At 50.2% G+C, this 280,404-nt stretch overlaps 11 protein-coding genes, 4 long non-coding RNA genes and 1 other non-coding gene across 21 annotated transcripts; 7 read left to right on the top strand and 9 right to left on the bottom strand.

The window, feature by feature from the left end:
- Positions 1–21,668: 21,668 nt before the first annotated feature.
- LOC133265679 (uncharacterized) lies at positions 21,669–24,417 on the bottom strand. Its single transcript, XR_009742068.1, has 3 exons — positions 24,323–24,417; positions 23,029–23,134; positions 21,669–21,834 (listed from the first exon to the last, which is right to left on the bottom strand). It is a non-coding gene; the product is annotated as an uncharacterized LOC133265679 (long non-coding RNA).
- A 13,627-nt stretch (positions 24,418–38,044) lies between these two features.
- Positions 38,045–52,089, bottom strand: WDR93 (WD repeat domain 93). 3 transcript variants are annotated; one of them, XM_061446795.1, is made up of 17 exons: positions 51,821–52,089; positions 50,254–50,598; positions 49,307–49,502; positions 48,624–48,688; positions 48,315–48,397; positions 47,328–47,448; positions 46,741–46,779; positions 45,766–45,853; positions 43,427–43,610; positions 43,101–43,171; positions 42,721–42,807; positions 42,272–42,403; positions 41,516–41,729; positions 40,765–40,825; positions 39,877–40,033; positions 39,584–39,752; positions 38,045–38,570 (listed from the first exon to the last, which is right to left on the bottom strand). In XM_061446795.1, exons 2-17 carry the CDS (start codon positions 50,515–50,517, stop codon positions 38,453–38,455), a joined length of 2,049 nt encoding a protein of 682 aa, XP_061302779.1. In that variant the 5' UTR covers positions 50,518–50,598; positions 51,821–52,089; the 3' UTR covers positions 38,045–38,452. The 3 variants fall into 3 exon arrangements, with proteins under 3 accessions (XP_061302779.1, XP_061302780.1, XP_061302777.1); XM_061446796.1 differs by lacking the exon at positions 51,821–52,089 and adding an exon at positions 51,135–51,202; XM_061446793.1 differs by lacking the exon at positions 51,821–52,089 and adding an exon at positions 51,065–51,108.
- On the top strand, positions 51,278–56,583 carry PEX11A (peroxisomal biogenesis factor 11 alpha). The gene is made up of 3 exons (XM_061446802.1): positions 51,278–51,382; positions 51,697–51,812; positions 53,354–56,583. The coding sequence occupies exons 1-3, from the start codon at positions 51,327–51,329 to the stop codon at positions 53,917–53,919; spliced, it is 738 nt and encodes a 245-aa protein (XP_061302786.1). The 5' UTR covers positions 51,278–51,326; the 3' UTR covers positions 53,920–56,583.
- Positions 56,584–58,557: 1,974 nt separating this feature from the next.
- Positions 58,558–65,561, top strand: PLIN1 (perilipin 1). Its single transcript, XM_061446788.1, has 9 exons — positions 58,558–59,571; positions 60,267–60,325; positions 61,327–61,525; positions 61,654–61,736; positions 62,091–62,346; positions 62,492–62,682; positions 63,185–63,337; positions 63,897–64,130; positions 64,702–65,561. Exons 2-9 carry the CDS (start codon positions 60,281–60,283, stop codon positions 65,074–65,076), a joined length of 1,536 nt encoding a protein of 511 aa, XP_061302772.1. The 5' UTR covers positions 58,558–59,571; positions 60,267–60,280; the 3' UTR covers positions 65,077–65,561.
- Positions 65,562–65,726: 165 nt separating this feature from the next.
- On the bottom strand, positions 65,727–69,228 carry LOC133265881 (ras-related and estrogen-regulated growth inhibitor-like protein). The gene is given in 6 exon segments (XM_061446785.1): positions 65,727–67,281; positions 67,642–67,718; positions 68,161–68,214; positions 68,633–68,772; positions 68,774–68,811; positions 68,813–69,228. Coding segments are annotated over 6 exon segments (795 nt in total). The 5' UTR covers positions 68,873–69,228; the 3' UTR covers positions 65,727–66,855.
- Positions 69,229–70,851: 1,623 nt separating this feature from the next.
- On the top strand, positions 70,852–80,790 carry KIF7 (kinesin family member 7). 3 transcript variants are annotated; one of them, XM_061446781.1, is made up of 19 exons: positions 70,852–71,152; positions 72,270–72,470; positions 72,701–73,112; positions 73,495–74,026; positions 74,421–74,558; positions 74,697–74,924; positions 75,290–75,489; positions 75,785–75,891; positions 76,176–76,304; positions 76,572–76,774; positions 76,890–77,087; positions 77,322–77,447; positions 77,916–78,092; positions 78,374–78,589; positions 78,866–79,072; positions 79,378–79,576; positions 79,658–79,807; positions 80,026–80,405; positions 80,512–80,790. In XM_061446781.1, exons 1-18 carry the CDS (start codon positions 70,852–70,854, stop codon positions 80,403–80,405), a joined length of 4,104 nt encoding a protein of 1,367 aa, XP_061302765.1. In that variant the 3' UTR covers positions 80,512–80,790. The 3 variants fall into 3 exon arrangements, with proteins under 3 accessions (XP_061302765.1, XP_061302767.1, XP_061302766.1); XM_061446783.1 differs by lacking the exon at positions 70,852–71,152 and having other exon boundaries at positions 72,103–72,470; positions 75,293–75,489; positions 80,026–80,790; XM_061446782.1 differs by lacking the exon at positions 70,852–71,152 and having other exon boundaries at positions 72,103–72,470; positions 80,029–80,790.
- Positions 80,791–82,496: 1,706 nt separating this feature from the next.
- TICRR (TOPBP1 interacting checkpoint and replication regulator) lies at positions 82,497–99,242 on the bottom strand. The gene is given in 22 exon segments (XM_061446780.1): positions 82,497–82,967; positions 83,222–83,335; positions 84,412–86,692; positions 86,888–87,045; positions 87,772–87,927; positions 88,632–88,693; positions 89,210–89,300; positions 89,810–89,950; positions 90,522–90,594; positions 90,846–90,942; positions 91,418–91,660; positions 91,970–92,049; positions 92,220–92,313; positions 92,677–92,771; positions 93,326–93,474; positions 94,080–94,292; positions 94,984–95,126; positions 95,852–95,981; positions 96,491–96,740; positions 96,966–97,207; positions 97,807–98,068; positions 98,562–99,242. Coding segments are annotated over 22 exon segments (5,847 nt in total). The 5' UTR covers positions 99,219–99,242; the 3' UTR covers positions 82,497–82,851.
- A 5,313-nt stretch (positions 99,243–104,555) lies between these two features.
- Positions 104,556–112,718, top strand: RHCG (Rh family C glycoprotein). The gene is made up of 10 exons (XM_061446779.1): positions 104,556–104,827; positions 108,104–108,290; positions 108,719–108,869; positions 109,617–109,764; positions 110,144–110,310; positions 110,957–111,094; positions 111,440–111,576; positions 112,103–112,227; positions 112,412–112,485; positions 112,598–112,718. Exons 1-10 carry the CDS (start codon positions 104,617–104,619, stop codon positions 112,661–112,663), a joined length of 1,404 nt encoding a protein of 467 aa, XP_061302763.1. The 5' UTR covers positions 104,556–104,616; the 3' UTR covers positions 112,664–112,718.
- Positions 112,719–128,906: 16,188 nt separating this feature from the next.
- On the bottom strand, positions 128,907–151,137 carry LOC133265876 (uncharacterized). The gene is made up of 2 exons (XR_009742164.1): positions 150,623–151,137; positions 128,907–130,520 (listed from the first exon to the last, which is right to left on the bottom strand). It is a non-coding gene; the product is annotated as an uncharacterized LOC133265876 (long non-coding RNA).
- Positions 151,138–152,503: 1,366 nt separating this feature from the next.
- LOC133265874 (uncharacterized) lies at positions 152,504–187,952 on the bottom strand. Its single transcript, XR_009742162.1, has 3 exons — positions 187,488–187,952; positions 177,715–177,784; positions 152,504–153,141 (listed from the first exon to the last, which is right to left on the bottom strand). It is a non-coding gene; the product is annotated as an uncharacterized LOC133265874 (long non-coding RNA).
- Positions 172,516–176,613, top strand: LOC133265875 (uncharacterized). Its single transcript, XR_009742163.1, has 3 exons — positions 172,516–172,713; positions 175,406–175,603; positions 176,455–176,613. It is a non-coding gene; the product is annotated as an uncharacterized LOC133265875 (long non-coding RNA).
- Positions 187,953–197,469: 9,517 nt separating the features above from the next.
- On the bottom strand, positions 197,470–197,542 carry TRNAR-UCG (transfer RNA arginine (anticodon UCG)). Its single transcript has one exon. It is a non-coding gene; the product is annotated as a tRNA-Arg (tRNA).
- Positions 197,543–198,533: 991 nt separating this feature from the next.
- Positions 198,534–208,946, top strand: POLG (DNA polymerase gamma, catalytic subunit). Its single transcript, XM_061446787.1, has 22 exons — positions 198,534–199,181; positions 199,718–199,913; positions 200,311–200,478; positions 200,709–200,855; positions 201,444–201,523; positions 201,947–202,129; positions 202,246–202,415; positions 202,593–202,713; positions 202,785–203,009; positions 203,132–203,252; positions 203,429–203,500; positions 203,614–203,736; positions 203,979–204,139; positions 204,250–204,303; positions 204,401–204,518; positions 204,932–205,067; positions 205,151–205,397; positions 205,482–205,604; positions 205,882–206,050; positions 206,262–206,470; positions 207,438–207,598; positions 208,161–208,946. Exons 1-22 carry the CDS (start codon positions 198,598–198,600, stop codon positions 208,217–208,219), a joined length of 3,627 nt encoding a protein of 1,208 aa, XP_061302771.1. The 5' UTR covers positions 198,534–198,597; the 3' UTR covers positions 208,220–208,946.
- FANCI (FA complementation group I) lies at positions 208,529–233,851 on the bottom strand. The gene is made up of 37 exons (XM_061446784.1): positions 233,689–233,851; positions 233,528–233,600; positions 231,884–232,014; positions 231,355–231,511; positions 231,217–231,274; positions 230,730–230,771; positions 230,126–230,249; positions 229,111–229,196; positions 228,528–228,660; positions 228,210–228,302; positions 227,575–227,711; positions 226,606–226,786; positions 225,975–226,062; positions 224,684–224,814; positions 223,960–224,030; positions 222,964–223,078; positions 222,187–222,309; positions 221,018–221,086; positions 219,659–219,760; positions 218,684–218,863; positions 218,468–218,589; positions 217,940–218,104; positions 217,247–217,426; positions 215,769–215,932; positions 215,288–215,364; positions 214,714–214,830; positions 213,685–213,736; positions 212,973–213,100; positions 212,773–212,841; positions 212,558–212,645; positions 212,073–212,257; positions 211,418–211,474; positions 211,274–211,333; positions 210,505–210,591; positions 210,077–210,172; positions 209,421–209,546; positions 208,529–208,642 (listed from the first exon to the last, which is right to left on the bottom strand). Exons 1-37 carry the CDS (start codon positions 233,770–233,772, stop codon positions 208,577–208,579), a joined length of 4,017 nt encoding a protein of 1,338 aa, XP_061302768.1. The 5' UTR covers positions 233,773–233,851; the 3' UTR covers positions 208,529–208,576.
- Positions 233,852–235,374: 1,523 nt separating this feature from the next.
- On the top strand, positions 235,375–240,595 carry RLBP1 (retinaldehyde binding protein 1). 2 transcript variants are annotated; one of them, XM_061446777.1, is made up of 8 exons: positions 235,403–236,128; positions 236,919–236,962; positions 237,212–237,340; positions 237,546–237,747; positions 238,541–238,719; positions 239,378–239,536; positions 239,899–240,009; positions 240,097–240,595. In XM_061446777.1, exons 2-8 carry the CDS (start codon positions 236,951–236,953, stop codon positions 240,253–240,255), a joined length of 951 nt encoding a protein of 316 aa, XP_061302761.1. In that variant the 5' UTR covers positions 235,403–236,128; positions 236,919–236,950; the 3' UTR covers positions 240,256–240,595. The 2 variants fall into 2 exon arrangements, with proteins under 2 accessions (XP_061302760.1, XP_061302761.1); XM_061446776.1 differs by having other exon boundaries at positions 235,375–236,128; positions 239,899–240,595.
- Positions 240,596–242,511: 1,916 nt separating this feature from the next.
- ABHD2 (abhydrolase domain containing 2, acylglycerol lipase) lies at positions 242,512–270,639 on the bottom strand. Its single transcript, XM_061446775.1, has 9 exons — positions 270,408–270,639; positions 260,648–260,823; positions 258,987–259,154; positions 256,024–256,207; positions 252,507–252,599; positions 250,751–250,861; positions 249,442–249,511; positions 248,539–248,623; positions 242,512–247,537 (listed from the first exon to the last, which is right to left on the bottom strand). Exons 1-9 carry the CDS (start codon positions 270,599–270,601, stop codon positions 247,341–247,343), a joined length of 1,278 nt encoding a protein of 425 aa, XP_061302759.1. The 5' UTR covers positions 270,602–270,639; the 3' UTR covers positions 242,512–247,340.
- Positions 270,640–280,404: the final 9,765 nt, after the last annotated feature.

Below are 280,404 nucleotides of genomic sequence, written 5' to 3'. Positions count from 1 at the left end.
TTGGTATGAAACTTAGTGCTATCCCTTAACCTAAATAATTTTAACATATGCAGTAACATCAAGGAACACCACAATTATTATTTGCAAGGAAACATCATGAAGCTATTCCCATTAGGGCCAGGATTCCCCTGGTCCTCAGAAAAGGGCAAGCACAAGAGATGCTCTCTAGCTCCAGGGCTCAGCTCCTGCCTCTGGATTCATCCTGCTCCTTGTGGCTGGCCTGAGCCAGCAAACCTCTGCTGTCACCTCAACGCCATTCACTGCTCAGAAACACCCAGATGGTTTAGATTACCCTTCGTCCTTTCTAAGATGTCTTGTACTTGTGCCCAAGGCAGGAGCAGTTTAGATGGCATAAATAGAAATACATAACTATAAAGCAAATAACAGCAGCGTGGAGGGAACGGTGTCTCCTGGAGCTTGTTAAGGCAGTGTTAAACACAGAGCAAGCTGCACTGAATATCAGATCAGGAAAGATGGCTTTTTTCTTCCTTTTCTTCTCTCTGGTGAAACCCCAAGGCATTTCTTACTCAGCTCTGAGGCACAGTGCCAGTACATCTTTTAACATAAACTTGTTCTCTGGCCAAGCGTGGGGACTGGCAAACCGTGGTTAATCACAGAATGTCCTGCTCTCAATACTCCAGTGGGTTCTGGGTTTTTCTGAACTTCTTCACCTGCCCTGACAGCAGCTTACATAAAGTCCTGGCAGGAACATTGTTTTCCCTTTCTTTTCCCCAATTACAGCCATCTTTCCCTCCTCCCCAAGCTCAGACACAGGTCCCCATCCCTGAGCATATCCCCTTTATCAGCCTTCCTCAGGGACACTTCCATCCTGTTACTGTCCTGAACTTATCACTCCCATCCAGCATCTCCTGCTTCATCATGCAAGTAATGGTTCATATGAAGGAGTGTGAGAGCACACTGTGTGTGTGGTAAAGGGAACCTAAGGAAGCTCTTGAAAACTATTCATCAGAAGGAATGCATTATACTATACAGTCTCACTTTTCCATTTGGTCTAATCAGTAGAAGTGGGTGGAGAGTGCTGCTTGCAGAGGTTTGATGTGCCCTGCATGGGCTAATAAGGCAGGACATCAAAACACAAGGGAGAAAGCAAGTGCAAGATGTAAAGCGATACTAATGTCACAGCAGACCTGGGAAACTGATGCATCAAAAACATGATTTTCCAAGGGGCAGGTGGATTCCCATAGCGCAGCTTTTCCCCATTCAAAGCAGGGATAAGGCCCCCGAGCATAGAGAGGGGAAGTGAAGAAAAACCCCAGAGTTGTTACAAGCAGCATGCTCAGGGTGGTGATGGAGTTAACCAAAGTTCAGCTTGTCAAGGGAAAAACAACCAGGGAATGTGTGATAATACAAAGATGCTGATCAGGAGCCTTCAGGATCCAGAGGACTTTGGCAGAATCTAAAGCCATCCCTAGGGTAACAGAAACACCACTGCCCAAGCAAACTAGAGCAAGCAGTGAGATGCTGTTGTGGGTACAAAGCAGACAGCAAAAAAGGCACAGAGCTCATTGCAGCAGCAGGCAGGCTCAAAGCAAATCAGTAAAGACTGGAGTACTACACCAGGGAAGAGTCACTGCATGCCCTGCTTCACTTGTACTCTTTTCCACACAGCCTCTGTGGGCTTCCATCTCAGACCAAGCTGTCCTCAATGCAGCATCAACCATGCTCTTACATAGTAGGAATGGAATAAAAAAAGAGAAGTATAACTTGGTACGGTCCCAAAACCGAGCAAACAACTTCAATTTGCACTCAGCAAGCTGGATTTTGAGCTCTGGAAGACAACTAGGATGACTAATATGAATGGGTTAATAGAAATGGAAATTACCCCATCTGAAGTGGAAGTAAAACCCAGAGCTTAATGTGCTCAAGTTAGAGGGACTGGGTAATTCCTGAGGATAATGATAATTAAAAAAATAAATCTATCAAGGAGTAAATGGCAGCATGTGCTAGGGAACAGCAAACATAAAACTGTTTAAGAGAAGCCCATTAATCTGACTGCAATACTGTGCAAGGTTTCCTGAATAAGTTATGAAGGGAACAATAATTAAAAGAAACAGTGGTTAATGGGAAGTGGTATAAAACGTAGCACGGGTTTACAAAAGGAAGCTCATGCCAGGCTGAATCCAATGTCTTTCTTTAAAGAGGTAACTGGGTTTTCAATGGGGAAAATGTGGTAGGTCTAATCTGTTTGGACATCTGTAAGGAACTTGTTAATAAAAGAGCACAGGAAATCGCTAGCTGGAACTAGAAAAGAGGAGGTGCTACAAGAATTAGTAGCAGGTAACTCACCCACGAGGTGAGCAGGATACACACAGCAAGGTTATTAGTGCCAGAGGAGTCTTGGCTTTCCTAGGCTGAGCTTGAGAACAACCTTCTCTGGCACTTGCAGGGCCAGCATTGGCTCAGGCAGAACAACTGCAAACTGATGGCAAACTGGGTGGGACAGAGCAGCTCTAACAAGACCACAGTGACCTCCAGGACTGCAGTAATAAAACAGAATTGAGACGCAAAACCTCTAAATTCAGTCACACACTTCAGCATTAATGAACATTTGTGGTCTGACTCAAAGCTCATCGGTCAGAAAGGAAAAACATGAGCCCATCTCAGAGTAAACACAAGACACCAAACAAGAGGCAGCCATGAAAAAGAGAAATTCAGTGCTAAAATATACCAAGTCAGGGATTTCTGCTAGAAGTTACCCAAACCTTTTGCATAGTGTTACAGAATAAAGCAGTGAGATGCCCGTTAAGGATGCATGCACAGCTTATCGCTCCCATTTTGGAAAGTTTGGATGCCAGCCATCCCTCAGACATGCACACTGCCATAAAAACACCACCTGAGGGTCAGTGATCCCGTTAAATACATGAATAAATGAAAAATCACCACCCCAAAGTACCCTCAGCTTTTGTTCAGCTGAAAAGAGCCAACAAATCCTCCCTGGTGACATACAACCCCCAGCCCAGCATTCACTAGCTGAGAAGGGCATCCCACCCGGCACAGACTGATGGCCAACAAAGCATTTCCTCCATGTTATCTTCTTGCCCTCCCATCTTTTATCTTAGACTAACCTTAAAAACTTAAAACCGCTGCCGGATTTCTGTGGTTGATGAAATCCAATTCTCACATCTCAGGTACTTGACAAACCTACATGCAGAACGAGGTTTTTTCAGGGAACATTACAATTTATTGTCCTTTGAAGTAGACAAGGACAGTTTTAGGGAATTTTTGTATAAGTTTTATGTCCTAAAATATCCAGTTTCTGATGCACCCCAACATGCAGTTCTCTCCACAGCTTCAGAACAGCTTTGGGTTTTCACACAGTTTCAGTCCATTCTCTGCCTCTTGTCTGCAAGCTCAATCACATCACTGCAAATGCCAAGATGTGAAGTTTGCTTCACGTTCACAAAGAGGAGATCCAGTTACTCTGTCCCTGCCTCTGAGCTATGGCTACTGCTGGGGCACCAATGGGGGATACCAAGCACGTGACACAACATCTGTCCCCACCACAGCTGGACTCCCTTTAGTGATGTTTTGCAGCATTTAAGGCTGTTCTCTGTAACAGGAGGAGCCCCTTGAAATCTGCTATGAGTGTAGTTTAGAAAAAGGCACCCACTGGCAAAGGAAAGAACTTGAAACATTCTGCTGACATCACACACAGAAAGTTACTGTTTGTTCATGGCTATTAATTAATGCCATGCTGGCATCAGTCAAACCCAACACCCTTCTACTGTGGAAAAGCCCAGCACAGCTTCCCTGGGCTATGCCAGTCAAGTCCAATATCAAACAGGAATGACATTGGTCTGGGCCATAGATTGTTGCATTTCCACCTGGGAGACCTTTCCATAAAGGCATCTTCTCCTTGCCTGGCAAGCTCCTATCCTGAGTTTTTCCCCAGGCACAGCAGCTCTTCAGCTCTACAAACACAAGCAAGTGTGCATAAGGCACAATTTTCGCTATATTAGCGAAGTGGACGATACTTTAATAGCCATACAGACACTTTCATCCTGTTGAAGAAATAAAAACCAGGAAAGGCTGCACACACCAAGTGGTACTAAACTGCTATAAAATTCAAATCAGGCTGCATTACGTTGCACAAACTTCCCCCCAAACACACCCCAGGTAAGGTTATTAGATGGAAGTGACTTAAGTGTTGCAGAGGAAAAATAACATCAAAGCTCCTAAGAAAGCCAATGTATAATTTTCCCATCTCAAGGCCATAATGTGGCAGTTCTAGGAAGGTTTCCTATTTTGGAAACATCAGGCAGGCACATCCTGTCTCCATCCCAGCATGCTCTAATCAAAAGCATCCAAATCTCAGGTTCAGCAGCTATTTGCAGGAACAGCCAGCAGCATGCAAGCAACAAGAGAGATTACAGAAGAGAGAAGTCCCGCATCGAGCAGCCTTAGCTGGGTCTCCTACCCTCCCGAGACATGTGCCTTTGTGCTTTAATATCCCCATACACTGCTGCATAGACCAGGCAGGACCAATACAGACAAGATGTGAGCACTATGGTCAAACCAGGCTTTCCAGAGCATCACTCACTTAAGGATGCTAAAGATAACTCTGTTTAATTGTGCTTTCTGCAGCGTGTCTTGCAGTTTCTAGGTATGCTGAAGAAAGCAAGGAAGAGGTTGGGAGCAGGGTGGGAAGGTGCTCAATAGCCTGGAAAGCACCTGCAAAGAGCAACGGCACTTAAAATTAGAAGCTGGCTTTCCAACAAGAGACAGAAGGTCCAGTCCTGATGTAATTTATGGTTTAACTGCTTCAAAGAGGCTCAGCTATGCACTGACTCATGGCTCTGCCCTCCCTGAAACCAGAGGTTCAGACACTGTGGAATGGAAATCTATGTCGATGAGCCAGAGCTCACTTTTCATTACAGAAATAATGAATAAACAGCTACTCCTCACAAAGGGCAATAGAAAACTTTACAAGACCATCCACAGTTTGATTCTTAATAAGCATATAATATATGAATATCACGAGCATTTGATCTTTTATGAGAGGTGGAAGAATATTAATTTACTGCTGAAGCATATTTTGGTTCTTCACCTCCTGTGATGAGTATCTCAGTCGGAGAAAAATCAAATCAGCTCACATTACTACCTGTATATCATCAGGCCATGCTGAGGTACCATTCACAAGGTAATTGAATAAAGTTTTTAATCTCAGAGGACATTCAAACATAAGTAAACAGTTTTATCACTATTAAAAATACATCATTCTTAACTTAGCAGGCAGCAGACACAACGATAGCTTGTAAGGAGATTGCAGTATTAAACTGAATGAAATGGCAGAGCTGACAGTACCTCCTCAGTGGTTGTGAGAAAACAAAGATTACTTGCAAATGTTTAACTCACTGTCTCAGCAGGTCTCTGGGAAAGGTTGGCTATACATGGAGATGGACTGAAATTTATAGAAGACAATTAAGTTCTATTTGCAGAAAGTTAAATAAAAGATTTCAAAAAGACACAAAAAAAAACTAATGCAATTTATAAACCTATCTCTTATTATTTCTTATACTACTATTCTCTCCAAAAGCTAATGTGAGCATCATATCTGAAGAGTTAACTTAAATAACTGTGGAAAAAGGCAATCCATCAGCTTGGCAAGCAGTTTCTTTATTTCTGATCATCCGTATAAAGAGATACCTTGAAATATTTCCATTGAAAAACCGCAACAGCTTCCATCAAAAGCCTTAAGGAGATTATGAGAGCACTTTGTTTTGACACAAGGGCAGCTTCCTCAGCTGCTCCCCAGTCCTCCAGATGCCTTCTCCAGAGTCCGGTGCAGCTGGAACCTCACAGTCCTGAGCACCCAGCCATAGGTCTCAATGAAACTCATGGGATCATTAATGAAACACCCGCAATTAAAACTCTACTTTTCTTCATACCCTGCCTGTCACCAAGTGATTTGCTGCCTGCAGGCTCCTGTGCCCACCACACAGGGAGAGGACAGGCTGCAGCACTGGCACAGGGAGAGGATACCTGTGCTGCTGAGCTGCAGGGTAACACAGCCCTGGCACCTTCCAGGGCTCAGCCACCCCAGACCCACTGCAACCATCACAACAGCAGCGCTGAAAATGCTGCACAAGGGTGTTACCCTCTCTAGTTCTTGGTTTAACCTCACTTTGACACAGCCATTGCTTCCCTTGTGCCTGTCCTCCTGCTAAGCTGATCAGCACCAGGGAAGCCAGGGCAGCTCAGGTGCTCATGATCAATGCTGCCTCTACTTACCACCTTTTTGGGCACATGTGCCCTTCCGAGGCTTTAAAGAAATCTATATCCTCTGGTCTATGAGCAAGACACAAGGCTTCTAGGAACCAGCATTATATTTTATTAGAATCGTGATATAGTCAGGAGAAAAAGCAAGATAAGAAAGAACATACTTGCCTTGAAGCCTTCCTCACTGCTGCTTTCACCTTAATACAGATATTGAAAACCTCCTTCTCTAGACATATGAACATTTAAAGTTTACAGGATTTGCTGAACACGACGAAAATAGCTCCACTTCAACACAACAGTTCTCACAGTATAACCATCCTGCAACGACATCCACCTGAAAGAGACATTGCTGTCAAAGAACAGCATGCCTGCTAAACTGAATGGTATTGCAGAGACTGCAAAATTCCTTCAAGATTAAGACAAAATGCAGTAGTCCACAGTGCTGGGCTCACACAAGCCAAGATCCCCCCAGAGCTTCCTTTGGCCATCTTGGCTCCCTACGTCAGAGAACCAGCCTTCCCCTTGCTGCCTGATCTATACATCAGAGCATACCCTGTCCTGCTGCCCTGCACCAGGCTCAGCCCCGCTTAACCTGCGTGGTGCCCACCATGTCCCCATGTGTTTGAGAAACTCCTGCAGTCAGAATTGCTCTCTGTTGAGAATAGTTAACAATTCGATTAGCTAGTTTTAAGGTGCAAGGCAAGAAGGTACTTAAGTCAGGAGAAAACATCTTAAACTCTAGTGGAAAATAAGTTTGTCAGATCAGGTATGGATATGTTTGTTTTGGTTCGTTAGATTTCTTAATAAACACATTGGCTGTAACGTGCTATGCAGAGCTTAATTGCGCAGCGATAACAAAATTCCATAAAGAACATAGTTAACAATCGCTAAGCTGCAGTTGCTCCTGTTACTGCTCCTGGAGTTATTACAGACAGCAGTGGCCATCTGGTTCCCCTGGAGTCCGAGCAGAGCAGGATCTGCATCAACCCACAAGAGGCAGAAAAGTGGAGAGAAAATCATACACTTAAATAGTTGTGTAGCTGGGTTTTGTCAACTTCAATTTCTGTTAACACTGCTTCCCACAGAGAGCAGGCAGCTTCGGCTGGCATGGTCCATGCTTCTCCCACCCAGGAGCTGTTCTGTTCTCTCGCCAAGAGCTACACTCACTGTGACTGCCTTGCCCCAAGCATCAGAGCCATGCTGAGTCCTGAAAAAAGCCCATGGTACCACTCCTGAGTGCTGGGTCTCCATGGCACTATGAAATAGCTCAGCAGATAGCCCTACAGAGGTACCAGCAAATCATCCCTGGTGCTAAATCCGCAATCAAAGAGGCACAAACATGTTCTGAGTGTACAGCAGGACCAGAGTTCAAAGCTGTGAAAGGGTTTAAATACTGAGAGTATTCACTAGTCAGGTGAATGTAAGATCTACTTAAGACTATGAGCATTTAATAATGCTGATAAAATTAGCAAAGGCTGGTAATTGCTTTGCAGAAAATACAAGGAATGAGCGGGGGAGGATTTAAACCGCTGTAATATTTAGAAGATGTTTGTCCTTAAAATGCTTCACAGCTCTTTAAATTGGGAAGAGGGTTTTACGGATTTGAGACGTTCATTTGGAAATCACTCCTGAAGTCTTGGAGATTAAGTTGGAAGAAGTTGTCATTGGGTGCCCTCAGGTCCAACTGATCCCCCAGGCTCAGACCAAGAGCAGTTAAAATGCCTCCTCAGTTTAGCATTATTCTCAGGGTGGCACAAGGTCTTGTCAGTGTTGGCAGAGAGGTCCTGTACAAGACAGGAAAACAGAATTCTTCCTTGATCAGATGCGGATTTTGGTGCTCAAGCAAATGCTTCAGACAAATGGGGCAGATCATGGTAGTACTTTATGGATGTTTTCACAACCCACCCCTGCCCTCCTGACATCCAAGGCTTCGGATGAAGCTATCACACCCCAGGAGTCTCTCCAAGATCTGTCTTATCAGATGAGAAGCTTCTTTGAAGTCTTAGGCAAGGATATTCCAAAGGCTTTGTATCTTCTACACGTTGATCCTATTTCAGTGGAAAGATATTTAACCTAATCTCTTTTAACTCTGGCTACAGAAAATAATTGGCCAGGACTGGCAGATAAGCAGTTAAAAGTCTCCAGTTCCTTTTTCAATTAAGGCTTTCTTGAAGATAACCTGTATTACATTTAGTGAACTTAAAATAGTTAATGCTTATTCAGTAAGTTTTGCTGAAATTAATTTGTTTTTCTAAACACTGCTGATAGGTTGAAATACAGGATCTCTTCAAATTAAAATCCACTGTTGGGAGATGCAATCTAGTATTTTCTTCAGATTAATGCCAACATTAGCAAAGATTTCTTGAGCAGCTTTATATTCCAAAGAGCTCTTAAATGATGGGAAATAAGTTATATATGCAGGGGTCCAGGGTTCATCTTCCCTTGTGGGGCACCTAAAGGGGTCCCCTTGCTGCTCTCCCATCCCCACACAAAATAGGCATAGCTGTGGAGCACGCACATGTTCACATTCACCTCCCTGCTTCACAGTGGGTCAGGGCTCACTGCATAGCCACAAACTGGCCAAATCAAGGTCCTTTTGCTAAATCTGCCTTTAATGTGTGCATCCCACATGATCACTGGTTGGGCTGCCCTTCACAGCTGGATGGATGGTGCTTGGCCAAAGCCTGTGCCCTGATTTATGCAGGCACTTGAAAGCATCCTGATGCTCAACTGCTGAGAAGCATCTTTGCACAGACCTCTTTGGGAGTCAGTAGCAGCACACAGCAAATGGCAATGGCAGTCTGTCAGCTACTGTGAAGCTTTGCCCTGGCATTATTTCCCTAAGTCAAAGCTGGACAAAGAGGAATGAGGGTGGGATGCCATCATCTGGATCAGATCTTAAAATGGAGCAATATTATCCTAGCCAGTGCCACTAAGTCTCAGCAAAAGGCAGAGAAGCACTAACAAGATGCAGATTAATGGCCACTTTGGCTCATCTGTTCTTACCTAAGGGAAGAAAGAGTCTCTAACAGCAGGAAAAGTAGTCCCAAGCAGGAGCAGCAGCTTTAGGAAGCCCTAAAAACCCCCACATCCCCAGGCCTCCCCAGCAATACTTCAACTGTGTCTTTGCCTGGGTGAAGAGGTGGGAATATACCCACTTCATCACCCCAAGGACAGAACCTTATTCAGTGCCAGTGACTTGCCATGCAGCGTTAAAGGCTTTGCAACGTGCCATGGAAATACAACACATGTAAAACATCACTGTTACAGGTTTCTGCTGTAAGACAGGGAGACAACAGAGCAGTGAGGCTGGATTAGGTCTTTGAGGCATTTAAGGGCTCCAGCAGTGATGCCCAATTAACACAAACAGCCAGTGCCAAGAGCACTCCCAAAGCAGTAGGCGTAGATTACTCTGCAGAATACAGGCATCAGCTTACCAGCTCCATGTGGTGTGTTTTCCAGAGGCTGTGAGCATCTTACCAAGTAAAGTTGTTTTCTTAACCTACTGCTGTAGGCTATGGGTTTAGAAACAATACAACAGGAGGAAAAATGAGCGTAACCCAAAGAAAATAAACCTGCATTTGCTCTCAAGGAAACTGCCAGCTCATTCATCAGCCAAGAATTAAATGGCAATACCTGTTCAGCTTGGGTTTTGCTGTATTGCCCTATGAAATGAGGCACTTTGAGCCTGACTTGACTCACTCTGCATGCTGGGAGGGTGGGGGTGTTATTGGATTAGTGATATATAGTTGACAAAGGGCAAGTATTTTGAGATCCACTGAGCACTCCTGCCACAGTTCAGGTCCCTGTACACATACAATGGCTTCTATCTGCACCAAGTTCATAGCGCACTGTGTGCTTCCTCAGATGCCAGCCTTGAGGCGGGACCTCTGTGCCCATCATTGCTGTCATACAATGGAGCTCAGAGCCCAGTGTTTGAAGTAGCAGCAATACCAGTGTGGTATTCTCAGCTTGAACTTGCTTATCCTTGAAGGCACAAGTGAGAGCTGCAAGATGAGGCACTTTCATGCTGTACAGAGCACACCAGCCCACTGAGGTGTGTGCAGTCAGAAAACAGACTTCATCAGGTATTTCATTTGACCCTAGCAGCCTACATTCAGCCAATCCTGCTATCTGCCAGTGAAAGTAAGGGGGACAGAAGACATCAGGGAAAGTAGGAAATCAAAGATGCTTCCTTCTGCACTTCAGAGTACAAGAGCTGAGGTAAGTCAGCAACCTTGAGAGCTCTCTAAGTGATAAGCAGAAAAATGAGTTACAAAGCATGCTTAAGCAAAGAAATTACTCATGGCTGTTGAACAAGCTCTTGTAGCTCAGAAGATGAGACACTTAAAGCCCAGTGGCACTGCTGAGCAGCTTTAAATCTCCTGCACTGCAATGTCTCTTCATGCTGAGGTTAATGGATCACAAGGATGGAATCTCGCATCTCTGGGTTAGCCAAGGTGCTTGACATCAACTTGGGCAGACGGGGCAGGTCTTTGGGGACAGCTATGCTGGCTGGCCTCTCAATTCTTTCCCATTTTGTACTGTACCAGTGCAGTGATCTGAGTGACAGTAGCTGGCAGCTGAGGAATAAGGGTACAGGAATGCCTTGTCCACATGGCCAGGATGAATACTTAGTGCAAGAGCATCAGATGAGCTATTAGGTGATAGGGAGCAGGAAGGGTTAAAGGCAGACAGATTTGTCATTACAATAGGGTAACACAAATTAGGACCACAGGCTAGGGACAAGAGAGGGACAACCAGTCTAAGACCCAGCACAACAGACAGCTCAAGCCAAACTGCTCTGGTTTACAGCGACTGCTGGTCTTACCCAGAGTCCCCAGAAAAACAGAGCAAAAGGCTGGAAGTGAACTGAGAAAATGAGTAAGGAAAGTAAATGTGCTGGAGATGCAGACCATGTAATTACCAGCAGACACCTAGCTGGCTTAGAGGTAGTTTAACTTAAATTCATTAAGGGTCTAACACAGATGGCCAATGACCTCAAGCGGCAGCACTAGAGAGGAAATCAGCTCTTCAGGTTTGATACCAGTTTGTTTTGCATATCAGGATCTCAACAGAGCAGCTTGGGAGCAGCTGGGAAGGGGAAGTGAACAAGAAGGTTTTCTTATAAACTCATCTGGAGAGACCAGGGAAAACCAGGAGCACAGCCAAAGCACTTACAGCAGGAACCCACAGTCACAAACCTCTGTCTCAGCTTTGCAGCAGCTGGGAGATGCCTCTCCATGCAGCAGCTCCAGCTTATTATGCCAGCTTTGTACAGTGCTGCACTCTTCCTGAAGCACAGTCTTCCTCGTAGCTCCTGCAAGCATGGTCCGCATGCACTAGGACAATGATATTCACATTGTACCTACTTTTGGGCCACCAAAACCATTTAAGAGCAAAGGGGACCACATTAAGGGCATCCCTTGCCTTGAAAAGCTAGGAAATGCCCTGCCTCCTGCCATGTCACGCTGCCTTGTGCCATCAGCTCCACACTGGGAAAGAAAACTGCTTTTTCATGTCCACAGCTCAAAGCATCCATTGACTTTGTGCTGGCCACCCCCTACCTGATGTGTTAGTGGGGATAGCGCAAGGCAGAAATAGAGAGTTTAGAGAGGCATCGAGATCCAGAAACACACTGGGCTTCTACTGTCATCCTCACACTATGCAACATTGCAAAAAGGTGGAGAAAAAGGCGCTTTCTTGTATCAAAGCCATTGGCTAAGACAAAGGGAGAACCGGAGCCGCCTCCTTGCAGGAGATGCTGAGCAAACAGCAAACTGTGCCAGGCAGCGAGAGCACTGAGGGCACCAGCTGCTTTGCAGAGCTGGACAAAGCCATGTATTGCCACATCCCAGCCTTGGTGGCACCTCATGTCCCAGACCCCAATGGCAACACAGGTGCTGCCTCACAGCAGCACAGGGACACACATAGCGCTTGAGAACAAGCTGCTTCAGACAAACAAGAGAACTTGAATTCCTGCCCAGGAAATCAGTTCTTTGAAAGGAAACTTTGGGATCAGCATTTATGAATTCCTGAGTGGGGAATTTGGGTTTTTTCCCAAGAAACTTTGTCGGCTGCGACAATAACAAAAACGCTGGTTTGGCAAAGTTTCTGTTTGAGGATTCCGGTGACAGCACAAGTGTTGTGCTGATAACAATAATACACATTTGTTTCGTAGCCACTGCTATTTGCTGCAGACTATTTATGGGATGTACAAACCCCCTGTACACTCAGCACAGCTCAAGCTTTTCCCCTGGATAGGTCTTTTCCCAATCAGATGTTTTGTCTGGACAAAGTACAGATGTTACCTCCCGGAGATCCAGACTGGCACTTCTGCTGCATACATGGGCCAGCTCCCCTGTTCTCACCAGGGCTGCCCAGGAGCATTAGACAGTGCAGGTAGGAGTTGCACAAGAGATGTACTGATCCACATCCATCCAATCCTGTTAGCTGGGGGTTCAACAGTCCCTGCAGGCTAAAGTCAAGGAGGCAGAGGACCTTTCAAAGGGACATCGGCTAACAGGGCTACTGCTGATTCTAAGGCCCTAGGTTCACTCTAGTTCCTCACAAAGCCTCAGTCCACGCACAGCAGCGCCAGCCAGAGCTCTCCAGCCCACCATTACTTTATCCAACACACAGCAAAGCCTTCAAATAGGTCTCACCTGGGAAACTGAGCTGAAGTTTAGCCAGAGCAACTACGGTTGTCCTGCTCTTGTGCACAAGGCACATAAAAGCCCACTTAACAGCTGTTTCCCTCCTATATTTTAAATCCAATCAACATTAGTGTAAATAGATGCTCTCATATAAGCTGTTTCCAGGCAGCCCAGCTTATGACTGTTTTATCTGACTTGAAAGTCTTTGTTTAAGCACTCCTTGCAGTTGAGGCTGGGAGCATAAGGCAATCTCCCACTCCGGCTCTTGTCTCACTCGGTTTGCCCAATAGATCATGAGGCAATGCTGCCGATTACTTTATTGCTGCTAGATCTCACATTGCCCCCTCTGAAAAAGTGTGTTGACAGACACAGATGACTGTAGGTCAGAGCAAACAGCTGGCAAATGGCTACTAGCACTCCTGCAGAGGAAGCAAGACTATCAAGCCTGGAGTATTTATCAGGCTGCAGGAGGGCTGACTCGCCTGCTAAACAGGGTGGGCTGTGTTTTTAACTCCATTCAGATGAGGAGGGAGTAGAAATCTCATACAGCTGCTCGCTGGAAAGGAACAGCTTTCCCGTCTAGCAATAGCGGCAGTGCCTGAATTACCACTGTCCTGACAGCCAGGATATATTGCCTTACTACTCTAACAACAAAAGTCACAGATTCGCAGCTCCAACCCCTACCATTAATCATCTAGGTCCAGAGACTTGACTTCTGTGCATCTCCAGCAGAGCTCTTTGATATGCAAAAGACTGCTTAACCCTATGTGATGGCTCCAACACAGAGGTGTCAAGAGCACCAACTAGGACCACGTTTCCATTTGGACACAGGACCACAATACAAGTGGGGGGCACTGTGATGGGCCTGGACAACATCTTTGATACTTGCCTTCCTTAAGGACACGCACATGCTGGAGATGTAGAGATCTCCAACTCGAGTGGGAATTGCAGCCTATATACACAACACCAGGATTCCCTGCTGAGCTGCTCAGGTCCAGGTTTGCCAGGTAACAGCATCCCAGGTACTTGCAGACAGGGCATTGCTCAAGAGTTGTGATGTATCTGCCATCATTACTGAACACAGCTGGTTTCCTTCATTTCTCAGTTAAGCTCATCAATCCATAGAGAGGCTATTACTGTTATTGATGTGCCTTAGACCCCAGGAGTCCTCAGACTTCCCACCCCAAGAGCTTAAAAGTCATGAATTAAGCCCTAAGAGTCATTATTAAAAGAGCTCCAACCACTGCATTATTTTCATCTACCGTCTGTTTAAATGCTTTAGGCTATACTTAGCTCAAGGTTTCCATCTACAAGAGATAGAAATATACTTGCTTTTCTTTAAAAAAAAATCCAATTGTCCTGGAGTTAAGCAAAGATTTGAAGTTTTCTTTATTGTGATATTTGCAGCAGAGGCAAAACTCTCCAGTGCTTCCAACCTGCCCTTGAGAACATATTGCTCAAGGTGGGAAATCATTTGCTCACACACCCTTATGGAAGACAAAGTTAAGAGTATGCTACAGTTTACATCAAGACAGTGATTTTAGTGATTTTCATAGGTGTTTGCCTGCACTCCTAGTGATATAAACCAAAACATGAGATCAAGAGGAACTTTGTTTCCCTTAACTTTTCCACTTGGACTCATTTTCAAGCCATGAGAAACAAACTGGAAAGGAAACCACACCTTCAGTTTCCTAACATGTCCTGTGGGACTCACCCCACTCTTCACAGAGAACAGCCTTCATTCACCTGCTTTCACCAAGAGCAACAGGAATGGTAACAAATGTGGGGAAGAGAATATTTGTCCTCAACAATCCTCTTTACTGAACTCCCATTTCCCCCAGGTCCCAAAGAGGAACAAAGCTCAGCTCCAGCCAATTAAAAGATGCTTCTTTCAGCAGTTACAGTGTCTGAAGTCCACCGACCTCAGTCAGAAACAGCCCATTTAGATTTTAATTATTACTTCAAATTCACATAGTAGAAAGTTTGTGGTTACAAACTAGGATTCAGTGCTCCTTGAAGTCAGCAAAAAAAATGGCACTGACATCAGACGATCAGACTTGGCCTTGTAAGGGGAAAAATCCTTTAAGAATAGCCCAAATTTCTATATTCAGTAGGAATTCAAGAAAAAGCCAGTATGTTTTTCAAGCTGAACAGCACTTCAGTTTATTTTTTGCTTTATAAAATAATCCTATTGGAAACATCTCTGTGCATACATTCAGTAGCTATTTCAACAGAAAAGGAAACCCTACCCAATACTGCAGATAGGTTTAACAAATATTGAAAGGACTGTTCTACAAATACCACAGCCCTGGAATCACGAAGAGCAGCTAGAAGGTGAATGCATCATCCCCATACATAAAGCATCCCATTTTCCTTCCACAATACCCTTGCTCTGCAAGACTCCCCTCTATATGGGTATCAGCTTAGTCAACAGCAATCTAAAGCAGATTTATAGCAAGACATCCACAAAAGAAAACTGTGAGGAACTTGTACATTCACACTGCTGATAAGGTAATTGCTCCAGGAAGGAACAAGACCATTCACTGAAGTCAGTGGAAAAGGTCTTTATTTACAAATGGGAGCCCATAAAAATAGCTGTGCCTTGGTACTGTGCTCTGAGCAGCTTCATTTTGCATGGATTGACTCTTTGGGGGATGAGAACAGACTCTGACATCCATGGGTCCTCACATTATTAACAAGCACCATGCACTTTGCACAGGCCCCACTGCCTTTTTGAATGGCTAGGTACCAATACAGAAAAATGAAAGCAAGAAATTGCTCTTGAGACCCTGAATAAGCCCCAAGTAATTTGTGATGTAAAACATACCCATCCTGGCTGAATCAATTAGTATTTCCTGCTGCCGATACCAAGGTCTCCTTTCTGGAGAGCACCAAACGCTCTAAAGCAGCTGTATCACTCACAAGGGCACTAAATTCTTCTAATAAGTAATTTTTAAACCATGTACCACACTCAGCCATTCATGTCTTCAGTGCTTATCTGCTGCTTTACTGAGGCCCTTTGTTAAGGCATGTGATTGACTGGAAGCTCTCTAGGGTGAGCCAATTTTCATAGAATATAGCTTTAACAAATTCTATGTAGCCAACTGGAAAATTAAGAACTGTTGCTTTTTCTCTGGGATTTATTAAGGTTGAAGTGGTCTTTATAAGTGTCTTCTCAACATGCCTGTGCTATCTAATCAATTGAAGAGAAATTAAGGGTTTGATCAGATTTTCTTTCACAGGAACTGACCTGATGATTAGAGACGATGCCCTGTGTGTTACTTCATCTACTGCAAGAAGAAAAAAAACTGTAGCTTGCTACAAGTGGCCAATTTGGGGTGCTTGAGGCAACCTCACCTAGTAAGCATCACTTGGTACTACTAAGAATGACTGTACAATGTATTTGCTTTGCATTTCATTTTGCAGAACTGTCACAGTTATTAAACAGCTTCAAACTGTGACAGATGAAATGCAGCGGGCCAGACTGGACCATGCAAACCCAAGCTCCACACAGCTCACTACGGTCATGACTCATGACAATGCCTCCTCTAAGCCTTTCTGACAAGAGACAGAAGAACCTTCTGATTTTACATCTCAGAAAGAGACAACAGCACAATCTCCAAGCAGTGAAGGGCAGTTAACAGTGGTTAAACCCAGATCCACCTTCATGTATTCAAATTCCCATGTCAGGTAAACAGCCATTTCCTAAATCAGGCAAAGAAAAAGACCACGAAGCCAACACCAACCTTCCCACCGAACACCTTCAAGGTCTGTAGAAATACCAATACAGAGAGAGCATCACCATGGAGGCATCTCCCCAGCATCTATACAGTAAACATTCAACATCTTGCCATTCAGAGCAGCCCGACGCTAACCTTAACACAGCTGCTTTGACTTGCTACCAAGGCATCAGATTTGCTGGACAATATCAACATGTTCAGACTGATATCCTGCACCCTCTCAGTTGCAAGAGATGCTTCTCAGACACACTGTACATGCAAGTCTGCCATGTGCCTGCAGAGATCCTGAAACCACCATGTATTCATTTCAAGGAAATTACTGGAACAGGGACAGGAATAAAATATAACCCACAGGAAAAAATAGTTTCTATTTGAGTGTAACAGATAGCCCCTGGGAAGATGACAACCTCTGTGTATTTGTTGATAGAATAAGCCGATGATACGGCTGGGCCACAAGAGAGGCTAATGAGTTTCTGTGATTATTACAGAAGGTGTGCTCAGGAGAAGCTGGAGATTAGTGTCATTGCTCAGGTAGCAGTAGGGGATCTGAAAACCAGGATGAGCCCAGGCATCCCAATTCAGTAAAACTCTAATTCAGACTGGAACAGGTACAAAAAGCTGTGTTGTTTAGTTAATCGCACAAAAAGAGACTAAAAATAGTTCATTTTGGTTGGAAAAATGAAAAACCAGGCATACAATTACAGTCTTAACAGATCAAGGGGATTACTAGCATCAGACCCTGCCTATTTTTACACTGAGAGCTGGAGTGACCCCTGCCTCCACTAACAATGTGCAAGACAAAAACCAGCATTAGCACAAGAGGAATTCTGTATTTAATTTCCAGCACAAACTCAGTGGTTAGTTGTGTAAGTGTTAGATGAGGGTAAGTCTGGAAAAGTTTTCCTACAGGAGAGCAGGGAGAAGTAGGCATCCCTCATTCAAGGCCATCTTGTCTTGTAGAGAGGATGACACAGTGGCACTGCCAGTAGCAGCCTGGCCTGGACTTCGTTTGCTCTTGCTTCAACATCTTATTTTTTCACTGATGACCATCTTTCCCCTGGGATGCTGCCCAAGCACATCCCAGCAGCAGTACCTGCCTGCAAGTTCCCCGAGCAGGACTGGGATTCTTCTTTGAATCAAGACAGGCAAACTTCCAGCTACCTCCCTTTTTCCCCTGACCCTAACACAGCTATTTGTGTGGATACCAAAAGCCCCAGTGACATCTGCAAAGCCATTGATATTTTTCAGTCACCTTCTCACTTTCCATGAAGCAATCGCAAGTTTTTAAGGAAAAAGGGAGAAGCAGCTTTAACATATTGAAAAATTAAAAATGTAGAGGGGCAGGACAAAACTGATAGAATCTTAACATTAAATTATACAACTGCAGGAATGCTAATGCAATTTTATCATTCATATTTAGTCTAATAAAATCCTCAGGCCTTTATCTCCACTCCAGCACCCTCCTGCATCACAAAAGGGTTTGGCCAAGGAGCAGAAATCAGGTGCATTGTAAGGTGTTTAAGCCAGGGAAGTTGCCATCTTCAGGATCTCCCCAGCCTGTTCAGTCCAGTCCCAGATTGCCTATGAAAGGGGAGGGCTGGTGTCCTGGGTTCAGCAGTAGCAGTCATTTTTTCTCCTTCTTAGTAGCTGATGCAGTGCTGTGTTTTGACTTTCAGCCTGGGAACAGTGCCGATAACACCGATGTTTTTAGTTACTGCTCAAATGTTTAGACTGGCCATAGGACTCTGTGAGCCTCATGCTCTGCCAGGGAGGAGGGGAGGCCGAGAGGAAGTAGAGACAGGACACCTGACCCAAGCTGAACCAAAGAGGTATTCCATACCACAGCACATCATGCCCAGGGGGGCAACTGGGACTTACCCAGAAGGGCACTCTCTTCTCAGTAGGGCACGTTTCAGCAGCTGGTATCATGTTCTCTTCCCTTGTTATTTCCTTTATCATTATTATTACTGGTGGCAGCAGCAGTGGTTTGTGTTATACCTTAGTTACTAAACTGTTCTTATCTCAACCCATGGGAGTTAGATTCTTTCGATTCTCCTCCCCATCCCTCCAGGAGTGGGGGTGGGGATTAGAAACTGCGTGGGTGACTGGGTTTAAACCACAACAGCTGGGTACCAAAAAATGCCAGCAGCACATCTGACCCCAGGAGATAGAACAGCTCATGCTGGAGCTCTCGTAACCTCCAAGACCTGCTGTATTTTAATCCCCAGATATGTAGGGATATGACAGATACTTTGTGCATCTTCCAGACCACAGGTTTCTTGTACAGTTACCTGAGCTCAGTGTGCTGTTCGCCTCATGTCCCTGTACTCCTTTGAAACCCTGTTCAGGGTTTTCACAAGATAGGAATTCAACATGCTCTCAAGGATCTGTGTGCCTGAGACCTGGGTAGATTTTAATTTCATACATTAAGTTGCTCACTAAAATCTTTTTACTTTATATCCATTTCCCAGCAGGATTCACAGGACCTTGCACTTGAAGGACTACTGATCCCTTCCAGTCACTCACCCCACTCAAGCCCCAAGCTCAGCCTGTGCACCGTTCACCCCAAACTGAGCAGAGCATGATTTCCACAATGCACTTTAAGGAAATTTCAACTATAAAAAGCCAACAAGAAAACAAAGAGCTGACTGAACTGCGGCAGAACTGACACGTTGCATGGTTTTGAGGAATTATTTAATTTCCCTTATTGATACAAGCTACACATTCACAATCAGCTCAGTGCCTCACCAGCCTTGTGCCAGACTGAATCATTTCATCTGGAAGATGACAAACCACAAAAGTTCAAGGTTGCCACAATAGCGATCAGGCTTCAGTATGGAAATACTGTAGACAAGCAAAACTTGCCAGACACAGAACTCTGCATCATGGGCAGAGCAAGGTACATGCTGATGCTCGCTAGAGCTGTAGAGCTCCGCAGCGGCCTTAGCCCAGAATGACACAGGAACACGGGGATTTAGCACCCATGGGATGAAGGGGACCCACCAGGTTCCGAAGGGCACCTTAGAGAGACCAGTACTTTCTTTGCTGCGAAGATGCCCTACAGGCAGTTCTTGCCTTTAAAGTTTTAATCTATCCCAGGATAAAAAGGACCATCAGAGCATCTCTCCCAGACTGAGAAAGGCAACGTGACTGCACTGTCTTACTGCTCTACAGGGACATCTTGGACAGCAACCATAGAGCTGCACTAAGTATGCACATATGGTCAGGGACCACTTTCAAAACACAGCTTTTTGTTCCCATGCCAGACATGTGGCATTTTACCTTTGTTTTAAATGCCATTAACTTCTATTTCCAGATTGTTCCTATCTAAAAATTGTTCTTTTTTATTTCCCTTTAATATTTTAAACTCCAATGGAACTAGATTTTTCCAAAGGAAAAGTTTGTAGCCAACCAAATACTTCCATGTCATAAGATGAATGATTACAGCTAAAGCAGCTATGCTTTCAGGATTAGTCTCACCTAAATATTTCATTTCTTCTTGAATCATCAACCCCTTTTTACATAAATACTGATAGAGTTTATAGATCATTCCTGAAAGCAAAGTTTGATTAGAAAACCACTGGGAAAGAGGAACTTCAGTGTTATCTAAAGGACAGATTGTGCTATCATCAAAGAACTTATGGCAAGATGATAGGTTGCTTATTTTTGATAGTGTTTTTATTTTGAACAAGAGGACTATCATAAGTCTTTTACTACTTTTGCCATTGCTGGATTATTATAATGAAGCATTTACATCAGTATAAAACCATTAGGCATTGTCTGACTCTCTGGAACTCACTGTTCTGTGAGGATTCGGCACCACATGCACCTCCTGTACTGCGGAATTCATTGAGAACTATCAATACACTCTTCCTCCAGTAAATTAGAAAGTATAAGAAACCCTGTGGCAGGCAAGATGCAAGACTGATGAGCTGCAATCAGCATAAATTACCACCTGAAAAGGAGATATATCCAATACATAAGGAAAGGGAAAATATCTATTATGACTATCGGAAAAAATCCAGGTGCAACACAAACTTGAAGTCACAAGGTTGTTATTTACAGCAACTGGAGCTTTGCAATAACACAAGACTCTGCTCATGTCTAGACACCATCAAGATGGGTGTACACCATCACAGCTAGGCAAGCCCAGCTCCCTTGTGCACCAAGATAGCTTTAATCTGCATTTACAGACTCTTTCTGGCAGAATCACACACCCACAATAGACAGATGCATCAAAGTCCTGAGCAGCACCTATGCCGACTGCTAAGGGCCTGGCTCTAGCACCATGAGACAGCAGAGGACCTGTGTTCTTCGTGCGCTGGCCCCCTGCTCTGAAGACCACCTTGTCAGACCCTGCAATGACCTGGGATAGCATTAGAACTTTGTCTCGCCTTAATAATCCAGCTAATATGGAAAAGCTTCTCCCACATGCTTCTGGGTTTGCCTGGTCCCCAGGTCCTGTCCATGCTTCTTGCACCAAAGCCAGATGCTCGGCACTCAACTCGGAGGTTGTTGGAGGGCAAATGGAGATAAAAAGGGTTAAATCTTCCAGAGGAGCAGTTCTTGCAGGAAGTTTTCTGCATCTTGTGCAGGTCCAGCAAGGTCTGTTTTTCTCCTATGAGCTGTTGTGCAGCAAAGACTGAGACCCAAACTGGACTGTAAATGCTCTAATAACCCGTGAAGTAGAGAAAAGGAGATCGGTGACAGGGATAAGAGCAGCCCAGTGTCACCAGGCATCCTAGTGGGTGATACAAGTCATCCAAGTTAGGGATTTCATTTCGATCTCCCTGTTCTTACTACATGTGCACAATTCAGGTAGCAATCTCCTCCAACAGCTCTTGTTAACTGGGCGATAAGTACCACTGATTACCAGCAGGCCTAACAACATCTCCTTTCCCTACTTCCCCAATGGAAGATGCATTGATAAAGCTCCCTCTTGCAGGAGGAGAGATCATATCTGCAAAGTGTTAATAGTCTAATGCCACTTTCAAAATAGCTAAGTTTATCCTACCTCTCAGCACTTTAAAAACAGCAGCTCCAAACATCTTTCCCCTACCAATGTATCAAGATTTATATCAGATTTGGGTTCTCTATTCCAGCTTGACTGCCCAATTATTCAGCATTCTGTAATCAAACCCCAGGAGGCCCATGACTCCTGCACATGACATCATCTGCTTTCAAGATGCTCTTGTGCTCTGAAATGAAGACGTAACTGTGTCAGGCAATAAGCAGGACGAGAATATTTCATGAATACAAAAGAAACAGTTAAAAGTCAGCAATTTATTTGGCAACATGGATGTGCTTTTGTTTGGTGGGAAAATGTCATCCCTGGCTTTTTTAATCTCAGGATGCCCTGATGTATCGTGGCACTTTGTGCTTTTTCACTGCTGTGAATTTCCATCCATTTTGTTCCCTCAAGTGGGGCAGGCTTTCCAATGGATTACCACCATTTAGTAATTACAAATATAAATGTCACTGCTGTCAAATAACATAACGCACCTCACGCATCAGGACACAAGCTGTTTAAAATCAAGCTATTATAGTAAAGCCACCGCTGTGTGAATACTCCTTGATTAAATGCATAGACATTAATCATTTTTAATAAAACCTGAATTTTGTCAAGGCAGCAATGAACTTTCCAGAAGACAGAGGAGTGGAATGATGTTTCCAGAAGGCACTGTTCCTCCAGGCATCACTTCAGCACTGGAATACAGCTCAAGTACATAATGCACAGCAGCAAGAAGCATTACTTCAAAGTGACTCCATACAGCAATATCGCAGCAGCCTCAACATATGGGAGCCTCTCACCTGGGCGCAAGCAGAGCCACTGCAATCAGAAGTGTTGTCTGCATAAGCACAGCCCTGGCAAACCAAGGCCAGGGCCATGGTAATCGGTTTTACTGCCCTGTCAATCCCACCCCCAGGAAGATGTTTCCCTGCCAGCCCGCTCAATGCCAAGACAGTTCCTATTTTCCACGCTGTCAGTCTCAAATCCTACCAGTTTTCAGGCTGTAGAAGATAGATTATCTCAGCAGCATCATGGCAGAGGCACTGCTGAGGATGGCCAGTTACTCAAAGAGAAAAGGGTAAATTTTTCCCCCATGCTTTTCTATCTGTGTCAGACCCATCTGCCATCCACTGCTGTGCTCATCTTTGTCATGCCTGGGAACGGCAACTCCACCAAAGGGTCTGCAGCACGCATTAATTAAGCGGAAACACGGCTTGATGGAAGGATTCAGTTTATCTTTCCAGAGAAGGAATATTGTGGGAAAACAAGCTATGATTATTTCCCCTATATATTAAAAGGGTTATTTTGCATCAGGATCAAATTGCAGTCACAGAGTGGAGCAGCCGCTTGGCATGATGATAGATTGCTGTATCAGTCATACCTGTGAACCTTATTTACAGAAGCATCACAAAAATATTTGAGCTGACGGCAGTTCCATTTTGAGAGCAAATACAGGAAAAATGTTTTCTATTCCACAGAACTTACAACTTCTTAAAAAAGCCCCATGTGCAAACCATGTTTCCCTTCAGTCCTTCAGCTCCTGCTGACTTATTCAATAAAGAGTCCTAAAGGCATTCCCCACTTTAAGCCCATGAAGAGCTCAGAACCCCCACGTGAACTGGGCACAGCCATAGTGACACCCAGCCCCATGCTGCTCCCTCTATCACCCCAGTACAGCTGCACATGCAGCTGCACAACAAGAGCAAACGAGGAACTGTTCTGGGCTAAAAATAAAGGCAACTCTTTGCAAATAGTTTCTTAAATTTAGCTTCAGAAGATGCAGCAAAACTCCGTTTGAATGAAGCTGGTCTGTTAGGAGCAAGATGCACCCTGGCAGGCTCAGCTCCTCCCAGGAAACATGGGGTTTCTCTATAGTGCCCTTGTGCACATCAGCATCACGCGCTGTAGAGCCAAGTGTCCCCAGGGACACCATAGTCCTCCCCTGGGCCACCCCATCACACCCATAGCTAGCCTCACCAGGCAGACACAAAGCATCACAAGGCACCTCATCTGACCTGCTCCGAGATTACCTGGTGGCTTTATCACAGTCTTAGCCAACAGCAGAAGCCCCTAGATGGTGGGGTTTGCTTTTTCGTATAAGCTTTCCTGATCAGCTGAAACACACAATTATACATTCCTCAGAAGTTATCTCTCTGCAGCCGAAAAGCATCAGACAAGCAAAACACAAAGAAGGAAGAAGCTGTTATAAATATTACAGCCAGAGTACACAGCCCTTCCCCTTCCAGCTGCCCTGCCCCAAATCAAGCACATGAACTAGAACTGCAGCTCAGTCCCCTCTTCCCAGCATAAACATATCAGAAAGAAAGCACACCAGGACACACACCACATTGCCACCTAGCAATAGAGCCAGTGCTGCGCTTTATACTTGTAAATCCCTTCTGGGTGGTCATTACAAACTCAGGTCAATATCTGACCTCCCTGGCATCACATAGAGCAGCTCTACTGAAAGCTGCTTCAACTGCAGGAGTGCAAACACAGCCCCTTCTCCCCAGGTATATTCCCTGAGAGACTAGAAGACCTCTTCATATTTAAGCAGGCTTTGCCCAGGTGCAAGCCCTCTCCTCCTCCTCAGCACTCCACAACTAGAGACTGAACCTCAAAGGGAACCAAGCTATTTCAAGCAGAAGGAAAACCAAAGCAGTCAGCGCCCTGACTTACCACCCCTGGTCCCAAGCCGCTCCTCTCCCCACAGCTACCTCCTCCTCTGGAAAGGCTCTTCACTCTGCCAGCCTCCAAAATGAGCTCCTCACGCACCACAATCCACCTGAGCTGGGGAGGAGCCTTTTATAAACTCATGGTGCTTAATGATTATCAGGTGGTCTAGATTCAAGGCACGAAAACAAAGCCTATCTGCTCCACCTGAGAGCTCTTCCCCCAGCCCCCTGGATTACCCAGGGAGGAAATGTGTGACTTCATGACAAATAGTTGTGGTCCTTCATGGACAACATGTATGGAGAGGCCAGCCCAGAGAAAAGCACTGATAGAGCATCCAAGTTGAAATACTTTTGGTGTTTTCTGGGGTTTTTACTTTCTTTCTGAGCAAAGAATCAAACTTTTCTATATGGTAGAAATATAAAAATGTGAGGGGTAGATTCAGCAGCAAAGCACAAAAATTAACACATGTGATGAATACAAGCATCTGCATCTCGCTCTGCACTTCAGTACCAGTGTGGACATGTCTGTCCATACCACCAATGACACTCAGTACTGCTGCTCTATCTGTAGAGCCAGGTCAGTGATGGAAGAACAACATGGAGTCTACTCTGCCTCATAAATCACTGAAGAAATTACCTGGTGAGGAAATACCTCACTGGAAGAGGCACAAAGGGCAGATCCTGGCATTGCCACCCGGCTGTGGTGGCCAGCAGGGCTGGTTGACAGCCTTAACCTGTCAGAATGAGGTCTCAGACCATGATGTGCTGTCTTGCCCTTCACTGTTCAGCCCATTTTTAATGTGCAGATGTTACATTCATTTGTTTCAGAAGAGAGAACAGGTCCTCAGCAGTCTTCTGCACCACAGACCTGTCAGTGCTTGATGCTGGGGTGCTATGAGGCATCCCCTATTCTTACCCATGAATGATAAATGAAAGCCAGACTGACAGCCATGCTTTACAAGCAAAGGGAACCTTCTTGTGTGCCATTGCAGAAATCATGCTCTGCAAACACATGGGTTTATTCTGCATGTGCAAACGTGAGCTCACAGAGATCACACAGGCATTACTTGCAAGAGCCCTGAAGCCCCTGTGTGTGGCCAGCTTGGGGCAGGCACAGGGGCTGAGATGTGCCACAGCATCCCGAGGCTGCTCTAACTTACACCGGGGTGGATGTGCACCCAGGTTTTCCTCCCCATAGCAATCCAGAGAGCACAACATCCTCTTCATCTCCATAACCTTTGTACAAAGCAGGAGTGAGTACTGCAGGGGGGCTGGGAGAGGTACGAGGAGGTGAAAAGGTCCTTTTGCCAAAGTGATGGCCATACAGTAGTAATGCGGCCACAGAACTGAGCTCCGATCCCCCCAAGCATCATCCTCCTGATCTGAATCTGAAAATCTTTTGAAAAGCCTGTCATACACCTCAATTACCTTAACCACTAAGACATCACATTCCAGCACTGATTTGAACACACACCAATTATTTAAGTCAATTGCCTATTAAAATTCATTTTTGGTGAAAGGTCAAACATGCAGATTGAAACCAGAGGCAGTGCTTTATGGCTATCAGGACTGTGATCTGCACACAGGTTCATTATCATGTTTCTACAGAAGTAATTTCTCTTGTCAAACCGCACTGTGTGCAAGTGTCGCTGTTACAAGCTCCATTAATTAAGAGGGCTTTTTACTGTTATTAACAGAAAGTTTTAAATACTTCAGTCTCAAATAAAGACAGGTAAAAGGCATTGGTGCTTATAGCCAATGGCATGCTGCTCCTGATATTCAGAGAGAAAAGGAATTAAGTTTGCAGCTGGATGTTCATTTTATTCAGTTACAGAATCTCTGAGGAGCTTTAAGACTCCCTATGGACAATAACAGTGCTAAGTGGTACCCTCTTCCAAAGATGCTATCAACATCCTGGTTGCACAGGCAGGACTGCATCACTTGTAAAGTGTGGTGGCTTCTGTTAATCCACCTGAAGCCCACCAAGAGGAAAAGGCCACAGCTATGGCCTCTCCGTGTCACCTTGAAGCTTCTGTCAACTCCTGATGAAAGGCAGCAGAAGAACAGCAAAGCAGCCTCAAAGCATTTACGTTGCCCTCTCCCTTAGCAGCCAGAGCTGGGAAATCCCACCCTGGCTTCATTTACCTAAGTTGCCATCTGATTGTAAGGTCCTAGGAAAATAAAGGCCAGTTACTCATGGGTTGCTCCATCACTGCTTGCATGTGTCTTCCCCCAGCGCACCTGCTTCCCTTTGCATCCTTCTTTTATGTAAAGGGATACAAGAGGCTTATGCAGTGAGGGGGCATTGACACAGAGGGGCAAACACAGCATTTCCTTCCAGAGTCTCAGAAGTGTTTTATTGCTTTCAATATTGACCCTGTAACTCTCCCCAGAGAAAAATTAATTTTCTTCTGAGCTAAACATCATTTGAAAGGAAGCCAGCAGTTCCAGTGGGAAAATGCTAGCATTCCCTTGGGAAAACTGGAAACGAGCCAAAAGGGAAGTTTTCATCTTAAAACACCAGCTTGAAATACATTTGCATTTGTGCCCCCCAACAGGAGGCATAGCTTTCCTCTTAAGATGTTCTTTAAAAGGTTGTGTTTTAGTGGAAGGAGGAGGTGTTTGATACTTCTGATAGGAAAATCTGATCTCTGACCGTCTCTGAACATCTGAAAGTGTTTTGAGCTCTTTGCAACACAGCCTACATTATCATTTCTGGGTGCTGCAAGTTGCACAGATCAAGTCAACAAACTGTAAGCATCTTATGGGTAATTATGTTCATTATGTCTCTTCCCAGCCCAGGGAATCGCTTCACTTGCACGTGGCACCAACACAGACCAGTGCTTTAATTACAGCAAATTCCATAGTTCTTCCAAGATTTCCTAACAGCTCTTTAAGCCAGTCGCCAGGGAATAGTGAAACAGAAGCACATAGGTGTTGCAGGGAGGGTGGGTGGGTGAGTGGGTCCATTCCCATTCGAGTCCTTCATCTCCTTATCTTTCACCATGAATCTACTTCTTGTTTGCTGTTGAGCACAGTTTGGTTTCTTGTGGCATGGTTAAATTTACCGGTTCTCAGCAAAGGTAAAAAGGGGGGAGATTGTCGGCATCTCCAATGTGACCCCCAGGAAACATCTGCTGCTGGATACAGATGAGAAGCCCCATCCAGCTCTATGACTGGCTTTATATGCATAACCAGGAAAGAAAATTCACAGTAAAAATGGGGGGGGTTGTTGCCTTGCACCCACCTCTCTGCTTAAAACTTGGATAAATGTCACTGAAATGAGAGGAAAAGTTTTCACTTACAACTAATGTTTGGAGCAAGCAGAGTAGCCAACTTCCAGTTGACTTCTCTTCCCAGCTATTCATGTCCAGGAAGGTCTGGGATAGTGGGATTTGCTTAACTCAAAGGCCATGTTATTATTTATCCTCCCAACACCTCCCTTGAAATTAAGGCCAGGGAAGAACACACTTTACAGAGGAGTTGGTATCCGAAGTGGGAAGTGCTGGAAAGGTGCAGGTGAAGGGACTGCACCCCGAGTAGACATCTCTCTGTTGCACGCCTCATGGGAAATGAGAAGGTGCCTCCTGAAACTGGGAGCAAACAGCCACGCAAAGGAGATTGAGGATGGGGAAAGGCATCAAAAAGCAGAAGTCCTGTCTGAAGGGATGCAGTGTTGGTCCTGCTACTGGTTGGGTTGGGCTTGACTCCTCTCTTAAAAACTGTTTGAAAATAAGTCCATGGACACAGACTCTAGAAAGGACCAGTGGAGAGGATCAAGCTGCTCTTTCAATGCCCATCATGTTTCCAGTTCAGCTGCAGTGGCTGGTCTAAAGGCAGGTCGGGGACTCTCTTGCAGTGCGTTTTGTGATACAGGCACATACATGCTGGGAGGAGAGCAGCATGGCCAAGCCAGCAACATTAGCAGATGGTGAGCATCTTCCATCGCAGCACAAGCCGCAGGGCCATCTCAGGAGGAGGGGAGGCTCAACACCTGCTCCTTGAGTTTCACACAGATCCCAGCAAGTGAAGGGATGATCCAGGAGCAGGAGGTGCACTACCTACAGCATCATCTCCCCAGCTGTGGTCTCTGGAGGCCACGGCAAGATGTCTGCAAGACCACGGCTTCTGGGGACTGAAACTGCTCTGTTTGGCTGAAAGAAAACATAGGAAGGGACAGTGCCTTGGAGCTGTGTAACTCTGGCATTGAATCCCAAAATCAAATATCCTCTCTCCACCTCCCTTCCTTCCTTAAAACAGGATAAGTCCCTGTGCAGGACCTCACAGTAACGCCTGTCTGAATGTGAGTGGCAAAGGGGAGGCATCTCAGAGCAACTTCCAAATGACCAGCATCGAGGAGCTACAGCAGATTGGCTGAGCTCATCCCAATGCCAGTGTGAGATGGTCCCTGGGTAGGGTACACAGCTGATGTGAAACTGATGCTACACTTGATCTTAGCTGAAAGGCCATTAAAAGGAAATCAGAAGAGACAGGCTAAAAGCAATTTATAGGGTTACAAAATGATGTATTACATGCACCATGGCTCCAGGTTTGCAGTAATTTAGACTGGTATTGATTGAGGAGCAACTGGGGCATATTCCACCACCTTTTTAATTTCAGTCTGATTTGGCCACTGCTTGCAGGTCAGCAGGCAATTTGCTGAGACAAAAAACAAACCAAGCATTAGAGCAGCCTGAATCACCCTCTTCTACAAGTACCTTGTAAATAACTTTTAAGGCTGAACAAGGAGAAGAAAATGAAAGAACTGGTTAATCAAGACTGAAGTTTCAGGCTGAGAAAAAAATGGATTCACTGCATAGTTAAGAAGGACTATCACTCACACGTAGCATCATTGCCTGCCTTTGTTTTCTCAGAGAAATATGCTGTCTATTTCCTCATATTACAGTGCTAATTCTGATTCAATGTGAACTGATTAGATACCAAAATAAAGCCAAAGTACACACGGTGTCTCACAAAGGCCCCTAATCGTATCATTGCAGCAATGGGAAGGATGACTTGGTGGGATTCCAGATTATTCAAACCATGCAATGGTGTAGGATTGTCTTTACAGTCTGAGGAGATGAACAAGCTGTGAATCTGTAACTCCCCTATAAGGATAAACCTGGAATGACTTTTCTCCTGGAGGTAGTGATTATAGTACTAAGTGTACTGGCACATGGAAGGTGATAGTGCATAGTGGAAACCCATCAGTACCTGAGGTGGGGAAATTGCCCATTGACTGACATCAGGGAAGAAAACTTGCTACTCTTCAGGTGATATTCAGGAGACAAAGCACAGGCAGAGGAGATGGGAAGAAAAGGTCATTTAATTCTTCATTCTGTCCCTTTGATGCTGGGGTTGAAGTGGTCCCCTCCTCACAAAGCTGCACTAACGTGCATGAAATCTCAATCCTTTTCCCTGCTCCTTGCTAGAAATAAACCCCATGTAGGGGCAGAAGGTGGAGGAGGGACGTGGTAAAAAGGGGAATCACTTCAAACCAGTGAGTGTGTCTGACTGCAAATTGCATTCAGTGTCAGGAACAGCCCCAAGCTCACCTCTGCTGCATGTGCATATTGATCACATGTAGGTCATAGGCAAAGGTCTAAGTAAAGAAGATCAATTGCATAGCTTATACCAGCCATAAGGTGCTTGATATAAATGGATTTTCCAAGTTTACTGTGACTATCAAAATCTTGAACTCTGATATGCACAGGTAAAGAGACAGAGAAATCTCTGATTGGACTAATTAGCACTTTCCTGTGAGAAAAGCTCTTCTGATCTCTAATTGCATGTTCATTTCAGTCTTTTAATATCATGCTTGCAAGGCTTTTTCCTGCTTCCTGCAGGTAAAGGGAGCTGTGTCCTCATATTCCGTCACATGTGTTGGTGGAGCGGCAGATGTGATGTCCAGGTTTGTGGAAGCCTGGGAGGAAGCAGGAAAACTCTCTGCATTTACTTCAGACCAAGGAATTGCTAAGGACCCATTTCTGGCTGGAGGGGGTGTTTGATCTCATAGCATCCCAGGCAAGATGAAGCGCCACAGTTTTCACTCATAATAAAATCAATTTAGGTGAAGTGAGGCAAGATAACTCCCATGGCCTTATAGAAATGATAACCTACTCCCAGATACACACATGTGTTGGGAAGGCTCTGATGGGCCCTCACAACTAGCATGGAAACATGCTCAGCTTCCAGTGAACCTGATCCCACCCTTCTAATAATGAGTTGTACAATCAAATGAAACCACCTGAGCATCTTGTTCCTTTGCCTCAACTCCAGAAGTCAAAGACCTCAAAGGTTATTGGCAGCTTTAATTAAAATTAGCTTTGAGATACAGAGCAACCTATAATGGTTATGGCTCATTCTAGATAGCACTGTAATAACCCTCTCTCATATTAAATATAGCAGCAATATTGTTCACCAGAGATGAGGACGTTAGCACAAAAAATCAGCCTCACTGTCGTGGGGAGGGCACTGAAGCCAAGAAGGGGTCTAAAATGATTGCATTAAAGGCATTTGCTCCTGAAAAAAGAGGTATCCCAAAGCTCCCTGCCCTCTTCAGCATCCTTCCCAGAGTCTCCAGCAGATTGAATTCAAACTCCCTTTACTCTCAGCAAGGTGCTGCCAGTGGGAAGGCAGTTTCCAGGTTCCTGTCCCTGCCTGGGCAAAGGCTGCATTGTCTTTTCTGGAGGATCTCATTCACATGAGCCACTTGTCGCTGGCACAGAGCCGGAAGCACAGCAATTGCAGATGTGTCCACAGTTTCAGCCCTGCTCAGCGTTTCCCATATAACTGCTGCTTTGCTGCATTTCAGATCTGAGATGGCCACACTGTTGCTGTAGAAGGGTTTTAGTTGGACGCCCATGAGGGTCTGTCTTGGCCTGGAGATGCAGAGAACCACTGCAGATTAGCAAATCCTTGCTCTGAAACAGTGAAGTCCAATGCCTCTGTAGATGTATCCCTGATGCAATGCCTAAGGGACATACAGAGAGTACATCAGTAATACCCACCCTCTGCTCACTTATAAATCCATGGTGCGGATGCAGTGTAACACCTCCTGTTCCCTCCTGTTGATTTAAACTGAAATGTTTTTTACCTGGTGTAAATCCTCTCAGCACATTTAAGGAAGCCACATGAGGAGTGGATTTGACCCAGGTAAGTTTGTTTCATGGGTGGACATGGAAATTGCCCAAGTCAAATGGCCCTTGCGGCATTAGCCCACTGCAATTTAATGGGTAATGGAAAATCTAGTTGCTTCTTCACATGATCTCCAGTGCATTTTCAAGGCATCTGAAAAACCTCGAGAGACTCTGATTTGGTTTAAAGGAGGCCTTTTGGGGATGATGAAAACAGACCATCTGAAGGAACTCCAGTTGAGTATCACAGGGCGAAGTCGTCCAAGATCACTCCTTTCTTTTGCAAACCACACTTCCATGCTTCCTGAAATACTGAGAACGTGCATGGAACTCATTGAAACAAGTCTTTGCTCAGAAGACTGTATCAGTGAAAAGGGATGTTGTTTTTTAAACTAATGAAACAAAATCTGACAATATTTCCCCTTTGAGAAAAAATAAATAATAAAACCTTCTTCCTTAGAGGCCTTATTGCTTCTTCACCCTGTGCCTCCCATTAGATAATAAAGACAAATGGAAAAATACTGGGTTTGTTCTCAAAAGCTGAAAACAACTTCACAGGCTTTTTCTAAACTTGGGGAAACGCTTTGCTTTCCAACGGATGATACATTCCTTACTTATAGAACTATAAGCTCCTGCTAACTTGAAATCCCTCGCATTTTAAATGCACTTCAGTGGCCATTCTGTTCAGGAACAGTTCATCCTTGGGAAAATATTATTGCTGGAATGCCAAAAGAGTCCATAGCTTAGAGCTGGGAGATGCATTTAAATTCTCTAAAGAGGCTTTAGGAATTCATAACCATTCTTGATCTACCTTTAGGGGAGGGAATACATCTTCACTGCAACAGCTAAAAGCACTAACTGGTTGATCTTTTCACTGATAACCCATTGTATTTCATTATGTGCCTTTTATGGGTCTGTTCTGTTGCGCCAGTGCCTTGCTAAATATTTCCTACCTGCAGGATGGCATCTTTGGAAGAGGAGCTCTGGCCATTGCTCTGTTCCCGAAGAATGAAAGCAAAATCAAAGTTAAATGGGAAAACAACTGTCACCATAATGATGATCACACTCCAGACTCTTTTAGCATTTTTCCTCCGGAAGCTCTGGAATGAGGCAACAAGATTCATGTCTTCCAACAGAATCATTATGTTATAATGAGACTGCCCTAACACATTCAGAAAGAGAAACAGTTGTTAAGACTGACTCAAATGGAAGTGCACAAGCAGAATACATCGCCTAAACGACAGTTAGACTCTGTATTGTTTTCCCCAATCTGGAAGATTAGGATCAGTGTGGTCATACAGAGAAGCAAGTGTAAAATCCAGATCTGGATTTCAGGTTTTCCCTCAAGAGGTGGAAAATATACAGAGGAAGGCTTTCGATTCAGATTCATTTTGTAAAGGAAATGTGTAAGTCTCTACTGTTCACTCTAGTTCCAACAAGTAAATAACCTCAGCCTCTCAGATCCCTGAGGAATGATGATTTACAACACTAGTGATGGGCACTGAAGAAAAATACAAGTTGCTACTGAAAACAGCTGATTAAAGTGATCATAGTAAAGCCAAACAACTCAGGGCTTCCTCCTTTTATCATTCATACCTGCTTTACCTCTTGTTACTCCACTCAGCAAGCGCTGGCTCCAATTTAATCTGCAGGAAGGGTGCTTGTCTGCAATGGTGATCAACCCAATCAGCCTTTGCAAACATCTACCAGTGCCAAGGGACCTTCTGGGAATGCTTTTAGCAGGAATAATTTTAAGGAAATTAATTGCTAAAATATGAACTTCCACAGAGACAGCACCAGGATTAACAACAGAGATGGCTAAACTGTAGTATCCACTGCCTACTCACTGCAAAGTAGCACTGCAAAGGGTAGGAGCTATTGAAGCAGTAGGGAAGCACAACCTGGCAGATCTGTTTAGTCCTGTCTCATCCACCATCCCTGCCACAATCTCTGCCAGGATTCTGTCATGGACAAGATCCATAAAGGGCAAAAGCTACCAGTAACAGAATCGAGCATTCAATTCCCATTTGGGCAACAGCAAATCCTTTTCCTGGTTTGTCTCCCCCCTCCTGTTGCACTGCCCCGGGAACTGGGTGAAATGCTTTTCACGTTTTCTTCCACCACAATAGGAATATAACACCCGTGGAGAGCAAGGATCCAAGTTCAGTCTCCCTACATCTGCTTATACACACACATGGCTTGTAGCTCCCTCCGCACAAAACTCACCTTTTGCTGGTGGGCTTTCCCATCTCCCAGAGATCCAGCAACATCCAGCGACTAGAAGCTGGAACATGACCTAGCTGGATCAGAAACAGGGTGCAAATTCCAAGTAGTTTGACAACTGGGACAATTTACCACAAGTTGTGCTGGCATCTATGATAGACAGCTTAAAATTAGGGTACCGGATGTTTTTGAATTATCACTGTGTTTCGAAAAGGAATTAATTCAGACATCCTCTACCTAGTGTTTACCCTGCATTACAGTGCTGTATTATCCTATAACCGGTTGTTAGGTCAGGACTGTAAGCCGGCAGGTTCCTCTTCCTTGTTTAATTAGTCTTTCCTCCTCATCACTCAGTGCAGGATTTGGTTTTTACCCCCTACAGATCTCCATGTCCTGTACACACCCCTCACAACACAAACTTATTCCCTCTTCCCCCTGCAACAAACCCTGGCACAGAAGAGCAGTGTTTGGGCTGACGCGAAGCCTCTAACAAAACAAGCTTGACACAGTTCAAGTGTTGCAAACTTGGCAGCAGAGGCCAATTTGCCATCCAGATACTGTACATCTCCCTCCTTCCTAATCAGCAACCCTGCAGTGACATGAGTCAATCACCTTCCTTTCCTCTTAAAGCACAGGCTTTTCAGGGGCCGAGCCAGCCCATGGCACTGCACAGAGATGTGCCATGTGAAGACACGGCTCTTGCGATGACACATCCTCCCCTGCTGCATGACCAGTCCGCTGTGCCCCAGCACTTGGCTTATGTAGGGTGTGAGTTATTGGTAGCACAAGCCCCTGTCTGTCTTCAGCTGTGTGAAGTGCCTGTAAATTCACAGGGCAATAGCCAAAACACAGCATCACCCTAGTCATCATGCAAATCTCTTATCTCTCTGGAACCCTCAGCTAGGCTTAGCCAATTTCCTCCTGTATTTTGGCCTCAAAAACACAGCTCATGTCTTATTACAGCCAATGGTTCTGCTCTTGCAAAATCAGGTATAAAGGCCAGCAAAATGGGTCCCCATGCCTTGAATTGTACTAGGCCCTAGACAGAGCAGTACCAGAAACACTGGACAACAACGAACTGGAACAGAAATGAGAACAAACTGGAAGGCATTTGCAGAAACTCCAAATTAAAACAGACTGAGATGTCCAGCACAATGCATTAGGGAAGATTAGAAGACTTAATCTGCATAGCTTGGCTGAGCAGCACAACTCGACAGCTATAGCCTGGCCCCAAAGGAAGATGAGAAACTGCATCCTGGTCCAGGGAACTGGCATTAGAGGTAATGAAGCGACACTAGTTTGGACAACGAGAGCTATTTGAGCAATTAGGAATGGGATGCAGTACCTGGTTCACCTATATCTAGACACAAATCTGTAGAGCCAGAGAGGAAGCTTGACCTTGTGCAGCCCCTACTTCAACAGCAAACACTTGCTGGGACTGTCCTGCCCCAGGCACCACTGCATGTCCCACAGTGTCTTGCAGGGACATTATTTGCCCTAGATAGAGAGATCCTTGCAGATTCCTCCTTAGGGTGGCTTCAGGTTGTATGTGGCGAGGTACTGAGAGATATGTGGGTTGTTGCATTAAAGCTGGCAACACGGGTGTAAGGAGTAAGGTCCTGGAGCACACAACACTTCAGCTCTTCCAAAGGACAGCACTCCTTCCAGCAGCACGGTGTGGCTTACCCTTTTGTTGGCCCTCAGGAGTGGGGGAACCTTATCAGATCAGCCTCTGATTCCTCTGTTTCCACAGCACAAGCAAGTATGCAAAGAAGTACGATGACATTTGGCTTCTTGCAGAGAACAGCAGATAATTTAGTGAGATTAAAGTACAGCCTCCTCTCCCACAGAAATCATCTCTGCTTGGCCTGACCTTGCTCTGCTGGAAGGATGCGGCTCGAGCGCCTCTCTGTGGATCTGAGCTTTTTTCCTCAAGCTCTCACAAGCCCCAGTTCACAAACTGAGCTTTAAGATTTATTTTACTCTTAAAATACAGAGCCAAACTGCTCCTATTATATATACCCAGGTAGCACCTTGGAGTTCACTGAGCTTGGATCTGAGCTAGGAGTTGGCACAGCCAGCTCTTACAGTTTCATCTTTTGATGGTGATATATATGATACTCTCAAGGCCTTTCTGTAGTTTCCAGCAGCAGATATAGCTCAAACTGGTTCGGACTTAGAGCTGCCAAGGGCTCATGGAGTGACCGGGAATAGAAGAAGAGCTGGCAAGGGCATCTTCTTAGGAATAAGCAGTCAGGTGTCTCTGGTCCTCTCCAGAACGTGCTGTGGAGCTCAGCACATAGCTCCATCACCAACACACGTGTCAACACACTGATCATAGCAATTTTTCTGCATCCCTTCAAAGAAGCAGGAAACAAATGGTCCCCTGCTGAAGTCATGAGCAAAAACAAAGGCTCTTCATCAGCCTCCTGCAGCTGCTTGTTGTTTTCCTTTCTCTGTGGAGCCTGCCAGCTCCTGGTTATCTTGGCCAAGCACATGATTAGAGTTCTAGAGCAAATTCAAACTGCAAACAAACAAGCACATCTTGGGATGAATACACACAAACTGGTGGATGCACAGTATGTCAAACTGATTAGCAGATCTTGTTCCACCTCTTCTGATGCTAGGCAAGCCCTGCTCCTCTTCTGAATGGAAAGCAGACAGGGTAGGATTAAGGGCACAGATCCCCAAGCCCTTTACATTTGCACAAATAGCAAGAACTAGACCCAGTGCTGTTTAGGAGGCAGCAGATTAGTTGTGCTGTCTCTCTGCAGCATGGGCAGGATTGTAGGAATAGGAGTTCCTGCCTTGAATAATCCCCTGTGCCCAGTTGCAGCAGAAGGCCCATTGTTTCTTAAAGAACAACAGAAACACAAACATAGTCACTGCCACCACAGTGAGAACAGAGGAAAGGATCAAGGATTGTTCCTTGTTCACTTCAGTGCTGAACCAGGTGGCTCAGTTTAAACAGGCATTGAGGGTGGTTTGAGTTAACCCTCTTGACTTTGCACTGAAGCAGATGGCAAGTGCTCACACAACCCAGTATCAATATCCGTAACAATCAGATGAGCTGTGAAGCTGTAATCTGTGGCAGATGGAAAATGACAGCACAAAAGGCCCTCAAAGCCTTTCACAAAGGTAGCAAATAGGAAGATTTAATTCAGAAAGTTTTTCGTTCTCCAGAGCAAAACCAGGCATCTGGGACTAAAACAAGTGGGATGCTTCTCCCCTTTCCTACCTCCACCACACTGGGTGACTTTATGTCCAGAGGATGAGCTGAGGCCTCTCATCAAAACCCAATCCAAAACAAGACAACTTGCTATGATAAAATTAAATGGGACCTTGACACTAGAGTGTCTACAGAGCTGAGCCTGCTGAATGCCTGGCTCCCTGCATTGATGCTTTACCAAACCTTTTGGAGCATCACTAGAATGAGACTTGGAGGACACACAGCTCATCCATGCACACGGATTGGAGGGGTTGCTGGCAGGTTTGTCAGATTCCTTGTGGATTAGGCAGACATCCTGGAAGCAAGATCAGCTGTAAAAAGATGGAGGCTTCCTCCTGGTTTTTATGCTTGAGAAATCATATGTCTGGTCTGCTTGAGAATGGGTATTTTGGAAGATACCCAGTACAAGATGCAGGCAGGCTGAGAGCCCCCCAGCTGAGCAGTCAGACTCTGCAGTTAATGTTTAGATGCTGTCAGTTTCCCACAGGACTACAGACCTGAAAATACTGAAAGACTGCCCAGTGAGCCCTCATACTTTTTTGCTCAATCTATCAGGTATACAGGGCAAGCTGCTAACTTTATACCTCTGGAGTAAGAAAAAACCACATGGATGCTTGGGCTTGCATTGTCCCTGCTAGTTCTTTGCTTTTTGTTGCCTGTAGGAGGGATGCTTCAGCTTTTTATGGCCTTTGACCTTGACCTGGCCATGCTCCTTGCCTGTCTTTGGCTTAACACAGCCCTAACTTCTGTGGACACCTCAGCTTTGGTCCTTGGCTCAGTCACCAGTCCTAGCTTGACCTCAACCCAGTGAGCTTGTCTTCACTTTTCCAGGCTGCAATTCCTTAGCAGTCTTATCCCAAAACTGCCTGCTTTGAAGTCAAACACCTAAACTGCAGACCAGCCTAGCTCACACAGCAGAGTGTGTCCCTGCTGCTTGGTGCTGCTGTGGTCTGGGGGGGTGACACTTTCAAGGCTGATTTGTTGCCTGGTTTGCAAAGAGCAGGTCTCTCGCTAAGCACAAGGATGTTGCTGCCCACCTGGGTCAGAGCAGAAGATGACACACATTGGTGAGCCCTGGCAACAGCAGGACAGAGCATCAGTGACAAAATACCAGCCCCATGAAGAGCAAGAGACTTTTACTGGAGAAAAAGCTTTATTAAAGAGGGACATTGTAACACACCATATATCTGTGATGCTCCATGCCTCTGGGAGGATATGCAGCCCAAATACTTAGCTGAGCCACACAGGGGTTGGGCCTGCCACTTCAATGAGAGGCCTTTCCTACTTCTAGACTTTTCCATCAGCAGTGTTTGTGCCTGATAAAGAGGGGCTTAGGCTGAGGGTTAGGTAAGGAAAGAGGCAGGGTGCAGATTTTTGTGGCTGAGCCATGGCCTGCAAGCAGCTATTTGGGCTGACAAACTGCCCTAGGCTGAAAAACAGCAGGATACATTTGAATAGAGTTGCTGTCAAACTATCAGTGCTGGATTGTGGGGTTGCAGGACTGAGATAGTGCAGAGCCTTGCCCTCAGGATGAAAGGCTCACTACGGCTTCTTCTGTCCCTTCTTTTTCTGTCTCTCCTCATCCATGGCAGCTGCTTGCGCCTGCAGCCGGCTCCAGAATTCAGGCAACTGCTCCCTGAGTCCCAGCAGGCTCTGCTGCCTAGTGAGGGGAAGAAGAGGGTGGTTAAAACAGTGCCTGTCATTGTCCTGGTGCTCAGACAATCTTAGCTGGTTCTCCCGAGGGTACCTGGGGCTCACTACAAATTAAGCAGCTCAGACTTTCTGTATCCATATCTCTGTGATTCCCTCATGTCACTTAGCACTCAAGTTTGCTGCTCCTGGCAGCAACAACCTCCACATTCCTCTTTGTCTTTTAGCTTCTGTAAACACAGGTCTCACTGCAGACGTATTCGCTCTGCTCTGGCACCAGCTCTCAGTATCCAAGCAGCAACATATCCCTGGTTGCAATGTCTCCCCAGTTTTTCTGGTATAAGGCAGGGAAGATTCTCCTCTCCAGCTTTATGAGAAGAAGGGACAGAACTGGTGGCTGGTAGCATAGAATAAAACTTTTCTGCACTCAACTAGTCAGCACCAGAGGATTCAACCCGGAGACAAGGAATTAGGGAAGACTACCATGTAATATCTGCTGTAAGGTCATACCTGCACCCGCCTATTCAATTTCAAGTTGGAGAATTAAGGCATAGTGAAAAGAACAAACAGAAGAATATCATTGACAGGGACCTGGCTCCACGTTCGCAAAAGAATTCGAGGAAAAGTCACTCAATAACAGATGTCGCATTGCCATCTAGTGACGGCATGGGCCCAATGCAGCAGCCAAACTACAACCTCGGCCTGAGGGTGCTGGGGACCTTCCCAAATCGCGAAACCTCCAACACAAAACTACTTAAACATCAAATGGAGCTGTGAATGGAGGGGAGGAGCAAGGTACGAATTGTTCCCAGCTCTGCTTGGCTATGGGGTCAAAAGGAAGATGCAAACACTTAAACGAGGATCATATTCCCTGACAATGTTCCCTGAACATCAACCTTACCCAGCCATAAATCTGTCACAGCACACAGAAGATCCAGGGGGAGATCTTGCATGGACCTGAGCAACACCACAGCTTACAATAATGCAACTGCACTTACCTATCAGGCAGAAGGAGAACCTTACCTCTCACGTAAGAAAATGTTACATCTCTCAAACCATGTCAGGTTCTGTGAGGATCTGAGAGGCAAATCTGGTTCCTGTGGGAAAGCCTCCTTCAGTGGGTAGGAGTTGAAGTCAAAAAGGAAGATGGTGGTGTGACTGGCCAATGCATCTGTCTGCTGCTGCTTATCTCCTAGACAGAAATGAGAACAGTGAGCTATTGCATCAGGAGTCACCCTGTAAGAAGAATTATCAAGGATCAGTACACAGCTGAATGCATCCAGTGACCATGTATCTAAGACCAGAGGGCTACCCACCTCGAAGCAGCAAGCACCAATTCACACTATCCACTGTGAACACCGGCTGCCAGGGGGATGCTACAGAATGAGAAGGTGGAATAATGAAGCAGTAAACAATCTGTGATGTGTCAGTGTTCATCAGGGACACTTTGCCATCCCAGGAGAAGACCAGCACCTGAAACAGCGAGTTGACACTTGGATGTAAAACAAGTGAAAAGCATTTCCTGGAAAGAATCTGGAATGACATTCAGGACTTCATATCCTCAATTATGATGCTGGGGGTTTTTTGCTTGCCCTGTCAGTTGTCACCAGGACACAGCAGATCAAAAAAGAGGCTGTGCGGGGAACTTGAACTGGAATTGCTGCAGGCTGGGATTGGAAAAGGGCAGCAGAGCAGGTTAGAAATTAATTAGATCCAGCCTCTTGCATGGCTGGCTCTGGTGAGCAGCTTTAAGTCCTTTTCTCCCCATGCCTGAAAGCTTTTTGGGGCCATCTGAAAGGTCTGGGGGGACTTCTGCTTGTAACTTCCTCACCATGATGCCTTCCCATATCTGACCCTGACACCTGAAGCTTCAAAGCAGATCCCTCTCATCTTTGTAGTTGGACCTGTCTCATGTGCTTCTCACCTCAGTGGTCAATTAGACAACACTGGTGCAAGTGGATGCTAAGTAAGATCATGGCACAGAAATCCTTTGAGAGTGACCAGTTACATACAGACCTGTAACTGGTGCAGGAAGTCCCTGTGCTAAAAATAGTTGGGAAAGGATGTGAGGGCAGCACCATATCTGATTGCTCTGTTCTTTATCTTCTTGGCGCCCAGTTACAGACATTACTGAAAACAGGATCCCAGGGCAGATGGACTTGTGTTCCCACCCAGTTCTTAAGAGAGCTGGCAGTAATACTCACTGCACTGGGGAATGCCAGCACAGGCACCACCGCACTGACAGCAAGATTTGGATCTTGAGGCCTGTAAAACAGATTCAGACTTTTGCCGCTATCCACGTACTTGACACGCACTGAGAGGCTGGGATAATGACAAGGGCAGTTTGTGGCACACTGGGTGGCCTAAAGTTCCAGCCAAGCCCCTTCCCTATGGAGACAAAGCCTGTCTCCTTCCAGGCAGGAGCCCCTGAGGCCCATTCCTGTGCAAGCCTGCCTAGGAACTATGTTGGAGATACAAATCCCCTGCCTGCCATGGAGGCATGAAACCATAGCCTTTAGTGCAGCACCTCCCTCCAAGTCAACCTTTCTTCACAAACCAAGGGGACAAGTGAACATAAAATTGACAGAAAGATGGCAAGAAATGCTTATTCTGACTTCTGGCAAGTGCACAAAAGAGAAATAAAAATTCCCCTGAGTACCAGGCAGAGGCCCAGCTAGCTGAACATCAGCCCCGGAGCACTGCTAAAAGCACTTGTGTTGTGGTGCATAGAAGAATCCAGAAAACCCCTAATTCTGCCATAACCATCAGGTTTTAGCACTGGAACTGATTCCTAGCAAAACCACACTTGCTGCTGACAGCAGTATGGCAGAGCTATCTGGGTAAAAGCAGTAGAAAGTTCTCTATTCCATAGAAATGTGGGGCTCCTTGCTGGACCTGACCACTGCTCCACATGGTTTCTTTGGCTGGAGTAAGCTCTGTCAGAATCAACCTCACCTGTTTGCCAGGAGCGTGATGCTGGACTTCTCAGCCCTGGGTGCTTTCACCAAGTAGAGAGCGCTGTCTGCACATAGCACTAGAAGCTGCACGATGGGACACACAGGATCTGTACCAGGAAGTGTCTCATCACTAGCAACTGCAGAACTCCGTAGGAAGTGGATACTACGGATGAGGCGTCCCTCTGGAATAATAGTCACAGACAGGGGGTATCCTGGGGAAGCAAGGGAAAAAAAGAGACAGCAGTTTAGGAAGAAAAAGGAACTGACAATTTATTCAAGGAAAGCTTAAGCACAGGTATGGCCTGCTCAGGGGCAGCAGCCACCAGAAAATCCTGATGGAAGAAAATTCTTCTGCCAGAAGAATCCCTGCATCATGGCAGAATAACACTGGCAGGGACAGCAGCCTGGACTGCGATGCCAGTACAGCCTCAAAGATGACCTGTGGGTGCAAGTGGCAAAGCAGTGACTGTCACTGTCTCACAGCCTCAGGGGCAAGACAGCTCAGTCCTTGCTGCAGCAGTTCACAGCCCCTTACTGTGGATAGGAATGTCTTTGCAAAGGCCAGGGCAGTGATGCTGAATTGGCAGCTTCTGGACAAGCATCCAGTGAACAAATGAGTCCAAACTACTTTCAGATTTGCTTGTAAAGTGACTTTCAGTCCCTTGTTCCCACCAAGCCAGAGCCTTAAACTCCTAAGGAACAGAGCAGCTTATCCACAGTGAACCCAATACACAGTTCCAAAGGGTCAGCTCACCTAGCTGCTTATCCCAGATAGTTATTGCTGCATCTTCACATGCCAGTGCCAGGTACCTGGAGCAGGAACTGACAGCTGAGCACACAATTGGAGCTGCGCATGGCCACACAACATCAGGATTTGGATCAGAATCTAAACAGAAGGACATGAAGAGAGCCAACTGTAAGAAGGTGCAGAGCAATCTCTCTAAAGGTATTAGCATCTAATTTCCCAATAAAACATGCACCATTCTGTGGTCTCCTGCCAGCGTGGCTTCACTAAAAATACTACCAGCCTGCGCAACATGGAGCCCCATATCTAAACAGCAGCCTAACCCACACAATATGAGGCAGCTCTCCTGTTTCATGGTTTCCTTGAACCATGGCAATCTGGATGAATGACAGTCACTGTCCACTGACTACTCCCACTCCTCACAGAGTGCTCTGTTAAAGAAAGCAAGATGTCCTTACCAACTTTCTCCTTAAGTGAATGGTTAAGTAAGTAGAAGCAGAGATTGTGGCTTCCATCCCAGTGCACACTGATGCCAGCTGGAACATCTGGTACAGAGAAGGGGATGACAAAAGAGAGAAAGAGCCTGGAGACAAAGAAAGCAACAATCCAGAACACCAAAACAGCATAGCTGTCACTGAGCTCTCACAGTTTCTCTGGTGGGACAGAAACTCTGCTCACATAGAAACTAAGCCAGAACAAAATTTTTATCTAGGCTTACATCCTTGGAGGTGGAATTGTTATAGTGAACCACAGCTAGAGCCACTGAGCTCTAACTGGAGCTCAAAGTCATGCAATGACATGCTTCAAATGGGCAAAAAGGTGTTAACCTATGGATTACCTGGCTGCACTTTCATTCCAGGCCGAACCTGTAGGATCTGGCTAGGCAGGAGAAAGTGAAAAGTAGCATGTCTGAAAAAAAGAAAGAAATATATCTATAATAAAGGCTTTGCTAAGTAGACAGCACTGCAACAAGACTTGAAATGGCTCTAGCCCCTGCCCTGAAACCTTGGGATGAAGAATCATAGAATGGTTAGGGCTGGAAAGGATCTTAAGATCATTTAGTTCCAAGGAGGCAAAGCTAATACAGAGGCTTCCATCTACACTTGAAAAGTGCCCTGCACTGGTGTCTCATGAACTCAGATCCTGGTTGGTGCTCCCACTGACCTGGGCATCTCCTCTCTGCTCTGGCTCTCATCCCCAACCTCCAGGTACTCCCGATACGTGCTGCGGAAGATTGCTTCCTGCTGCTCCCACTGGAAATCTTTGATTAGGTGATTGTACCCCAAGCCAAGCACGCTGTCATCATCCACTTTCTTCAAGGCATCCAAAGGGGTTTTAAAACTACTGCCTGCATTGGGAACACAAAGGGAAAATGCACAGCCCTGGAGAAGCAGACACCATAGAGTGCTCAGAGACACTTCGACCATTCCTCCTTTAGGCTGGCATTATCTTGAAGAGGGACACACTGCATCTCTGGTGGGACCTTCCATATCACTAGCCCATCTTAGAACCATAGAATGACAGAATAGTTAGGGTTGAAAAGGACTTCAAGATCATGGAGTTACACCCCCCTGCCATGGTCAGGGACACCTCACACTAAACCATGTCACCCAAGGCTCTGTCCAACCTGGCCTTGAACACTGCCAGGGAGGGAGTATTCACAACTTCCCTGGGCAACCCATTCTAGTGTCTCACCACCCAGGAAAGAACTTCTTTCTTATATCCAATCTAAACTTCCCCTGTTTAAGTTTTAACCCATTACCCCTTGTCCTATCACTATAGTCCCTAATGAAGAGTCCCTCCCCAGCATCCCTATAGGCCCCCTTCAGATACTGGAAGGCTGCTATGAGGTCTCCACGCAGCCTTCTCTTCTCCAGGCTGAACAGCCCCAACTTCCTCAGCCTGTCTTCATACGGGAGGTGCTCCAGTCCCCTGATCATCCTTGTGGCCTCTCTGCACTTGTTCCAACAGTTCCATGTCCTTTTTATGTTGAGGACACCAGAACTGCACACAATACTCCAGGTGAGGTCGCACGAGAGCAGAGTAGAGGGGCAGGATCACCTCCTTCGACCACGCTCCTTTTCATGCAGCCCAGGATACGTTTGGCTTTCTGGGCTGCAAGCACACACTGCTGGCTCATGTTCATTTTTTCATCGACCAACACCCCCAAGTCCTTCTCCGCAGGGCTGCTCTGAATCTCTTCTCTGCCCAACCTGTAGCTGTGCCTGGGATTGCTCCGACCCAGGTGTAGGACCTTGCACTTGTCATGGTTAAACCTCATGAGGTTGGCATCAGCCCACCTCACAAGTGTGTCAAGGTCCCTCTGGATGGCATTCCTTCCCTCCAGGGTATCAACCGAACCACACAGCTTGGTGTCATCGGCAAACTTGCTGAGGGCGCACTCAACCCCACTGTCCATGTCAGCAACAAAGATGTTGAACAAGACCGGTCCCAACACCAATCCCTGAGGGACGCCACTCGTTACTGGTCTCCAGCCGGACATTGAGCCATTGACCACAACTCTTTGTGTGCGGCCATCCAGCCAGTTCTTCATCCACCGAGTGGTCCATCCATCAAATTGATGTCTTTCCAATTTAGAGACAAGGATGTCGTGTGGGACAGTGTCGAACGCTTTGCACAAGTCCAGGTAGATGACATCAACTGCTCTACCCCTGTCCACCAGTTCTGTAGCCCCATCATAGAAGGCCACCAAATTGGTCAGGCAGGATTTCCCTAGTGAAGCCATGCTGGCTGTCACCAAGCACCTTGTTGATTTTCATGTGCCTTAGCATGCCTTCCAGGAGAATCTGCTCCAAGATTTTGCCAGGAACAGAGGTGAGACTGACTGCTGTGTAGTTCCCTGGGTCATCCATTTTCCCCTTCTTGAAAATGGGGGTTATATTTCCCTTTTTCCAGTTGTCGGGAACTTCACCTGACTGCCATGATTTTTGAAATATGATGGACAGTGGCTTAGCAACTTCATTCGCCAGCTCCTTCAGGACCCATGGATGGATTTCATCAGGTCCCACTGCTTGTTCACATTCAGGTTCTTCCAGTATTTGAAGGCAGGGACTAGGGCAAGTCATATGAGGACACAGCTTGCCCTGCATTTCTGTGGCACTCTCCCTGACAGTGTCCCAGCATAAGGTCTGCTCCTTCCTCATCCTCAGCATTTACCTATAAATCCAGGACTCTGAGGGATGAGTTGGGGGTGCTAAGAACTAGGAAACAACTTCCTCCCAGTCCAGTGACAATGAAGCCAAGGGTATACAACACTCACTTCAAAACACACTGAATTATTTTGTGCTACAAAGGTGACACATGAAATGGTCAGATAAGAAACAACTCCTGCTACAGGATTACATGTAAGTACAGAAACAGGTCAGGAAAGGACCAGGGAGCACATTACTGGAACTTTCTGACCTGTTCTGCAGCCATAAGGGCCACAATTCCTTTGCCACCTGAAGGAGGCTGCAAGTTGCAAGTACAGAATCAGTCCTGACCTGTAATGGGTTTCGGCGGCTTCACTGTCAGCAGCAGCACTGGGAGACTCAACTTTAGATCGACTTTACTTGCAGCCACAGCAGACTCCTGCAACAGAAAATGTCAGCCTGAGAACTGTGCTGTGCCCTAGACTGCCAAGTTTTCACCTGTTCATGGAATCAAATGCTTTCTAAAGAAAGCGTATGCAAAGGTTGGCTGACACTCCCTAGGAGATACTGGGTTTAGGCTCATTCTTCAGGCCAGAAGCTTGAGGGAGGTCACTACTTTCCCAACATTACAAAAGATATCCTGCCTGAACACCTCCTATCTTTGTGTCCTAAATAACCTCCCCTTCTGATCTTCCTAATCTCTCTAAATTACTCTTGCTGCAGCACAAGCCTCCTGTGGGCACAGCAAGGCTCAGAAAAATACAGAAGGGAAAAAAAAGAAGCAGGACTAAAGGTTGCAGAGTGCTGCTGAATACAAGAACCAAATTTTACTCCAGAGAGACTGAAGGAAGTCACATATGTGCTTGGCTGGGAACAGAAAGTCCTAACAGGGGACCAGCACCAGGGTGTCCCCACCATCACCCCATCCCACACATACTGACACTTAGCTAAACAGAAAAGGTCTGGCTAAATAATCAACCATGTCTGGGAAGGAAGAGGCAGGAACTTGGGTAGTTCACATGGAATCAGCAGAGGGAAAGCCTGCGTGTTTGCTTTTGGCTTGGCTAAGTTAAAGGGGTATTTGGCCTGAAGACAGGGCTGAGAAGTAGCTCCCTCTTAAACAGCCAGGAGAGTCTTTGCTGAAGGAAGAGGTAAGAGTTACAGGGCAGGTATCACAGAGGGTTATAGCTGGAGGTGCTGGGCAGAAAGTGACTGTGTTGAGAGGTGAAATCCAGCAGGGTGAAAGTGATGCAGGAGAGGGTTGAGCACTGACTCAGCATTTTAAATTCCCCGTAACAGCTCAGGACATTCACTGAGGTCAGTTACCATCTGTGCAGAACCATCTTTATGCAGCTCCAGACTTTTCTGCCAAAGAACCAGAGATGACAGTAGTTAATGCAACCAGGCAGAGCCCCTGCACTGCTCAGGCAAGTTCATCCATGATCCCACCAGGGTCCTCTTGTTTTTAATCTAAAACACAAACCCTGGTTTAGGACCAGACTCCCAAGTGGAGGTATCAGGCCCAATTTCCACTCTTCCTCACCTTTCCCCAGTAACATAAGGGAAGAGCCCTTTGGGAAAACCCTTACATATGGCCTCCTCAGATGGGGTAATGCTGTTGGGAAAGGAGCTGCCAGTTTCAGGGAGGGGCAGCAGGAGCACTAGCCCTTGGGACTAAGGGAACCTTGTTGGGAAGCCTGTTTTGGGAGAGTAAACATGTCCCAATAATACAAAGGCCTTATGAAATGTGGGATGGGAAGCTGTAGAGACACATAATCCATCTCCCTGGGCCAACAGACTTGTTCAGCCTGTATCTTGCTGTCACTGTCTGCAGGAGAAAGGCCTGGGGAGAGACCTACAGGCAAAAGGCTATAAGAAAAAACAGCACAGTAGGAGATGGAACTTGTTTGTACCGCAGATGCCTGGCTTGACCTCCTCTCCCCACTAGTCAGCCCTAATGCAGCTCCTGGGCTCTCCATTTCCTTCAGCCAGGAATCCTTAGGCAATCGGTAGATCTCCAGCCAAGCTTTTGTGCTGTCTGCATTGGGAAACCATATTGAGCAATTGGAAATGAGAGAAAAAGGTCTTTCAAACACGTAGCCCCTGGTTTTTTATATCCTCAAAAGGAGATTTGGATATTTTTGGAAATATAAAATCCCTGCGAGCTCCATGCAGCCCAGCTCCCCCCTCACTTCTGGATTGACATGCTTGACTAAGACTGACATCTCAGCCCCTAGCTCAAGTCCTCAAGATCCCACATCCACCAAAAAAATTCCATGGAGTGACTCAGTCAAATAATTTGAACTGTACCCTCTGAGGTAAAGTGGAAGTGGGATGTGGTCACACACTGGTTCTCTGTGGATGCTACTTATCTCATTCTCAGCATATATTCAGGCAGATTCCACCAAACCTGGGTCCAGAAAACCTGCTGGCAGCAAATGAGTTCACAAAGGCAGCTGCCAACAAGCAGAAGAATGTTGCAGCAATGAGTTTGTTGTAGTGTTTTCAAACACTGTCTCTGTCCTGACTGGATTATGCCTGCTGAGAAAATTTTACAGGTCTACACATTTCCAGTGTAAAAGTGAGCCACAGTAAACCAGAGGAGGAACTGAGTCTGGTACTTCTGGAGAGGAGAGGGAAACCTGTTTTCACTGAGCCTTCTGGGAGCTGGGAACTACACTGACCAGTTCCAGAGACCTCACTTTTGGGATCAGTCTTGATTCACACCAGGCCATTTGGAGAGGACAGGATGTGGCAGGAGCAGCTCTAAGCTGGAAGAGGGACTGGGAGCATTAGGAACAGAATCCCTGTGAACCTAGAACACTTGGAGCATTTTAAAAGCACTGCTGCTGGCCCCTCTGCTACAACACAACAGCCTTCATTCATCACACCATGTGCACTTGCCTTGCAGCAGGACTCCTGCATAATCACCTCGTGGGGACAGCACCACCTCCACACAAGTACTTCTCTTGCTGATATCCTCCTGCCAAGGAAAAACAGGCATTAAAGGAAGGTCACTGATTCAGAGAGCTCCATGGCCTTACACAGCCCTCAATGGGGTGAGGGCCAGGCAGATTGTTGAAGAACAGGAATAAATATTTGGCTGCTGCTGATGATGATGACAGAAATTACTGAGGGGAATTAGTCCTCTTCATGATTGATTACTTACCAGCCCGTGCCCAGTGTCTATGGAATAACTCAGTACTTACTACTTCATTTAGGATTTTAATGAGTAAGAAGCTTTCCTTGTGAAAGCAGAAGAGACAGACAAGCCCTGGAATAGAAATAGAGAAGTAGCATTAGGAGGAGGAGAAAAGTGAACAGATGGTCGCCATGCTCTTTGAGACGGCTGTGATAACACGTGCAGGACAGTGAACAGGACTACATTTTTTTCGTGGGCTGAAGGAAGAATATCTCACTGCTGCCAGCACTAAACTTTTGCTGGCTTTGTTAAGCCAGCACCAGCAAATATTTGATTGTACATAGAGATGGCTAAGCCAATTTGAAAAGTATCTCCACCAGAATTTATAGGCTTCAGATGAATCAACAAACTAACCGGAGGGCTGTGCAATTACAGCTGTAGGAGACCATACCAAGCAGTGGTTCTTTCTGTACAAAGTGTTCCTAAAATTTACTGTACACCAACTTCAGATCTGCAAGAGCCTCTGTTACTCCATACAGGACACCAAACCCACACCCTCTACTAATCACAAGGCCCTAGGGCCACTCTGCCACCCTACAACTGTTATCTAACACTCTTTTTGCAGGGCTTTCCAGGAAACCTGTCAGCCCTTCAATGCTCCTCCTGATTTAGCACTCTTCCATAATGCAGCTGCCAGTTTCAGAGCACAGCCATCCCAAGCTAGGCCAAGGAAATCTGCACCACACTCACCCATTTCATCCACAGCAAACAAGATGTGGAAATCATTTCCCAAATCCAAGGCATGGATAGCACAAATCTCTGTCTTGACTGCATCCCAAGCACAGACCTCTGTATAGTCAGACACCTTGAAGGCAGCCAGGCCCACAGACAAGCCAACAAAGATGTATTTCCCAGACACTGCAAGGCAAGTGGCTGTTCCAGTTACCTACCAAGAAAGGGAAAAAGAGGAGAGTACCCGACTGTTTCTCCAGTGGAGGATACATCAATACTCCTAATCTTTCACCAAGAGAAAATGCTGATTTATTCTACAAGGGGGAAATTTTTGCCTGAACTTCCATCAGAAGAGCAGGGAAGAAGCTCTCATCCCTGTCCCAGAGACTGTCCTGTGTTGGTAATGAAAAAGTGTGCTCCCACATTTCCCCTTCCAATAAATAGAAGGGGCCTTAAATGCCAAGAACTCAGTCCTGCCACTGCTAATAAAGAGCTGGAATGGGATGCTGAACTCCTCTGGACAACCACAGGACTCCAGCAGACAGCATCCTATCCTCCTGGAATACCTGAATACCTCCACATAACGATGGGGAAGGCAGCACTGCCCTTCTGCTCACAGTACTTCCATTAGGGTGTTCACCATAACACAGACCTGAGTTTGCCCATTTATATGCTACTGACTAATCACCTTCTCCCCAGCCAGCAAGGGTGGAGCCAGCCTGAGAAGCAGAAGGTGAATTTAGTTTAATGTCTGCTTCTCTGTTTTCAGAGAGGTGTGATAGAGGGAGGGAAGCAGAACCTGTCAGGCAAGCTCAGAAGCTGCAACCTTTTGAAGTGAATCGGTGATCTGGTGCTGGATACTGAGGAAGGCAATGAACAGAAGAATGTGAAATCAACTGAATGGGTATTCTCTAGAAAAACTGCTACAGTGATTAATGCTGTCTCTGATGTGAGGGGCTCTGTACCTGGAATTCAGCTGTAGCAAAGCATTCTCTGGGCTTGACCTTTAGTTTTTCTGCTTCTCGGAGCCTTTCCCTTCTTTCAATGATTTCCATCGCATCATCAAAAACCAGCATCACCAGTTTGGTGACCATCCTGACGGGCTGAGGCAGCGCATCGCGCTCTCGCTCGGGATCCTGCAAGAAGAAGTCTTCGCCGTCATCCTTTAGCCAGTCCTTCTCAGATGGCGGAGGAATCTCCAGGGGATGCTTCCGGATATACACAGCCATGGTGGTGCCCTTCCAGACGCAAACCACACCAGAGATGCAGGAAGCACAGCGGATGCAGAAGAACAAAGAATCAGGCAATATCTGCTTTCATGAGGTAATGGGGGGAAAAGATTATTAATGACTTCTAAGAGGGAAAGGAGATCACTTCAGTATAGATAACCCTGTTCTAGATATAGATATATAGATATAGATGAGATGATACAGATATAGATGGTATAGATATAGATAACCCTTCTTTCAACTGGCTGTATCACCCCTGTGACCCTGGGGCTTTGTCATGCTCTGGGAATACCAGCCACACCGACTGCAGGAAAAGGAAGTATAAAAGCTTTGGCACCGGATTGTATTAGAATTATGCTAAACCATTAAAAACTCTAAGCCTATTCTGCATTAAATGACTTATTCGGCCCGGATCAAACCCCAACCCTTAATTCGGAGCACAGGTGGTTACACTAGAAGTTACAAACTTCATTTCGGGTGCTTTCTGAGCCTTCCACTGTGCGGCGGGGCCGGGCCCCACAGCCGTGCCCTCACACAGCGGCCTAACCTCGGAGCGAGAGCCGGGACCCGACGGTCCGGGCCGAAGCGGAACCGCCGCAGCCGCTGGCAGCGATCACCGGGCAGCCGCGGGCTGGGAGGACCCCTTTAGCGGGGACACCTGCCCCGCCGTTGGCGGTTGCCGTGGCAACGGGGCGGCGCCGCGCGGCCCGGCCGGGAACGCGCTCCGCAGCGGAAGGTTCCCCCGAGCGGGGAGGGACCTGGGCGGAGCGGCCGCGGTCCTCGCACGCCTCCCGTCCGCCGCTGCCGCCATGGAGGGCTTCGTGGAGTTCACCAACCGTAGCCAGGGCCGCGACCAGCTCTTCCGGTGAGTGCGGCCTCGGGGCCGGCTTCTCGGGCACCCCCGTGGGCCCGGCGGCGCCGTGGGGAGCAGCATCTCCAGTGGCGCTGCGGGTGACGGGGCCCTCGGCCGCTTTAGGGCGCCCTGCCTCGGGCAGGAGAGCTGCCTGGGCCCGCTGGTCCTTCTTGTGCCCCTGCCCCGGGCTGGATCTCGCCCTGGCACTGCCGAGGTGCGAGAGGGGTGGCCTGAAGCTCGGGCATAAGCGCTGCCCTGCTGCTGCTGTGCCTGTGAATTGTCCGTGTTTCACCTCTGTACCGTTCTCCTCGTTTTTTCCATTCCAGAGCCACTCAGTACACATGCATGTTGCTTAGCTATTTAATAGAGCGTAAGGCTGATAAAGAGAAGCTGGTAATGAAACTCAAGCAGTTGGAGTCTAGCATGAGCTCTGGCCGCAAAAGTAAGTACCTGGTGACTAGGGGGATAAGTCCTTCTTCGCTTGCTCCTTCCAGCAAAACAGCTCCTGGCCTTGCTTTTCCTGTAGTTAACTTAACTTAGGGCACAAAACCTCTTTAGTATGTTCACAGAGTGGTCAATGGGCCTTATCCTGCCTCAGCTTGCCAGGCTAGATAGGGCCAAATGGGTACCTATTACTCCCTCAGCCTCTTCTCCCATCGGGCAATCTGAATTACTGCTGGGAGAACTAGCGACATAAGTTAAGTCAGCTGCAGAGATCAAGTTGTCAACTCTGTCCAAGGCCAGACCACAGAGTTACCATGCAGGGCTGGCTTGCTGTGGTGTCATTAGTCCTTCCAGCTAATGGGTTGAGACAGCCTGAGGTTAAGGACTATCATCCCAATAAAATCATCTCTGAAGGTCTATCCTTCAATATGCCTTTTATATCCTACTTCACATAGTAGTTGTCTTTAGCCATTTTTCTCTACTAAGTTATATACCCTTCCACACTTTTCTCATAGTCTCACTCTTTACATCACTTTATTCTGCGTCACAGTTGCATCCAGTATGGTTGGCCTGTTGCTGTGGTTGCATTGCTTGCTTTCCAGTTGACCTTACACCTACTTACCAATTGTTCGATCTTGGAACAACTTATGTATCTGAGGGAAATATTCCAGTTTAATGTGTTACCATGGATGTGTTTTGTTATTCCACTTAGCTCCAGTGTATGGCAATTTCTAGCAGAGAGGCCAGCTGGTTTATCAGCATAGCTGTAATTCTCTTGCTTCTGCTAAAGAAACAGCTAATAAATGGCAGTCCTGAATTCAGGACTCTTGTAGTTCCACTAAGGTTGGGTGCTGCCAACATCTGTCACTGTGACACTGCAGTAGGTTATGAAAAGCATTTTGCATAATATTGCACTAACATTCACAAGGCAAACCCCGCACTGTACATTGGATGAAATCGAGCTTGTCATATGTTACAGCTTAAAATGGGATACACTGTTCCTGTTTGTGCAGGACTCTGACAAGTTGATGGCTGAAGAGGGATTTGGGTCTTAGTGTGCTGAGCATGTGAATCAACAGCTTTCACAGAAGCTCAGGAATGTTGTAGCTCATGGTTGCAGCAGGGTTAGTGCAGTAACATCTGTCCACAAAGTTAGGTGAGATCCAGTGAAACACCTGAAATTGGAAGCTCTGTTTGTTGACACTGGCTGGTGCAGAGCTGTGGGTCAGACTGGTCCAGAGGGCACCCAGGCTCTGAGAATGGAGCAGTAGGAGAAGGCTGCAAGTCTATTACCCTGGCTAGTAATAGAACTTGTGTGTAAGTCCTGGGCTGGTGGAGGACAGAACTGGGATGTGTACACCCCGTTTTTTGCTGATAGTAGCTATTCACGCTGTGAGAAGAAAATGCTTAAGGATACAAATGCCCAAAGGCCACTAAGTTATTTAAAAGTACACACAGACAGTGACAGGTTGACCTGTGCAGGGCTGTGTCTCTGCAATAAAGACCATGCCATGCTAACCTTTGTGGGGTTTCTTGCAGTGTTCAGACTGGGCAACATGATGCACGCCTTGGTAGCAGCCAGAAGAACTACACAGCTGCCAGATGTGGTTCCTCGCTTCTGCCTTACAGCCTCCAACCTGACCCGAGCCCTCTACTTCGTCTGCGATGCGGTGCTGTGGTTGAACAGTGTCGGGCTCCAACCTGATATTGATAAGCCAAAGTGGCGGAATTGGGCTACCAAGTGCTACTACATTTCGCTCTTGATGAATCTAGGCAGGGACTGGTATGAGATCTCCTGGAGGCTGGAACAAGCTATACAGGAAGAAAAGATAAAGGAGAACTCGTGCTGGGACAAACACAGTCAGGAACTTAACAGTGTGAAAAGTGATGGTGTGCATGGTTTTCTCCTCCTGCTGTTTCAGATACTGAAGAAGCATCCTCCTTTGCTGCTGGACTTGGTGAAGAATCTCTGTGATCTCTCAGGTCCTTTGGATACGCTAGGGATCTACAAGACCAACCCAGGAGTGATTGGTTTTTGTGGTGTCCTCTCCTCCCTGGTGGGGATCCTCACATTAGCCAGCCCACATCTGAAGCTGAAACAGTGACATGAAAGGATATATGTATAGTATGCAGCAAGCCAACGCCTTTGGTCCTCTGATAGGTTTTTATCCTCCATATGGCACTTTCAAAATGGACCTGTCTCACAGTAACCTCAAGATTAATTTTGTCCTCTGAATAAGTGATTTCTACCCTTTATTCTTCCCTGTGTCTTTGCAGATGAGTTTGGTGCCATGACACACTCCCTGATGGAATAAGTGGAGATGGGAGAAGGCATAAACAGGACATGGCTGCTAGATAAGGAAATATTGATGTTCCTATATTTTAATACAGGGTTGTGAAATAGCTGCTTAGACAGCTGCAATAGGTATATGACTCATAACTAATCGTGTTTACACTGGAAAGCTGGAATTCCCTGTTCAAAGGTCCCTACAGTCAGGTTTTCTATAGTGGGCTCAGGCAAGTTAGGTGCTGTTGTTAAAATGGCCCGAACTCAAGTACAGGTGTTCTGATGGGTTTGGGTTGCTGGATCCTGCTGTGGTAGGTAGTGGTTTGAATGCAGTGTGATGGTAACTCAAGAGTGATATGATCTCTGTCACATGCACTGATGACACTGGATCTGTAGTCTAGTGAGTGCCAGTGTCCCAAGAAATTAGCACTGTGCTCTTTTCCTTCAGTGATGTGAGCCAAGGACCATTGGCCACCGGCTCTGACTTCTCCAGCAGCCCATGGCTGTGGGTTTTGGTGAAGGACTCATGAGTGCTTGTCTGAGTGCTGATGATGCTGTGATTTGTCAGGAACTGGGTTTCCAAAGCTGTGAATCTGAAACCACTCACAAGCACTAAATATCCTAATACATGCACCTTAACTCCCAAACCCCTGTGACTGTGAGTGCAACAATTTTCCATTAATCATATTGTGATAAGGAGCTTGTTTTGCTGTTTTAATTTTATGTGAAAAGTCCCAGTATAATGAGGAGCTTTGGAACATGCAGTTGAGGAGTTGAGCCTGGCTTAGAGCTTGTTGAGTCAGGAAAACTGCAAGGGAGTGTTTCTAGTTGTGTAAGCTCCCAGAGGGAAGGGAGTGGAGTTGGTCATGATAATACCAAAATCCCCTGTGAGAGCTGAAGCTTATAACTGGATTTGGGCATTCATGGGTTAGATTTTCCTGTCTGGTCCTCCCTCCCCTCCTCTCTCATGACCACAAGGTTTCTTGTGTGTTACCCCCCTGGTTGAATGGGTTCTACCATTTGAAATGCCTTATGTTTGCCCTGCAACTGTATTATTATTCATTAATTCCCTCACTGGGAATGGTTGCCTGGCAGTGTCATCTGAGTTAAAAGAGAAATGCTGTGTCCAGCTGTCTAATGTGGCATGAAGTGCTTGTTGCTCCTGACTTTGCAGATACCAGTTCTGACACCATATGAGGAAATCTGCACATTATCTAGGAGATAAAATGATCATTATTCTTCATCAGAGTTAGGTCTGTGTGTTCTGCTACTTTCTGGTATGAGGACTCCTTGTTTAACCCGTCAGGAGATGTGCACAGAGGCTACTCTAACCTGGACCAAGGTACTTTCTTATTATATCTGATGCTGTCTGAAAACAGAAATTAAAAGGTGCTGGTCCCCCTTTATTAAAAAGCAAAAGCTCTGGAATTGAGTAGGCGCAGTAGGGCAGAGCCCAGTTAAATCACTGTGGTCAGACTTGGAATTACTTCGAGTTTGAATCTGAAGTGTTAGCCTGCCAGTGAAGTGTTTTAAAAACGCAGGTTGCTGGGCAGGATAAGTGTGCCTGAAGACCAGATGTGGCCTGCAGCAGCTCTTCTTTTTAGTATGGAAATTAATACCATTAAAAGTAGAGCATGCTGGCAGTTCAGACTATAGTGGAGCATTGTGTATGGGATATGTTGTCTTCAAGGACTTCCTCTCCTTTATAACAATGGAATATTTTTTGCTGCTTTGCTCCTTTTGCCTTACAGCTCCCAGCAGTGTGGAGCCCATCCCTCCCTTGGTCAGATTTGATCGTTATCCAGTGAGTAGCAACCCCTGTGAGGAAGGAAGAGCAGTTTTGATGATCTGGAAGCAGAGGTTTGGCCACCTTTTGTCTACAGAATTTCATCTTCTTGCAAAAAAAAATAATGTATTTTGAATTCTTCTCAGGGAGCTCTCAGATACAAACCACTTCTTTCACTGGTTTGTGAACTCATTTCTCTTTTTCTCTTGTACTTTACCTGTAGGTAAAGGGAAATTGGTACTGAATAGTGCTGTGGCCCCAAGGCAGCTACGCCTCCCTGTGCCCTGTGGAGGCAGAAGGGTGTTTTTCCCCTGTGCCAGGCAAACACTATGCAAAGCCCTGAGCCAGGCTTTGATATTTCTCCTGTAGGGGCTGGCTTGCACTGGCAAGTACAGACTTAATGTGGGAGATGGGGCAGGGAGTTTTCAGCCTCTCAGCCTTACCTGTCCCATTCTTCATGATGTGGGTTGGAACATGCAGGAGTAACTCTCTTTACTGGATGTTAAGCGCTAATAGTTGCCTTCTGCTCCCTAGCTGGAGGGTAGCAATTTGATGTACTTTAACATAATGTGACTGAAGCCATAGAATCACAATCATGTGGAGAAAATCCTTTTAGTGCCTTATTTTTGTATCTAATACAGCAGTTGGAATAAGGACAGCTGCTTGAACACAAGCAATAAACTGAGATGAGCCTGACACTGCGTCTGTGTATGTAACTTATATGGTGGCATAAAGTGATGGAAGGAGGAATCCTCCCTCCATCTCTGAACTTTATGGGGAAGGATACTGCCTATAGTTTCACCTGGGTTATAGAGATTTCTTTTTGCCATAGCAAGGTGGCAGCCAGATCCTTCAGACTAATTTACAATCCTCATTTCAGTTGCAGAAACACGAAGCAGTAACTACATGGGTACTAGGTAAAACTGCATATATGAAATGCCCTGAAACAAAGTGCTATCAGTTGCCCTTCAGTACCAGCAGTGAGAGCTGGAGCCTTGTGCCTAGCTACAGTGAAAGGAATGGCTGCACCTGCATTTTGGTATCTTATAAACAGCTTTCCATTGGGGTGGATCTGCAGTTGTTCAACACCAAATGCCTGTTCAGAGCAGGGAGTGAAGGGTGACATGTCCAGATGAGGTGGTGAGGGATGGAGCCAGCATAACATTAAAACGAAGCATTAAAACGAAGCATACTGTTAGCTCCTGTTCCCTGCAGTGAGAGTCGTGCAAACTTGGAAGCTCCAAAATGTCAGTTCCTGAACAATGTACAAAGCATGGCATTCAGCAGTGTTTGAGCAAGCGTTTCCTTCTGAATTACTGATCTCTATAACACTGTGTAATGGAAACAGTTGACAGGAGAATGGCCTTTGTGAGATTTGCAAAGTAATCTACTTACAGATTTCTAATGTTAATACCATGCTTGGTGTGGTATCTCAAGACATGAGTGAGCCATTTGGGATTCCCAGATGAGTGGCAAGAAGGATCCAAGGTCTAAAAACCAACATCTCCAGGGAGAGACCAAATGAACCAGTTCTGTAAAGGAAAGGTGACTGTGGGAGGGTGTGAGAAGGCTTCAAGTGTCTAAAAGGGTGTCAAGAAGAAGGCAATAAATTGGTCTTTTAAGTCCATCCAGGAGGCAATACATTCATATTGCAGCAAGGGAGAATTAAGCCACACTTCTTTTTGAACTGAAAAAGACTAAATGGATTGCCCAGGAAGGCAGTCCTGAAGAAGAAACTGGACTGACATCTACCAGCAGTGGTTTAGGGGGTGCCGATACTGCCATAGGGCATGGAAATGAATTAGTTACCCCTCCAGACCCAAGTGTAAAGTTGCAGACCCTTGCAGGTCTGTGGGGATCTGGCCATAGCGTATAGATGGGTATGGAGCAGGCTGCAGAGACAAGGGTATAAAACAGCTTCCCTGCACCCAGCTGATGTGGTGAGCTCTTGCTATTGCCTGCAGAAACACAACGTGTTTCGAGGTGGAGGTGATGGTACCTTTGCACTGCAGAGCCAGGGCTGGCACAGCCTTTGCCCTGGAGGAAGGGGAGGGGATGAGCAAAGGCATTAGTAGGGCAAAGGCTACATCGATCCCGGCTCCAGCCAAGGCAGAGGGAAGGTTGGCATGCCCCCTGCACTGTGAGCAAGGCCAGCAGGGATGGAAAAAGTCCCAGTGCCAAGAGAGCAAACGTTTGCTGCCCTTTGTCCCGCTGTCTGGAGAGCAGTGACTGCTGAGCTGGAGACAGCCCAGGACAGCCACTCACCTCTGTGCCCAGCTTGGCAGAGCCCTGGGCTGGAGGCAAACTTGAGGCTCTTTGGGAGGAAAAGGGGTATTTTCCTCCCATGCACTGGAAATGTCCCACCTTCATGTTCAAGGGAGCCATGGAGCTATGTTGGGTGCGTGCCTCTGTGTCCTGCACAGGGGGTGTTCAAGGACTTGGCTCTGCTGCCTGCCCTCCCCGATGCTGAGCAGCATGCCAAGCATCTCCCTGCCTCATGGTGGCTGGTCCAGGACACAGAGCAGCCTTGTGTCAGCCTTGGATCATCTGCACTGATCCCCTTGGCAGGGAGTAGAAGCAGTGGGATCATTGTAGCAGGTCAGGGGGAGCAGTTGTTCCTCTCTTTGAAGCACATCTGGGGATCCCTCTCCCGTTTTGGCCCCATCAGCACAGGGGAGATCTTGACTCCAGCAGAGGATCACTGTGAGGGTAAGGCATTAGGCACACAGAGCACATGCTGAACCAGCAGAGACTGGAGCCCAAGCTCTGCTCAGGGGTGCACAGAGCCAGGGTAAGAGATGGCAGGCACAAACTGCAACAGAGGAAATTCCGTCTGGATATAAGGAAAAATGAGTATGGTTAGCACAGCAACTGGGCCCCAGAGAGATGGAGATCTTATCCTTGGAGATTTCAGGACTGGACAAGACCTTGAGCAGCCTGGTCTAGCTTTGAACAAGAGCTGAATGAGGTGGCCTCCACTTCCAACCTGATTTTTTTCCTTCATGTCTGTCTACTCCAAACACCTGGAGTTTTCCTAATGCAGTGTCTGACCTAGGACCCACCTAAAAGCCTCCTCACCAAAACCCTCAATGAATTCCCTTCCTTGGACTTGCCCAAACCAGACTGGTCTATGCAGGATGTGTCCCCCATGTCCACCTTCTGCTCCTTGTGCTTAGTGAACTCACCTGGGGAGAAACTATGTTCTTGGTCTGTGTTGCATTTCCCAACAGGGCAGGATCCTGCTCCACCACAGGGTGTAACAGGGGCTACAGAAACACAGGAAGGGTTTAACCTCTGTGGAAACCCTGCCTGACTCTTCACCTTCTCCCTGGCTGCTCATCTGTTGCTTTTGAGGTGGTGAGGTCCAAGGGCAGCTTCTTCTCATCTTCTCTTGATGGAGCCGCATTAAACTCTGGCGCATCCCAGCTGGGCCCCAGCGTTGCAGGGAGGACAACAAAGGGGATTTTCTGCCATCATTTGTTCCAAATTACAGTGATTTCATGGAGCTCTTTGGCCACTTTCCACTGCAAGGCTCCAGCTCCCAAACCCCACGCAACCAGGAGGTGGGGCCTGGTGGTGGTAGTGGCTGGGGCACTCAGTGCATCACTCTCAGAGGACCAGGGTGAAGGGACGGTGCAGCCAGCACCCTCTGCTCCTGCTCTGCTGGAGACGGGCTGCCCCTCGGTGAGTAGTGTGTCCCACCGGGACAGCTTCACTGGGATGGGGAGATCAGCTGCTATCCCTAAACCTCCTGAATGTCATCTGCTGCTAAGGAAAGGGAACCCATGGCTGGGAGCTGGAGCTGTGCTTTGTGCTGGCGCCCACCGGGAGCATTGGAGATGGGTGTTTTGCAGTGATTTTGCCCACTGGATGGAGCTGGGGCTGCACAGGGATAAGCACTGGCATTGCGAGTTGCAGAGCTGCAGATGTTCAGGAGGGGGATGTACAGTCACATCACCACATCCCTACCTGCAGCTCCTCTTTCTGCTCCCATCCTGCTGCCTTGTCCCTTCCCAGCCTGCATCTCCCAGCCTCCATGCACGTCTGTTAGCATTCTGGTTGCTCCAAGCTTGCTTTACAGTGGTGACATTTATCCTGCCTGTAGCTCCTCCACACTAGATGCCTCTCAACTAATACTTTGCATCTTTTGGGTGTTAAGACACACAAGCAGGGCAGGGCTGCGTGGAGACATTGGTTTTGCAGCTGAACTGGTAACAAGTCAAGCATTAGGCAATGCTGCATCTATTGCACCCACGGGAGATGCCTCAGCCCAGCTCCCGGCCCTGCCGTGCTCGGGGGGGTGCAGGAGCGACTGGGGGAAGCCCAAACCCAGTCCTGCCCTCAGAGCAGGGTCTGAGGCTCCCGGCTTTGCTTTGCAGGTGGGTGAGTCACGATGACAGCCAAGAAGAACCAGACTCTGCAGAATGGAAGTGCCAAGGTGGGTGCAGTAAGAGAGGGGAGGGCAGAGGGTGCTGGGCAGCACGTACCAGCTTGGCCAGATGAATGCAAGTCACATCTCACGCTGTCCCATGTGCTCACCTCTTTATACAGAACTTTACCTGCAATAACATAGAGCATCAGCAAAGGGAAAGGATAAAACATTTTGACTGCTTGAAATTAAATAGTTCAGAATCAAGGAAGTTAACCCTTGGTGGTGCCTGACAGCACTGCCTGTCCCTCATCTGTGTCCCCACTGTGGACCCCAAGCCTCCAGCAAAGCCAGCTGAGCTTCCTGCTCCAAGAGAGCTCTTGCCTCCTGATTGCTGCATGAGCCAGTGTTCACCCCAGTCCTCCCTTGGGGTTGCAGCCCCTCTCTCTGTTGTCTCAGCTCACCAAGCGGGCACTGGGTGAGAGCAGGAACAGAGGGTTGGAGCTGCAGGTTTATCCTGCTCACCCAGCTAAGAGGGACCTACCTCCAGCCATGCCCTGGCACTGGCAGCACACGTGGCATCCCCCATCACCCTTGCTAGCAGGATGCAGTGCCTGGCTTCCTCAGAAAGCTCTGGTGCCCTCTTCTCACATCAAGGGCTCCTATGAAGACACATGCCCTCAGGGATAGACCTGTTCCTCTCCCCTTCTCCTTTTTGAGGTCCATTTACCTTACTTGTCACAGTGGTGATGAGGCAGACAGGACAGAGGTAACCACATAGGCACTGGTCTTTGCTGATCCAAGGACAGGAGCAAGGGGTGGGTCAGATGGAAGAAGCAGCAGAAAGCCGAAGGGAGCATGAGATGCGGGGACGCTGCCTGTGGCATCCCAGCCAGCCTGCTGGTCCATGGCTGTGCCGAGACGCTCGGTGTGGCTCAAGAAATGCCCTCCTCCTCCTCCTTCAGCATCCTCTGTGGTCACTGCACCACACCAATGTCCCTGGTGTGTGGATGACGGGGTGCTCCTCAGAGAAGGGCTGCTGGTAACCAGTGCCCATCTGCCACCCACAGGAGAACGTGCTGCAGAGGGTGCTGCAGCTGCCGGTGGTGAGCTCAACCTGCGAAAGCCTGCAGCGGACCTACACCACCACCAAGGAGGCCCATCCGCTCATGGCCTCCGTGTGCGAGGTCTATGAGCGGGGCGTGCAGGGTGCCAGCGCCTTGGCCATGTGGAGCGTGGAGCCGGTGGTGCGCAGGCTGGAGCCCCAGTGTGAGTGCAGGGGGGGGGACACAGCAGGGATGAACCCACCGTGATGGGACTGCGCTGGCACTGGCATGTGCTTGGCATGGCCCCGGTGCTTTCCTCACCAACACACCCCATGCTTTTGCCCAAGGCAGTTGCTGTGGCAAACAACCTGGCGTGCCGGGGCTTGGACCACCTGGAGGAGAAGATCCCTGCCCTCCACTACCCCGTTGACAAGGTAGGGCATAGCACAGTCTGGGACCCACCAGCCTTCTACTAAGCCCACAGCATGTCTGCTCTAGGCTTGCTTCTGGATGGCGATGGAGGGGGAAACAAGGCAGCACCTCCAAACAAGGGCTCCTGCAGCACAGGGGATGCTCCAACCAGTTGGGGTACTCCCAAATCTACATCAACAGCATCTTATGTCCCATTCCTGCCAGCTACCTCCAGCCCTAACTGGAGAGAGCTGTTAATGCCCCTCTCAGAGCTACCCACTGGCATGGCCATGGCTGAGGTCCCTGTGGTCCCTCTGGCTGTCCCATCTACCCCAAGCACACCCCAGTAGGGCTGTTGTCCATCTCTCCACCCGCAGCTCGCATCTGAACTGAAGGGCACCATCTCCACCCCTCTCCAAAGCGCCAAAAGCACCATTGGCAACTCCATGGATAAGATCATGGAGCTGGCAGCAGAGGGCTATGAGGCCACCAAGAGCACGGTGGAGACAACAGCCAAGTACACGAGGAGGAACTCTGTGAGCCAGATGGCAGCCGCCGGGGTCGACACGGCCCTGGGAGGGCTGGAGAAGCTGATGGAGTACCTGCTGCCGGAGGAGGATGAAGAACCAGGTAGTCCTGATGCCCTAATCCACCCTGAGGGTGTCTGGCAAGGGCTGGGTCCGTGTGGCAGGAGGAAGTCCCTGGGTTTTGTCATAGGGTTGCTTAGGAGCGTTGTTCCACCAGGATGTAACCCCATCCAGTTCTCTTCTGACTTTAGATCAGAAGCCCAAAGATCCACGTGGGTCAGCAGCAAAGGTGTCCCAGCAGCAGCCCAGCGCTCCCAGCACCCTGGGCAGAATTGGCACCTTGGTTAGCACTGCCTCCCACCGTGCTTACCAGCAAACCACCCATGGCCTCCAGCGTGCCAAAGCCAAAGGGCAGGAGCTGGCCACGTGGATCCCCATCGTGGTGAGTGCTGGGTTCCTGCTCCCCCGTACCCTCTTTTGGGCTGATTCTGGTTTCAGATGGGACATTTCAGGCTCCTTGAAGCACATCCTAGAGCAGGGGGTGGATACTGCTGTTTCAGCAGGAGGAGCCAGGGCCGGCGGTTCCCGCAGTGCATTCACACACACTGTGCTGTGTTAGCAGGACAAGTTATTTTTAGCCAGCTCGCAGTGTACACTGTTGATTTATGGCCTTGCCATAACATAGTTCCTAAAGCAGAAAGCCCCTGCAGGGACCCAGAGAGGATGGGGTAAAGGAGGTGCCTCTCCTCTCACACCAAGTGCTGCCATGGGATCCCCTTCCCTGGCCTGTGCCAATACCCCAGCACTCCCTGTTGCCCTCATGTGCACCAATGACCCTCCTAGTCCCTGAACACCCCAGACCCCCCCCCCCCCGAAACTCTCAGGATAAGCAGGATGGAACCTACCAGCTCCCTCTGAGCAGTGGAGTTTTGCTCCTCTTCCAGGGCAGCCTGGCCAAGCCAAGTGTACCTGAGGCACCACAGGCCCATGGTGATGGGCGCAGCACCACAACCAACCGGCTGAGCCAGCGGCAAAGCAAGGTGCCAGAGCAGAAGCAGGAGAAGGCAGGGAAGAAAGACAACCACCACAGCAAGGAGGTATGGAGAAAGGGGGAGCAGTGAGGTAGGGGTGCCCCAAAGCATCCTCCTGCCCGTGGACCATGCCAGCAAGGGGGATGTTCCCACCGTACCCTTGGGACAAGGCTCTCATCCCTGCTGAACTGCAGCTTGGAGGAGGTGAAGGGAAGTTGGAACAGCCCAAGCAGCTTCCCCTTCCCTGAATCCTCAAGGCTCCTTTGCTGCTTGTATATTCCTTGTATATTCAAGACTCTTTTGCTGCTGTAGGGTGTCAGCACCGAGCTCCCTCCTGCACTCGAGACTCCCCCTCCATCGTCCCTACAGCAAGGGATGGTGTGAGCCAGCGGGGCTGGGAACGGTCCCCAGCAGCAGCTCCGCTGGGACATGGGGACGGGAAGCAGCAGGTTGGGGTCACTGCCCTTCACCTCTGCCTGCAGCGGAAGCACAGCCCAGGGCAGAGGGTCCCTGGGGGCCGGGGAGTGGGGGATACATGGAGCGACCCTGCTGCAGAGGGGATGGGAGCACAGGGACACCCCTGCTTGCCCGGAGGGGCCGGTGTCTGAGCTGGTTGCTCCCACAGGCAGGGGATGAGCCCGGGCTGGTGGGCAGCGTGGCTCACAACCTGCAATCCGCCTGCGCCTCTGGCATCTCCAGCGTGAAGAAGGTCCCGGCGGTGGCCTGGGATGCAGCAGAGGGGTTGATCCTCTTCACCCCCCGCAGGCTGTCCAAGGCCATGGAGACGGTGGATGCTCTTGGGGGGACCCTTGTCAGTGCCCCCAAGCATCTGCTGGGCACCCTGTACAGCTACGTCCCGGTGAGTCTGAACCATCCATCTCCAGCAAACCCCATCTTGTCCAACGTCCTCCCAGAGCTCCAGCAGGTACCGGAGCAGGGAGATGGGGTTGCTGTCAGGACACCTCAGTCCCACTCTTCTGAGCATCTCCCAGGCTGTGACCGTGAGTCCCCCATAGAGCCAGCAGGTTGGCCAATGATGGCACCTTCACACGGTTCATGCCCAAGCCAGGGTGGGACCACAGATTCCTGGGAAGTTCAGGCTGAGACTGTGTCCCCTTTCCTTTCCTGCTCCATCCATGGCAGTGCTCAAGGTCAGGTTGCACAGAGCCTTGGGGAACATGGTCTAGTGTGAGGTGTCCCTGCCCATGGCAGTGGGTTGGAACTGGATGGTCCTTTCCAACCCAAACCATTCTCTGATTCCTCCACCCCACTGCTCCCCCTGGGACCATCTCTCCACCACAGCTGCCTGCTCCCCTCCACTGCAGACCCCTCTGGGGGCAAACTGGCTTGTCCTGAGGCTCCCCGGTTCCAGGGCGGGCAGAGCAGGGCTGGCAGGCACAGCCTAGCTGTGTGCTCACCCCATCTCTCAGCTCCGCAGGCAGTCAGCAAAGGAAGAGGATGCAGCCGGGAGCAGCAAGCCCAGCGCAGAGAAGGAGCAGAAGGAGGAGGAGGAGGCCAAGCCTGCCACCCCCCCTGCTGAGGAGAAAGCCCAGCTGAGAGGGGACTGGCGGCTGTACCGCGGCCATCACCCCCTCTCCTTCCTGGGGCTGGAGGACCCCCTGTTCCTGCGGCACAACCTCTACCGCAGCCCTGCCTTCGAGCCCGAGTGTCCCCTCCCGCGGAAATCCGCCTTCTCCCCCTACAGCAGGCGCGTGAGCGAGGGCTCCTACCGCTTCAGCCCCGAGCCCATGTACAGCCGGCCCTACTACACCGGCCTCTACAGTCCTGCCTTCAAGAAGGACTGAGCCATGGGGAGGATGAGCGCATTCCAGCCCTGCGCTAATCCACCCTCCTCCCCAGCACGCTTCGCGGGCCCCTGCCAGCCTCCTGCACACACCCCTGTAGTGGGATGGGAGCTCGAAGTGGTAGATGTGCCATGGAGTGTACTGGGGCCAGGGTGGGGGAATAACGGCAGCCAAAAGCCCTGTTGGTGGAAGGAGAAGGAAGGGGGAGGTGGGATCAGAAAGCTGAAGGAGATGCAAAAAGAGCAGTGAGACCATAAAAAACGGACCAGTCGGGTCTGGCACTGCTCTGACCTGGTCCTGGTTAAGCAGATGGTGTGGACTTAAGACAGTCTACATGTTGAAACTGAAACAGAGCAAGAACAGCAAAGCCACCAAACATCACCATACAAACCTGGTTCCCATCCCTCCTTCCTCCGTCCCCCTTTGCAGGGCTCATCCCTTGGCCACAGATTGCTCCTCCATGAAGGTCCCCACTGACCAGGAAGACTCATGAGTCGGAAAGCCCTGTGCACCCCCCCCCCAGAGATGGTGGGCTCAGAAAGAAGATCAGTGAGAACAAATGGAACCCCTCTCTCCCACAGGACCCCTGGCTTCCCACAACACGTCATTGCATCCGCTGAAATAATAAACCTTCCCGACCTGCCGCTCGTCCGCTTTAATAGCGTGAGCCTGCAAAATGAGGGAGCAGAGTGGGGTGAGACACCCAACCCAGGGCCAAGGGAAACTTATCCTCACAGCAGCAGCGGTGGCGGGTGCTCATGCCCAGCACACTACGTGTCTCTTCCCATGCTCCAAGTACAAATTCACAGCCCCAAGGAGCCGGGGGCTTCCTGCCAAAACCAATTTATTGCATCTCACAGCAGACACCAGTGTCTGCACTGCACACACAGACCCTGTCCCGACACGCTGCCTTCCCAGGGGAAGGGGCTTGGGGAGAGGCAGGGAAAAGCCTCCCAGCAGCTGAAGGGTTCGGCGATGAGCCCAGCGACCCCTTTCCCCACCTCCCTTCCTCCTCAGGGACAGGCAGACCTACAGATGGAGCAGCTTGGGAAGGCACACGGTGCAATCCCAGTCCTGGGAACAAGCCACACGCCTGACTTTTCCCAGGCACAGCCCGTACGGTGCTTGCACAGGGGAAATGGCTGCAAGCACTGAAAGGCTGTGGGAGAGAGGACCATGAGCAGGATGGTTCTAAAGCACGGCGGGTGGGATGGGGTCCCACTGAGGTCCTCTGGGGTCAGCCAGTTATGAGGACATCCCAACGTGGTGATGTACATGTGGGAACTGCCCGTGGCTTCCTGATAGAGAACTCCCCACCTGGCCAGCTCATGGGTGCTCCAGGGGTACCAGAGAGGTCCCTGACAAACATTAAACAGGAATAAGGATCCCAGAGTAGGAGTAGGGGAACCAGGAGCCGGGCACCCGGGCAGAGGCAGCTCCCTGCTCACTGACAGCTCCTGCTGAAGGAGCTGGGAATGATGCTGCCTGGAGTTGTGTCAGAATCACCTCGTGGTTTCCAGTGTTGGAGGACGGAAGGAGAAAGCAGGAGGTGCCTAAAAAGCTGGTACAGCAAAGGGTAGAGACTGTCCCATCACAGAGCCAACACTAAGGCACTACAGTTCTCAGCTGCACTGCTGTGTATGGCAGGTCACCCAGACCCTGGCATTAGGAGGACAGCAAGGAACCCATCATACTTATGCAAACACACAGACCATCTCCATGGGCACCAAGGGAGGAGGCTTGGTCCAGCACAGAGAGAAGCAACATCCATGCCGTAGCTCAGAGGGAGTCTGTTCGCTTACGGGCAAACACAGCCGACATGGTCTTGACGATGCCACGGATCCCCGTACCCTTCTTCAGTGCCAGTTTGGTGTCAGGGATGCGCTCGGCCAGTCCATGGAAGACCATGAGGGCCCCGTGATAAGCCTCAGCTGCAGAGACCTCATAGAAACCACAGTCTAAAGAGAGGGCCAGGAGCCGGCCCTCCTCGCTGGACACCACCCGCTGGTGGTGCAGGTCCCGCTTGTTGCCCACAATGACGATGGGCACCTTCTCCTGGCTCTGTCCCTCCTTGGCTGCTTTGATGAACTGGATTTTGAGAGGCAGGATGTTGAAGCTGGCACGGTCGCAGATGCTGTAGACCAGGACAAAGCTGTCTGCCCACTGGATTCGCTTCTCCTCTGAGGAGCCCTCCTCTGCCTGCTCCTGGGGAAAGAGGAAAGGAAGAGGGGTATTCCAGCTGCGAAGCACTGCAGGCTGTAGGTGGTAACACCATGGGGAATCTCAGAGCAGCACTTCCACTTTGTTTCTGTGCTCAGTCTGGGCTGGTAATATTAGTGCATCAGCTCTAAAGCCCTCACCCAGCCAGAGGACCATGGGCTATGGTGATGATTGTTACCCTGCCAGCAACACTGCAGACCCGTGCTCTGCAGTTACCTACAAACCATCTGACACAGCAACTTTGCTCAGTGGTAGTTCCTAGCCTGTGGCTCCCCATAGGTAACTTTCAGTAGAGGGTTTTTGCCCCTGGGATGAAAACAGGTGACAGGAGCAGGGTTCTCTCACCTGGGAATTGGGGACATCCCAGATGTGGAAGAGAATCTCTCGGCCATCCATGGTCAGATTGTGGCTGTAGAGGAATTCTGCCAAAGAAAAATGAAAATGAAAATGACTGTTAGTCATTTTCATGGGCCCAGGAGATGCTCCCTCAACCCAGGTCTTCTCCTGGGGACAAGCCTGTCACGTCCACACTGGGAGACCGTGCTCCACAAGGACACGTCCCGGGGCTCTTTTTGTGCAGCAACAGCCCCAGGGAGCACGGTGGCCTTCATATCAGCCTGCCTCCAGCACTCAGCCCAGGCACACTGGTGCCACCAGCTGCCAGCCAGGACCTTCTGCACCACAGAGAAGCAGTTGTGGAGCAAGGAGATGGGTCACTGAACAAAGACAACCATTTAGCCCCCCAGGGGAGCAGGCAAAGGCAATGGAGAAAGGCAGGAGGGGATGGGAAGCAGTGAAATCCTGCGGGCAGATCCTCATCCCCATCCCTAACGGGAAAGAGCCTGGCAATGCCCTGGCACTCACCCATGTCTCCGTACTCCCCGATAAAGCGCCGGGTCAGGAAACGCACAGTCAGAGCTGCAGAGGGAAGGTTAACAACCATCAGAATGACCCTAAACCTGAAGGATTTTCCTTTGCAAATCCAGAGCAGTCACGCACCGTTTCCCTGCAAACTCCCACTAGCAGAAACGACCCCTGGCTTTCCCCCAGCCACCAGCAGGTCTGTGAGCAGAGGCACAGCACAAACCAGAGCATCAGCAAACTGCAGCTCAGTGGAAAACACCTTCCCCATCACTCACCCTACAAGGCTGTGCTCAGTTTCCCCCCTCGAATCACAGCTGTACCCAAAACACAGCTGTACTCAGCCCCATCTCCCCAGCTTGCTCCACAGGGCTTCTCTCTGCAGCTTGCTCTCCAAAAGCTACTGCAGTTTTCAGCCTCTTTTGGGGGTCTCTGTGCCTGGACCTGCTGCTCCCAGCTCACGGACACTTCTTACCTGATTTCCCCACGTTATCTGCTCCCATAATGAGGACGTTTGCTTCCATCTTCAGCGCAGTGGAGCCGGGCACCTCCATGAGGGCAGGGTGGTCGGGGGTGAAGCTGGTGCTCCGGCGCAGCGGGAGCCGCAGCCCCATGGCCGTGCCGCGCCAGCAATCCCAGAACCGTGTGCGACTCCTCTGTGCGCAGCCGAGGAGCCAGCGCTTCCCACAGCACCCAGGGGACCCGCGAGGGCCATCCCCTCCCCGTCGCCGCAGGGGCGGTGCAGCGGGAGCTGCGGGCGGCCGGATGGAAAAGTTCGCTATTGCTCAGATGATCCCAAACGAGCGTCAGTGTCCTGCCAGCCCCCGGCACAGCAGGCGCATGGGAAGCACCGTCTGTCTGCACCAGCTGCTCCGCAAACTGCATCCCAGGAGGCTGCCCACGCCTGAGCATCCAGCACACTGTCCCTCGGCAGGGACACGCAGCCCATTGTCCCTTCCCCACGGTGATCCCACATGGGAATGGCTGTGAGGAGTGGTGGAGCATCTTGTGAGTTGAATGTTGTCTCACAAGTGGTGGAGCATCTCATGAGTGGTGAAGTGTTTTCTGATGAGTGATGGGGTGCATCTCATGAGTGGTGGAGTGTAGTCTGACAAGTGATGGAGCGTATCACGAGTGATGGAGCATCTCACGAGTGACAGAATCTCTACAAGCGATGGAGCATGTCACGAGTGATGGAGCATCTCTCAAGTGATGGAGTCTGTGAGTGATGGAGCATCTCTCAAGTGATGGAGTCTTTGTGAGCAACGGAGCATGTCACGAGGGATGGAGCATCTCACGAGTGACAGAATCTCTAACGAGTGATGGAGCATGTCACGAGTGATGGAGCATCTCTCAAGTGATGGAAGTCTCTGTGAGCAATGGAGCATGTTACGAGGGATGGAGCATCTCACGAGTGACAGGATCTCTACGAGCGATGGAGCATGTCACGAGGGATGGAGCATCTCTCAAGTGATGGAGTCTGTGAGTGATGGAGCATCTCTCAAGTGATGGAGTCTTTGTGAGCAACGGAGCACGTCACGAGGGATGGAGCATCTCACGAGTGACAGAATCTCTAATGAGTGATGGAGCATGTCACGAGTGATGGAGCATCTCTCAAGTGATGGAAGTCTCTGTGAGCAATGGAGCATGTCACGAGTGATGGAGCATCTCTCAAGTGATGGGAGTCTTTGTGAGCAATGGAGCATGTCGTGAGCAATGGAGCATCTCTCAAATGATGGAGTCTTTGTGAGCAATGGAGCATGTCACGAGTGATGGAGCATCTCTCAAGTGATGGGAGTCTTTGTGAGCAATGGAGCATGTCGTGAGCAATGGAGCATCTCTCAAGTGATGGAGTCTTTGTGAGCAATGGAGCATGTCACGAGGGATGGAGCATCTCTCAAGTGATGGAGTCTGTGAGTGATGGAGCATCTCTCAAGTGATGGAGTCTTTGTGAGCAACGGAGCACGTCACGAGGGATGGAGCATCTCACGAGTGACAGAATCTCTAATGAGTGATGGAGCATGTCACGAGTGATGGAGCATCTCTCAAGTGATGGAAGTCTCTGTGAGCAATGGAGCATGTTACGAGGGATGGAGCATCTCATGAGTGACAGAATCTCTAATGAGTGATGGAGCATGTCACGAGTGATGGAGCATCTCTCAAGTGATGGAGTCTTTGTGAGCAATGGAGCATGTCGTGAGCAATGGAGCATCTCTCAAGTGATGGAGTCTCTGTGAGCGATGGAGCATGTCACGAGGGATGGAGCATCTCTCAAGTGATGGGAGTCTTTGTGAGCAATGGAGCATGTCGTGAGCAATGGAGCATCTCTCAAGTGATGGAGTCTCTGTGAGCGATGGAGCATGTCACGAGGGATGGAGCATCTCTCAAATGATGGAGTCTTTGTGAGCAATGGAGCATGTCGTGAGCAATGGAGCATCTCTCAAGTGATGGAGTCTCTGTGAGCGATGGAGCATGTCACGAGGGATGGAGCATCTCTCAAGTGATGGAGTCTGTGAGCGATGGAGCATGTCACGAGCGAGACGGAGCACAAGCGACGGAGCCCCCGACCTCCGCACCCCTCCCGTGCCCGCCCCGCACCGCGCTCCCTCGCTGGCCGCTCCCCCTTGCGCCGCCGCCTGACGCCATCGCTGCGCGCCGGGCCCCGCGCATCCCCCGCCCCGCGCTGCGCGGGCCATGGCGGCGGAGCGGGCGGCGGTGCGGGTGGCGGTGCGCGTGCGGCCGCTGCTGCCCCGGGAGGCGCTGCGGGGACACCGGCCCTGCCTGCGCGGGGACGCGGGCACCGGGGAGGTGGCGCTGGGCCGCCGCCGCTTCCGCTTCGCCGCCGTGCTGCCCGAGGCCGCGGGGCAGGCGGCCGTGTACCGCGCCTGCGTCCAGCCGCTGCTGCGCGCCTTCTTCCGCGGCTTCAACGCCACCGTCTTCGCCTACGGGCAGACCGGCTCCGGCAAGACCTACACCATCGGGGAGGCCAGCGTCGGTGAGTAACGGCACGGCCGGCGGTACCCTGCCTGCCCGGCACCGCTGTCCCACCGGCAGCTCCTCCATCCCGAGCCGAGCCGAGCCACCGCCTCCCTCCGGCCCGGCCATCCCTCCCCACCCACCAGCCTCACATCCCCATCCAGCTCATCAACTTCGCGCTCCCCACCATCGCTTCCAACATCACCATCCCAAACAGTCCCTCCACCCTGCCCGCCCTCCAAGCCCATCCCCATCCTGCCCACCCCAACAGCCTTCCCACACTGTTGTAACCACTTGTCCCATGGACAGCACCACCTTTGGAAGCGCAGCGTGTAGGCTTTCTCCACCACTGTAGATGTGAGAGGACCATGTCATGGAGGTGGTCGTGATCTTCCCTGGGCACCGCGACCGTCAGCTGGGTTGAATCCGTCAGCTTTGTCCCAAAATTAGCTGTAAGGAGAAGGAGGTTTGCAGGGGTTAATGCTGTAGGTTGTTCAGGGGAAAGGGCTGGAGGAAGAGGAAACCCTTCCCTCCTAGAAGTTGAATAGCATTATGATACCTTACAGAGAAGGTGCTGTAAATCTTTCAGCCAGCTTTAGTTAACTGCATAGTTTGTAAACACTAAATTGTTTCCATACTTCCAGTCTACCTCCAGTTTCCCAGCTGGGCTATCACTGCACCAGATTTGGGGATTGCTGTTTTATTACATGGCTGTTAGAGACAAAAGCAAAACCATTTAACATTCAGAGAATGCTGCAAGCATGAGTAGGCTGCAAGCATGAAATACCCCAACTTCTCCGAGCTGGGAGAGGTTGTGGAGTTAGGCTAGCTTCAAAGGCCAGCATGCTGTAGCTGCAGGCATTGTGTTTACTACCTGATGAAACACCAAGGGGACTTTTCCTTCTTGAGGAAGGACTGGACACAGGCAGCATTGCTGGAATCCAGCACCACAGTGGGATAGGATTTGCCCCAAGGGCCTGTGTCTTGCAAACACGCAGAGGGATGTTTAATCCAGGCTGTGGGACAGTTGTGATGCTGCTCCTCTCCAAATAACAGATGCTGCAGGCAGGCTCCTGCCCGTGGCTCTGTCCCTGGCCCCCATGGGCTCCCCATGACCATGTGCATCTCTGTACCAGCTTCCATAAATGAAGATGAGCAGGGCATCATCCCGCGAGCCATGGCTGAGACCTTCAGACTCATCGATGAGAATGACCTCATTGACTACACAGTCCGAGTGTCCTATCTGGAAGTGTACAAGGAGGAGTTTCGGGACTTGCTGCAGGTGGATACAGCCAGCAAAGACATCCAGATCCGGGAGGATGACAAGGGGAACATCGGTATGTGTAGCTGTGCATGGGCTCACTTTTCATGGCCAAGGCCAGGGATTGGTTGTCTGCCTGTAAAGGCAGAGCCAAGTCTTCTCCCTCCATCCCTCTCCTGCAGCAGACTGCTGTGCTTAGTCCTGTTTGGTGTGGAAAGCTGGTCTGGGGTGACGTGAGGCTGTGGAGAGGAGCTGTATCCTCAGGCAGCCCATCCCTCCCAGCCACAACTCTGTTTGCTGTTGCAGTGCTCTGCGGAGTGAAGGAGTCAGAAGTGGAAGGGCTGGATGAGGTGCTGAGCCTGCTGGAGATGGGGAACACAGCCAAGCACACGGGAGCTACCCACATCAACAAGCAGTCGAGCCGCTCGCACACCATCTTCACAGTGACCATGGAGCAGCGGCGCGGGGCCGGCCGCATCCCCCTGCACCGCCACCCGCCCTCCATCCCTCCCTCGGGACAGGTCCTGGTTTCCAAGTTTCACTTTGTGGACCTAGCGGGCTCAGAGCGCATTGTGAAGACGGGAAACACAGGGGAGAGGCTGAAGGAGAGCATCCAGATCAACAGCGGCCTCCTAGCCCTGGGCAATGTCATCAGTGCCTTGGGAGACCCACGGAGGAAGAGCAGCCACATCCCGTACAGGGACTCCAAAATCACCAGGTACAGCTGGGAGTGGGACCCCCATGTGTCACGGGTTGTTGGGCCAGCAGGAAGGAGGTGATATTTCTCCCTACCTTTCTTATGCCCAGCTTGCCAGGTTTGGTGCAGAGGCCCCAGGCTAGCTGGGAGGAGCTTGAAGTTTTCCCTTCTGCTCTCACACCAGGGCTCTCAGACTGATTGCCGAGAGCAGGAATTATTCAGATGAAAACCTGCCACACTGCAAGTTGTTATTAGGAACCGATTCTGCTCACTTCACTGGTGACAAGCCAGACACAGAGCAAGAACATCATTTTCCTTGGACTCAACTTCTGAAAAGGGTTGGAAACCCGATTCCTGCATTATTGTGTACTTCAGCTATATTAATCATTGTGCTCTTCTTTAGGATCCTGAAGGACTCCCTGGGGGGGAATGCCCAGACTGTGATGATAGCCTGTGTCAGCCCATCCTCTTCCGACTTTGATGAGAGCCTCAACACCCTGAATTACGCCAACCGGGCTCAAAACATCCAGAACAAGGCCGTGGTGAACTGCCGCAAGGAGACGGAGCACGTGGAGGAGCTGCACCGGCAGATAAAGAACTTGCAGAAGGCGCTGGAGCAGCGGCACCGCTCCGAGACCCGGATCATCAACCGCTCATCCACCGCCAAGCGATGCGCACCAGACCCCACGGCTCGGCTGCTGGCCGAGTGCGCCCATTACCGCACCTGCACCGATGCCGCATACCGGCTGCTGATGGAGCTGCAGGAGGACAGTAACCTCACCGTGGAGCAGATCCTGCGGGTCAAGGAGTGGCTGTGCACGGTGGAGAGCGAGAGGAGCGAGCTGACCTCAGCCGGACTGGATAGCGGCATCGAGAGCACCTCTGCAGAAGACCAGAGCCCCGAGGCACAAGGTTCAAAGGTGGCCAAAGCCCAGGTAATGGTTGGGACGTTGTAGCTCTGAGGTTGGGTTGTACCTGGTCTAGAGGAAGTGCCTCTGCCTGTGGAACTAGATGAGCTTTGAGGCCCCTTCCAACCCAGACTGTTCTGTGATTTTACAATCTGATGGCCACTGAAGGCAACAGCCTCAGCACAGCATGGTAGAAAGGTCACGAGAAGGAGAGAAGCAACCTGGCCAAGAGGCCATAAAGAGGCAGAAAGATGTCCTCACAGCAGGCAGGGAGAATGTGGATTCAGCTGTGGTAGAGAGATCTAATTCACAGGAAGAATCTGGGTCTGCAGAGCTGCTGTGCCCTTGCAGAGTCCAGCATGGGAAGGGAAGGACAAAGGTGGATGCTGATGCTGCCTCTCTTACATTGCATGGGGAGCAGGTGAACACAGAGAAGAGGTGCGAGTCCATCAAAGATGAGCAGGTGGCCAAACTGCAGAGGCAAGTGGAGCGCCTGGAGGAGGAGAATCGTGATTTCCTGGCTGCTCTGGAGGATGCCATGGAGCAGTACAAGCTGCAGGTATTCCTGGGCTCCGCTCTTTGTGGGAACCTGCCCCACTCTTCCCCTTCCTCCTCAAGAGACCACAGCCCAGCTTTTGGGTTTACTTTGCAGTGGGATCCATGTGTATGTAACTGAGTTTCTCTCATTGCTTCTTAGAGTGACAAGCTGCAGGAGCAGCAGGATAAGATCTCGGAGCTGCACATTCGCTTGGAGATGGCAATGCCAAACCTGTGTCTGCCAGGGCTGCTGGAAAACCTTCACCTGGTGACTGCCGGCCAGAGACCTCACACAGCCCCACTGGATGCTGCCCCATCCCACGGCCTCAATGGGCTTCCCTCGGTGCTCCTTCCTGCTAAGCAGAGTGGAAAAGCCCATGGCAGGAAGGTGAGGGCACAGGTCTGTGCTGTTGAGGAACTGCTGCCTTTTCACTTGCGTGTCCTGCACTGTAGGAACTGCTTTCCCCCCACAGTGTTGGACATGAATCTTATCAGAGACATAGCCCAGAGGTTCACAACTGGCCAAAACAGCCCAGCTTCAAAACAGAGGCTTTTACCTTGATTTTATATGTGGGCCCCAGATTTCCTCAGTGTCTGAGCAACAGAAGGCAGGGTCTAGCAGCACACCAGCTATCCCGACAATACACTTACTCCATTGCATTGCTTCTCTTTGTGCGTAGCAGCAATGCCCAGCTGAGAGCTGCATTTTCTAACACTGGCTCTCACACAGTATGTTTCCTCTCTCTGCCCCAGCAGTTCGACAGCAAACCCTCTTTGCAGGAGGAGGACCTGGTGGCCTTGCACCCCAACCACACACAGTGCCTGGCTGGCAATCCAGAGCTCAAAGATGTGGTGCTGAGGAGAGAGCTCGTCCAGGACCCAGAGAAGCCATCAGAGCTGTCCTCAGGAGAGGAGGAGGAGTGGGAACAGAAGCGGTCCCTGTTGCAGCGCCGGTGAGTTGGGGTTGCCCCAGCACTGTGCAGTGCCCTGGCAGTCCTGAGACCTGCCTGTCCCACCTCTGCAGCACAGTTCTCATGCAGGATGTAGGAGCAAATGCTAAATGCTGCATCTGGGGTCAGTGATTTTGCTGCTGACAGCTGCCTGTTCACTGGGGAGCCAATTACCATCTTTCCCAACACCCACTACTGTTCCTGTCTCCTTCTGAAGCCTGTGGCTCATGGAGAGTCCTTACTGGGAACAGCTCCAGCAGTGCCCGGACCCAGCTGATAAATCCTCTGCTCCTTTTAGAAATGGGATCCAAAGCTGGAGCAAGAAAGAGATTTGCAAGCTGAGCGAGGAGCTGAGTGGAGGCAGTGCCCATGCCATTCAAGAGGAGCAGCTGGAGCTGTCAAAAGGCAAGTGAAAGGTTGGACAGTCTTCCTCGGGCTGGGGGTGCTTTGTTGGGTGCTGTTGATGTGAGGCCAGAGGACATGAATGGAGCAGATGACAGTCTAGCTGCTTTTGTTAAGGAGAAGCTTGAACTGCTGGGGCCTGGCAGGAGTTGCATGCTTTGGTGGAAGCTGCGGGTGACTTTGGCGATGCTGTGCCAGGTCTTGGCTGCAGATCAGAGATGTGATTTGTCCTTCTATCACCTGGCTGCTAAGGCAGGACATTCCTTACCCGGGACTCTGTGTTGCAGAGGTCTGTAGGAGGCGGCTGCCAGGGAAGGACTCCGAGTGGAGGCTGGTGCAAGCACAGCAGAAGATCCGAGAGCTGGCCATCAACATCCGCATGAAGGAGGAACTGATCACAGAGCTCATTAAGACAGGTGAGAGCTGCTGGTGGGAATGCACACCCATGAAATCTCCTAGTCATGATGCTTGGCTCCTGTGCCCATCCTGCATTGCTTGTGCTCAGTTCCTTCACCTGTAGGCAGCAGAGCCCTGTTTCTCCATCCCTGTGTGGAGTAGTTAAGGGAAAGGGAACATTCATCTCAGTAGGCCAGTGGAGAAAGAGAGGAAAGGTCCATCCCTCAGCAGGATGCTGGCTGCAAGGGAAGGAGCCGTGAGGTCACAGCAGAGGGGATGTGTTGCAGGCAAGGATGCCCAGGCTCTGAACAGGCAGTACTGCCAGAAAATTGGGGAGCTGGAGCAGGAAGCAGAGCAAGTGAGGGCAGAGCTGAGTGACAGCCAGAAGCAGCTCCAGGAGCTGGAGGACAAAGAGCCCTGGGACCCCGGGGAGAAGCACAAGCTGCAGGAGTACCGCACACGAGTAGCAGCTGCGCAGAGCAAGGCACGGGTGAGTGGGAAGGGATCTGTCCACCTGGGGAGGTGGGCAGGGACAGTGCTGGGGCATCCCTGCAAAGGGCATGGGGGAGACAATGCACCCCAAGGGCAGCTTCTGCTTCCACCAGGTTCTTGGCAAGAAGAAGCAGGCAACAGAGAGGCTGGTGTCACTGTCTGCCCAGAGTGAGAAGCGAGTGCAGGAGCTGGAGAGGAACATTGAGCTGATGCGGCGGCAGCAGGGGCAGCTGCAGCGCCGGCTGCGGGAGGAGAGCGAGCAGAAGCGGCGCCTGGAGACGGAGGTGAATAAGCGGCAGCACCAAGTCAAGGTAGGAACGGGCAGGAGTAGCTCTGCTGCTGTGGTATTTGTGAGGATGGTGATGGGTGGGCTCTGCAGGCTGCTGGGGAGGCCGGGGTAGCTCTGATGGGGTCTGTGGCTGTCTTGGAGAGCATAGAACCTTACGAGTTTCAAAAGGTCTAGCAGAGAATACAACCTGTCCCTCAGCCTGTAGGGCAAACAGGTTCTGCCCCTTCAATGCTCACGGCTGCTCTTCCCCACATAGGAGCTGGAACTGAAGCACGAGCAGCACCAGAAGATCCTGCGCATCAAGACAGAGGAAATTGCAGCTTTCCAGAGGAAGCGGCGGAGCGGCAGCAATGGCTCCGTGATCAGCCTGGAGCAGCAGCAGGTACAGACACAGTGACCTGGCCTCCTCCCCCTGTGCATAAGAGCCTGTGGCATACTGCAGGCTGACAGGGGAGATCTGGAAGCAGGAAGCTCAGCTTGAGATGAGCCATAGCCCATCCTGCCCTTGAGGAGGACAGTGTAATGTCACTTGTATCTAGTAGCAGAGGACTTGTCTTACCACCAGGACCTCTTCTAAATCTCAGCATTGGTAAAGAAAGTGTGAAGTCTCGTCTGTTTGCAGAAGGGTGGTAGGAGATGCAGCCCCAATGACTCCTGGGGGATTTAGCTTAGCTCTGCCTCTTGGAGGAGCTGGAAAGATAAAACCAATGAAGTCTAGACTACAGGGATAGCAGAGATGGAATCGAGACTCTTGCTCTGATCTAGACCCCACTGCCCTATAGTCTAGCAATCCTGGGCACTGCTGCTGTGTCTGCATTCACATGCATGCCCTTTGCTCTCCCTCCATCAGAAAATTGAGGAACAGAAGAAGTGGCTGGACATGGAGATGGATAAAGTTCTCGAGCAGCGCCGGGCCCTGGATGAGCTGGAAGATGAGCTGAGGAAGCGGGAAGCTATTGTGGCCAAAAAGGAAGCCCTGCTGCAGGAGAAGAATGGCCTGGAGAGCAAACGACTGCGCTCCAGCCAGGTAGGACAAGAGTGTGACACCTCAACCCCTTGATTTCCAGCAGAGCTGGGAAGCTGGAAGGCCTGGGGGTCACTCTGGGTCTGGCAAGGGGCTGCAGGTCAGGATGAGGTGGTGGTGAGAAGTGGGAAGGAAGTCTGCCTCTACAGAAGAGGCCTCTGAGCTAGTTGGTTTGATAGCCTTTGGCTTATGTGTGCGTGTGGAGTCACCTATGGAGGGAGTAGAAAGGGGCTGAGGGCCTGACTTGCCTCCAGAGCAGATTCCTTGAGCATCTTCTGCTGCAGGCCCTGACAGATGACATAGTGCGTGTGTCCAGCCGCCTGGAACACCTGGAAAAGGAGCTGACAGAGAAGAACGGGCAGCTGCGCCATGGCAGTGCCCACAACCAGCAGCAGATCAGACAGGAGATTAACAACCTGCGCCAGGAGAAGGACCAGCTGCTCAAACAGAGGTTGGAGCTTGACAACAAGCTGCGCCACGGCACCCTGCTGTCCCCAGAGGTAACTCTGCTTGGCCTGTCGTGCAGGAGCATGAAGTAGTGAGAGAAGGAAAGACCTGAGCATGGGGTCATTAGCAGATGCTCCCCCATATCCCCAAACTGTGCATATCCCAGCTTCTTGCCAGCACTGTTGAGATGACAAGTGAGGTTAGGGCATGGTGAGGTTAGGGCTTTGAAGCAGATGATCTTAAGGTCCTTTCCAACCTTAATTATTCTATGATTCTGTGAGACAGAGCAAACCCTTTACTCCCTAGTAACTGCAGCTCTGCCCTGGCAGGAAGAACGGATTTTGTTCCAGTTGGACGAGGCAATTGAGGCTCTGGATGCGGCCATTGAATACAAAAATGAGTCCATCACATGCAGGCAGCGAGTCCTGCGGGCCTCAGCCAGCCTGCTGTCCCAGTGTGAGATGAACCTCATGGCCAAGCTCAGCTATCTCTCCTCCTCTGAGACCCGAGCTCTGCTCTGCAAGTACTTTGACAAGGTAGGATGCAGCTGCCCTCTTTTGCCTGTAAAGTCAGGCCACAAAGCCATAGTACTGTGATCCCCACATGACCCACCTCCTGGGAGAGGGCCTTAACTAGTCTTAGGAGTCATGGATCCCTGCAGTGGCTTTGCCACATCATTGTGGCCATGTATTTTTGTTCTGTCCTGGGGCAGTTGTGACATCCCAGAACTACTAACCTTCATTCCTGTAGCAGGCAACTAACTAGATGAGGCTCAATGGGACAGGAAGCCTTCCCAAGCTCTGAAGGAGCTGAGGTGTCCCTTGCTGTTGGCCCTGGCCAGGTAGTGACACTGCGAGAGGACCAGCACAGGCAGCACATCGCCTTCTCGGAGCTGGAGATGCAGCTGGAGGAGCAGCAGCAGCTCGTGTACTGGCTGGAGGCAGCGGTGGAGCGACAGCGCCTGGAGATGGACCGGCAGCTCACCCTGCAGCAGAAGGAGCACGAGCAGAACATGCAATTACTGCTCCAGCAGAGCCGTGGTAACCACCCAGCTCCAGACACAGCAGTGGTGTTGCTTCTGTCTTTCACAGGGCTCGAAATGACCTTGTTTTCCCTTATAGAGCACATGGATGAGGGGCTGGCCAGCAGCAAGCTGCAGTATGAGGCAAGGATCCAGGTGCTGGAGAAAGAGCTGAGCCGTTACATGTGGGCAAACCAGGAGCTGAACCAGAGGCTGAACAGCATGAGTGTCCATCCTGGACAGACCAAAGGTGAGAAGAAGGCCAGGCTGGGGCTTTGCTGTTCCTACCAAGTTAAAAGGAAGGGAGTTTTAATGGAGTTTAAATTCCTTCCCCTGGCAGCAAGACCTCATAGCAGAGTCAGGAGCAGTGCAGATCATTGCTGGCCTTGAGCAAGCACTCTGGAGGTACTTTGATGAGAAGAGCAGAGATGTGGATACTCATCTCAGTGTACCCTTACTATCTCCCAGCAGGGATGGAGAGAAGCATTCATGGGGCTGGGGACAGAGCTCCCCCTGCACTCGGGACCTGTGAGGAAGCCAGCCTCGGGGAACAGCCCATGCCACTGGCTGTCACTGAAGAAAGCCATCGGGTCAGGGATGAGAGCAGGGACCTGGTACATGCGCCTTTGCCATCTACGTGGAGACGTTCCTCCCTGCCCAGCGATGGCCCTGGGGACCTTCGGCAAAGGGATATGGAGCACTTGCCAAGAGCAGGGCAGCCCCATGAGATGCACCCACCCCGCAGCCTCCCTCCTGCCTCCAAGCCCCGGCGTGAGCTGCGCAGAGCCAGCCTGACAGCAGCACCTCACCACCCAGCCATGATCGACGTGAGGAAAAACCCCCTCTAGGTACAGCCTTAACGCTTACCTGGCATGGGGCAGGGAGGAGGGGATGTGGCTGACGTGAGCTTCCTGCCCCTCGAGCCACCCTGGCTACAGACCTGTTACATTTCAGAGGCCTGAGGAAGAGAAGAGGTGACTTGTTATCAGGAGGGAAGCATAGAAGGTGTGGGCCCATCAGCCTACATTGCTGCCCATCCAAGACAGCACTGCCTGGACACCTCTCCTCCTGCACCCTCAGCAGCTTAAACACTGGGAAGTGGGAGATGGACACCTTCCACTCTGGCCTCTAACACTAAAACATGTTTACAGCTTGGAAACCTCTGCAGCCTCAGAGATACTCTGCACTCTGCAGAACTTGTACATAATTTTTGTAGCAAATTTGTTTTTTTTTTTACATTTCTACTATAACTTTTCTAATAAAGCAGAGTGTTATGAAGCAGCCACTTGTCAGAGGGTCCTTAATGGTCCTAACTGGTCACTTACTCCAGGTATGTAGGAAAGGATTTTAATTTAAGGGAACTAGCTTACTGTCAGAGTGTTTTCTTAAATACCAGCTTTGTAAATGCTCACAGCCAGAGCTCGTCAGCTCCCTACATCATGTTGCTGCAGCAAAAGCATCTCCAGGCAGCAGCAGCAGCATTGTGTGAAGCATCCAGGATAAAAGTGTCTTTGGTTGTGTCTTAATGCTGCAGCCTATAAGCTACTTCAAGCCATGTTGACTATTTTGAGGAAAACTTCCTGGCTGAATGTAAGGGAGATTAAATACAATCTTGCAACTTAATACTGACACCATCTACCTCAGGAAGGGGGACTTCAGTTTAACCCTTGCAGAGCAAGAAATGAAAGCTGAGGTACCCACTTTAAAGGGGGGGAAACAGCAGCTCGGCTACCTGATCCCAGAACAGCCAGCTTCTTCCTTCAGCCCAAACCACAACCACTATTTGAGGAGTAGCACACACCGAGTTCAAAGCCAACATCACAAGTAGGACCTACCTTCTGATCTTCCTCTGACATACTTGATCTTGCTTTGAGGGTGGACATTACTGAGGGCTCTGTGTGTGATTGAGAGACTTTATTTCCTGCTGTTGAAAACAAAGATCTCCAGTAGGTAAAAGATGCATCCATCCTACTTGTAAGTAGTAATCTTGGAGCTCTATGCTTGTGTAGCCATCCTCGCCCTTGAAGCAAGTGCATCTCTCCCACAAGCAAAACAATCACTGGTAATGACACCATTCCTCCCCATCAGCAAAGTTAGTTTTCCTGCAGAAATAGTATTTCCAGGAAACAAATTCCAACCAATACCATCTAAGCCCCTCAAGGTCAGGTAACAAACTTCTGCATTGCCATGGTGACCTTAGGTTTTAGGGTAACCTCACACTATCTTCATAGCACTCTGCTTCCTGTGCATCCACTAGACAGAGTGGAGTGACTTCCCCTATATCCTGCTGGGCACAAACAGGTCACTATCCCCAGGGAAAAAAAAAAAATAAATAAATCAGCCCTTGCAAAGTAATGCAAAATTTCAGCCCCTTTTCGGCTGCATCTTGAGCACAGTCACAGTTCCTGCTATCTTCATGGGGTTAGAACACAAGCACATGTCACAGTTTAGAACAATTGAGTCACTATTTTATCAGTGACAGAGTCTGGTAAAGAACAGTCTTTGACATGTCATCTGTTATTCCATCCAACTCTGGCCCACTGCAATATGCAGAAAAGGACAATACAGTTAACTCCATCAGCACCAGCTTACCCAGCTGTGACCAGGAGCTCCTACACCAAACCATGCATGATCTACAAAGAGGGAAAATTCAAACTCCTCCTCCTCTTCCCTATTCCCAGCTGTTATCTTTCCCCTCCTCTGCACTCTTTTGGCATTTGTCAAGTATTTCTGAGTAATTTACTCATTAATGCAGTTCATCTGCTTGTTATTTTTCCCACTAAGCTCTCAGCAACAGAGAGATCCAGTGTCAGGACAAGATACAGAGCAGAAGCATGCAGCTTGTTTTGTACCCACTCACCACCAACATCTTTCCTGCAGCCCCAATCCTTCACCCATCACTTGGGCTAAAGAGAGACTTCTGATTAAGTGACACAATGCAAATTCACATCAGTTTATTTCACAAGGAAGTTGTAGAAAAGTAACGATTCTCCCTCTTTGGCAGAATTGAACCTTCACTGCAAAACTCAGCTACCACATGCAGAAATGCCAAAAAGACCTAGCTAGGCTTTGACTGGATGGAGAGATGCTGTAAATTGAGGTAAAAACTAATTCAAGCACACTACACTTCTGGAGTGGTCCTTATTTCCACTGTCATGTGCCATATGCTTGCATCTAGTCTCCTATCAACACAAGACAGCTCCAAGCCCAGCACCAAATACAAGGTCCTTGTTACAAAGCACATTGTACAGCAGGGATAATGCCAAGTTTCCCGTACTGTTCTGGCTCCAAACTTCAGCTGAGCAGCTTTTTCCGTGAGTAAGTCCTGCTAAGGGGACGTTTCCTGAAAGCTGGGACGGGGAAGGGAGACAGCTCCTGGTTGGCAGCAATTGGGAAGGCATCAGATTCTTCTACAAAATAGAAAGAAGAAATTAAAGTTACACTTCGCCCAAGTTTACTAGTGGCTCTAAGAAATACCAACTGGATACAAAGAACGGTAAGCTGCACTTCTAACTAAGCTACTCTTTCTTCACTGCTACCTCTTTCCCACACTTCCCAGGTCATGCCAAGCTTCTTGGAAGCATGCAAGATGGAGACACTGAAATGACACTGTCATTTAGCTGCAGTCAGAGAGCACTGCCTTTCCTCATAGCACAGGGGTTACCTTGAACATCCTTCCTCCGAGGCGGTGGTGTCTGTCCCTGGCAAAGCAGTGGAGACTGGGTCAGTGCTACAAGGCTGCTGGCAGAGAGCACGCTCTTTACTGGTGGCGTTGAGCCTGGAGAAGCACAGTGAGATGCTGCAGCAAAGTGACAACTTAAAGGTACTGTCAGATCAGTCTCATGCACAGACATAATTCTACCTCAAAACTTCCATCACTACAAGTGATACTCCGTTTATCTGAAAGAAAATCTAGGCTGGCAGAGTGAGTTTCTGCATGAAGAAAGGTAAAGAGCAGCCTGGAATTATCTCCTACAGGACTAGCTTGAGGCTAAGTACCACTCATTTCCTGTCCTGAATATGGACTAACGTTGATTTAACGTTTGCCCATTTTTTCTCAGTGATATCTGCTGAATGACTAAGACTGCCTCTATACAAACCTTTCCTTGAAAAAGGAAACAAAGACTGAAGCTTCAGGGCATGCAGTGACTATAGAACAATATCTGCTGTAGTCCCTTATAACATTTAGTTTTAGAACAATACTGGGTTAAAGTATTTGAAATTCACAGGGCATTGCTTAGAGAGCCAAGTCAGCCTGTTTCACCATGGTCAGCTGCATCATCTGTACCCACAGCAAAAGCAGAGGTACCTTAAGCTTAAATACCAACCGATGCAACACAGCTGCTAGCAAGGCAATCCTTTCTGATACCCATTTCCAATGGGCCTGCCACTATGCGCACACAGAAAGCACCAATAAATAACAGCATCCACAGGACTCGCCCACCAAGGCTCCAGTCTATACTGAAGCAGCCAAACTTTAGGCTTAAGACAGTCAGTTTCAGTGCTGGATGCTGGGCAGAAACAGCTAGCAGCATCAACACAAACCCACATAAATTGGGTTCAATTGCCAGTTGAATGCAATTGGGATCCTCCCTCCCCAAGTTCTCAAAGTTTCCTTTTCCAGCCTCCTGCTCCTTCATATTTCTCTGATCTGTCTTCCATCATTAATGCTCCATCACATCCAATCTGCCTCTCCACATCCTTAACTTCCATGTCATTTACAAGCCACTCTGCCTCTCCACCACCTTCTCCCTCAGGTAGTCAGACAGAAAATAACTGTGCTGTTGTTTTTGTTTACCCCCCATTTTTAACCATTTCAATTTCAATAGAGGGTCACTCATGCCACTGAATTACCTGACAAAAGGAAGACATCGTCATCCCCTATGCAACTGTGCTGCTCAAGAGTCATGAGCGCACATGCTCCTGGTTTCTCAGGAAGCACAGAATCCATCTTCAATTTGCTTCTGTTGCCATCATCTGAGGGAAAGCCAGTGAGATCCACACTGCACCTATCAGTGCAAGGTCTCTTGGCATCGTGATTCCCCTCCTTCTCTGGAGACAGATACATTAAGACCCGCTTCCGTGTTTTCAGGCCAAAAGTTCCCTTGGCAGAGTCCTCATCATCCCTGGGTTCAGAGTCACCAGGAGATGCCAGGTCCTGGAGCCTGCAAACCCCTTCCACCTCAAATTCCTCAAGAGCATTTGCTCCTTTGCTGCTGCAGTGCTCCAAGATCTTCACCTCTCTGCCTGCTGACATCATTTTCCACTCATCAGCATTCCTCTCACTTTGAGCACAGCTAACATTAGCAGTGCTGCCTGCTGCTCTCTTTCTCCGAGGCCAGTCATTGATAGCATCAGGGGTAGTCTTCCCTTTCTGCTTTGGAGAAGGTGTCCAGGGAACCCCTGCTTCCAAGGGTGATGGGGAGGTGTTAGAGGCACAGCTTGTTGGGGTGTATGACTGGCATATGTAGGTCTGTCCTGCACCTTTCCCAGGTGTACTGTGGAAAGAGCTGAAGCAGGATGGTGAAACACAAGCAGCTGCTAGTTTTCCTGGGTGTTTGCTACACCAGGTCCCAGCCAGTTCACCAAAGGGGCTTTCACCCCCCTTGGGTTTGCTGGCACTTGATTCAGGTTGAACCTCCAATGATGAGCAAGAGCCGATTTTCTTGATGCGAAGTTTGGGCAGGCCTGAAGCTTGCATTTCAAGTTCAACTTCGTAGGTTGGTGGGCTAGTAGAAGACAGCTTGCAATGACTTTTAGGAGTGGAGAACTTGGCTAGAAGTTGAGGATTTCCCATCCGTGCTGCAGCTTCCCGCTGCCTCCGGTCTGCAGTGCAGCGCAAAGAATAGGCAGGAGGAGACTTTGGCATAGGAGGTGAAGTATTCAGGGCAAACCTAGAGTGTCTCTTAAGTCTTGGAGCCTTCAGCCCCGTGTATTCTTCTTTCAAGGTTTTTGGTTCCAAGTCTTCACTAACTGTTTGAGAACCACTTAGGAAGGACTCACGGGTGTTTGCACTGGAGTTCCCCTCCTTAAACCACTGCTCACACTCTCTCTCAGCATTCGGTGCATGGACCTGCTCTCCAGCAGAAGGCTTTGGAGACAGATTCTTCTCCAAGTTTTCAGAGTCCTCTCTTGGAGGAAACTTTTGAGAAACTACCTCCATCTGTTTATTTGTCTCTAATACAGGGGTATTTTGAGTAGCTTGGAACTGAGAGAGCTGAAGGCTTTCTACAGAAGAGTTACCACCGCTGTCATGACAACTGTCCTTATTTTCAGGTGTTGCACACGCAACTGTGAGATTCTCTCCTCCAGGGTTTAGTTCACATCTGGCCTGCTTGGATGTGTGAAGCAGAGACCTCAGCGGAGTGCCAGCAATACCTGGAGATCTTTGAGAATATGGTTTGGATGCACACAGTTCCCAGTCAGACTCTTTAGCCTCCACATGGGAAGGAGAGTATGTTATTACACTGTCCATGGAGCGTTCACTGAGAGAACTGAAGGGAGGCTCTAACCTCACAGCAAGCTGTGCTATCTCTGTACTTGGTGTGCTGGTACATAATTCTGAACCTGGATCTTCAGGTTTTCTGGGTGTACTTTTAGTTGCTCGAGATAATGGATCTGACTGTGACTGAATTTCCTTTGGGAGGATTTGCCTCTGAGTACCAACTGGAGATGCTAATTTTGAGAGGTACCTCAAGGAACGTCTTGGAGTTTGTAGTTCTGAAGAACATCTTTCCTGCATGGCAGAGGAGGGAGAAGCAGCTGGGTTTGAATCTGTCAGAGGTAACAGTGAGGCACTGAGCCCTGTGAATCCTTCGTGTTCCGGCATGTGTAAGCCAGTCTCTTTGCAAGGAGGGGAAAGTCTTTCTGCTGAAGAAAAGTCCTCAGAAGTTCCTTGCAGTGAGTGAACGCTCTTGCTTTCAGCTAATGCAGATGGTGACTTGACCTTTTGTGCAGGATGAGAAAAGTACTTTCCCAAACACTTAACTGCAGTCTTCTTTGCAGCTGGGCTTTTGCCAGGAGTCTTCTCCATCCTCTGTGGTGTCCTCAGAAGGATGCGAGGTGATCTCCTTGGCAGCTTACTGGCAGAATTCACTGGCTTCTGGGCAGGTTTATGAGGTGTTTTTCTAGGAGTCTGCTGGGGACAATAAATAAATAAATGAAGAATCAGGCTTGTTCTATTCCAGCAGTATTATCTACCCCTCCTGATACTTACTTCAAGATTTAAAACAAAAAACATTTAGACTTAACAAACACTAAACTGAAGCTATGTAGGTCTCACCAAACATGAACAGAGAAAAGGGATAGAAAGAGAGGTAAGTATTTCTACCTGACAAGCAGTCAGCTCCTCTGAGTGTAAGGAATCTTTTCTTGTTCTTCTCCTTCCAGGTGAAGGATTTGCTGCAGGGCTACACGTGTCAATCACAGCACCAAAGAAAAGCCTCTTGGGGGTCTGGACAGGGGCACTCTGTGAATGCTGCTTCATGCCTAGAAAGTAGAATGGTACAATTCAACTAACACCAAGTAATCTGCCACAAACAATTGTCACAATCACCTCAGATGTACAAAGCCTATAGCTCTGGCATGTTCTTTTCTAGCCAGATGTTAAAGCTCCTCCAGAATTATTGTTATTTCCCAGTATGAAACTAATGTCCACCTGTAGAAAAAGTGCTCTAAGAGGAAAAAAAGTCCAAAGTAGCTCAGCTCCTTAATAGTATTTACAGCTTGTACCTTAAAGTTCTGGTTCGTGACTAAGGATTCTAGTAAGCACAATACAAAGAACTAAACGTTACCATTTACAGTTGATAATCCTACTGAGAAAGCCATCAAAGAAGATCCCATCAGTCACTGCTTTATGCTACCACAGAGTAGACTGAAAGAAAGCTTTAGAAATTCTGTCCCACATTTTAGAGGGATTTCATTACATTTGAGGAATGTAGACTGACAATCAGCAGTGTTTTGGTAGATGGGCCTGACTGGTTTCTTAAGTTGGCAGCGTATTCCCCATAGGAATAGCTGCCTAAGCATCCTTCAAACTCAGATTTCCAATTAAAACAAAAATTACTAGGGATTAATTTCTGTCTACAGAAGATATTACATGATAAATCTTAGCTTCTTGCAATCTCTTGTAGAGCCAAATCAAATCAAAATCAGAGCTATCCATGCCAGCTTTTCAGATCAGCAACACCAGTCTGCTCAAATCCTATTCAGTACCTTCTACATCCCGCAGTGTAGAGCTCTCCTCTTCTTGTCCTTGATGGACAAGCTGTGAATTTTGTGAGCTGGGCTGTGTAGTGGAATAGAAAACTCCAGAGCAGGTCCTATTCAAAGAGAGCTGTTTGATGCGTGGGCTTCTTCTCAACCCTGCTTCTGCAAAGGTAAGGAGACTGGAGATGGAGACTTCTGTTTCCCTCAACAATGAGGACATCTTCAGGAACAGTTTGTAACTGAGCACACCACAAAGAAACTTCCATACAGCTAGAATATCACATGCAGGGCAAGCATTTCAAAGAAATGCATTTCAAATACCACATTTTCAGGCAAGCATAGCAAAGAAAGATTTGGCTTTCCTGGAGATTTGGAATATTAATGCATATAAATCTTTCACATCATACTGCTTCCTCCTTTAAGTCATGGTAACTCTCATTCCTCTCTAGCAATTATACAGAAACCAATGCTAGAAAAGCCATGTTCAATGCAAGTTACATCCAGGTTAAATGACTAGTTAATTCTCATGTTTCTTTTTACTAGTGATTTCATCTTCCTGCTTGCTCAGCCATGCTGTTTTCCTCCTTTCTGGGGACAAGAAACAGCAGCAGCCAACACAACAGTCACTCCAGAGAGCCAAGTGGCTATTACAGTAGAAATCAGAGCAGTGTTAGAGTAACAGTACACCACGTTGAAAACACATCAAGAAAAACTCTGCATGTGCTGGTTTGACAGTAACTACAGCAGCTCAGAATCTTGTTCACCCTCAAAGTCCATCATGTGTTTTCCTTTGAAACAGTTACTATCCCTTTAACTTACACACTACAACACAGCAAAGCCACCTGTATTAAAAAAATAGTGTTTACCATTTATGGCCTTCTCTGGAGATTCTTCTACAACACCAGTGTCACAACCTGGATCAGAAGACCTTGAGAAACAGCAAACATTTTGGACTTGGCACATTGTTCACACTTACAAAACCAGAACTTCACACAGGCTGAAAAGCAGTACATTCTATTCTACGTTTATGTATTGCTTTGTGGGCTACTCTAGGTGAGCAATTAGTAAGCACTTTGCCTCCTGTTTACACAGGATTGAGTACAGGTAACTCAATAGCTGTATAGGGAACAGCACCACATGGAAGCAAAGGCTGAATTTCAGCCGAGAGTCCACAAAACACAGCACAGGCCTTTTCTTCAGAAGCCCTTGAAACAGCAACTGAGCCCACACAGAAATTAGCTGCAGGAATTAAAGCAGCCTGACTTACATGAGGAGTCAAGCAGTATTTCTCCCCACTCAGACAACAGAACTTAGCCTCCACTTGTTCTCTTACTACCTTAGGTGAAGGTGACACTTTGATCACAAAGAAGATACCCGGTCCCTGTGCTCACAGCCATTACTTACACATCCAATACTTGAAGAAATGCAGGAGGAGCTTACTCACCGGCCTTTGATCTGTTTCTGTAGTAGCCTCCTGGAGACCTGCTTATGTAGTGGTGTTTCTGCAACTCTTTTGGTCAAGAGCTTGCGATGATCTAAAAAAAAAAAAAAAGTCAAGAAAGAGCTGTAACATCACCCAGTTATAAAGCAGTTCGGATAAGTAAGTAAATAGCTTTGTCTAGGTTTCAGTTTAAGAATGACAGCCAATATAGGATCCTTGTGCATCACTCTCAGCACTCATAAGCTATTATTTCAGAGTCCAATGTCTACACTTCCTTCCCACTCCCTCAGTATTATCATCAGTACTTTGTGTCAGAAATAATTAACCTACTGAGATAATTTTCATTCTTCACCTTTCATTCACAGATTCTTTTATAACCAAGCATTCTGACATCAGTTCTGAGACACAGGAAATTCAGTAAAAAAAATAGGTTTCGGTTTCAAAACCATCCCATTCGCCTCCAACCATCACAGCAATGATCTAGAATATTTCCTCCTTCATTAAAAACACATCATAATTGTTTCATAGAACTGAGGATGCAAGAATAGGGATTTTAGGAAAAGCTCTTCCACAACAATCCTACACGTGCCAGTCATGTCCTACCTTTAGCGCCTTCATCACTGCATTTGTATCTTAAGCCTTCCACAGCAGATACTGACTGGCTTCTAGGCATCTTTTTCATAGACCTTTTTGATGGTGAAAGTATCTCTTCATTGAAGAGGTTCCTTCTTACCTTCGTAACCTCTGTGACACAAGACAAAGCAAGAAATGATTAGATTAAAAGGGTAAAAAGAGGGAAAAAGAGGAAAAAGAAAATCAGGACAATTTTGTCAGGCCACTAGAGATAGGAACAGAAAAACAAGTTCTCAGAGGCCAAAACGCATTGAAAATGGTTTTTCTGCTACTGGAACACGTACTCCTCCGAATCCATCCTGGACTTGTCTTACAAAGTTGCATTATTCCAGCAATAAGCAGATGCCATAGCAGGAAAAGCAGCCAGTCAGTGTCCCATATGGAGGAACATTAAGTGAGCTACAAAATCTCAACTGAAGCACATGTTGGTTCAGAGAACATGTGGGATTTAATTTTAAGTACTTTCCAGAGATATCCTGTTTCCCAGATACAGGAATTCACTCCTTTCAGGATACACAATTGAGAACACACACAGAATACAGCCAAAGTTTTTGCAGAATTGAGCAAAAATTAGTATTTCCAGCATGCTTCAGCGTAATTCCATCATGGCTCAACTAAAGCTTACAGGGAGAACATGTGCTGAAGACGCAACTTTCCATGGCAAAGCTAGAAGTCAATATACCTTGCACAGCTTCTTTCTGCAATGAAGGCATCTGCTGGGGCTTCTCAGAGGCAAGGTAAGAACGCAAGCTCTCCTGAAACAAGAAGTATACATTAGCCTCCCTCACCAGAAGTGTAATGTTATGTTTACTTACTATGAATATTAGATGTAAGCTCTGAACCACACTAATTCCTCCTTCAAAACAATTTTGATCTCTGTACAGCTGATATAGAACAACTGGCTAAATGGATGCAGAGCAACTGTTTTTGCACTCAAGTGTCACTTCACAATGTTGCTGCATCCTGACAGAAGCAACCCACACACAATCCTTCAGAAGGGTCTTACCTTTCGGATGGGAACCTTGGCTGTCTTGGGAATCTCAATTTGACGCAAGTTCTGTGGTGCTTCTGTCATGCTCCTGTGTCTGGCTAACACATTTTTCCTTTAGAGAGTATATAAAGCTTAAGTTAAAATAAGATCAGAAGCCCAGTTATCAACCTAATAACTTTGGTTTGACTCTAGAGATATGAAGTCTTTACCTAAATTCAGACTGCAGATTATACCCTATGTTACAACACTGAAAGATGATTTGCAATTTGAAGAGCTATACCTAAAGTTAAGGTTGGTATTAAAACTCATTTCACTATTTGCAAAAATGTACTTAGGGTCCCCAACATCGAGATATAAAGTAAACTGCAGTTTTAACAATATAGTATGCTGCACATACAGAATCAATATTACACTTTCATATAGTCAGCCATGGCAAGTTAACATGAAAAATAGGAGCCCTTAATGCAGAGCTATCAACAGCTTGCCCCAACTATTTATCCAGCAACAGAGAGATATCTGAGCTGTAGTTTAGATAACTCTTCAGCCACAGCCCAGGCTACAACAAGCTGCTTCCTATTTGCAATTACCTTCTCTTTTTGGCAGATCTGGTGCGCAGCTCCTCCAGCTGATCGCTCTCAGTGGACAGACAAACAGCAGTGGGAGTTAAGGCAGATGATAAAGACAGTGGAAGGCCTGGAGATTTGCTATCCAGAGTCATGGAGTCATCACTGAAGAAGTCTGAAGGCAGAACAGATGCCAGCTTCGCAGGTATTTGTGTACCAAGACCATAGTAAATATCTCCAAGGGTCTTTGGCATTGAATTCATATACCTAGAGTGTCAAAGAACACACATCAAATACAATCCCCCACAAAACTTTCAGTGTTTCAATCCCAAGGTTTGAACTAAATCTTTGTTCTCAAATGTCAATTAAAACAAACCAAAAAATCAAATAGGTTTTTTTTTCATTAGCTTACTTATCAGCTACTTTTTCTTTAATCAAGTACAACAAACAGAAATGTTTGAACTTTTGACAATTACAAGATGCAGTGAATCAAAGCTGCAGATTGCTGTTTACTCAAAGAACATATACAACCAAAACCGGTCCCCAGTAACACTTAAGCCACGCTTAAGTACTTACAATTCTAATATTTCCTCTAGAAACTTTGTAAGATACCCTGAGTCTTCGGTGAGGCACAAAATGCGCAGCATATCTGTCATCTGGAAGAGAAAGTTAAGTGGGAAAATGGATTAAGTTGTGACAGTTGCAATAGCAAAATTTTGAGCAAGCAATATTAAGTGTTACAGTAAAATCACGGAAAAAACTACAGGTTCCAGGTCTCCATATCTAGTGCCATCCAGAAACACAACCTGGTCTATAATTTACTTGCCTCTTCTAACAGCTGCTCCATTTCATCTGTGTTGCTTTGCAGTGAAGAGCACTGAAGACATAACTCGAGGCGTAAAAATACCTGAAGTCGGCACCTAAGAAAAAAGAGATATCATACACTGCCTTTTTTCTGGTGGAAACAGCATATTTACTGCAAAAGTTGTGCTCAAGAAAGCAGTGGGAAGGGAAGTGGTTCCTTTTGACAGCGTAATTTGGTTAGCATTTCATTTTGGTGGCAGGGAAGATGCCTTATTTCAGATATAGGCTGCAATACTTAGCACACAGCATATGTGTATCTGAATTTAATGAGGTGTTTTTACTGTGACCAGGGATTCTCCCTGGAATATTTACCCCATCTAAATACTTTTCCACTTGCACAAAAAAAAAAAGCCACCATTAAAAATTGCTAACCAACTCCACAGTATCCCAGTAGTTGAAGTAAATAGAGCATCTCATACTCTCTGACTTTGGCCTCCTTCTGTGAGCCATGCTGTTGCCTGAGCACTTTGCTGGTCTTCAAGAGATGGTTTCTGACTCTTTCCACACAGGCCACCTGCAGATATACATAATTACAGCAAAAACTTTAAGTCAGTTCTCTGCCTTTTGGGAGTAGCTTCATTTTTTCCTTCTCCTTCAAGGAAAGGAATTCTTTTTCCTTCAGCAGCAAAGTCACAATGACATTAGACATGGAACAACGTCTAACTTGAAATCAGAGGTCACCTGCTTGCAGCTTCAGGCCTATGGATTTGGTTTTCATAGTATTTTTTACAATTATTCACAAGTTTACTGATTTTTCAGTGAGTTACTTTAAGTCCATAATTAGTGTTAAAGACTGTTAAGAATCAGAATTCCGAATGAGGTCACAGAAATATATCTGTTGAAATCTCTACCAAAGGGGTAAGCCAGTAACCAAACTGGGTTTTCCTGTGTTCTTTACAGCTACCACAGTATTTTCACTATTGAGTTGGCACAGGTAGAAGTAGTCAAAACCACTGCTAACTATGTGCAACTGTGCATAAAATCTTCAGGTAACATGAAGGAAAAGTAGCCTGAAATAGTAAAAACTTTAATTTCTAGATCATCAACAACCCATATGCATTTACCTACCTCTTTCTCTTTGGCATCCTGTATTTTCAAGAACCTTTTAATGGCCATGATCATATTCTGAGCACACACAGATGAAAGAACTCCCTCAGCAACAGCCTTCTGGTAGCTTGCAATTAAATGGGACTGCAGCTCCTCCTCAGTTTTGAAGTCTGCAAGGGAAATGGTCAAAGTTAATACAAATCTTGTTCACCACCATTTATCTTACTGATGAAATACTCATTCCGGCTGAAGAGAACAGAGGAGGTCACCAAAGGTTTTCACCAGCAAAGATGCATCCAGATCACAGAACAACAACAGAAACAGTCCCAGGTTCAGACCCATGACAAATGGCAAGCTTAGCTCCCAAGTAGATCAGCAAGCTTTTGGGCTACTGCAGCAGTCAAGAAATGTCCTTTATTTCTGCATGATGATTAAACAGGACATTTAGAGTTACCTCTTGATGGGTGCTTCCCTCTACTACTTTTGGTTAACAATAAAAAGCAAAAAGATTGTTCCTTACTGCTTTTTTCAGATGGAGAAAAGGCAGGAAACTAACCCCAGGATTAGCTGGAACGCTAGAATGTAAACATCCATAGAAACTAACTTGGAGAAGGGTGGAAAAGAATAACCACTCTGTGCCAAGCTGAAGATACAGAAACCCAAACACTGATCTGTCCCCTAGCACCTAACACTCCAATTATTATCCTTTTCTCTCTCTTCCATAAAAATCCCATGTAAGCTCCTACAAATATGAAGACTGAAATTCAATACACACCTATTGATATTTTAAGTGCCTTTTCCTTTTCTTCCACCTTCTCATTCAATCTTTTTGCTGAAAGCTTCCATGGAACCTTCTCATTCACTGTTGGTGGCTCACCATCAGGTTGAAGCTTCTGAGCTTTTACATTTAGTCTTGCTACATTGAGCATCTGTAGGGATCTGGACATGGTCTTCATCTTCTGCCTGACTGGAGTTCGGGGAACCCCACCTGCAACACCACAGAAAGGGAGTGCTACTGTCACACACACTGGACCAGGAACTCCACCCAAGGTAGAGCACAATACAGAATTCAGTCAAGTGAGATTAGTAATCTTCTAGTGGAAAACAGAGGGTTTGTGCTTCTCCATTACGTAAATGTACACACAGTTACTTCTCTAAGTAAAACAGAGGTGAAAACTTGTTCTGCATAAGAACTTATACCTATATAAGATACACCTATAGGAAAGCAGTCTTACATCACAGAAATAGCCAACAGAGCAAGACTTGGGAATAAATGAACTGTGGTTAGTGTACCGAAATGCAACGATTAAACTCTCTTCTAGAAGAAAGCGTTTTATTTCTCCAAATTAGAGCAAAGTTGAGAGCTTGCAATATTTACTAGTAGTTGGAGCAGTCCCTATTTCAACAACTAGTGAAACTGCAGAGCTCTGCATGCTGCTCTGGAACAGCTTTGTCAGTCGCTGAGCAGCCCTCAATCGGAACATTTGGGTTGTTCTTAAAGGACAATCCTAATATTAATATGTAAATTATGCCCTCTCCAAATTAAAAAAGAAAATCTAAAGCATGCCACTGCTCAGGAAAATACAGCTCTCCAGGGTTCATGTATTACTAAGGCCTGCTGAGAAGTCTTTATCATCCTTAACTGACAATTGGCACACATAATCCCAAAGCATACATACGCCTCTTTCTGTTATTTCCTGGTCCAGCTGCAGCAGATGTTTCACTGGATTTTCTCTGGTACAGCTCAGACAGACTTTCTGAGAGTTCCACTTCAGGTTGGTCCACATCATCCTTCCTGCTGGCACAAGGAACCTGCAGGAGCCTATATAAAAGACCCATTCAACAGAGTTATCAAAAAAGAAGGGGGTGGGAAGCTTATTCCTTGTTCCCAGTGGACGGGAATCACATTCTTCTAAGTACCAGTAACATATACTAGTACACTACCAATGCCTGCTCCCCAAAACTCTTCAGATACTAAAAACCCACACCACCTCCCCTGAGAAGGGTCACACAAAGTTGGAAACAAGCGTGACAAGAGTTGCCTGAAGTACAGTGGGTATGCCACTGACCCATGTCACAAAACTACATGAGCAGCTTTGTGCTAAGCTATCTTGCATTAGGCTTTTGTTAATGTTCCATTCAGGCAGCTGTCTGAAGAAAGCAAGATTATTCATTCCTACTAGATACCAACTGTGATAATACAACCACTGTCTTCAGTACCTTGCAGTGAATCCTATAGCATAAGAAAAGCTGAAGCCTGACATTTCCCCAAGTAGCTTAGATCACCTTAAGTTGCCTGTATCCCTTCTGAAACTGTCAAAATCTTAATCCATTCTAAGTACTACCCAAATATCCTGTTCCCAGATCCTTTTGTCCATACACCAAGATATAATGAAGCAAAAGCACACAGGAAACTGAGTACAGAAATAAAAGTACTAAGAGGAGTGTTTAATTCCAGAATTCTGAGCAACACTACAACCATACTACTTATCAGGAAGCAGAAACCCTCAACGTCTCCTACTCAAGAGACACGTTTCAGAAACATACCTGAATGACTCCATCAGATCTGAGCTCGCTCCACAAGCATTCGATGTAGGATACCATGCTTCAAGTACTGAAGGATGCCAGCCCCCTGTATGGGACAGTTCCCTTTGGACCCACTCTGGCACAGGAGCTTCTTCTGTGAACAGACACACAGAAAATTATTAGAAAGAGCTAAATGAAGTGGCAGAAGGTCCTTGCCTTCACAGAGACTCTAAAGCAGAGGTTTCCAAACCTTTAGTCCTGGAAGCCCAATTTAATGGCCAATACATCAGGTGTGGAGACTCATAAGAAGATTCACTCTAACACAAAACAGTTAAGCTAGAAGCAACCTCCCTGAAGCCACTCCCAAAGGCTCTACTGGCCAAGGATGGCTTGCAACTCATTTTAGGAAGCCTCAAACAACTCATCCCCAGGCACAGCGTAGCTGCACTTTATCTACAAGCTAATGGAAATAAAACAGAAAGATACATCACTGCAGATTTCTGCATCCTATCAGAAGGTGTGAGCCACAGAGGACAAGGCAAAATAAGCAAGTCCCAAAAAAGTGAGACTCCTCACAAAGCAAATCATTAACTTTCAATCCTTCCACTCCAAAACAGATCTAGAGATGATCAAAAGATGGCAAGTTTTGCATTTCCTGACACTTACCCATACTGGCCAGAGAATCTTCCACCACTGTGTCGATTTTACTTAACACACTATTTACAACATCTGGGAGGTGAAAATCACTGTCTTGGGGACAGTCCTCCACTACAGCTCCTTCAAGATTGCACCACTGAGCTTCAGCAGTCTTCTCAGTACCAAGTACAGTCAGAACTGCAGTGCTCTCAGAGAGGGGTGACAAAACAGCAGTGCAGGAGCACCAACTTGTAGACAGCGATACCTCAGCAACCTACATTAAAAGAAAGAGGAAAAGTTTATGTTACCTAGAAATACAGAGACTTGGGGGTACAGACACTTAACAAGCAGATTATAGACTTACACGATTTCCTAAAGAACGTTTTGAATTTATCTCTGAATGAGCAATGTGCAGTGTCACAACATCACAAACTGTCACCCCTTTTGTTACAGCCCGCTTCAGAACAGGTGTTAGTTTAAAGCAAAGGAAAAGAGTTACCATGTGCAGTTCTTCAGTCACTAAAGTCCTTAACAGCTGCTGGAACAGTGACCTGTTGCGCTCTGCCTGCTTAATCTGTGAGCTCTGCAGTATCCAGCTCTCTGTGAGGAAGTGCCCAGCCTGTGCCAAGTTCCAACCTGACAAGCTGCCTTTCAGGAAGATATTGACTGGACAATGCAGTTGCCGTTGGCTCATGGCAAGGGGTTCCAGGATCACAGGACAGCTTTCTTGCTTCTTTCCTCCTAGATAAGATAAGCAAAGGATAAGATCAAGCAAAAACCCTAAAACAAGTGAAGGAAAAAAAAAAACAAAACGTTTTCATTGAGGTGAAGGGAACTACGATGCAAAAAAATCCCAAAAATCCCAAGTTTCATGGCTAAACAGGGAACAGCTCTCCAGTAAGTGGTTGCAGAACTGACCTCCTCCCCAGGCTCTCAAGAAGCTGAGTGTACCAAGGGACCACTAAAAGAGCCAAAGAACCCTGCATGCTGCTTTGAAGCGAAACTTTCTTTTGATGGGGCTTTTTATTTGTATTCTTAGTTAAATTGAAGCTGAGGCAAAGCATGCATAAAAGCATATATACACCTATATGAGGTGGGATCAGCAAGCAGTTCTTCATACATCCAGGCTTATGGAAGCATGGAAAACTGAAGAGACTAAATCAGAAATATGGGCTAATAGCTCTCATATCAAAGGAACTAGAACCCATGCAGGACTTTTGCTTTAAACTCAGGCCCTTAAATATCTGAAGTTACTTCTACACCTCCTGTCCCCAAGGAAAGCTGGTACAGGCCCTGGCACATCACAGTTACTACTATGCCACTTATCTGGGTGTTATTACCAGGCAGACTGAGAAACAATGTTCCTTCTTGCTGGGGGAAAACTGCTTGGAATACAGAGGGCTTCAAGAACAAGCAGTTCAAAGTCGCATCCAAGGGCAGCAGCGTGGTCCAAGGGACAGTCTGTGGCACTGGGGAACTGGAGTCAAAGTTGTGGGGACTCAAAAAATGCACCAAGGCATCAGCTGGCAAAATGGTTCCTCCGGTCTGACATATCAGTTCCAACATTGTCCAGTATCCAACGTGATCTGGGGATTCCATCACCTGAAATCAAGGAACAGAGACGTTTCCACTTCGTGTTGGCAGAGAGAGAACATTCACAGGAACAAATCAAGACGGATGCATTGCCAGCAACTCACATATGAAATGACTACACAGCATCTAAACCCAGTGCTTCCCAATTGGGTTCATGAGCTTTATCAGCCTCCATCGGAATACAATAGAGAAAATACCATTCCCACTAGATTAAGAGCTGCCAGCACTTTAAACGGGTTCAGCTTCAAGTCCCGTCTCTCAGACTGCTTATCTGCAATTCCGAATAGCTGCAGCTCCCACCTAACACAAAGCCCAAAACACCCCCCAATGAACACAGTCAGCTGCAGCTGTATCCCGTCTCCAAGAGGGTAAGCACCATCAGTTTGCAGTCTCCTGCACAGGATCCTGTGCATCAAACTGCGCTCCCTTCTTATCCGGGAGGCAGCGCAGAAGAGACCCCACCGGTGCTCCTGCCCGGCGCGGTGCGGTGCCAGCGTGTTACCTGCGCGAACTCAGCGGTGTCCACCCAGAAGAGCGCGATCCTCTGCTCCGCGATCAGCTCCTGCACGCTCTTGGGCAGCAGCTTCTCCGCCAGCTCCTGTGCCGCGGGGGGGTCCGCAGGGGAGGCCGCGGCGTCGCTCCCGGACACGAACCGCCGCAGCTCCCTCCGCGAGCGCGGGCAGGGGGAGAACAGGAAGACGGCGTTCACAAAGCCCTCGGGGGGAGCGCTGCTCTCGGCGGGCTCCGCGGCGGCCGGCCCCGTCCTGCGGCTCCTGCGCAGGGGCTTGGTGGGGGACGCGATCTCGGGGCGGTCCCACTGGAAGTCGAGGAGCGTCTCCTTGAGGCCGTGGTGGGTGAGCGCGGCGCGGGACGCGGGGCCGGGCAGGACGGCGCCGAGTCCCCGCGCCCCGAACCGCTCCGCCAGCTCCTCCTCGAAGCGGGCCCATGCGCGGGGATCGGGCGGGCGGAAGCCCCCACCCCGCGAGGCCCCGCCGCGCCCGCCGAGCGAGTCGAAGAACCTGAACGCCCAGCGGAGGCGCGGGAGGCCGAACCGGCAGCACAGCTGCGTGAGGAGGCGCAGCGCACCGCGCTGCAGCCGCGCCCGCCGGCCCGGGCTGGCCGTGTCCAGCAGGAACACCACGCTGTGCGAGCACGACATGGCCCAGAGCGACGCGGCTCGGCTCGGCTCCCCGCCCCGTCACAGCGCGGCCGCCACGGCTCGCTACAACCCCTGGCGCCCCGGCCCGCTCCCCATATTGGGCAGCGGCCGCATCGAGGATGTGACGCGCTTGCGCAATGCAGCGCGCGCGCTGGCGGCCGCCGCGGGTATTCGAGCAGTATTCGCCGCTGATTGGCTGCCGCGGCGTGCGTAGGCAGATAGAGGGGGAGCGCCGCATTTCGATTGGCGGAAGGGTCCGTGACGACACAGGCCAGAGGGCGGAGAGAGCAGGTTTAAATTTTAAAGGCGGCGGTTACGTTACTGTCTTACTCTCTCCTCATTGGCTGTAAGACGATGACGTCCCCATGATGTTAGTGACGTGAAGGCTCTGGGCTGGGCTCTACTCCAGCTCAGTTTAGCCCAGTCCCGTCCAGCCGAGGGCACGGTAGCGCAGCACAGACCAGTCCAGTCCAGCCCAGCCCAGCTCAGCTCAGCTCAGCACGGTCGAGCCCAGTTTAGCCCAGTCAAGTCCTGCCCAGCATAGCCCAGGCCAGGCCTGAGCTGGGATGGACTGAGCTAAACTGGAATGAGCTGGGCTGAGATGAGCTGCTCCAGCCCCGCTCTGTCCAGCCTGTATCTTCCCAGCCCAGTCCAGCCTACTACAGCTCAGCTCAACCCAGTCCAGTTTAGCCCAGTCCAGCCCAATCTGCCCCCTATGGGTGCAAAGGCAGGGGGCTGTGGATGGACAGGAGCTCATGGTTGGCGGGAGAGGATGAAGTCCCTGGGTTGTCATTGACCCCCTTGCCCCTGAGCCCCTTATCCTGGCACACCACTTAACCTCATGGGTGGCAGCAGTCACAGGGTGATCCATGTGTGTATGCATCACACTGGGAACCAGGAGGAGGAGGAGGACACCCTGCAGACCAGAGCCACCCAGATGTCCACACCACCCTTCTTTGCAGAGCCTGAATGCCCCAGCACAAACCAGTGTCACCAGCAGCACTTGTATTTATAAAGCAACAAAGACCAGTGGGCAGCAAAGCACCATTCACTGTGCTGCCGAACTGGGCAGGTGTAATGAGCTGGAGCCAGGAGCTGACCTGCTTGGCTGCACACTGAGAGCAAGGGAAGGGCACCAGGGCTGCCTGGATGGAAGGGTGGTGGGCAGCCTATGGGATGGGGGCTCCTGCTCCTCTTGGCCCTATAAGACATTGTCAGTGCACCACTCCCCTGTTGGAGCTCTGAAGAGCAGCGCCCCACCATGCTCCTGCTTGCGTTGCCCAGCCATTGGCGCCTGTCCCAGCAACCAGCTGAGGGCACTTAGCAGAGTGTGACCAAAACCTGCCTTATCACTGTCCAACAGGGACCACAAACAAACTGGGGGCGAGGGGGAGTTCTCCAGCAAAGCCTGGCAGCTCCTGATGTGGGAATTGCCGCCGGCTGCCCAACCCCCTGCTCCTTTCTTGCTCTCCAAGGCCATCGATCTCTCACAAAAGCCGTCAGAGATGGTGGCTGAGCCCCAGCGACCTGCATGTTTCCTTGTGTGACAGCTGGAGTTGCTCACGCCTCTGCTCGCCCTCATGCCTGCTCTCCAAGGACACCAACTTCTCTCTCACACACAGCCTTTGGCTTCTTTCTGGACAATCATTTACTTGCTGATAAATGCAGATTCTTGGAAGGCAGGAGAGGGCACAAGAAACATTGTTTGTAAATGGGGCTCACGTTTGGTTGGTGCTTTGATCCAGTTGGGATTAATTTTTGTTAAACTTAGAAAAAGTCTTGCTTTATTTTGACTAGTATTTAATGGTGAAGGCTAAAAAAATGCCTGAGAGAACTCAGACCTAAATGAGTTTGTGATCTCCCCCCATCCCACCACGCTGTCCCACACGGGGGGAAGTTTGTTTGCCATTCTGCTGAGGAAGCCAAAAAAGGTTTGGGTTTGGATTAACGCAGATGCTTCACCCTTGGGATACTCCTCAAGGACCTGCACAAGCAGTGAGTCACCTTTGATGCTGGTGGCTTCTGCTCCCCAGTGAGCTAGGCAAGACAGTGTGCGCTCTGGGGTAGATCCAGGCAGGAGCGAGGATGACTGCCTGCTGCATGTGGGTATGTCTGGGATTACCTGGTTTTACCTGGTTCTCCTCATTCCAGTGAATCCGTGGAGCTGTCAGGAGATAAAGAAGGGAAAGGTGAGGGTAAGGCACAGCAGGAAGGCACTGATGGAACAGTTCACAGTGACCCAGGGAGCCCTCATTCTCTCCTCTCTAGGGTAAAGCTGCCTCGAGGCCTCCAGACAGGAGGGAGGGATTTCTGTGTGCTTTTAGATTTTGGTTTTTACATCTTTCAAATAGTTTTAGTGCTCATAAAAGTGAGAAACTGGGAGAGACCCAGATGAGACTAGTCCTGTACAACCCTGCCAAGATCTAGTCCCACGTCTCCAGAGCAGAAGGACAAATGTACCTGCCCCTATTCCCCCAACAAGTTTTCGGGGAAACCTTGCCCCTCTTATGGGTGCTGGACATGATGGTCTAAATTTGGTGGAGCAGGCTTGGTATATGTGACTGGGCCACCTGGAAATCTGCCCCGTGCATCCTACCAGGCAGTTAGGAGCCTTGTAGGACAGATGCAAAGGACTTGATCTAACCCAGTGTAGGAAGCTCTTCACCAGCATCACTGCAGGCACCCGAGCTGGCATGGCCCTGTCAGCCTTTCCAGTGTTAGGCAGGCCCTGCAAAGAGCCTGGAGAGAAGCTGGTCCTTTAATGGGCTGTCACAGCACGGGCAGGCAATGGAGCATGCCAGCTCTGACGGGACTGCAGTGGTGAAGTGCTGATCTGCAGGTTGATAAGAAGGGGCAGTGCAAGGCAGTGCAGCAAGGTGAGACTATCGGGCCGGGGGAGAAGCCATTAGCCTTTGTCCTCGGCCTCCAGACACAGGAGAGAGGGGCTGGGGACAGAGCTGCTGCCTCCTGGGCTGTGCAAGGGTTTCACAAGCTGCTTTTCTGCGGATGCTGACATTTCAATGAGACCACAGATTAGAGAAGCTCTGCAGTTTGGTTCCTCCTGCTAAAGAAGAATCACAGACTGTGGTTGCTGGTGGCTACGCTACCTTACCAACATGTCTTCTGTTATAAAATGGTCCTTTGTGCCCCTGTCTTGCCTTTCTCAAGGTGTCTAAGAACTGCTCTAGGGCAGGGCTGAAGACTGATCCTACCACGTAGCTGGCAGAACATGCAGCTGTCAACAGTGCTTCTAGTGATTAGGGCTCAGATATTGTTTCGGGATTTCAGCTTCTTTCCAGCTGAAGATCTCTTCTTTCCTGGTGCATACACCTGGAACTGTCCTGCAGAAACCACATGTAATGGGAGACCCAGAAATACACTGGGTGGGCCCTGTGCAGCATTGCTGAACGGAGGGCCGGTCCTCAGGACAACAGCAACATCCACTTGCTTTATGAGTCCTCACCAAGTGACCCCAGCCACATGAAGCTCTGCTCATGCAGGGCAAGGGCAAGGCAGATGGAGTCCTCTTTTCCTCAGCCACATCGTGGGCATGAAGAGGCGGGTGCTGGTCTGGACCCTTGCTGAGAAGCACAGCACTGATCTGCAGCCCAAACAAGTGCTCCCCTGATGCTCTGCCATGGTCTGGTGTTCATTTGCTGTCCAGGTTCACTTGCTGTCCTGCTGCTGACCCTCCACAGTGTGTGTCTGGTCACTAGCTAGTTCCTCTGCCATACAGAAGTGCTCCTGAGCGGCATCTCCCCAGCTATTCCCAATGCTGTTTCTGTCCTACAGCCAGCATGGGGCCCAGATGAGACTGGAGAATGATTTTGTATGGTCTCTTCAAGACCATCTACAGCATTTTTCTGCCATCTGTCACTTGGAGAAGAAAGCAAACAAGGAAAAAAAAAATAACAATAAACTCAAATTATTGCCTAATCATCACAGCAATCAGTGCTGCTTGCTCAGCCTGCAGGACACAATTAGATGCCATCAGCAGATTTGGGCAGCTTGCCTGGGCTGCTGTCTTTCATCTCTTGAACACTGACTGACAGGCATCTCTGAGATCTGCAGGCAGAGGAAGGAGCTGGGATCCCTCTGAAGGATTTGCCCAGCTCTTTGGGAAAAGAGCATATGGTTCAAAACCATGGGGAAAAAAGGAGTATTGTGTTTATGTTTATGAATTAAAAGAGGCCCCATACCAGATGAGGGGACATTCAGGCTGCAACAGTGAGGTTTCCAGCCCCATCTCCAGCACTACCTCAGAGCACTGCCCTGGTTTATGCAGTCCCAGCTTGTCTTGCTGGGAGGATGTGCTGAGTAAATCACTTCAGGAAATCATGACACATGTCACTTAAATCCTTCTAGATCCATGGCAGAGCCTTTGGTAGAGCCACTGCACGTCTGTGCACGAATGCAGTATCTTGGTGTTTGGTTTCAAGCATGTATCTTCCTCTTCCTCTTGGGACTCCCCCACAGACTGCTTTCCCAAAAGCAAATAGTGGGACTTGCAGCCAGCCCAGTGACTCAGGCTGCTTCGGCAGGGATGTGGGGTGGCCCCATACCTCATCTTCTGGTCACCACAAGCGAGTGTGATCCTTGGGCTCAGCCACGTTTGCTCTTGGTCAGGGAGCTAACTGCTCTGGTCATGGGGTGGGCAGACTCAGGCAGATCCCTGCTGCAGCAGTGCTGTGTCCCTCCATCTCCGCACCCAGGGCAGAGGCTCATGAGAGGAAACAGACCCTGGTGACAATGGTGTTGCCCAAGAGGCTCTGGGAGTTGCCCTGCAGGGGATGGCAAGCCTGTTCCTGCTCATCTCCACCATGGTTTTGCAGGGTGCAGGCAGCCGTCCTAAAGCATGTTGCAAAGCAAGGAGCCAACAGTTTCATCCTGGGACAAAGGGTTTCTTGAGGCTGTTGCAGTGCCCTGCAAAGACATGGAGGACAGCAGAGAGCTGCAGCAAGGGGCACCCTGCCTTCACCCTCGGTGCTCACTGGGGAAGGGTGCCTGCGAGGCGCTACGGGGCGGTGACGGGAGCACTCACTGCAGGGAGGCAGGATGCTCAGGATCAGGGTGGTCCTGCAAGGGGCAGGGAAGAGGTGTGTGGCCGGGCAGAGCAGGGGGCAGGACGCCCGGGCTCCACTCCCCACTCTGCTGCCCTCCACATCTCCTGGTCCCCTTGGAGGCAGGGCTCAGAGGTGCTCTGAGCAGCGCGGAGGAAAGGTGTTGGGACCCTGTCCCTCCTCCCGCGGAGGAAGGAGAGCGACAGGAGCTGAAGCTCCCCGACTCTGAAACGTGATCCTGCCGCAGGCACCTCCCTGGGCCCCACCTCGCCCTCTCCTATATATGCCGCCGGCCTTAGCCAGGCACAGGGGACGAGAGCCCTCGAGGATCCCTGCGGATGGAGAGGCCGAGGCACCAGGGCATGGCGAAGAACACGTATATGCGCTGGCGGCTCCCGCTCGTGTGCCTCCTCTGGGAGGTGGCCATGATCGTTCTCTTTGGGGTCTTTGTGCGCTTTGGCCCCGAAGCTGATGCACACTGGGAGGAAGAGAAGCAGAAGAAGAACATAACCAGTGACATAGAGAATGATTTCTACTTCCGATACCCATGTGAGTATTTGGAAAGCCTAGTCCTGGTGCTGGCTGGTCCCCATCCCATCCCATCCCATCCCATGGTGGAGCCTGCCAGAAGCGATGGCTCCACTGACTGCCGGAAAGGCAGGCTCTTGCCTTGAGGCTGGTTTGGGATTCACCAAAGAGTAAGAGAAGAGCCTTGCGGCCCCTCTTGGGGCTGTGTCAGCAGGGTTCCATGATGTCTTTTTTCCAGGAATAGGGCTGACGTGTTCCCAGCACCCGGCAAGTGTCGGCTTGCTGCCCCCTCCGTCAGCTCTGGATCAGAGTGAGCTTTTCTGTGCATACGGAGGAACGGCTGTTGAGATCCTGTGACATCTTCCTCCCCTTCCTACATCCTCCCCCTCACTCGTAAATTACCCTTTAGCTACTGGCATTTCCATGCCGGAGTCTTCCTAACCTGCCAGGCTCCCAGGGCTCTTGGGTCGCTGCATCATATTGCCCCATGGATTATTTAGGCGGTTAAAGCCCTCCCGGTCATGCAGTGCCTTTGGCCACCTTTGATATCCAGGGCTGGTCATCGCTGTGAGCCATTCAGAACAGGCTGCTTCTGTAGGCAATTGTTTCCAAGGAAGCAACAGGCCTGAGTCATGAATCTATTTAGAACATTTCCATTAAAAACACCTGCTAAATCAAAGGAGCTATAGCAACCTGTAGCTGCTGAGGATTAGCAACTTCTGAACAGGATTTGCTTAGAGAACCTCTGCTTAGCTGGCCTCCGGGTTAGTGTATGGCCATGGCTGGCCTTAGGACTAACCTCAGGCGGGTTGGCAAGAGGCAGCATCAGTGCCTGAGGGATGCTCTTGTCACTGATGTGCTGGGATGTCCTCATCAGGGGTCCAAGAAAGAGCTTGTAGGAGCTAAGGACATCACATCTCTTCTGTCCTCATACCCCACCTCTGCTTGGCAGTGCCAAATATTCCCCATCAGATGGCTGCATGGATTCACACAATTAAATGAACCCAAGAACAACTGCTTAGCTCAGTTTAGCTTTGCATTACGTTTCTGTTGCAGACCTGAAGAAGGGTTCACATGCCCAAAAGCACAACTGGTCTTTGTCCATTATCTAATTACAAATGTTCTCTCTCTGCAAAGATGGACAAACATGGCAAGGTGGCCAAGCCCTGGCGTTTTGATCTCTGTGTCCATCCAGCAGTCTTCAGGAGAGAGTGTGATGGTGGAACACCCAAGGACCAGTTATACTAATATGCCTGCAACCTCTGCTGTCCATAGGACCTGTCCCAGGTGGCAGTGGGATAGGAGTGATGAACTGGCAGGTCCTCCAAGCCCAGAGATGATGGGGAAGGCAGGCAGAGGGGAGCCTATGCATGACTGTGGCACCCGTTGCCAGGTCCTGTGTGCCAATTCCTTCTCATTTTGAATCACACATTGATATTCCATAACGGGTGAGTCATTTGCTCTCTAGGGAAAAGAAACCAGATTCTTTGGTACAGGTAGCATTCCCAAAGCCCAAACACTTCCTCTTGGTAGTGATGCCTGTTGTCCTCCCACACAAGCAGGGTCACAAAACTTTTGGGGCATGGCAGCACCTTGAAGACTCGTTGTCTCTGAGTGATGTTGATGTTCTTCTTCAGGGAAAACAATTGCAAGGGTTAGAAAAAGGTTTTAGACTGGGTGCAGCCTGAAAAAAAAGACCTGCTCTTCCTCCTGGGTTTGTACAGGGTCTAACACAGAGTGGGCATCCTCTGTGTATTCAGAGGGCACACAATCCCTGCCTTTGACTCTGACCTGTGTATTTCTGCTTCTAAGGATGAAAGTGGGAATATATAATGCAAATGGCATCAGATAATTCTGGCTGTGTATTGTGCTGATTGCACTGGAGGAGAGAGGTGGGAAGAGTAAATACAGCTGCAGAGGGAGAGTCTGTAGTATTGTATGATGAAACCAGAGTTAGGAAGACTAGTTCTTTGGCCATTCAGAGAAGTGTGTTTGAAGTGACCTGTGCTGAACAGTGCCAGCTCCAGGTCTTGTGTCCTTCCTTTTTTTATGAGTGATTTCATGGGCATGGGGAGGATTTCTAAAGAGCAGATTAACCTGTCCCTGCAATGTGACACTGTATTGCTGGAGTCTGTCCAAATGCTTGTCCTTAAACAAGCTGCAAGATCTTGTAAAGCACCAAAGGACAAAAGCCACGGCTTCTGTAGAGCAACACCTCACCCAAATTCTCATCCAGCCTTTAGTGGAAGCAGCAGGTACAACACCATTGTCCCTGCAGGAGTGGATCTGGGGCTGCTGGATTTCAACACAGGTTTGGGGTATAGCAGGTTCTCAGCCTTTGTCCTGAGCTTATGCCTTCTTTGAGGTGCACAAACATTACTGGTTTTAATGGCTATAATGGTTTGTGTGCTGCATAACACAGAGCTGGAGTAGCTCTGTTAACGCTATGTTTACCTGTTGAAAGTGAGGGTGTGCAGGTGGGAGTCTCCCAGCAGGAGATCCCAGCTTTGAGTCTCCTGCTCTTTTCATAGGCCTCCACTGTGAGGGCTTGCATGGTTCAGTTGTACCTCTGCAGAGTTTCAGCTCACTTAATTGCAAAGAGATGCTTATCTGGTAGAAACGTGCAGCATTAAAAGTACAGCAGGTTTATACAGCAGGTTTATTGCACCGAGAAGGTCTTTGAGGAGGCTCACACAGGTTTGATTTCCCCCAGGGAAGGGCATCTGAGGGGCTTGAGTTAGTAGGTCAGAGCATTTATGGGAAGAACTGGGTCTCTCTGGTTTAAGCACTCCAATTCTCACAAAGAGGATCCCGGTCTCAAGGGTATTTTGCCACTGATTTCAGCGACATTGAAAAATGTATTTGTGAACTTCCCTTGTTCTTGGACTCTTCTTGCTCTGAGCCTTTTCCCCAGACCCTGCATGAGATGGGCCTACCCAAAATGACCATCCGTGTGTTTTTAATAAAACTTCATTGCTCATTTTACATGCATTTTCTGAGGTTTTTGTAAAGGGAAAAACTAAACTGAATTTAAAATGCTTTCCTCTGTACACTCCATTAGCCTCCGATCTTCTCTTGCATGAATACTTTCAAGACAAATCCTTTCAACCAGAATCCAATTAATGAAACCTGAGCCATTCTCAGACTTAGAAATGTGGGGACTTGGGACAAACACACATTTTCCTCTTGAATTTCCCCCCTATTGCCACTGATGCGGGTAGTTTCCTTTCATCACTTCAAATGGCACTCACAGCCCTGCTGTCCCCCCAGAGCTGATGGTCCCTTCACTCTGTACAGCTTTCCAGGACGTCCATGTGATGATCTTTGTGGGCTTTGGCTTCCTCATGATGTTCCTCAAGCGTTATGGATTTGGAGCCGTGGGTTTCAATTTCCTCCTTGCTGCCTTTGGGATCCAGTGGGCTCTCCTGATGCAAGGCTGGTTTCACTCTTTTGAGAATGGGAAGATACTCATTGGAGTGGAGAAGTAAGGAGGAGATGGGCTCTGGGGTGCCAGCCAGTGGAAAAGCTGGGATGGGAGGCAAGCAGCTGCCAGCATCTGTCCCTCTATGATGTTCAATCAAGTCTCTGTAAATGTTGTCTTCCCTCCACATACCTCCACTTGCTTTCCAGCTTTCAGCCCAAACATACCTGCCATTAAGGTGCTCAAAGGGAAAGGTGAGATGAGCATCACCCCTTAATCCCAAACTGGGCACCATGTCAGTGCTGGGAACGCATATAATCCATGTTATTGAAATAATATGGGAAAGCACCTTTTCTGGACAGTATGTAAGGATGGGAGGAAGGTCAAAGGGAAATCCAGGGCTGTTTCCTAAATGATGGATGGGGTGGGTGAGAGTGATTTACACAAGCGTATTTCCTTATTAAACCACCATTTGCCTTCCCCTTTTCCAGCCTGATCAATGCTGATTTCTGTGTGGGCTCTGTGTGCATTGCCTTTGGGGCCATCCTGGGCAAAACCAGCCCCATACAGCTCCTTATCATGACTCTGTTTCAAGTCACGCTCTTCGCAGTGAATGAGTACATCCTCCTCAACCTGCTTCATGTAAGCCTTTAGGCAGAACCAGGTTGGTTCTGCTCCTTCCTCTCTGTCTCACCAAATGGTCTCCCTTTGCCATGGCTCCACCAAGCCATTGCCTCATAAGCATTTGAAATGCAAGCATTCAGGCAGAAAAAGTAGACAGATTATGAAGGAGGGGGTCATTCCTCCCTGTGTAAAGCCAACTTCTATGGCTTTACACACAAGCCTGGCAATTCAAGGGCACTGGCTCTCTCTGTTGCAGCAGCAGACGATGAGTCTTAGTACAAAGGACCAGTCACTCTCTTTGTGCCTGAGATTTCCCTCTCATCTGTTTCCCCTGCTGGAATATGGGTGTTGTAGAAGGAAATTAAGTGACAAAGAGGATGAGATGTCTGCTGACAGAGGCAGGGTTCCTGCTCTCTGAGAGAGGGCCTAGAGGGCTGAGAAGTGAACAAGTTGCCAGAAGAACTGAGTGCACCTAGAAGCCAACCTGGCTATTGTTGCAATCCATTTGCTATTAGGACACATCAGAAACTCCCTTCTGCCCTGATGCCTTGCAAGAGGAAGGTAAAAGGAATGTCATGGTTGTGCACAGGACCAAGAAAGCAGGATAGATAGCAAGACCAGAGCGTTTCTGTGCACCTCTCCCCATGACTAAGTGCAGGCTGGAAGGAAGAGTGGGAGGACAATCTGGGCATGATGCAAAACAGACCTCAGCTCCAGAATGAGCAGTGACTGTAGAAGCAAACCTCTGTTCTCCCATGGCTGCAGGTTAAGGATGCAGGTGGCTCCATGACCATTCACACCTTCGGAGCTTACTTCGGCCTCACAGTGACATGCATCCTGTACAGACCCAACCTGGAGCAGAGTAAGGACAAGCAGGGCTCTGTGTACCACTCTGACCTCTTCGCTATGATCGGTGAGTCAGCCCCTGCTTCAGGGATGCTGGTACATGTGGACCATTTGGCTGCAGAGGGGTGGTCCCTCAGGTGTCTCTGGGAAAACCAAACTGAAACCAGGATCTGGGCCTGAGAAGATCTGTATCCCAGTCTTCTGCCTCTCAAAGCTACTCAGCTCCCTTCATCAGTGGCTGGGCTGAGATGGTACCTGGGAAGACAAGGATGTATTTTGGGTCCCCCTCTCTGCCAGATGGTCCCATTATGACGGATGAAACTCTGGGACAGCAGAACTACAAGATTTAACTTCCCACTGGGCAGAAAGATCTTCTTTAGAGTTTTTTTTTCAATTCCCATATTCTCTCTTTACCCTTCTTTGTCCCCTCCTCCCCATCCCATCAGGAACCCTGTATCTATGGATGTACTGGCCCAGTTTTAACTCAGCAGTATCTGAGCACGGGGATGCCCAGCACCGGGCTGCCATTAACACATACTGCTCACTGGCTGCTTGTGTCCTCACCACAGTGGCCTTCTCCAGCATGCTGCAGAAGAAAGGCAAGCTTGACATGGTAAGCTGGGAACTCAGGGGACTTATAATGAAGTTGATTGAGAGTCCAGGAAATGATTGGCACTTGTCCTTTGCTGAACAGATGCTGGGGTTTAGGGTGTGATGGTGAAACCAGCATTCAGGCTATACTGAATAAGCAAGTGGGAAGTGAGTCCTGCAGTGCTTGAGGTGAAGGGTGATGCCTGCATGTGGTGAACCTAAGTCACAGCAGGAATTGGACTTGCTACTGATGAGCACGTTGCAGAACCATGTTTAGCAGCCCTCTCCAGCAAGCTGAGCAGGGCCTGCGCAGCAGCTCGTGAGCAATCGGGGGGCTGACTTGTACGTGTTATGTGTGTGGGTGACATGTCTCTGTGACAGCAGAGCTTGCGTGACACATGGGTGAGACAATTTCCATCTGATCACAACTCCCCACCCGGATTTGTGGATGCAAAGAACGTGTGTGGTACGAGGAGTGGGAGTCTGTGCGCCTGTGCTGCAGACAGAGGCTGCCTCTTCTCTTGTTTTTCACCAGTGAGCAGGAAAATAGGCCCTGAAGTTTCCTCTGGGAACGTTTTCAGTGCTGATTCTTCCACTTTGCCATTCGCACCATCCCTGAGCAATTGCAGTCTCCCCGAGATGCCAAAACAGGGTGGTTACTTGTGCAGGTCCACATCCAGAACGCAACGCTGGCAGGAGGTGTGGCTGTGGGCACCAGTGCGGAGATGATGCTGACTCCATACGGTGCCCTCATTGTTGGGTTCATCTCTGGGATTGTGTCCACAGTGGGCTATGTCTACCTCACGGTGAGTGCTGCTTTAGGGGTCTGCCTGCTATGCAGGCCAGAAATGGATTCACTTCCCTCTGAGGGTTACTGCTTTCCATCATCTCTTATGTAGATGCACTTCTGGCTTCATTTACTGCCCCAAAGTGCTCAGGAAGGTTCAGTCTCCCCAAAGGAGAGTGTTTGGAGGATATGTTGTTATTTTGTTTGAGTTTGGCTCACATCTATGTCTACAAGCCCCTAGCTCTTTAATGGGGCACAGTATCACTCTTCCTTCTCTACTTATCCCAGTACTCCATGGAATGAACTAATCCTTCCCAGGGCTGTGCTCATGTCCCTCACCCCTCTATACCTCCCTTCCTCTCAGCCCTTTTTGGAGTCCAGGTTGCGCATCCAGGACACGTGTGGCATCCACAACCTCCACGCCATGCCGGGCCTTATTGGAGGCATTGTGGGGGCCATTACTGCAGCCGCAGCCACAGAGGAAGTGTATGGAAAGGAAGGGTAAGGCAGCTTGAAAACCTTCCCTGAGAACAGATGTTACCAGGGTCTCCTAGGTCTGGGATCAAGGAGCAATTGACAGCTCTTGTCAGTTGTCCATATTTGCCCCTTTTGCCCTCAAAACCATGGGGTGCGCTGACAGTGTCAGGCTTACTGAAGTGTAGAAGACTCACCTCTGGCAGCTGGCTTGTGGTGGCCTCAAAAAGGAGCCACAACCCTATGGCTTGGCATTATTCTGGAGCATGGTGGGTGGGGAAGCCTCCGCCCTCCATCCCGGCATTGTTTTGTGGGGTCAGGTGAAGTTGAAGGTCTGAAATACAAAGGAAATGTTTCTATTTGGGCTCCTCCTGGGTAAAACCTTGCCAGGGGGCAGAGAAGAAGGAAGCGAGCAGTGCTTCGTGTCATTGCGACACTCCACTCTCCTGGTCCATTGCAGAAGAGGGATGGGGCTTAGGGAGGAGTCCGTGATGGAGCAGGGCCAGAGCCCGGAAAGCTCTCCTGCCAGGAGGAATTCTCGCCCTTTCTGCAGGTTCATCAAGGCCTTTGACTTCACTGGGCCCTACCAGACGCGCACACCCAGCGTCCAAGGCGGGTTCCAGGCAGCCGGCATCGTGGTGTCTCTGCTGATGGCCTTTGCCGGGGGTGCCCTTGTGGGTAAGCAGGAGGGGAGCCCGGGCAGGGGACACCCTGCAGTGGGACCGCCGCAGAGGAGCCAGGGAACCCATGGCAAAAGGATCGAATGGGGCTCGGTGCTCCCGCGTTTGCCCCCTGTGCTGCCGGGACGGGTGGGCTGCAGCCACCGCACTGCACGCACCCCACAACCCCATCGTGCTTCCAGGGGCCATCCTGAAGCTGCCCATCTGGGGCGATGCCTCGGACGAGAACTGCTTCGAGGACGACATTTACTGGGAGGTGAGGCGGGGGCTCGCTGCCCCGGCGGGGTCTGCGGGGCCGGCGGCGGGGGGCGGGCGGCACAAGATGGCGCTGTGGCCCCGCGGCGCTGAGGGGGCTGTGGCCGCCGCAGGTGCCGGAGGACGAGGAGAGCGATGTGTACCACATGCACCACCCCGACAAGCCCGCCTCGCCATGAGCCCCCATGAGACACGGCCGCTGCCCCCCCCATGGCGGAGAGCGGCTGCCCGCCACGACAGGGACCCGGGGCCTGCTCTGGCGGGCGATGGTTCATGTTCGTCCCATGAGGACAACATGCCCGGCTCTGCCCTTCTCTCTGCTTTTGTAACGAGCTTTGTGAATAAAATGGAAGCGTGTTCTTCTTTCCAAGCCTCATGTCGGTAATGGTGCAGGGTGGGATGTAACCCAAATGCCGGCGGCATCTGGGCTGCTCATGGTCAAGGGCAGGTGCTGGGACACTTGGGTGTGGATGCACAGGCGACGGCACTGTGAGGGTAGCACAGGCAGAGGGGACGCTTGGCTTGTGTTAACATTAACGGCAGCAGCCAGACCTGCCACGGCCATAGCTGAGCCCGTGTGGGAAGCACAGGCCTGGGTGAGGGCCGGCTTTGAGTCTGGCTACACTTCACATGCCTCCGCCATCACCTTCTCTTGACCTACTCTACTGAGGCCTCTATCAGCTCCTTGGGAGCCCTGTTTGTGCGCACAGTACAGGCTGGCACGACCCTGTCCTCTGCTTTGGTTTCAGCCATTGCTTCATCAGAGCACTCCTTCTACTGACTGGTGCTGTCCTCATGGGAAGAGCCCAAAGGCAGAGCACAGCCCTGGGCTCTTAACTGGACCATCAGGATTCAACCAGAGTCGGAGGAAACAGGAATGAAATCAGGCCTAAAAGCTGTGTGTTTTCCAAGGTGCTAGGATGTGAGGAGCAGGAAAGGAAAAGGGGAGGAATAAAAAGGAGGTAGGAGGGCGGATAGGTCTCTTCACTGCGTCTAGCTGTAATTCTCACACCTGAGGGGGGGAGTCAAAAGTAGCTATTCACATCCCCTTGGGATATGACACCCTCATTTTCCATGCTGGGTAAAGACAAAAACCCTTTACAACATGTTTCTGGAATTTGTCAGCGGCTGCCAGCAGCAGCATGTTAATTAAATGTCGGCAAAGATGGAAGCAAGAGGCTCTGCTCTAATTGGACACTTTGCTTGGTGGAGCTGAAAAACATTGTGACAGAGGAGGAGGCACTGAAACACTCTGTTCCTCCGCCATGGCGCGGGGATGGGGACGGGCAGGCGCAGGAGATGCGCTCTTCAGAACCCGCGTTGCCTCTGTTTGGCCTGAAATAACCTCTCTGTTGAACAAAGAAGGGTAACAAAATAACATAATAACATAATAAGGCCTAAAATCCACTATAGGAATGGTCCCAAGCACGGCAGCACTATGGGATGCAGGGAAAGGGCTTATTGGATAAAGGGGAATTTGGACATACTGTAGCTGGGGCCATCAGGAGCTGCTGGTATAGTGTATATGCTTTTCTGGTGGCAAAGGAAGGTCTGAAAGGTGTTAGAAATGGTCCCCTGGGCACAGTCCCTGCAGAGGCTGACTGTGTGTTGAGCTGCATCCTTTTGCCAGGGCAGTGGTGGGAAAACGAAGGACAATTCCTGATCCCATGTGCTGGGGTCTGCTGAAGGAAGGAGATCTCCTCCCGGCCTCTTTGCACTGAGCAAGGATTTAACAGCCCTTTTCTGCTCAAAGCTTCATCCAGAGACCCCATCACAAACCACCACAGGGATGTTTACTGACAAGCACTGTAGCTGATCTCATTTCAAAAACGGAGTCCTGAACTCTTTGCCCCAAGTCTGCAAAACCTTGAAAGCAAAGCAGGCCTTTCAGGCAAGCATTTCCTACTGTGTCACTGGACCAGCATCTCTCTATCCCATACCATTTGAGCTCTGGCCATGCTCCAGATGAGCCAGCATCCCACTGTGCATCTAGCCCCCATGGTCTCTAGTCTTTCCACTCAGCAGCTTACACAGGGCCGTGAGGATCAGTAATGGCAGTGACTGAGTGACCTTCATTGCTTTAGCAAGGTGGCCAGCCCATATCTCTGGTGGGGCAGGTCTGTGAGCACCAGGAGATGCTCCTGCCCCACGTTCACATGCTGGAGCCCCGATCTCATTCCTCATACCTCTGGGCTCTGCCTCCTCCTCGTGGGAAGACCCTTAAATTGCCCAGGCTGCTGGGCAGCGAAGCGTTTTATTGCCCGTGCTCTTGCAGGGCTCAGTCTGGTCTCAGTACCTAAATCACTCGCTGGGGCTGGCCTTGCACTTTTAATTCCCTGGCAAACAATGCCGGGGTCGGGCTGGCGCGTTTGAAGTGCGGTCGCGGCCCCAGCGGTGGACGCAGGGTTTCTCAACGGGGGAGCGCGGGGAGCAGAGGATTGGGCTGCTCCAGCAGGCAGGAGGATGTGTGAGAAAGGGGCTGTAGATACCCGCGGGGATTAGGTGGTACAAATTGGCTGGGAAGCACCGGAGGCATTGACCAAAGTTGTCCTGGGGCAGGTTCCCATGGGGGGGGGGGGTTGGGGGGTGGCTGAAACAACCTGCCTTCAAGGAGGCTGGAAGGCCCAGCCTGGCTGCTAATCCCCTGGGATCTATGGGCAAGGAGCAGAAAAGAAGTTAGAAAATAAAGAGGAAAATCTCATGTAAAGGTGGTGGTTTCCCCAAGGGGATGATGGTAGAGAGAGCGGGAAGCGGGGGGGAACAGCATTGTTTAATCCCACTTTTAATAGGCAGGTGGTGGCTTTGCTTGTACTCCTGCTCCTGGGAGCTGCTGCAAAGGATTTGGGGAAAGCTTACCTCTGTTGTCCCCCACTCCTGGTGGGCACCTTGTGCCTCTGCCCAGGAGAAGGGGGTGCACATGCTTCCATGTGTGTGTTGGTGCGTGTGGTTGCAAGTACACGGTCCAAGCCTCAGATTTGGGCTGAAATGAGCTTGTCGCAGGCCCCATGTACTGGCCATGGTGGATCACCTGCTGGCAGTGTGTCCTTGTGTGCAGAACCCTGCGTTCCTACACTTGTGCCTTCAGCCTTCTTGACCATGTGCCATTGACACTGAAAACCACATTGTTTGCGTTGCTCATGGTGTCAGTGTGCGCTCGCACACATGTGCCATGGTGCCACTGTGTCCACCCACCTCTGCTGTGCACGTCCATCTACCTTTGCGCTGGCGCAAGCGTGTGCATGTCAGACCCGGCGTGTCCACGCCTGTGTGAGCACCGCTCCAGCCCCTTCTTGAAGGAGTGCTGTAAATTGTAATCAGATTAGGGCAGCCGGTCGCTTAGAGCCCTTGAAAAGGGCATACGTCCCCTCATCAGTACCTAGCATTGAGTCGCACAAAGGGTCTAAGTAACTCGGCAGGGGTCGGGCCCTCTGGAGCGCAGGGGAGGGGGCTCGCCTTTCTTTTCTCTCTGTCCCTTGTAATTATGTCAATTTGCTAGCCAAATTGTTTGCTTGAGTGGACAGTGGGGGCTTGCCCCCCTTCCCACCTCCCCCCCACCCCAACCCCATTCATGTGCTAATGTGGGAAGGAGCATGGCCTCCTAACTTCGGGAGGTGGCCGTCAGGGAGCAAAGCACAAGGGGGGCACGGGCTGGGAGACCCCCATTTACATGCCCATGGATGCCTTGGCCTCGCAGCCCAGATGAACGTGGCACTCCTGTTTGCTTTAGCCTATGGCAGGGTGTACAGCGCCCACCCAGCCCTGTCCAGCCCTGGTTTTAACTGGCCACTCCTCACCTGCACCACATCCCCACTTGGGTCATGCCATCCGCAGGGCCGGGAGCCATGCCCCACTGCACGGCGGCTTCTTGGGCACACCTCCCCACCCGCACACCTCCCAGCATTTGCATATATTCTGCCTGCAAATCCTTGTCAAGGGGAGCCTCTTTATTGCCTGTATAGATCACAGGGTGTTAGTTAAGGGGCTTCTTTGTATTGCCTCAGACAGCTGGGGTCATCAAAAGTCCTGCGGTGGGAAGGAGAGACAGGAGGAGGGGGGAAGCTCTGACAATACGGACTGAAGGATTAAAGGAGCATATAAAGTTCCTATTGAGTGAGACAAGAGGCTGTTCACTCCCAAGATTGACAGCGACCAGGAGGCGATTCCCAACACAATGTCCAATTAATTCTCTACCCTCTTCGCTGCCGTCTCCTCCCTCCCTCCTCTCCTGGGCTGGGGCATGAGCAGGGAAGGGCTGAAGCTGAGATCCTCAAGAAGGTAATTAATTATTCCTGACTAAGAGGAGCCTGCCAGGGTGCGGGCCAGTCCCCAGTCTCCTGGACATCCACCCTCTTCCCACAGGCTCCCATCAGCTTGGGCCACTTCAGGGTAGCTTTCCTTTCTATCTCAGACAGAACTGTCCCACCAAAGGTCCATCACCACAGCACATCCTACGTAAAAACCATAGTTAGTGCTGAGCCCAGAAGAGGTAGAGCTAGGGCTAAAGGCAGGCTGGCAGCAATCTGCCGCAGGGCAAGGCAGTGGCAGCAAAAGAGCCAGAGATGAACTGGCAAGATGCATAGGCATGCAGAGCATCTGGGGAGAGGCAGAGCAGAGTGTGCCAGGCCTGGGGTCAGGTCTGACCTCTGTGTGCAGTGGCAATGGTAAAAGTAGCTCCATCTACCCTGGTTTTGTAGGGAGAAAGATGCTCCTGGTAGTTCAGGTGCATTGCTTCTTGTTCCCTGGGCTGGCTGCCACACTGACCCCAGTGCTGGGCACAGAATAATATGTAGGACATACTTCTGAGTGTGCTCTTACTTCTGCTAACTGTATCTCTTTGATGTACCTCCATGTACAGGAGCAGGATCTGGGCTATCACATGACATTCCTGCAGACCACTGAGTATGAGTTTTCGATTTGTCTGATCTATTTTCTCTCTTGCAAACATCTCGTTCCAGAGGGAGGGAATAACCAGGAAAACACCTTTCCCTGAGCTGGACACCTTTTTCTTGGTAGTCTCTGCAAATGCCAAACATCCTTTCACAGTGACAAACACCTCCAAACCACCTTGTCTGGGAGGACAAGCCACACAACCAGGAGAGCCTGGTTCTCGCCACAGGGGACATTTTTGTGAGCTTATCTCCTCCATTCCACTGACCCCTTCCCCTCCACCATCGCTGTCCATGGTGGCTCAGAGGACGCCACCAGCCCTGCCAGTGCAGAGTGGGGACCCTCTTCATGCACCTCATGAGCAGGAGATGCCCTCGGGATGCCGGAGTGGGGCTGCCAGCGGCTCGGCATCTCCTTCCAGCTTGCTCCTGCCGCACACGCTCCCAGTGAAGTTGTTTGGAAGTCTTCTGGCAGTTTTCGCGGCCAGGAATAACAGATTAGCCATGATCTGATCAGCCCAGTATCTAAGCTGTATTCTCCCCGCTGACAAGTATTTGAAAGAGGGGAGGGGCCACTTTCAGCCCAACGATGAATCTTTCACCGACAAGAAAAGACCCTTTTTTCTCCCCGCCAGCCGCAGGCTGCTCCATGCCCTGTTGCTAAGCGAGACCTGGGGCCGCTGCTTGCACGCGGCCAGCTCCAGCGGAGCCCTCGCGTTAGCAGGATCAGGAGATCCACACCAGACATCTTGGGTTTTAAGGGGGGTGTTTCTTTTCTCACCTCCCCCTTTGGCTGGCAGATAACAGCTCACTGGCGAGGCCTGGGGGTGCCCCTGCTGAGGCAGCTCACCCTGGGAGGAAAAGAAAGATGCCTTTGGAGGGTGGATTGGGGTGTTGGGGGCAGGGGCTCAGCCCTAAATGCACAGGGTTTGCTGCATGAGGTGTCCCCAGCCAGGCTGCAGTTGTCACCTCACACAACCACAGCCCCCATGTCCTGGTGGGACATGGCCTTGGAGGATGCTCAGTGCTGATAGCCAGCAAAAAGCCTGCCTTGGCCTCGTGCAGGAGTGGCTCTGCACATGGGCTTGCAGGGGGACATGTGGCAGAGGAAACAGGAGGATGATCTCCAGGCTTGATCCAGCTTTTTGGCTTCTGCATCCTCTCGCTGCTTCAGAACACCCACTCCCCCTGCCAGCACAAGCCGGGGCAAACAGCCCTGCGAGAGAGAAGGGAAAGCACTAAAACAAAGGCTTTCCAAGCTATTTCTGGAGCTGCCAGCATGAGGTGCCCTCGCCTAAGACATGGTGCTCGCATCCTACTCTCCTGCAAGGCAGCAGTGCAGCAAGGCTGCAGGCTGCCAGGCCCTGGGCTGGCACCTTCCCACAGCCCTGCCTGCATTGCCATGCCCTGCCCTGCCCTGCCTGCCCTCCCTCGCAGGGAGGCTGCTGGGTGGGAGGAAGGGGCTCTTCGTGCATGTGCCCCTCCAGTGACTCTCAGTGCTGCTGCCAAACCTCATTCATGGCGCCTGAGCAAAGGCACCCCTGAGTATTACCAGTGCTCAGCAGCTCAGGCTCTTTGTGCTCAGCTCTATGCAGGGAATCCTCCCTCATCATTCCATCATCTCTATCTCAGCCTGGGAAGACTTGCTTGACCTCAAGCCCCTGCAAACCCTTGATCTCATGACAGAAGGAGGTGACCAGGGCTTATTGCACTGACATGCAGGAGGGCTGTGGAAGAGACCCGTGGGGAGGCTGTTTCCCTTTCCACAAGGAAGGGAAGCACTCTGGCACAGCACCACAGGCTGATCTCTCCCCACAGCATGTCCTGCACACAGGTGGTGAGAAAAGCCCCGGGGAAAGGTGCCAGAGGGGCTGCAAAAGTTACCTCTGCTTTGAGCAAAAAAAGGAAAGAAACCCTGAGCCTTCAGGTTTGAAGCACAAAATGCCTGATCTGTGGCTGTGACACAGCCCCTTTCTGTAGCTTTAGCAGTACAAAGCAGCTGAAAAACTGGCTTCTCTGGTGAGCTGAGCTCTCCTCCAGTTTTGGGGGGTCTCTTGGTACCAGTGCGGATGCCATGGCCACCTCCAGCACCATAGGCGGTGGGACAGTGCCCTGAGGTTGTCCTAAGTCACATCAGAGGCATGATGATTTTTTCCAGTCTCCTTGGGAATAAGAGTACCCACGTTTGGTGTCCTGGGGAAAGGTGGTGTTACAGTGAGGTGCTCGCTCAGTCTGTTCTTGCCACAGATAGCAGTGTCCAAGTATCTCTAGGCTTGAGCCAGCAAAGCACAGGCAAGGTCTGATGACCTTTGACATATCTCCCAAACTCCCACCTGTACACCTATGCCTGCCTTTTTGCCTGGCTCCCAGTTTGGTGACCCTACCACTGCTCTGCACCTCACTCTTTTTGGGTGGCCAGGTTTCTTACTCTTTTTGGGTGGCTCTGCCAGCCATGAGGCACAACCTCCACTGCACAGACAGGTCTCCTGCCTTGCTCTGCACTGTGCAGAGGAGCAGTGGGGGAGCTGGAGGGCTTCAGCACATCCTTCATCTCCTGGTGAGGCTGAAGGACTTCTGACATTCATCTTAATGCTTCCTACTCATTCACTTCATTGTCTGTAATACAATGCCCAATGCTCAATCCACGGACCCATGTCTGACTGTCAGCAGCCTTCACATCATCATGGCACTGACCAAGTTTCTAGGAGCTCCATGGGCTACAAACAGTAAATCCCCAGTGACAAAACTAATTGTTCCTGATCTTTATTCCTTTTGCCTCTGTTGTTTCTCCTGGCTTTTCCTCCAAGTTTTGGCTATGCCTGGACTTGGAAGGTGCTGGAAGGTGCTTTGTGGGTGAAAGCAGCAGCAGCCCATTTGGCTTCATTTTCCTCTGGGGAATCCTGAACCATTAAAACCAATTGACTCTTTAACTCTGGGTAGTCTCTACACTGAAAATTCTCTATCAAACCCTCTTCTGGGAAGGATGTGGTCTGCAGAGGGAGGCCTGACTGTCCTCTTGATGGTCTGCTTATCTGTGGGAGAGCACAGGGCCTGGGCAGCACCCCATCTTATGGAGCAAGAAAGGAAAATACACCTTCAAGGACTAGTCAGTAAAACCTGACCTGAGAATTCATGTCCCAGTGCTGAAATAAACCATTGTGCAGCAAAGAATGGTACACAATGTAAGCACTCAGGAAAGAAGAAAATAATTTTATCCTGATTTCTAGTGTCTTCCTGACTTGTGAGCACCCTTCCATACTCACACATGTCAGCAGAACACCGCGGGGATATATTTATATGAAAATCTGTCTGTCTCCACAGCTATCTATAGCATTTCTTCCTGTGCCCTTCACTCTATCCTATGACTATGGGTTTAGTTTGCTTTGGTTTGGTTCCAGTGCCTGGAACATCTCCTCTGCAGAGGGGGTGATATCAGCACCCTGTGTCCGAAGAGGAACGAAATACAGAGCCATCATGCCATCAACCCAGCAGTCCGGATGGGTTGGGGGGCACAGTGCAGCATCATTTCCTGGGGTGCTGCCAGTGGGGAAGGGGGTGCCCCCATGGGCCTCCCTGCAGATGAGGGCCCCCGCTCAGGAAGAAGTGGCAGCACATCAGTATGCAGAAGTGGTCGCCTCTCGCCAATAAATTAGCATAAACCACTCTAGGAGGTAAATAGACATACAAGGCGCCAGTGTGTGCAGCGTGGGCTGCGGCTTTGTCTCAGCACCACTATTGTCACGGCCCCTGCTGCACACTGACCGAGTGGGGCCGGTGTGGTGGGCTCGTACACTTTTGACTGCTGGATAAAAGGGGGGAACATAAAGAGAGGGGAGAACTTTCTTTCGGGTTTTTTTTATAAGTCCAGACGAAGTTACAGACGTCTGTTAAACGTCAATTACAGCTGAATAAAGACGTCTGCTCGAGGCTTAGTTATGGCTCCTTTCAGCCACTGAGATTTTTCCAGGGCTGGCCCGGGATGCCTTCGGCAACCTAATTTGGAGATTGTAACTCTATAAACAGGCTCTGGCATTAATCAAGGCTGGTGAAAATGCAAATGATGGCATGGAGGAGGCTTGGGGACGGGACAAGGTCCTGTGCCTTGCAACTCGGGGCATGGAGTAAAAAGAGGAAAGCAAAGAGGAGGAAGAAAGGGGCCATGCAGAGGAGTGGGGATCCATAAATAGAGAGCTCGGAGGGATTTGCTGACTTTCCTCCTGGTGCTCTGGGAATCTGGTCCCATCACGACTCTGTACCTGACTTCGCTTTCCACTGGTTAACCCTCATGGTGCCTGGCTGCATAGCTTGCTCCCAGCAATACCAAACCACCACCAAGCCAGGTATTTAATGCTTTAAAATCCTGGAGGATCACTGGGTGCTTTGTAGCATTCAGACTATGTAAGAGAGGGTGTCAGAGCAGCATGGAGACTGCAAGGAGTCACTCCTGTGGGAGAACAGCTCATGCTCTGTGTGGCTCCCCATTGCTTATTATATGGATTGTGGATATTGTCTCCATTTTGTCATGGGAAAAAAGCCTCTGAGCTCCAGTGGAAAGAGGGGGGAGGGACAAAGTCCCAGGTCAGTGTTGTCCACACTGTTAAATGCATCATAAAGATCAAAGCACTCTCCAGCAGGGACAACGTACCTTCTTCCCTCTTGAATACATCTACATCAGCAGGACAAGTGTAGAAGGTTGGAACTCTGCTTGGCCTCCTTGGCAGTATTGCCTTGTGTCCTGGGGCAGGTACTGGCGAGGAGAACCACATCCTGTTATAGCCGTGTCACAGCCAGACATTGCAACCCAGAATATAAGGGATAAGCCTGAAAATCAGAGCAATGCTGAGGTCTAACAGTGTAGGATGGATGGTCCAGAGGAGCTCTCATCTCTCTCCCTTCCTCAGATCTTCTGGGAATCGTTTTTTTGGAAACATTTGAGAGGGCAAGTGCAGCATTTTAGGGATAACAGTAACACAGAGCCCTCTTTCTATTCCTTCCCCTTGGGAAAGCATTTTCTTCTCTCATTTTCACTCTGTGAAGTGCATCCTCTCTCCATCCCAGCCTCTCATTTTTTGATTCTTTGTCATTCCCTTTCCCCAGTCTCACATGGTTACACACTTTCCTGCCTCCTCTCTATTTTGGTATCAGAAAAATCAAACTGGTAGAGAAACACAGAAGCTCTGGAAACTCCTTTCTCTGATTCCTTGGAGGAGCTCTGTGTCTATTGTACTGAATTTAATACACCCAGAGTACCAGGTTCCTCTTCGCCCCATGGTGATAGAGGTTGGAGTCCTGGCCACCTCAAATACCTTCCATGGGACAGTGACACTGCTGGGGACTGAAACCATGTGTGTATTCTCCTGGTTGTTTTTTTCACCATGAAAACTGACTGTGTGCTTCTAGAAAGCACCTGAATGACTGCCACCGACCTGGAGAGGGTCTGCAGGAGGGATTTAGGCCAGAGGACCTTCTGTGGTTATGGTTCCTACACAGCTGAGCAGTTTTCCTGCTGAAGCATCCTGAGATCCTCCCAGGGAGGTGTGAATGAAGGAGGCAATGTGCTGAGGCTGTGGGGAACCCTTTGCAGGGAGGTGGCACATGTTCATGGGTGTCTTTTGTGGGATTCCATTTTCTACAACAGGATATAGTTCAGGGAAGAGCCAAGAGAAGGACAGGAGAGCGAGACTTCAGAGGGCTGCAACACTGGCATAGGCAGAGATGCAGAGGGGCAATCCCCAAGCAGGCAGCTGGTTGTTATGGGCTGGACTGGGATTGCTGGTTGACGTTACCATAACCCGGTGTTCACATCCTTTTCTCCCTTTCATTTGGGAAGAGGGGGACAGACGGCTTTTTGGGGATCTGACAGCACCTCCAAAGAAAGGAAGGTCAAACCTTGCCGTGACGAGGTATTGCTAGGCTCAGAAGCCAAGAGACAGCAGAACAAGAAGGGATGGAGGTGGGGAGGATGGAGATGGGGGGATGGAGATCAGAAGGGGGAACGTGGATGAGGGCACAGAGCCAGCCTGGCGGACAACGCCCAGGGCTTCCTCGGGAAAAAAAAACAGGAGGACGGGGGGGACCAGCGACAGCTGGAAGATTTAATTGCTCCTCTCTGCAGACCTGCTCGGCTCCCTCCCTCTCAGATCTGCATTTCAATATGAGAGCAGCAGTAAGTGGGATGCCGCTGGAAGGGGTTAGAATGATTAATCATTTAAAAAGCAAGATCTTAATTACAGGGTGCAATTTTTGCTATTTAAGGAGTCCATTAGTTTCCAGAAAGGGAAAAAAAAATACATATATATATATATATTGCAGGTTATTCTCCTTTTGAAGAAAATGGGCGTGAGGGGCCGGGGGGGGCTGTGGCACCCAGGCTGGCGTGGCCGCCCCTGCTGTGGTGAGGGCGTTGGGGTGTGAGGATGGCGAGGGGGAGGTGGTGTCATTTGTTCCCCGAGTGATATTTTTGAAGGGTGCTGGCTGCAAGCGCTCGCCGCGCTCAACCACGCGTTGGCACAATCTGTGCCGGAGCAGGCAGACAGCTCCCGCTCAGCATCCCCTCCCCGACACGGCTCCTCCTCCCCCGGGGGCAAGGGGAGGATTCGGCCGCTGTCGGCACTAACTGACCCCTCGGCCGAAATAGCTCCCAAAGGGCGTATTGGGGGGTAATTGCCGTGATAACAGCTTGTCTGCCGGGAGCCAGGCTGAGACCTCGCGCAGCTCGTCTCGCCTGTGGCTGAGGTAGCTCCGGCCACGCTGTGGGGCTGCACACCACGGCCCTGGCGAGTGACACGGCGCATGGAGGCATGAGGGGACACCAGCTCAACGGATGCCCGCGATGCCCCGTCGGCTGCAGGCTCAGCCCTGTCTCACCCCGCGCCGCAGCCTGGAGGGAGGTGACGGGGGTTAATCGCCCACCGCCTCCCCTCTGACCCCTCTGTGGGTTTTTCTCTTGTATGGTCATTTAGCCGTCCCCTGACACAAAAGGGAGCGATTAAACACAGCTCAGGCCCTTCATGCTTTAGTGGATTAATTTGCTGATCCCCCACGGATTAAAGGTCTCGACAGGATCAGCGGGAGCAGCGGGGCAGACCCCGGCGGGAGGAGGCCAGTGATAGTCCCGGGAAAGCCCCAACCCACAGCAATCCCCCTCTCCTGGGACCTCACGGTGTCGCCGAGCTGTGTCAGGGTTCAAGGCATCGGAAGCTCCTCTAAATACTGCGTCCCACAACCCTCCTGCTCGCTTTGCCAAGCAGCCAAGGGACGAGGGACAGGAGGTACCCATCACCCTGCTCGCTCCCGGGAGCAGAGCCTGTCCTCGATGCACCCAGCAAAGGCGGATGGAGTGAGCACAACCGGCTGCTCCAGAGGAAAGGGGTGACAGTGGTGACTTTGGGGGCTGGACCCCAGTGGGGATGGGGCACATTTGCCCTCCCCAGGCCTGCGGGAAGCAGAGATTGCATCTGCCTTTAATTACTCCCTCTCTGCATATCAGATGCTCGTGCACCTTCTGCACATGAATGCTGATTAATTGCAGGGTTAGGCTCCGAGGCAGGCCGGACCACATTATTTCTGATGTTTGCTCTTTTCACGAGGAGAATAAATGCCATGAATCCACAGTAATCAGTGGCTTTTAGCTTGTCACTCTTATGACACTCTTTACTTAGACCAGGAAATGGCAAATGTGGTGGAAATAAGAACTTTATTATCTCTTTTTTTTTCCCCTCCCCTCCCAAAAGGGAGGTGTGTGGTGAGGAGGGGGAAGAAGATGGTGGGGGCATCTCATGGGAGAAGGAGAAAGAGGCTCCATTTTCCCTGTGCCCAAGGAGCTGTGCTTCTCTCTCTTCAGTGAGGGAGAGAAGGAAAGCAGCAGCATCTTCTTTGTGGAAGGAGGCTGGGGAGGTACGTCAGGCTGGGGCTGTCCTGGAGCAGTGGCAGCACTCTGGGGATGGAGGGCAGAGGGGTCTCTGCTGCCTTCCATGGTGCCCATGGCCTTGTGTGAAATACCAAGTGCAGGCATACACCGTACGGCCACCAAACAGGGACATACATCCCTGGGTGCTACATCCAGCCTGGGAGACATCGAGAGAGCAGCAAGGCTGGGGGCACCCCCAGAAAGATGCTGTGCCTCCTGGCAGGGTGGGTGCTGTGGGATGAAGCAGCATCTCCCATCCCTCATCCTTTGCCTTCCCTCCCAGCAAGCCCCGCTCTCCTCCCGGCCGAGCCCCATCGGCTCAGGTGGGAAAGTCTTTCACCGCCTCCCTCAATGCCCTGCTACCGATCTCATTGCCACCGCTTAGCTCAGTGCGAGGGCAGCCCTCTGCTTTTCAGCAGCGAACATCTGGCGTGCTGCGGGCGCCCGGCCACCAGCCCCCTCCCCGCGCCGCCCGCCGGGGATGCCTACAATTAGGCAGCCCCCGAGCCCCCCGCTCAGGTGAGCGCCCAGTTCCTGGCGATGGAGGTGTAATTAAGGTTAATCAGAAGGCCGGGGGGTCAGGGTGGTGGTAGGGAGACCCGTCGAGCCTAATGGCGGCCGTAATTAGGCAGCTGTGGAGAAGCGGTTAATGAAGACGGCAACCGTTAATAAAGCTCTTCCTGAGCAGCCTTCTGGCCCGGGTAATTGAGGGATTTGCAAGTGCCATCTCCCCCTTAACCCTGTAATGAGCAGACCCGTGGCGGCCCGCGTTAACCCTTCCAGGGACGGAGGCGGCGGCGGCGGCGGGGGCCGTTGACTGCCCCGTGGCAGCAGGGATGGGGTCGTGGGATGTGGGTTTGAGCCTCTCCCCTCGCCACCGGGTCCCCCGGGCTCCCTCTGCCCCGTGGCTTCCCCGGGAGCCCTTTGAGCCATGCTCAAAGCGGCTGGCAGAGCCTTTGCTCGCAGATGCTGTGGTTTCCCACGCCTGCTTCGGCATTATGCAATTCCCCCCCCAGCCCTCGCCACCCCCCCGGCCCCACCACCCACCAGCGCCGGGATGTCATCATCAGCCCAGGCCCTGGGAACCCACATTGTTAGCTTAGTAAATAGAGAAATCCCCACTCAAGCATTGCAAATGAGGGCAGAGGGGGAGCCGGGGAACCGCGCCGGCCACGGCGGGCCGCAGGGTCTCTCCCCTCTCTCTCTCTCTTTGAGTTGTCAGATGAATTCAGTGGTTAACAAAGAGCAAGGGAGGGAGCTGAGCTGCCGTCGCAGCTGGGCAGGGCGGTAAGAGCAGGCAGGACTGCAATGCCAGCACTCCAGAGAGCAGCTTCGGCCCTGTGATGCTTGCTGCAGGTGGGCATACACCCATGGCTGCGCCTGACGGGTACCCCAGCATCAGCAACTCCACACCCTGAGGCTCGTACTGCAACAGGGGGTGATGTTTCAGAGGGCGAGACAACCAGGGGAAAGACTGAGAGGAGCACATCCCATCCTCACTTTGCTTCTCTGCTCCTGGTTGTACCAGTGTGGCTGCAATTCCCCAGGGAGACGTGGGGACCCTGCTGAGCTACGGAGACCCAAAGCATCCTGGAAGTGTCAGTAAGGAAGTGAAGCAGATCAAAAGACACAGAAATGCTTTTATTTTCGTCTAAAATAGAAAACAATCACAAAAAGACTTCTTTTACAGAAGGGTGGTTCTGCTTCTTTGAATGGGGGCATGAAAACAACCCAGTTAGTGGAGTACCCAGTGCCAGTTCTGGCAGCAGTGATGCTACTTTGGCTATAACACAGCCAAGCTTCTCTTGGCATGAGCAGGAGGTTTTCATTCACCTCTCACTAGGGATCCTCCCGTTTCCCTCTAGCTCTGGGTTTCTGCGCACACAAAGAGGTGTTGAGAATGGCACATGCCTCCCTTTGCAAGGTGCATGGGGCCCAGAGGTGCTGTAATGAGCAGTGTCTGGAGCCAGCCTCTGTGCTGAGACCCCTGTGTGTTTGCCTCTGCACCAGCCTGCACTGCAACTGGGGGGGGGGGGGGTCAAATCTTTATGAAGATGTGGAGGTGTGGATGCCCTCCTCTGCTGGCTGCATTCGCCTGGAGCCTGAGAAGGTCATGGTAATGTGTCAGCAGCTTGGCAGGCATTCTTTCCTTCCTGGCGCTGTGAGCAGTGATGCTGATGCTGTTGCTGACACCAAGCAGTGCTCAAGGACCCGCTGCTGCAGCACCCAGAGCTGCTGTCCACAGGAATCCCATGGTGGGCACAGCCCAGGGTCAGGAGAGCCCCTGGCTGGGAGCAGACACCCATGGGATTAGATGGGAGCATGGCTTCAGGACAGTTCTCTCTCTTTTACCATCATCACTGGACACTCAGGGAAATGTGCCCAGACATGTTTGCTGGAAAAAAACAAGGGCACATTTCCCAGGCCATGGTGATTTGTAAGGGGTTGAAATATCTCAGGCTTTGATTTCTTATGCTAACCTGGCTTCACTGAACTGCTTTGTTAAACTCTCTAAACTGTGTGATTCTATTATAGTAACATGCTGCATTTAAAACAAAATAAAGACCTTTCAGTGGTGACAGCAAAAACATTTCTCTCTGGGTCCCTGTCCCTGGTTTCTGCCACTGCAGCAGGACCAGCAGTGAGTAGAGGGGGCTCAGGGAGCCCCTGAAGTCCTGATGGGGAGTTCAGCAGGACAGTGGCAGCTCAGCCACCCTGGTAACTTGTGCCATTGGGTGAATGTTGGGTACCAAATCCTTATCCAACATAAGCAGGGGCAGACCTGCTCAGATCCTCTACTGGGACTGACCCCATTTGGGGGTACAACAGGTGCCTGGCACTCTGTGCCATGGGTGGTGATCCTTATGCCTGTCCCCAGGCAGGGACAGCTCCAAGCCTCATCTCCAGGGCTTTCTGTGCAGTGTGTGGATTTACTGCTGGTTATACTGGGGGAATTAGAAGGAGCCAAAACCCACCCCTCTGAGACAAACCCAGAGAGAAAATAGATGTTTGCCCTACCCTATGTATCAGGGTGAGTGTGTGTAGCGGTGGAGAAGGTGCTGAGAGGAGAGAACAGCTTGGAGCAGCTCTTGCATACAGGAAGGATGATGAAGCAGAAACTTCTCCCTGCAGCCCCAGATTCCCAGGGCCCAGAGGCTCCAGGTGCTTTGCACCTCATGCTGCGGGTGCAGGAGAGCTCCCAGGATTTCCAGCCACATTCCAGCACTCGGGAGATCACACTCAGACCACATCCCTCCATCCCTCCATCCATCTCTGGTCCCACGGGCTGCCCCTGCAGCAACACCCCCAACCAAGCGCTGTGATACATCAGCTCCTATGATGGCAGCTTTTGGTCTGGCACACTGCAGGGTCACCTCGATGGGAGCCACACATGAACCAGCACTTCCAGGTAATTTAAGGTGGATTTTTCTTGGGGAAAGCAAATTCTTATTAAATCATAGATTAAAAAAAAAACAGGGAAAAAAGGGTTCAGCAGTCTCCAGTAGCTGGTATCTCCTGGTGATGAGCATCGCCAAAACAACTTGGTAACAAATACATCCTCTCACTAATTATTTACCAGCAAACCTACTTGGGCAAATCCCACGAAGAATAAAATATGTAGATCTCTCATGAGAAGGTTGATTTATTTCACTTTTGGCTCCGTGCTCCATAAAACACATTTACCCAGGCACATACAAAATACATCCATCCCGTTCCCTTAAAACAAACAAAATAACCTCTCCTCTCCATCTGGCCCCTCTCCCTGCTCCTTTCTAGCCTGGTCTGCTTCCCTATTCCTCGCAATATGGAACATGACAGGGTATTTTCAATGCTATTTTTGTCCGTTGTGTCATAGCTTATATTTAAAATAGCATTTAAATCTGCCAAGTAGTGCAGTGTTTTAAACTGCTGTCAGACTGAATTTCTCCTCCTACATACCGCAGATTTCAGCTACGGCTTAAAGACAGCTGAGGGAAGCTTTTGAGGAGGGGGGTGGTGGAGGTGGTTGGGGACCAGATTGTCTGCAGGTGTGAGGACAGTCAGAAGATATTAATAGGGTAAAGGGATGCTAAAGGGGCTGGAGGGAAGGAGCAACCCAAAGAGAAGCAGGGAGGGTGCATATGGGGGTGAAATCACCTTCCCAAAGGGAGCTCTTGCTCGGGACAAAAGGCTGTGGTGATTGGATCAGCAGCTGTGGAAATGGGGGTCCCTGGTCTGAAGCTGAAATGAAAGACCCCCATCAATTGGTATGTGCTCTGTGTTTGGGGTTTGCCTCATGGGTCCATAAAATAGGGTCAAGCCTTTAGAGAGAGCAGCCCTAAGGCAGAGGGGGTTGTGCTTCCTTGCTTGCACTGGGGTTTATTCTCCCTTTCTTCATCATCTATTTTTTGGGACGTGGCTGACGCCTTGAAAGCCCTGCAGCAAAGTGGTACAGTCATGGCTCATGTTCAATGCCTGGGAAAGGGCCTGTTCCTCCTCCTCACGCTTGCTGGGATGTAAAAATCTGCTGGTCCCTTCCTTTAACCATCATTAATAAACAACACCTCCATCCCCAGCAGAGCTGGCTTGGTTGCAATCAAGTTAGAAACATCACCCTAACTTCACCCAGCCAAACCCTCAGCTAGCTCAGACCTCCATGACCCCTCCAAAGTCATCTCCCACCGGAGGAGGTGCCCTGGAAGTGGGGTTTCTCTCCCATCTCAGCCCTTTGCTTCGCGTGTTCCACCTTTAGGCCTTTACTCCAAGTGCTGGAGCAATCGTTTCCCCCTTCACACATCCCACTCTACCTGTGGGCACATCCCAGAGGCGTGATGGTTCCTGAATGGCACCTCCCAACCTCTCCCCCTTTGCTCTGCTCTGACCCTGCAAGCGTCTTCCCTTGCACGTCCATGTCATAAGATGCTCCATGCCATCATGCTCCCAGTTGCTGGTACAGGGATGCCCAGGCTGTGGTCCATGTTCCTGCCACCTCCCTCCTTCCCTTCCTCCCTGGCTGCTCCTGGCTCTGCCCCACTCGGCTTGACTGCCTGCATGGGAATTGTTGGCCACTGGGTCCTCCTCGATGCCTGGAGGGGTTGGTGCTTCATGGCGTGCCCCCCACCTTCCAAAGAGGGGTTGAGTTTCTTCTCTGGAGCCATCTGAAGCTCACTTCTTGCTCTGTCTCCGCTTGCATCTCACCCTCTCCCGGGACACGTGTGCCTGCCATTGATATCTCCTCCCATCCTCTTCTGTCAACACCGCCTGAGGAAGGGACAGATTTCATTTTTAGCAATGTGTCCTCTGTGTCAATAACTCCCCCTCATCCCCTCCTGGGCGGCAGGGCTATCTGCTCACCCATCTCCTCCTCCCTGCTTGGCAGGCAGCTTTCCCCTGCCTCCCCACCCTCTCTCCTTCACCATTTTCCCTTTTGCCTGGAGTTTTCCACCCCTCAGAGGGAGAGGTGACCCTTCCGTCAGCTCCTTGCTGTGTCACCCAGCACCACATCCCTTGGCACATCCCTGTGCGTGCCCCAAAACCAGCTCTGCCACCCCTGGACCAGGATGTCAGTGGCATCTGCATTACACCCTGGGCTGAGACAGCATCAGGATCTTTCCCTTTGGAATGACCTCGTGCCTCCAGCTCAGGAGGGGGCAATGCCCCGCGGACGGGGATGCCTGGTTGGGTTTGGTTATTTATCACACCAAGGCTGGGAAGGGGCACAGCTCCACGATTGCATTGTGCCACGTTAATCAGCCGCATTAGAATTCCAAGACAGCTCCTGCCAAAGTGACTGCGCGCAGTGCAAGGTGGCTGGGAAATGCCGGGAGCCGTGACAGGCAGGCGCGCAGGCAGACAAAGAGCTCGCTCCGTCACTCTGGGTCGGCTCCGGGAGGAGAAAACCAACACACACACACACGCATACACACCCCTCTCCATGCCACCACGCAGCCTCACGCCACCCTGCCATGCGGATACCACCGGACAGCACTAAGCAACCAAGCACGCAGTGGTCAGCCAGCTTGGCATCAGCCCAGCATCCTCCCATGGGGATGTCCAGGCTGGTTGTGCATCCGGGCTAACCCCATGTCCAACCACGGGGACGTGTGGTACCCACCACAGGGAGCTGGGATGTCATGGAGATGGGGATCACCTGCTGCTCAGCCCCCAGCATCCCACCCCTGCCTGTGCGAGGGGCATGTGTCCCCGTGGGGCTGAGAGCCCTCAGGGTGAGGGTCCCCCCCAGGCCTTGTGTCCCCCTCCACAGCCCCTGCCAGCTGTAGTAATGCATTTTGCCACAGGGTGCCACTATGGCAAAGCTGTAAGGCCGGCCGGGCCTTGCAGCCCTGTTGTATAAGCGATACCTGGCGTTACCCACGGTAGCCGTGGTTTCCTTCTTCCCCTCTGCTCCGACCTCACCCCACTTCCCCTGCAAGGACACCGCGGCCAGAGCACCCCAAATACTCATCCGAAGGGGATGGTGCTGCCAGGGGATCCTTGTGCAGCATGGCAGAGAGGGGGATGCTGCGGTCCCCTTTGAGGTGTCCTGAGGTGACATGGGGAACAGTGGGGACCCACATGTCACCAGTGCGATGGCACTGCTCTGCCTCCATCTGAGCCGGCAGGGGATATTGATCCTGGAGGGACCATGTGCCATATCAGTGAGTGAGGGGGATGCTGAGTAACGCAGATACCCAGGAACAAGGTGCTGACCCTGTTCCTCTCCTGCATTTGGGGTGCTGGGCTCTGGGGATGCAGCTCCCTGATAAAGAGGGTCTGGCTCCATTGCTGGGGGTCAAGCAAAGGGCCTGGCAAGGCCATGGCCACTCGCCTCCTCCAGCCTTTCTCCAAGCCAGCCCCATCCTCCTGCAAACCAGGCCTGTGAACTGCCTGCAGGAAAGGGGATGCTATAGCTGGGGCACCCCCATCCCATCCCATTCCATCCTATCCCATCCCATCTCATCTCATCTCATTCTATGGAGACAGCGCTATAGGAGCAAGCAGGCTGGGTCATGCACCCCAAGTTTCTCATCCCCCTGGCACACTCCAGCCCCTTCCCAAAGAGGAAGAGGTACCCAGGGCGGCTCAACCCTGCACCTACAGCGGCACACCAGCAGACCCATTCTGCACCAACATCATGGCTCAGCTTAGGAAACAGAGCTGCTGCGAGCTCTGCAGGATCAGGCCATAAAGAGGAGATATTTTAGGGTGAAAAGCACTCTGCAAATGGCAGGCGGTGGGATCCTGCGGGCTACATCCGCTGCAGGCAGCGAGAGAAAGAAGATTCGCTTCTTCCCTCACTAATAAAGTCTGGCTGAAATGACACAGTATAATCAGTGTTTACCTGGGAGTTTACATATGGTTTGTTGTAATTATAGTTTCAATTCCTGCTTTTGCTTTTTTTTTTTTTTGCTTTTTATTTTTTTTCCCCCAACATCTATTTTTCAATCAGTAAAAGTAAATACTATTTTCAGCCCAATGTAATTCTTCCACTCCCATGGCCACAAACACAGCAAGGAGAGCGATTCCATTTGCGCGCTGTGCAATTGAGCAGAGAGAGGAGCCCGGCGGCTGCGGGGCATCAGCAAAGCCACAGCGCGGGGACATAGGGACAAGCCGTGAGTGCCCTGGGACCTCCACCCCGTCTGGCACGAGGTATCTCTGCCAGTAAAAATCAGCATCAGGCCCAGCCGCTGCTTCCCATCCGCGTCGTTCAAACCCTAAAGCCGCCTGGTCGGAGGCAGCAGGGAAGGGATAAGAGCCATTAGGTGCAGCATCATTTATTTCAGGGCTGGCAAAGCTTTGTTCCAGCGTGGGGATTGAGTTGGCACTAAAAGCACCGCGATCACCCACATTTAATATTTCCCCCCTCCTGTTTTTACTGGTGTGATTTATAACAATTCAAGGATGCTGGTGTCAGGTCCCTTCTTCACCCAACTATTGTCACACACACACACACAGGCTGATTAAAACAGCCTGGCTGCCACTGGTTCCTCCTTGTCCATCCATCAGACGCTCCAGAGACAAACTTAGGCATCCTGCTTTCAGCCCTCACCTCCATGCATGTGTGTTCTGGGGCCGAGGGGTGTAAGACAATGTTGGGTATTAATTTGGTATGCAAATACATACCCTTAAAATGTATTTATAAAGGAGCATTTTTTTGTGTTGTGCCCCTAAATCCTTGGAAAAAAATAATGGGGAGCTCTGTCTCAAGGAGGAGTTGGGCATTATTGGGATGCAGAATAAAAATGCTGCTCTAGAGACACAGAGTTGAATATTTGCTGGTTATGGCCCCAAATCAGGCACTGTTTGAGCTCAGTGCCAAGGCACAGCCGCTGGTCGAGGCCAGTGGGCAGACATAGGAGGGGAAGCTGGATGATGCTGTGGAGAAGGGGACCCTTCTCCTGCCCTGAGGGTCTCATCCCCTCGGAGGAATCAAGCAGAAGCCATCGGCCCTGCCGGCACCCCTTTACAACCAGCATCCTCATCATCACCATTTTGGAGTTAAAAAAGGAGTGAGGAGGATGCTTCTCCCAGAGCCACATCCTCAGCCTCTGCTCTCCACCGTGCCCCGCTCCCTATCAGCGCAATCGTTTTTGTTACCAGCCCCAAAAAGGGCTGTTTTCTCCCCGGATGCACACACTGTCCTTGGAATAGCTCCAGGCCCAAAAGGGGAAATTACAGCAGGGTTTTGGAGGGGCCCAGCAGGGCAGGCAGGGGATGCGGCCGTGCGGGAGCGGAGCAGCTCCGCAGCAGTTTCAAGCGGGGCTCCTCAGCGTTTGAAGTTTGCTGCCCTGATCAATGCCTGTCCCAGAGTAGGGGCAGCTTTGGCTGATGCATTCCAGAGAGGCTGAGTTTGGGGTTTCCTAAGACAGGGGGAAGGAGGGTGAATACTGGCCGGGTGGGGAGCAGCATCCTTCTGCTGCTGCCTGACACTGAGGAGAAACTAAACCCCAAGCAGTTTCTTTAATGTAAAATAAATTGAGTTCACAATAAAATACCTATTCTCCCCAAACATGAATATATATTTTTACTGTGTTCCTTAAAGCCAACCCCGCTCAACCCTTTTCCCCCCAAAATTAAGGATTTGCTGGTTTAAATTCTCACCCAAAATATTTATCGCAAGGAACAAAGATAGTGGGATCATCTCCGGGGCTGGATTTCAATTCTCCCTTTCAGGCTTTCATCTTTTCAACCCAAATTTCAGTGACAATAATCCCATTTTGATTGACATTAAAATTATTTATTGTCACATTGTAACTGTTTAATAAATTGTGCCTGCTTTATTTTGGGGGGGGCTCATAAAAACCATATCTTTATTACCTTGGTGCTTAATGCAAGGGAAGGAGCCACTTGTGAAGGCAGGCAACAATAGTGTTAGCCCAGACAAGATGTAAAAATGCCTCGTTACATGTGTGACCCTGAAGAAAGAGCTGGTTCCACCTCTTTGCTAATTTATATATTTAAAATCTCTGGTTTATACAATTTTTGCTTTATTTCCTAATGGTAAATATGCTGCAATATCTAATGGTAAAAATCCTGCAAGATGAGGATGATTTTAGTCTCCATCCAGCTCCTGAACAATGAATTTATCAGGACTATTCTCAAAAATCAGGAAAACAATTCCGGCCACTCTCATGGTCCTGATTTAGGAGATTTTTCACCATTCTGGGAGTGAGCCCATCCAAAACCAAAATTAAAACAAAGCCCCGAGACATCCATTCCAGAGAGCCATGAAAATCTGGGTCGCGCTGCAAATGATTTCTTCTGGTTTTTAATTTCCACAAATTACTGGAAGTTGCAAGAAGCATCATCACATTTTATTGTTTAAAAAGAAAATAAAATAAGGGGAGAAAATTAAAAAATGACACAGGAAAACGCAGCCCTTCCAGAATAAACCAAAAGCAGTTTCCCTGGCAAAAATATTTCCCTGGGTGGAACATTTCAATGGGTCCCGCGGATGCCTTTTGCCAGGGGGTCTGCCTTTTCCCCCTCGGTACCAGGGGATGCTGGGGGTGCGGGTGGATGCAGGGCCCCACGAGTGCTCTAGGGCCACAGCATCTCCCCTCCTGCCTGCGGCAGGCACAGGAGGCTGCTTGCCCAGTCTGAATGCCCTGAAAACCCTTTATTGGGGGAGCCTTTGGTGGGTAAAGGAGGTGTCTGTGAAGAGTGAGTTTGTTCCCTGTGATCAAACCAGGGTGGAGGTGCCTGGACCTCATATGGGCTCGTGGGACTGGGGACGGTTGCAGGGCAAAGCAGGGAGCAAGGATGCTCTGATGGGGCTCGGTCCTGGGCACCCCCTGTGTCTTCTTCCCTATGCACAGCCCTACTGCTACCCATCCCCTGTCACAGATCCCCCAAAACGAGCCCCAAATCTGCAACATCCTACATCCACACACCGTATTGTTGGTGCTGCTATTTGGGGGTGGCATCATAGCCCCTTAGGAAAGCCCCTAGAGAAAGGCAAGGCCTTTCCAGTAGGGACAGAGGGCAGCCTTGGGGATGTGGACGCTCACCCAGTGCCATGGGGTTGATGATGCTGCCTTGGTTCTCCTCACTAAGCTCCTGTGCTCGCGGCGCCGGGCAGGACAACGGCTCTGGCAGCCGCGTTTGTTTACGGGCTGAATTTGTATTAAAGCGGTTCATTATTTCCCTGACTGGCAGGTTTCCAGGGTCCGTGCTACTTCATAATTGCAGCCAATTAAACCTCCACAAAATATGCATTGCGGGGATGGGGATGGGGGGGGACACAACACGAGAGGGTTTCTCACAAGCCCACGGGTGCCTCATGCCGCCGCGGAGGAGCTTCATGGTGGGGTTGGGGATGTGGCATCGTTGCTGGACACAGGGACTTCACGGGGATGGTGGGGGAGATGCTGGGATGGGGATGCTGTGGTCCTGGTACTGCAAAGGGGTTTTTTCCCTTTACAGGACAGCACCAGCAGGATGCAGCCCAGCTCCTTGGCCTTGTGGGTACCAACCTGCCCGCTCATGCTGGGGATGGGTCTTGCAGGCAGCGCTTGGGCACGGCCCCAACCAAGGGCATCCCACTGCAGCTGCTCCTTTTCAAAGCTCGGTCCCTCTTTTCCTGCCTTCCCACTTACCCCCTTCCACACACCCTCTGCCTCCACAGGCCGGCAGAGCATCGCCTCCAAATCCCACCTCAATCCGACTCCAGACACAACCTGAGGACAAAACAAACCTCAGGGCCAAAATAGAAGCAAAACTTCCATGATCCTAAACCCACGCAGGGCTGAGGCTGCCCAGCTCCTTCCACCTATCACCTCGGGTGTCTTTTACAAGCCAGAAGGACTCGAGCACGTTTCTCGACCGGCGCTTGAAAAGCAGCCAAAGGACAGGAATAAAGAGACATTATTTAGCAATAGCTCGCCCTGCTCTTTGAAGCTGGGAAGCTCAGCAAAAAGGCTGGTGTTCAGGATGGGTATTCAGAACGGGTATCCAGGCTTTGGGAATGCTGGGGGGATGTTTCTCAGATGCTAAAATCACTCAGAGGGATGCGGGAGCGCATTCGAGGGGAGGATGCTGACGGGGAAGCGCTGCCTTTCAGAAAGGCAAATAATCGCAGCCTAGGTTAGCTCTTCTGTCGAGAGAATAATTGTGCTTCTAAAGGCCCTGATATGATGAGCAGCACTGCTTTGAAATCGAAATAAATACATAAATAAATCAGGGATCTTGGACTGATTAAGGCAATTGCTTCCCTTGCTTTTGCAACCCCTTTGGGTCCTGGTTCCCAGAGCCAATTACATATTTAAAAAGTTTCTCTTTTTTTTTTCTATAAAATAAAATACTTGCAACTCTAAAATAAAGTTTCTTTGTGGTTGCCTCACGCACAGCGAGGCCGGGGCAGTTTGCAGTTATTAACTGCTTTTAAATGGCTCCAGCTCTGTCTCGGAGCATCTTTATGAGCTGGTCACAATGTGTCTGCGCCCTTCACAACACTCCACACAGGGACAGGGCATGCTGGGCACTGCTGGCCTAGGCCCCTTTGTGCAGGCAAGTGGCCACTGCGCCCTCCCCATGGCCTCTCCTTCTCCTCCACCCCATGGTCAGCCCCACAAAACCCCCCCGAGACCTGCTGAGATCCTGCTGCCTGGGCTGGGGTGTGCATGGGGCCGGAGGGGAAAGGAGCCAGGAAGATGCTGAGGATGCTCAGCCATTTCTTTCCCAATATATCCTCAATTTCTCCCCCTCCTGTATGGCCATGGGGGAGAGTTGCTTTGCCCACTTTGCCCCACCACTGCAAACAACTCCTTGCCACCCAAATCCCGGCTTATTCTTAGGCTCTGCACGGCCACACAGCACAAGCCCAGGGGCTGCCTGGGCATCGCTGGGCACATCACACCTAACACCACTGTGCACCTCCAGGCACAGAGCAGGTTCCATTCCTCACCCCAAAACCACCCAGTGGGGTTAATTCAGCACACAGCTTTCTTGCCATAAGGGAAGGGGGGGAATAAATCTTTCCTGCAGCTCGCAGAGGCACAGAAGCCTCACGAGGAAGGGCTCTAAGGCACATAGGCCTCCTCGGATGTCTTCTCCCCATAAACTTGCATTATTGACAACAGAAACGATGTTGGATTGGGATTGAGTTTGGGATGCAAGGAAATGCTGCTGATTATTGATATTTTCCAGAGTCACTTCCAAACCTATTCTTGGGCTTGACTGTGTTGCGTGTGTCATCTCCGATGGATGGCTTTAAGCTTTGACTCAAAAAATAGCATTATTTCTGCACTACTATATAAGGTTTCCTCCTGGCTGTGCGCACGGGATTATATATGTATGTGTGAGTGGGTGCGGGTGTGTGTGCAGGGATGTCAGGAGACAAACAACTCAATCTGGAGCCGGTGGGGAGGAAGAGCTGCACACGCAGCCCCGAGGAGCTGCTTCTTTCCTTTGGTACCAGTTCAGTTTCTTCCCTCCCAGGCGGCAGAGTCGTCTGAATAAACACGTTATCATTTGGGCCGATCCGCAGATAAACAGGCGGTGATGTTGTAGGTGCAGGTATACATCTGGGGGTGCGTCGGGAGGGTGTATTCACCAGCTGTTGAATGCTGGAGATGGGCTGGTGCGTGACAAGATGCCAGACGCTTTTCAGCACATCAAATCCGTATCTCAGCACTTTTCAAGGCGCAGGAAAGGAAACAGTAATTAAGCGACAGGACTTGCACTGCTTCCGCGCCGGAGTTGCGCTGCATCCCTTTCAGCCCTGCACACGTGTGCTCCCACCACGCCAAGGAGAGCCTCAGCCCTTCCCAAACAGCCCTGGCTGTAGTTCATATGGTAAGAGCTGAATTATCCAGCAGAAAGAGGGTTTCACCGTTCTGCAATTCTCCCAGCAGCACCTTCCTGGTCATTTCTGTTGGTCCCTTCCCAGCTCTACTGGTTTTATAAAGTGCATTGGAATAATACTGGGAATAGCAGCATGTGGGAAGGAGGAGGAAGGTTTTATCTGCATGGGGTCTTCCATCCTCAGCTCCTGTTTCTATGGATATCCGAATGGAGTTTATATTTATCCCTCCCGTTTGAGCCATGTGTGCAACTTCGGAGGAGGAGGAGGAGGTTGAGAAGGAGGAGGAAAAGGAGGAGGAGGCCACAAACCAAGCAGCTCCACTCAGAGCCCTGACCCCTGTGAGTCACCAGTGAAAGCATCACCCCAACATGCAACATCAGGCTCATCCTTTCTCCCAAGCCCAAAATGTCATTGAGAGAAGGGAAACAGCAGAAATACTTGAGCTAGAGCTTAATACAGCAGCAAGCACCATGTCCAGCAGGGAAACATCCCTCTCTGTGACTCCCAGCTGCCGGACAGGGATGCCAGGGCAGGAGCATCATTTCCTGGTCCCCAGTCCCTCATGCAACAGCCCTGTAAATGGCCAAATTCCCTGGGAGCAAAGGATTTTTCCATCTGTCACATTGTCCTTTGCTGTCAGGAGAGGAGCCGGCACAGCCCCAGCATGGGGGGTGCTGGAGCAGGTAGGAGTGGGAAGGCGAGCGCGTGACTCGGCCTAGCCCCGGCGCACCGGCTCCCAGAGCATTACCATGATGGCTCCATCATTAATTGATCAATCACAGGATGACAGTTAATTAAGTAGAAAATAAAGCTACTCTGCCCAGCCTGGCATTAGCAGGCAGCAGCATTAGGATTTCTGGAGTAGAAGGAGGGAAATTGGAAAACAAAGGCACAGCTGGAGGAATAACCCCATTGCTGGTGGCTGGGAGTGGCAGCCTGGCACGATGCTCCCTGGGCTACAAAGCACAGGCAGCCCCTGCATGGCGGCCATCGCCAGCTCACGGCTTCTCCCCTTCTTCCCAAGGAGCCAGATCCCATCCAGGTACAGCCCCTGTTATCCTCATGGTTCCTTCTCCAGTGGCCACACTCCTGCTGCCCAGGCACCAGCCACAGGACCCTCGCCAGCCAAAGATGTTTTTCCTTTCAATCCCGTTTTCCCACCTCCCGATCCTGCCCCATGGGCTAACCCAGAGCCAGGGTGTGGAAAGAGAGAAAGGCAGAAAGCAGGCATCCTCCTGCCCCCCGCCTCATGTGCCCGGGATTGTCTTGATATGAAAAATTATGGGTTTTGTTAAAAACTATTACTAATGAGGCGTCTTTCCTGCCCTTAATTGTTGCCAAGGCGATGACCCCAGCCAGCCATCTTTAATTAACTTAGACTAGATCTCCTGAAATGAGTTCCTCGGGTAAATTGCTCACCATGGCTTTCAGGCACGGAGCTGTGTTTGCCAAGCCCACCCGCCCCGGCATGCTGCCACAGCCACCGCAGAGGTGATGGCATGGGGCTGGTGTCCCCCTCTGTTTCCCTTGCCACCACCAGGCCAGGTAACCCTGACACCTATAGCAATATAGGGATGGGAATGCAGGAGCAACCGATGCCTGACCACAGGGTGAACGTGGATTTCTCCATAAAGCAGGAATTCAGCCCTGCTGATGGCTTCTCCCAGGATCATGGAGCTGTGGGACCGGCCACGCAGCGGCTGGCACCTCTCCAAGCGAAAATCACATTTCCTGCCTGACAGATAACGCCGGTCAAGAGAATGCCAGGACAATTCCTGAAAATACCATAATTGTTTTAATCTGATGGCAGATAAAAGATAATGATGCTAACAATATTTAAACGTAATTATAGTTTCCTGCGGCTGCCGGGCTCTCTGAATCCTCTCCACTCAAGTGCCTTTGTTTACCAGCAGCTTCAATAAGGCAGGGCCCGTTTCCTTCTTCTATCGCCTTCACACCTGCACCTCCATTGAGGCGGGGGGATGGATGCATGCCAAGGGTATGGATCCCCTTAAGGACCAGCACTGGCCACCACTGTATCCCCAATACCAGGCTCTCCCACTTTTGGTCCACCGTCTCCCATCCTCTGCCTCCTGGGGTGTGATGCCTGCCTTGGGAATGATGGTGCATGGACCACCATGAGAATGGGGATCTGTTTGGGGCTGTTTAGGAAGAGTAAATCCCCCCATTGGGATGGGGTAGGTGTCTGGTTTGTACTGGTCACCTCTGTCAGAGCTGTTACCCCTCCTATAGCCCCTAAATCCCATCCTTATCTCCCCTCCAACACAACTCCCCAACATGGATATAAAACAAAGCAGGACAAGGGTATTTTTCAGGAAAGATTTGCTGAAACAAATAAAAAGCACTGCAGGTGGATGTCCGGGGGGGTTGGCATATGCAGGAGAAGAAAATAGAGGAAGAATAAAATGGGAATGAATCCTCTGCATTGGGGTCCTCCTTATTTTGGATACTGCTACCATGGTCTTAAAGAAACCCCCCCAAAAGAAGCTTTCTTTATGGGTATCTAGGTGCTCTGATGGCCTGGGTAGCAGTAGGAGAGGCTAGAAAACAGCTCGATCAAATGCACAGAAACAAGGAGTGAGAAAAGGCAGGATTCAGGCAAGGCTTTCAGAAGAACTTAAATATGAAATGGCTATTTCAGGAGCTGGAGTTTCGCCTCCTGTGTGAATCGGTCTTTGTAAATAGGAATGGAGGATAGCCAACTTCCCCAAAAGGGCTCTACGGGGGGTCCGGAAAATCACAACGTCCTGAGTTTAATGGGGAAAACAGATAGAAATGGTAACAAAGAATGGGGAGAAACAGCAATAAACCTGATTGTTTGGTAAATAAGGCCGAGGCTGCTGCGGAGAAGTGAAGTTTGAAAAGCAGCCGGGGAATGAATAACCGGTTAAAAGTTAGGAGACAAAGTGGCATAACAAACCCAGGGGGTTCCCAGCACGGAGGGGTCAGTGCTGCAGCTCCTGTGGCGAGCGGGAGCATGGGCCTTCGGAAGTGCCAGGGAGGAGGGAGGAAGCAGCAAGAGGATAATATCCAGTGTGATAAAATCTGGCACTGTACAGAGGGGTATGGAAGGGTCTCGCTGTGCTGATGAACTTGGCCTTCAAATGAAGGAGGGATTCAGTGCTGAGCACAGAGAAAACAAGTCCATTGCCTATGTGGCAGTGAAACAGCTACGTCCAGCAAGGAAGAACGCTCCAAGGCGTTGATGGGACTTTGGGAAGATCATCTCAGTCACTGGCAAGGGGCAAGTGATGCGCAGTGTGTCAGGAATGATCGAGGATACACCAGAGGAGAGGGCAGGGATCAGCTCACCCTGTGCCACACGGGTCCCTGCGCAGGGAGCTGCTTTGGCAATTTGGAGTGATTAGGAAAGCAATTGGAAAATCAAGAGCAGAGAGGCGCTGGGATGCTGTCAGGGCTGGGAGCCAACTGGGAACAGGGGTCCTGCAGGACACTGGCAAGGCATGCACCCCTCCGTGCCACTGTTGTGTGCCCTGGCCTGGCCTGGGACACCTCTGGGGAGGGTGTGGTTCATCCCCAGAGCTGCCACAGGTTTGGGGTTGGCCCGGGGTCCTCTGCTCATCCCCAGAGCATCGCTGACCCCCAGAGCCAGGGACAGAACCTCGGGACGGAGCCTCGTTCCTAAAGCAGGACCTGCTTCCTCCCAAATGCACCTCCAGCGTTCCCGGCGGAGGGGCTCTCACAATCCCCCTGTGTCTCCAATGAAATCCATGTGAGACATGCAGGGGAAGCTCTCTCCCCACACGACACACACCACAGCGGGGCTTGCCCACCTTGTTTGCCCACCAGGACCGAACCGCGGGTGGGTCAGGGGGATGGTTACCGGCGAAGCCCGGCCCCTGCCCTCCCGGCCCCGCAGCCCACGGACACGCGCGGCCGGCGCGGAGCGTCTCCACGGGCTCGGCGCAGCCCCGACGGGGCGCGTTGACATCTGTAACCAACACGCCGGCTCCAGCAAAGGCAGGGCTGCCCGGCCAGGCGGAAAATTAACACTGACATTGAGTTTAATTAAACAAAACAACCGGGCTGCGAGCTGGGGCGGGGACGTGGCGGCAGCTGGAGGAGCAGGGCTGGGCGCGTTTTGGGACCGACACCCGCCACCGCCCCGCCGGGACGAGGCCACCCCGGCCGGGACGAGTCACGCCGGGCCCGTGAGGCTGAGGCCGGCTGGGGAGAGCCGCTTCTCGCGGACGCTGCCATCCAGGGCCGGGAAGCATCATTTTCCCTCCCCATTTTGCCCGTCCCTTTACGGGCAAAGGCGGCAGAGGCCCTCGCGTATCCCGGCCCCGGAGGGGAGCTGGGGGGGTGCCCGGTGGGTTGCGGTGTGGAGGGAAGGTGAAGGAAGCTCCTGGGAGCGGATTTCGTTGAAGGGGGTTTGGGGAGATGCTACTCTTGAGAGCCCGACTTACACACGCATCCCCCCCTTAGCTGCTCCTGCCCCGCTTCCTCCTCGGCTCCAAATACCAGAGCTGGGAAGGGCCTGATCCGGGCAGGGAAAACCCCGGCAGAGCATCTCCCGCAGCAGTAGCACCAGTGGCACCAGTGGCACCAGTGGCACCAGCCGTGCGCGGGCCGTGGAACGCTGAGGAAGCGCTGCCCGCCGGGGCTCAGGTTTTGTACCGCACCGCACGGGAACCGCTCGGTTGCGGGGAGGCAGAACCCGGTCGCCGGCTGCCGCTCGTACCGCAATTCTGCCGCGAAAGAGCTGAAAATAGCGCGCAGCCGAGTCGGGCGCAGCCTCCTCCAGCCCCGGCAGTCGCAGAGCTGGGGCCGCGTTCGCTTGTCTCTGTCTGAACCCTCCCCAGCCCTTTGCCCTCCTCGGGAGCTCCCTCCAGTACCAAAGACCCTCTATTTTCCATATGGGTCCTGGAGGCGAGGAGTGATCCCTCTGCCACGGGACTGGGGCTCATCCTGTTCCTCCCAGTCCGTAGCTTTGGGGCTTTCAGTCTGGTCACTTTATTTTATTTTATATCTCTTTTTTCTTTTTGGAGGAGGGGAGGGGGGGGCGTGAAATGTCGGCTTTGAAGGATATTTGTAATAACATAACCAGCAAAATGAATGTCATATTTTTGCTCCAATGAATTGGATTTCCTGAAATATTGTCTCCGTAATGATGCCTTTAGGCTCCTCTGGATTAGATAACTCTCCAACCACATCAAGAAGGCTAATTATCCCACAGCCACTTTCCCCCTCGATTCCATGTAGCCGTGTATGTACACACGATATTCTCCCGAAATACCAGGGGCTGCCGCTCTATAGGGACACGATCCAGAAGCGGAAGGCGATGGAGGGGGGCTGGGGCCTCTCGCGCCCGTCACCGTGGTGCCCTCCCCACCCTGGCAGGGGGGAGCCCCGTCGAGCAGCCGTGACGCCATCAAGCCCGACCCCCCCTCCAGCCAATCCACAAAGCCCAGCCACGCATCGTCAGCCCCTAACTGACCAATAAGGGGCGAGTGGAGCGGTCCCAGAGGGATCCCCTCGACGGCTCGAAGCACGCGTGGGGCCATGCGGGGCCCCCTCCCCGCACCCCGGCGTGGGGAGGGGGTGACATCCCGGGGCGGGAGGGGAGCACAGCCCCAAAGCACCATTCACGGGGTTGCCCCGACCCCACGGTGCGGGTGGAGTCGCGATGGGACACGCGTGGGGACCCCCGGCGGCATCCCCGCCATCAGCCCCCCCGCCCCGCCGCCCCGCTCCGCCCGGCGCGGCTTCTGTCCCGGCTCTTTGCTGGGGCCGGGGAGTTTGTGCTCCGGGATTATTCATCTCCTGCAAGTTTTTTGTTAGGCGGCCCTGAAAGGCCTCAAAGGCTGGGAACGCCGTTCTAATTACGGGGAAGCACAGCTTATTTAGCAGATAAAAAGAGACTTGTAGTCTCATAACAGCTTCTTATACCCGTCAAATAAGGATCTCTAATGACGGGGTGAGAGCCAGTGAATGCCTAAAACAAACTAAAAAAAAGGAGAGAAAATAAAGCAGCCAGGGGCTTAAGATATATTAAATTACCCTGATTAGGAATTTAGGCCGTGGCTCGAGTCTGCTGGAGAGGCTGGCGAGGGGGGGACACGGAAAGTGCTGCTATTCATTTCTGGGGAGAGGGGTCAGTAGGTCGGAGGAGTTCACAGGGCCTGGCTCTATTCTTATGCTAACAGAGAATACAAGCGCTGGCCTGGAAAATAGAAATGAATTTGCAATAATCCGAGCCCCTCTGTTTGCAAGGCGAGCGGCTCTATAGCTAATTGCAGCCCGGCCTCCCCCGCCTCATCGCGGGCAGTTGTAACGATGCATAGGAGATTAGAGCCGGAGGGGCTCGTGGGGAGGGGAATTTAGGCTGTCTCTCCCCCCTCCCTTCCCTCTGCCCGACGGTGAAATATTCCGGGGCAGGCGCTGGTGTTTGGGCTGGCTGGGCTCGCAGGGAGGGGGGCCAGCCAACTTCTTGAACTTCCCCGGAGCCGCGCAGGGGAGCGGGGCCGCGCAATGAGCCAGGGGTGGGGGGGAAAGAAAGCGGGAGTCGGCTCTGCGCGGCCCCGTGGCTGGCTGGCGGGGGGGGGGGGAAGGCAGAGAAGGTCCTGGAGAGGGGGGGACCCCCATTGAGCTGCCGGTGACAAGCAGTAAATCGGGGAAGAATAGCGCATGGAAACGTGCCGTCGGGGCCGCTCGCCGGCCCTACAGCTGCCGCCCCGTCTCGTCGCCAGCCGAGCCACTGGCTCCCCGGCGGGATACCCGGCTCCCACCCCGACAGCTCCCGCGCCGCATCCCACGGGGCTCCCGCCTTCGCCCCCCCCCCCCCGGGTCCCGCCCCGTCGGCGGTGCAGTGACCGCGGCGGCCGCGGACGGTTTCAGGACCCTGGACAGGGGCGGGGCCGCCGTCGGGGCGCGGCTCCTGTCCCGCGCACCCCCCCCAGCCATGTCCCTCCGAGCTAAGCGGGGTGTCCCCATCGACGGGACCGATCCTGGCCCCTCTTCCCCTTTCCCCTACGATACCGGGCGGGGATCAACTCCCGCAGGGGCCACCGAGCCCCGGGACCGTGCCGTGGGCACAGGCTGTGGCTCGGCGGCAGGTTGGAGTCCACCCCAACGCAAAGGCACCCGCCCGTGCGGGGACACCGTGTGCAGGGAACGCAAATGCAGGCGAAGGGCTGGTGTAATGAGACCCGAGCGGCACGGCCAACCTCTACCGCCCTCGCCAACATGCGGGACTGCTGGCTGTGCTGGCGATAGTGTGGACGCTCTGCCGTGCCCCGACGGGGAAACAGGGTGGCAAGGTGCGGGAGTCGCCCTGGCCGGTCCCAGAGATAAAAAGCCGGCCCTGCTGCCCGCAATACAGCCTTCTTTCGTTAACCGTGACTTCACCCCCCTCTTCCTCGGCTGTGGCTGGCCCCAAAGCCGGAGCCAGCGTTGCTCCGGGTGAGGGCTGTACCCGGGACCGGCGGCACAAGGTGATAACAGCCCTGGACCCAGAGACGGGACTGTCTCTGCAGAACGGGGAGGGCTCCTGCGCCCCACATCGCCCTTGCAGCAATTGTGCCGAGTGCTGCAAACTTCGCCCCGCAGCCCAGAGCTGCCCCTGCGTCCCGGTGCCACCGCAAGAATCGGGCACAGGGGAAAGGAGAGCGGGTTCAGGGGCTGCGGGAGCGGGGCCGCGGGTCTCAGCGTCTCTATAAATCGCTTTCCCTGACTCCCTGATTTTGCTCACTGGAGACTGAAATGAAAAGGGAGATTCCCGTCAGGGCACACGCCGGAGCTTCAGCCCCGCTCCGCCCTGGCTTTGCCACCGGGTTGCTTCCGAGCTTTGCCCTAACACGCTGGGCATTTTTAAAGGCAGAACCCTGGATTTTACCCAGCGGGTTGCTCTGAAGGGCTGCTACACTTACAAAAATGATATATCAGCTACATTAAAAACATGTATATTAAAAAAAAAAACAAAAAAAAACAACACAAAAATAAAATAAAAAATATAAAAATAAACCGCACACATTTTTTTTTTTTAAAGGAATAAAACCCCAAAACAACAACAGCACAACGGTGTTTCTAATTTCCAATTGTATGTCGAGTCGCTCAGGAAAGAAGTGGCATTATAGATTATAAATTATAGATTATTATTTGTACTAATAACCTATTTACTGGATTGGGGGGGGATTTTCAGCAGAAAAAGATAATATAAATCATGGCGGGCCGCTCTGTGAATTTTCTCCCTTCCGAGGAAATGCGGGAAAGATCCACGCGAGCCTTTTAGGGAATTGTTTTGGAAACCAAATTTGCCGCCGCTTTCCTCTCTTCTGCAGTGGGATACGGATTTGAGCTGCCGAGATTTGATTTCTCAACACCCGCCGGAGTTTGAGCATCCCTCTCCCCAAAATAACGCCCCGTTCCGGCCCCATCGCCCTCTCCCCGCCCGTCCTTCCCCAGCAGAAATGAGCCCGAATCGGGGACGAGCCAGGTTTTTTGCTAGAATAAAACCCGGGTTTATTTGCAAGGGTGGGGAAAAAAAAATTGTATTTATTTAGTAAACTAAAAAGTGAATTATTTGCAGGAATAAATCCCAGGTTTGTTTCAAGCCTAAAAAGCGGTTTCTTTGCAAGCACGGGACCTGCTGCTTTGGGAGGTGGGGGACACATGGATGCACCGCGGCTCCGGCTGACTCAGAGAAAAGGGGGTGATCTCCCCCCGGTGCTCCCTAAATGTGGCCGGGGTTCACTCCCCAGCGGGTCCTCCCGGGCTGCGGGGGACACCGGGGCCCGCACCGTGGCCGCGGGGCGAGATCCCGCTGCCCCCATCCCCCCGCAGCCGTGTGGGGATTTTTTGGGGTGAAGATTCCCGGGAAGTGCCCCCTACGTCCGCCCCGGGTGGTGGATCCCAACGTGGATGCTTTTCCCCCGCCCGCGGCCCTTCGCAGGCTCCTGCTCCCGCAGGCACAGGCGCGCTGTTCCCCCTTCAACGAAAACCTGGCGGGGTGACTGCAGAGCCTCCCGCGGAGGGGCAGCCAGGCCGGGAGGGGTGTCCCAGCCTCCTTCCCTGCACCCCCCGGCAGTGGGGTGCGTCCCACGGGTGCCCGGTACTGCCCGTGTGTGCGGGCACCCCCGGCTCGGGTACACACACGGGTGTGCGGGAACACTCACAAATCCCATCTACACCCCCCAGGTGGGACACCCACACCCACCCGAGTGGGTACAGGCGTGCGGGGGATGCAACACGCGTGTGCACGGGTCGGCACACGCCGAGGTCGCGGATACACCCGTGTCTGCACACGGGCACCAGACACACACCCGCAACTGCACACCACCACCCCAGCTGCACCCCTGACACCCCACAGCTCCGGGAGCCGCGGGGAGCCCCCAGCCCGGCCCGTGCTCCCCCTCTCCACCTTCCCCCCCCAGATCCATTAGCTTCCTCTATCCTTTTCCCCACTCAGCGAAGGGCGGCATTGGAGCGGGGCTGCAAGAGTCTGAGGCTGAACGGGCCGGACACCCCCTCTCGCTCCCCTACCCTGCACAAGGTGAAGTAATTTAGAAATAGATGAAAACACAGAAATACCCCCCCCCAAAAAAAAGCTCTGTCCGAGGTTTTGCTTTATTTATCCCTACGTGTCCCTGTGCCCTGCAGCCGCGGGCCGGGCTGGACGAGCCGGGTACCAGCCCGCGGGGTCGGTGGGGTGATACGGGGTGAGGGAGGGATAACGGGGGTCCCATTGCCAGCGGCGGGGGGGCTCGGGGGGCCGCAGGTGCTGATGTGGGGAGACACCAGCAATGGCTGTTTGGGTGTTGCATTAAAGCACGCTGCAGTGCGCACACAGGCGGCCCCTCCCCCCCCAATCTGCCTGTATGCTAATGACATGCAAAGAGGCTCATTTGCATGTTTATCTCTGTCAATGGGCGAGCGTGGCTGGCGAGGTAATACGTTTCCCACCGTGGCATGGAGGCCTCCCCCCCGCCCCGCTCCCCTCACCGCCCCGCCGGGCCCCGGAGAGGGCAGGGCGCAGAGCCGGCCCCACCGCTCAGCCCTGGCACCACGGCAGGCCCTGACACAAAATGGCCGCCGGGGGGGGGCCCTGCCAGCCCACCTCTGCCCCCAGAAGCCCCCGGCCCACCAGAACCGGATTTTGTGCTTAAGCAGCCAATCGGGGGCTCGGCACCCTTCCCCCCGTCCCTCCTTTTGCACTCTCCATCCTTCTTTCTCCCTCCATCCTTCCTTCTCCAACCCATGCCTCATTCTTCCCCTCCGTCCTTCTTTATCTCCATCTCTCCTCCCTTCTCATCCTTCCTTCTCCCCCTCCATGGCTCCTTTTCTACCTTTCACCCCTTCTTTTCCACCCTTCATCCCTCCTTTCCACCCCCATCCCTCCTTTTCCATCTCGCGTCCCTCTTTCTCCTCCTCCATCCTTCTTTCTCTCCTTCCATCCCTTCTTCTCCCCCTCCATCCCTCTTTTTCCACCCTGCATCCCTCCTTTTCCTCCTCCTCCTCCACCCTTCCTTTCTCACCTCTATCCCCCTTCATCCCACCTCTATCCCTCCTTTTCCACCCTCCATTCTTCCTTCTCCCCTCTATTCCTCCATCTCCTCCTCCAAATCTCCTTCTCCCCGCTCCATCCCGCCTTCCCCACGCCCAGAGCCAAGTCCTCGCTGTTTCCACCCACAGGGCAGTTCCGATTCACCACCGCCCCAGGGATAACCCCCTTTTCCCTCCCTCTGAGGGGGTCCGACACCGTCCCGATGCTGAGACCCCGCAACTCTTGACTGCCATGGGCTTAAAATCAGCCACTAAAACCCGCTCAGCCTCCTCCCCCCCAACCCACCCCCCCGCCCGCTGGTGGCAGGGATGTTTTGGGGCGCTGGGGAGGGGTCCCCAATGTCTGAGCACCCTCTGCAGGGGCTCTGCACATCGGATCCCCCCATCCACGGGGCGCGGGGTCCAGTGGCTGCAGCGCAATACAGCATTCTACACACCCCATGCTATATCCATACATATAACAGGTATATTCTATGTTACGCTGTGATTTATGAGGCGGTATTATACCACACGTTGCTGCATGACGCGGCGCCGTGTGCCAGCACAGGACCCGAGGCACGGTCCCCCCCAAGGCACGGTGTTCCCGGCCCGCAGCACCCCCCAGCCGGACCGCCCCGCCCCGAGGCGCCCGTGAAGGGCGCCCGCCTCGCCGCGCTGAGCACGGGGACTGGTTTCGGGGGAGCCCCTCCTGCCTTCCCACACACTTCCCACCCCTTCCCCGTCCCCTCTCAGCCTCTTATCCCCCCCCCTTTATTTCCCCTTCTCCCAAATCTCTTCCCCTTCCCTAATGAAAGTGTTTCCGCTCCCTTCATCCCGTATCTCTACCTGCACCGCGGGAGGGAGGAAGGGGGAAGGTTTATTTCTTCCTCCTTCACCCGAAATTGTCTTAGAGAAAACCAAAACCAATCGAAAACCTAAATCTGGAGCCTGTGCCAGAGGCCTCTGAGCAGACGCCCCCCCCCCCCCCCCCCCCCCGCCTAGACCAGTTTGTCACAGCACTGCCCAGCCGCCGGCACTGAGAAGGGATTTATCTGCGTTACTGGTCAGCTCATCCCCCGGGCCCGGCATGGCCTTCCCATCGCCAGGTATCACCCCTATGGAAATGGAGGTGTGCCCCCAAAGGGATGCTCCCGGTGTCCCTGCTCCGTCCCGGAGGGCAGCGGCGCGGGGGATGCCGGTGCCCGGAGCCCCGGTTCCCCACAGCCCCTCGGCCCGCTCCCGGGTGGGTGTTCCCCTCCCGAGGGGGGCGGAGAGAGGCCGGCCGGGGAATGGGCAGGTTTGGGAAGTCCCCCTCCTCCCCTGGTTTTCCTGCTGTCCCATCCGGGACGTGTGTCCCCAGCACCCCGGCACGGGGGGTGTCTGCACCCCCAGGGGTGTCCGCATCAGTGTGCCCGGGGCAGGGCTGGTTCTGCGGGAGGATGCGGGAACCCCATCGCATCACCCCCAAAACCTGCCGTGCTATCGCGCCCCTCAGCCACAAAAAGCAAATGGGGGGGGTGTATTCCCTTACCTGAGCGCTGGCCCGGGGTAGCCCCCGCAGGGTTGGGGGGGGGGGTGCTGGATCCAGCTCATTTTGCTCCCGCCGTGTCCCGCAGCAGAAAGTTCCTGCGGCCGGTGCGGGGCCGGGGCCGGTGAGGGGCAGCCGGGCTGCGCAGGGGGGACCCCGCGGCCGGGAGGAGCCGCACACCCCCGGGCCGTGTTTATATGTAGAAAGAAGGGTACTTTGAGTGCTTATACCAAGAACCGGGGTTGTTAAGTTTGCAGGCAGGCAGCTAAACGGTGCCAAGTGCGGGCAGGGAGGAGGGGGGGTGGGAGAGGCTGGGGGTGTGTAAGAAATAAAGAGCAATTGTCAGAGGCGAACAAAAGGCGGAGGATGGAAAAGAGCTGGGAATCCCGGGCAGAGCCCTCGGCGTGGACTTGAACTTGGGCTTTGACACCGTCTGCCAGGCGGAGAGCGGCCCTGGGCCGGGGAAGCGACAGCAATCTCAGTGGCAGAGAGAGGGGACATTCCCCCCCCCAAACATCCACCTTTTCGGGGGGGGGCACTTTGCTTCGGGATGAGAGCGATCCGGGGAATAACCCAGACGGGCTGAGACCCGACGGGCTCAGCTCACCTCCCGATGCGGAGAGGGGGGCAGCGGGGGGACCCCGCCGGGGCTGGCCGGGGCCAGACGGTCGGGGGGGCTGCCCGGTTCTCACAGTCTGCGCCCGAGCCTGGATTCTCTGCACGTCCCGGCCGGTCCCCCCTTTGCTACTATTCAGCACTTAATTGAACATTAATGGCAGCTGGGGATGAGGTCATTGGAGCCGGCTTTTCTCACACATTTTTCATGCAAATCCGCTAAACTCTAAACAAATTTGAATAAAACCCCCTTTGTGCGGGCCCTCCATGGTGTTTTTCCACGGGCCGCTCCGCCTGTCTCCGCACACTTCATCCGGGGAGGGGGGGGGGCGGCTGGGAGATGGACGGGGTGCGGGGGGGGGGGGGTGTCCCTGCCTGGTCCTGGAGCACGGGGCAGAACCGTGAGTAGCACCCAGAGAGCTCCCAAACCCAGAGCCCCCCGCCCAAGGATGCACATTACCCCACACTGTGCCGTCATCTCCCTTTGCACCCCCTGTAGTACCAGTTTCCCCAGTAATATCCATTCTTTCCCCCTGTACCACTTCGATAGCACCAATCCCATCCCACTAGCGTCAGTCCTGCAGAATAACTCCCCGAAGAATACGAGCCCATGGAGCAGCATCAGACCCAAATCCCTCCCAGTCCCACCAGTGCCTCCAGCATCCCTTGCTGCACTGGGCAATCACACCCCATTGCCTCTCCATGAGGTGGTTTTGGGCCGTAGAGGATAACGGCACGCAGAGCCCCCAGCCCCTCTCCTCCGCAGCCCCCATTAGCATCCCTGCAGTCTCGGCCCCCTGCCCAGCCTTGAACTTGGCCATGGCGGGCTGCGCTCCTTCTGCCTGCCTGGGCTCGCACAATGCCGGCCTTGACCCATTGTTTGCTTTTTTTTTTTGGGATTTCAGCTGGGAAAGCGGCCACCTCGCGCAGCCTGCCCCGAGCACGCCGGGAGCCAGGCACAATGGGGAGGGAACCTGCTCTGCAGGCAGAAGGGCTCCAAATCATCTGAGAGACATATTCATTATATTCTTTCACGGGGGTCTGTTTGCATTGGGTTTAGCAGTTACTTCCCAGACGGGGTTCAGACCAAATAAAGATCATTTAGAGGAAAGGGATTCGCTCAGGCTTCCAGGGAAATGTGCCTGATGCAGGGCATGGTGCAGCCCGGCCGCCTGGATCCCGGCTGCTCCCACTTCCCTCTTGGTTTGCCTTGGGATCGTTTTGTGCCCGTTGCCTCCTCCACCCCGAAACTGCACCAAATCACACGGCTCACTTTTGCAACAGGGAGAGTTTATTTTCAACAGGGCATGGGGTGGGGATTTAAATGGGAAAGGATTACAGCCAGTATGGTTCTCTTACAGGAACAGAGAGGGTGCAATAGAACAGCAGCAGGGCTGCCTGGCCTGCACAGACTCACAGTCCTCTGGGTCCTGAGCACAGCACCATCGGATGTGCTCCTGCAGCTCTGCACAGCCAGGAATGAAGAGCAGCAAGGGCCAAGCTATGCTCCATGAGCAAAGCCCGGTGCTAAAAGCTCACTCCAACCTTCAGTCACACAGTACTCTCCCAGGTGAGACAGTGGCTGGCCCAGGGCTCAATGCCTAAGCACTTTGAACCCACTGTGGGTTATTTAGAGCACTGAAGAGAACATACAGGAGCAATGTGTGTTGATTCTCTGGCTCTCTGTGTTGCCCTTGGCTGCCCTCCTACAGCTGGACCGGCGTAGTTCGAGGTGATGAAGAAACCCTCTGTATTCGTAAGCCAAAGCTGCCTCCTTGATGGGGCCATTGGAGAAGCAGATTGGGATTCTCCTGGAGAAACCTGGATACATCAGGCAGCAAGTCTGGGCAGGAGGTAGCCAACTGCAAGAAGGAGCTCACAGGCTTGAAAAGTCCACTCACTGGGATCTAGGAAGGAAAGGAAAAAATACGGAATGGTTATAATCTCTGCCAGGGAAACAGTCCGGCAGTGCTCAACTGAGAGCAGACCAACTCATCTCACCGATGGGGTGAAATTCCAACCCTCTTTCCCTCCTCGCAACACATTTCCCATGGCTCTAGGTCACTTTATCCCCTTCCCAACTGAGAAAACACTGGTCTCCAGTACCCCGTGCCTGCCTCAATCCCCACCTCTGCCTGCCCCGCACACCGCCAGCCAGGGGAGGGCTTGCTGCTTGTCCTTCCTCCCTAGGCTTTGGGGCATGGGATTACTCTGCATGTCAGAGCTACTAAAGGCACAGCCCTCTGATGTTTTAATCTTCGTGTTAACTTTCCCTGCCCTCAGCGCCCTTGCCTGGCTGGAGAAAGTGATACCGAGCCATCGGGCTGGAGCCGAAGCTGTGACACTCAGCAGAAGTCCCCTTCTTGGCTTCCTTGGGTTTGCCCCATGCATCTCGCACCTTGCAGCAAGTTCTTCTCCCTTTTTGCTGACTCTTTTCTCTATTCCCTTTGCACTTTACCCACGGTGAGCACGGATCCCTTAGCACAGCCCACAAACCCAATCCCATCCCTTTGCTTTGCCTATAAACTGTTACGCTGGAAGGCGTAAAGACTAATGTAACTAATTCTTGAATCCACTTGGATCTGGCATGCAAAAGGAACCATCAGCTGGCTAATTTATTCTTTTTATTGCACCAAATTGTAATTTTATAAAATATTGCAAATTTGATAAAATATTTGCAAGCCCATTTTAAGAGATAAATCTTGTGTGTGGCTCCTCTAATGAGCCGCCCTGGGAGCAGCCCGCATGTGATGTGCTGGAGGTCGCACCACGACGTTCCCGGCCTGCGACTGCAATGAACCACCGTAACTCTTTGAACTGTGCAAATACTCTGCACTCTGGGGTCCAAGCTGCAATTTTCATGGGTATTTTTTCTCTCTCTTAAAAATAGATCTTCTGTAACCCCTTTATTGCAATATTCATAAAGCACTTGATGGAAATCCAAGGAAAATCCCTTCCCTTTCGCAACTTTGAAGCGAACCTTAAACTGAAGAGAGAAAGAAGCCAAATCCACCCCACGTGCATGGGTTTGAGGAAGGAACAGATCCTGTCTTTGGAGAATTAGGGTGCTGAGAGGATAGGGGGGTGACCTAGGCTGCACGAGCCAAGGCTCAGCACTGCTTTATCCTACATGACATCAGGAATCCCTCCCAGTGCTGGCAGGGAAGTTGAGGTCAGGGCAGATGAGATCTGAATGGAGGTGGATGCTTTCGCAAGCACAGGAGAGGAGGAGGAGGCTGAATCCTTGTGTTTGTCACGGAAAACCCTTGCAGGGTCAAGCCCCCTGCCCTCCGCCAGGGCAGGCTGAGCTTGTTGCCATCTACAAACTCATCTATGGTGCACACAGAGAGGATGCTCGTGGGTACAAGACAATGACCTGCCCTGGAAGCTACGCCCTGTCTGCCTGGTGGGTTTAGACATACTTGTCTTTAGGGGGAGGAAAGGCTGGACTGACTCAACTGATTTCACCCCAGCTTCAGGAAAGCCCAAATCTCCTGCAGGCACTTTCTCCGTGGGCAGAACTCAGCCTAACACAGGGCTCCACCAGGACCCGATGCCAGCCCAACACTGCCTTCCCTTCTGGTGCCCTGTGCAGGGATAACATCCCACAGAGTAGGATACTTGGATGAGATGAGAGGAATATGGATTCATTATCCCTCTCTTTTTAAGAGATGCACAACTAATTGCAATTACAGCAAAGCCTCTGCCCCAGCACTTGCTCCTCTGCCTCCCCATGCCCTTCCAAAGCCCGCCCTGAGGTTTACACACTCACAAACTGCCCCGCCACGGCAATGCAGGGCAGTGGGAAGGGCAAAAAAGCCCCTCAAATAATGGCAAATGGATGCAGGACGCGCTGCCTAATCAGATTCCTATCCCCTATTGAGGCCAGGAAGGAGGGACCCCGCTCCTCCCCTGCCCTCAGCCCTAGCCTCCGCTTCACCGGCTCACACAGAGAAACTTTCTGGACAATTTAATCTCGCCGGGGTGTTACTTAGAAAAACCTTTTTCACTGTCAATTTTTTTCCTCCCCCCGCTCCCTTCCCCCTCCTCCCCCTTTTTTCCCCCCTTCTTCTCCTTCCCTCCCAGCCCTGATTGAATTTCGCAAGGCCCTGATATCTTTCTTTTTTGTAGGGATGCACGCTGCTTATGCAAATACCAGCCTTTCATAGCGCCTCCCCGGCTCAAGCCCTCCAACTTGAATGTGACCAAAAGCTGTGCTCTCCCCTGCTAACTCCTTAGCACAATTACACCTCCATTCTGCTCCAGGGGCCCAGGGAGGGGGGGAAGAAAAATCATTTTAAACTAATAACACGTGCTGTTTGCTTTGGATAATTACAAGGGAGCTTCGGCTTCTGAGAGCTATGAAATACGCTGTTCAGTGGGGCGGGAGGGAGGCTCCATGTTATGCCTACGCTGCGAGTTGTATCTCCTGGAGGAGATGCTCTTGAGGCTCCCTCCATCTCATGCTCCTCCTGTGCACCTGGGCAAGCATTTACATTTCCTCCCAAGGAACTTCTCAGTGCTTTGGGCTGTGGGAGAGTGGAGAAGGCGGCTGACATTTTCCTTATCTCAAGTCACAATTTCCTGCAAGCATCAAGATAATAAAACATTTGCAGAGGGGAAGATGAGTGAAATGGATGTGTCGGGTGGCTCTGCTGTGGCAGAGCGGGGAGGACCAGGGAGAAAGGACACCCGCGGGATGTGGCTGCTCCTCCGGCTCTTGTTTGCATCGTGGCCCTGCTGTTATTGTCCTCCCGCCTTGTCTGCGGGGGAAGTTTATGTAGAGGGCTTGTGGTGGGGTGAGGAGGAGGAGGGGAGTTTTCCCCAAAAGCACCCAGGAATCTGTCAAAAGAGGGACAGAAAAGAGAAGAAGAAGAAGAAGGGAGACAGAGAGTGGGAACGTCAAGGACCCCTGACTAATGAATAGCAAGTTTGCCCTTGAACCTCCCTGGGCTTTGCCATTCCCAGGCTCCAAACAAGGGCTGATGCATGCTTGGGCCCAGCTGCAGGGGGACCGGGCTATGGTTCATCTCAGACACTTTGACAGCCCGGGCCTTTTCCCCGCATAGCTCAGACTCGCCTAACTACTCCCCTGGCAACAGCTCAGTGCAGGAACCTGTGCTGAGGCCCTGCCTGCTGCATACAGAAGTACGAGGAGGAGGGGAGCCGCTGGGAGAAATTAGCTGGAGACTGGCTTAACCCATCAAATGCTGGGCAGGCGCTGCCAGCCCTGGCACCTTTTGGTCTATCCCTGGCTCAGCACTCGCTGGGAAGTGTCCACGGAGGAGCAGGAGAGGGGCAGTGGTGGGTTAGGCCTGCTGAGTCGCTGTGTATGGCAAATCTCATGACCTGCTGCTTCGCCAAGACCCACTGCCTTGGCCAAGGTGGGGCTGAAGGTGCCAGGGATGTAGGAGGGAGCTGAAATAGATGGATGGAAAAGACCACTGGACATTGAGCAGTAAGGGCATGGTGCAGCAGGGACAGGGCATCCCTCTCTGCCAGCCAAACCGAGGGCTCAAGCTGGACAAGAGAGGCACAAACTTGCCCTGGCCGCTCTTTCTGCATTGCAGATCAAAGGCAGGGGACAAGCTGGCCTTAGGGGTCTCCGCTGAATGGCTGGAGAGAACAGGCACGAGCACCCGGCAGCTCTAAAGAGCAACCCAGAAACGTTCCCACATCCCAGCCCCATATAAATCAAGGGGGAGAAAAGAGGAGGGGGGGGGGGGGAGGGGGGAGCTCTGTCCCGGCCTCTGTTTTTACAGAGCATCTTTCATGTGCAGCCCCTCAGAGAGACGGCTTTGCCGAGCTTGTTAAGGCCAGCTCCTGCGCCAGGCAGAGAGGGGGACGCACCATATGGAGAGGAGAAAAAGAAAAGGGGACACTGAAAATGGAAAATTATGCAAAGCAGGAGGAGAGGCGCTGGGGGAAAGGGGGGAGGGAGGAAGCGAGGAGATGGGGGATGGGGAGAGAGGAGGCTGGGAAGCAAACCTGGATTTGGGGGACACCGTCGAGCTTGCACCAGGGCAGCAGGAGCCACAGAAGTTTCCTGTGAGCAGGCACAGGACAACCCTTGGCACCCTTGGGTGCTGTCACCAGAGGGCAGCTCTCCAGCCTGGCCTTCCCTGAGGGGGTTTGGATGTGCCAGGGCAACGCCTGGCTGGATGCACCCTGCATCCGGAGCTGTGCCATGCTGGAGATGCAGCCAAACGGGGCCTGCGGTGACCTACTTCAGAGGTGTCTTCAGGACCTCAGTTACTATGGCAATAAGGTTGCAAGCAAACATTATGGGGTTTTTTTGGTCAAGGGTTTTGCTTTTAATCAACCACAAAAAACACACTCATGTACAGAGGTTCTGGGGGCCTTGTAAGAAATGGCCCTGAACAACAGTAGCAAGAGCAAGGGCCTGAATCGCCCCTGGGTCTCACTGCCTGTGCAGGGATGGTGGGCACTCAGCTGAGTTAAGGAGAATGTGAACACAGCTGGCAGAGTCCTTCCCTTCCCCTTGGTGCCTGCAGGGTCCCAGTGCCATAGGGGGCTGCAGCCCCAGTGTGGCTCAAGGGTGCTCTGCAGGCACAGGAGGGAGAATGAACTTCCCTAGTCCTTGCACATGTTAGTGTCCAGCTTGCGCTCACACTCCAGCACCTGGCCTAATGTGATGTTTGGAGCAATGACTCGGTTCTTCCCAACACAACTGTGGAGCTCATTCTCTCTCCTGGAAACCTTGGTCACACCTCAGCTTCCGGTCTCAGCTCACCCTGGCACGGTGACAGCTCCTCCAGCACATAGCCACCCTGTGCCTCTGACTTGCAGGATGCTGTTGGCTCCCGGTCCATGGGCCAGGACTACCTTGCACATCCTCACTGAGTGCAAACTCGCTTCTCCAGCCCACCTTTCACCCTAGCATGGACAGCCACCCAGCCTGGGTCCTCACTGCTCTGTGACCCCTGCTAGGTCCCCTCCATCTCTCTTCTCAATGGCTTCTGTTCAGAGCAGACAGTGCTTTTCCTTCACTCTCCTCAGCATCACCCAACACCCAGGAACACAAGCTGCTCCTGGCTGCCATCCTTCCTTCCTTCCTTCCTCTCAGCCCTGGCACAGCCTTTGATCTCACACTCATCTCTACTGTGCTGCTCCCTTTTTTAGCTCCTTTTCCTTTTCCAACTATGTGTTGCATCAGGAAACCCTCCCTTGCTGCACCCCAAATGAACCTCTCCATTAATCCTTTCTACCACACTTCCTCCGTGTACCATCTGTAAATTGACCATCAGCCCTCATGGTCACCCTACAGCCCCAAACCCATGTTTGAGGCAGGTATGGGACAGATTCACACAGGCTGAGTGCATGGTGATGAGCTGGCACATGGGCAGGAGTGGGACTGTGCCTGCAGAGATGGGCACGCTTGCCCCAGCATACACGTGTTCCTGCCTGCACATGCCAACACCTACATGTTCCTGCCTACGTTCCCGCTGCCGGATCTGAGGCTGTGGGATCTTGAGGGGAGATCTTGTTCCCCTCTGGGACACAGGCATTATCTACACAACATGGCTGCAGGCTGGGATTTGGGTTGTTTAGCCTTATGGTCACTAGGTGAAGAAGATGCTGTGTTCATCTTCTAGTTTCTTCAAGAGGCATGCCCTGGAGTAAGGCTACGTGTGTTGGCCAGATCCTCAGTAAAGCCCTGGAATAAGTTGTAGGCACTGAAAAAGATTTATCTAAGCAGCACACAAAGAAAAACAGCAAGAAATATTGTTCACAGGGGCACAAGGAAAGCAAAACTTCCACGCACAGAGCAGCTGTGTGGGACTCCAGGGATGGGCAGGCCACATCACAGGAGATGTTTCAGAGCTTGCTCTCAAGATGATGCATTTGCAGCAACTTCCCTTCTGCAACCAGCGGGGGCAAACAGAGCTACCTGTGCTGCAGACACACGTTTGAATCTGTGTCTTCAGGTGCATGTCCTGGGCTGCTTTAAGGCTGCCTAGCCACGGTGGCAGAACGGTGCAGAAATGAGCTGTGCCTTCATGGAGGGGAAGAAGAGAAATGTTTTCTATCCTCAGTATCCTAACACAGGCAAGCAACAGCTCCTCCACAAACAAATCCAGGCTAAGGGGCCCTTTGGTGTTCTCACTGCCAATTCCCACCCGCTGGAAATGGGTGTTGTGGGGTGAGCACAAGGGATTCAGGGTGTCCTTTGGATCAGCCTGACCTCAGCTGCCCTGCTGGAAGCTGAACCGCTTCCAAGGAGGGTACGGCAAGAACAGTGAGTCCTGCCCGAGCGACGGTCCAAAGCTTTGGCACTTCGTCCTGATTCAACCTCGCCCCAGATTCCTACCCCTGGCATGCATCCAGGTTTCTTTCTCCTTGACCCACCTCCATCAAAAGAAGTGCTGTTACAAGTCCCTGCTCTGAGTTTATAGTCTACAAATAGAAGCAAAGCAGCGCCTGCTCCAGAGCTGAACATTTCCACTAACCCCTATTTCGACACCTGTCCCAGCAAAAGGATTCTTTGGGGACTATGCCCCTTCAACAAGATGTTAAATATTTCAGCCTTCAGCAGCACAAGACACCAATACAATATTAAACTATACAATTGCTATAAGTCCCTGTATTCCTGCATCCCCACCCTGGCTGCAGACATGCCCCACGAGGGCCCATCGCCAGCAAATACTCCTCTGGATGGGGACAGGGAGCGCTGGGGCAGGATGTGTTTATGGGGCAGCAGAGCTGGCTCTGCCATCTCGCCTGGGGAAGCTGTGCCATGGGAGCTGATAAAACAGCATTTCATTTCCAAACAGGCCCCCGGAGACCTCTTGTGTGAGGGGCATAATGGAGAGAGAGGGAGAGAACAGAACAGGGAGACATGACCCCAGGCTAAAAATAAGCCAGACCCCAGGGCTGTTGGACCTTATTGCTCTACACCAGGGCTCAGGCTGGCCTGTCCCTTGAATCAGCGCATCTCTGCTATGTCACCACTGGTGGGGAAATGGCAAATTGGGATTTTTAAGCCTCCCTCTTCCCCCCATTCCCCTCCCCTAAGTCCTTTTCCGCATCATAAGCAAAGTCCTAATAAAGCTCCCATCCCCACTGCCAGCCCTGCACCATGCTCCCAGCAGAAAAGAGATGCAAAGCCACGCTTGGAATCTGATTCCCCGGCTTTAAACGCTGCTCTGCCAGCAAAGTGCGACTTGAAAGCTCCCCTGTCACAGTTACAAAGCTCCGAACAGCCCTTCCTCGGATAATCACGCTTATCTCCAGATTAAGAAAGAGAGACCTGCAGCTGAGGCTGGTCACATGGGCTGGGATGTGGGCAAATCTCTTTTAAACAATCCCCATATAGCTGTGACCTCCACCGCAGCCCAAATACACCGTCCCTCCCTTCCCACTCGACAAAACAGCTCTGGAGACATGACAGAGCGTGTGAGGAGACCACGCTCTAGGGGGAGGAGTGAGAAAACGATGGAGAAGAGGAGGATGAGAAAGACGGAAGAAGAAACAAGTGAAGGGAGGATGTGGGAGAGGAATAGGATGTGATGGAGGAGGAGGAAGAGTGCGTGGATAGAGGGGGAGGATGATGAAGGACAGGGAGGTCTCTGCTACTCTTCCTGCTGGGGATTAGTTGTCCCTGCACTGTCCTCAGTTTAACTCTTCCTGCTCTGTCCCCGGCTGGCAGCCCAGCCCGATTACATGACTCCAGCTGTGCCAAGCAGCCTTGGCAGGGCGAGCATGCTACCTACTTTGCTGCCACGGATTCATTAAGAGGCTTTGCTTTTGTAGGGATAGTCATCCCAATGGGGAAAGGGAAAAAAAACCCTTCTGCAGATCAACCCAGTGAGGAGCTCTGACAAAGTGGTTTCCATAGCCCTGCCCAGAGCTTAGAAGCAGAATTAGGGAGAGACAGGGGTGTGCAAAGAGGATAGGAGGGCAGACAGGTGGGAGATCAGCTGGAAAGGGTCCCCAGCATGCCCCCTGCTCAGGGATGAATTGCCAACCCATTACAGGATGCTGGTACCTGGTTCTTCTTTGTGATTAAAGGCCGCCTTGCATCTGGGTCAGGCGTGGCTGCTAAATGAAAGATCCAAACAATCACAGAGGGACTTTTCCCAATGGCAGGTTCCCCTTTTATCTCCATGTGGGATTAACACAATTACTTGGCAATGAAGGAACCCAAATGGCTCTGACATGGGCACAGCTGCAGAGCACTGGGATGGACCTCTCTGAGGATGCCCATGATCTGCTGGCACTGACTGGGGGTTTCCATACATGGGGCTCAACCAGGGGCTCAGCTCGCCGGAGGGACCGCAGTGCTGCTGCTCATTATTCACCCTGCACAATTAGGCACCGCTGATAAGTCACACGGAATTGCCTTTGTTCTCCAACTGGATGACCTGCGTGTCACAGGAGTCCCTTTCTCCGGCACATTACTCATGAGTTGCCCACGATACTTCCTGATGGATTTGGGGACACTCTTTGGGCTGCCTACAAATGCTCCCTGGCAGATGCCCTGTGCAGGACAATGGGGAGGTGCAGCCTAGCCCTGGCTGCCTTCCTGCACTTCTCTGAGCACAAAGGAGAGCTGCTGCTCCCACAGCACACTCCAGGGACTCAGCTCTCCTCCAGGCAGGTGGCTTTGCCCCTCCCTGACTACTCTACCATGTCTTTGTGTCACCTCCCAGCAGCAGAGGAAAGCCCAGGGTAGCTGCACAGACAGTGGGGAAAGAGGCGTCAGCCCTTGCCCAACCCAACCTTGCTGATGTCAATGGCCACCTTGCCTTGTTCATAAGGACCTTCCCTTTCACCCCTAGCCAGCCCATCAGAGGGAATCAACCCCATGCTCTGCTGCTCTAATCAAGCCATCTCCTCCCCAGGCTCTCCCTGCAGGACTAGCCCTGCACCACAGTGTATCTGCTCCTGCTCTCCATGCCTTCACCATCAGCACCAGGACCCAAGTATGGACGAAAAGGCAAAGCAGATGGGAGCCAGCATGAAGCTGGTGCCACCAAACTCCGCAACAGACAAGCCGCGCTGCAGCAAAACTTCCCCAGATGACCTCTCCCATGTAATTCCCTGCTCTTTTGGCATCCAGCAGCTGCTTGGAAGCAGACAGGAGCACAGAGAGAAAAGACAAGTTGTCCCATTCTAGAGCTTATTCCCAATCTGCTTAAGAAATGTATGTGGGCTCTTAAGTCTTATTGATTTAAAGGAAAGGATGCAAAATTAATTTAGACAGGAAATTAATTAGATGTGAATCGTGTTTACAGTCCTGCATGTACAATGAATTCTTGTGTGAACCCACAGAATGCAGATGGATGGATGGATGGATGGATGGATGGATGGATGGATGGATGGATGATAACAGTACTCTAGGAATGACATTATGAGCTGGTCCATACACTGGGGATGTAGAAAGACTTTTTTCTGCATTGGTAATTAATAACTCTATCCTGAGCAAATGTTGATAAATCCTTTCCAGCACACGTTATCTCTGTCTCTCCAACTCCTGTTCTGCATTTCCATTTGCCTCTTTCCACTGCTCCACCCCTGGCACCCACACGCTTCACTTCCCCCCCATATTTTGTAACTGGTAGCGAATTTGACTCCCTTTCTGGAGAAGCGGGGGGAGGTTTTGTTGCTGGGGCTTTGTGTGAGTGATTGAATGTGTATATACAAAGATGGATACAAATCCATTGGAAATAAACACCTTTTAGTGGACCTGAGAGAGAGACACAGGGCAGAAGAGAAGAAAGAGCCCGCAGACCCTCCGCCAGACAATCAGCAAAGATGAAGCGAAAGACCCAGTGAACCAAAAAAGGCCTCAGTTCTCTTTTAAACTCCACATTATTTGCAGCAGATCCCATCGCTGGGAAGCCCTGATGCTGATGCACCAGAACTCACAGCAAGCCTCACCCCGCACAGCTCAATTACCCCCGGCTGCCAGGCTGCACACCCCCCCAGCCCCGCATGTCCCCTGCCGCCCAGACAGCTCTCGCCAGTGCAAGGAGTACAAATATATTCATTGGCACCTTATCAGACATGCATGCAAAACTAATTAACATGGGGAGACATGCAAGCTGCCACCCAGCCACCAATACACACCCACGAGCATGCACACACACACGCACGCATGCACAAGGCAACCCTTGTCTAGGGGGGACATTCAAAAGGCTTTGTCACTAATTTAGGCATCTGTCTCAGTCTGGTCTGGTCCTCCTGGCTAGGCTGGTGTTGTGGGTTTTTTTTTCCCACTCTGTTTGACAATGCTGGGAACATGCCCGGAGACCCCTCATTCAAATCACCCCTTGACAATGGTCTCATTGTGTGAGCATATAGAAAAGGGAAAGGATGGGGGAGAAGATGTGGAGGGGGGGTAAGGAATTAAAATGTGAACCCAAGGAAGTGTTTACTAACACAAGCCTCGCAGCTGCCCCGTCTCTCCTCCACCCCCTTCTTCCGCCCCTGGCTGCTCCAATGGCCCAGCTTGTCCTGTGTGAGGGAGGCAGCGGGATGGTGGGACAGTGGGACAGCGGAACAGTGGGACAGCAGAGCTGGAGCAGAGCTGCACAGAGAGATGGCAGATTGGAGGGATGAAGCCTCAGGGCATTTGAGTCAACATCATCAGGGGGCAGGTATGGGTTTGGGAAGAGAACATGGAGCCAGAGATGCCTTGGAGAGGATTAGTGATTTAAAACGTCCTGGGAAGGACATCTTCATAGAGGAGCAAGGGATTTATTGATATAACCACTCCAAGGCTTTCCAGGCAGGGAGAAAAACTGTTTAAACCTGGCCTTGTGGATTAGAGCAAGTGAGCAGGCTCTCCGTGTGGTTTGGACTGCTCTCTTTGGTGCTGCTGCCAGAACGCTACAGCGTGAGAAGAAAGGCAGGGAGCAGCAGGGTGTCAGGGCTGGGGGCTCAGGGAACAGACCAGGCTCCCTTCAGGACCTGCCTATTGCAAGTTATTGAATACTGGGAGAAAAAAAAATATAGGAAAAATGCTCCTATCACCCCCCAGCCACACCTGGGGAAGGAAGGAGGGCAGGTGCAGATGGGGTGTTAGCCCCCAGCCCCACTGCGCTTGGCTGGGCTCAGCAAGCACCATTCAGCTGGAAATGCCCACGAGTCGGCAGAGAAAAGGGAACAGAAGCTGGGGAGGGGGAGAAGATGATGACAACGCTTTCCATATATGCAAATGCATCCACACAAGATACCCAGAGGGAGACAAAACAAAGAGATCTCAAAGAGGCTGGCTCCGAGACCTGCACAAAGCCAGATACCCCCGTACACCTACGGTGTCTGCACGTGAAGACCTGCACAATGCAACATGCAGAGGTTCCCCCCATCTGAGCAAATACCAGCCCAAAGAAAGGCTGGTTGAAGAGCCCAGTAAAAGCTGCAAACACAAATGCCACAATCCCACGTCCTCCTACACAAACAGATGCACCTTAGGAGTAGGAAGCTATTCCTGTCCATCAGCTTAGTCAGAGGAGAAAAAAGCTGAGATGCAATCCCAAAAGAGCCCTGCCTCAGCTCCCCCGACATTGCTCCTGCAGCTAGATCCAGCACCTGGACCTTTGTTTGTTTTCCATTAGAGGAAAACGAAGAGATTTCTGGACATAAACAAGGCATAAACATACATACAAGGCAGGGCAACGTATAAACAAGGCAGGGCAAAACATTACACAGAAAGCCAAGAACATGCGTGAAGCAAAACGTTTCCTTCCCACAACCACTGTGATGAAACAGAAGTCACCTGTGCAAACATATCTGCTTTAAAAAGGGAAGCTACTGCCAAGTAAGCAAATCTGTGCTTTTTATCCAAACAAGTGGTTGTGAGCAGGTTTATTGCCACATTCCTCTGCCCCAATACACAGGGATAAGCACTTGACATACAGTGACATGCAGGGACTCGGGGATGGGGCTGTGGTTTTAATAGGGCAATGCAGACACTGAATGAAATAAAACCCTACAGAGATCGGCTTGCCAGGACTCAAGGCTGAGAAAAGCTATTTGACAGCAATGAGGAACAAGGACACTCAAAATTCTGCTCTCATTTCCATGCTGTATATTTGGGAAGCTTTTACTGAATGCAATTAAATCCTCACTTAGGATTTAACCCAGTGAAGCTGAGGGCAAAGCTTGGTACAAGAGCCACCTCTGGGCTCTTCCCCCCAGCTTGCTCTGCAGAGGTCAATAGGAGTTGCGAAGAAGTTGAGTGAAGGAGCAGGAGATTTGTAGCTCCCAGCCAGTGTGGCCATTTCAAAGCCCTCCCTAGCTCTGTCTTGGCTGTTCTTGCCTTCACCAGTGATTTGCCTCTTTGCTCACGAAGCCTTGGCTGCAGGGGAAAGTCACTACCAGCCTCATGAGCACAGGGACTCAAAGGTATTTGGGCATTTCTTTCTCTCTAATGGGAGCTGAAGACCTCAGCAATCCTCCAACACATTCATTCCCTGCCTCTGGGGGCTGATCCTTCCTTTAAGACACCCCAAGGGTCCCAGTGTGCATCCTATGCAAGACCTTTGCAAGAAACCATACAAGACCCTCTGGTATTTACACTTATTTGACTATTCTTAGATTCTACAGTGCATTTCAAAGGCTCTTTTGTTCCTCAGCACAGTTTAACACACTAGGTTTCACAAGCAACAAGTGATAAAACTCCTCACCTACTTGCACCACGTAGGTGAGGTCACCTCCGGGCTGTGGCCTTAAATCTATATGTGCTTTCCCCCTCAGATGCTGAGAAGTGTAAATCTCTACATCTCATTAAACAGCTCTGCAGATCACTGAGAACCGATTGCCTCACGACATAACTTTTCAGCTGGTCACTACCCACGAAAGGATGATTTTACATGACATTTATTCATGCAAATTGCAGGAGCTGAAGTCTGGTTCCCCAGCAAGAGCGTAAAAAATTACAGTTTAGATGCATAAACACTGGCATCACCACAGAAAGCACAACGAGACTGGAAACACATCCCTGGGTTTCAAATGCAGCGCAACAAAACTTAGAGCATCCTCATCAGGTGGGGGTTTATCGGGAATGACCCCCCTGAAACAACTCAGGGGAGGCGGAGGAGGGGACATGCAAGCCTGTAGGGGCTACAGAGAAATGAACTTCTCCTGCTGCATGTGCAGGAACCTGCCATGGGGAGAGCACACGCGACATTTTACGTCACTCACAAAGCCTACTCTGTCCAATAAAGTGTGGAAGTAAAACAAAGCATGAAATCCAGGCATAAATTAGCATCCCTCTAGTCTAGCTTTATTTGTGCTGCTGCTGCTGTGGATTAGCATCTAGCTGCCTGACAGGCTGATAGGCAGGCAGGAACAAGGAGAAATAAAAAAATAATAAGCAGTGGGTGTCTTTTTTTCCACCATGGTTCCTGGGATGTCTGCTGGCAAAGTGCAGGCACTGTTCATCCCTTTAGGATCAGAATTTTTCTATCTTCCTGGGAGAGCAATAGGCTCTGAAGGAAAGCAGATCCCACTCTGAGGTTTGTGGCTGCACCCTGCAAAGCTGGTACCCAACGCAAGCCCATCACAACCTCAGCCTGCATCCCTCCAGCATCCTCTGGCATTTCACTCTGGCAGTTCTATAGAGAGACACAGAGCCCCTGGAGCAGTTATAGTGCAGGGCTGGGAGACCTTGAGGATGGCACCTCACTGCAGGCACGTGCGGGGAGCAGACACTCCGGGATTAGCTCCAGATCATGTTCACCAGTGCCCGGGGCAGCTGCTTCCTTCACTGCTTGCTGGGTTTGGTACCTGATCCCAGATGACATGACTGGGATCTCACACCGGCATCTCCTCTCAGTTCGTGTCAGAAATGTGTCAGCCCCAGCTCCTCGGGCAGGGGGACCTGCAGAGAGCTTCCATCGGGCTGTCATGCAGCCTCCTGCTCCTCGGGGCTGCATGGCAAAATGAGTGGCCGTCACCAGAGACTTTCCCTTTCCCCAGGCTTGGCGGCCTCATGCCCACACACCCTTTCCAAGCACAGCCACGAAGGGACAACACTAAAGAGGTGCCAGTCCTGATGGCCACCCCCCTTGTTCTTCCCAAACCAGACATCCCTGCCAAAGGACATGCTGCTGCCCTAGCGACTTCAGGCAGCAGAGAGGAGCTGGGATGTTCAAGGAGGATGATACTAATGTGGGACTTGTGCCCAAACTAGGGGAACAACAGCAGCAAATAGCAGTAGATCACAGGAGATCTCTAGTCCCTGCCTGTCACTTAAGGAGACAAACACAGAGCTCAGGTTTTAGGCTATAGAAAGCAAATCTTCAGCTGTGTTCAAAGGTGGCCTAGAAAACACAGACTCATTCTGCATAGCCATAAAAAGAGTCCCCCAGGAGCATAGCACACGGTTCAAACAGCCGGGTGTCCCTCTGCCTGGCAGCGTGACACTGGCTGGGTCTGATCAGAGGACATAGGTGTGAAAATTCCACAGGATGTAGAGAATCCCTCCTCGGCAGAGCCCGTGCACCTCCTGGACCTGCAGCCAAGTGCGCACTGGTGCCAACGATCCCAGGCTGACCCCAGCAGTCGGGCTCTGCCTTTGCAGCATGCAGCAGGCACCTGTAGCCAGCTCTGTATGCCCCATGCCCAAATGGATCAACACAGGCAGCTCTTCCTCAAAGGAAGGGTACTTTGTAGGTCTCTGAGACAGCTGCAGCTGGGAATAGCACAAGCAGAGGGAATGTATCCCTGTCCTTCCAGCCGTGCCTTCCCCAGTGTGCATGACTGTAGGCTGGAATAAAGCACATCATCACCATCCTCATCCCACTGCACACAGCAAGACAGCTGCCTCCACATCCGTGCACCCACAGAGGCATCTGTGGAAACATCCCATGGTATCCCCAGGGTGGCTTCTTTGAGGGGCTAGGAGGGAAGGGAAGAAGGATGGAGGCAGTGCAGAATCCTGAGCCTTTGTTTCCCAGCACTCAGCCACATTGCATGCTGTCAATTACGTAGCAGAGACCAGTCACTTCCCACCATACCCTTGAGCTCTTGCAGCAACAGCAGGCACTCCTTTAACCTCTGGCATTTGTGGATGGGAAGGAGGCAGAACTCAGTCAAAGCCTACAGAAAAGCAACCAGCTGAAGGAAAGACCTTCCCTTTGCAAGGAAATAGTCCCCTAATGGGCCCCCCAGCCAGCACTTCTCTACATGAAGCATTTATTTCCTCCCCAGCTGGCTCTGCCACATCACCCATCCACCCGATCACAAGCAAAATGAGTCTGATGGGTGCCAGCCTGGTACCACTCATGAGCCCTTTGTATCTCTACTCTGCCACACCATCAGGAAGCTCAGCCTGGGGACAATGCAGGACCACAGCCGCTTCAAATGCTTGTACAAGTCCAGACTCGCGCATGCAGTTTGCCCTTCATTTCGGAGAGCTCCAGTACACTTCTGCATGAGATGTATTCAAACTTACACTGGTTATAGCACATTCAAGTGGGCACAGGGTGATGTCTATGAAATGTATCACAAATGGACTGAAAAGAGCACACTGAGACACTGGTCTGAGTGGCAACTTGGGACAAGTCTGCAGCAACCTGGGGAGAACCAGTACAGTCCGTCAGGACACCAGAGTCTTCCACAGTGCTGCACACAGAACATGAACTCTCAACCAAAGAAAGGACCAAACCACTTTAAATGACATTATTTTCCTGGAGTCCTGGCAGCAGGGAACTCAAATGCTGTTTGCAAGCTGTCCCAGAGCAAGACAGACCCATGTCTGTCCACAGGCACAGCCAGCCTGTGTCAGTACAGCCTTGTTCCCCAGTGCCTCCACAAGCACATACTCAGATGTGCATCTCTCACTTGATCTTACAAAACAGTGTGCCAGGGACCAACTTCACCAAGTTTCTCTGTGCCCAGGGCCATACAAGAGGTTGGGACCACTCCTGAGAGTCATCATTACTTCTAGTGGCTTAAATGGAACCCAAGCCAGCACCATCCAACCCAGTGTGATCCATGACACTTGGAGCTGTCAGGCTCTCTTTCACTCCCTGTTCAGTGTTACACAGCATCCTGAACTGCCAGCCTTAAGCTTTGAGTACCAGGAATCTGGATCCCCAAAACTGCAAAGCCTGACTCCAAAACCCCAAGTATTTGGAGGGATTTTTTCCTTACTGGCAATGCTTGAACCCTCTGAGGTCTTTGACTTGTTTCCAGAGTTTTCCCTGCAATGATGATGTCTCTAATGACACTCCCTGCTAGAATCATTTTACTACTTTCAAGTGAGAGCTGAGACTTTCAAGCAGCCCTTGATTACAGTAGTGGACAGTTTGCAACAGACACCCCAAATCCCAAGCTTTGCACTAAAACCCCTGTGAATCATTCTGGTCCAGCCCTGACCAGCTGCTCTTCCACCCAGAAGGCTCCTGCTCTTTAAAGCAGGATAGCAGAAGGGAGGCAAGCTGGAAAAGCACCATTTCTGGGACTACGAATTCAATCAGGAGGAACAGCCCCAAAACTCTCTCTTAACCTTGGTCACCAGCAGCAGCTACTCATGAAACTCCCATCAAATTTGTTCAAATGAGAGCCAGTGGAAGGGACACATGGCTCCTGCCTTGCTTGGTTTTCTGCCAAGCTTGTCAGCAAGGCACACTCAGACACTGCTGCTCAGTATAAGCAAACCTGACCTGACACCCTCTCCTTTGCATGGTTTTCTGGACACCCTCCTCTGCCTCCCACTGCCATCCCTAAATCACAAAGCCAACAGCATCACTTGCAAGCTGCACTCCATGCCAGAAGGAGCAAAGGTGTGCTCCTCCCGGCCCCAGGCCTGCTGCCAGCCCTATCCCAACATGGGGCACGCAGGCAAAAGAGCTGCCGGAGGAATCCACGCCAAGCAGCGCTGAGCACGACCTTTCTGCTTTACAATGGTAACCTGAATCCTAAATACTGGATTTCTAGGCACGCATTAAAGCCATGAGACAATGGAGACGGCGAGGCTGGGGCTGGCTGCAAGCCAGCTCTGCGCCGGCCCCACCAGCGCCCGATGTTTCCCATTTCCTTCTTTTTTTGCCCTAAGCCAGGAGGCAGGTGCATGCACAAGCTCAGCTGTGACCTGGGGACTATGCTTGGCTCACACCCCATGGAAGGTGGATGCCCAAGAAGACCCAGAGAGGTGGTTGTCTTCCTCTCTTACTTGCGCTCTCTGATGAGCATTGCTTCTTCTTTAATTGGTTTCATTCATGGCGGCCCTTCGCTAGATGTAATTATGCCAGGCTCCCTCCATCTGGCTGTGCTCAGGAAGGGCCATTGCTCTGTGGTTTTATTTTCAGTCTTGATTTCTGCATTAATCCCCCCTCCTCAGCTCACATGCACAATGTCCAGGACCTCCTGAGCACATACAGGCACCAAATGAAGAGCAGGGTTTGCCCCTGGCTTTCTCCTGGATGGGGATGGTTGTTTTTCACAGGGAAAGCCCCATTCCTCAGTCTCTTTCTGCAACCACCTCCATCTCTCAACAATACCCTCACAAGCCAGTCTTGTTGCAGATACTCAAGACCCCAAGCAAGAGGATATAGCTTGATTTTGCCTGCATCCACAGCCACAAAGATATCTCTGTTTGTCTTCCCAAGCCCAATAGCTAAAGGTAGCAAGATGCCTGCTCAAGTTGACATGGACTGCTTTTCACATGAAGGCAGCATTCAATCCTACACAAACGAAAGTGCTAATTTTCCTACCCAGGAAAACAGACAGGGTGAACAGAATTGAACACAGGGATTAACAGACCTCAGCTCTGCAAGGGCAGCTCATAGCCGCATGGCTGAGGCTGCAAAGTGCCCAATGCACCCTGAAGCATTTCATCCCTTGGGGTACATTACAAAGGTCCTTACACCTTCCTCAGCCAGGGTAGGTAGATCTTGGCGAGAAAACACAATGCTAAAGGAGCTGATGGTTTATTGAGAGACCAAACCTAGCGACGCAGACCCTGGGCAACCAAGCACCATCTGGTGACCGCCGGCTCCCAACACAATAGCCCACGTTGGCATGTTTATGATAGAGACCAGAGGCGGATTCCCATTATCCCCATCAGATCCTGTGATGCGGTTTCAGGAGAAGGACCACGAGAAGCAGATGGGATGGCAGAAGAGAAAAGGACGCAGTGAGACAGACAGACAGGAGAGATTTATATGAAGCTAAAGCACATACCCATAAACATGGGATAAGTAAATAGCATGTAAGTATGAAATTAAATGCGGGGAATCCATGGCATCCAGTAATCAGATATCTCCCTTCACCTCTCTTTTCAGTTTAGCATCGGCATTTTAAAATGGGATATTTATGCCAATAAGTAACCCTGTTGTATATTGTAACCCTGCAAATATTGGCTGGGATCTGAGAGATTCGCCCCAACAGACAATTAATTTTTACAGTTATTTTTGGACTCCCAGCTTTTGTGGAACACTGGCTCTCTGTGTTGGATTTTATGCCCCTGAAATGTATTTACAATGCATGGCATCTGTATTGTGCATTACACACTTAAATCATTGCTCTTCATTCATCGCTTGTAAAAAAAATAGATTGCAATATCCTGAAGCTCCAAATACTCCAAAATATTCCTTCTGCATTATTTTGGGAGTAATACTATAAAATAACGCTGTGTTTTTTTAGATAAAGGAAGGAAAAAACTGATCATGAGGAACATGGATTCCCAGGATGAGAGAGGAAGGGGAATTTGGATTTCACACCACGATAAAATGAAGAAATTCATAAATAAATAGGGATAAAAGCTGAAAACCCCACAAAGGTTTATTTTCTAAACAAGAACATAGCAATATTTTGTCACTTAAACAAAGGGAGGAGGGCGGGGGGAGGCTCCACATCCCCAGCTTGCTCTCTGCAACGGACAAATACTATCAGAAACAAAAAGCATGGCATAGTTAGCGGGAGCGGAGCTCAGCGCTTTACATTTAATGATATGTATTTAAGTTCCTTTTAGGGGAAGCCTTCCGCAATCACTGTTGGGGGGGGAGGGCACCCCCTCCCTCCCCCCCCAACATGGTTTTTAAAGGCTTCTGTCATTGTTGCCTACGAGCCGAAGAGAAAGGCGCTTTCTTTGTCATCCGGGGGTTTATGGCAACACCTCAACGTCTCGTTTTCCATAGGTGAAGCAGAGGCGCACAAAGCAGCCGCGTGCCAACGCGTCCCCCCCTTTTCCCCGCCACCACCAGCAAAATAGATCTTTGGAGGAACGCGGGGAGACCGTCCTAATCCGCCGGCAAAGCAGGCGAGGACGGTGCGGCGGGGTAAATATCACACGGCTCCTGCCAAGCCCCGCGTGGGCTATTGTCCCGCCACCCCTTTTAGATGTCATTAAGGATTTTTCGCATACAACCAAACGAGCGGGGAGGGGGGGGGTGTGTGTGTGTGTGTGTGGAATAAATGAACGTTGCTCGTTTTCTTACCCAACCGGTTGGAGAAGCCATGACGAGGCGGCGCGGGGGGAAAAACACGCGGGGTAAATTAAGGAAGTATGTTAATTCGGTTAATATCACAGAGGGGATGGCGGGCGGCATGGGGAGGGGGGACAGAGGGAGGTGTGCGTGCTGATTTTCCGCCCGAGGAAGGAGGTGGCAGAGAAAGAACTGGGGCATGCCAGCTCCCGTTATTGTTCTGCCTTCATCGGTAATTAGCAAGATAAGGAGGGGACGGCGTGAGGGAGGCAGCGTGGCGAGGACAAGGCAGCGCTGCACCCTACTTCATGCCCATGCGGCCATCTTACAGGCGGCGCTTGCCTCCCGCAAAATGGCCGCCAGGGCCCACGCTGCCTCGTGCCAGCAGCCAGCCTTGCCCCGGCAGGCTCCCCTCGGCCTGGCTGAGGCAGCTGGCACCCAGCGGCAGGTGGCAGCGGTGGCAGCCATCCCGCTGGCCCGTAGGGAAAGGGGGGCACTGGGACCGAGGGTGTCTCCATGGCGGGAGGGCGGCCATCTTAGCGCGGGCTGCGCTCATGGCGCCAAGGCGCTGGCTGTGCAGCACTGCCACAGGCTTCCTGGCTGAAACAATCATGGTACGCTCCTCCTTCAAGAGGCGACATTGCCCAGGGCCTGCGTCCTTGCTGTGGTTTTCTCCTCGGACATGAGCAGTGCGGGAGCTAAGGCAGGGTTAGATCCGCTTTTGAGGTAAAATGTGCCCCAGTAAGTCCCTGAAGCTGCTGGGCATTGGGCTGGCCCTGGGAGACATGGACTGAATAGGTACAGCGAAACGGGCGCAGCAGTACCGACAGCCAGTGGGGAGGCATTGCCTGTGAGGCACTGCGGAGCGAGTTATGGACAAGTTATCTCTTTCTATGGCCAAACCAAAATCAATCCCAAACCGAAACTGCAGAGATACGGGTAAAGGTGTGAGCTTCCTAAATCTGAATTTAAACCAGGATCAGTTATAAAGAAAAGGCACGGTTAAACGGGCAGCACAGACAAAGCTACACCAGCATTTCCCACTCCATGGGAGCTTTACAGTGTTTTTTCATTCTCCACATGAGCAACACCGAATGCCAACCAAGGAACCCTCATCCTTGATCTGGGGCTGTCCTCACAACACTTACAGCAATTACTCACATTAAAGCAGTATTTGGGAAGTGTTTCAGGTGCCTCTAGCCACGACGGGGCTATTTCACACCACGCAATAGGCACACAATGGAAGTTGGGCATTGCTCCAGTGCTGTGCGGAGAACCAGAGCACGAGGGTGACTGCAACCGCACACAGGCAGGGCTGTGTTATACATCTCGGTTAGACAGTGAAACATAAGGGATGGCAGGCTAGCTGCTCCGCTCCGGGTTTGTCTACACGGAAAACCACACCATTATAATGACAGCACTATAGGTCAGCTGCTACTGCTCCTCACCACGCTGGTGCACAGCTCCACTCTGATCCTACCTTTCTCCAGTTTAGCTTTAACTGACATAACCAGTATATAGGAGAGTCCTGCCTTCTGCCAAACGAAACATCCATGGAGGTTGTGCATGTACAGCTCCTTGCTTTCAAATCCACCCCTGGACCGTACGTCTGTAGCTAGACCTGCCCCTCGGCTAACCTTTCTGTACTGCGCACACTTCTGGGCTGTTCACAGTGCCCGTGAAACACTATTACACCCTGCTTCCCTTGGGTGCTAATCCTGCTTGTCAACCCAAAGGCAGAAGCAGACGGTGGCTTGGCATTTTGATTACGTTGTGATCTGTTTGAACCTTCCAGACTCTTTTGATGTCTGTGCAAATTTGAAAGGGGGAGCCTTCATCCTCCACAATGAAACTCCGCTATCGCATGGTGAAAGCATCTCGGGACTCCTACGTCCGTAGCCCCAGCTAGATTTGGAGCAGAGAGGGGAGGTATAGATCCTCCAGGAAGAGCCTGAATTTCAGACCATCCAGTTCTGGCCCTGAGTGGAGAACACCACGGGGACAGCATGCATCTTCAAACAAATACGTGCATAAGGGCAGTGTGCGCATGCACAGAGACACCAGATTTATACAAATAGATGCATTCATAGGAAAATGCAAATAGCATCCTCTTCCGTCCCAGGCTCCCTTCGAGCTCCTGACATCCCAAGGTTTCAGAGGAGTACAACCGAGCCTCAGATCAAACATTAGCCCTGCGGGGGTTCCCTCAGGGAAGCAGCCGTGCACGGGGGTCTTTTCCCCGCTTCCATGCGAGGTTTCCCGACCCGGCCTTCCTTGGGTGCTGTGCTCTGACACGCGTACGACACACACGAGCATGCAGAGCCTTGCTAAAAGGCGCTCTGGGAATTGAGCTCTGTTTCCTCCTCCTTCTAAATCAATTGTTATAAACCAGCTTTTGTTTTATTTTTAAAAAAGCGACAGAAATAACCTCCACGCACAGCCCTCGCCGCTCCCACAGCCCTGTCCTTTGGCACAAAAAGCCACTCGGGGCCCCGGGGACATGGGCATGGGAAGGCAGCGGGGTAAGAAAGACCAGGAGAGGCTGCTTTCTGGTGCACAGAAATCTGCTCCTCCTCTCTTGAGCCCATTGTTTGGCAGGCAGTGAGGCAGCAGGATGGGAAGGGGCTGCATGGTGGGTAAGGCACTCCCAGCCTGCCCAGCCCAATCGCTGGCTGGCGCCTTCATCCCCTGCCCATTGAGGTGCCCGCTTCCAACCTGCTTTTTACCTTGTGCTCTGCAAGTCATGGTTTCTCTTGCTCTTTGGTACCAGCAAGAGGTGAGCCCCACATCACCATTGCAGCAACTGACGTGATAACGTGCAACTTGTGACAGCCTGAGCTCTGCCTGCCTGTGGTACACCCCTGTCTCCAGCATAGCCAAGGACCTGTCCCTCTTTCCTGCTATCCCCCTCTCCCAAGTCCAGGACTCAAGACATATGGAGACATTTCTTGATGTAACCTATCAGTGGGTGAGTGGCAGCTGAGCAGGTACCGAGCAAGACGTGGGGCCAGACAGCAGCCAGGGGGGAAGGCAGCGGGTGGAGGGAACGTGCCTCGGGAGAAATACTCACAAAGGGCTGCTTTCATTAATAAAACATTCCCCCCTCGGTTGCCTTTTGATTTGGGTGTAAGAATTAACCCCATCTGCCCAACAGCACGCTACCTACCAAGTCATCTCTGCTGAGGAAGGCCGTCTGACGTGTCCGTTCAATTGCTAAGCTTCTCCCTCCCTGCGCTCCTCAGCTCTTCAGGCCCCCTCCAAAGAGTTCACCAGCCTCACTGGGTCTGCCTTATTGAAGAGATCCTCTTCCCACAACATAGATTAGACCCAGTGAAAATAGGCTTAGTGAAAATACCATTTCACTATTAATTCCGCACACCCCCCCCCCCCCCATCCTGCCCGCCTTCACACTCTCTCACACCCAGAAAGCTTATAACAAATCCCAGTCACCTTTTGCCCCTGCTAACTACTGCTCCAGTCTTTGCACTGCATGCCTTCTACCATAAGGAGAGAGCCAGGCACAGGGTGATACTTATATATATATATATATATATATATATATATATATACACACACATAAATATCTAGTCAGCATTGGAGGTATTCAGCCATGGGACACAAATCTCCCCGCACAGCACCTCGCCTTGGCACAATACCCCAACCACTCCCTCTCCTCTGTGATTGCAATGCCTGGTCCTTGGGCATCAGCAGAAAGTTGCAGCAAATCCTGCGTTGGTTTAAGCACGATCTGTCCATTCAAAACTGGTGGGGGGTTGCTTTTACATCACTGAGACATATCTATTCTCTTTCTGTTTCAAGTAAAACCCAGATGCAGAGATGCCTTCGAATAGACAGCCCCTTCATTTTTCCAGAGGTGTGCTTTAATGAGTGACTCGCCTTCCAAAAAGGGGCCGGCAGAGGGGAAGGACGGCAGATTCTCCACACAAATTCAATAGCTGGTAGGTTGCCATGGGCTTAAGCATTTCTTTGCACACATGATGGGAAGGGACTCCAGAGCACTAAGGGTTTTGCCTCCCATGAGTTATAGCTCTACCCTTCAAGAGCGGAATAAATGCTTTATCCCATTGCAGCCTGCGATGTATTCTACATAGATGGATTGATTTCCCCTATTGTTCTTAATAAATCCTGGCGCATGAAGAAACTCGCTGCACAGCCATTTTTCCTGCCTTGTTCTACCTTGCAGAAGTAATAAGGGTCAGATGTGACTGCGGTGGGAAGCAAAGGCCGTACGCAAGGCGGTACTGTGCTGGATGCAGTGGGTGTGCTTGCAGGGGCTCAGTGGGTACAAAGCAGCACCCTTTTTCTCTGTTTATTCCCCCTTCTTCCAGTCTAAGCTGAGGGAAAGGGAAACCATGGCTGGGTACCACAGCATCGGCATGGCTGCGAGGGGAGCAGACACTCTACAAGCTGAGCCTGCACAAGTCCCCCTGATCTCCACAGGGAAAGGCAAAGCTCCAACCAAAGATCTCACTGATAAATACAAGGCTGAGCCATACAATACTGCCATAGAGCCTCCCTGGGCACAGCCTGCTCCTTGCCTGTCCTGTCCATCAGACCTGACCTTGCTTGCACCCCAGCAAAGAGAAGCCCATCCTGACAGCCTGGGGGCTCCTCTGGTTCTTAAAAGCCAAAAAGCCCACCCAAAACATGAAACCACTCCCCCATCAATGACCCCAAACTGCACAATTCAGACCCCCTTGTTGTGGTTGAAAGGCTCTCTCCCTTCCTACTGTCACAAGGTTGACACCCATCCTCTTTCTCTGCTCCAGGATGGTGTTTGCTGGCCACAGCTTCATTGGTGCCCAGCAAGGAAGCGCTGCTGGGCTCCAGGAAGCAGGTGGCTTTGCACTGACCTGCCTTGGCCACCTGCCTCCAGCTCCTTCCAGGCTCCCTGGATTGTCACTGCTGGCTTTCTGAAGCAGCAGCTAACAACTGGCCCTGCTCAAGAGCCTGGCTGGGAAATTTGGCTGCGGGAAGGGAAGCAGGGATCAGGTAAAAGAGGTGGTCTCCCATGCATGAGTTGGACTCGATCCTTCAGCAAGACTCCCAGGGACTCACCTCTCCTTGCCCAGGTGGAGACGTCCCAGCCCTTCCCAAGGCATCCCACTCCACGAACTCACAGTCATGTCTGATTAAGGAAAAGAGAATTTGTCTCAATTAGAAAGAGGCTCCCATATACATGAATGGACGTCAAGTAATTATCGCATGTCACTCACGGCTGGAAGAGAGACCTGAAATTTGGGGCCGTGTAAAGTCGCACACACAATTGCAAGTGAGTTACGGACCTTGGCATGCTTCAGAGCGTACCTTGTGCGAGTGCTTTCAAGCCCATCCCCGCAGCTGAAATACACCCAGGCATGTAAAATACACCCAACCATGTAAAATACCCCCAGTCATGTAAAATACACCCAGCCACATAAAATACAGCCAGACACGACCCCGTTCTCTAACAAGGAAATAAAGCCGAGCAGACCTGCGTTGCCAGAGCCCAGAGAGCAACACTGTCTCTTTAATTTTCTCCCTGGCTATCTCATCCTTTACACAAACTCTTTCCTCCCCGTGGCTTCTTCCAGCCTGGTGGGCAAAGTGGGAAAACATCATTAGGGAGGAAAAATAATTTAGTTTGTTAATCAGTATCCAGTGGTGGGAAACAAGAAAGACAGAGAGCAGGGCTGGCGGTTAGGGCTTAGGAAGGGCCAGCACAAAGCCCACCATTCATGACATCTGGGGCTGGGATTCTCATTGAATTAAACAGACACAAAGAGCAGAGGCATTTCATGCTCTCTTCACAAGAATTATCATATCTCCCTGGCACTAGGAAACCTTCAGCACAGGAGAGGGGGAGAGAGAGAGAGACAGAGGGGAAAGCGGGCAGGCTGGGTAGAAATATGGGGCAGGGTAGAAGAGGCTTTGTTCCAGGGTTGGATTTATGGATGGGATGCAGCACGTTGCTTTGCGGGGAGAGACAAGGCCCTGGCGCGCTGGGTCTAATAAGAATCAGCAAATGTGAAACAGGGGGCCCCTGTGTACCATGAAGCAGGGAAACCCGCATGTGACAAGCCAACAGAATAACCGCTCGCATCTCAGGGCTGTGAAAGGATGCTGACGTTCCTACGAGATGTGTCGTCTTGTGTGTGTGTCAGCGAGGAGGGGGGAGAAGGGGAGCGCCGAGGAGTATAAACAAGAGACCAGGCAGCATCGTTCAGTCATGAAAATTAATTAGCTAATGTGCAAACCATGGCTGCCTCTTCCCACTGCCCTGCAAGCGTTCCTCATAAAGCCATGGTGTGTGCGGAGCCTGTGACCGGGAATGACAGGGGCAGATTAGGCAGCTCCTTGGGACACAAGAAACCCACAGCCCGTGCAAAAAAAAAAGTGAGGAGGGGACATTCAGGGTCCTTGGGGAACGGGCAGAGCCCAGGGACCAGGAGAAGTTACAACGGGAGAGACCAGGCACCAAGCTGAGACCAGGCATCCTATTGCTGCAGCAGCATAAATTGGGGTGGATCTCAAAACCTACCTATTAACAGGGTCTGGTGGACAGCAAAATCATGTAGGGTTTAGACCACGAGCTCTCTGGGATCAGACCTGTCATGTCCTGCAGGCTCACACCACGAAGGCCCTTCCTACTTAATCTCTGGGCATCACCAGAGGATCTGCTTTAAATACTAATTGCTCCATGACCAAGACCTGTGAGCTGCTGGGACCTTCCCCACAGCATTACCTGTGGGAAGAGGGGACAGATCTCTGACCTCACATCCTCAGGGCAATTTGACCTCGTGTACCAGTGCCACAAGCGGATATTCATACCCGGTGAAGCTGAGAAACTCTTGACCAAACTCTATGTGGCCCATCCCCAAGCTTTCAGATCCCACTACAGTATCATGCTTATTCTTTGCTGGGAACAACCACGGGAGAATGAGGGCACATGCAGCAATTACCCAGGGAAAAAGGGAATGAGGAGATGCAGAAAGAGCTTGGTAGGGAGAAAAATAAAGGGAGAGAAGCCTCTTCGACATGGGATGTGCGTGGTGAAAAAGGAACGTGCTGGAAACAAAGGGATGCAAGGAGAGAGGAGAGGCTGGGATGGGCATCTTGGTAGACATGTAGGTAAAAGTTGAAAAGGAAGCACTAATTAGCACCCAGACCATCACTTTCCATTAATAGCTTGTCACCGTTTCCTTGATGTTGCTGAGAGCAGGAAAGTTGGTATGTGTGATGCTTACCTGTCTCTATCTCATTAACAGAAGTCAGGGTGAGAACAGATGTTTATTGCCTGCATCCAGATAGACAGGCCCTCTGCTGAACCGAGATGCAGGAGAGAGGGGGAAAGTTATGAAAAGGATGCTTGTGAAACACAAGGCCATACCCACACAATGGAAACCCAAACATAGGACACTTAGATACAATGCAGGAACAGCCCCAGGCAGGTATGAGTCTCCAGGAGTCCACAAGGCAAAACCACTAGGTCAAATCATTATAACCCAGGACAAATACACTACTGGCTGGAGGGAAATGCTCCGGTATCAGCACAAGGTATGTGCAAGGGCCCATGACTGCATTAAACCCAGGAAAGTAAAACAAAAGACTGTTTAATTCCCCAGGCAAATTTGCTGAACCAGAGCCCACTCTGCTAGAAAACACAGCCAAATGCCTTGTTGAAAGTCGAATGGAGAAACCCCCCCAGTCAACAAGGGAAAAAGAAAGCCACAAAAAGCCATTTCAAGCAAAGATGAAACTGCATCGCACACAACCACCTCCAGAGTAATTCTTCCAGCAGTTAAAAAAACAGAGATTAGATATCCCATGTAATAAACAAAGGCCTCTCCTTTCCATACAACATGTGCAACAGCTCCTGTTAGCGACACCGGCAAGAGTCAGTGTGCAAGGCAAGGCAAGGATGCCAGTCAGCAAGCATCTATGAGCTCGTAGCACACATCTGCTGGTGCGTGTGCACATTTCTAGGGACCCCCTTGCTTCCACAAGCACACAAATTCACTACTCAAGCCTCAGGTTCCTCAAGAGCAGGAGCCCAAATCTCCCAAGGAGTGAACAAGGCAAAGCCAAAGGCAAAGAAAACATCAAGGCTGGGGCTGAAGGAACAAAGGCTTCCCCCTCTCATCTTGGAGACATCTTCTTGGCCATTTAGCTCAGAACAAGTGTAGGCTCTGTTGACTTCCCCATCTATTCAAACAAGCACTGTCAATAGTCTGATAGGTCTTTTCTGCTCTACGGCTTCCCTACCCCTGTATTTGCCGTCCGCGACCAACACAGTTAATGCCACATGCAGAAATACTGCCCTGAAGAGCCCTCATTTAGGTTGCGTGGTCAAGCACTTCAAAGTTAGGAAGTGTCCAATTTATGGCTGTCCGTGCAACCTTAATTCCACCTCCATGTGCAGCCACCCTGCCCGGGGAAAAGAGGGAGCGAGCTAAAAATAGGCTGTGACTGTGTCATTACAGCCTCGTAAGGGCAGGGAGAAGCAGAATTCACATCTCATGGCCAAGCTGAAAGCGGGTGCCCCCCGACTTGCCAAGTGCTTGCTTTGGTGCCTTCAGAGCCATGTTCATTTTTAATATACAGAAATCACGTGCGTTCTAAACATACAGAAAAATGCATTATTTATAGCTAATAAATAATAGATTGTTTATATAAGCAAAAAGAAAAACAATTGTAGGCAAGTGTAACAAAATTCCCCTCCTTCCACCCTGCACCCATCCCTGCCTTCGTCCTGCATGGGTACAGTGATTTCAAGCCCTGAGTCTCGGCACAGATTTCTGCCACTATGAAATCCAGGACTAATGTTATCTGGCAGCGGCAGAAGGCTGCTCTCCTGGGGCTGGCGGGGAAGGGGGACCTCTGGGGCTGGCAGTGCCCAGGCACTCACACCCCCCTACGCCTGTTCCTTCCAACGCCAGGACCCGGAGGAGTTTTCTCCCAGGAGATGGGGCCGTGCTGGAAGAATAGTGAAAGGGAGTCATGGAGTTGGCTGTAAGTGTCCTCCCACCTTCCCTGGCTGGTCCAGAGCTCTGCAATCCAGTGGTGGGAGTCCAGGGCTTCACCCTGCTCATGGTTTGCTATTATTATTCCAGGGAAACAATAAATTCCAATTTTTTCTTTCTTTCCCCCCCAAGAGGCAAGCGAAAGGAAATCACGATTCCGAACAATTCATAATTCAGCTAAACCTGAAAGGAATTTAAGGGACAAAGAATAGGCATTTCTCGAGCTGAAGAGCTTCCCCCGGCCGAATTTCAAGGGCCCGCAGCAAACAATGGGAGTGTCAGAGGTGCTCCAAAGGGAAAAAAAGTTCAAGAATCTTTACAATAAAAAGTGTTAGGCAACACAGAGGTCAAAGCCAGCTCCTCCTATAATAAATAGCACGACTACCCTACATTAACTATAGGAGACATTTTAATGCAGTGCCTCGGCTTCGTGCTAATTATACTTTTTTCACCATATTTTGAACCTAAGGAAAAAAATGTCATCAGTTAATTATAACGGATGAGGGAGTGTGAAGACTTCCTCAATAAATAATGCCTTGATATCTCATATCCAACAAGCTGCGTGCTCTGCTCTGAAGGTGCCCAGAAATATGTCCTCTCAGGAAATATGTCAAGAAATGATGGTCCCATAAGCTGGCTTTGTTTCCAAGCCTTGATTTTCGGCCCAATAATTAAGTGGTTTTTATGGATTGGGGAGAGTAAAGGTCGTGGGACTGCTGGAATGGCGCCAGACAGAGTCAATGTTGAAAAATAAATAAATCCCTAAATCAAAACGAGATACAAGAGACCTCAGCAAATGCCCCCCACGGCTGCACAACCGAGCACACAGAAGCGATTCAGTTTCTGGACCCAGGTCCCATCCTTCCTTCTCTCTCAGCATCTCCACGGGAGCCTGGCACGGACATAAAGAGCCTGGTTTGAATGAAACCAAGACACTGCAGCCAGCCGGGAGCCAGCCGCCACCATCCACCTGCTTTGAGAAGAGACCCCATCTTCCTGCTGCCATGCCACCCTGGGCTCAACCCCCCATTGCACCCCACTGAGGCTGGTGGGTGCCTGGGTCGTTATGTAGGTTCCTCAACTAAACCATCTTTCTTTCAGCTCCCTTCCCCACCCAGCACCCCTCACTTCCCCCTCTGAAGAGCCGGGATTTGGCGTGGGAAAGATGTCTTTGGGCTTTTCACAAATCCAGTATCCCCTTGAACCAAAACCAATTAGCCTGGCCCAAGGTCCTGCCATTGAAGGACTGTCCCTTCTTTTCAGACCCCCGCGGGCTCAATTGCTCTAAGGAGCCTGGATGTGAATGAGCAAAGCCCACTTAAAGTGGTACTTAAGGCCAGACCAGGGTGAAGGAGAAGAGAAAGCCTCTATAGGAACAGCAAGCCGAGTTTCCAAGAGACAGCTAACTGCCGGAGATTGTGTTCTTTTGCTCCCTTCCATTTTCTTTCTTTTACCCCCACTCCTGAGCTTTCTAGGCAAACGCTCCAAACCAAACCCGAGCCCCTGAATAAATATCAGACAGCACCTGAAAACCTGAAAGCCAGAGCCTGTCCCGACTCCTTGTGGATGCCGAGAGCCCGGCGGCAGGCAGCGTGATGCCTCAGCTTCATACTGGCACAAGCTCTGGTCCGGAACATGTGTGCCCAGAGGGATGGAGAGAAGGAGGGTGAGCAGCCTGAGATGATGCTTTTCCAGTTGGGATCTTGGCAAATGCCTTCTTGGGCTCACGGGCATGAAACACTGAGATTCCCAACATAGAAAAGGCAATTCCTGGCACCATGTGGTGAGGAAGCCAATGGGGTGGCCACGCAGCCATCTTATGCTCGCAGCCCTTGAGGCCTTCCAGAATCTTATGAAGACCAAGGAGCCTTGATGTGGCAGCAACAGAGGCCCCTTAGTTACACATGGCACCCACAGCATGAATGGCATGCATGCATGGCCATGTGCCAAGCACCAGCACCTTGGCATTTGCAGTTAGGAGAAACACCATCACCTGCATTGGTGCCAAATTGGCACCTTCCCTCCACCCAGACATGAGAAAGCATGTTTCCAGCACCTCCCCAGTGCACAGGCAGCACCCATCCACAGACACAGCTGGGATGGATGCTCCAAGCCTCTGAGCTCTACCCCTTCTCTGGCAGCACAGACAAAACCAGGGCAGAGCAGCAGGTAAAGGGAGGCACCATGTGCCTTCAGCAAGGATGTGGGGAGGGAGTGGGCGCCAAGACAGACAAAAGAAATGGTCAAGCATTGAACCTTCCATTGCCAAGTGATTCCACAAAAATGCCCATTGATAGGATTTATCCATAACCGAGAAAGAGGGCTCATCCTGAGGTGGCTCCTTTGAATGGCAGGGACTGAACAGACCCTTCTTCACCTACCCCTGTGCCCAGGAGGGTTTGGCTTCCCAGGTATCTGGTACAAACCCGCCTTCACCTTGTGCCTCAAGCCCAACCCACTGCGTGGTGGCCAATTTTTAGGAAAAGATGGGAAATAATGAATTGGAGCACACTATGTCCCAGGGCAACATTTCCCTGGGGTGAACCCACAAATGATGTTTTCCATTTACCCCTCCAATGGCACACACCTATTCTTCTGTTTCTGGCTCCCTCTGCCCATCCCCAGCTCCGCCTGAAGAACAAAGACAGCACGGCCCAGCTCCAGAAACCTCACCCATGCCTGGCCTACGCTGCATCCTATCACTCTGCTGGGAGTCCCACCGAGAAGAGAAAGCCACTGGAAAGGGTTGGGAATGCCGTGACCTGGGCTTTCCTCCCAGCACAGCCAAAAATTATGCCTTCCCTTCTGGGTTTGGGCTGTTCAGGAAGAAAGAGCAATCTGAAGCCAACAACTGCACAAACAGGGCAAAGAGCTAAGCCACAAAGGGACCCGTGTGCAGCCAAAATCCATCCTTGGCCCAAAGATGGGCTGTTGGGAACCTTCCTTTCACCACCACACTTAAAAGACAGAAAGCAGAGACCGGGCAATGGGCTGCCAGGGATCCTCCAACAGCAGGTACTTCACACGTAGGGATTTACTGGGGGGCTTTATCCACTTCCTCACCCCCCGCCCATGTGCATGTGAGCTGGAGACACTCGTGCCACAGTCACCTATCACTCACTGCCACCTCCCTTGTTAATGGAGGGGGGGTCACCTTCAGCCTCCAACACTGTGGGTTCACACCAACAGTGGGGGTGAAAATGAAGAATTTAAGTGCCCATAAAAATCCAACCGATGTTCCTCTCTCCTGGAAATTAAGGCCAAATGGCCCAGTCCCTGCCTCAGCCCCCTTCGGGGGGATCTGCTCGAGGCTTAGTGGACCAGAAACGGGCTGAAAAAACACCTGAAAAATGGGCTCAGAACAGGCGATTTGGGGCAGATAAAAAATGGAGAGGAGTCAAGGGTGGCTCCTGAGCAGCTGATGGAACAGCAAGGTGAAAGAGCTTGCATGGATCCTTTGTAAGAGTTCACATGTAGACACGGATTTCCACACTTCCATTTTATTTCATGAAATTATATATCTATGTATTTATACACACACACACAAAGACATTTATTATGTGTGTGTGTGGGTTGGGGTTTTTTTCCCCTCGGATCCTCTTTTGATATTTTCACCTTTTGCAATTACAAAAGGCAGGGACAGAAATACCTCCTGGGTTGTGCCAGTGCAGAAACACTCCCACCAAACAGATTGTCTCTAACACGCTGGTCGAATGATTCCTCCTGAATTATATTCATTAGGAATTTGAATGTTTCTTTCCTCCATCCCCCATCAAATCATTACTCCGGAATAAATGCATTCATCAACCACCTTGCTCAGTTCCCCCCCTGCTTTGTTCAGTCGAGTTTTAAAGCATCTCCACTGAAACCGTTTGCACCTGACTCGATGCTAACGCATGGAAGGGGAAAGGGAGGGGGGGAATAAATAGGAGAAGAATTGAAGTGCCACTCACAATATGGTGGAAATAACTGGGAAATTATCCCTTAAAAATAAGCGACATAATTAAGAAGGGAAAGGGCTACATTGCCTCCTCCCCACCTCCGATCTCTTCCACAATTTCTGGGATTGCATAGAGCATACATATTCCAGATGGGCTGGAGAGAAGGAGGTTGGTTCTTAATGACACGTCTTTCGCTGCCTTTGGAATGAATGATTCATTCGGATCTCGCCGAGACTCGGTGCCACAGTTGAGCTACATTTCTAGAAAATCCGTATCTTTAATTCTGGCGCTGCGTGTGGGACCCAGCAAATCATGGAATTACTGCTGTAACTTCGGATTAGTAACGCTTTCTAAATGATAGTCTAATTCCAGGCCTTCATGCTTTTCAGCGTTCACACTCACACAGCCTTTTCCCTGGGAGGCTTCCTGCGGAATTAGTGCTGGCGTCTTCCTCTTTCTCTGCCCTTTTTAATTTCTCCAATGACTTCTCATTAGAATATATAATAACAACAGCTCCTCAGAACTTTTCTTTCGCCCGGTATAGCCCAATTCAGGCTGAGATCCTTTTTCCTTACTGTGGTTATGGCGGTGCTTTGCTGGCCCTGGAAGGGTGCACAGGCATGTTTAGCTTGGCGGGCCTACGTGGCATCTGACGCCATTCCCCCGTGCAAGGGAAGGTGGAAAACCTGTCTTGGAGGGGCACGGGGCTCCCATCTCTCATTGTGGGTGTGGGTAGCTCACCCCTAAGGTGCTACCCTCATTCCTCAGCAGGGAATGCCCAGCTGCAGGGAAAAGGCTGGGGCAGGGAACCCGCAACCCACTTCTAGAGCAGTGGGAGCACGGCACCGTCTCTCCCATCCCTCCCCATCTCCCGCAGCATCTCCTGGGGGGCAGAGAGCCTGCAAACACCCCACTCCAGACCCAGACACGGGAAGCTTTTCCTCTGCCGCTGTCACGGCCCCGTGTGAGTTCGTGGCAACGCAGGGATGATCTCTGCGGGATGGAACCGCCACCGCCGGGCGAGGGGCCGGCGGCGGTGCCCCACGGGCTGTCCCGGGGTGCCGGGGGGCCCGGGAAGCACGGCCACGGCCACGGGCGCTCGCCCCACGCCAGCGGGGAAACGTGCGGGGAGGCTGGCGGCGAGCGCGGTGCTTTGTGTCGCCATGGGAACGGAATGCAGATGTGCCAATTGCTTTTTTTCCCCCTTTCTTTTCTTTCTTTCTTTCTTTCTTTCCTTCCTTTCTGTCTTCCTTTTTCTTTTCTTTTTTAATATTTGCCACACATTGCAATACATTTTCTATCTTAACTTCTGGGGCTTGCAGCGGAGGGTGAAAGAAAGCTTTGTGCCTTGCCAACCGCTCGGCTTCCAAAAGAAGCCCCCAGCCGGGCGCCTGGATTCCAGAGGGGTGCACCCAGCAGCGGGACCCTTGCCCTTGCATCCCTCTCTCCGAAGAGCATCCACTTCTCCCTCCCAGCTACGGACAAAAGCAAGAGCCACCGCATAGGGAAAGTGATCACATTATCACCAACTTGACCTTCCGCAGGGAGGCCGGGATCAAACCCGAAGCCGAAAACAAGAGAGAGGAATGGAGAGAGAAGGGGAAACATCAAAAAAAACGGGGGGAGGTCGAGATTTGGAACGGGAGGGTGATTTATTTTGGGAAGGCTCTCGCTCCCTCCGTCCTCCCCGAGCCGCGCACCCTGCAGCCAAGGAGCGCATTCGAGGTGTATTTAAGCCCGGGTTAACCCCCGGGTTTCTCTGGCAGTGAAAGCATCCGCGCAGGACTCGCCTCCCCTCTCCCTGTCCCCGGCCCTCCCGCCCGCGGAGCCCCCGGCTGCCGCTGCCCGGAGCGGCCCGACGGGGCGGGCGCGGAGCCGTAGCCCTTACCTGGAGCCCCACGGGTGGTGGGTCGGGCCGTCTCTGCTCCGCCGGTCCCGGTGCGGCCGCTTCCCCCGGGCGAGCAGGTCTGGAAGTCATTTCTACTTTCGGTTATCTAGCTTTATGATGGCTCCACAACACTCATACAGCTAGATAACCAAAGACAGAAACATCCCTCCGTCGGGGATGCCGGCCATCCGTCCGTCCATCCGTCCGTCCGCTTCAGGGTGCGGGCACGGCCGGGGCAGGGCGGCCGGGGGCTGCCACCGGGAACCACACACACACACAGAGAAAACGGGGAGGGGGGAAAATAAGAGAAAAAAACGATAAATGGGAGCGGAGAGGACGAGCCGGGGCAGACCCGCGGCACCGCCGGCTGCGGGGCCGGCTGCGGAGAGCCGGGCCGGGCCGTGCGGGGCTGAGCCGGGCGGTGCGGGGCTGGGCTGAGCCGAGCCAAGCCGTGCCAAGCCCGCCCCGGTACCGGCCCGGGCGAGCGGCGCCCGCGCTCCCGCCCCGCTGCCCAACTTCTACTCCCCTCGCATGGTAATCGCCCCCTTTGGGAAGTGACGTCACGCCGCGCACAGCCAATCCTCGACCCTACATTTAAATCAGCGCCCCCTTTCCCGCGCTTTCCAGCCAGCCCCGGCCCGATCGGGATTGCGGTGGGTCGCGCCGCGGCTGGACGGGGCGGGCCGGCACCGTACGGCTCGGGACCGGTCCTCCCCCCGCCGTGCCTCCCCTCCCGGCCTGCGCCGAAGGGGCTGAGCCGCGGGGCGCTCTGCCTGCCCCCTCCCTGCCCCGCCGTGCCCCCGGCAGCTCCGCTGGGCCGGCAGCTATGGGGAGAGGCGGCAGCAGCCCCGCACGGCCCGGCGCGGGGACCCACCTGCAGTAACTTCGCTCTGCCTATCCTCGAGGCTCCCCTCTGCCTTTGCCCTCTCCCCTCTCTCCCTTTCCAAGGCCTTTCCTTTTTCTCCTCTTTTTCCCTTTCCGTCCATTTTCCTTCCCTTTTCCCGTCCCCTTTCCTTCAGCCTTTCCCCGCCCCCCCTCCCATCGATAACCCCCCCCACTCACCGCACCCCTCTCACACCTTCTCCTCCCCCAGCAGCGCCCGCCCCGTCCGGCCTCTGCACCGGGGCACCCTCCAGGCCCCTTTCCCCACAGACAGACGCGGGGCCCGTCCGTCCCGAGCCGTACTCGGGGGCTGGGGACGCGCCGCGATCCTGCACCGATCCTCTCTGCTGCCCTTTCCCTCCTTGTTTTAATTATTTCCCCTCCAGGTTCTGCTATTTCCCGTACAGTTTCTTAACGCCATATGCGTGTAGGGGCTAACCCGGTATGTACAAACACTAACAACGATAATAATAACGAAATGCCAGGAGGTGACCGTGATTATCTGGGGTCCTTCCTGACTTATTCCTCACTAGAAAGAAAATATAAATAACAAAAATAAGAGCTATAACCCCTCGCTGGTTCTAAGCATCGCCTTCCTTTAAATCCGAGGCGAGGAGAAAACGTGACCGGTTGCAAAACGAGGGATCCGCGAAACGAAGCGATCGCGGCGGGAGCAGCTGCGGCGGAGCGCAGCCCTCCGGTCCCGCCGGCTCCCGGCGAGCTTCGCTCGGGTTATTTATTTCTTTCTCTCCTCGCCTCCCCCTCCCGCCGTATCCTTAGAGGAAAAATTAGAAATGGAATAAATAAAATCTACCGGCTCAATCAGGCTGAAAGCTGCAGGACCAGCGCTGCCAGCCCCGCTGCTCCCGCCGCCCGGGCGAGCCCGGCCGCTGCCCCGCTCCCGGGAACCGCTGCTTCCCTGCCGCCTCCTGCCTAACGAGAAACGGGCCTAGGGGTGCCCCTGCCGCCCCGACGGGGCTGGGGAAGGTAGGGAGAAATCTGTGCTCCGTTCCCAGCCCCGTGGTGCCTTGCTCGGGAGCGCGCTTGGCAGGGGGTTATTTTAATCTGCCCCGGAAAAAGGAGGATAAAAAAAACCTGCCACGGGTCGGATTCCTTCATTTGCTGGCCCTGGATTTTCTCCTAATTTCTCGCTGTCGTTATTGGGGTGATCGCTGCCCGTACGCTCCCGGCCGGGCAGGAGAAGGCGCCCGCTCTCCCCACCGCCTCCCCGGGGCAGCCCAAGGGTGCGTGGCCGGCGGGGCCGAGCGGACATGGAGGGTTCGCCTGGGCTACGGCCCGGCCTCAGCTTCCCCCCACCGGGGGAGGCCCCGTTACTCACCGGGGGGAGCAGCGTGGGGCACGGCCGGCAGCTTCCCCCTCTCCCGGGGCCACTCCGGCGGCGACTCGGCCCCGCCGTCCCTGCGACAGCAGCGGAAGGGCCCAGGCGGGCAGAGCCAGCCCCGCCGAGCAGCAGCTCTGCCCGGCTGCCGCCGTGCGAGGTCTGCTGCCCGCAGCACCGAGCCCCCGGCCGCCGTGCTGCTCGGGTGAGGATGCTGCGGGTGAAGTACCACATCTCGCCGGGCTGCTCGTGGCTGGGATCCCGCCTCTCTGCTGCTCAGAGGAGGCGTTTTTCTTGGCAGAAATGGACATAATATTGTCTTTTTTCCCCTGCTCCTTTTCAGCAAAGCCTTGCTCTGCTCGGAGCCCTTGCCCCAACCCGCTCGGTGCAGCAGAGCCCCCCGCACCTGGGAGAAAATCTCACCTTGTTCTTGGGGTATTTTTTTAGGCTTTGTGGGTTGGGTTTTTTTTGGTTAATTTTTTTTTTTGGGGGGGGGTGGTGGGGTTGGTGGGATTATTTTTAATCATATTTTAGGCGCAATTTGTGCAGGATACGTACAAAATGGCTCCTTGGCACAGCGCAGAGCACCAGCGAGCAGCCCGGGGAGGGATTGGCGGGGGCTGCCCGGGCTCCGGAGGCGTCGCATGAGGGACACGTCCTTCCTCTGCACGAACCCATGAGATTAAACGACCCGCGGCTGCGGGCGGCCCGACGGGACGGGGAGGGGCGGCGGTGCCGGCGCTGCTCTGGCCATGGTGCTGCACCTGCTCCGGCGCTACCGCGGAACATCCGCGCCCACCCGCGGGTGGCCGGGCCTCTGCTTCCCGTGTCCTCACTGGGTGAAGCGGAGCCGGCCGCACCTCGGCGAGCCCCGGGGCCCCGCGGCCGCCCGGTCATCGGGCAGACCCGGGATTATTTAACGTGATCGCCCAGTACCGAGTCCGCTGCCTTCCCCTCTTCTACGTCCTGCGCGTCTGACGTCACTTTTCTTTAATTAGGAGAAGTTATTTTTAGCCAACCTGGAGTAACCCCCGCGCCTCCCCACAGCTTCTCTTAATTGTGGCTGTGCGTGTTCTGGGGGGTTGCGGGTGTGGGGTTGGGGTTATTTTGCTTTTCCTCACGCAAAATCGGGGCTTCGCACAGAAGCGGCAGCTCCCGACGGGCGTGAAGGAAACGCGTCGCTTTGTTTAGCAATTAAAAGCCGCCTCTGAGCAAGCCCCGGCGCTGAAAAGGCAAAGCGGCGGCGGCCCGGCCCCCGCTGCTCTTTTTTCTCGCCGGCCGTCGGGGGCCGGGACCCAGGCGGGGCCGGTCCCGGAGCGTCCCGGCTCGGCGGGGACAGGGGCTGCTCGGCCGGGACAGGGGTGGAGGCACGTCGAGGGGATCCAGCCAAGTGCAGAGTTTCGGGCCACCTGCACTGCTATGATTCGGGTTTCCTAAAGGCTGAGGCCTAAAACGGGTTTCATTTGCACGGAGATGCGAGGGAAGGAAAAGAAAAAAAGGATAAAAAGGATAAATAAAAAAGGAAAAAGAAAAAAAAGGAAAAAAAAAGAAAAAAAAAAGGAAGAAACCCCCCAAAGTTAAACCCAATCCCAACAAAATCAAACCCCAAGAAAAAAGCGTTTTCGGGAAGGAAGGAAAAAGAAGAGAAGAATGAATGGGGAAAAAAAAAAAAAAAGGAAAAAGAAAAAAATTAATCAAAACAAAAATAAATGAAATAAAATTAAGGAGGGAAAGGATGAAATAAAATGAAATAATTTTTTTTTTTTTTTAAAGGCAAATAAAAGAGACACAGCAGGAGAAAAATAAAAGAAATCCTCCAGCAGCAGAAGCCGGTGGCGGATCAGGGCACGGGCAGCGGCTCCCCGCTGCTGCTCCCCGGCGGTAAATCCGAGCAGGCGAGCGGGGCACCCCTGTGACCCCCCATCCCCCTCCGTGAAACGGGTCCCTTCAGCAGCACCCGCTGCACAGGGAGGAAGAACTTCCTCGGGAGCCCGGGATTTCTCCCGCGGCCTAAAGCCTGGGTGCCCCGAGAGGCTCGGCCTCGTCCAGGCGTTTTGCCCGGTGCCGCCTCTCCCGGTGTCGTTCAGGGGCAACTCGGTAGCGCCCGGTCCCCGCCGCCCCGTCGGGGCTCAGCCTGCCCCATGTCCCGCCGCTGAGCTGCAACCTCCCGGGCAGCAGGGGGGAGGCTGCCGGAGCAAACGCATCTCCGGCAGCCCAAGGTCCCCGTGTCTCTCGTTCGTCCCCCGTGACGGGTGGGCCGGGGCCGGGGCGCGGCGCGGGGCGGTCGCGGTGCTGGTCCCGGTCCCGCGTGGTGCCGGCACCTGCAGGCGCCCAACTTCCCTGTGGGGACCGGCCCAAGTTCATCTCCCCTCCTCATTGCTTCCCTCCCTTTTTCCCTCCTTGCTTCCCTGCTTGCTTCCCTCCTCCCCACCCGCAGCCTGTGCATCCCCCCTGGGGGGACAAGTCACCCCGCGCCCTCCCGCCTCCCCGGGGCAGCTCCGCCGTGGCGGCGATGCCCGGCCGCGACACTCACTCTTGCTGCCGTGCCGAGGGCAGGACGGCGGTCCCCGGGCGAAGCGGGCGGCGGGAGCCACCCCATCCCCTGCACACACCGAGAGTGCGGATCAGCGGCGCGGGCAGGGCAGCCCCGGCCGGGCAGCGGCCCCAGCCCCGGGGACGGCGGCAGCGGCTCTGCCCGAGCTCCTCGCGTCTTCCCGGCGGCTGCCGGTGCCGGCTCTGGTCGGTGTCCAGGAGCTGCCGCCGCCGGCAGGCTCTGCCCGCACTGACGTCAGCCCGGCAGCCTCCTATTCACTCCAACCATGGCGGAGAGGAGGAGGAGGAGGGAGAGGGGGAGGGGAGGAGGCGGGAGGAGGGAGGGGGAGAGGAGGAGGACGGGAGGAAGGCGGCGGTGGCGGCGGGGGTTGGTGGCTGCCAGGCTCCGCCGAGCAGAAAGCGCAGCCCCTTCGCCTCACCCCGTAATTACCCCCCGAGGATGGGGCTGCGGGGGGGGGGGGGACACGACTTTGGGAGGGAGAAGAAGAGGGGCCGTGTCCCCATCCTTAACCCCCCCCACCGGTGAGATCCGCTCCCCCGAGGCCGCCGCTCACCTGGGCGCAGGCCGGGATCCCCGCTCTGCCCCACTGTCCTAGAAGTGGTTTTCCGGGTGGAGAACCGGGGTGTGACACCCCCCTCCATTCATCCCTGGAACCCCCGTTCCCTCGAGGACACCCCCATCCCCGTCACGACGAGCAGGGAACGGGAAGCAGCCGCTGCCGGCCCTCCGCTCCCCGCTGCGATCCCCGGCCCGGCCCGGCCCGGCCCGGCCCCACTCCGCTGTCCAAATGCTGAAGGGCCCCGTGGCTCCCGGCGCGGCCCGGCTCGCCTGCAGCTGTCGGGCAAAGCCGGGGCACCGGCTGCTCCTCGGAGGTGAGGGCCTCCCGGAGCCGGGCCGAGCCATCCCCGCCCCGACGGACAGGCCGAGTCCCGCAGACGGCTTCACCCCGACAGCCGCAGCGCGCTGGAACCGGGGCGCGGGGGTGCCTCCCTCCGCCACTACCTTCCTCACCTCTTCCTCACCTTCCTCACAGAATCACACACGTATCGCATCACCTGCAGCTTTGGCATTGAGGCTGAAAAACCCCCCAGACCCCTCCTGCACACCTTTACTACTCCTCCGACCTCCCCTTCGCTTCCTCCCTGCCTTTAACCGCGCTGGTGTATTTTATCTCCGATTCACTCCACCAATGCCCCGGAGCGGCTCTGGGGAGTCTCTCGCCGCCCCGATGAACGCCCAGGGATCCCCGCACAGGTTTTCTATGTAGGGAATAAAACAAGAAACCGATCGAGCCGGGGAGATGTGCGAGAGCCGAACACGCCGCCTCGCCTCTACATCCCTGCCTTTAAATTCCCCCGTTATTTTCCTTTTTGCATCTGCGACTTGCCACGGAAGGAAACATAACCCCGAATGCCACCGCCAGCACAAACCGGAGCTCGCTGCCAAATTCCGTGGGGTTTTATTTTATAAGCGATTAACACCATTTAAAGAAAATTAAGAATAATAAAGAAAGAAAAGGAATAAAACCAGCGTCTTCTCCTCGTCGCGGGAAGGGTGAGGAATCCTTTCGTTCACCCAGAGTCGCAAACCCGATGGCATTGTCGTTAAACACGAAAAAGAGAATATTAAGAAATCGCTACACTCCCTCTCGAGCACTCCCCACCTCTCCCCCCCCCCCCCCCCCCCCAGTTTATTTGCGCTAATAATTAATTCACAAGAGCTTAACTCCGGTGTAACCCCGCGGTCTTTTCACTATAAAATCCCCGCGTTTCCTATTGAATTAGCTCTGCTCCATTGTCGCTGAAATGAAGACGCCAAACCAACTTTTACCCTGAGCATTTTCTCACCAGCCCAAAGAAAAGTCTCTCTCCTTTTGCTTTGCTCCGAATATTTTTTCTTTTTTTTCTTCCCTTTTTTTTTTCTCTTTTTTTTTCTTTAATTCAAGCACCCAGCCTGGACGTGTCCTGCAATTTAACTACTTTCAAATTCTTTGTTCGGGTCCCACCGGGGCTCTATTGTCACCCTATTGAGAGAGCTTATTGCCAAGTCAAGCCTGAGAGAATTGAGACACGCACGGGAGGAGCCCCGGGGGCCGGGACCGGGCTCCGTGGGCCGCTCGCCCCAGGGGGACCCCGGCCAAGCCCCGAGGGCGCGGGCAGGGCTGCCTGCAGCCCCCAGCCCGCGATAACCGGCACCGATCTCAGCCGGAGCCGCAGCCGCCAAAGCAGCCCCGGCCCCTCACTGCCCGCAGGACCCGGCTCTGGGCCTGGTACCCCCACGGACAGGGCTCCTTTGCTCCTCCAAAAGCATCCTCCCTATCCCGCGGCGCCGGCACCGCCCGTGCCAGCAGCGCCTGGGCTCCGGTACCACCGGCGGGGGACTTACCTCGAATGCCCGCGGTGCCGCCAGCCTCCCTCCCTCGCCGGTTCTCCCTTAATCCCGAAAAGGAGGATCCCCCCATGTCTCCCCCCATCTCCATCCCACCTCCGACCCCTCCACTTCGGAGCCGGCGCCCGCCCGCCTTCCCTCGCCCTCTCCATCGCTCACTTCGGGAGCTCCAGGGCTCGTCTCTCGAGCAGGAAAAATAGCGGGATATTGGGAGCTGCTTTTCTTTTCCCTTTTCTTTCTTCGTCTCCCACAGCCCCAGCTTGGAAAAGGGGGTGCAAGCGGGAAAAGGGGGTTACGAGCTGCAGGGAAGGGTTATTTCAGAAGAAAAAAAAAAAAGCTGGAAGAGCGGTGCTGGGCATGGATTCCCACGTAAGCCCGTACGTCACCTATAAAAATTGCCCGTTTCTCCCGTTTCTTGGCTCCCGGACGGGCGGCTGAGATACCTCTGCCTGCGGAGAAGGGGTAAAACCCCGTTAAAACCGGCTCCCCGTTAAAAACGGCTTGCTCCATCCGGGGAAGAAGGCAAGACCTGAGGGATGCTGGAGGGCAGGGGCCGATTTCCGCACTCCCCCCTGCCTCGGGTTGATGCTTGGCCGCCCCCTGGTACCCCAAAACACCACCCGGAGCCCACCTCAGATTCTCGCTGTCGGGAAGCGATGGGGGTTCCCGGGGTCCCACACTGGTCGCACCGGTAGGGCCGCGGTGGTGAGAAGGGGAGCAGCGGCCGCAGCCCGTTCCCTCCCCGCCGCGGTCCTCCCGTTGCGAGCGGCGGCCTCTTCGCCGTGCCCCAGGGGGAAGAGGAAGCCCTTGACCCCTGGCCCCGGGGGCAACGGGGTTAAACAAAGTCCCACCGCCCCATTATCCGACCGACAGCATCGAGCCTCCGGCGGGGTACGGGGTCTCTAAGGCGGTGTGCGTGCGTGTGAATATTGTATCTCCAACGGCTTGTATCAGAGCCCGACGGGGCGCACCGGGACGGGGATGTGTCCCCGACAGAAAGGCAGACAGACAAAGAACCTAGGAGAAAAAGAAATAGAAGACCTTACTCTCCTCATCCCGACTCATGCATTGCAATCAGCCCTGATGAAACTGCGGCTTTTTGGGGTTATTTCGGGTTTTTTGTATGGTGGTGGTTTATTGTTTTTTGCATGGTGGTGGTTTATTGTTTTTTGCCTTGCCGAACCTCCCTGCCCGCACCCGGGTGAGGAACACGCAGCCCCGGCTGGTCCTGCTGCGGACAAGGCAATGGGCTCGTTGTCATCAACATCAACGTGAACAATTTCAGGGAGAATTATTATTTTCTTTTTCTTTTTTTTTTTTTTTTCCGCTTGAAGGGGGTTGTGTATTTTTGTTTTTTTTGTTGTTTTTTTTAATGAGGCTTCTTTGTGTATATTTTATTATTATTTGTTTTGCGATCAAGCTAAAAAGAAATAGATCAAAGACCCCAAACGAGAGAAGATCAGCGTAAACACAACGTATCGAAGGGAAGAACAAGTGCCCCGCACCCGGGTCCTTCCCCAGAGCCAAACAGGGACAGGGCGTCCCCAAACCCTTCCTTGCTTCGCCCCAGTGCGGCTCATGGCTCTTTCTCTCCTACTCCGAGCACCCCAGCCCTGGAGCATCCCTCCCCGCTGGCTTTGCAGCCCCAGCTCCCGCTGCAAGACTGGGAAACCTCAAGCCACCGGGATGGGGGACTGAGCACGGGGATACCCCATAGGCCTGGATCCCCTAAAGCTCAGGCAGCGGGTATCTTCTGCTGCTGCATAAAACAGGGTGAAGCACTGTCCCCACAGTTGAATCTCAGGCTGGCGGGCAGTGGGTATTTTGGGAGGCCCAGGGGCTGTGAAATGCATTCGAAGCCGCAAAACCTAGCATCGTGGTGTGTGCGTGTGCGTTCCTCCCCCCCCCCCCCCCCCATGCTGCTGCTGCCTGTACGGAGAGGAGGGGGTATAGCTGCCCCCCCAAACCCTGCACGCCGAAGGACGGGAGCTGTGCGGATTTAGAGGGGTGCACCCCAGGTTTGGAGCTCTGCAGGGACCGGGGTTGTCGAGGCAGCGGTCGTAGGCCGCAGTGCCCCCTGCCCGGTGCCCAGCGGGAGAGAGCGGGGAGGGATGGGGCGGGAGCGGTACCAGCGCCCCGACAGCCCCGGTCCCGGGGGACCCGGCCCGGCCCGGCCGGCACCGGCGGGCCCGCAGCGCCACCTGGCGGTTCTGCCCGGCGCGGTACGGCTCGGCCTGGCACGGCTCGGCACCCCGCAATGCCAAGGGCACGTTGGGCTCTGCCTTGAGCCACCTTCCCGGACACAGGAGTCCGTGCGGAGGGCAGGGAGCCCGCACCCACCTCTTGGTTCCCTTCACTGCACCCGCAGCCCCTTCCCGCACCCTATGGCCTGCCACCCGCACCCTGCAGCCACCTTTCGCTCTCCGGCCACACACCGAGTTGTCCCCACCAGTGCCTCACGGCCGCTGCTGTCCCCAGCACCCCAGGCGAGGGGACCCTGCACCCCACCGCTCACACCGAGCCGTGGGGCCCTAGAGCTTGAAGGGTGGCGGACACCGGACCCCGCACTGCCGGTCCCGACGGCTGTGTCTGTGACCGCCCCACTCGTGTCACAGTCGAGGTCGGTTTCCGGCTCCACGCACGGAGCCGCACTCCGCGTTTTCTCCTCTCCCATTAAACACGATGCAAAACACGACGGCTGCGCGTGGTGGCCCCGCTGGCGGTGAGGAGCAGCCCCGGCTCCGCCGTCGGTTTCCGCCCCGAGGCCGCAGCACGGGGGGGCGGAGCAAAACAGGCAGCCCCCGAGCGAGCTCCAGCTACGACCGCGGCAGGACTCGAACCTGCAATCTTCTGATCCGAAGTCAGACGCCTTATCCATTAGGCCACGCGGCCGCCCCTGCGTCAGTCTTCCTCCTCGCCATACTCAGTCGACGCCCGGCGGACTGTACCATGAGCGCGGCCCGGTGGGGGGGGGGGAAAGACCGGACGGGACGGGACGGGACGTCAGCGCGGCCGGAAGCTCACACGGGCGCCGCGGTTTGGATCCGCCCCCTGGCCCGGTTGCGGACAGTGTGAGGCGGGAGCGGGTACGGGAGTGCGAAGGGGGGTGCTCGGCTGTGTATAGGGATTATGGCTGTGTAAAGGGGGTGCTCGGCTGTGTGAGGGGTGTGCGTGGCTGAGTGGGGGTGCTCGGCTGTGCAAGGGGGGTTATGGCTGTGTAAAGGGGGTGCTCGGCTGTGTATAGGGGTTATGGCTGTGTAAAGGGGGTGCTCAGCTGTGTATAGGGGGTTATGGCTGTGTAAAGGGGGTGCTCGGCTGTGTGAGGGGTGTGCGTGGCTGAGTGGGGGTGCTCGGCTGTGTATAGGGGGTTACGGCTGTGTAAAGGGGGTGCTCGGCTGTGTGAGGGGTGTGCGTGGCTGAGTATAGGGGGTATGGCTGTGTAAAGGGGGTGCTCGGCGGTATGAGGGGTGTGCGTGGCTGAGTGGGGGTGCTCGGCTGTGCGGGGGGGGGTATGGCTGTGTAAAGCGGGTGCATGGCTGAGCAATGGGTGTGCGCAGGTGTGTAAAGGGGTACATGGCTCAGTAAGGGGGTGCTCGGCTGTATAAAGGGTTGTTCAGCTGAGTAAGGGGGTGCTTGGCTGTATAAAGGGGTGCTCGGCTGTGTAACGAGTGGTATGGCGTGTGTGAGGTGTCCCTGCCCATGGCAGGGGGGTTGGAACTTGATGATTTTAAGGTCCTTTCCAACCCTAACTATTCTGTGATTCTATGGCTGTGTAAGGGGGTGCGCAGCTATGTAAGGGGTGTGCATGCAGCGACTTGTTGCACGGTGTGAATGCCTTGGGGGGGATATGTGCAGGGCAGCCCGGCAGCATCACTGCGCTCACCCTTCGCTGTTGCTCTCCCTGCAGCTCCGGCCCGTGCTGGGGCACATCCCCCGGGCCGGGCAGGATGAGGCGCCTGCTGTGGAGGCGCTCAGCGCGGGGCTGTGCCGCCAAGCCCCGGCGATGCGCCTCCAGCTCCTCTGCCCGCCGCCCGCTGCCGGAGGACGCCCCGAGCCAGACGCCGGGTAAGGACCAGCGGCGCATGAACCCCCTCAACATCCAGATGCTGTCCAGGACCCTCCACGAGCAGATCTTCCGTGGGGCCCGCGTGCACCACTCATCCACGGACATCCAGAGGAGCGTGGAGCACCTGCAGCGCCACGACCTGTGGGGCAAGGAGACCTCCACGCTGCCCGACGTGGACCTGCGGCTGCCCCGCATGTACGGGAACAACATCGACGAGCACTTCCGCCTCCTGGCGCAGAAGCAGAGCTTGCCCTACCTGGAGGCGGCCAACGAGCTGCTGCGGTGCGAGCTGCCCCCTGTGCCCGAGCAGTGGGCATGGCAGCTCGGCTGGACCCGCTACGGCCCTGGTGGGCTGGTGGAAGCTGTTGACTTCCCCGAGGAGCGGGCGGTGGTGTTGGACGTGGAGGTGTGCGTGGCGGATGGACACTGCCCGACGCTGGCCGTGGCGGTCTCACCGCACGCGTGGTGAGATGTGTGGCCAGTGGTGATGCTGGGGGGACACACATGGCTTTGGGGAGACCGTAGAGGAGCCTTCCAGTATCTGAAGGGGCCTGCAAGGATGCTGGAGGGATAGGACAAGGGGTAACGGGTTCAAACTGAAACGGGAAGTTTAGGTTGGATGTAAGGAGGAAGTTCTTTACTGTGAGGGTGGTGAGGCACTGGAATGGGTTGCCCAAGGACGTGGTGAATGCTCCATCCCTGGTGGTGTTCAAGGACAGCTTGGGCAGAGTCTAGTGTAAAGTGTCGCTGCCTATGATAAGGGGGCTGGAACCAGATGATCTTAACATCCTTTCCAACCCTGTTCTGTGATTCCTGCAAACCACTGCTGGCTTGTGGGGATAATAGGAAGCCTCAAATTGTGGCTCTGGGGTGTGTGATGTGTGTCCATGGGTCAATTATCTCCCTGCTCTGGGTGGGATCCTGCTCTCAGTGGGTGCTTTCGGTCCAGTAAGCTCCTGCATTATTTCCTATGGCTGTGGGATGCAATGTGTCCCCTGCAGGTACTCGTGGTGCAGCCGGCGGCTGCTGGAGCAGCGCTACTCCTGGTCCAGCCACCTCACCCTGGCTGACCTCATTCCCCTGGAGAGCCCAGCAGGCGCTGCCTGTGCTGGCAGGCGGGACTGGCCGGAGAGAGTGGTGGTGGGGCACAACGTGGCCTTTGACCGGGCGTTCATCAAGGAGCAGTACCTCATCCAGGTAACTGATGTTCGGCTGCAGTTTGTCACCCTTTGCGTTGGCTCTTTGGGGTTGTTTTGTTCCGCACAGATTCCCCAGGGTTGTGCTTCCCTTGTCCTGCAGAGCAGGCTGAGGTGGGGTCCCTTCATAGGGAGATATTCTTGCACCCCATAAGTTTGCTGGAGGCTGCAGGCGTGCAGATGGGGAAGTGGCAGGAGCCTTTCTGCAGCTGACAGCCTGCACTGGAGGTGCTCTTGGCTCTCAAAAGAGGGGTGTCTTGATGAAGAGCTTTGCCTTGATGAAAGCAGGGTCTTGCAGGAGGAAAGCAGTGCTTGCTGGCAGCTGCAGGACGCTTGGCAGCACATTTCTCTTCCAGCATCTCCCAAACCATCTTTCTTACCTCCCTGTGCATTCCCAGGGCTCCCGGGTGCGCTTCCTGGACACCATGAGCATGCACATGGCCATCTCGGGGCTGACGGGCTTCCAGCGCAGCCTCTGGATGGCCGCCAAGCATGGCAAGAGGAAGGGGCTGCAGCAGGTCAAGCAGCACATCAAGAAAACACGCAGCAAAATGGAGGGGCCGGCTGTGAGTAAGGGAGCTGAGCCAATGGCGGTGAGTGGCAGGGGGCTGCTTGATCCCGTAATGGGACCAGTCGCTTCTGTACTGGCAAAGAGGGAGCTGTTGGAGCAGCTCGGTTGGGTAAAGCTCTCCCAGGGCATTCCGGATGAGGAGGTCTTGGTTTAAAATGGGGCAGCAGCAGCAGCAGCATCCTTTGCCTGATCTCATGTGGTGCTTGTCCTGCACTGTGTGCACAGATCACGTCGTGGGACTGGGTGCACGTCAGCAGCATCAACAACCTGGCAGATGTGCATGCACTCTATGTCGGTGGGGAGCCGCTGGAGAAGGAGGCGCGGGAGCTCTTTGTGAAGGGGACCATGGCTGACATCAGGAATCACTTCCAGGTGGGGTGACCTTAGAGTCATGGAATGGGTTGGGTTGGAAAGGACCTTAAGATCATGCAGTTCTAATGCCATGGGCAGGGACACCTTGCACTAAACCATGTCACCCAAGGCTCTGTCCAACCTGGCCTTGAGCACCACCAGGGATGGAGCTTTCACAACCCAATGAGCAACCCATTCCAGTGCCTCACCACCCTCACAGTAAAGAACTTCTTCCTTATGTCCAATCTGAACTTCCCCTGTTTAAGTTTGAGCTCATTCTCCCCCTTGTCCCTGATGAAGAGTCCCTCTCCAGTGTCCTTTTACCCCCCTTCAGACACTGGAAGCTGCTATGAGGTCTCCACGCAGCCTTCTCTTCTCCACGCTGAACAGCCCCAACTTCTCAGCCTGTCTTCATATGGGAGGTGCTCCATCCCAACATCCCTATGGGCAGCAGGAGCCAGAGATGGGAGCAGGGTGGGAGGAGCTGATAGGGTCATTCCCATTTTGTTACCCTTTGTGTGCATGGAGCTGGGACCATCCCACAGCGCTTTGTCCTGCGCTGGCACAGGGGTGGCTGCTTTCCCTGCCCTCACCTGCCTATTCCTGCAGGACCTGATGTCCTACTGTGCCCGTGATGTCCAGGCCACCCATGAGGTGTTCCAGGAGCAGCTGCCGCTCTTCATGGAGAGGTGAGAGCCGCCCAGCTCTGGCTGGTGGTGGCCAAGGGGCTGTAGGGGGATCCCTCTGGGGTTGGGATACAGCTCCTCTGATCCTTGGAATGGTGGCAGGAGACTGGGGGGCCCTGAACCCCTTCTCCGGAAGGACTTCAGATCCCTGTGTTGTAGGTGAGGAGGAGTAAAAAGCAGCACAGAGTGGCTGGAGGAGGTGAGCAGATTTAATGAGGCACCTTGGAGTGATGCAGCTTTGGGGTTATTGCACAAGGGTGGGTGTTAGGGCAGCAGTTGATATCCAGGGCAGGCAGGAGATACAGGAATCCTTATGGGTTTAAGAGAAGAGCATCGAGGGTTGTGTGGGGTGAGGACACATTCATGTCTGTCATAGGGCAAATCCCCTCCAGCAGACGTCTAATTTCTTGCTACTTTGGGCTGTAGGTGCCCCCACCCTGTGACATTTGCAGGGATGCTGGAGATGGGGGTGTCCTACCTGCCGGTCAATGGGAACTGGAAGAGGTACCTGGATGATGCTCAGGGCATCTATGAGGAGCTGCAGAAGGAGATGAAGAAGTCCTTGATGAACCTGGCCAATGATGCCTGCCAGCTGCTGCATGAGGACAGGTACCCATGGGCTGGGGGTACTGGTCCTGCTGCTCACAGGATGGAGACCATGGGGGGCTATGTGTGGGCGCTGGGGATGGGAGCAGAGCTGCGTGGTGACAGTGGTGTGTTGGCAGGTACAAGGATGACCCCTGGCTCTGGGATCTCGAGTGGGACACGCAGGAGTTTAAGCAGAAGAAGAATCCTGTGAAGAAAAAGAAGAAGAAGGATCAGGATCAGGATGGCAACAGCAAAACCTCCCTGGCAGCAATGGGTGCAGAGGGGTCCATGCAAGACTGGCAGGAGGGTGAGCACAGGGGATAAGGGATGCTCAAGGGCCACCTTCCTGTTGGTGCCCAGATGAAAGGACATGGTTTGCTGGTGCTGGTAATGTGAAGGATCATGGGCCTGCGTCCCCATGCTGGGCCACATAGCAGGGTGGCACAGTGGACTCTTTGCCAGCTCTTCCTCCTTGCTCCACCAGACCCTGGTCCCCCTGGTGAGGATGAGGAGCTGAAGGCTGCGAGCCAGGTCTGCCTGCAGCGCCTGAAGGAGACGGTCACACTGCAACCCAAGAGGCTGCAGCACCTGCCGGGACACCCGGGGTGAGTTGGGGGCCATGGGTATCCCCAAGGGCTTGCCCTGCACGCTCTGACCCATCCCTGCTGCTCCCCAGCTGGTACCGCAAGCTGTGCCTGCGCCTGGGGGAGCCGGGGTGGGTGCCGGGACCCAGCCTCATCAGCCTGCAGATGAGGGTGACCCCGAAGCTGATGCGCCTGGTCTGGGATGGGTTCCCACTCCATTACTCGGACAAGCACGGATGGGGCTACCTGGTGCCAGGGAGGCGGGACAACCTGCCAGCAGCCCCCTCGGAAGCGGAGGGTCCTTCCTGCCCACACAGGTAAGGGGGATGTAGTGGGGTGCCAAGGTGGGGCTGCCCCATGGAGGGGTTTGGGAGTGCCCTGGGTGCTGCCCTGGAGCTTTGGGACCTGTGTGTGCAAACTCTGCCCTCTCCCGTGCCAGAGTGATTGAGAGCCTGTACAGGCAGCACTGCCTGGAGAAGGGCAAGGAGCAGCCCCAGGGCCTACAGGCTGGTATGGAGGATGAGCTGCTGATGATGGATGACAGCACAATATGGCAGAAGGTGAAGGAAGGGATGGAGGGAATGGGAGGGAGATACGAGGCTGCCCTTTTTCCTGTGTGTGCATGTGAAAACCAGCCCCATGTATGGCTCCAGGGGCTGGAAGTAGATTTCCTTTAATGTTAAATCACCAGAGATCTGGTGTTTGACTTGGCTTCCCCATGGTCTGACTGCTGCAGGCAGAGGAGCTGAGCCAGCTGGAGGTGGACATGGAAGAGAAAATGGGTAGAGCAGACCAGAGCCTGGGGCAGGTAAAGGGGGTTTCCTGTGGGATGCGGTGATGGATTGGTCCCTCTTTACTCTGTTTCCCCCTCCTGCCATGCCTGGGAGTGTTCCCAGCATCACCTCGCACCGCTGGTTGCAGGAGGAGGTGCCTGAGCTGTGTGAGCCAGCCCAGCCAAGGAGCCAGCCCTCGTACCACCACGGCAATGGTCCTTACAACGACGTCAACATCCCCGGGTGCTGGTTCTTCAAGCTGCCTCACAAGGCAAGTTGGGTGCTCCTGCGGCTATTCCCAACACTCCCCCCGGCACCCCACCTCCCCAGGTCCTGCTGCACAGCCGTGTCCCCTTGCCTGTCACTGCAGCTCTCCTGGGACCCCTGTGGTCTTGTCCCATGGGACTTGGGTGGTGGAAATGCATCTCTGTAGCTGGGGCGGGAGGATGCACAGACCTTTGTTGGTAAGGACTGGTGGCATCCTGAGCCCTTGCTCCTCTTTTGCTGCTAAAGGACGGAAATGAGAACAACGTGGGCAGCCCTTTCGCCAAGGACTTCCTGCTGCAGATGGAGGACGGCACCCTGCGGGCTGCTGTGGGCCGCATGCACGGGACCAGGGCCCTGGAGATCAACAAAATGATCTCGTTCTGGAGGAACGCTCACAAGCGGATCAGGTGAGAGCTGCCTCCATCCGGATCACAGCATCCCTGTGGATGGAGGCTGCGTTGTGGCCAGGGCGGGTGGCGTGGGGCTCAGCATCTCACCTGCCGCGTGTCCGCCCAAGTTCGCAGATGGTGGTGTGGCTGAAGAAGGGGGATCTGCCTCGCGTGGTGACCAGGTATGGGGAGGAACAGCCCTGGCTGGGACCATGGTCCCCTCTGCCCTGCCCTGGGAGGGCTGTCGCAGAGTGATGCTCACCCTCACCTCTGTGCCAGGCATCCTGACTATAACGAAGAGGATGATTACGGAGCCATCCTGCCGCAGGTGGTGACCGCAGGGACCATCACCCGCCGGGCAGTGGAGCCCACGTGGCTGACGGCCAGCAACGCTCGGGTACAGCTCGGGTCCTTGCGGGCTGATGTGGGGATCTGTGTGTTGGAAGGTGGGAAGTGAGCTGGGGCTGGATGCTGGGCTTTGAGGTGCTGGGGCCCTTCTCTTGCTGATGTCCTTTGGCTTTGCGAGAGGGGAAGGAGTCAGCAGAGGCTTCAGAGCTTCACTGCTTGGTAAAAGGAAAACACCAAAGCACTGGTTTCTGTCTTTCCCCAGCCTCCTCTTCTTCCACAAGCCCGGGGCAGTAACTAAGTGGGTGATGCCCCTCATACCTGTGTTAAACCCGGCTTTGACTTTGGGAGCACAATTCAGGCACATGGGGAATGCTGATCAGGCAGAAGGAGCTCTGCTCCTGTGCTGCCGAGGAGGACAGGGCCATGCAGGGGTTGTGCTGAGCCGGGTGCCGTGTCCCACAGGCCGACCGGGTGGGCAGCGAGCTCAAAGCCATGGTCCAGGTGCCTCCCGGCTACTCCCTGGTGGGCGCAGACGTGGATTCGCAGGAGCTGTGGATTGCTGCTGTGCTGGGCGAGGCGCACTTCGCGGGCATGCACGGTGAGACCGGGCTGGTGGTGGCTGTGGGGTGACCCCCAAGCCTGGCCCCATTCGGTGCCCAACCCCTGCTCTGCTCCCCACAGGCTGCACGGCCTTTGGGTGGATGACTCTGCAGGGCAAGAAGAGCAACGGCACGGACCTGCACAGCAAAACTGCCGCCACGGTGGGCATCAGCCGGGAGCACGCCAAGGTCTTCAACTACGGGCGCATCTATGGGGCTGGGCAGCCCTTTGCCGAGCGGCTGCTGATGCAGTTCAACCATCGGCTCACGCAGCAGCAGGCACGGGAGAAGGCTCAGCAGATGTATGCGGTCACCAAGGGTGTCCGGAGGTGGGTGCTGCCCCTGGGGGTGAGCAGGGATGGGGATGGTGGTGGTGGTCCCATAGGATACCATAAGGCGCTCGTCCCTTCTAGGTTTCACCTCTCTGAGGATGGGGAGTGGCTGGTGGATAAGCTGGAGCTGGCTGTGGACAGGGCAGAGGATGGTTCGGTGTCGGCACAGGATGTCCAGCGCATCCAAAAAGAAGCCACAAAGGGGTGAGATGCTTGGGTCGTGTATGGCTCTGGTGTGAGGCGGAGGGAGCTGCAGCCCCATGGGCAGAGGAGGGAAATGGGGCTGGATGGTCCTAATCCTCTCTTCCTGGTCCCCCAGGGCAGAGCAGGTTTGATCTGGGGCTTTCAGTCTCTCCAGTGAGCAGCAGGAGGCTGCAGGGCTCATCCGGCTGCTCCAAACTGGGGGCAGTGTTTGAGTTTCTCAGACGGGGCTTGCAGCCTCCTGCCATGCTCCCCGCACCGCTCCCATCTGCCCTGCCAGGTCCCGGAGGAAGAAGTGGAACGTGGTGGAACAGCGAGTGTGGGCTGGAGGCACGGAGTCGGAGATGTTCAACAAGCTGGAGAGCATCGCCTTATCCCCTTCCCCACAGACCCCGGTGCTGGGCTGTCACATCAGCAGGGCCCTGGAGCCCGCAGTGGCCAAGGGGGAGGTAAGGATGCGGCTCTGTGCTGCTGAGTGACTGTATGTTCAGGCCGCCTTGGATGCTGCAGACCCAGAAGGCTCTCAGAGCCATGCAGGAAACCCATTGCCCCTTTTGTCTGCATGCCAGCCAATAACCCTGAGATTAACAGATTTCTCACAGGAGATCTCCTTTATCTGGACCCCAGTGCTGTCTTAGCATTCGTGTTTCCTTTCACCAGTTTCTGACCAGCAGAGTGAACTGGGTGGTGCAGAGCTCTGCTGTTGACTACCTGCACCTCATGCTGGTCGCCATGAAGTGGCTCTTTGAGGAGTTCGACATCAACGGGCGCTTCTGCATCAGCATCCACGACGAGGTGCGCTACCTGGTGCAGCAGCAGGATCGGTACCGGGCAGCCCTGGCCCTGCAGATCACCAACCTCCTCACGAGGTGAGATGTGACCCTGGGGATGAGAACCGGGGTGGGACAGGGACTGGGGTGGCAGCTGTACCTGCAGCAGGCTGGTGCAGAGGAGCTTGCTTCTGCTTCAGGGACGTTGGCAGCGCTGCAGGTTGTAATTCCTTCATGTGTGATGTCAGTGGCTATCGATGGAGCTTGGCTTCCTTTTCCAGGGATAATGTGCTGGCAGGAGGGGGATAGCGTTGGCTTTTGGCTCCTGCAGCGATGGGGTCTATCATTCTGCTCTGCTGGGATGCGAGCACATCACCTCCTGCTCCCATCAGATCTGTGGCCATTGCATGGCAGCAGCCCTTGGCCTTGACTGAACTCCCATCCCTTGTCTCACCCTGGCCTTCAAGCAATGGCTTCTCTCTGCTGTGAGCACCAGTAATGATGCCTCTTCTACAGCATGGAGTGTTCCTGCTGCTTCCCTGCCCCATGCAAAGATAAGCTCTTGACCTCAAATGGCTCTCTTCAGTCGCCTCTGGCACAGCCAAATCCCCTTCCCGGCACTGTGGGGGGTGTTTGGTTATATGGGAGCTGGCCAAAGCCTGCCTGTTTTCTCCTGTGTGAGGCAGGGATAGAGCAAACAGCCTTCCTGTGCCAGTGCAGCAGGCACAGCGGGGCAGACACCCCCAGGTTCCTGCCTTTGTGCTGGCTCCTGCGAACACAGGGCTTCCTGCTGGGAAAACCCAGCCTGTGCCCTGCCTGGAGGATTAGCCAGCAGTGAAGGGCTGGGCTCTTCCTGCTCTATGAGGAGGCTCAAAGTGCAGTGACTCTTCCTCCCACATCCACTTTAGCACTACTTGACCCTCCTGCTACCCAGTACTTAAAAGCACCTTGTTCTGCAGTTCCTGAGTGACGTGGGTGCACAGTAACCTGCCCAGTGAAGCTGTGGCTGCTCAGACCCAGGTGTGACAAGGCTCAGGGTGATGCCTTGGGTCTCTTGTTTTTGCAGGTGCATGTTTGCCTACAAACTGGGCCTCCAGGACCTGCCACAGTCAGTGGCTTTCTTCAGCACAGTGGATATTGACCAGTGCTTAAGGAAGGAGGTGACCATGAACTGCATGACGCCATCAAATCCAACCGGGATGGAGAAGAAGTACGGCATCCCGCAAGGTGAGCGGTGTTCGTGTGAGCCAACTGCTCTGTAATGCCCTCTGCACATCCTTCAGCTCGGAGCACTTGGCATAAGCAGTCATTCTGTCATTGGACACATCAGACACTCCACATTAGGTAAGCTTTATTAGGAGCCTTACAGGCAAAGGGTGCTTTTGGTAACAGGATTCATGTTATGTGGGCAAAAAGGGCATTTCTGTGGGCAAAAAAAGGGCGCTTCTGTTCTCATCGAGAACAAGGCAAATTAAACAAGTGCATCACATAAGGGGCAACCACAACCTAACAGCAAAACCCACTTTGCCTGAGGATGCTGTTTCCTCTCTGCTTCCTGGAGAGGTGACAGCAGCAATTTCCACTCCAAGGCAGGACTGTTCATGGTTCCAGCTTCCTACTGGTGCTGGTTCCTGCTTTCACACCACCACCCAAAACAAGTTGGAATAAATTGAGAGCTTTTTGTGCTACACGCACTGAACTAAAGCACATCGTGATGGTTGCTGTCATGTTACACAGGCTCTGAGTGTACTGCAGCATGCAGGGAACTGATTGTCCTGTTGTCTTCCAGGAGAAGCTCTGGATATCTATCAGCTAATTGAAATAACCAAAGGTTCGCTGGAGAAGTGATGACGCCAGAGAGCCACAATGCAAGTGTCCAGCCTGCGTGCCAGAGCCTGGCTGGCCTTTAGGAGGAGATCTTTGGCAGGGACTGATCCTGGTCACCCTGTTTCTTTTTGGCTGTAAGAAGGGATGCTCCCGAGGAGGATGATGTTGATAGCAGCACACTGGAAGAAGCAGAGGCGTTTCTAAGAGCAGCAGCCAGCTATAAAACCTGAGACAGGGGCCAGTCGTGCTTGCACAGCCATGAAGGAAGAAGTGGTAGGTATTTGGCAAGAGGAACAATAACCCATCCTCTCCATACAAGCGGTTCTCCAAGACCAGCCCAGGCGCTGTGGAAAGAGGCAGCAGCAGCAACCCCAAGCTTCATTTTCTTCGCTGTCTCTTCTTTTTGGGTTCCTGGTTCTCATCTGTCTGCTCTGCTGTGTTGCTCTGGAGAGGGGAGGGAGAAAGAAGTACAGACTGTGATTGTTTGTGTGTGATAGATTAGGGAAAGTTTACCTAAGGCAAGAAACTGGATGTGCAGAGTGGGATTTAGCTCTTCTTCCTCCTAACAATATGGCTTGAATATGGGACTCCTCTCACCCACTGAGACTTTCCCTGTGGACTTCACTCAGTTCATGCTGGAACTTAGACCAGTTATCAATGGCACAGGACAGGGACTTCTTGTGCTGGGTTTTGGTTTGTTGAAACACGAAAGTATGGACAAAGCCACCAATAAAAACCTGGACAATCAGTTAAGTAAATTGCTTATTTCCTTTTATCCAGCACAGGTTGTGTTACCTTCACCAACTCTATCTAGTAGAGATGGGTCTGAGGATTATGATGCTTTGCAGTGTTTGTCCTGCCAGCTGCTTATCTACAGAAGTCAACCTGGATGCGAAACCACTTTGCATCATGCACAAACATTTGATTCCGAGCAGGCAGGAGGTCCTCAGAGGTAACACTGACACCTCTCTGCTTGCGGAGGAGAGTCTCACTTCCTAAGCCCAGAGATAGAGACAACTGGTGCATGGAGATAAAGGTCACTCAAGGCAGATGGCTGGAGTGTTGGGGATCATAGCCAGACTGTTCACTCCTTTGTCTTCCCTGGGTTAGCTCTTGCTGATACTAAGCTGATACAGATTTCCTGATTTCACATGTACCTGCAAACAGTTGGCCTCAAAAGAGGGGTAAAGCTGTTGGTAAAAGCAGCTAAATGAGTTCTGACCTGGTCATTGTCGGGCTCATTTTCAGCATCCTCTGTGCTGTGCTCCTGCAGCGTGCTGTTTAGCATAGATGCATTGATGCGGAAGTCCCTGGAGGTGCTTAGCTTCATATATTGCATCAAGTTCACCTGCAGAAACCAAGGTGAAAGCAGGGGAGAGGACATTATGCCAGCAGCATCTTTCTTTAGTTTTCCACCCTGCCTAGTCCTTTGCACAGCACTGGGACTGAGTCCATCACAGCAATAACACAGGATTGAAGCAAAAGGCAGGTGAAAACCCACCTGCCCCCATGTGATCCAGTGGCCCATTTGTTTTCCTAAAAGCCAAGTGATTACCAGTTACTCTTATGTAGTACCTCATCATGGTATATTTCTCTCCTGCTTATAGACAGGCTGGGGAAAAGGGGGTGAGGAAAAGCTGTGGAAGTTTCTGCTCAACCAGAAACCATCTGAGGTCAGGTCACAGGCACTATTGCCATTGACACCTGCTGGTACCAGTGTGGTAGCAATTCAGTGGGCCAGGAGTTTGGACAAGGGCTGCAAGAAGTGTGAGATCCTTGAGCATTAACAGAGACTTTAAAAGGCAGCCCAGCCATAACCTCTATCCTGCCACTGATCCCACTTAGTTCTGGTCACAGAAGAACTCTGCTTTACCTTACCTTTGATTTCTTGGAGAGATGGATAAGGAACTTCTCGTATTGCTCTATTGCAAAAATCAGGTTTGGGATGGGCTTGGTCTCCCGAAGCACCTTGGCCTGAAATGCAGAACAGAGTGGGATAGATCAGATTTAGAACAATGAACATGACAGGGTTGACCTTTGTTTCATGTGTGTGAGCTTTTAGGCTGTATTTAGTGAAGGTGGCTGTGGTGTTGTTATTGTGTGGTTGGTTTTTATAATGGTTGCTTGGGTTCTCTTAGACTTCTCTCTGAAGTTAAGGCAGATTCAATTTGATTTTCACTTAAAGGCCCAAATGACAATTTGTCGTTGGTGATCTATAAGAAGCCACTTCAGGTAACATACACCTTGAGGTATGATGCCAAGTTCAACTGCAGCCCATGTGCTAATGGAGAGTAAGTCTATCTTACCATGACTGTGGAGACTGCAGCAGATTCATCCTCTCTCTTCTTCTTTTTCTTCTCTTCTGCAAAGCTTAAACTCTCACTGTGGATGTTCTGAGGGAGGATGCCAAAAGATGTAGCATTAGAAGGTAAGCAGGGAAGAAGAAAGGCCAGCTAAGTAAGGCTAGAGAATTCTTTGCTCTGACTAGCTAACAGCATTACCAGCTTGATGAAAGAAAGGGGATGATAAAAGAAAGATGTAATTTGGAATCTCAAAATGGAATCTCAAAAAAAGAAGGAAAGAAAAGCTGATTTCGTGACCTATACATTCAGAAATGTGTGTGAGAAGATATAGCTTCCCCAACATGCCTGTTGTACAGTTCCTGTGGTCCTCACTCACATACCCAATTCTTCTTCAAGCAGCTAAATCCAGTCTTCAGCACTGCAGTCTTTGGCACCCACATCACTTTACACTGTGATGACTGCAGTGTTCTTGACCTTTATTTGCCATTGTGGTTAAAAGCAGTATTAATCTCATCAAAAAAACTCCCACCAAACTAAACCTCAGCTCTTCAAACACTCTTCCTTCCCTGCTCAAGCAGAAATCAGCACGCTCAGTCCCAATGGTGCTGAAATGCCTTATACTATTATTTGACACAGTAAAGCTTGAACTATAAGAAACTCAAGTCATGTCAAGAAGATTAATAATCCCCAAAGGTGCCCATGCAGTGCAGCTGATACACCACTCAGCATCAGACTGACTGACTGTGATTTTGCTTGTTAATTTAGGCCTTACCTGTACATAAGTAATGAATGAGTAACACTGTGGGGTTAAATGGGAACCTGAGAGCTTCACCTGCAAAGAAGGAAGCAGGGAGGTCGGTGTTACTCCTATCTCAAGGCAATGAGCCATTTCCTCCAGCAATTGGCTCACACTCACCAGCTTTTCCAGCCTTCCTGGAATCGTATTTGAGGTGTTGCGGCAAGCTTGGATATACTGCAAGAAAAACATGAGAGAGTTTCTTCTAGGGATGCTGTTCCCATTCTGCAGCCTGTATTTGCAGACAGGGCTCAAAGCAGCTCACCCAATGGCACGGTGGGGAGGGCAGGATTTGCAAGAACTATTCTCCCCAATGGCTGCTATAACCTACAGCATTCACCACCTTGTTTCAAACCAGCTCCATGGGCCTGTTCTTGTGGCCCAGTTCCCCCATGTCCAATACTTTGAGCCTTAGATGGGAATGAGAAGCAGGAGCAGGATTGCTGAGCACTGTAAGAACACTACTAGTGCCCTCAGTGTGGCACACAGCTGCATGCAGAGGAACCTACAAGATACACTGGGAAGAACCACTCCAAGCCATGCATGGCCAAATTCAGCTGGAGAGAAGCTCTCCTTTATCTCCACCAACGCAATTATTGCTGCTCAGAAAGGTCATGAAATTGAGGGCATGAAAGCCAATGGAATAGGGATTCATGAGATCAAGAGCTCAGTCCTGAGCATAGCTACTGCCAGGGGTCACTCTGAGCTTGCTGCAGCAGAAAAGGAAGAAGTTTTTAGATCCCAGCCAGCCTACTGTCAGCACAGCAGCACTCACATGTTTGATGAGGGAGGTGAGAATCGCATATGTCTTGCTGAGGCTTCTCAGCAGCGTGTCCACACAGCTCCCTGCAGGCAGTGCTGTCTGTACCAGCTCGTGATAAACTGTCAGCAGAGTTCCCAGCTGCAGAATTACACCTTTCTCCAGAGCCTGGATTTGGTTTGATGCTTGAGAAGACTCTTCTAGAAGAAAGAGATGAATACCTCGTGAATGTGTGTCTACTGAATCCAGTTACGCAGATGGGAGGCACAGAAGACCACCTTTGTGTCTGGTGCACAAAGCGCCAGTGTAGAACAGGAAAAGTAATCACTTGCGGGACTTTGTGACAACACTCTCTTACATTGTTCATGTGGAACCAGCTCAAGGGAGAGTTTAACCTGCCCTCAGATGATGCTACCTCAAAATCCCCACATCTTTTTCCTCTCTATCTTCATCTGTTTTTAACAGAGGTGTAACATTAAGAAGAGAAACGCTTGTATTACCTGACGTGTCTGATCCCAGACTGGTGAGTTTCTTGATAAGCCAATCCACCTCTTCAAGGACTTTATCTGCCTGACCCAGAACCAGCAGCTAAACACAGGAACACCAATAACAAAACAGCTTTTTGGAGGAGTTTGGCACAACAGGCATCTACAAACCACTTGCAGCAGAGCAGCCCTGGGCACTATGGACTGTTCCATACACAGTTTTCACTCACACAGACAGTAGGGGCTGCAGTCTTGGCATTCACTATGGCAAAGTGGGAACGACTCTCCAGTTCTATGTCCTGGTTGGAGGAGAGAAAACAAATTCTGTTGAGTAAAGCTTTAGTTGCTGTCACACAGTTTGCACCAGAGGTGCACTCAGTTCTGCCCTGACAGCACAGTGATGAGGAGTCAGGCTGCTTCTGCATCATACCTGATCTATGTCTCCCAGGCAAGCGTGGATGTCTTGTGCAAGCTCACGCAGCAGACCGACAGGACTCTTGTACTGAACATGGAGGCTGAAGAGCAGAGACAGCAAACCCTTGCAGCAAGAGATATCCTCTATGGGGAAGGGAACACAGCCAATTACCAGGTGCAAAGGTCCCCTAGCTATTTAGGAACATCAGATATCCAGTGAGGGAACGCCACGGATTCACTGTGATTTTAACAGTCTGCATTCCCAGAAACAACACTCAGGAGGTGAAAATCCCACCAAAACACCATAATTACAAAAGCACAGTTTACAACATTGGGCATCCCATATAACACTGCAAGGGGGAAGTATGGCACACTGGAACCCTCAGCTCATAGAAAAATGATGACCAGAAGCACGATACAAACTCTGGCATGGGTAGTATCTTTCCAGAGTATAAATCTGTTGATTTGAGCAACAGAAGTGCTAAATAACAAGAGAGAAAACTCAAGAAAGTGGCTTATCTTTCTTCAGCAACACTATTTATAGAGATTATAGAGTTTCTTCCTCAATACCTGTGCTAATAACCACAATGTCATGGCAATTTGCCACAGAATGAGACCTGAATGTATCTGTAACAAAGAGGTAAAAAAAAGGACAGACAACAGCAGAGCATCTAAGGGTCTAATATCTGACACATCACATTTAAACGTGCTCCCCCAAGCTTACTTACCAAGAGCATTTTCTTTGCAAACTTTGACTGTCCAAGTCAGGAACTGAAGGAACTGCAGAAGGGGAGAAAACAGATCATGGCTTTGAAACAGAATTCAAAGCACAAAACTAACACTACTATTACTACTACTACTAATAAAGCAAAACAATGAGTCGCAGCAAACAAGATGAGAAGAGACTCCTCCTAGCAGAAAGGCACCCAGCCATGCCCTGTGAAGTTCCACAAGGGACACGTAACCTGCTAACAAGTGAAAAGCTGAGATCCAGGAGAGGGGAATGGCTATACGTTCCCTTGGACAGAGTAACAGCTCCATTTAATTTAAGGTAAATGATGACTCCAGACTTCTGGCACACTTTTAGTGCAGTTCCTATCTTGTAAAATTGGGGCACATTTAGAAAATGCCTCTTTGCATGGAAGGCATGAGGCACCCAGCCAATTTGGACTCGTCACAAGTCTGCTGGCCTTGTTTGCCTCTATTCCCATGCGGAAGCTGTGCCAAAGCCAGGCTCTGTTAGCAGTCCCTACTCAAGCAAACAAGTCATTCAGACTCCAGGAGTCCAAAACCAGAATCAGAATGTGCAGGAGTCGGATGGGAAAACAAAGTGTTCTTAACTGTGCAGGTGTGTGACAGGAGAATCATAGGATCCCAGACTGGTTTTGGGTTGAGGGGATCTTAAAGCTCATCCAGTTCCAACCCCCTGCCAGGGGCAGGGACACCTTCCACTAGAGCAGGTTTCTCCAAGCCCCTGTGTCCAACCTGGCCTTGAACACTGCCAGGGATGGGGCAGCCACAGCTTCTCTGGGCACCCTGTGCCAGCGCCTCAGCACCCTCATAGTAAAGAATTTCTTCCTAATGTCTTAAATGCTTGACAATGTAACAAAACTGCCCCTTTGCCATGGTGTAATCTGCAGGAGAAGGCAGAACACGCACACATGTCAGAGCCCTCAGATGTCAGACCAATCTGATCATGTTCTCACACCCATGGCCACGACATCCATCCCTGCCACCCCAGGAAGGCTGTCAAGTACCTGCTGAGAGGTTGGATCCAGGAGTTTGGACAAAGTGGAGAGAACTGTGATGAGTGACTGCGTTTCCTTGGAGTTGAAGTCATCTTCAGAACTGCTGAACTGGTTCACAAGGGACCTCTGATCATGGGAAGGAAAGGCAGAGGCCCTGAGCCTGCATACTTGTTGCAGGGCCATTTTAAGAAGCAAATAACCAGAAGCTGCAGCAGATAAAAGAATCAGCAACAAGGAGAATGACAAAGAATGAATGTAAAAACAGGACTCTTCTGAAGAGCAAGTACTGGGTTTTACGAGTTCTTACACAGAGGCCTGCATATGACTCAGTGTGACCTGTATGATACTCAGGTGTTTATCCTGCATTGAAGGACCCTTTAAATGCACGTACACTTCAATCCAGCTCTTCACAGCACCCTGAAGAAGCCTTCCTTAGGGATGGGAAACTTTTGAACTGAGAGTGAATCAGTGTCACATTTCCTATCACACACTCAAGCCTGTGGTCAAGCAGCAGAGAGCAAGCAGCGTTTTCTGCCAGAATCACCAGTGCTTTGGAACACTCACAGCACAGAGTGGTACTCACCTGAAACTGTCGGATCTGGAAGGCAGCTTTCTCTGTGACATTAATATCCGTTTCTTCTGCGTCACCATCAGTAATATCTGGCAGAGACAGAGAGGTGCAGAAAAAAGCTAAATGCCAAAAGCAGAATACAGGATTTATTTCCAAAAGTGGCAAAGACTGCAAGTGCTCACAGCTAGGGGAGGAATACAGACTGCAGAACCGTGCTGAGCACAGAAATGTGTTAAAGACAAACTTCAAATAGACCAGTGCTATATCAGAACCTAGCTATCCTCTGCCGACTGAGAGCTCTCTAAAAGCAGGTAAAGAGATATCTGGAACTTGCCTCTGGTGTGAAAATCAATGCTACTAAACCCACCTTGTTACTGAGAGACAAGGAACAGACCCTTCTCTCTCTAGTTATGGATAAAGGGTCCCCACCTACCTACACAAGGGCTGGAAAACAAAGGCCAGAAGCCAGAACAGAGCTGTACCATGTGCCTACCCAGGGCTTGTAGAAACTGGGGGATCCTGGCAGAGTAGAGCTGCTGCACTGTGTTGAAGATCCGCAGCAAACCTTCCAAGCACAGAAGTGAAATGCTTTTGCCCTTCTTCTTCCCTGACTCTTCAACAACAGTGGGAATTGAAGTGTACCTCCAAAGCAGAACCCTACAGGATGGGAGATGAGTTAGTATCACATGCTCCAGTAAAGCTGGCTGCACAGTGCACGAGCTAGAGCAGGGCTAATCACAGATTCTACTCTTTGGATTGTATTTTAAGTAGGACTAAATTGGGATGTCTTTTTCCTATAGGAAAGTGGAGGGAGAAGAAATCAATTTTTAAGAAGATTTTGTTTCAATGTCAGCAAAACAGCTACAGCTTTCTTCCTGCACAGCTAAATAATTTAATTCTTTCCAGGTCCCAAGGGACCTTCCAATCCCATTTCAAATCCATCTTTATACACTTATTTCTTCCACCTGGCTTTTCCTTCTGTCTCCAACTACCCACACACTGACCACTGGTGTCAAATCTGTCAGTGACAAAAAGCTTTTCTCTTGGCAGTTTTAGTCTTGTGAAATGTCAGATATCACTATAGGGCTCTCTAGTAATAAAACCAGAAAGGTAAAGGCAGGAAAAGCAAAGTGAAAAGCTTTGAAGAAAGCAAAACTGTTTGGCCCAAAGGAGACTTTTCTATTTGTAGGCAAACATCTTTTTCTCTGCTCCCCTAAGCCCACTTCTTCCCTTTTTTGTTCCCTCTCCTTTCTTCTCATTAGTTCTGTCTCCTGCACAGATGATCTTATTCTATCTCAATGTCCAATCACACAAAACATGTAGCTCACATGTAGTCCTAATGACCGCAACAAAAATAGCCTCTATTATTTGGGGCAAGACACAAAACGGGCATTATTCATGGCAGGGGTAATTTGCATTTTGTGCTCTCTGCTGACTGGGATCTGAAAAGACCCCATGCAGATATGACCTAGATCCCAAAAGACATTTACATGGTTAACATTCTTGGCTTTCCAAAGGATTAGATGCAGGATTGTCTTCAAGCATCTTGCAAAAGTCCTAAACAAACGTTTTCTAAAGCTTGTGTCTCTCTTACATCTGTTTTATACTTTAGCTAGAAGTGAATTTTAACTTCATTGCATCCCAGAGGCCTCAAGAATCCAGCCTGTAACAATCCTACCTCCTCTGTGACAGTGAGCGATGAACCAAAAGTCACAAAGAGGCTGAAAATGAGAGTTTGATGGTGTTTGGTTCTTCCAGGCCAAGTACCATTATTAGAGCTGTATCACTCACTCTGGCAAAGCAACTGTACTGCCTCCACTTGATTTCTCAGGAGCAAAGAAAGGCAATGATCTCAACCCAGTAATAATAACTGTTTGAAACAGTTACAGACCACATTCTTCTTTCAAAACCCTACTTGAGAATCAGAAATGCTGCTCATTGCTGCTGTGTCCACATGCCACAGCAACTCACTGCGTGACTTTGCACAGGTTCTGAAACATCTTGTCAGGATTCTGTCCGTCTGGTCCATCCGTTTGTCCTGTCTCCTCCAGCTGCTGCACCTTCTGCAGAGCTACACTGACAGCATAGCGCAGGAACTCCGTACTGGAGCGCAGGACTGCCAGGCTCTCCTCATGGCTTTGAGCATTGTCCCTGAAGGATCAAGAGCACCGTCAGAGAACTGAGCATGCACTCAAAAAGCACAGAGATTCAAAACCTAAATATATATTAACAAACAAAATCATAGCTGGATTCAGGGTGGAAAAGACCCTTTGTTTTGGTAGCTTGTAGCGAACACTTGGAGGACAGAGTTCCACCAGCCTTTCCAAATATACAGACATGGTTTCCATTGATGCCTGGCTCTGTTCCATACAGCTCAAACTGGAGTTTGATGTCCAGGAAACAGCCCAGGACTGGAAGAGCGGAGACTCTCTGAGGTCTTGCAAGTCTCAAGCAAGACCTGAACAAGCTGGTTTGTCAAGACCAGCTCTGGTTCCTCTCTGGACTACGATGCTCTCCAGACAACTGCTGTTACCATGCATGCTTCATATAGAAATTACAGTGCCTGTACCCTGTATGCAGTGCACAAGGCAGCCAGCATGCAGACAACACAAAAGCAGTGTGTGAATAGGCCTTAAAGCTACTCCAGATGTGACTGCTTCTCACCTGAACAGAGCTGTGAGCAGAGTAGATACAAAACCCATGGACAGGAAGCTCCGTGGAGTTTTGTTACCCAAGTTAGGCTTGTTCTTTCCAGCTTTCTCCTTCAGGATTTCAGACAGCTTGTTGTAACAAGTAAACAGGCCTAGGACATCCTCAAACTTGCTCTTGCTGCAAAACCGTAGTAGAAAGCATTAATGGATAAAATCCAGTCTTACAGTTTCCCATTTGAAGCTCCAGTTACCAAATTACACAATGGCATTTTCTAAATGATAAAGCATAACATACGGCATCTCCCCACCTCCCTAACAGAGTATGCCTCATCCATTCCTCCTCAACCTGCTCCTCTACAAAATGTCACATCCTATCTCCCACAGCACAAGCCACTCCTCAATGTTCTGTGAGTCTGAGCCACTCACACTCAGAAAACACCCTTCTAAATCTGTGCTGGCACTATTACCCTGTGCTTGCAATGAGGCTGTACTCCGAAGAGCAGGCACAGCTAGCGCTGGAGGGCAAGATTTGATGTTTTACCTGAAATTCCCTATGTTGAAATTGTACTCAATCAGGACCTCACAAATTCCCATCACCTGAATGGCATAAATGTTATTCTTTACACCGACACCAGAAGACAGAGAAAAATCTGCCGATTTATCCTAAGAGGTAAAGGAAACAAGTGAAAAATCTTCTCAAAACCTGACAAGAACTCAGTGTCTTCTTCCGCTGAGTCAAGCTGAGAATCTGATTTACCAGTTCAAAGTCTTCCAACTCGCTCTTGATCATTCGTCGTGTGACAGATTCTAACATCTCTTCAAAGTTTTGCTCAAATCCCACATCCTCCTCCTCCTCATCATCTTCAGCTCTTTGGCAGAGATGCATGGTGCTGTTATACCAGGCAAGACAGTGTTGGATACAGCAGAGCAGATGGGCCTGAAGGAAGCAGCCACACAGTCACACTCAGCCTTCTAGCTGGAGGTCACTGGCATGAGGGGAAACAGGCCAGACTATCATAGTTGGAGGCAAAAAGATGCCTTCAGGGGTTCATGTAAGTCCCAAGAACATGCCTTATTCTGGAAACATGGGGATGCTTAATCCTACACACAACTACCCTGCCCTAGCTTCAATGTCTGCCTGAGCTTGGCTATATAGGATGCAAAGACTTAAATCCCACTGCTCCCTCAAACCATCCACCCCATCTGATGGAAAGGGAACTCCAAAAGGGCTCTCACTCTAGCTGAGGTGTGTGCTCTCTTCCTGGGTGTGCTACTGCAGCACAGCACGGAAGCTTCCTTAGGGGAAAACACAGTGACTAGTTTGAATTGGTTCCTTTGGAAATCCAAGGAATTGTTGAGGTCTCATCTCCAACAGTTTCAAAGGAGCAAAACCAAAGGGCAGATTCTTCCCCTATTACAAATACTCACTGCAGGACTATTTTATGTGGAATTAAGTTAAAGGAGAGACAAAAAGCCTAGGGTGAGTTCAAGAGAGTGTAAAACAGCTACACTATTCCTAGAGCATTTTTCACACAGGTCACCTAAACCACTATGCAAGTGGAGCGCTAATAGATAGCCCGAGGCAGGGGTGAGATGCCCAGCTCTACTGTCATTAAAAGAATTGCTCCAGGCTAGAAAAAGCTGAAGAAACACAAGGTATTCAGCTCATGTAGCAGCACGACTAAAATGCTACGGAACAGATGAGCTTGCAGCTGTGGCCTGTAGCTCTTACCAGTGGTTCTTGCAGAAAGATTTGATCTCCTTGAGCCATAATACATCCTTCAAGTTTCAATGGAGGCAGGAGGTCTGGCTGGGGCAAGTAATATTGCTTTATCTGTCACAGAAAACAAGAAATAAAAATAACCAGTTACTTGGTAACTGAGCCTCCCAGGTTGTTTGGAAACAGAAGATAATCTTCACACTCCATTTCACAGAGCAAAAACTGGCACTGTAATAAAGGGACTGTACATCTACGTGAGCCATATCATCCATTAGTGATTAAAAAGCCCTCTTGAGTTGCTTATGTACCTCTCAGCCCTGAAACAAGTTTACCTGACCACTTGCTATTGTGTTGCCTCCACATGCAACACCACTTGCATTTCACCTGCAGTGCTACTCATCCTTTAACTTGCTTAGTTAAGGACCCGCACTGAACGCTTGGCCCTGTTATGGCATCCAGCTTCCTGGCCTAAGGGTGCAGGCAGTTATGGAGGCTACACTTGGCACTAGAACAAATCCATCAGAGATTATGCTTGCATCAATTCCTGTCTATATCCAAGTACTGATACCTTTTATCAATACTTGGAGGATATCCCCTTCCTTTGGCACATGACAGGAAGGTGATATCCTCCAAGTACTGATATAGGATCAGAACCAAATAGGGAAAGTTATATATATAATGATGCTATAAAACTCTATACATTCACACCAACTTCCCCTTAAGTGCCCTCTGCAACCTAAAAGCTGCCTTGTCTCTGTTCATGTTCCTTTCTCAAACCCTCTACTGTCATGGGAAAGCTGGAATTAGTCAGCATGAACTCTGTGGATGATTAAAGGGAAGAAAATTACTTGTCTCAAAAGAAAGCACAGCCTGTCCAATGGACTGAGGAAATGTGATTGTCTTGTTGCCATGAGCAACACTGTTGGGGGATGAGTTAATCCTCCCAGATCCTACATGGACTTGGGTATTCTCCCGATGGGAGGACAGCAATAATAATTACTCTGTCAGCACACATCCTTGGGGAAGTATGGGAGGGTAACTGCCATGCACTGCTAACGAAGAGGCACAAAGCACTTCTCTGGGCTCATACTTCTCACAGCACCTCAGAACTGAAGGGTTGGAAAGGACTCCAAGAGATCCTTTCTCTACCATCCTGTGAGACGATATGAACCAGTCTCCAGACGTTTCCCCAGTCTGCTCTCTCAAGATAGCAGGGATCTGAACACCTCCTTAGAGAAGAGCCACACACTTAAACCTGTTTCTAGTCTAAGGGAGAAATATTTTCCCAATATTTAACCTGAATTGTTTGCTGTAGTGGTTGCAGTGCAGAATTCTTAGTCTCTACAGCCACAGCACACAGCATTACTTTACCTGGGACAAGAGTGTTTCCATTATAGAGCTGGCCAGCTGGGAGTTCCTGCGAAGGACGTCATAGAAACCCTGGAGACAGGAAGGAAGGACAAGTTGGCTTTACATGACAAAGAAAACAGACCAGATATAACCCAACAATAAGTTGGTGTCACAAGACACCAGTGACCATTTGGCACTGCAAGGAACTGTGAGGAAGTAACAATGTGCTCGGTGTAAAACCCCATACCTGGCAAAGCAAAGGCACCACAGAAAGAAGGTATGAATCAGAAAGAGTATGAATTTCCTCACAGGGGCCCTCCTACAAGCTGTATCTCCCTAGCAGCGGTGGCATCAAGCCCAGAGTGACTTTCACCGCTATTTAACACTAGCACTAGATCCAACTTCAAACTGTGAAATCCTGCTTCAAAGGCAAAACAAGCCAGTGGGGAAACTGTAGGAGGCAAAAAAAATCCTTCAGACTGAGAAAACTCAGTGGTGGATAAAGCAAGCACAAGTCTTACAGCAAGTGACGAACACACCCAAAACTTGCAGCTCACCAAAGGTCAGTCCAACCAAGAAAGAAACAAAATCTCTCTGACCTGAATAGGTTTTTTCTCAGGATGGTACCCCATGGTTACCTCAAGCGCCAAGATACACACCCCCAAATGGCTCTTTATATTAGGCCACTTGTCACAAGAAATGTAAAGGACAGACAAGCATCTGTAGAAGCTTGCAAAAGGAAGAGGAGAAAAGACTGATCCCTGCTGCAGTGTTTAAGGAAGTTGCCACATATTCTCCAACCAGAGTTTTCTTTGGAGCTCATCATTAACTCACAGCAACTCTGTCTATCTGATGTCTGTTACAACACTCCTCACTGGGCATCAAACATGCTTCCCATTTCCTAGGCCACACTACAGAAAGAGACGTTGATGCATTCTTCCTTTTAAGCAGTGCAGGAGATGAGGAAGATACATCGCTGTGTCTTTGGGATTACAGTGATCCAAAATAAAAAGCAGAAGGATTAGAAAAATAAATATAGTCCCTGGTACATGTGTCCCATGAAGAACATAACCGAGATGGTAGGTTGTTTTCCACAATAATGTGATCATTACTTACCTGGGGCTACACTAGAACCAGACTACAGAAGAGACAGTGGCTGTTTAAAAGGATATTGAAGGAACCACGTTTACCTCGTATAACATGAGCCGAACATCCGCCTGCTGGCTCAGACACCGCCTCAGGCTGCCCAAGATTTCAAGGCAGAAGGCCTCATTAGCTGCAGAATTATAGCAGGCATGAACATCTGCCTGGACCTGGGAGGAGATATTAGTCACGTTATAGTGGTTACATTTCTCAAATTATCACAACACACAAGCAAGGTGATAAGGGGCCTGGCCCGTAAACAATCACTGAAACAGGCCTTAGCATGCTGCCAGGCTCTTTATCATCATCACGGAGTAGTGTGAATGCTCCCTAGAACACTGGTGCTGTAAGACAGAATGAGAGGCAACACCCTTAGGCCAGCTTCTCATTGCATTTCCCAAAGCTCTCCTTCCAGGACTAATCCTTACTGAAGTTTTATTCCCATTTTTGGGAAACACTCTACTCTTGAACTGTTTCAAACAGGGACTCTTCATCAGGGAGTGCAGTGACAGGACAAGGGGGAATGGGTTCAAACTTAAACAGAGACGTTCAGGTTAGATATGAGGAAGAAGTTCTTCCCTCTGAGTGAGGCCCTGGCACAGGGTGCCCAGAGAAGTGGTAAATGCTCCATCCCTGGCAGTGTTCAAGGCCAGGTTGGACAGAGCCTTGGGCAACATGGTCTAATTGGAGGTGTCCCTGTCCATGGCAGGGGGCTGGAACTGGATGATCTTAAGGTCCTTTCCAGCCCTAACTATTCTATGTTCTATGGAATTAGACATGAGACTCTCATCTGTCCACCCCAGGGGCTGCAGAACAGCACTTACCTGAGTGGCACCAAAGGCCTGGCTGCACTGAGAAGAGGCCAAGCTGCCCAGGATCTTAAAGTTTCTTAACAGAAGCAAAAAGCCAGCAACTGCAGCTTTCCGAGCATCGAGCTGCCTGTGAGGCAGGAGAAAAAAGAGAAGCATAAGGAAAAACTGAAGCAAGAAGCTCAGAAGTAAATACAAGACCAACTCGGCAACAAAAAAGGAGCCCACAAATAAGGAAGGACCGGGCCAAGTGGAAGCGTATTCCCCAAGAGGGCAGCACAGTCCCAAGGAGTTGAGAGCTTGGCAGTTTGCTGAGAACTCCTTTGCTCTACACTCTCACAAGTCAAGTTCCTTTCTGTCTTAGCAGAGGGATAGACCAAAGCATTAAATATTCCCTGAAAACTGTAATGGGAAAGTCTCAGAGCTGGAAAATTGCTCACAAAAAGCTGGTGTTTTGCTTTGCTCATGGGAACCTCTGGGTCTTTCCCAAGAGCAAGTCCCTTGCCTTGAATAATAATCCTAAATTACAAATTCTATATTCATAACCAGGCAGCCACTGCCCAATAAAATCCAGTTTATGATCACAACATCACGAAGACAGCAGGATGGTTTGGACAAAGCATTACCAAGACAACAAGCCTGCTTCTCTACCACCCTGTAAGGGATCAGAGGGAAAGTGGTAGCTCAGCATTCCAGACTCTCCCTAGCATCTGGATGTACTCAGCAGTGTAGACACATGTTGGAATTAATTTTAGTTTTGCCTACTTATTTGGCATTCCCAACAGCTTTCTGAATTCCCAAAGCCCAGTTAGCTGGGTTTGGGATTTGTGTCTCCGTTCAGTAAGCTGTGACTGTATTCAGTGCTAAGTTAAAGGGTTAGGAGATGTCACCATCCAGTTATGGGAAGAACATAGTAAGAAGAGACTCATCCAAACCAAACAAAACATACTTCCACTCCAAAACCATAGATGAGTTGTGGAAATCTTTTCAATGAATCCCTTCCCAGCTTACCTGGAAAAGATAGCTTTCTGGAGAACAAGTATCAGGGAGTCCCTCACTGACATGCTGACTTTCAGCAGAGGCTGGAAAGGAAAATAGACTTTGGAGAGAAAATCACTAAGGCATGCCAAGCCCTTGGGGCATATGAGCTCATCTTCCTCAGGCCCATCTGGCCCTGCGTTTCCAATACTGTCATCAGTACAGTAGGAAAACCAAACCATTTTAAGCCAGTATAAAATTAAACCCAGAGAGCTGTAGCAGTGAGACACCTCACAGGTTAGTGAGGACACGGTGCAAGGGTTTGGGAAAAGAAGAGTTATCCCCAGATTGGACAAAGCAGGTAAAAATTTAATACCAGGGCATTATCTCAGCTCAGACAAAGAGAAACACTGACATAGAGCCTGGAAGGAGAAAAATCAACATGACAGCTCCAGCTGTTCAGTTAAACACTGTATACTTAGTTTTGTACAGTGTGTAGCATCTGGGCATCTGCTATATGAAAGTTCAGCATAGAGCAGCTTTGGTACCATGCCAGACCACATCATATGCTTTTTTTTAGAGGGCACATGCAAATCCATGCTTGAAGAACAGTTCCATGCTACATCAAACAACCTACAGCAGAGCATGAAGGTTTATTTTACAAGGAGGTTTAACAGATCATGCATATAATTGTGGCCTAGTGCTGTCACTGGAACTAAACTAGCAAGGATATTCATGGAGAAATGCAAAGCTTTACCTGTACTGCCCGGAGAAGCCCTTGCACTGTGTCAATGGGCAGAAAGGACAAATTGTCAAAGGTCTCTGTGACTTTGGAGGATGAAGACTGAAGCACAAGAGGAGCAGACACAACAATACTGGACAGCAAATCTGAAAAACAAAAGGACAAACGGGGTAAGAAAATGGGCAAGAAAAGTCTGACCAAAAGATGTCTATAGAGCTAACAATTACAGAATAATCAAAGCCCTTCCATCGTACAGAGGTAAGGACAGGGTGAGCACTGAAAATCTGAGCTCTGCTGCAGTCACAGTGTAAAATGCTCACAACCCAGCTGAAGGGCTTCATCCCACCAGAGGGCACTGAGGTATAAGAGAAGAGGCTGCAGCAGAGGCATTTTGGCAGTCCCAGTGACTCCCAAGCACCTGCCCAAGGACGAGGAGGAAGTCAAGGCTAAGGAGCATGGAACAAAGTGCTGACTGATGGATACCAACTTTCTGTGCGTCAGCTGTGCCATGGCAACTGCCTGCAAACATATACTTTACCTGTGGTGAATACATGGTAATCTGATGCAGCTGACACCTTAGTAAGAGGGGAAGGAACAAGTGATTTTCTTGGCTTCAGGTCACCTCATCAGGAACTTAAGAAAGCCAACTGTATGCTGGGCTGCATCCAAAAAAGCATGACCAGCAGGTCAAGGGCAGGGATTTTTCCCCTCTGCTCTGGTGAGACCCCACCTGGAGCACTGCATTCAGCTCTGGAGTCCTCAGCACAGGAAAGACATTGACTTGCCAGAGCAGGTCCAGAGGGAGACCACAGAAATGAAGAGAGGTTCTACATCCTCTGATAAGAAGAAAGGCTGAGAGAGCTGGGGTTGTTCAGCCTGGAGAAGACTCTGAGGAGACGTTATTGCAGCCTTTCAACACTTAAAGGGGGCTTATAAGAAAGATGGGAATAAACTTTTTAGTAGGGCCTGTTGCAATAAGACAAGGGGTGATGGTTTTAAACTAAAAGAAAGTAGATCTAGACTAGCTATAAGGAAGAGAGTTTTTACAGTGTAAGTGGTAAAATAGTAGCACAGGCTGCTCAGAGACATGAGAGATGCTCCACCCCTGGAAACACTCAAGGTCAGGTTGGACAGGGCTCTGAGCAACATGATCTAGTGGAAGATGTCCCTTCTCATTGCAGGGGGATTGGACTTCATGATCTTCAAAGGTCCCTCCCAACCATTCTATGAATCTATTAACTTGTTTCAAGAAGCTATATTCTGAGTTTCTACAGGACAGGACACATTTCTCTCTCTTTCCTGTTACCTATGAAGTGGCTGACAGGAGACCCTGCTTTTGTGAGGACTCTGTTCAGGACCTGCTCAAGAATATCGCTTCTGATGGGCTCATGAACCTGAAACGAAAAAGAACAACAAATAAAAACGATGCCTCACAGCACAGGCATCATGCAGCACAAAGCAAATCCAGATCTGACAGGTAAGATGGAACTGGCTGCCTGAAGTCCCCTTTCAGCTAAATTCACACAGGTTGATTCAGATTCCATCCCAGGCCAAACAGAATCAGCCCATCAGAGGCACACACTTGAAAAATACTGGGTGACATCAGTGGTGGGATGCATATTTACCACTTCAGTGGAGATGTTGGTTTCAATCCCACCCATAACAGATCTCCTTTGTCCCTCTGAATTTCTCTACCTTCTTTGCAGTTTCTTGGAAAGTGTAATAGGGATTACACAAGTATCATGGTAGCTGGAACAGATTAGGATTAGGTCTTCATGAGGATGGTCTCTTCCAGTTGGACAGGGGCAAATAGAAAACTAAATCTGGTACTGTTTGTAAAACACTCCTGATGGATACAGCAGGCAGAGTTCTGACACCATTTACCAACAGAGTTCTCTCTCCCCACCAAAAAAATCCCTCTCCAAAACACACAGTACCTTAAATGTTTCCAGCAGGATGCTTGCTCCCAGTCTGCAAGCCTGCTGAGCTGGCATTTTTGAAAGGCCATAACTGGCATCAGCAGCTTTTCCTCCAAAGGGCTTTTTTGGTTCATATGATTCCATTAGGCTGAAGCCAAGATCCACCAGGCCCTGTGTAACATGGTCCCAGCCAAAGGCACTGAGGAAAGCATTAAGCAGACCAGGAAAAAAACAACTTAGTCACAGAAAAGGTTTAGATTAGAGCAGTTTAAAGTAAAATTTTCTACAGTCATTCCAGGGTCCAAAGCAGCAATGGGAGATGCTTGATCACACCAGGGAATATCCCTCACAAGCCCATGACTGTCTCTAGGCTGAGGGACAGGCATTCAGCACAACACATCTTGCAGTCCAGACTTCCCTTCCAAAGGTTTCCTCACTGTGGGGAATGATGTGCACTCAGGTCTGATCTGAACGTGACAGTAGGCTACAGCTGGGATGCACAAATACCCTACTGATCCTGAGATCTTCAAGTCAGAAAGGAAGAGAGAAGAGGAATGCCTCTCATCAAACTGAAGGACAGCTGCTGACAGATCAGAGCTATCCTCCCACAGGATGTTTAAAGGACTAACCATGTGGGGGAAGAAAACAGTGGACCTATCACTCATTCCTTGATCAGAACACAAACTACAGCCAGCAGCATGACTCATACCATCATACTGATCATCAATTTATACTGAGCTTCACCAGTAAGAAGCAGATGGAGGGTCCTGATCAGTTTAGTCCTTTGTACCACCAGATGCTGGGATCTGAGGGAGGGAGAGCAGATTTACACAGCTGAATTTTGTTGCCTTTTTTTAGGTCACCAATATGAAACTAGGATAAACCTTTGGATTTTGACACTGTTCCCTGGCCAGCAGTATTTAGCATCCCAGACCATTCACCTTCAGAAGCCCTCTTAGTGTTCCACAGCATGTGGCAACAACTCACCTGTTTTCCACCACTTCGAGAATGACAGCAGTTACATCATATTGTTGAGGAAACAAATCCTGCAGAAACTTGGAGGCCTGAAGGAACTGCAGGTCCTTGCAGCTTCTTGTGATTGATGTTTTCAAGAAATCAAATACCTGGAACATAAAATCATTGAGTGAGAGGAAATGATCTTTGAAATGAGACCTGTATAGTCTTGGGTATGTTCCAGTAAGAGCACCAGCCAGAGCACAAGTTCCAGTAGAGCCTGCCAAAAGTCTGAACTCACTTCTGTCTCAGGACAAATACACCAGCCTCATTAAGTGCCTCAAGGAGGGCAACCTGCTGCCAGATGCTCTTCAGGTGGCCACCACAGTGCCAAAGCATTACAAAAAGAAGACATTGCTTTTCTTCTCATCCTGTAACACCAACCCCCAGGAATCACAACTCTGGAAAGTTCTGATATTGCTCTGGGGTCTTTTATAGTGTTCAATAAACTACAGGGTACCAATGACCTAACTGCCTCCCCACAAGCATCCTGAAACCATTTTAAGACTAGCTCTGATGGGAATATGACCTAACCATGCTTCCTTTCCCTTCCAAGAAGTGCAGTGTACATCACCATGAAGTTCTCTGCAAGCTGATCACCCACATACCTGCTCTTGCTGTCTGTGTTTTACTGCAACCGATAGCAAAAGAGCCACGCTGAAGGGACACAGGGCTCTAGCAGGGTCCTTCTGCTGCTCAGTCTAGAAAATGGCAAGCAACAGTCAGCTGTTACCTTCAACTGCAGCATCCCACTAGCTCAGGGAAGCTGCAAGGCACATCTGCCTTCAAACATACCACAGCACTTTTACAAGTGAACATGACTGCAAACACAAAAGCTGTTAAATCCTTTCTACAGATAACCAGTTAAATTTAAAACCCCTGCTTCAGCATCTTCAGCAGCAGAGCCTGCTCCATCTGTGTCCTACCTTTAGATGTTTGATTAGTTCCTCGCCGAGGTCCTGATCCAGGTTGATAACAGAAACAATATGGAGAATAACGGTGCCCTCCACATGGCGGAGCTGGTCCAGGGGCATTGTGGCTACCTCAAGGTCCCCTGATCTGTAAATTGCAAAACCAAGCCATCCAAAGCCATGAATCATTTCTTATGCATCAAGGAGGATGTACTTGTACAAGGTTTAATAACTTGAATTCGAGGAGCTCTGGCCAGGACCAGGGTGACTACAATTAGAATCATAGAATAAACTAGGATGGAAAAAGGCCTTCAAGATCATCAAGTCCAACATCAAGTCCAGCACTGCCAAGGCCACCACTAAACCATGTCACTAAGGGTTTCATCTAAACGGCTTTTGAACTTCCCTGGGCTGCCTGTTTCAATGCCTGACCACGCTTTTGGTGGATATTTTCCTAATATCCAGTATAAACCTCCCCTGGTGCAGCTTGAGGCCATCTCCTCTTGTCGTATCGCTTGTTACTTGGGAGAAGAGACCAGCCACCTCCTATACATTTACTCAGGTAGTAAGAAAAGGGGATGACAGAGAAACAACTTACTGTGGAACCTTCTGTTCTTCCTTTTGTCTCTTATCCAACTGATTGAAAAAACTGATGATTCCTTCTAAAACAGTCTTCTTACTGCCCTGCAAGGGAGGACATCACATTGAGCCACTACAAGGCTGGTACCCATCAATTACAAATGTCATGGTATCCCTTCTTTTCCCTTCATCAATCCCTGAGGTGGGGAGGGCTCCCATGCAGGTCATTTCCAAATGAAGCCATTCTGGTTTAGTTTGTGTATTTCTTTTGACTCTTTATTAAAGAGTTGGAAGAAGCTGAATCTTCCAGATGTTCTCAGGGTTTCTTTAAGTTGTTACTAATTAGAAAGGATCCTTTATGTTATAAATAATTGGGAAGGCTTTATGATATAATCAATTGGGAAGGCTTTCAAACTCCTAGCCTTCAATCTATATATATACACATATATATTTGGCCAGTGGACCTGAAACCAGGTGGAAACCAGGAAAACCTCTTAAAACACACATATCATTTGTCTTTGACAGGATCACTTTTGGAATTGACTCAGTCATAAATGAAGCCCAAGAGCCAGATCACCCTGTCAAAGGGCAGATATTCTTGGCAGCCTCTGCTTGCAGGAATAGCCCAGGAATGACTTGTTTGCGGCACAAGTCAGACTACAACCCAGAAGACAGCTATACTGCATGAGCTATTATTATAGCGTGCAGACCACAGTGAGGAAAACCACACTTAAGGACACTGAGAAAAAACAATCCTCTCTGCTGTCTGACAGGTCTGTGCTCACCCCTTATTTCCCAAAGGTTTCCTTCCTTCCCCACAAGGAATATAAAGATTGTATGCATCTCTGAGCAGTCAGCTTCTTCGGGCTAGCAGAAGTTGGAGAAATAAACCTACTGATGTCCTGCTGCGTCCTGCTCCCCACAGCACGGTTTGGAACAATGAGAATTCCTGCCAAAATGCAGCCTACAGCTCAGTCTGTACAGCTATTTTTCTCATGGTACATACTTAGGAGGAGGCTCACGTGAGCTCTTACCTTTGCAGAAAGCAGCAGCAGCTGATAGACCAAAGGCGGAATTTCCTGCAGGTCTAATTTGGAGAACATCCTGAGGACCTTTTCTACCACAAACTGCAGCTCCTCTCCTGAGAGTGGAATATCCCTGTTGAATCAAAGATGCAGCCTAATAATTTCCACTGATTTCCTTCAGAATCCCACAGCAGATTCAGCCCATAGCTAAACAAAAGCTTCTAATGTACAGACAGGCAGCAAGTGCTCCCACAGTCCTCACCAGAAGCAGTTGCCAAAGATTCCTCAAATCCCTACCTCTGTTCCAGGATACTCTTCTTTCTGTGCTTAGATCTCTTCCACATGATGTTCACTAATGTATTATTAACTTGCCAAGGCTCACTCACACATGGAATAGAAACAATGATGCCATGCCCAGTCTTTGGGCCATGCCTTCCCAAAGCTGTGTTTTGTGTCCAAATGGATCCAACATGGATGTTCATTGACCAACCATTCACGTGGCTGTGCCTGGTATGATCAGACCTACTTGTACTTCCCCCAAACTACATGTGAAATAGGGCACAGACACGACAAAAGCACATAGAAGTGTTGATGCTGAAGGGAAAAGAATTACCTGAACATGTTGGCAAGATGTATCACACTCTGAGGATCCCACCTGGTACAACAAAACTATGTCAGAAAATGGAGAGCAAGCAGAATTACCACTTAGCCCTTCCCTCCTCATACACAATTACTCAATGTCACCATTTCCTGTTATTTTCTTGTATTAAGATTAGAAGCCAGGTTTCCACCAGAAATCACCACCACCACCCAGACTGGTAATGGTTCTCAGCTGCTCCAGCCCCCACAATAACAAATACCAAGAGAGAAATGAAAACAAGCACTTTCCAAGACCAGTTCATGCAACACTATTACAAGATCTGGGAGCAGGGTGTTCCCTTGCTATCCCAGACAGAGAAGACACTGTCAGGGAGGGCACAGATTCAAGGATGATAGAACAGGACACAGGTGGTGACATCCAGCTCATGATGATGCCTTTTTCAAAGCACAACATGAAGCTGTTTTGCCATGTAACTAAGAGCTAGCAGGGATGTACGTACTTGCTGGAGCAGAGAGTATTTATCAGCTGTTTCTTAAACTCTTCGCCATTCAGTTCACCTGAAAAAGCAAAAGTCTTTGAGGAGCTGATTCCAGAGGAAGGGAGGACAGGCTGTAAAGAAGGAACTGAGAGGGATTACCTTTCCCATAAGCCAGACTCTCCTTTGAACTGGCCAGTGCAGTGAGAACAGTGGAAAACAACTCCAAGGATTTCCCATTAGACAGGTTGCCACCTTTGATAACATCCACAAACAGGGTGGCAAGTTCAGCCAAGGCAGGGCCTGGCAGCTGGCGAGCCTGGGAGAACATACAACGTTTGAAAAGCCTGAGGCACTGCACAGAAGTCCACATATACATCCAAACCATCACCAAAACTCAGCAAACAACAACATTCCTACTGGGAAATGTTCCCCTAAAAGCAGAATTTGGCCCTGAGATCTCTATTTTGTATAGAATAGAGCAGTGTATCAAGATGACATACTTATAGGTTTGGAGTTTCAAGTCTAAATTAAAGATAATCACATTTACATACACAGTAAATTCCAACACCAGCTAACTTAGTCCAGGGTGGATCCACGGAAAGGACACAACTCATCTTCCTCAGTGGCTGAGTGAAGTATCTCAGTCGACACACAAAGTGATACCCAGGAAACCCAAAGGAATATCTACCTCCAGCATGAGCAGTCCTATGATTTCAGACACTTTGGCCAGATGCAGGTCTCCTGACTCCACCAGCGGGATGCAGTGCTTGTAAACCTGAAGCCTCCTGAGAACACCACTCTGCTGGGAACAGGGGGAGCCTTAAAAGGAGGAAATAAAGAAAACAAAGAATGGACAAAAAGTTATGGAAGTAACAACATGTTGCTAACCAACAGGAAATTAGCAGGGCTGAACTATCACCTGACTGCAACTCCCTGCTTTATCTATCTGACACAACAGATAAATAAAACAGAGGACAGGAAATGAGAATCTCTTGGATAAAGCAGCTGAAGCACTGAACTCTGCTATCACACCCTGTGCTTCACTCAACCTACTGCCAGAGATCAGGAAGTGTCAAAACGCTGAGAAGAATCAGGTTGGCAATTAAGTCTCAGCTGGCTCAGCTCTACTCTAAGGTGCCTGTGTTGTCCTAAAAGTGGATTTGTGCCCAGTGTGTAACAAATCCACACACTCAGGAGATGTGTTGAGCCAGGCCTGGGCGGGCTGTTACACAAGTCATGCACATCAAGTTTCAGGGCTCTTTTATACACAAAAATCAGAGATTTCATACTGACTGGTTATTAGTTAACATATGACGACATATTCATTCATATAACTGCATGCTCAGAGGAAGGGTCTTCACCTGGGTCAAGGTCTTTTTGATCTGTGGGTGTGACTACTAGTATAATAATAAAGGCAGCTCACTTCAGAATGAATCAAACTTCAGTTTGACTGCCAAGTTGGTTAATTGGACAGTCACTTTGCCAAGCTGGAAATAACATCCTCAATCCCAGATGTTCTCCTTTGATGTTTTAAACAGAACCAGGTCTTGGTTTTACTCATTAAGTCCTTATTGCTAATGAACATGTTCTTGACACAGGTTCAAGACCCTAATATGTACAGTAACTATGACTACCAACAGCCAATGTAAAATGTATCACCTAAGGGCGGGCAAAAGTAAAGCCCACTCACAACAGGCTCATTAAACATGTGTCAGTCCAGTCTCCTATCTCCCTGTACCTATTTTTGGGTATCACGTTTCCCTGGGCAGCCCTGACCAGCTGATTTTTGTAGAATCACAGGATGGGTTGGAAGGGACCTTAAGCTCATCCAGTTCCAACCCCTGCCATGGGCAGGGACACCTTCCACTAAAGCAGATTGCTCCAAGCCCCTGTGTCCAACCTGGCCGTGAACACTGCCAGGGATGGGGCAGCCACAGCTTCTCTGGGCACGCTGTGCCAGTGCCTCAGCACCCTCACAGTAAAGAACTTGTTCCTTATATCTAACCTAAATCTCCCCTGTTTAAAGTTGAACCCATCACTCCTTGTCCTATCACTACAGTCCCTAATGAAGAGTCCTTCTCCAGCATCCCTATAGGCCCCCTTCAGTTACTGGAAGGCTGCTAGGAGGTCTCCATGGAGCTGAACAGCCCCAACTTCCTCAGCCTGTCTTCATACGGGAGCTGCTCCAGTCCCCTGATCATCCTCACGGGCTCCCCTGGACCTGCTCCAACAGCTCCATGTCCTTATGTTTGTTTCCACCAGAAGTGACACGTCCTGGTGCCCATGACCACTTCCCCTCACCCCCACCCAGCGCACCTCAGTGCTCACCCACCTTTGAAGATGCCTCTTAGCAAAGCTGCCGTCTCCCTGCCGCTCAGGGCCTGCCTTGTCACCATATCGCCCAGCTGCAAGGGAAGGGGACGCCGTGAGCTGCGCTGCACCCCCCCCCCGCCCGCCCCGCACACCGGGCCCGGCCACCGGGTACCCGCGCACCTCGCTCTCCCCCAGGCTCTGCAGGGCCTCCTGGAGCCGCTCGGGAGCCTCCTGGGCCGCCAGCGCCAGGATACGCTGAGCCATGGTGCCGGGACACGGGCACAGCGCCCCGGAGCTCGGCCCCGCCGCCGCGAAATTCCCGCCCGGAAGAGCCCGCCCGTCACCCGGGCAACAGTCCCGCCCGCAGCGCTCACTTCCCGTCCCCGCCAGCGGCTGAGCCCGCCCGCCCCGGCAGCACGGGAGGCCGCGGGTTCGAGTCCCGCGCGGTGCGGGCGCAAGGCGGGTACCGGGGCACTCAGCATACAGTGCCCATTAGCAAACGTGATCAGTTTGCTCGATCACCGCGTTCAGAGTTGAAAGCAGGCACTGTCATGTTAATGTCACCCCAAAACTGGGCTGAAACGTCGGTTCTACGACTCTATGATCTTCAGTAGCGTCATCTCTTCAGACTTCTCTGATGAAGCAGGCTTGTCTGTCTTATGGAGACAGGGCAAGAGCTGGGCTTATTCAGCCTGGAGAAAAGAAAGTTCCCAGGAGACCTTAGAGCAGCTCCCAGTGTCCAAAGGGGAGCTACAAGAAATCTGGAGATCCCTATTAACGTTCAAGGCCAGGTTGGACGGGGCTTGAAGGAACCTGCTCTAGTGGAACGTGTCAAGGGGCTTGGGGTGAGGTGAGCTGCAAGGTCCCTTCCAACCCAGCCCATTCTATGATTCAGGGCCACCCGCAGCACAGCAGCACCCAGCACCTTCGAGAGCCACTCGCATGTTAATTCCAGGGGGATGAGGGGTGGCCTTGGGCACACGAGGAGGTTTAGCCCGTGTTTAAGCAGCTTGATTTATCCAGGGGATCCGGTGCCAGCACAGCGTGGAAGCTTTTGCAAGCCCTGTGCTCACGGGGAGCGGGTTCACCCAGGGCCAAGGGCCATGGGGAGAGGGATAACTGGACCTGGCCAAGAGATGTCCTAAGGGCTATAGCCACAATACTTGGGGATGGGTTGTCCTTGGGGCTGCCAACCATCCCAAGACTCCTTTTCGCAGGACAAAGCACCGTGATGCCAGGGGCTACACATGAGTCTGCAGAAGTATTCCATCTGTGATGAGCGTGATGGCCAGGATGTCCCTGTGGTCCCCTCTGCCGTCCCCATGCAGGGCTATTGGGGTTATTCAGGATGATATTCCCCCATCACACACCATCTTGCTCTGCAGACAAAGGTACTAGCTTTAGGAGGAAGCAGAGCCTTACACTAGGTCTGGCATAGGAAGGGACAAGGAGGTTGGGGGTCTCAGTGTGCGATGCCTCTGGCCATGGTAGCATTGCCTGGGGTCTTGGCACAGTCTGAGTTTTCCCTCCCCGCTCCCCATTGCCCTTCATCAGGAGTCTCGTGCCTTCCTCCTCCTCCCTCGCAGTGGGGTCTCAGCTCTGTTTGCAGGGCAGCCCCGTGGAAACCAAATCCGTAAATCCCGGTGGCATTACAAAATGTGCCTTGTGTAAGCCCCTTCAGTCCTGCCCGGCACTCAGCCCAGCCCCACGGCCTCCCCAAAATCCCTGGTGTGGTAAGAGCCTGACTCACCTCCAGTTCTAGGCTTGGGAAAAGAGCTGTGCATGGCCCCATCCTCACCCAGCTCCTGCAACCATGGGCCCAAAGAGTTAAGGCTGCAAGGGCTCCCCCACCCCATGCATGCTGGGTCATACCCAAAACACTTGTTTTGCCACCCCTCTGCACCCATACATGTGCTCAGCACCATTCCTGCCACATCCTGGGCTCCCCTTCCTTATGATTTCACCCCAGGGATGGACAGGGTTCCAGTTCCCAAAGCTCCAAGCAGGAAACCATCACCTGGGACGCTGTAAAAACAATGATCTGCTCATGCTTTCTCATTCTAAAAGCTGAAAAGGGACCCATACGGATGCTGGTTTGGGAGGAGTTGGAGAGCCCTGGGATGGACCAGCCCTGGGAGCATCCTTTGCCATGGATCTGTCCCTGCAGCCGGACCTTGCCATGCTTTTTGATGCAGAAGCTATGGAACAGCCCTGACCTGCTCTGCCCGGGGGAGCAGGCAGGGATGGCAGCCAGCCCCCGCCTGCCCCTGCTCCGTGCTAATGAGCGAGTTACACAACAAGGAGCTTTTATACTTGGTTAATCGGGTCCGGCATCCCGGCTCGCCCCTCCACGCACACTCGGGCTGGCCAGCGCAGCCCCAACTCCCTCCTTCCCTCCCATCAGCTGCCTTTTGTAATGCTGGAATGGGGTTTCTCGCCGGGGCTGTGCTGCCTTAATTACAAAGCTGCAGTGAGTTGATGCCTTGTGACGGTCTAATCCCAAACCGCTGACTCTACAAAGCTTTTGCCCCTCTATCTGCCTGCTCCACTCCGGCCTTGCCTTCCACGCGTCCGTCTCGGTCCCCGTGCACTGACCCTCAGTTCAGCTTTCCTATCCCTGGTGAGTATCCGGGGCTTTTCCCAGCTGAAATAGCTGCATTGGAGACTCATCCAGCCCTTAACATGGCACTGCTGGGGTTGGGATTGGTTTTAGTGCCTGGCAAAAGGGGATGCTCACCCTGGAGCTGGTGGAAGTGACTGAGCTGGAGCCAAGCATCCCTTGCACTGCCTGGGCTTGAAATTAGTGCAAAAGGCAGGAGCAGGGATGAGTGCTGGAGTTAGGATGAAGGCAGCCCTCCTCCTCCTCCTCGAAGGGCATGAGAACAAGGTCTTTCACCCAGACTGAGATGGAAAGATGCTGCGAGGATCATGGTCCAGCCTTGCAGCCAATGATGGGCTCTGGGCTGGAGCAGTGGGGCTTGAGGGCTTGGGGAACACTTTGGGGATAGCAGGCTGGTAGAAATAAAAGGCAATAAAAGCACTTTGCTGGCTGCCTGGCCAAAGCTGGGCACCCACTTCTGCACACATGAAGGTGGTCTGAGACAAACAGCGCTGTGTGAGCTCATGGGGCCAGGAGGTCCTTATGAGATGTCCCCAGAGCCAGAAAAAGGATGGTGTCAGATGATCAATACCCACATCTTTAAGCTGCTTTTGCAAACATCCCTGGTGTTTCTCAAGGCTGCTGCCAGGCAGATGCAGGCAGTACATGATGGAACTGAGGAGGGATGGGGGTGTGTTCTGGGTATCTGCCTCCACCCTTTCCTGAGCAAGAGGAGCAGGGATGGGGCATAGGGGGGGATCCAGAAACCATTAGGACCCCGTCACTGCTGATTGCTCCTTCCCTCTCCCAGTGTCCTGCAGCTGACAGAGGACAGAGGACGACATGTCTGCGGTTGTGAGTACTGCCCCTGTGCTGCCCTATCCCCTAGGCTCTGAGCATCCCCTCCCTGCAGTGCTGGGATGGGTTGCACCCCATGCACCTCTTACCCCCTGGCTGCTCTCAGCACACAGCCCATCCCCATCCCACTGCACCCCCTATGGAGTCTCTGCCCTTCCCCATAGCTCCCTACCCCAGGAGACCGGCAGCGGGGCAGGGAGCATGGGGGCTGGCTGGGGAGACCCCACATGTTCTCCTCACCCCCAGACGGGCACCTTCCGCATTGTCTCGGAGGAGGAGCAGGCCCTGCGCTCCAAGCTGGAGCGCCTCACCACCAAGGACCACGGTCCCGTTTTTGGGAGGTGTGAGAAGATCCCCCCGCACACCATGCAGAAGGTGAGGGTGGATATGGGGAATGGGGGGCAGGCACAGACTGGGGCTCCTGCTCCTTCCGGGGGGGGCAGAGAAGACCCTCAGCAGGCTCTTGCATTGAGTGCAATGCACTTACACCCTGCGCTCCCTGTGCTAGGGTGCTGCAAGAGCATCGCTGCATCCCCCAGCTTTTGGTACCTAATTGGGGTGTTTTGGGGTGTGCTTCCAGGCCAAGGATGAGCTGAATGAGACGGTGGAGCAGAGGGAGGTGGCAGTGAAGGCGCTGCGGGAGCTGGTGCGGGAGCGGGCGGGCGGTGATGAGGTGTGCCAGGCGGTGGCAGAGAAGGTGCAGGACAAGGACGACTCCTTCCTCCTCCGGTTCATTCGCGCTCGCAAGTTTGATGTCCACAGGGCCTACGACCTGCTGAAAGGTTGGGAGAGGTGCTGGGCTGGGAGGCTGGGATGCAGGGAAAGAGTTGGAATGGGGAAGGAAATAAATGAGGGTGGTACCAGGCATCCCACAAAGCCAGAACAGTCCCATTCCATGTCGATTTATGGGACAAAAGAGGGGGGAAAAAAGCATTTGGTGGTGTTCTATTTGTGCAGCAAACCCAGCTGCTTTGAGCTGCATCCCTTGGAGATGCCCATATCCTTCCTGTACCCATGTAAGCAGCTGGTCCTGCACCCATCCTGATGCTTCTATGCATGGTGCCTGATGGGTTCAGCACCCCTGCAATCCCTCGAGGGCTGAGGGCAGGTTGAGGCGCTTTGGCACCCCTTCCCTACACTGGGAATGACCCATAGGGATGGAAGGGCAGCCCCTGCTTGGCTCCGGCTCCACTCTTTGTGTCAGCTTGGGGGGGGATAATGAGTTGTAATTATCAGCACTGGCTCCCATTGGAGCTGTTTTGTTTGCCTGCCTTTTCCCAGGAGGAGATTCCTTACTTTGTGCCTGCAGGGAGCCAAGGGAAGGGGGCTGGGTGGTACCACCCTAACAGGGAGCAAGGGGAAAAGGGAAATGAAGGGAAAAACGTGCTTGTTGAGGTGTTAGAGAGGAGGCTGATGCGGGATAACATGGGGAGAGTAACACTGAGCACAATGGGGCTGGTGCGCTGCTAATCTGTATGGACCCCAGGCACAGGGCTCAGCACGGATGTCTCCCCATCACCAGTGCTCCTGTGGCTCCCCAGCCACGTTGTCCTCCTGATTCCTGCCTCTCTGCAGGCTACGTCAGCTTCCGCCAGCAGTACCCGGAGCTCTTCGACAACCTGAGCCCCGAGGCCGTGCGCAGCACCATCGAGGCCGGCTACCCCGGCATCCTGGCCAGCAGGGACAAGCATGGCCGGGTCGTGATGCTCTTCAACATCGAGAACTGGGACTACGAGGAGATCACCTTCGACGAGGTCAGCTCAGCAGAGCGGGCGCGATCCTGCCCCTTGGCACGTATGAGCACGACATCCCTATGGACACGTGTCCACACACAGTCTCCAGCCACCCAGGTTGAAGCAAACCTGTAACCCTTTGAATTTATGCTTTGAGGGAGCATGACAGAATGGTCCATCCCAAAGGGTTCCTTCTATGTCCCATCCCAAAGGGTTTCCTTCCTTCCCCCTGACACGGTGCAAGATGCAGATAAATTCAGGCGGTGCATTCCCCAGCCCCAGTAACACGGGGTGAAGAAAGGCACCACACCATTAAATCAAGGTTCTTTAGAAAGGAGGGGCCAGCAGGGAAAAGGAGGAAACTGAGGCACAAGGCACAGAAAGGGCCTCTTGGCATAGAGGTATCTATGTAACTTACAGCTTCCCCTAGCTGTGTTTTCTGCTCAGCTCTGAATTTGATCACAAGGTGTCACTGACACCAGATCTGACTTCAAAGGGGAATGTGGTGGTTGTTGAGCATCCCCTGCAATGCCCTCCCTGCTCTGAAGCCTTGGGCTGGCTGTACAAGCAGGCTGGAGTCAGGCAGACCCAGGCTAATGCTCCATGGAGCACATCCTGGGAAACTGGAGTCTGCAGGAAGTGAGACCTAACACAGACCCTGCTGCCTCCTCTCCATCAGATCCTTCGTGCCTACTGCATTATCTTGGAGAAGCTGCTGGAAAACGAAGAGACCCAGATCAATGGGTTCTGCATCATTGAGAACTTCAAGGGCTTCACCATGCAGCAGGCATCAGGGATCAAACCCTCCGAGCTCAAGAAGATGGTGGACATGCTGCAGGTGAGGAGGCAGAGCCTGCGCCCACCAAACAGGGGGCCCTGGGGGGATCAAAGCTCAGGGAAGGGAAGTGGCAGGGCTGGCAGGGTTTGGACCAGAGGCTGAAGACACTTGGCTCTCCCCAGGGAAGGAGCACAGCAGAGATGTGACCATGCTTATGGAGCAGGAGCTATGAGCCCTATGGAAGGCTCTAGCTTCCCTGGGGCTGGGGCTGCTGATCCTCTGGGTCAGAACAAAACGGGGCCATCAAGGAGAGAATGGGAGATGGGGTGAGGAGAGCCATGGCAGTGCCAGGGTGTCCACTGCTGCCTGCCCAGCTGTGTGTGGACAGCACCATCTGTAACCATCTGTGTCTGGCATCCTAGGACTCCTTCCCAGCGCGGTTCAAGGCCGTCCACTTCATCCACCAGCCCTGGTACTTCACCACCACCTACAACGTGGTCAAACCGTTCCTGAAGAGCAAACTGCTGGAGAGGGTGAGTGCAGGAAAGGGACCAGAGGCATGTCCCTGGGTGAAGCAGGAGATGAGAAGCGCTGCCCTGGTCTCTCCCATCTCCCTCCAGGTCTTTGTGCATGGAGAGGAGCTGGAGTCTTTCTACCAGGAGATCGATGCTGACATCCTGCCAGCAGACTTTGGTGGCACCCTGCCCAAGTACGACGGCAAAGCTACTGCAGAGAAGCTCTTTGGGCCGCGCATCGAGGCTGAAGACACAGCTCTCTAACCCAGCACAGTAGGATCAGTGGTGGCTCCCTAACCCCAGCCACCCCCTTGCCGTAGCATTGGTTGGATGACTGCTCGTGATGAGGTTGTTCCTTGCCTGTCCCTCCTCTTGCCTCCCCACACCAGGCAGCGGGCTGCCCGGCAGCTCTGTCCCTGCCAGGCAGAGCATCCTTCTCTCAGGAGCCAGCACAGGAAGGAGGATACCAGCCCTGGAGCTGCGGTGAGGGGACAGGGGAGTGTCTGCTCTGGGAAGGGAGGGCTGCAGCGAGGCAGAAATAAAGTGGTGTTGAACAGCAGAGTTCTGGGGTTGCTTATGGCATGTGGCAAGGAACAGGGCTCCTTTTGGGTGTAGGCACACTGGCTGTGCTCCTCATTCTGAGGAAGCCAGCAGTGTCAGTGCTTGCTAGCAGACCTCTGCCCCCCCATCACTGACTGTCCTTTGGCACAGAGGCCAAGGAACCAGCGGTCTCCATCCTCCCTGCATCCTAATGTGAGCATGACCCCTGCCTGCACAAGGACCCCCACTTCTCAGTCATCTGCTCTAACCAGGAAAGAGAAAACAGCCCAAAAGATGCAGGAACCCAACCAGTGCCCCAGGCTCTGTGTAATTCCTGCTCAGGCAGGCAGGGAGGGAGGGAGGAGGAACAGAGGCTGCAGCAGCTGCTAAGACTAGGAGATGGATTTGTCCATAGGAGAGTGAGGGACAAGCAGAACATACCCTCCTGCATCCTTCAGAAGCTCTTTCTCCTAGTACTCTGCTGTGGGAGAGAGCCCCACCAAAAGCCACCACAGAGGGTCTTTGCCTGGAAAATGAGTTGTGCTGGTGGTAAAGCCAGTGCTCATGTGGAGGCAGCAGCACTGGTCTGGGGAGGAGGGAGGCAGAAGTTGCTGTGCCCCAGGCAAGGCAGTCTGTGCTGGTTCATGAGCCAGGCATCTCCTGTTCCAGACCATCATCTCCTCCCTTGGCCAGCAGCAGGGCTTGGAGATGAGCAAGTTGCTGGTCTTTGCCCAGGTTATCTTCTCTGTCACCCTCGTTCTGTCCCCTTTCCTCCCTCTCAGCTACACATGGGCACCTTTCACCAGCAGAAACCCAGACCCAAAGGCAGCTGGGGTGTTGGGTGCTGACAAGAGCTGCATTCATCAGGGCACTGGCTCTGGCTCAAACCAAACAGGACATGGGCTCCGAAGCTGCGGGGAGGATAGGGCATGTCTGGGCAGAGGCAATGGGGTTAAATGTGTGCGAAAGGCACCTCTCTGCTGCATTTGGCTTTGCACTGTGCAGGGCCGGGAAGCAGCTGGAGCCATCCCAAGGAAAGCACGTGTGACAGCCCCTACAACCGTCAGGCCAGAGCAAACACAACAGCACAGCTTGCTTGGGAGACAGAGCAACTGCAGCTCACTTGTAAAAACAGACACAAAGCCCCATGTGCGCAGACAGAACAGCACACTGCTGCCTCTGGGATTGGGACAGGAACAGCTCTTGGGAGGTCGCTGTGGCTGCTTAACACTGCTGGGACACGTTGTGAGCCAGGAGCTTGCTTTGATGGGGACACAGAAGAGCACAGCAGAGCAGTGAGCATCATCCACGCATGCCTCAGCTTCCCCCCCCACAGTGACTCTGACAAAGTTCTGAAGCAGATCTAACAGCTAAATTACAATGGCCAATAAACTAGAGATGGAGCACAAAGCACTGCCTCCCACAGAGCAGTTCTCATTACAGGGGAGGAGCAGCAATGGTCCTGGTCCAGCCCAGCCACCCCAACAGCAGTCCCAGTTACCCTCCACATCTGTCTTGGTCTGTAGGTAAAAACCTGGTGAGCTCTTAATGTCAGTCAAGTGATGCTTTTGGCAGGGCTTCTCTCTGCCCTGGGCTCAGAGATGGCATTGTTGCTGTTGTGTGTTTCTTCTGCCAGCAGCTGAACGATTAGGAAATCTACCCTCTCTCAAATAGGGACAAATGACACATGGTGATTTCTGCAGAAACATGAGCCCAGAGTTTCACCACATCCTCAAGGGAAGCGGTCATCACAGAGGAGAGGCCTTCTGTGCTGCAGGAACGGCTGGGCTAAAGGACTCCTCTTGTTCCTCCTTTAGCTAAATCAGAGCTCATAACTGAGGGAACATATTCATTTTAATCACCATGTACTCCCCCATCAAATGATTCTCTCCCCACTGCAAAGGGAGCAAGAAAGGCATGGCCTAAAAGTGACAGACTTCATCAACCAGTAGCACTGCACACAGTCACTACCTGTAGCACTGGCTTCAATAAGTCCTTTATTTTTAAATAAAGAAAACCCACTGAATCAAAAGATAACAAAAATTACATTTTGCTTTGCAATGATCTCCATTTTACACCACACGGAAGAACAAAAATTAAAGAGAAAAATCAGACATTGTTTTATATATATTTATATATATCATTTGAAAGGTAAACATCAGCAGATATAGAAAAATTGCATTGCTAGTTGCAAATCATCTCCTCTGCAGCCATCGGCTCCAGAGAATCAGACTCAGAACATGGCAGCAGAGAGGGTGTCTCAGGATACGAAGCTGTTTCAGGGCAGCATTTAGGGACAGTCACAGAGTAGAGTTTTGCCAATTGGAAAGTATTTTGATAGCAAACTGCTCACCAAGAACATGAGAAGCCACTCGGCTGCTCTAACACAGCTGCATGGGCACAACAAGGGCACAGGTCTGTTGTTCCTCAGCTCTCTCCACACCTCTTCGGGTTGGGGGTTTTTCGAGGAACAGGTTTTGCTTTCTCAAGAAGAATGCCCAGTGATCTGTCACCAGGAATTATGGTCAAGCTGACAAGGTACACAATGAGAAAACATGCTCTTTTGGGAAGCTGCTGACTTGGGCTAAGCAGTAGGGTTTGGTTCTATCAAATACAAGTGGGATTTGTTTGGCCTTTTAAAGACTTCCCAGTTGGCAGGAGCCATGGGAAGGGTCAACATCCCAGAAGAACTATAGCAGAGACCCTAGGAGAAAGTTCTGTATCTAATCAAAGCTCTTGCATGACCAGAGATAGACAATGAGAGCTTATCATTCAAACAGAAGCAAAAGGGCTATGCGTAGAGCCACCTTATGGGATATAGTGCTTCTTACTGGCATAAAAACTACCTGGGTTAGGCAATGCTACTGGGTGAGGAAAAAAGAAAAGCCTTTATCCTCAAGTGATGCAGGGTGAGAGCTTCTGAAAAGAGTTAAGAGAGACTTGAAAAGGGCTGTTCAATCAGCAGAGCCAACCTGACAAATGCTGCCCTGGACTGCAGTGTTTGTGTCCACTGATTAACCAGCAAACCCAAGAGTAGACATGTTCAGAACACGACAGTTCAGGATAATCCTAGAAACTCTTCCACCACAGCATGGAGAGCTGGCATCTGCTTTGCTTCATTGATGGCACTTACACTTAAGCTCCCCCAACAGCTGAGGAAATCCAGGCCAGTGTAACCCACATTCCCAGTGACAAAGGGGTACAGTCACAAGGCATCCCTCCCTTGGGCTGCTGTTGCTCTGAGGCATTCGAAACCTCCAGAAGGTCCTCACACTAAGAGGAGTTGTTTGCTCTTCACCTACATATTGCTTTGAGTCACTGTGGCTCTGGGACCTACCCATCAGGCAGACCCACCTAAGGAATACAGACAGAGGGAGCATGACTCAAGCCAGAAACAAGATGATGCTCTTCACAACAAATGACTTACACATGTAAAACAAGGCATGGGCCTTTTCTGGTCTCCTGGAAAAAGGCTGAGAGGCATTTCAATAAGCTCCAGGCAGGCATAATATTTCTAGCAAAACCTGGAAGGAATCCAGGTGACTAAACTGTTTGGCAATTAAATCCTCAAGTTGCTACTCTCTGCTCTTTTGAAGCACTCACTTAGGCAACCTACCTTCAGCTACACTGCTGGAGAGTTAATAGACACAAGAACTTTGGGATTGTAAAGCAGCAAATCACATGTTAAGCAAAGCAAACCCTCCTTCTATGACTCACTCCCTACTGCTCGAGGAGCAGAGAGCTGAAAGTGATCCACTACCTATAGACATTGTTATTTTAAGCCTTCAAATAGACTGTAGCTAGTTGTAGGCTGCCCACAAAGGTCCTTTAAGTCAAGACTCACTTGTACAGTGCACATTGCCAGAGGTATCTCACAAGTCAGTGTCTGAAAATTCATTTACTCCTAAAAAGCAAAGCCCCCAAAGCTCTGAGAGAGCTGTTACTGAAGTCTCTAGATATGCTGATGTCAAGGGAAGGAGGAAGGAAAGGGCAAGGCACCACATGTCAAAGGTCTGGGGACTTGTGACAGACCCAGGACAGATGACACACAGGTATATTGGCTAAATTCAGTACTGTAGCTAATAGTTCCCAACATCTTTGCTTAATGCCCTTTGTAACCTGTATCTTCATAAACAGGAACTGCAGGAAAACACTCAGGAAGAATGCAGGGAAGTTCACATTTGTCTTTACAGTGCAACAACAACACTGCCAGACCCACCTGAAAACACTCTTGATTTAGAAGCTAACCAAGGGACCATTAAAAATGCTGGCGAATCTGATGTAGTGGAAGCTGCAAGTAAAGTACCTTGTGTTCTGTAAGAGGGACTTGGCCAAAAAGCAGAGACAAAACACTTGCTTTACCTTAACATTAACCTTCTCAGCCAGTTCCCACCCTCCTGACTTCCATGCTCTGGGCCAGTCAGCTGAACTGTTCTGCCAGTCTGGGGTCCTGGGGAGTAAGGTAGAGCTTCAGCCACTTGGGGAGCTGAGCAGAGCACCCCTCCTTTTGACAAGGCTCTCAAGTTGAGGATAGCAGATATTCTGCTCTCAAAGGAGCTCAGATGCACATTGACCTTTCATAGGTATCCACATGTTGGTTTATGTGATGAGCTCTTCAGCAGTATCAGTACCAAGGACTCTTCCTCTAGAACTGTCTCGAGTTGATACTTAGCACAGTAAAGATGGATTGGGGAAGGACACATGAAGCAGGGGGAGGGCAGGTTTGTTTCCTCAAGGCAGACAGCCACAACCTGCATTAAGCTACAGCTGTAATATATGATGAGAGTTGAAACACTTCTAAAGTTGTAACCCACTGGAGATAACAATCACATCCCTCTACACACCTAAATTTATGCTGTATCTATTTGATGTGTACAAGTGTTGTTTACACTCCACTTCTGTGGAAGCAAGATTTGAGTCCTATCCAATGAATATTACATGAACAGCTACTTAAGCAAAAACCTGAAGCACCTTATGACAGATTTTAGCGGTACACAGATGCAGTATGAATAAGAGGATAACAACATAGAGACCATCAGCTAAGAATATCCTTGCTACCTGATGCTCTAAAATAGTTCTTAAGGAATAGCCACAAGAAAGGGCAAGTCTTGCAGTAACTTTACTTGGCCAAGTTTTTTCTTTGAATCAAAAAGGAAACCCGATTTGCTAACGAGGAGAATGTGCAGATATCCACAGTTCATTGTAACAGGCCAAGGTGTCTGGCCTAAGGCAAATTAAAGGAATTTCCTGATACGATAATGCACCTTTGCTACAATAGTTAATTATTGCTTTATTAAAACAAAACCCACCTCTCCAACCTACTGAAGTTCAGGGACAGGGCACTCCAGAAAGCTTGCTCCCCTACATTACCAGACTGAAGTCTTGCAGCTTGTTTCACCCTTAAGCTATAAACTAAAGTGCCTGGAACATACACCAAGGCTGAAGCAATAAAGTGCTAACTGATGTGGGAAGTGAGACAGGAGAAGAACTTTACTGACACTGTGATAAAGCAGTCCTAAGGATGGATTAATGAGACTACAATATTGACAGAACAAACAGTAAAAAAGATCTTTACCACAAGGTTTCAGCCTCCCGATTGTCATGGGACAGCTTTCCTTCTGGCGGATAGACTAGAGTCATTAATAGCCATCTTGGCACAGACTATAACACCACTTGAGGGGAAAAGCACAAGTGAGTAGGCATCTTTCCTGCCAACAGCTTTAACGTTTCACACATTAAAACCAGAAGAGGATGTCTGGTTGTGAAAAAGGAATCAAGTGAGGAAGAGCCCAACGTCTCATTGGAGCCAGCAATCCTGCAGCCTTTACACAGATATGGAAGTAGTTAGCCATGCAGAGATACCATTCTAGTTGCACAGGGCTAGAGAACACCAGTTCCTCATCAATTGTAAGGCAAGTCATGTGTCCAAAAACCACTTGAGAGTACTTCTCTATGAAATATTCTTAAGGAGAGATTGAGCTCACAGAAAGATCCTTCAGATTCTTGATCACTGGTTTCCATTTGGAAGCCAGAGCCAGCTTCAAAAAGCCCTGGGTCAAAGAAAACCCCAGTACTAAAAAGATGATTACATTTAAAAGGACGCAAAGGTGACTGATATACTCTTGGTGCGAGAACATGTTTACATAGAAACATTACATGGTATTACCAGCCTGCAGCTTTTCGCAGAGTTCCAGCATAAAGACACCCAATCCACAGACAGCTGAAGCATGGAAAAAGTTAAGTATTTTTAGGTTGATTGACTTGTGTAAGTGCATTCCTAGGAACTAAAAGGCTTCCCCTTGAGATGGTGCAAGGCTGGAACTCCACTTGCAGTCAAGCATCTTTTTTTTCAAGCCACATTTTAGTGGCTTAGAGACTGAACAATGCTCTGTCCTGTGGCTTGGTACAGGATTTTTCCAGCACAGGGACAGAACAGAGCCTTAGTTACCCTGTTCCCTACACCTAAACAATGCTGTAGATCAAGTTTTTGATCAGCAGGAGAAGGGATTTTGATGTTTGAAACTTCTGCTATATTAAAGCAAGCAGCCTTGAGCTCAATAACCCTGTAACAAGTCACAGCAACCTAATTTTTCAGACAGAGCAGTAAATTACAAACCCAAGTGACTATATGCAAAAATGCTCTGACCAGATATTAACCTTTGCTTTAAGTCCACTTTGCAAGAAAAGATTATGATCAAACCCCAGCCATAGGATATCAAGGAAAATGGAAACCTGAAGCAGCAAGTGAGGGAACAAGATGTTCCCAAAGGGGGAAGATACACTGAAGTGATCTAGAGTCTTTGGGTCAATTACTCAGGGCCAGATACAGACTGCTCTGTGTCCGAGCAGTGAGACTTTGTCTTCTCCCACTGGCAGATGGCATTGGCATACTGTACCACGAGCTTATCCATCCAGGTGAGAGGTTCTGGGAACAGTACAGACCCCTCAAAAAATCCCAGGTGGCCTCCATGAAGGGGCAGCACATACATGACATTTTCTCTTTTCTCTGTAAAACAAAAGGAGGCAGAAAGTTCCAGGTTAACATCTCTGAGCTGAGAATGAAACAGTCTTGTTGTGATAAATCAGTTCAACCCTTGGCATAGCATCTGAACCAAAGGAGCAATCGTATAGGAAGCAGAAATGCACAAAGGTCAAAGCCACTTTGAAGTTCAAAGCACATAACCTTACTGCTTCACAGGACAGGGCGGTCTCCAGGAGCAGATCCCAGTCAGTACAGAGGGTGTCTGAGCAATGCCCGTATTTCCAGAAGAATATTCATTCTTTAACACATTAACATCTTTAACTCACGTACTGTGGAACTAGAACTGTTAACATCATGTCAAGCTGCACTAAGCACTGAGTGCATCAGCCACCTTGTTCCACGTATAGTGAGAAAATCCCTGTGCTTGCTTCTGTCTGGAAGCAGCTGTGGATAAATTCTATGCTCACAGCTTTCAACCAGGAAAAGAATAAACCCCGCTTCCTTTCCTGTGCACTACTTGTGTGATGAAGCAGCAGCCAGCTCCCTCTTCTGAAATTCTAGAGATAATTTGCCCTTTTTTCCTTGGCTGAAAATAGCTCACAGAAGTCTTTTCAAGTTCAGTACTGAATAAGGCATACATGTGTTATTTATCAGCATTTATCAGCAAAGGGGGCTGTCCATCCATACCTGATCAACACTGTAATCATCTACCTTTCTACTAAATCCCAGTGAGGAATAAAGACATGAGGAAGCATTTTTCCATTCAAGAATGTAACCTGAAGATAACCTGCTGGCTATCAACAACAGCCAAACCAGCACAAGGCAGCTGAAAGGATTCAAGTTCCTCCTGATCAAGGTTAGCCTTGTTAGTTCTACAACTGGTAATTTAAAGTGGCTTAGTACACCTCACAGGATTACAGGTGTAAGGAGGCACATTAAGCTGCTTTGAAATCATGGATCATGATGTGATAAGGAAGCTGCAGGTACACAAGTATGCATAGCTGGAGGAGACTGCTTCAACATACCTGAAAGAGCTCTTGGAATTGACAGAAGACTCTCATGCACAAGAGGGTCATCAGCAGCATTAACCAACAGAAGAGGAACATAGATCTGCATCAAGAAACATGGCAGAGAAGGAAAAACCATTAAGGGGTTGGTATCTGAATTTCAATCTATCTACTATAAAAGCATCTTAGCTTAACTCAATCAAGACTTCTCATTTCAGAGCTGCTCTGTACTTGGGGAAGCATCAGAAAAGCAGAAAGAGTCAGAAATTAAGACTGGCGGCTTTCCACCAGTGCAGAACATCTTAAACTCAATTGTAAGAAAGGAGCAGGGGTGCATCAGGACAAGTACAGATGGACTCACAGATCTTCTCCACTCTCAGAATTCAAATAGCTACACCCTTTTCCATTCTGCACTGCTCTGAGTATCAGGCAGCTAGGGCCAGCTCTGTTACGGACACTTTGGTTAAAGTCCAGGAAACTCCCTTGGAACGTCTCCATCCTCTAGCTCAGTAGATCAAGGAGGAATTAATCTTCCAGTTCCACTTCTGCAAAACTTCGGTCTGCTGAGCATCTGTCAGACAGCATCCTGAGCCTCCTCCACAGTATCCAGAGTAAGCCTTTCTTCCTTGCAGCCACACGCTCTATGCCACCACCTATTTCCCACCTTATCCTCATAAACTCAGAGCAGTTCAGCTGAATGAGCCCAGAGCATTTAGCCAGGGTATTAAAGGTAGCAAGAACTGAAATCCCACCTCTATGATTCTATTCTATGATTCCATGATTCAATAAACTGTACCTGTTTTTTTCTGAAAATCCCAGCTTAGACAGCTGGGTGTAGGTATCAACAACAGAAACCATGGAGCACTTTCTTTCCAATAGAAAAATGAAGGCACAAGAGCAGTCCCTACTGCAAGAGCTTACCCTGTGCAAATAATGCTGGCAGCTTTCTTCTTCATAGTATTCCTTCAGGGAACTGTAGCCATGGAACTTCCTGAAATAGAGAAGACTGTCATTGCAAATGCTTCTGGTACCCATGTGACACTTCCAAGTGAGGACATACATGCAGAGATAGGAATGATGCCTCAATTTCACAGACAAGGTTTTTTTACCACCCAGTGTTTCTGCTCCTTTGGCAGCACATGCCTTTATGCTTTCTGTACTTATTCAAACATTCTGTTAGCACGGGCAAGTTAAGCATGCAGGTTGAAACCTAGCAGTCTTCAGGGCATTTCTTTTAAAGTATCATGCTTATTTGTACATATGGAAGCAAGAGTTACATCTTTACCCAAAACCTTTTTCAAATACAAACCCACTGGTTTATGAACCCTAAACATACCAGACAAAAAGGCCTGCCTATAAGCTACCCAGCATTCAGTGTGGTTCCAGTTCTTTGCCAAATCCTTTGCACTCCATCCCAACCCAAGAATTCAGTAAACCTATATTCAAATGCTTGTGGTGGTGCTTTTAGTTTTAGTGCTTTTGGGGGCTTTTTGTTGACATAGGAGACAACGCAGCTGTTGGCCCAAACTAGAAAGGCCTCAGGAATGAGGGAGTAAGAAGGGAGACTTTCCTAGGAACAGCTTTTACAAAGCAGCCAGCAACACTCCCAGTCTGTCAAAAGTGTTATAGCCACATAGCTGACAGTTTACAGCTTCATCCTGGAAAGGTGTCAATGCCTGATACAGAACATGCCATGGTATGAACACTGCCACTGAAGTGCTACGCTATTTTCAAGGACACGGGCAGTAACAAGCTACTGCTTTATAACGCAAGGCATTAGAATGACAAGTAGAAAAAGCTGCATTATCTCAGCTAACCCTAATACTTGCTGAGAAGGCAGTGCTGGTTTTTGGGGAGGAGGGTTTGTTTTCAAGGTTGAAGCAGGGCGAAGGGCATTCATGAGCAGTTCTGAGCTGCTTTCCACATTCTGCACTGGTTTTTGCTAGGGCCTGCAGGCAGAGCTGGCCTCTTCCTACATTACTGAAGGCTGCAGGTTCAGATGTCGCTGATAACTCAATGCCTCCTGGAGGATTTTTCAGAAGCTGTGACTGTCAATAGCAAGCTTTTTTGTGGCAAGTTTTATTCAGTGTGAAGGCAAGGAAGAATTGAGGTTGTCAGCATTGTGTTTCAGCAGATTCCTACAGGCACAGCAAGGGGCATGCAAGAGCAACACTTGAAAGAGAAGGTGCTTTCAGAGTTCTACAGAGGATCAGAGAATCACCCTTCATACCTCATAACGTTGTCATCAATCTGCATAAGGGATGTTGCTGTATAGATTTTGCTCAGATCAGCATCTGACAGACTCTGTGGCTTCTTCACGTTATCTCCAAAAAGAACTTGCCTGAAAGAGTAACATCAAGAAAAACATCCAAATAACATGACAAGGGCAGGAAACCCATGACCCATTCAAGGACAAGTGAGCTTACCAAGTGTGACAAGACTAGAAGTGGGCTACATACACATGAGGCTTTTAGGAACAAGCACAGCTTATTTATCCTACTCCCTTTGCAGCAAGGCATAACAGACACCCTAATAGCCTCTTTCACAGAGGAATGTTTTCCTGTTACACTGAAAAACTGCACAAGGGGCCTTTAAAAAGAATCTTCCCAGAACAGATAGCACTGGGGCATTTGGAACAGAGGCTGCATGTTAGAGGGAGGGCCCTTTGGCTTCACACCAAACCTGTGGGTGGCTTGGGTGTCACTAGGAGTTATGGGCATAGCACCTCCTTCACCATCTGGCCTTAAAGTCTCTCAAGCACAGATATTAGGTTAGCTCACACAGCAAAAACTACTTGGGGCATTACCTTAGTAGAAAGGTATTTACTATGGACACTTGTCATAATTAGTTATTGCTCTCAGAAGAGGATGTGTTTCTTTACCAGAACAAACTGCTCCCCTAACACAGAACAAAAGCTACAAGTTGGAAAGGCGTTTTATTCCCTTTCAGAGGCAGCTGCAGGGCAGAGGAGGAGGGAGGCTAGGTTTGATTTGGGGGAGTTGCCTCACAGCAGGAGAGAATGTGGAAAAAGAAAAGTTAACAGACTTGCCTCCAAGCCAGCACTAGCTTTTTCTGGGTTATGAATTTAAGCACTTTTAATGGGAGCTTACCTAACTTCACATGTTAAACTTGAACAAGCTGTCTAAATATTTGCCAATCTGGAAGGAATTACGTGGCTCATCCCACTTGTCAGCTGCCCTAAGTCCCTCTACAAGTGTTTTATACTGCACAGGAGTGTAAATAGTGAAACAAAAGTTTGCAAGTGACACATGCTCTTAATTGGAATGGGTCTTTGCTATTCCCCTTGAGTTAGGCAACTTCAAATATACACAGATGAAATACTTACACATTTATGGCCCTAGAAAGAAGTATCTAGAGAACTTCTGATGGAGGAGACAACAACATTGAGCATGTCACCTATTTAACATACACATTCCTTTAGGTTGAGAGCCACAGACCGCAACAGCAGCGCAGGGATCCTACAAGAGCACTTGCACTCCAGGAACAGCAACACTAAGCACTTTGCTGGCTACATGCTCTTTCTAGAGCCACAGCTATAAGCCAGAGCTACAACTTGTCTATTTGCTTATTTGATAAACAGCAGATCTTGAAGGTTAGTCCTACCTCAAGTAGGTGGCAGAACAAGAAGCTCCTTGAATAGGCAATTCTTTGGCTAGAAGTGAAACAGATGCAGAACGCTCCACTTTGAAGTTTAATTGCAAAGTTTTCCTGTGCATATCTTGTTGATTCATTAAGCAAGTTTCCTCAGAAGGCAAAAAGACAAAGCCTGCTTTCTTCTAAGATCAAAGCTTATTTGTACATTTTATAGTATATGAATGAGATTGATACGGGTTCCCCTTCTCTGCCGATTGATCTAAAGACTACCAAACAAGGAACTGGTGCATAAACTTTCAGAAGCTCTATTTTAAAGGAGTAAAATGAAATATGCAATATAGCAACTGACCCTAAGTGATGTACTGCAGTACCTGTGAGAAAGGATGATCTTCTTCATGTTGTCTGCCATGAGGAAGTTATAAAATCTTCTGCACTGATCCCACTGCATGAAGGTTTCCTGTGCCCTAGAAAAACACATTGCAGAACAATCAAAGCTGTTAATGGAGATCTTGAAAGATGAGATTAATCCAGTGTAGCATCTTCTGGCAGCCTAGAGGCTGTGTAAACAAACCTCCAGGCCTTCCTTGCCACAGTTTAACCTTTGCCAGGAAATGACTCCTGCTTTGAAGAAGTTTGTTAGTATCAGAAAACTGATCCCGGTCTCATTTTGCACAATGCAATTAGCAGTTTGGATCAGAGCATTTAAGAGGCATCAATCAAGATCTGCAGCACTGACAACAGGATTTTCGTATCCCTTTGCACAAGTTGAATGTAGTTTACTTAATGGTACTACCAAGGAAAGGACTAAAACCTGTTGCTGAACGAAGTGTTGTCTGTTGTGTAGATAGTTCTGCGGAGGAAACAATTTGTGCAGATGTTTCCAATATGTGCAGACACTTATTGTTCTAGCTTCGTTGGCAAGAGCTGTAGGAAGAAATACGTGTCACAGCTGCAAGTGGCATCTGAGTTGAAGTCTTTACCTATTCTCAAAGCAAAACAGCACTTCACAGCTTATCTGTTGTTAGAACAGAATTAAAGCGATCCAGACATGTGAGCTCTGCCAGATACTCTTTTGCTATGCAGGGTCACGGGCAGGTTATAGCTTTACACTTAGCAGGGTTTGCTGTTACTGAGGAAACACACTACCATTTACTGAGCAACTTAAGAATGCTGAGAGCAGTTTCACCTATTCAAGTACTCCTACCATTTAATCATTAACGTACCATGAGAGCTACAGCAGATTTAGCAGGACCCCCCAAGCCATAACCCTGCAAGTCTCCTACAAGGACAAAAGCAAGCTACATCCATATACATATTCCATATCTTTATTTGTCTAGCCAGACTATACCTATCATGTTTATACCAGGGCAGGGGAATGAAGCCAGACAGGAAGATGCACACTTTTTTCTTCACAAAAGATTTTCCAAGCAAACCCATTAAGTTATTACAAGACTTTTGAAGTTAAAACTACTAGAATTCCCCTGCAGTTCCTGTGGTGTACAGTGGCATTCCTAATACGAAGAGCTGCAAGTACTGGAAGGAAAAGCAACTCCCAGTACGTTGAGGACTGCACAGGTTTCAAAAGCTGAGGTCTCTCCCCACAGCCGTAGCTATGGCGAAGACGCATTCCACAATATCAAGAAGCAGAATCAAGCCTGTGCAGGCAGGGATTAAGGAATAAGGAGATGTGTCCCCATTTAGCCTCAGGGAACACATTCCCCAGATTCTGTTAATTCACTAAACTAAGAGTCTTTCATTCTTCTGGCAGATCCTACTATTCCTGCTATTTTATTATGCCCAGCTATGGGACTCATGCTTAATGCTCCGGAAAGGCTTTCATATTTCACATCCCTGGCTCACCTTACTCACCACTACTTTTTTCCTTCATTTCCTAAAGTTATTTGAGGAATAAAGGCTGTACAAGCTAATATAGAAAGAAAATGGAATTGTAAACTAACTGGTCATGCATAACAGGATAATCCACTTTCATGTAGCCCAGAGGGATGAGGCCAGTTATTTTAACCTACCACACCAAGCCCAGGAAAGCTAAGGCTTAACATTCCACCTTGAGGTGCTTTGTACCTCCTCCCTTTCACTCCTACAACCAGTGCACAAGGCCCTCCCTCTCCTGTGTTTTGCTTAGTAGTTATTTACTGATGTTGCTTTCCCACAGCTCTCCAGATAATCAACAATTAAAGCAGAATTAGACATGAGGTAGGGAGACAGCAGATTTGAAAAGCCTTCCCACTGACTGCCCAGTAACACACAGCAGATGCTTTGAGACTGGAGATCTGCTAGTAGATGTTTACCCAGCAGGTGGAGTCCAGAGCTCAGTAATCCACACAACCCACTGAAGACCTGCGTTAAATTCAGACAAGCAGCTGAAACTCTTCCACAGGAACATCCAAGTTTTGTTAAACAGGTTGCCCTTGTCCTGCTGTTCTACCAGCACACCATGACACACTGCTACAGAAATCGGCCTAGGGAACAGCATTACTTGCAACATCATTTTGGACACCAGAAATAGTACAGTGTGTAATAGCAGAAGATGAACCAAGTAGACTGCAGTCTGATGTGAACCTTGCAAACCCTGTCTGAGGGCTGCAATTGAAGAGCTGGCTTCAACAGTATGCTCTGTGCTCCATGCCAAAAGCCTAAGACATCCAAGAGCATTTTAGTTGAAACAAAACAGAAATGCTGTGCCTGAATGCATCTATCCAGATTTTAAGGCTGTGAACTCATGGGGACCTAGGAGCAGATTATACATTTTTAGCTGTAGTTACATCTGCTCTCACAAGGAATTAGAAATGCTGGAGTATTACTGATATGCACATCAAGCTTTTAGTCACATCTTAATGCTTCCATAAAAGCTTCTCTTTCACCTATAAGAGCTTAGCTTATAAAAGGTGTCTTCAGACTGCTGAGGTCTGGTCTCCATTTAGGCAAAACATCACAGCATCAAGAAAGTTCCAGCTATCTTGACCAGGCTGGGAGACCAAATTCCGTAGCAAGCCCCTTACAGGGCTGCCATAGTTTCACCATTATCTGCCCAAAAGATCTTGACCCAAATACCCTAGAGCCTCAACAGCCCCTTTTGTCTTGCAAATAGTTTCAGGGCTCAAAAGTGCAGTTTAATTAAAGTCAGCTACACCTCAGTAGTTATTTGCATGTATAAAAAGTAAAGACTGAAAGCAGCAGCTTAGCCAGTTACAACTGCTTTAAATGTCATTAACTACGTACATGGAAAGTTACTGCACGTGAGTTGAGCCACCAGTTTAGACGCAGCATCGCCGTCCGCAGATCCTCCAGTGTTAGCACTAGGTGGAGCCATTACAACTCTTGAAATGCTACAGCCTGGGCTTCCAGGCAGTGAACCACAGGTTAATGTCTTAGGCAGAATTTAGGGCTATAACCCTTCTCCTCCTCACCTTTCCAAGTGTACAGCATAATTGCAAGTGCCTCTCCATCTCCTCAGCAGTCCACAGCACTGTTTCAATGACACACACACTCAGAGGGGAGCACGGACTGAGCCTCTGTGCTGCGTCTCTTTTCTCAGTCTCCCCAGCTAAGAGCTGCCAAATGAAACTCTGTTGCTGAAGCCAAATGAGCCATTATGAACCAAGGGATGCTCCTCAGAGCAATGAGGGTGTGTAAACTGTGGCTTGCAAGCCTGGCATCATCTCAGCAGTTTGTCATGCTGCTCAGCCTGCCAGGTTAGTTACACCAGGACACTAAACAGGGAATGTCTCCTCTTTGGATGCTATAGCAATGAGACAGAGTTAGGCCAGCTCACACACACAGACCAGAAGCTGCCAGCATACACCTGGCCAGGTAAAGGAAACTTAGTTTTACTGTTAACAGATAGCATGGAGAATCCTCTAGACCTACCTCAGTGCACTGTACCCCTGGCACACACTGACGCAGCACAGGACTCGCTCCTGGTTGGCCTGGCTCTCTCCCAGGTACTTGCACACTATGTTTCCACCCAGGCTGAAGCCCACAACAACCAGCTGAGTCTGAGGGTAGGTCTTCTTGATGTAATTAACCATGGCACTAAATTCCCAGGTGCAACCTGAAAATAGAGGTAAAGTCAAGAATCATCTTCTGAAAACCTACAATCCCACTCTGAGTTTCAGTTGTGCACTTTAAGTTCAGCTTATTACCCTGACTTTTCAATAACCTGAAGATTTTAACAGCTCTGATTCATATGTGTTCATGTATCTGTTTTATGAGTCCTGTGGACCTTAGCTCATGCTTTGTTCTGACAGAGTGCCAAAGTAAGATGAAATTAACTTGCTTAAAATTTATGGCAATAGCTAATGTGACAATCTCAAGTCTTCCTTTCTAAAGCCGAGTCAAACAACTCTGGCCTTGACATTACTATCCAAGAACAGCACACATTGTTACCTTCCTGAGCCAGTTTGCCACTTCTGAACTTAAGTGAGGTGTCTGAAAAGCAGCTTGCTCCTTTTCTTTTAATAAGACTGCCATGGATCCTTAAATCCATGCTCATGCAGGGAGGGGATGGAAATGGAGAGTTGATTTGTCAGGACAAAGCTCAGCGGATTGATGCAGAGCCTGACTAAGCAGCTGCTCTCTGGAATCAGAGGGAAGGGTTCAAGCAGAGACAGCTAGCCCTTTGTAACCACTGAGGAAGTAAAGATACTGATGCTTCCTAGAAGACATAGAGGTACCCCCTCTTCAAGAGAGGAGGTTAAGTGCTTCTATACAGGTCTGTTCTGCTCTCAGCTAACACCCACTTGCATCCCACAGGCTGCAGGCAAAGACGGGTCCAGTTTCTGGCAGTACTGGGGTCCTCAGATGGTTTGACAGGCATGAGGACTTGCACACATGCACCACCACCACCTACAGCTGTTTCTTCTGCCTTGTAGTTTGGGAAAAGGAAACATGAAGAAATGGAGCTGCAAAATGGATGGCACCAGGACAGTGCTTTCAACTGTTTATGCACTGTTAAGCTTCCCACTGGGTTTAAGACTGAAAACCACACATGAGGCATCACATGAACAATGGCTGTTTATTCCTGTCTAGAGTCAGGAACTCGGCTCTAGCCTGTGGAACTCGTCCAGGGAGATAAACCCCAGGAGCTGCGATTCCACCATGTGCCAACCTAACACTGCTCCAGTGTGCCCCCACCCCAACTGTAGCATCCTTACTAGACATCAGCCTCAGATTTTAGCTAGCTGTAGACTGAGCACCGGGGTTTGTGTTTACTTCAGTGAAACAGGTTCTGGCTGAGTGTTTCAGCAGGGCTTGGGCACTTCCTTGTGAACATTCCTGATGAGCAATTTCCATCAAGATGATAAATGCTGCATTGCTTTAGTTTTCTCTGGAAGAAGCAGAAGTCAAAATACTTTAGTGTTTGACCTTCATGATTTGAGGGCAACTGGTAACTATTTCAGAATAGCAACAGGTCAAGCTTGATGTCAAGGCTGGAAGATTCAGCAAATCCAAAGTTCAGGCTATTTGCTCCTCAATAATACATCAGGAATCCAGCAAAAGCTGGAAAGACACTGCGATATTTGGGTTGGAGGTAGAGGAAAGGCTGCTCATGGTCTTACTGGCACTCCACTTAACAAGCAACTCTGCCAAGTGATTTACTGTCTTACTCAAAGGAAGTGCTAGGCATTCCTTTCCTTTTCCAAAGCTATAAAAGACTCAGAAAGGTATGTCTCAAGAGATGCACTACAGAATTACTCCCTATGGCCTAAAGCAAAGGTCCATGGAAGAAAGCTGTCAACTTTGATCAAAAAAGCAAATGCTTCAAGGAGGCCAAGCTTAGTTCCCAGCACATGGTAGGCTTAAAGCTATTAACAGCCTAGAGACTCAACACAAATTGAGGTACTTGGTATTCCTCAAGTCTCTTCCACTGAGTAGATTTAATGACTATAAAACAATCAACAAAGCATTAGAGCCTATTTGCCTGCCAAACTCGGAATCTCAAAGCACAATATTGCTATTTTGGCAATTCAACTGCACCAAGATAAATATTCAAACTGCTAATCCAAACTCTTAGCAGTGAGTTTTAGTCATCTTTAAAGAACAAGAAACCCAACACTGATGTGCTAAACCCACAACTGACTCCTGACATAAGGTCCATGAAGATGTTTGCAGTAAAGAAGGACATGATCGCTCAAGAAAGCTCAGGAACAAGCAGATCAGGTGGCAGGCAAGAAGGCCACATTCTACAAAGATCATGTTACTCACTAGCAGGGCAGTTAAGAATAGCTGAAGTCGCCCTTAAACACAGCTCCTTTTAATTTCCAGGTTAACATTTCCTTATACTCAAGATAAAATCCCAAAATCGTGGCAGTTAAGCACTAACTTCCATAGCTCCACTGTTGTACTGTCGAACCGTTGCTGTTCCTTGGTATTTGTGTGACATCCAGGGACCAATCCCTATGCGTCCCTCTTAGGACAGAAATGTACTTTCTGGATAGGCTGGTACAAAATCCTCTCATATTACATTTTAAAGCTTCAGAAGCAGTGTTTATTTTTCAGAGCCAGTTTTGCTCCACATTCCACTAAGCTGACATTTTGGCACCTCTAAAAATCACGGGAGCATGTTCTTAGCCACAAGAGTTTGGGTTTTCACAAAAAAAAAAGTTTTCTTTCCAAAAACCTGCCTCCTTGATTAGGAGGCCTGCGCAAGAACTACGAGAAGAGACAAGGAAAAGCGAATCCTAGTATCTTCTCCATGCGTAAGTTCAGTTCCTAAGAAACAATACAAAATTATCCTCACTCAGATACAGCAGTTGTGTTATGCTGAAGGATGAAGCCCTAAAAATTCCACAAGCTTGGAAATAAGTGCCCAGGTGCAATGAGGTACCTACCATATGTGAACATCCGTGGAGAAGTGAGCTCAATGTTTGGTAGGGCTCCCAAGTGATTCAGGACAGCACATCTGTACCCATTCTTCTGGGCATAGTCGACAAAAGTACGGATGTACTGCTTTTCACTGTGGTTAGCAATCCCAGGGCAGATCACCATCGTGACATCCTCTGCGCACAGAAAGAGAGGGAAGTTAAGTAAATGTCACTTCATGCAAATTGAGGGAGTCAGAAGGGCTCCAACTGAGATCCATGGGAAACCACCTACCAGAAGCAAGCTAAAAACCGTACTAGCCTGCCAAAACCCCATTAGGGGACAGGAGATGAGCAGCTCTAGTGCTACAGATGTGAACAAATAATTCACACTGCAGTAGATGAACAGTCCTGTAACTCCAGGGAAAGCTGCCCGAACAGTTCTACAGACACTGCCTAGAGACTAAGAGCAAATTCTTCCCTTTGAATGATGTGTTTGACATTACACATGTTCTGCCTTGTGACAGCCTGCAGTGACTAAGTGAGTGGAGGCTCTGGAGCCCACTGCTCATTCACGCACCAAGTAGGATGGCTATGCTATTTTCCCCTCATTTCTCTTCCAGAATTGAGGGTAACAATCTTCAAAGTGCAGCTTTGCTAAGCACAGACATTCTGATCGGCTGACATGAGCCATCATCTCTGTGGCTAATGTAATTGTATTTGATGTGCTGACACTGTTCACTAGTTTAACAAGATATCATCTCATCAGCTAAGAAAGAGCTTCTTGTAATTCAAATAAGCACAATAGATTACATTCAAGATTAATGTACGTACTTCAGATTAGCTCTCAGACTCATGAAAAGCTCCAACATGAGCAGCTCTAGCCACTGAATTTTTGCCTCATTAAGAAAGCACTGCTCAGATTCTTTTCAGTGGTAAAGACTGTTCTAGTGCACCATTACACCATGAGGATGTCCACACTGACAAAGGCCAAATGGGAGTCATGACATCAGCTACTGCAGCAGTAAATGGTACTTCTGAAGTCAAGCCACAGTAACTCAGTTTTAAGTACTGCTGTTACTAGCAGTGAGTTTAAAGCTGACATTCACTCTGAATATAAATACGTAGTGTTGTAAGGAATCCCCACGATTTTATAATTTTTCATGGAGCTATCTTCATGTCTGGACTCCATCACACCCTTTGCACATGGAGTTTGTTTTCATGCAGAACTTGAAGCACTTACTGTTAGTAAAGACTATCAAGACTATTTCTAAGGGGGGGAATAGAAGTGTAGTTAATTGAAGGACATTGTACAGCTAGCCTCAGTTCTATGATCCCACAGCCTTAACTGGCAAAGGGCACTCTAGTCAAGGCTTACCACCAGATTCTCTTTGCCAGCCTCTCACTTGAGGCACAGGTTAAAGAACACTTTTGTTCCTTAACTCCCCATCCCTTGCCACAAAAACAGTTAATTAGCCTACTAGGGTCTCTCCTGATGTCTGAGTATAGGTGTACAACAAGATGGCCTCATACCCTCCACACATGGTATAGTATTGCTTAGCAGCTCCCCTTCCACCACCAGATGTAACATCTATCCTTTCTAATACATCAAGTAGCAGTATTCTCATCCATCCCCCAGAGCACAGGATCAAGGTCAGCAGCTAGATGCAGCCACCAGCTGTTCGACTGACCTCCAATGCAGTGCTCGGACTGCGGCTCAAAGAGATCAAAGGTGGCTGTTGCACCATCTGGCATCGTGAGGTACTTGCGGAGTCCATGCGGATGCGGTGATCTCACTCTTCCCATTTTTCCATAAAGGGCTGTCTGGATGTGTCCACTCTTTCCCCAAATCAGGGGTGGAACATACCTGAAAGAGGCAGCAATTTAATGGCTTATTCCTGGCATGTTAACAAGCCTTTGAGAACATGTAAGCACTCCCATAACAGATCTCCAAATATAGCAACAAATATGACATGGTCTTTGCTATGACTGAGCTGGCAGCACTGATCTTCGCAGCTTTCCACAAGGAGAGACTGCTATGCTCTCAAAGGCTGACAATTCAGCACTTACAGAAGCAGCAGAAGCCAAACCCGAGACATTCTTCTATAGTTAAGTGTTACACACACAAATGCTTCTCACCAAATACACAGAGGCTCCGTGCCTCAGTGACACTGGGAGAGCACGTTGCTAGCCAACCACACTGACCTCCAGAACCTGGAAAGTGTTGTAAATCTGTTCTAATTGAAACACTGAAGCCTGCTGGGTTGAGCCACATGAACTCATGTAAGCACTTGACTGTACAAGCCAGTGGCAGAAACAACAGGGTTCACAGCAAGTGCTAGAAGGCTGAAAGGCCCAAGACTTGCTGGCTGGGATGATTTCACACAGAACTGCTTTTCTCAGTTAAGGAAGAGCATAGTACAGGGTGATCTTGCCTCTCAAGCAGAGTTAGGTAAAGCTGCGCCAGCTTTAAAAGGAGCTGTCAGAATTGGCCAAACTCCATAACAAACCCCTTTCAACAGAAAAGGGGTGAGTCTACCGATTACGTTTATCAAGTGCATATTAAAGCTAGATAACAAAGCAAATTGTCTTTCTTTTCCTGGCTTAAAAAAAGACATGGAGGGAACACCAATATTAGCTGAAGGCACTAAAGGCTCAGTTATCATGGGTTTTTAGCACAAGCTGAGCTGTAAGTGGTAACAGGACACATTCCATTGCTGGTGGCAGGACAGTCACCTGTCCACTCTGTGAAGGAGAGACTGAGCCAGGGCCTTGAAAAAGACACTTACATCAGCTCTGAACACGAAAGCATTAATGATGTATTGCGTAGGAGAACAGCAGTCCCAGGGGACATGCTTCCAATTAAAGATCTACAGCCTCTGCTACACAGAGCAGGGTACCCAGAAGAAACCTGAGCGCGGCCGACACCACCTTGGATCCTCTGAGACTAGCAGCTCCTTCCCCCTTGTGTTTTTTAGGGCTTCCTGCAATTATTTCCTTTGACTTCTTGAGACCACACAAAGCAAAGATCGTGCTCTTCCCTGTTCACAGGGGACTAGGTAGCTCAGAACTCAGATACGCTACTTAAGCCTTTAAAATCCACACGAATGTGACAGAGACCTTGCCTTTGTGCTCTGACACTACCTACTCACAGAGCTGGACCTTCTTCCCATGCCAGCTCTTGTGTGTCATTATCAACAACTCCCTGTTCCCCCTACACACTCCTCAATAAACCCCTTTCTATAGAAATATGAACTATCTAGGCTTATTTAGCAAGCCAAGAGGAGCAGTATGCTCTTTCTCCCTGTTCTATCATCTATGAGGAAGGCTTCTTACAGTCAAAGCAACACAATAGTTCATTGTACAGCCTGTTTTTGCAAGTGCACTTCCCAAACAGACCCAAAATAGATTGCCACAGAAGCAGATACCACTTCAAAAAAGGCTGCAAAAGCTGCCAACTGATGCTTGTAACCTTGTAAACTAGCCCTCAGTTCATCCTGGGTTTGATCACTTAATTATAAAGCTTTCCAAAGAATCTATGTGAGGCTAGTAGCACCATTTATCAGCCCAGCATCTCTGGGTGATCACTGCAGCATCACTGGGAGGCATGCACTGACATGCAGCATGCCAGACATGCACAACCTCCCAGCAATGATGGAGACTTCTGGAATTGCTGGTAGAGATAGAAAGCAGTCAGGGGATACAAGCTCACAATTCAAAGTATATATATCCATTGGGATTGCAGTCAATGTAAACAAGGCTGCACAAGGACTACAGATGGTTCTGCTCAAGTCACAGCTCACTGCATAGGGTTTTGAACAGCAACTATTCTGCCAGATGGAAAAGACAACTCTCTTCTAAACCAAGAAGCAGCAGCTAGCTTCACCCCAGCCATGTACTTCACAACCAGTTCAGGTCAGTAGCCACACTCCACATTGGACAGTGCCTGACTGGCTTTTTGTCTCCTTCACTGAAGTCCTTTGCAGTGGGTTTTGCTAACAGCCTGTGGGGAGCTGTCAAATACAACCTCTACTAAGAATCTGCAGCTCTTAAGAGACACAGATGTCAATGTTGTTGCATAGTTTCTAATCTTACCTTAAACACATACATTGGAAAGTTCTGGTGACTTTGCTTCTATACAGTGCTTTTCAAATCACAGACTGCTCCAGGTAAAACCTAAAGTCTTACTGCACAGGGCTAACAGGAAAGCAATTTCTCCAGCTACAACAGCTGTGACTAATGACTGCTACCACCTTGATGAAGAAACAGAAATCAAGAATCTCTGCGAGCATCAATCCTTTCTTCATGTTTACTTACAGTTCCGTTTCCAGCTCTAGGTTACAGTCATTCAGTGGAATAGATGCTGCAGCTGCAGCAGTGCAAACCACAGGATGTTGTTAGAGAGGAAATTAGAAGAGTCTTCAAAGCCTTACCACTACTGCCGGTGTTTAAATGAAGACAAATGGCTTCAAGCCTGCTTGCTTACCAAGAGTGTAGTACTTGCCTGCCTCCTCAGGCCACAGCTGGCTTCTCCGAGGAAAAACACCTCAAGTCTGCCTTCAAATAACCCAACTGGAAGTTATGTGAAGTCCTGACCTTCAGTAAGTCAAAGCTTTACACTGCTTTTACGTAAGCAAACAGCAGATGCAGTTCCACTGGCATGTTCTTCATTAAAGGAAAGACTAAAACCAACAGGAATCCCTGTGACTCCATCCATAATGATGGACAAATGATACCGATGGGTTCCACATTTTTCTCCAAGCTAAAATTGCTTTAAACCCTACAAACAAGGGTGCATGCACTACTTGCTCCCTTCAGAGTGGACAAGCCAGTGTTTCCAAGCATCCTATAGACCAAGCAAGTGAAACGCTCAGCTTAGTTTTCATGTTAACTCCAGTCAGTTAAGCATCACACTGCCTGCAGCAAAGATGGGCTGGTGTTACTCATTCTGCATGTAACTACACTCTTCAGGTAAATATTCAAAATTCGAGTTCCAACATGAATAAGATGCACAGGACAGTGCTCTGATGCAGAGATTTGTTACTCCCATTCAGGCAAACTTAAGCAGGTTTAGTATATTTCTGCATTTTGCCCTTAAATATAAAGCAGTTATAGCTCTGAAATACATGCAAGTGTGAGAGCAGCAGCTTGTTATCTTGTCTATCTTTTCTTCTGCTATGGCCCATCAGCCTTTAAGCAACAGGCTTGTGGTGAGATAAATATCCTCAAATCCCTTAAGCATCCAGGCTCCAGGAAACTGATCATAAGACTTCAAAAGAAAGGGGGAAAAGCTGCTCAGATTGTATAGATCTTGCATAATCAGTGAAAAAATAAGACAAGCTGAAACTCTTCTTACCAGACTGATGCAAAAGCAAACAGCTATTAAAAATATTACTTTCATTTACCAAGTTGCCAATCTTACCTACCAGAAACCCCTATGAAGCCTTGTCAGTTACAAAGTGATGCTGTATTATCACATTTCAGTAAAAACTGTCTTCTGCTGAAAGCCAAATCTGACTTTGCAAAGCATCCTTATGATCTCTAGTAGAATCAGGCATACGATCTGACTATTCCTGTTGACTGTGCATTTTGGCAATGGATAAATCTGTTTTTAAAAGTCTCCCTGTAAATGACTTCTATCTACATCTTTCAGTGAAAGTCTACAAGAACTTTCCAAGTACTGCACATAATAGTGTAAGACTGCATAGGAATGAAGGACATCTTTTCATCCAGGGTTTACACCAACTTTCAGCTTGTTTTTACTAAAACTGAATAGAAAGAACTCTTCAGTCATGAAGGTGCATGATACCACACTAGTGAGAGGAAAAACGCTTGCTAAGAATTGTGCAAGAGTCTTCACCAGTGAAAAAGCACAGATCAGATTTTATTTAAGCTTATTATGTAAAAATCAGTTCCAGAGACAGCTTCATATTCAACTCAGCTGAAAAAAAACCTAACTATCCAGTCATGATTGCAAGAGCCAGCACAGATTGTTTTGCAGTGAAAACAACATTCCTTATGGCAAACAGCTGAAAAGAGATGCTCCTGTGAACAATCATCCGTATGCAGAAGAGTATGTACTCAGGGGTATTTTTGCTACGGCTTACCTCAACAAAGCAAGCTCAGCAGGGTGTAAACACATTGAAATACAAGCTAGATACCATGCAGGCTGAGCAACTACGTAGTATTTAGTTTAAGCAGCATTTAAGTACTGCCCTTTTATTACTACTGCTAAATCTAATCATGTCTTCCAAACAAGGGCCCCCCACTCATAAAAAATGGTGGCTTGCCTCCAGCACTGATATTAAGTAGAAACAGGGAAAGTGTTCAAGGACATGACAGTCCAACTCCTCTGTAATGCTTGCTATAAACCAAAGCGGATTTGAAAAGCAGTATACTGTAGAGATTATCCCAGCACACCAAATTTCACTAACTATTCCTCAGGGTGCCCTGTTCCAGCACCACATCTACTGCAAAACAATGGAAATGCTGCTTATAGTTTACAGATGACAGAAGCAGAGTTGCAAGCAGCAGTCAGGAAGACCTCTTGCCAAAGAGGTATATGCATGCCCACGATGAGGATGATGTACCACAAAAGCACAGACAATGATAACACAGAAGAGCCAAAGGCAAAGTTGTGTTGTACTGGAAACAAATATTTCTATTTCTGTGAAATAAGAACAGCTTCCCTGATTGCTTCAGACCCAAAGGCTTTTAACTGACTCATTTTCCTGTTTTGATTTGGCCAGTTGCAATAGGTGTCAGGCACTCTGAGTAAAGACAAATATTTGAGGCAGTCAGTTACAGCTTCCAGTAGCCAGTCCTGTAACTTCCAGTAACAGGATGCTGTAACAGAAGGCAGACAAGAGAACAGGTCTGGGGATGCCAGTTACTTATTATGGAAGCTGACTTACACAGCACAAGTAGAGAGTTCCGTCTTAACTGGCTAAGTGAATACACAGCCAGTTACATAAAGGTGATCACAAATCCTAATGTTTTAGCTCCAAATGCTGCATTTCAGCTGTGCAGCACAGCCACAACTATCTTCATAAGTGGCTGTCCACAACAGTGCCTGAGAGCAAGAGAGTTCCTAGGTGCTTCACAAACTTTCTCCTAGCATTTTGATATTAAACCCAATTCCAACACGTGATTGTAGGTTAGGTTTTAGTGGTGCTCAGGCAGCAGATTATAATTTTAGAGCACATACATTGCCCAGCATGCAGGAATTTAGGAAAGCAGCTGCTGTATAAGCAGCTCACACAAAGCACATAAAAACTGTGCTATTTTTATTAGCAAGCATCAGCATTTAGGTCCTCAAAAAGATGTGAAGTGGAAGTTCAGCAACAGGCATATTTCTGGAGCATTACTTCATTTCATCTGAGGAGATTAACACTTTCAACATTAACTCTCACATTACCTTTGATGTGCTGTAGTGCATTAGACGCTGATGGGAAGAAAGCAGAGCCTACAATTTGTCCATGTCAGGGGACACCAAGAATCACTACCTGCGTTATAGCAGGGAGACAGGTTATCCCCCCCCCCCCCCCCTTTACAGAGCAGTCTGGAGCTATTTAAAGGATGCTTTACAAATGAAACCTTGTTTGAACCTTGTCCTTTATTTGATGCTGGGGAATGCAATTTGAATTCCAGTCAAGAAAGCTCATCTAAAAGTCTGCAGGGTTCAACTCCCTCCTCCTCAAATATGTAGAAAGTGGCTTTTTCTGCATCAGTGCAGTCAGGCTGTTCAAAGTGGCGAAGAAAGTATGTAACAGCAAAACCTTAAAGCAGCTTACAGAGCTTCCACGTCCCCTGAGCTTCTGAAAAAAACCCCTAACCTAAGTGGAGTGTTTGCTGCCCACAGAACCTGGATAAAGTCAGAACTATTTAAAAGCACAGACTGGTCTCCTTGGTTAAATCACCTCCTTTCCAATTTAGGCAGCTTTTATTTAGTAAAGGGCATGAGTATCACAGCATGTCTTCTTTGGTGATGAGAGCTGGAGAACACAACCCTTCAGCCGATGCCACAGTGGAGCACCTAAGCAAGTACTCAGGCTCCCCCCAAGACTGCTTCACTCCCCAGGGTCAATGCTTCAACTTCCCGATAGGGAGCTGCCATTCTTCTCTACCTCTTAACATGTTCACCTGTCAAAGCTTCGGAAGGAAGACTGCTCTTCTAGTTTATTATTCTCCTGGAAGTGTTCCTCCCAGGGTAAATCATGAAGAAGCTGACAGGAATCAAACACTATTTGCCATTAGAAGGAAGGAAAGAACATTGAAAAGCTTGAAGACAGCTTTTCTGACTACTTGGCTCCTTGCATCTAGGAGAAAAGCAATGACAGAGCAAAAGAGTCTTCTGGTACCAGGCAGCCTGCTCATCCGGTATAGGTTACTGTGCAAACAAAGGATGAGAAGGATCCAGACTGGATCTTTGACAGTGTTTACTAACAGGCTTCACAGTCATTTGCCTCAATCTTTAAGAAGCTTGCCTTTATTAATGATAAAAGTGTGCAGGCAGCAAGGATAATTATTTTCGATAAGCATGACACTTGTGCCACACCTCTACAAGAATAAAGACACACATTGATTTGGCATAGGAGAGATAGGAGAAACTGGGAACAGACAAGAAAATAGCCCAGTACAGCAAGCACTGGCCAAATTTGTCCTTGTGAATCAAAGGGCCAACATTGCACTGCTACAGGAATAAGATGGCTGACCCTATACCAACTTGGGAGACAGGAAAAGGAGACAGCTACAGCCAGGACTTAGGCCTAAGTGCCCATGGGCACCAATAGCTGTGCTGATTTGCAAGAGCTTCTGTGCAAGAAGCAGCTCTCTGAATGAGTCTAATTATGCTACTCCACTTGGTAAGCCAAAATGCAAAAGGTAAAGGGAAATGAAGCTCTAGCAAGACAGAATCTCTTGCTTACCAGTGCTTGATAGGTAGGAAGAAAGCTCCTAGTAGTTGACAGGACTGTAAAAAGCAGCATTGACATCTGCAAGTGCAAGGTACATGGCACGCAGCCATCTCAGGCAATTTTACTATCCAAAGTTCTTACATTATTCATCCACCACCACTTGGCTTACTATGGTTACACTGTACCGAGTAAGTGTATAGACAAGGATGGTGCCATAAGGGGGAAATAGCATCCAAAAGTGTTTTTTCCCCCAAATATTTTTAAACAGCTGCACAGATGGAATAACTTTCCTCACTTCTGCTTCCTCCCCTTCCAGCAATACCCTCACCTCCTCCTCCCTTAAGCATGAGGGAGTGGAACAAACCAGGTCTGAAAGCCAGTTCACAGCTGTACAGAAGAACTGGTCTTTAACAGATCTCATACAAACCCAGTACTGATATCAGAGGAGGGATTGCTGGCTACTTATTTTGCTTTCATGGTAGAATCTGAAAAAAGAGCTGCTTAATCAGCTTTCCCAACACTTGGAATAATTAGCAAGTAATCAAAGCCCTGCAAGATTTTGCAGTGCAGCACAGCACAAGCTGTTTGCACATAGCGTTCTGCTAATTAGCCCTACAAACTGCTTTATGCATAATTTGCAGGCATTCAAATGTATTTGTTCTCCTTTAGTGTCCAGGTGACTTTCATGATAGAGACAGGATTTCTTTGATTTTTTCTTTTCTTCATTTCAGTATTGAAAAAAGTCTGTGACATCATTAGAATAAGCCACACACATCACCTTACAGAGTTGTCTTTCCTATAAACCCCTTCAATCCCCAAGAACTATTCTATTCCCATTTTCCCCAACATAGATATAGAGGTAACAAGACTGAGCAAGTAGCTATGGACGCGTTTTGCTCTAGTTTGTTTCAGTCGAGTTTGCTTCCTGGGGTCATGCAAGCCCTTCAGAGGGTGTTCAGCTCAAGAACCATGTGTTGGAAATCACTGCTCCAGTTTTCAGAGAATCTGATCCAGGGAAAGCAAACAACCTGGATGCACACTCTTAACACAACAACCAGCAAGCTCTTCACTCCTGCAATTAATGCACAACAGATGTACTGTGATTTTTAGACATGTTCACTCTTTTGGGAATGGTTTGTTCTCCAACTGAAAGTAAAGAACACTGCTCCAAGTAGTGCTAGGAGATTGTGCCACGAGAACAGAGCTAAAATAGGAGTAAACCAGACTGAATTAGCTTACAATCTGTTTCCAAAGAGGAGCTTAATGCCAGTAAGTCTTCAAGACTTGTGATGAGCACAGCTTCACATTTGCTCTTTCAGTGACTAGGGACATGTCAATCTGCAGTGCTAACACTGAGACAAGTGTCCAAGGTACCAAGTAACTAGAGACTTCTTAATTTATTTCTTAGGGAAGCAACTGCTTTGCAGTTAAGGCACTAGACATAATCCAGAATCCAATTTCAACTCTCAGCTTCAACACACGCTTATGTTACTACCAAACTCAAGAGTCCATCCGGGAACCCTCTCTGGGCTCCAATTTAAAATGGATAATGCTTTGTTTCCTCCAGGAGTTTACAGATCCTATGGCCTATGATCTTACACCTTATGTAATCAAGGCATCTAACACAGCACTGCTAAAAGCCTCTCATCTCCCCTAAAATTACTATCATTAAGTCAGCTTGACTTTTGAGATCTGTAAGAAAGGTTCATGCAGCTGCACTCAGCACTTAGTAGATAATTGACGTATTTAGGGCTTCTAAATAGGACTTGCAAGTTTCCAAAGTGATTGCAGAAGAAATACTGTAATCAAAGTCCTTGTCCCTCCAAAGCCTCATGAAATTGTAGTAAATGCTTCATATTATTGGTGAGGGTAAGGGCAACTGCACTGATTCTGAAGGTCCTAGAACAGAAGTTCAAGGATCAGCCCACTCAAATACGCAGTTGACATAAGGTCAATTGAAAGTGGATTCAACAGGCCTAGAGCTGGCCAGTATGTCATTACTTTGTTAAACTAGTTATGATGTGCTCTACCAGTAATAAATTTCATTAGTCAACTTAAGGCACTTCAAGTAAGAGTAGGCACTTTAAAACTAACAGCCATCCCTGCCTTCATTAAGTGCACAGACACACCATGAAAGTGTTTCCTTCCTGTGAGCCCTCACAAATTTCTTCCCTAATAGAAAGGAGAGCACAGGAACAAGTGCTGACTGCATCCATCTTTCCCCCATTTCTGCAGACAGTGGGCTATATAGTGCTGGTATAGTACAATATCAGCATACAGCTACTGCAGAGAGCACAAGGATGACATCCTATACATTCATGGATAGCCCTGCTCCACAGGGCTTGGTTCTAAACACAGATACCTGGGACATTAACAACAGTGAAATGCTTGATTTGGAACAGGTTTATTTTATCAAGAGAATACCCCAACTTTCATTTGCACCCAGATTTAAGAAACACACTAGGCAGAAAAATGGTTAAGTGCAGATCATCTTCATACAAGACAGGTCACCATGGCAAATACACATACTACTTACTCTTTGGTCAGAAGTGGGCAGGATTTGAGTAGGAAGCGTGCCAAAGCAGAGTCTTGGTAGATGAGTTCAGGAGGGGCAGTTGGGCTTTTTAAATTTAAGCAGCGAACAATAACATAGAGAGCAGCAGCAACTGCAGCTAGCTTCACCCCATCAAACACTGCTGGCAGCTCAGAGGTTTCCAACATCGCACTCATCTTGAGCCTGGAGATAAAAACAGTGTCAATATTAAAGCCTTTTGCAATATACTGTTGGATATGAACATTAACACAAGACTGTGCTACCCAACTAGATTTGTCAGTTCCCACTGCTACAAGAATCCTAGCATATCAACTCAGACTAGTAACTCTCAGTTTGAAAGGAAGTTTATTTTGTACTGCTCTGAACACCCTGACCACCACAAGAAACAGAAACCAGATGATCAGTTGGGAAGGAGATTTATTCCTAATCAGTGCTGCATTAGAACTGCAACTGTCTCATGTGTCAAACCCCACAGTCCATAGTAGCCAGTCAATGCTTTCAGGATCTTGGCCAAGACAGCTCAAATAGAAGCCGAGTGAAGAGCCAGGACATAAAAGCACATCAGCAGCTTTGGATGTGTGCTTTCTCCCAGATGCACAAGCCAGGCTTGAAAAGAAGAACCTGAAAGAACTACTGTGTTAGCTCCTCAGCCTAAATTTTGCAACTCCATGAGCTGCAACTGGTACTAACTCCTGCACATATTTAAGGTGGTCACTTTATGTAACAGTGAGTTTAGCTTTCAATTCACTGTAGTTCTGCAGCTGAAGGAGCATTAAATTAATATTTAGTCCTTCAAGGGCTTCAGGGTAAATAAAGTGGATCAAGGGAGGGAATTTAAAACCCCACAATATAACAATATGCTTCCAGATTTAAATCAAGTTCTTTAACTGATCCAGCTTCTTTTGAACATATGGTTCAAATAACTGGCTGCAGCTACTATAGGGATATTTCATTCATGTTGACAGGGCAGGCTTTTCTCAGGGTCTCTCCTCAGTCACATGGCTAACCCAATTAAGACAAGTACTGACAAGTCAAGCCTTACCAACTTCACTTCTTCAAACTAGGAAGAACTGCCAGTCCTCAGTAGAACCGTCACTGCCTGGATCCACGTGCTATGAGAGTTACTCTGTAAGAAGATGAAAAGCAAATTGACTGTTAACAATAGGGCCACATCTCAGCTGGCAGGGAAGAAAGCAAATGTATACAAGTGTCTCATCACAAACATTTCCATTGATTTGTGTATTCAGTCATAATTGCTTCAACTCTGATACATCTGCATTAGAAATCTGCCTGTGGACAGATTCCAGACTAGATCAGTTGCCTACAGCATATTAATTCATTTGCAGTATGCAAATGACCTTCATGAGCTAATAGACAGAAAGCAATAGTGAAAAATCAGTTTAACTCCAAAGGAAAGCCAAGCTATGAACTTGCAGAAGACCACACAGTCACCATCTTTGCAAGACAGTGGCATTGTGCATGTTACAAAAGCTACACAACTCCCTTCCCATTTAAGACTAGAAGTAAGCCTACTGTTCTTCTCAACTTTGTGCAGTATCTACACTGTTCCTGAAGTGTGAAGCCAGACTGAAAAAGAAGTTTCCTGCTACTTTTACTCAGGCTTAGGGAGGCAGCTCACTCCTACAGATGGAAGCTTGTAAACAGTCTCTGCTTGTTCCCACACTTGTTTTTTGAGACATTACAACATATCACACTTCAACAAGCTGGCGAGAGCCACCAGGAGCCTCAGATACAGCCACCTAATTAACACCAGTGCACACGCACCAGGGCTTGTTACAGGAGTTTGATGATGCTAGTAAAGGAGTGAGAGCTTTCAGCCTGCAACCATAAAAATGTAAGTGATATTTACACTTAGAACTGATTCCCTACAGGCACACAAACTAATAGGGAATCAGAGCTTCCAGTAAAAAGCTCCAGAACTGTCTGCTCTCTACCATGGCTGCTGCTTCCAACACCAGGAATACACCAAACAGGACAGGTCATACCAAAGCCTTACTCAGAGCCTCAAAAACACCCTCACAACCTCAGAAGTACTTTCTGTACTCAAAGCAGCCACACTGAAATCCCTTGGAAGAAAACAAGTGTGACATCAGCTGTTGATTAACAGTGTGCTGGAAAGCTGCAGGTTGCTGCCACCACAAGTCCCTGCTCTGATGGAGAAGAGAGGGTGAGGAAAGCAAAGACATTTAATACTGAACAACTCCGAAGGTTTTGTTTTCCATTTCCAGGCTTCACACAGGAGTGGGCTACAAAAAGCCATTTATTTTCCTAATGAGATTATATTGGCATGTGTCTTAGTGTGAGTGCAACGTTCAGCTGTGGTATGTTATCTCACTTCCATACTTAGACTTTCACCAACACTACCACCAACTGCATAGGAAACAACAGGCAAACTACAGCAGTGCTTCTCCAGGGAAAGCACAAGGGGCAGAACAGCAGACCAAGATCCTGAACTCACAACCAGTCACTTAAGCAAATCTGCCCCAGCTGAAACTCCCATTAGCTGTGCTGGCATCTTCCTTTCATTAGGAGATACAAGAAGTTATCCAAAGCCTTCCCACCACCTGGGTTTGAAGCCAGTTCTCTGTTTACAGCTTTCATTCTGTTGGTGAATTTGTTAAAAATAAAACTGGCATGGATTAGTCATTAGCATTTTATCCCCATTACTCAGTAGAACAGATCCAACTAAACTGTATCTTCCCGACAGTCTTCTCTCTCAAGTGACCTTCAGATTACAAGCACATCTTCTTGGACTTCTATTTTAGCCTACTGCTACTTTAAAAAAGCACACTTTTTTGGAGTTACACTCAAAAAACGGCTGTTAAGCAAGATCAACACTTCTGAACTAGTCTTTTTCTATTTTAGGCAGTCTAACACACATTCACTGCACTTACACACCTCAAACATGTGCTAGAGGTTCATGTATTTGTCAGTATCTCTACCTAGAAGTTCAGTCTGAATACTAATACAGCTAATACAAAGTTGGCACTACAGTTGCACAGCTGCCTACACCGATTCACTAAGCAATGGATCTAGTCCATGAAGACTAGATTGGTCAGCTATGGATCCAGCTGTGGCTCTTCAGGTACCTCCTCCTCTAGCAACTGGTCCTTCTGAAGACCTAAACAGACTTTCTCAACCAGGGCAGATTCGTAGGGGCTGATCCAGAGCATTCTGCTCTGAAATGTTAAGAGTTCAGCTCACTGAAGTGGATTTGGGAGCTCTGCTTCTAATCGCATAGGTCAAATGCCTCCCTGTTTATAAGCAGGGGCAAGGTCACCTTGCTTCTGTTCTGTTAAACCTGTTTTGCATCGATCCAATAAATTGGGGTTTACAAAAAGGACAGATAACTAGCACTGAGCCAGCTAGGTTTTAATCTAGAATCTCCTTTTAGTCAGCATTAATTCAAACAGACAAACATTTCTGTACACAGAACACCAGATTTGCTCTTAGCAGGCTAGACAAAACAAGCAAGAAGCAGTAAGTGCAACACTGGAAGCAATTAAGCCTGCCTTTTCATGTATCACAGGGTCTGAGATCCACATTCAGGAACACAAAGAAGATGAAACTCTTGGGACTGAAGATGTTATTCTGAAGCACCTTAAGTATACAATTCTTTTTATAATTCCCTTGTAGGCATGACAACCCGAAAGACTGAGAGTCTTTTCAAACAATGTTCTTAAGTCCCATTTGTGACTGAGGACTAACTTTAAAATCAGTCACTTGAAGGCAAGGGCTGGATTTGTGGAGTCTTTTCATTTGCCCTTTCATCACAGAATAAAAAGCTGAAAATGATGTTACAGGAGGAAACACTTCAGCATTACTGTTAACAGCATGCACCTTAGCCTTACAAGTATAATGAGAAAAGCCCCATGTTTCCCTATTCCAGACAGGAATAGAAAGAGTACAACAAAAGCTGGAAGAGCTGCAGCAAATTCTGTGTGTGTCCTTTCAAAATCACTGGATTTTGGGAAAGCCATCAAGACACTCACTTGTAAGTGAATTAACAACTGACAACAAATCTGAGACCTGGGCACATTCCTTTTCCAGGTTTCCCAGGGAGAGGAGACTCTTTCAGGGACAGAAGTCACTTCACCCCATGACTCAGTGGGGCACACACAGGATTTGGTAGCTACTAAGCTTTAAAGCTTCTCCACCCAAACCAAAGCTGAGTCTGACTCTGCATGCTGGAAAGCCAGCATTAAAAAAGCAAAGACAGTAAAGGAAGCCACTCCCAAGGGGTCAGTCCCTCAGGCCTTTTAGTGAGCAACTGAAAGCCTGGCAGACATTTCACTAAAGCATTAGAGATGCTTTGGGCTAAGGCAAAGATGCAGCCAGATGGAACTGCCTACAGACAAGAGTAAAGGCAGCCTCTTTAAAAGCAGCTCCACTATCAAGATACTTTATGCTTTTTACAGTCACTGAAGAATCCTGGAGGAATCTTGTTTCCAGGAACAGCAGTTTGATACAAAAGCCTCCTAGATGCCCTCCCACCAGTCAGCATTCTGGCTGACTAGTGCTACCAGAGCTCAGCTGAACACCAACACACTGGAACACGCCTGGCCAACACTGAAAGCCTTTACAAATCCCCTTTCCTATCCTCTTTCAGGTACTGCAATACTCTCCATTCCCCACTAAGATTCAGAAGAGCTAAAGAAGCTGTTTCTAGACAGATTAAGCAGAAAGACTTCATTAACTAACATATCTTGGACTGGTTTCATTTATTTGTACTGCCTCCTTGGGGAATAAAACTCTAAGCAAGTCAGCTAGACAAGAGGAAAGCAAAACATCCCACTTTCAAGCACTGTGTTTAGGTAGATGAGAAAGTATTAAGCCTAAACTGCTACTTTAAGGCCTCCATAAAGTTACATAGATACCAGTATTTTAAGGCCACACCAGTACTATGCTTGATGGGCTCAGGCACACAAAGCAAGGCGTCACACCACTTGAGACTGGCATCCAACCAGCCCAAGCTTACCTCATGCAGAACCTCCTATTATATTCAGTGGTAGATCACAAGAGAAGCAAGGCTGAGATCATCTTGATGTATCACTCTGTACTTCGGGCTATTTAAAAGAACCAACTAAGTCTCACACCTCAAAGCACAGAGGGAATAATGAAGAAATAGCCAAGCACTTCAAGCAATCTAAGCTTAGATTTAGATGTGGCCAGGAGACAGAAAGTGCAGTTATCACCAGAGTCATCAGGAGCCTGGCAAAGCCCACCACAGTTCTGCTGTCAAACAAACATCCAATAGGTTCTTATCTAAAAATAAAGAGGGCACTCTGACGTGTTCCATCACAAGGATGCTTAAAAGAACATTACATGGAAGTCTTTGATGCAAATCCCTCCACCTTGTGCTAGAGCCAGCACCCAGGCCAGGATTTGTTCGGATGGTGAGTGTACAAAGCTGCAAGTACTGTTTACACCATGTCCCAACAGGAATTTCTTGGCTGGAGCCTTCAATAGAATTTGACCTTTTCATCGGATACAATACTTGGCTCATACACTAAATTTAGAGGTACTGTGAGGTTACAGGGACAAAGTTCATAGCACCAGGCACCATCCACACTGCCAGAAAGGCAGATTCTTTTAACTGGAGGTTTTCTTCCTTTATTGAGAGGTCCTACACCTTCAGAGCAGAAGCAAAGTACCTAAGATGGGTGTACAAACCAGCTAGCTTAAGAAAGCACCTGAAGATAATTCTCTAGCCATCATGGCCATAAACTCTTCAGGTTTTCACTTCCCCAAGAAGGCTAATTTACAGTCAGATGAGCCCTGGATTTCACTTCCTTCCAGCTACAGGAGCTGTGTTTGTTTCTTCACAATATCATTTAAACTGATCAAAACGGTTCTACTGCCCGACAGGCAGATTTTGTGTATTACCTAATAACATTGTTATGTAGACTCCCTGTACATCACCTTATCTGGTTCCTTGGCTTGTTTCAGATGGATTGGAAAACACTGCATTAGTTTTTATTGCACATGCCCGATACATGAGATTAAGCTAAGACTAGGCTCTGATGACTCCACGCAAATCAATTAATTACATCTTATCTTAAAGACTCATGTTATTTAAATAAACATAATTATTTGATTACTCCAGAGTCAGGACTTTGTCCCACTCTAATCACTGCCTTACACAACCACAGGGCACAGCTTCCGCCCCCTGCTGAAGGGCGATATCCCTCAGTGATATGGTTTAGTGGTGGTCTTGGCAGTTCTGACATGATAGTTGGACTTGATGACCTTAAAGGTCTTTTCCAACCTAGCTGATCCTATGATAGATCAAGCTTACTTTTAGGTACTGAGAGAGAAGTACTGGCAAGCATATTTCCACAGTCTTACAGTATTAGCAGGTGTCTCTTGCCTACCACGTAACTGTCAGCACACAGCATCAAGCTCAAGGGAGGAAGTGGAATAAATACCCTACAGAGAACCTGACAACCCATGCTCCATAGTTTGGGAATGCTATATTATCACGAAGCCAAAGATAGCCAAGTCAGCCAATACAAACTGCATTACAAACACCCCCATCCCTGAAGGGCCCTGCTGTGCTCCTTCACTATATTTTTAAATACATCATACTGTTAAAGATACTCCAACACCCCCAAGCCCACAGCCACAGAACTCAGATATACATATCCTAGGAGCAGCCCAAGGTCCAAGCACATCACAGCTGTGTGCTCAGCTAAGTGGTGCACAGCCAAGGAAGCAGGGAACATGCCCCCGACTAGATTATCTGCACAACAAGAAAAGACCATCTATCATCAACACACACATTAAAACAGCAGAGAAGCTTTATTCAAAACTGGTCCAGCTCAAGCAGTCTGAACACACCTGAACATGATCAAAAGCTGAGGTGCCACTTGACTCTGAAATCTTCAAAACCGTTGCTCATTTTGTTTCTCCTGACGAACAGCTCTGCTCCACAGCAGTACAGAAGATTTGCAGAGTCATTCCCTCAGCTTGTCCATGACAGACAGGAGGCTCATGCTAGAGAAGTTTAATTCACGTTGTAATATTAAAAATGAAGCAACAACTTTTCAGGACAAAATAACCAAACAGACCAGACCTGACCAACACACAGAAACCAATACTGCAGAATACTCAAGTTTTACCAGAATGCCTATTAAAGCAGAGATTTGGGAGCACTACAGTAGTGACCAGCAACTCGATGTTTGAAGCTACATCACCTACTTCCCTGCTGAACCTGAGCAGGAGGTTAGGAATATTACAGGTTTCCTTACCTCTTACAGGGATGCTCACTGTAAATGACAGTGCATCTTGTTACTTGACTCAGTACAGTCTTGCATATTCACATATGCCCAACCAACATTTCACAGAATTGGGTGGTCCAGTTAAGGGAGAGCCAGGCTTGAACAACCTCAACACAATCCTCCTGGAAGCTGTTATCTCTATGCAAAAGCATTCTGAAGATGTAAATATTTTTAGAAGTGTGACAAATTGCTGAACTCGTTAGCAGTCACTTGTCCTAGCTGACCCTTGCCATGAGAAGCCTGCTGTTTGAGGACTCAATGTCCTGAGTAGGACTGTAGCTCAATTATTAGCAACCAGTACATCACAAGTTTCAGAGGGTTTTTGTGTTTATAAGAGCTCAGTCCTTATTAGTAGAGGAAGTTGTTACTGCCTTTTATTATAGTCAGACCAAACCCAGGATGATGAGAAACACAAATATTTCTCAACAGCAGTTTGCTAGGCAACTGCACTTCTTGGTCAATCTAGAGATACAGATTAGTATCTTCTGTACGTTGCAAGTGTGACGCTTCCTTCCGCTGCCATTACTGCTAACAGAGCAAAGGCACAAAGATGTTTCAAGCACCTGGTTTGCACAGAACTGCTTTGCAAGGCATTCTGAATTACTGCTGCCTGCTGCTGGCACTGAGAGACTATCCTTATCATCAAGTCAACTGATATAGCTGGAGAAAAGACAAGCTGTTGGGCACAGAAACTTTCTTAGAGCTAGAAAAGGCTGACAGCTGCCTGACTAGGTTAGCATCATTGCCACCCACATGTTGGGCAAATGGGACTTTTGCTTCTCTGTAAGAAGGACAAACTGCCCTTGCACACTGAAATTAAATCAAATTGACCACAATCAGCTGAGTCTGATCAGACTTTTAACTGCATCTAAGCTTAAACTTCACCAGCTATTTAGGCTGAAGGGGAAAGATTTGCCTGTAAGTATAGCTGATCTCTAGTACACATTAAGAATAGCAATTCAGAGCTACAACACATCAAGAAAGACAATCTTCCAGAGAAACACAACAGTGTAGATGGAGACTCCATTATACTGACTATCATAATTTAGGCTTTTGCTGAAAAGCCCAGAAAACCAGTGCCAGGCTGGTGTCTGCATCTGCATCTTTCAACAAGGACCAAAGACCCCAGCACATACACCCCCTGCTAGAGACTTTGCTAAATCCCATTCCTCCTTAACTTAATCAAAGTTCTGGCACCATGAAAGTAAGGGAGAAGAGGCTGGAGATACAGAGCAAGAAAAGGGAGTAACAGAGCAATGTGAATCTAGGAGCATCCAGGACATCTCCATTGTCAAGTGAGGTTAAATTATACACACAGAAGACAGCAAGACTTCAACCACAGGAGGCCTGAATCACTGCTCTAAAGCTGTGTACTGTAGAATTTGATGTTCTGTAGTACATCAAATCACACCCAGAAGCACACCTGGAACTTAGCAGATTTGGATAACCTCTCCACGTACCTGCTGTTGAGAACAAACACTGCTATTCTGCCACCTTTCCTTCCCAATACTACATCCCAGAACAATGACTATTTCAATGTATTAATCTCCTGGTTTTCACATGACACATCTAATAACACAGCTTTATATAACACTAAGTCTAAGCTGGTGTTTATTTCTCGAAGAAGAGTAGAACAAATTAATTTTAAAGCTTAACTTCTTCAGAAACAGTTTTGCAAGATGGAAGATTTTAGCTAACCTCCACAGCTTTTACGGCCCTAGAAGAAAAGTCTGGCACAATCTTAGATCAGCCTCATCCTCTGTGCAGCTAGTTCGTTCAGTACCACAGAGGACTTCCCATGCAAAAGCTGAAATACAACTGGTTTTAAGAATAAGGCAGGAGAACAGAAGAACCCAAACATTAGCTCCTAGGGTTTTTTTTTTATAGCACCTCCTCCTTACTCTTAAGACTGAAACAAGTGATGGCTAGAATAATAAGAAAGGCAACACATCCACTGATCCAAGAAGAGACAAGAGAATTTATTTAAGCTTCACTTTCAACATGAGAACTAAGCAAGCATCTAGGAAGAAGGAAAAGTAGATGAACCGAGATAGCAACAACCCAAGACTAGCTGTCCATAGCAAAACTCCCTGCACAGGAAATAAACATTATCAAATAAGGTCTGAAAATAAGTTATCACAAATGCAGAAGGCTGAACTGGGTGTTCTATGAACACCATATCAGTGATTGACTAGAATGGATCAACGCAAGGAACATTACAAATGTGGCTGAGCATGATAATCATTGATAAACACGGTATGCAAGCTGAACACGCTGTAACAGTTAGATGATTAATAAGCCACAAACACTTGTTATAGAAGGAGGCACCAGTGCTGTGGAAGCCAAACAGCAACCTCTAAAAGGAGACAGGATTCTTCAGTACTTACCACACCAGTGACAACTGTACCATAATAAGAGGAAGCTGTTATGATTTCTCTGATAAGAACTGCATGAGAATGCAACCCCTCCAGCCGTAACTGTGGGAATAAAACCACTGCTGACATGCTTCTTAGAAAGAGTCAGCATCAGGTGAGGGCCTTCAAAAGCTATAATACATTAACTAGAACAGATTTATCTATCCATCCTGTACTGGAGTAAGACACAGTTACACATGAAGCTGTATAAGGGAGCCTTGTGTACCCTGCTCCAGGTGACCCTGCCTTGGCAGGGGGGGTGGA

Source organism: Pezoporus flaviventris, unplaced genomic scaffold, assembly GCF_033815535.1.
Source record: "Pezoporus flaviventris isolate CSIRO_AGI_PZ_B2104156 unplaced genomic scaffold, CSIRO_AGI_Pfla_v1 ptg000006l, whole genome shotgun sequence".
NCBI lineage: Eukaryota > Metazoa > Chordata > Aves > Psittaciformes > Psittacidae > Pezoporus > Pezoporus flaviventris.
The sequence above is the reverse complement of the archived record's forward strand: the minus strand, read 5'-3'. Positions and strand labels throughout refer to the sequence as shown.

Excerpts from the sequence above, each read along its gene's own strand:
- WDR93 (XM_061446795.1), bottom strand. The coding sequence starts at position 50,517 with ATGGCTGTGTATATCCGGAAGCATCCCCTGGAGATTCCTCCGCCATCT. Across the intron at positions 48,689-49,306 it reads GTTTGCTGTGGATGAAATGG|GGCTTGTCTGTCTCTTCTGC; the intron begins GTGAGTGTGGTG and ends TTTCTATTCCAG. Across the intron at positions 40,826-41,515 it reads ATCACGCTCCTGGCAAACAG|GCCTCAAGATCCAAATCTTG; the intron begins GTGAGGTTGATT and ends TCTGTTTTACAG.
- PEX11A (XM_061446802.1), top strand. The coding sequence starts at position 51,327 with ATGGAGGGCTTCGTGGAGTTCACCAACCGTAGCCAGGGCCGCGACCAG. Across the intron at positions 51,383-51,696 it reads GGCCGCGACCAGCTCTTCCG|AGCCACTCAGTACACATGCA; the intron begins GTGAGTGCGGCC and ends TTTCCATTCCAG. Across the intron at positions 51,813-53,353 it reads CATGAGCTCTGGCCGCAAAA|TGTTCAGACTGGGCAACATG; the intron begins GTAAGTACCTGG and ends GGTTTCTTGCAG.
- PLIN1 (XM_061446788.1), top strand. The coding sequence starts at position 60,281 with ATGACAGCCAAGAAGAACCAGACTCTGCAGAATGGAAGTGCCAAG. Across the intron at positions 61,737-62,090 it reads TCCACTACCCCGTTGACAAG|CTCGCATCTGAACTGAAGGG; the intron begins GTAGGGCATAGC and ends CTCCACCCGCAG. Across the intron at positions 64,131-64,701 it reads CCCTGTACAGCTACGTCCCG|CTCCGCAGGCAGTCAGCAAA; the intron begins GTGAGTCTGAAC and ends CCCATCTCTCAG.
- KIF7 (XM_061446781.1), top strand. The coding sequence starts at position 70,852 with ATGGCGGCGGAGCGGGCGGCGGTGCGGGTGGCGGTGCGCGTGCGGCCG. Across the intron at positions 72,471-72,700 it reads GGATGACAAGGGGAACATCG|TGCTCTGCGGAGTGAAGGAG; the intron begins GTATGTGTAGCT and ends TTGCTGTTGCAG. Across the intron at positions 77,448-77,915 it reads TCAGCCTGGAGCAGCAGCAG|AAAATTGAGGAACAGAAGAA; the intron begins GTACAGACACAG and ends TCCCTCCATCAG.
- RHCG (XM_061446779.1), top strand. The coding sequence starts at position 104,617 with ATGGAGAGGCCGAGGCACCAGGGCATGGCGAAGAACACGTATATGCGC. Across the intron at positions 109,765-110,143 it reads TGACCTCTTCGCTATGATCG|GAACCCTGTATCTATGGATG; the intron begins GTGAGTCAGCCC and ends CCATCCCATCAG. Across the intron at positions 112,486-112,597 it reads AGGACGACATTTACTGGGAG|GTGCCGGAGGACGAGGAGAG; the intron begins GTGAGGCGGGGG and ends TGGCCGCCGCAG.
- POLG (XM_061446787.1), top strand. The coding sequence starts at position 198,598 with ATGAGGCGCCTGCTGTGGAGGCGCTCAGCGCGGGGCTGTGCCGCCAAG. Across the intron at positions 202,714-202,784 it reads CACCTGCCGGGACACCCGGG|CTGGTACCGCAAGCTGTGCC; the intron begins GTGAGTTGGGGG and ends GCTGCTCCCCAG. Across the intron at positions 203,501-203,613 it reads CAGACCAGAGCCTGGGGCAG|GAGGAGGTGCCTGAGCTGTG; the intron begins GTAAAGGGGGTT and ends CGCTGGTTGCAG.
- FANCI (XM_061446784.1), bottom strand. The coding sequence starts at position 233,772 with ATGGCTCAGCGTATCCTGGCGCTGGCGGCCCAGGAGGCTCCCGAGCGG. Across the intron at positions 222,310-222,963 it reads AGGCCTTTGGTGCCACTCAG|GTCCAGGCAGATGTTCATGC; the intron begins GTAAGTGCTGTT and ends ATCTCCTCCCAG. Across the intron at positions 212,646-212,772 it reads CTGCAGCCCCTACTGTCTGT|CTGCTGGTTCTGGGTCAGGC; the intron begins GTGAGTGAAAAC and ends TCCTGTGTTTAG.
- RLBP1 (XM_061446776.1), top strand. Across the intron at positions 237,748-238,540 it reads GGCCTACGACCTGCTGAAAG|GCTACGTCAGCTTCCGCCAG; the intron begins GTTGGGAGAGGT and ends GCCTCTCTGCAG. Across the intron at positions 239,537-239,898 it reads AGATGGTGGACATGCTGCAG|GACTCCTTCCCAGCGCGGTT; the intron begins GTGAGGAGGCAG and ends CTGGCATCCTAG.
- ABHD2 (XM_061446775.1), bottom strand. The coding sequence starts at position 270,601 with ATGAGTGCGATGTTGGAAACCTCTGAGCTGCCAGCAGTGTTTGATGGG. Across the intron at positions 259,155-260,647 it reads GTCCGAGCACTGCATTGGAG|AGGATGTCACGATGGTGATC; the intron begins GTCAGTCGAACA and ends TTCTGTGCGCAG. Across the intron at positions 248,624-249,441 it reads GCCAGCATTATTTGCACAGG|ATCTATGTTCCTCTTCTGTT; the intron begins GTAAGCTCTTGC and ends TTCTTGATGCAG.